Below are 288,358 nucleotides of genomic sequence, written 5' to 3' on the forward strand. Positions count from 1 at the left end.
ATAATAAAGCCGCCACCATGTTTGACAGTCGGGCGGTGACAGTCCACATCGTATGCTGCAGAGGGTGTTCGCCATACAAACACGCGTCCAGTAGTGGGGAAGAGGGTAAAGGTTGACTAGTCTGACCAAATGACATGTTTCCAGTCCTCCAACGTCCACGTTTTGTGGCCATTGCATCATGCACGTCACCTTCGAGCACTCGTCTCAGTTATTAGGGGCTTGACAATAGCAACACGCCCATTGATACCCATTTGATGCACTTCCCGCCTCACTGTTTTGCATGACACGGGGTGTTTAGGTGCTGATTAAGTTATGTAGTCACTTTGGAGGCCATTGTTGTCTTCTGCAACGTCACAATACGCTTCAAGGCCAGGCGTTCCCTTTCCTGCAGCTTCGTCTTTCAACCACTATTGTGCTTAGAAGACCCTGTTTCACCGTGCACTGTGTATGCGGTCATGACTTTCGAGACCGTGCCTCGTGTTACACCGCATGACTTTCACTGTTTTGCTCACAGATGCTCCAGTGAAACGGGCACCAACAATTCGACCTCTTTCAAACTCCGTCAGGTCGGCTATACTGGTCACTCACTACACTTGAACAACGTGAATTACCACACTGCCTCACTCTACTGTCAGTGCACAGTCCATACTACCTGCAACAAACAAGAGAAGGTTGATTTCCGCCGTGCTCAGTATTACCAGGCACATTGAAAATATGTCCCACTTCTGACTCGTGTTTCCATTATTTTGTCCAATACCTGCACGTTGCACAAGATAAAAACCAGACGGTGAACAATTAACATATTTAATATAAACTGGATGTTATGTCCGAAACATTCAAATACATTGAATCACGATACAACAAGAATACACACAGAATACATCTGCTTATTATTTATCTTCTTCTGGCCGTGAAGACCAAGCCTTGTAGCCATACACTTAATACCTGGACCGTATCAGATACTCTCTTTATACATTCCTTTAATCTCTTTATCTTTAAATTTATCTGAATTCTATTTCTTCCTTACATCTCCTTTCCTCTTGTACATTTTATTTAACTTTACTCTAATTTTTCCTTTTACAAGAAAATGATCTGAGACGCAGCTTGGGCCTCTACAGCTTCTGACATCTAGTATTGATGAGAAGTGCCTTGCATTTATCAAAACATGGTCAACTTAGTTAACTCTATTGTCAGGTGACTTCCATGTACCTAAATGTATGTTCTTATGTGGGTGGAATGTGCTTTCTATGACCATTTTGTTTCTTATAGCGAACTGACTAAGGAAAATCACATTCACGTTTCTTCGTAGAATGTGCTTTCCAGCTATTCCCTTCATGATTTTTTTTTCTACTTTAGCATTAAAGTCTTCCATCAGTACTAACATATCATATTTTGGTACTCTATATACAGTTTCTTCTAATAGACCATAAAATTGATCGTTTTCGTCATCTTCTTTCTCGTTCATTGGAGCGTGTACCGTTATCATGGTTATGTTTCTGAACATACCCCTAAGTCTCAATTTACATGTACATTCATTTATTGGTTCAAACTGCAAGATGTTTCTTCTCATTTGTTTGGTTGTTATGAATCCAGTTCCATATAACCCTACTTTGTCCCTTGCTCCACTGTATAACATAGTGCATTTGGGTTTATCTATACTTCCTATTCCATGCCATCTGATCTCCTGGAGAGAGATTACATCTATTTTATTGTTTATTACTATCTCTGCTATTTCCTGCATTCTTCCTCCTATCTTCATGGTTCTTATGTTCCATGTCGCTATCGTAATGACATTATCATTGTATCTTTACCGGGCTCGTCTTCTCTTGTTTCCGTACTGCATCCGAGGCTGTCGCGTTGTTTTCGTAACTGCAGGTTATTTTATGTGGTCTGGTTGTTGGCCATACGCCCAACCCCCAACCTGGAAGACCAGGTGATTTGTTTTCAGGGTTTTCTTCCCCTAGGCCTTGTAGATCCCTCTACTAACTGCAGGCCAGCAGATCTGGTTTTGGTCCGCCCTGGGTATCTTGATTGCCCAGTACCCACTATATCTAGTGGGTATTCCCTTATCCGCCACCTGGGGAGGCGCCCATTAGGAGACCAGTAACTCCACGTGGGAACAAATAAATATCACTTAACGGAATTAACAGATTTTTATATATATATATTTAAAAATGCAATAAAATTGTGCCAGTCATGTATGTGACAGGCGATCAGGTTTGTGACATTGTATGAGATTACATGGATTTTGTTATCTGGCACACTCTTGATATTAATTTTACTTAACTGAGAATGGAAATACCATAATTCGACGAAATTAGGCAATCTTTGAATGACATCATTCAGTTGTGTGGAGCCTACATCATATTCTTGATATACATGAAGTTATGTTCAGACCGTGTCTTAACGAAAACTATACTATTATCATATTTTTGCACTGAAGACACTTGTGCAACACACGGTTTCCACATTTCTTTTCTATTTCTTTTTACAGCAGGATAGCCCCAGGTGAAATATTTGAAATGTGTTTTGTAGCAGATGATGACTAAAGATTCAATACCGTGTGCAATACGTACTTTGCCGATCACAGCATGACTTTTATCCTTTCTTCCATTGATGAAATTATAATGATATTTGGAACGACTTTTGCAGTTCCTGCAGCTCGTTGTGTCATGACTCCTTCATACACTCGTTCTGTACACCAGGCCGCAGATATAACGGTAGGAAAAAAAATTGTACAGCCGAAAATAAGTTGGTAATGCTGCGCACACCGAGGCATTCGTAATAAGAAGCTTGAGGTACCTCAAGCAAAGTTTTCTCAATGCACATCTTCAGTGCCGAAGGCCATGTCGATTGTCTACTTTCGAGAGCATGTTGCCTGTCTACACACTTCTCCCCAAATGCCTGTTTGAAAATGATCTTGTGTTCACGTTTTTTTTTCCAAATTAGTTCTGACATTGCAGTAATCTTACAATATTTGTGTTCGTATTTTGCCTTACTTTTTCCATGACACGTTTATAATATATCGCAACTATAAGGATGGATGATAATTAAGTTAAATTGATAAAGAAACACTACAGAGATAGAACTCCATGCCGAGACCAGGACTCGAACTCCGAAGCAAGAGCGCGAAAATGCAGTCACATCGTTTTAACTCTCGGCCACGAGTTATCTTATAATTAATAATTATAATTGCTAAGGTTTATTTTATCTTATATTCATGCGTAACAGCTGTTTCTGGACACTTAATTTATGAGTGGTATTAGAGCCAAAATTTGTTCTTCGGACATGTTGGACATGGCAATTGTGTCATGCAAGTTTCATTTTTTAATTATATCTAAATTGTATCCTAATTCATCTCGAAACAACGCAAAATGTTTGCTGATTTAGGCGCATTCACAATGATTAAGCTACACTGGGCCTACATTTTTTAAATGTTTAATCTGGGTGATGGAATTTGTGCCTCAACAGGAAATGAAAATATATAAGTAATACTCATTCACTACCCAGCGGCAGCTGTAAATAAGCTAAACTTGAAATCAAGAGGTAACATTCATATTCATGATAAGAGAGAGTGGTAGGAGGTGCAGTAGGTAAACAAAATATGTAAGGAAGATGTAAGGGGAAAAAAGACATTCACTTATCTATTATCAACCAGCAATTTCATGCTGACAATGTTTTTTTCTCGTTATTTTCCGTTGCTTTTCTACCTCTGGATGTTGAATGGCGAATAGATTAATTTGGTGTACTGACAAACATGAAATGGCCAACCGCGCTAATTTGTTAGCGCACGCGCTTCGAATTTGAATATCTGGATGTAGGACCTGGACCAGAAAATATGGATGTGTCATTGTCTTCATTCCACTTCCATCTATCACATCTTTAATCTTTATCATCGCGATTGACCGAGAGTGGTAGAACAGTGACTTGAAATGACAGAAAAAGAACCTTCGGTGTCAGCTTCTGAGTTTGAAGCATTGTTGTTTCTTCAGTCAATAGCGACAATAGATTGTGACAGGGATATGAAATGCCTCTTATTTTATAAGCAATAGCAACACAAAAAGTACGACAGATATTCCTGGTATTTCAGATTTTTTCTTTAACTAATTTCCCGTCTCTGGTGACAATTAATTCTATTTAGTATGCGAAATACGTTTGAACTCAATTTGTGCTAATCTATGCAGATGTAACTGATTAAAGTGAGCCTTCACGACGGCCCAGTCAAAACGTCGCCTCATTGCAATCAACGAGTTCTCGGTTCGATGCTTGGTGGAGGCACATAATGGTTCGGATTCCACTTTAAACTGTAGTTCTTGTCCTGATTTGGCCATCTATGCACAAAGTGGACTTGAAAAAATTACTTCTTCAAAATTTGTGGCATTTTGTTACTGATTGTAAGTTGCATTGTTGCAGGATGTGAAGATAATAGACGTGTTGAAAGGAGCTTTTAATTCTCAAATAGATTTTAATTTTTGGTATAGTGTCGTTTTCTGCCACTTTTGAGTAATCACGACGATGAAGATGAGTGATGATATGAGAGATGGACAAAAATGAAAAACAATGACCAGACCGGTATTCGAAGCCGGAATCTCTGTCGTCGTAGCGCGCTGCCCGAACCACACCTCCACGGAGGTCGACAATTTTCATATACAGTAGAAATTTACATCTTCCTTACATACTTTGTTTACCTGCTGCACCTCCTACCACTCTCTCTTATCATGAATATGAATCTTACCTCTTGATTTCAAGTTTAGCTTATTTACAGCTGCCGCTGGGTAGTGAATGAGTATTACTTATATGCCTAGTGTTACCATAAATACTGTCACAAAGTTTTAAGTAAATTGACACAAAATGCTGAGAGATATTTTAATATCCTAATAACATTACTGAAATGGATGCATGACAAATCAAAATCACAAATCATTATTCAAAATGGCCACCCTTAGCATGCACACATTCCGTAAGTCTTTGTGGCCCCGCATCAATTGAATTACGGAACACATCGACTGGAAAATCAGCAACTGCCTTCAGAAGAGACCGCTTTAAATTTTCAATTTTGGGATGTCTCTTCTTGCAAGCCACTTCAGATTGGCCTTCTGAAAGTACGGACCTATACCCTTTGGACTAAAAATTGTGGTCCAAGCTTCAGGAGATGACTTGCAAGAAGAGACATCCCAATATTGAAAGTTTAAAGCGGTCTCTTCTGAAGGCAGTTGCTGATTTTCCAGTCGATTTGTTGCGTAATTCAATTGATGCGTGGCCACAAAGACTTACGGAATGTGTGCATGCTAAGGGTGGCCATTTTGAATAATGATTTGTGATTTTGATTTGTCATGCATCCATTTCAGTAATGTTATTAGGATATTAAAATATCTCTCAGCAATATGTGTCAATTTACTTAAAGCTATGTGACAATATTTATGGTAATACAAGGTATTTTCATTTCCTGTTAAGGCACAAATTCCATCACCCAGATTCAACATTTAAAAAATATAGGTCCAGTGTAGCTTAATCATTGTGAATGCTCCTAAATCAGCAAACATTTTGCGTTGTTTCGAGATTATCAATTAGGATACAATTTAGATATAATGAAACTTGCATGTCACAATTGCCATGTCCAACTGATATCCGTACGTGTATAAATAAATTATGTTTTGCACGTCACACTTCAATTGTAAGCTATGATTGTTTCTCTGTTATGAACGAGATGTGCTCCCCCTAGCGCCCGTCAAACAAAAAGGGGATTGTTCCCGAAGAACAAATTTTGGATCTAATTCCACTCATAAATTAAGTGTCCAGAAACAGCTGTTACGCATGAATATAAGATAAAATAAACCTTAGCAATTATAATTAATAATTATAAACTAACTCGTGGCCGAGAGTTAAAACGATGTGACTGCATTTTCGCGCTCTTGCTTCGGAGTTCGAGTCCTGGTCTCGGCATGGAGTTCTATCTCTGTAGTGTTTCTTTATCAATTTAATTTAATTATCATCCATCCTCATAGTTGCGATATATTATAAACGTGTCATGGAAAAAGCAAAGCAAAATAACAACAAAAAATATAGTAAGATTACTACAATGCTAGAACTACGTTAGGAAAAAACGTGAACACAAGATCATTACAAACAGGCATTTGGGGAGAAGTGTGTAGACAGACAACATGCTCCCGAAAGTTGCCAATCGACATGACGTTCGGTACTAAAGATGTGCGTTGAGAAAACTTTGCTTGAGGCTCCTCAAGCGTCTTATTACGAATGCCTCGGTGTGCGCAGCATTCCCAACGTATTTTCGGCTGTGCAATTTTTTTTCCTACCGTTATATCTGCGTCCGGGTTTACCATCAATAAATCCTTCCCAACGGGAAGTTGTTGAATACTTTCATTCGAAACCCGAAAATCGTTCTTGTGATATGGATATTATGTAGGCAAGGTAGTAGATTTACTTGTTTGTAATGTTGCATCACTCCAGATTACCAGTTTTGGTTTATTAACTTGAAACTTGAGAACTTCAATGAATTTCAAAATGAAGGCAGACATTAACTGCTTTATCCGATTTATCTTTGTATGACTAACAATAAGATAGCACTGTGTCTTTTGCTTGTTTCCACAAAAGAGCAATAGTTGAGTTGAGTTGCTCTTTTAAGTCTACTTTATGCACAGTAAGGCTAATCGGGACTGGACCTACAGTTTAAAGTGGGATCCGAACCACTTGTGCCTCCACCGGGTATCGAACCCGGTACCCCTTGATTACAAGGCAAAGGCGCTACCATTGCGCCATGGGGGAGGCCCAAAAGAGCAATAGTGAATAAGGTCACACACTGTCTACTCCAAAGCCCTGATTGTGTTTCAGATTGTCATTCACATGAGTAATGCATGGCAAAATCAACAGTATTACTTTTTTGTATGCCATTTTGGAAGACTGCAGCTTGAGTTCATTTCTATTAGTCACTAGGCGTATCTTTAAGGAGACAACTTTTCATAACCAACACTTACATCAGGTTTCTCTGCTTTGAGCAAAGCATGTGCACTGCAAGGTAGTATTTTGAACATTTTTTCTAATTCCATCTGCTTTTAATCAAGGTGTCCCGGTTTCGGTACACGTTGGAGGCACATTGCACAATTGTTCGGATTCCATTTTAAACTGTAGGTCCAGTCCCAATTGGCCTATTCTAACGTTAAAAGTTGTTTTTGGACTTTTTGTGTCGCAGTTTCGTTTACGCTAGAACATATTTTTGGTTTTATATTTCTAATTTACACTTTAAAACTGCTTAAGAAAACCCAAGAATTCTCTACTGTTTTTTATTACAAACTTCTAAAATAAACTAGCGGTTAATAAATTTTTAATTTGCCCTGGATAGCTGGAGGGCTTTGTTTTACATAGTTAAAACTAATACAAAAATTACCTCCAGTTGCCTTAGATTAATCTTAGGTTAATAACATAGATTAATAAACAGAAAATAAACACTTTAACCTCAATTAAAATAATATGGTCGACCTACTTACGAAATCTACTCAGCGCTGCGTTTTTACTTTTACCGCAATCAACACTTCAGATATAAAAGTACACATCTCGAGAGCTCTCGACACTAGGGGGGAAACACTATTTGCAGAAGCTCCTTGATGTCTTCTTTCCGCCGCTTCTTCTTTCCCTCGAAGATCTTCGACGTCTATCTTCTTTTCACTTCTCGCGCTATAAAAGTTGCCACGAGAAAAACAGTCTGTATTTAAATAAAATTCCGCGCGCTCTTTTGTCAATCACGCGAACGTTCAAATGTCCGGAACACAGGTCACTGTTAACTGTCCACTAGGCAGACGACATCTACAAAAAGAGTTCACGAATATCTAACTGCAACTTGCTGCCGATAGCACTATCAAATTCGCGAATTTTCCATACCCAGAGATCTCGACGCCAACTGCTGCATATAAACTTCTGCAGCCAACGCGCGAAGCAAGGTGGCCTTTCACTCAAAGGCTCTACAAACACTGCTCGAAAAACTTCACTGCGTTTTTCTTTGTCCCTTTACACAATGCATATTAAGGACAGTTCATTTTGCCCGAGGGGTGTTAATCTCTCTATCCTCCTTTTTCTCGGAAGAAATAATCAGTCCTCAAAATAATCTGTTATACTATCTGTGCATAAAGTGCACTTAAAGCAACAATTCATTCAATCAATTCAATCTAATTCCATCTTCCCATCGTTGTCATATCATGTACAGTGTCTCTCAAAAGTTTTAGGACAACGACATTTTAAACTAGGCAACCCAATTTACACAAGGCGTTGGTGGGTTGCGTGTAGAGTTAGGCTCAATTTCAGGGTTGCCACATGCACAATAAATATTTATAAAATACGCGAAAGAAATAAAAACAAGTATTAGTGTATAAAAGTATTAAAAATATCAATATTAATCACAAGTGACAAAATTCTTTCTGAAAGAAAAATAATAGGTTTTCTAGTATTTCATCGCTGATGAGTCTACAGAAAGGAACAGAGGTGAGAGAAAACGAGAGGTGACAAAGAACAGGAGAAAGAGAAAGCGAAAGGAAAAGAGGAAAAGTAGAGGAGAGAAGAAAGAGAGGATAGACGAGGAGAGGAGATGTAGTGAGGAGAGTGGAAAAAGATTCTAGGAGAGATGAGGAAAATGGAGCAAAGAAGAGAAAAACGAAGGAAAATGAGATGAGAGAAGAGTGGAGAGTAGAGTAAAGGAGAGAAAGAGAGAAGAACGAAAAGAAGAGGAGAAAAGTGCGTGGAGTCGGAAATCTAAGACAGGAAAGGAGATACGAGGAGTGGATATGAGTGGGGTGGAGATAAGATGCGAGAAAAGTAGGGAAGGCGATATGAGATAAAAGCAGAGCAGAATGAGGGGAAGGAGAAGAGAAGAACAGAAGGGACTGAAGAGAAGAGGTAGTTGCAGAAAATATCGTCTCAGCGTCAAGAATTGATGCATTGGTCAAATTATCGACATGAAACATTCAATAACATTTTGAAATGTATTGGAGAATGTATTAGATCGGTGCGAAATGCCTTTTGGCTTAGTTCAGAGCAAGGTAAAATCTTCCATGTAAGATCTTTCATTTTAACTGCGATTATACCACTAAAAACATGAATGTAATTTTAATATTTATAAGAATTATCCAATTTTTGTCCACTTCTCGGTTCGTTGAAATGGAGATTTTGTAATTTAATATTTCCCCTCTCCCCCATCGATAATTCCAAACTGAATCATTCCGTTTCACACGGCGTGGACAATGAAAACAATGGGATAGGTCTAAAACTTACGAAAATGTTCTGCCACCGGAAGGGTTTGAACCTACGACCATCAGATTTACAATCCGGAATGGTAAACACTACCCTACAAGCTTTCGCTCCTGAAAGTAAATAGAAGGAGCTGACCTATGTGAAATGTAGATGCAACTCTCCTCCTACATGTAATGTGCAAACAATACTAGTTTGTAACAAAGAAAACGAAGGTAGTACGACTCGGAGAAAACATTTAATGGAGAATTGCACATGATGAGAACTTTTCATTTGATATTTGCATTGGGGAGGTTTCCTTGCATTGAACTCGAGTGGGAAAAGGGGTAAAATTAGTATGTCCTGAATTTCAACAAATATAAATAGTTATTTCATTAATATTTGTCAATGTCTTTGAAGCAGTACACAATTATCGTTAGAGTAACAAAATTCACGATCTTATACATGAAAATATCCCTTCGAACGTGTGTCAATTCATTAATTTTTATATTTTTTTATAAATTCCATTTGCAGAACAATGTATCCATTATACACTGCTATTACAAATAATGTTACCATGCTCTTGTTTATAATAAAAGGAGAATTAAAAAAAGAACACCTCCTAAGGAGGATCGAACCTGGGACCGCAATCAATGCTTTCAAGAACTCTAACCACTACAGCACGCCCTTACCTTCGATTGAAACAACAGTTCTTAATTATTCTGTCGCGTCAATATTGTAAACGTTATCCTGCAAAAAGAAGTTCAATACTCTGATATAGCTCTGTACTTCTAGAATTACTCTATACACATGCATTCGAAATTTAACTCTGAATTTATTTCTTCGTTGTTAGTATATCTAAGGTTGTGAATATATTTTATTTGTAATTTTATAACGGTTACATGAACATCTACGAAATAGTTCCTTATAATAACCCCCGGTTGACCAAGTTGCCACAAATGGAATACAGATTCTCTTCGATCTTGCATTGTTAAAAGAGCGGATACACGTATTACTATCCCAATATTTATTCAATAAGGTTTCTTGGTTGTGAGAAATTATCACTTAAACTATTGCATGTTGAACTAGTGCCCACCTAGCCGCCTGTGATGAAATATATCATTCTTCAGATTCATTTATAAAATTTGATTCTGGTCCTTGTAACTTGCTGGGTGCAGACACTGTGCATCGACACACAATGTTTTGCGATAAGAAGCGGCCTTGAATAGCGTGAGTGAGTCACTTTGAACGCGAGGAAGCTACGCTACCAAGGTAGTCTGCCTTTGAAAACCAAGTATTTTTTTTCACCGTTTCCGAACGCGATTGCTATTGTAGAAGTATATATTCTCTCAAAAGAGCAAGAAAGGAAATTAGACCAATGCTCTCCCGTCGTTCAAAAACCAAATATTATCTATTAAACGAAAATTTCACGATTGTCAATAAACCTATCTGAGCATAAGGTGGATGTAAATAATGAATTTAATACAAAGATTCTCCAAAATTTCTCTCCCACTGTCTTCGTCAGGCCAGTACCCGGGGGGGGGGCATAAGGGCCATGCCCCCCTCGAACCCTGAAATATTTAAATGTGAATCTATAAATAACTACGAAAATAACATTGTCGATTTTAGAAATGTGTAAAAATTTCAATTTTGTTCTTACATAAATGAATCTGTTTCTTGCGCAAAAGTCTTCAGGTTGTAATATTGGATGGTTTTAGTTTTATAATGCAAGGCTAGCAGACGTCCGATTCACCGATTTAGTCAGAACAGTGTGTTACTTTCAATACCTGTCCCGACTTTTCGAACTGCAATCGTGATGCGAGAATGTCTCTTTATTATTGTTTTTTTCTTAAATCACAATTAGACATGTTCTTTATTGTAGTAATAATTCCTAGTACGCAACATTTAATTTATAAATATATTATTTTCTAAACATAGAATTATCATGACTTTTCAATGGTGCTCGCACTATTTGAACTATTTTGTAATATCTGTCGCTCTCTCTCTCTCTCTCATATATATATATATATATATATATATATATATATATATATATATATATATATATATACATACATACATACATACATTTTGGTCTGGCCCCTCCCTCAAAGAAATCCTGCGTACGGGCCTGGTCTACGTCAATGACAGAAATGCAAGCAATATTTTTATTTATATTTAACCGAATTAAAGGAATGTGGAAGAATTTAAAAGAAATAAGAAAGAGCGGAACTACTGTTGCTCTACTTTAAAAATTGTTGTTCTTCGAGGAAGAAAAATAAGCAGGATTTACTCCAGCTCCTTAACACAGTGTCCCACGAGTCTCTCTTGACTAATACTGTCAAATGTGAAGTGCTTTTATGAATAAAATTTTCCGCCTATTTACGTCTAACGCTGCGCAGATTTGGTAGTTCGCAAACGGTGTAATTATTTCGTGTTACCTTACGCAACAGCAACTACATTTTATAAGACTGTTCTGAACACGACAGTTGTGTCAGTAAGCAAGCATTTCGTCTGTTGCAGTATCACAGGAAAAGAAAGAACATCGTCCTGCAATGTTCAAGCCTCTAAATATTTTTCATTAATAATGTCTAATCACAATAATAAGTTAGAAGAAAGAACTCGCATTTTCAGAACTACCAATATTCTCGAAGATATCTGCTATACTACAAGAAAGCAATCCAAAATTAAAGTAAAAGTTCAACTACATGTATACCCAACGTCATTTACTCTATTGGAGAGACAGAATACTTAAAAATTGTTGTTTCAATCGAAGGTAAGGGCGTCGAAGTGTCCTAAGCGTCGATCCTCTGGGAACCAGCCCCGCAGGGGGCCGGTTAATATACCCGCTGACAATGTACCGATGGTATATGAACCAACTGTGCTACCCGTACGGACCAAACCAAGAGATTCAGCTCCATCAGTTGCAGAAGTCCCTGCGTCAGGAGATAACAACGGAGAGAACACGGATAGCCCCAGAATCACCGACGAGGAGACAGGTACCAGACACGAAGTTAGTGTGAAGAATGCACCAACAGGAAGGGAAGAGATGGAGCAGCCAACATTGACCACTTCGGAAGAGATGCATCACATACCCCCGCCCCCACCCCCAAGTGCTTTGTTCGCGAAGGCAGAATTCCCCGTAGTTACCTCTCCTAGGAAATCACAGTCAAGATCTGTATCAAGGTTAAGGTCAGTGGCGGAAGAGTCCATGGTGCTACGTAGAAAGAAGAAGAAAAATAATGAATGCGTAAGTTCCACAATAGTTCATAACGAATTTAGAGTAGAACCTGGTACCCCAAACCTAGATGTTTCAAAGGCTAGTTTAACAAGTAATTCAGCAAATGTAACTAAAGAGAAACCTTCGACGAGTAACAAACTTACCCCAGATTTATTTAGTGGAAAGCATAGTTAATGCATTATAGGCAGAAATTAGAGATCAGTAATGTTGAAGAATGTAAGTAAGTTTAGTTTTCTTTTGTGGACAGTTATAATCATGCAAACATTTACCTTGGCATCTATAAATTTGAATCAAATGCAAAGTAAGACCAAAATAATTGCTCTCAATGACTTTCTCATTAAATCGTCTATTGATGTGGCCCTCTTACAAGAGGTCGCCATAGACGATTTTTCTATACTGAGCATGTTTAAAGTATACAACAATTTTACTCCCTTTGCACAAGGGACTGCCATAGCATGTAGGCGACACTTGGATTTACATAATGTAGTGCCCCATCCCACGGGCAGACAAATAAGTGCCAAATTAGGCTCAGTGTTTCTCTGTAATGTGTATGCTCCGTCAGGAAGCCAAAACAGACCTGAAAGAGAAGATTTTTTTTTCAACAGTTGTAGGGCCCGAGTTGACATCCCCCACACTAGACACTATGCTAGTGGGAGATTTTAACAGCGTAATTCGTTCACAAGATCAAAATCCAGGATACAACTTCTCACGTGCGCTCTATGAATTAACGCAGGGGTTACAACTGCGTGACGCTTGGATACACGCCAACGGCGAAAGTCAAGGTTACACACATATCACCTCCAATAGTGCGTCAAGAATCGATAGGTTTTATGTCGCACCAAGATTTCAGGAATATATAATTAGTGTTCAAAATTTTCCAGTATGCTTTAGTGACTATAGTGTCCCAATTCTCAAAATAAATTTAGATTTGGTCAAACCCCGACAAGGTAGCGGATACTGGCTTTTAAATAGCACATTATTACGCAATGGTAGTTATGTCCAGCTAATCAGGGAAACGTGGAACGAACTCAAGGCCTCTCGGCCAGTGCAAAAGACCCTAATCGAGTGGTGGGAAACTCGAGTTAAGCCTAAATTTCGTCAGGTCAGTAAATTCTTCAGTGCAGAGGTTAGTAGAGATCAAAGAAACAAATATAATTTTTTGTATGCAGTCTTGAATGATCTCCATCGTTTAGCACTGCAAGGTAATTTCGATCGTCCCTATACAAATGAAATAAAAGCGCAATTACTTGTTATACATGGTTGCTTTTTGCACACAATATTTGGAGATTTACGTTTGAACCATGTAGTATGGAAACAACAAGAACAAGAATCTGTGAACTCCTGAAAACCTCCACACCAATATAGAATGCAGAATAGATGGAATAGGGTATCAGGAAACGGATCATATTTCACTACAAGATTTCCGAACAGCTACACAATATTTACAACATGCAATATAAATGCCAACATTTGGACTTCTGGAGCTAAAATAAATTTGACTACCAGAAAGATCACATATTTTTAGAAAATAAAGTGTTTGCCACCATAAATAAATGAAAAGAATTGGCACCTTAGTTTTAAATTCTGTGGAATGAGCCATACGTTTATATCACTATGCAGTAACTCCCCAAAAAGCAATGATACCTCTCCCAGTATCACAGGGAAGAGCACCACATATCAAAACTTTATTATGACAAGATATGTTAATATTGCCACTAACCTTTGTAAAAATTTCTGACATATTTAATTCAGAAGGCATATAATTAAAAAGCATCAAATTGGAATATGAAACCTTTGACATGTTTCGAAATATAGCCTGCCTTCGAACAGTCTCCTCTTCATCAGAATTTGGCAACCTGGAATGACAGAAAGTTTGCATTCATTCCATCACAGATGAATGTATTATAATACATAGTAAAGGGTCTTTCATTAAGAGTGATACTTTTTTAAAATTTGAAAAAAAATAAACTACTCAACGTATCAAAGTAAATTGTGCTTTATTTTGAAGCTTAGACATTGCAGTTATGTTCTGAACAAAATATCGTTCAAACGTCCACCTCGGCTTTGAACACACTGGCGCACACGATGGCTCCACTGATCCTGATTTCAGTGGAAAAATCATCTTCTCAGACGAGGCGCATTGTTGTGTTAGTGGATTCGTCAATACGCAAAATTGTCGTTATTGGAGCAAGAAGAACCCACAAGTGGTCCATGAGGTGCCATTGCATTTAGAAAAACTCACTGTGTGGTGCGGTTTATGGCGTGGCGGCGTCATTGGACCTTATTTCTCTCGAGATGATGAGAGAACCGTTACCGTCAATGGCAACCGCTACAGATCCATGTTACGCGAATTTCTGTGCCCAGAATTTGACACCATAGATATGAAAAACATGTGGTTCCAGCAGGATGGCGCTATGTGCCACACAGCTGATGCTACGCTCGATTTGCTGAGGGATAAGTTTGGCGACCGGATCATCTTAAGACGTGGATGTGTGAATTGGCCGCCACGGTCATGTGATTTAACACCCATGGATTTTTTTCTTTGGGGCTACATCAAAGCCCAGGTCTATGCTGTAACGCCACGAACTTTGGAACATTTGAAGGCGAACATTCGTCAGGCTATCGCAGACATAACGCCACTAATGTTGGACAGAGTGATTAACAATTGGAGCCATCGTGTGCGTCAGTGTGTTCAAAGCGGTGGTAGACATTTGAACGATATTTTGTTCAGAACATAACTGCAATGTCTAAGCTTCAAAATAAAGCACAATTTACTTTGATACGTTGAGTGGTTTATTTTTTTTTCAAATTTTAAAAAGTATCACTCTTAATGAAAGACCCTTTACTTACCTTTACTCTGACCCAACGTCGTATGAACTGGGTACCTGGAGGAAACTCTGCGGAGTAAAGGCGGATGATCACATCACCCCCAGCTCGGCCTAGATCAAGAAAATGTGGAGCCCTAACCCCACATCCCTTATAAGCCTTCATGGCGTGGTTCAAAGCACAGGGGAGCACTTTACTTTTTTACTTTCTTTTATATTTACTCCACAGTATACATACTAATCAATTCAATATATTATTTTTTCATTGTATAATCTATATATTATCTTTATTGTATTATTGGTGATTGGTGAAAGGGTATAGTGGCGTGCAAGCCCAATATTTAGACCTTTTACGGGTCCATAATTATTTCAGGTTCTTCGGACATAGAATGACGTAGAAGAAGATGTCAAATAAGAGAGAAACTGCAATATTTTACCTATCGTTCTGAAAGTACTTTCGCTTTGCGCATCGATAAAGTCATGCAAATTAATTTTTAAGGTAAAGTAAAGTTCCCCGTACACATTTCATCGCGCCATGAAGGTGTATATGACGGGTGATGCGTAGATGGGGCCCCCACATTCTCGATCATTGCATTTTGGAAATGTGATGTGACCAGCAAGCAACACCAGAGGAACTTTTTACACTAGCGAATTTTAAATTTTCAACTTTCATTTTCTTGATGACATCCTTCTAAACTTATCAATTCAAGAGAGGATTCGTTTCAGTATTAAAATCAGTATTACTTGCAAATTTTGTTTTATCTTTATTTATTAATTACCTTCCTTCTCTAAGTAAGATATATTCACTGATATCAAGATTGCATAAGGTTACGGCTGTCTGTGGAAATATTTCCAACGAAGGACTTTTTTGGACGGAAATAAAAGTCGGGTTATTCTGGAACTCCAACCATTTAGAAAATATAATGGTTACAGCCAATAGACAGGATATTCCAAAACCAAGTTTCCAGAAACATCTGTAAATGAAAGAGCATTGTTGCTAAGAACGGAATAATGGATCATACATTAGACAACATACACAAGCGAACAAAAAATACACTATCAAATGTATCAAATTTTTATATGACGAAGTGAAAACTAATAATGACATAGGATATATTTCTTGAATTTTCAGAAAATATGAATTTATATTTACATTTGCTATAGTTTATCGTATTATCCGAAATCACAAATACAATACGCTTATGTTACGCACGCATATCCTCTTACATAATGAATTCCGTTTTAACGACTTCGTTTCTTCATCGGGCATCCTCTTCCTTGAGATTACATAAAGGGGCAACATAATTAGAAACGTTCTAAACATAATGTTATTTTAGTAAATTATTTTCTTAGTTAATACCATATCTAGTAAAAAATATTAACCTTTCGTAAGTGGTAAACCTTTTGTTAATAGTATAAGATACTCCGTGGAAAGAAGTATGTTTCGCAAACTCCGGGCAAAAATTCATTGCTGAAACGATAAGAAATAAAAATGTAATAAATTTACGAATGCATACCTGGATATTATCTAATATACATGTACGTACATAGGGAAAAAGAGAGAGAGACAGATATGCGATTATTGTTAAATATGATGTCTCCTATTTCTCGTTTCAAGAAATTGGAACTTAGCAGCGTGGAGTGGAATCAGCAGTTCTTCTCCTTGCAACATTCATTCTAGATGGACATAAATTTTAACTATATATATATATATATATATATAAATATGTATATATATGTGTGTGGGGGGGAGGGGTGTGTGTGATGTATGTATGTACAAAATCACAAAAGTAAAATACATTTAAAAAATAAATAATAAGAATAAGAATAAAGTGTGGTTAATTTTTAGTAAAAAAGGACGTCGTGAGAATCAGTGGCGCAGGAACTGGGGGTACAGGGGTACATTGTACCCCCTCAAATTTTTGAAGGGGGGTACTGTACCCCCTTAAATTCGTAAATCCCGTTGTACCCCCTGTACCCTCCTTAGATAATTTGACAGACGCAAGGTGCTACTGTTAAAGGAACATATTTTCAATTCGCTCAATAAAAAAGGTTTAGGTATATTGTTTATAACTTACAAGCCTTATCTAATTTATCTTACTTAGCTACGACAGAAATTCAAACCATTGTAAACTTATTCTACTACATTGTGCTTGCTATTATGTACTTAGTTCATTGATCTGTGTTCTTGGAAACCTCTTTAAGGAGATGAAAATTGTGTAAAATTTCTGTGAAAGGATGGAATCAGATAAAGTTTACTCTCAGAAAATCACGCTCCAGATGAATGCTCCTTTGCGTAAAGGGGGGGGGGTACACTTTTTTGAAGAAGTGGTCGCGTCGATTCAAAGATAATATATTAATCTTCATCAGAAGAATATATGACTGACCTCTTCTTTTGAATTTTTCAAATGGAATTTTCCGAAACGAAATACTTACACAAATGAGACGAGACATTGGGGGTACAATGTACTCCTGTACTTCATAACTTTGTAAGAGGGAAAACTATACTTAAACCTATATATTAAGAGATTTTTAAACATAGAGATGATACTGAGACAAGAAAAGTTTGTGTTTCCTCTCACATTTCGAAACGAGACTGAAATAAATCTCTGCAAAATCAAAACGAGGCGATACTTGATGTCCGAGATGATCTCGTTCGAAACTCTGGTATCATACTTGAAGAAATTGGTAAAAATAAATGTAAATTACTGTGTGTCTTATCAGACATACCAAGCGTATAATTTATTGACTTCTTTTGTTCAAAATGTCGTGTATTTTGTTTACTGTAATTGCAAAGTTAATGCATTAGTAACAATTGCGAGCCTGTGCTGCCCGGTTTAATCTATTTATAATATAATTCCGTATTTCGACGGTTCACAGCATCGAAACAAGATATAATGCAGAAAAAACGTTATTAAATTTTGCTTTAATGACATATACGTTGTGAAACTTTAAGTGGTGACACAATGTACGTGTTGCTTTTACTAAACATTTCGTGGGTCAGGACGAGATATATCGCCTTGTAATTGAAGGCGAGATATCTCGCCTTCAATTACACAATTCAATGCACAGAGCTTTGGATTCCACTTTAAACTGCAGATTCAGTCCCGATTAGCCCATGAAGTGAATATACATAGAATAAGTTTTAACAACTTCTGAGTGGACACCGAAACAAAAGAAAAGCAGAAACGGGAACGAGAAGGACGTCACCACACAGGAGGGCTTCCCCAATGACGCAGTGGTAGCGTCGTCGCCTTGTAATCAAGGGGTACCGGGTTCGATAACCGGTTGAGGCACATGGCACAGTGTTTTGGATCCCACTTTAAACCGTAGGTCCAATCCCGATTAGCCCTAAAGTGGACTTAAAACACCAACTCCAACAAAATGAAACTCACCACAGGAGACGAGATGAGGCTGTGACAATTCTCGACTCGTCTCATCTCGATGTCATTCCTAGGTCAAATGAAAGGTTCCCCTTTCCTAGACATTAGAACAGGGTGCATTTTGTGATTTTATCAGAGGACGACAACTTACTTTTACCTAAGTATTAGATATAGTACTTAGAATCTTTAATCGCTTAAAATCTAATTTTGATGTCGAATGCAACACAAACACAACGCCATTTGAAGTTAAACCCTAAAGTCGAACTGGAAGAAAATTACATTAGTCAAATGAATGCACAGGATAAATGAGATTCACTGCAGGTCCTATGGTTTGCAAGTTGGCTTGTCAAAGCCACTGTGTTATCTAGACTAGACTTCATTCAATTTCTTGCAAATTTTTCTGCATGAAAGCAATGCACGGGAGGGGTATAAGGAAAGTAAAAGTATGTTTAAAACTTCTAAATTATTTTTCTAATCAGTTAAGGTTAGGTTTAGGACATTTCACATTCGGCTAGTAGATATTGGATTGAATTCACAAGGTCTTTGAGCGAGATGTTAATGTTTGATTGAGTGATTTGGTTTATTTTACTTCGCAATTCTGCCACTTCTGGCTAATCGCGAAGATGAGGATGAGTGATGGTATGATGAAATTGATGAAGGGACACTCACAAATAACACCCATGCCCAGGCCGGGATTCGAACCGGGGGACCTCTGACGTCATAGCGTGCTATGCTAAACACTCCGCCACGGAGGCCGGCGAGGTGGGAATGTGTTTTGCATTTTCTTTGTATATAGATGCGAAAATCTTTAACTGTGATGCGCACATGCTTTTGCTTACATTAAAGTTCACCTTTTTACGTAAATGAGGAATTGACAAGTCACCTTAAAAAATGCATGTATATGCATTTAATACTACTAAATACGAAAAGAGACCTTGGCCGGCTCTTTATATCATCCCCCGAAGATTGATAAGAAAAATAAAACAACTTTCGAGCGTTTGGCTTTCCTTGCTTGCTCTGAGATCTGAAAGATTTCGGTTTTGTATATGTAATGATAGTATATTCAGTGCTTGAAGAACGTCGTTAGGTACAAATAGTTACCGGTATCTTACAAATAAATGCTTTGTCAAATGTTTTACAAACATTCCAAACTTAGACCTCTTACGAGTTGATCGGGAACCATCTCAACACAATATTTTTTTATAAAAATACATCACCCTATAGATGTCTGAGGAAATACCGAATACATGGTTTTTAAAAGGCATTGGATGTGGTACACATCTGCCATAATTTGTTTAAAGATATTTTTATGCTTAGCTATGGGACCTTCAAATTAAAAGGAACTGAACTGATGTGGACTCTATAAGTATGATATATTCAATAATATGGTTTCTATATCCAGTTGGTGAGAGACGATTATTCCTGGTTGGGATGGCTGAAGATAGAGGAGAGGGGGGAATCCTCCTCACCCCCTTTAATATCACCCTGCATTAAAAATCAATAGCTGTATCTTTGTTCGCAATTTTCACATTTCGAACTCCTGATATTCCGTTTCGTTAATTTCAAAATGAGCCCATGAACAAGGTCCAGAGCTTTATATTTTTCGGAATTGTTATCTGGTTAAAATCTGGTTTTAAAATGACGATAAATACTAAAGAAAACAAAGAAATAAAAATTATTTATGCCAATTTTTAATTTAAAAAAAAACAACAGGAAATTCGTGTGCTGTTCTAAAATGGAATATTTCCGATGCCTTCACATCATACCTATAGGTACTACCTTTGAAGTAGTATATGCGTAGTATATGCGCTTATATATATATGGGAGACTGAATTTTGTACCCCCCCAAATGAAAAACGTTCCTGCGCCACTGGTGAGAATAATAATAATATACATTTATAGCTCTCAAATAGACGCATCATCATTTGAAGAAAATTATTAGGGAATTGTTTGAGTTCTCATATCTTTAAAATGGTCCATCTAAATAGTAACCTTAGTATAATTTGACTTAGGTTAAGAATTAATAATCGGTTGTTGTAAAAAGCGTGATAGAATGAATGAAAGTAAAAATCGTAAGAGCCTTAAACAGTATATAGAATTAAGTGATTATAATAGCGAATTAAATCAATAAACTAACATCAGTATGGAAACGTTGGGTTCCAAAAAGGTGCAAATAGTAACATAGATGACCTCAGTAACGTTATAGAGCGAATAAACGTTGAAGAATGAAAGAAAAAGTGATACTTGTAACATTTTGTTCAAAGGGACAAAATAAACGATGGAACTGGTTTGGATGAAAATAAGACACTTCTGACACCCAGGCTAGTCGGGAAAGAAGAACATGGAGTGCCAATGGTATTTATAAATTATAATTATTACGAAGATATTAAAAATGTCATTAGCAATGGTATAAATGGTCAATCAAGTCAGGAATATGCCTGGTAAGGCGACGAACGCAGTGCGGAACGGATTCGAATAAATATGCAGAGCAAACGTCCCAGATGACAGACGTAAGTTGCATCATGGGAACGATCACAGGTCAGTTGCTCGGCCGCACTTATGATGCACGCTGGAATCTGTGGGTGAACGAAGAATTTTGCTAATGCAAGGATTCCCCCCCCCCCCCCACCACCACCCTACCCCAGTTATGGTGAATCAGATAGCGACAGATAGCAAACTTCGGCTTTGGGGATCATGAAGTGTCTCAACAGAAAGCCGATACAAGAGAAAAATGGTGAAAAGTAAATTCCTTGATGTTACAACAGGTTGCAAGAGGTTGCCAAGTCGACGATAAGAATTCTTGGAAGAGCGAGACAACTCGGTCCCGCTCAGACATCAACGAGGAAGCTATTTTAAAGGGAGAGTTCGATTTTAATTGGAAAGATACAGTAAAACAAGCATGAAGGAAAGTTAATAATAAAGGAGGCATCATTAAAGTTAAAATCATCGATTGATAACAGTAATGGGCATAGTTATCTGCAATGGTTTTCTTTATAACTGTAGCGATCATTATTAGATAAAGAATAATTAGAGATTGAGACGTAATTAGGAAATTTAGAATGATTTAAACACAGTATAACGCATTTCTGGAGGGGGAAGGGATTCAAATTATCACCAGTCGTCAGAAAATGTACTCAGGGTAATTGAGACGGCGGGGAAAATAAGAAGGTGATCAACTGTGACGATTGTCATAAATGAGACTACTACGAAGTTTTCAATCTTAATTTTTTGGTTATTGAACCTAGGATTGATGGCATATTTTTATGATCGTTATACAAATCATCGACGATTGACAGGAAATGATGCTCAGCAAGGTTGAAAATTTTAACAGTATATCAAATCGCAGAGATATGTAAATTAATATCAAGCAATTTTGTAATCATGGCCAAAATATCTAAATTACTATTATTTACGACAACAATAATTTTTTTAACAATTATTTGGGAAAAATGAATTAAAACCGTTTTATTTTACATTAATAGTTTTCTCCAGACATATGTAAGATCAATGCATAATGAGCTATTTATGAACTTTAGATTTATTCTGATATTAATATTAACTTTATTACAGCTTTGAATGTTAGTAACTTAAGTGTTACAGTTTAATTTTTTTTCATAAATTATTTCAGAATAATATTTAGCTTTAGACTGGGACAATTTATTCTTCAAGAAATGTTAGTTTTATGTAGTAACTCTGATTGTCAAGGTGGACAAGGTACAAACCCATCCTATCATTTTCCTTATCTAAAACCTTCATTATTTTGTTCCAAAAATTCTATCAGTCTCAAATTCAAGTAACGCAAATTCAAGAGGACGCTAGAATATGCAGTCTCTGATCCAGGAGCAGCCAACGGATAGTATGCAGATCGTCAGCATCCAAAAAGTCCAGTCGAGTATGGATTCCAGTACGTTCACTTGAATTCAGGACTATCCCTAAAACTTCACAGCGTTCCAGTGCTTGTAATGACTACCAGTACTAGAAGATTTTCCCAACAAAAACGTTCCAGTTTACCATGGAAGGGATAATTTCATCGGTACACCCCATGAACGTCATCACCCAGACAAGCAGCATATTTATCCGCTCTCTAGGAAAATATTTATTCCATTCCAAGGATACATACAACCATACACTCCATTGGTTGTTCTGTGATGATACACTCAGCAGCAAAAGTGTATTTATCAATGTTCCAGTGCAGAACAGTTCTCATTGCAAGAAGAAATCACTATCTCGCCCTTATGTTTGAACTTCAACAAATTATCCCTTTCTAATGTGAAAGTACGAGTAATGCAGAAAGAAGAATTCTACAGGGAAGACGTATATTCAGCGTGCATGCAGTGTCAGTCAGAAGGAAATACACAATCTTGGTGGGCTGAATTTCATCGGTACATTTTACACAAGTATAGTGTGGCAGAAGTTTAGTGGTACTCAGCTTGTGTTCAACGTGTGTTGATGGACTTATCAACGAACAATTTTTAGTGGAAGAATATAGACACTGTTTCTTCAAACAAATGAGATGTACGAACAAAATTATTTTTGTTTAAAAATAATTTTCTATGTGAATTATTAATTAACATGTTATGTGTAAGTATGTGCATATTTCATATCTAAGGACGGAGCTTAAATAAGTTTCTAGATACTGTTATAATACAAAAAAACACGGTAATCCATCGATAATAATTTTAAAGGAAAACTACAGTGATTATGATTATATGTGTGTGCGATAAACATAGTTCTCAGTATTCGCAAATACGTATCAGTGTACTAGTAGGCAAGATATTACAAAAGAAGTGCGACGAATTACGGATACAAAGAGTGATGTATTCATACAATTGGTGAGGACATAATGTCATACAATAGTGCATAGATTTTTTTATTACTCACTGATACAAAATCAGTTACATATTACTTACTCACTGTCAACATAAATATATTACGTAATATTAAGACACTTACCTTAAACAGTGCAATGATTTTCTCTAGTAGAAAGATGAGTCTTGCTATGCAGCAGGCGTGTCACGCTCTGGGATAATGTAATATACAATTGCCTAATGTCAGGTGGATGACGTAACGTGACGTCAGTCACATGTCAAGAAACACTCGTGTTTATAGTTTGCAATGCTTTTCAGCAAACAAGTCCTTAAGAGTTGTTTGTCTTGACATATAGAATCTCAAATTCAATTAGTTCATAGTGTGTTCATATCAGACAAGGTTCGAGACGGTTACATTAGAAAGCATTGCATAGATAAAGTCTTCAAGTTTACGACCTCCGCTTGTCGTTTGTCTTCGTGACATCAGCATCACGTAAGGACCCTTGATGTCAGTCGAGCAGCATGGTCGCTAGCCAGGTGGAGAAGGCTTTCTGCGTAATTGAATTTGGAAAAACAAATTCTGGTGCTATCGTGCAGCGTCGTTTTAGAACACGGTATGGTAAACAAACCACCTACAACGCAGTCAATTTAGACTGGGACAAGGAACTTAAGGAAACTAGTTGTCTGTGCAAGGGGAAAAGTCCTCAGAGGGGAGAACTGGACTATCGCATTGACATCTGTCGTGTTACAAAAGGGTCACACATAGAACACTTGGGACTTACCAATGTAAAATTCAGGACGTACTCTTCTAACCATGTATTTCAGAGCTATTATTAAAACTCTTCTTTCTGAAAAACTTTGAAAGTGTATATTTCTTTTAGTAAAACCCTGTATTTGAATATTCAATAAAGCTGTCCACTCAGCAATGACTTTATAGTGTATCTCACGTTTCAGCACTTAAGGCCAGGCAGTCTGGCTGTTACAGACTCGATTCACAGATGTAAAATTTTCTGGGAATTATTTGCAACACGTTCCTCCATGAAAGTGGATCTGTAGTTTACCCAGCCTCTACTACAATAGCTACCTGGGGGTAACTCTGAAGAGTGTTGATAATCACGTCACGATAACAAGTAGCAGATATATATTGTATATTAGAGATTGAATTGATTCATTTTACTTCGTTTTTCTGCCATTTTTGCTAATCATGAAGAAGATGATGATGATATATATTTTTAGAAGCCGGCCGCCGTGGCGGAGTGATTAACAGATCGCGCTACGACGCCAGGGGTCCTGGGTTCGAATCCCAGCCTGGGCATGGATGTATGTATGTGTGTATGTATGTATGCATGTATGTATGTATCTATCTATCTGTCTTTTTGCTTATGTTTGTTTATCATCTAATTGTATTTTATATATAATCTTTCTCTTATTATATTATATATACTCAACAAACTTATAAAGAACCAACATGAAAGTTCATACGTCTTGGTTTTCATAAAGGTACCAAGACTCAAGTTTCACTTATACTCGTCTTATTCTATTCTCAATCATATTTCAAGAGGAGACAACAGTGGAATCCTTCTAATCCACTCCTAAAGTAATATCCCTTCTTACCAGGACACGAACGTCAAAACCGCACTCAGTTTTTTTTTTTTTTTTTTTAGGAAAGAAGATCTAAGCAAAGAAGAAAGAAGACACTGAGTGAGAGGGTGAATAAAGATGAGTGGTGAGTGGAGGCGGAGGATCCCATCTTCGTGTCCTTTCCTGTCCATTCATCAATTTCATTCTCTAATCACTCATCCCCATCTTTGCAAATTAGACAAAAGTAGTACAAAAGTGAAGTAAAATAAAACAAATCAATCTATCTAATTTTACATGTATCATTAATTTTCAGATTCCTACAACATTTGCAATGAATCAGGTTTGATATATTTGTCTAGTTACGCAGGTCAGTACAAGAATTTTTGGCAATGATATGTATTAACTAATTAGAGGAAAGTAAATTGGAAGCAAAATATAATTTTATCTATTTATTATAATTCATTCCATAAAAATATAATAATTTAATGCAATATTTTCAGATACAAACATTGTCGTATTTAAGATATTTTGAGAGGGGGAAATTCTACTGACTCTCTAGAGGCCACATGAGATAATGCTTTATATGCTGTGTGTGTGTTTGTTTGTGTGTGTATAGCTATATACACATATGTTTGTGGCTGCTAGAGCAGAGGGTACCTCGACAATTTTAAATGGTAAATCGGGTCACTCCACACTTACATTTATGCCACTCAACTTTTTACTTTTAAAAAAAAGGAGCTTTGAACAAAACATATTTTAAATAATTGCTCGAAATTGCCTACAATTTTTAAAGTGAGATTTTGACACCCACCCCCAGAAATCTATAGTCTGGACCTAACTTTTAGGGATCTGAATCGAACTTGGACATAACTTTAGGGGGGGTAGAATCAAAAAGTTTTCTACCCCATAAAAATAGGGCCCAAGACTTCTTTGCTAAATTATGGTTACATTTGCGAAATCATAAAAATTACTCATTTACTCATTAACTTGCTTCTCAGGTTCCAGGAGTTTAACACAAATTCTATTAGCTTGTTAATTCTGATTTTTTTTTAAGTGCGCGAGTGCCCCTGGCAAGTTACGGCTAATTAGTATGGGGCTCCTTGAATGCAAGACAATAGCGATTACCACTATTATATATCTAAAGCCCATCATTGTGTACTTAATTTCATAAACTTGTTACTGTACTGATTAAGAGAATAAATTCAATATCGATTTTTCTGTACTTTCAGTCATGATATTTTATAAATGTTTTTAGCTTGCTGCAAAATAACAAAACTACCAACTTGACAACGCATGCTCAAACTGTTTCCAACAAAGGATATCACATTCCAACTCGCCAATGTGTTTTAGTTTGATTGATTGATTGATTTAGTTTATTTTTCTTCACTTTTCTGCCACTTTTGGCTAATTGCGAAGATGGGATGAGTGATGATATGATGAAATTGATGAATGGACATTCACAAACACCCATGCCTAGGTTGGGATTCCAACCGGGACCCTTGGCGTCGTAGCACAATGTGCTAACCACTCCGCCACGGGGACCGACCCATGAGTTTTAATTCAGTGATGTTGAATAAGAATGTATGTGTAACATCACTAGATACATCAAGCTATGACCGTGTAATTTTTCATTTGTTATTTTTTTCACAGGCAACCAGCAATCAAAAGGAACTCACCACTTTAATACTCCTGCCTTCTTGTGCAGATCCACTTGCACATTTTTAGAAACCATCCTTTGATCAACACAGCCTTCACCGCCTCCAGATTTCGTTAATTTTAAAGGCATATTCTTGATATTGCAGAGTCTAGAACTCGTAATGCTAACTTTTCCACTAAAATTCTAGCTTCGCAAAGAAATCTAGTTCATTGTTCTAAAAAAGAGCACACTTGTTCTTTAAAAAATGACTTCGTGATGCTCACGTCAAAAATTCCATGTAGGCTATCTTCCTGTGCTATTGTTCCACTCATACAAATACAGACGTTCTGTGGTGACAATTTCGAGTCACGTGACAGCTCATTTGTAACTTTCCCATTGATTGCGGTGGCATTTTCCTGCTAAATTCCGTGGGCAAAGAAAAGGGAAGAGGGGAGGTGGTCTTCATCCCTGGCCTTGTTTGACAGTTCCAGGAATACAGTAGTGCTTGAGACCACACCTGTGTTCGCCAAATGGAGCTTGCAGTTTTATGACAGAAAAGTGTTGCAATTGTAAAAGTGGGAAATATCATTCCCCCGGGGATAAAATTTATTAAGCAGAGAGGAAGACACAAGTATCCAGAGGAAGGGAATTCCCCCCATCCCCCCTACAAATACCACACTGCATACAAACACTGTCAACTTACGTTAAAATACATTGCAATATGTTTAATTCTATACAAGTTTCAACCCCCTTATATTACAGCTGCATTCGAAGGCAAGACAGTGATTTGCAGGTACCCACCGACAACCAAATTTGTAATATTTTTTATTGTTGTTGAACGTATATTACGTTTTATTTGTAACATAGTCAATGTGTTTGCAAATAGAGTTTAAATATACTATGATTAAAACATTCAGTTTATTAATTAAATTTCTTTAATAAATTCCATATTCACTGAAGTTTCCACAACTTGAAGAATATTATGTTTCTTAAATACGAAATCATTCATAGCCATTGTATTGTTATTTATTGTAGTAAATAATAGTACAACTTTCAGCTAGAATATTGTGTAATATCATGCTTGATTATGATATAAAATATATTTTGGAAAGTTACAAAATATCTGCTGTATTAACAACAAATGTCTGGTCGCAAGGGAGATTCTTAAAAACAAGAAAGAAATTTAAAGTTAATCTTGATGGATATATACCTTGACGTGCCTCCCTTAAAACAGCAAAATTTTTGCATGACGTATCGATCTAAACCAGTGAGAGATGTGACGTGAGTTCTGCGATCTTAAACTCGTCACGTGATCTTACGATCTCACACTCGCACTCATATGATTTCAGCAGGACCCTATGGCCAGTGGTTAGCACATCGCGCTACGTCGCCAAGGGTCCCAGGTTCGAATCCCGCTCGGGCTTGGTTGTTTGTGAATGTCCATTCATCAATTTCATAATTTCATCACTCATTCCCATCTTCGCAAATTAGCCAAGCTGCACAAAACGCGAAGTAAAATAAACTAATTCAATCAATCAATCAATCATATGAGTTCAATGCGCCGTACAAAGAAAATAGGGGGAAGTGCACATAGACATGTATTTTAAACCATTCTCAATAAAAAGAGGCAAGCTTAATAAAATTAGTTCATTTTATAAATAAAAAGCAAAATATGGAAATTTTCTTGACATAGGATTGAAATAAATATAAATTTTAAGCTGAAAATAGATTTAAAAACTATGTAAGAAAAGCATGAATCCAACAAATAAATATAGGAAAGGAGAAATGCAAGGTAAATCAGAATATTTTTATAAAGATAACAATAACAAGACATAGGGATAAGCATATTTTCTTAAGATTTGGTTGATTAATATTAATTTCGGGGATAAAATCGGTAAAATAATACATAGGGAAAGATGAAAGGCTAGCCAGGATTCTCAATTTTATAATTACTGCGAACTTCGCATTTTTCAACAGATGTTACTAAATCAGTGGTTATCACTGGAATGAAGAAGGGCTCCAGTGCGTCAAGGTCTTCTACAATAAGAAAGTTGGGAATTCGCTTGCATTTCAAGCTAATTCAAGTTATTTCAAGTATGCCGCAGTTTGAAAAGAAAAACAAAAAACGGTTATACAATAAAAATATGGCCTATTGTATTTGTTAATGTTTTAAGGGATTATTAAAATATAATGATTGATAATGATTAGATACAAATAAATACAATCACTACAAATTGCATTTTAATTATTTATTCATAATTTTTACCAGATGATTTTCTCACGCTACGACAAAATTGAAAATCTATCTGCAAAGTGATGTCCTTTTTGGTTGGAAAGATCTCCTAGTCAAGCTTGTATTTTTAAAATTATGCCTTTAACATATAATAATAATAAAAGTATAGAAAATTTTAATATCAGTGAAAAATTGATTTTAAAGGTTCATGTGATGTAATTAGAATTTGTCTTGACTATTATGCACGAATTAACTTGCGCATAATTAACGATTCGCTCAAAGACAAATAGTCGCAACACTGTGATGCCATTTGAGTATTGTTTTTTCCTATCCGTTGAAATATATGCAGACATGATAATTCTTGATTGATGTGTCTCCAAACGGTTTATGATCTAAACCAAGCCATTAAATTTTCATTCTCCACTCTTGCCACCCAAACCCCAGCAGAAGTGAAGTACAAAGTGACCATACCCTACACTTCTGGCGAATTCTTTCGGAAGAAAAGTATGTTTTCCATTCTGTGGTTGAAACGTGCACTACCAAGTAGCTCGGTGCCGATGTAACTGATCACGTTTAATTATATGATACCGAATCCGATACATCCACAGGCTAAGGGGAGATAACAGGCCAAGCAATTCACAGCATCACAAATATACAAAGGGCTTTACTAGATTCAAAACTGAATCAGAGGATTACGTTTAACATCAGTTTTTTTGGATGCTTGATAATAATTCATGAAAGCACAGTTCATTTCACAATTACTACGCAAAACCCACAAATTTAGTAAAATTCCTAGTATTTGGTGTCTTTGTTTCCCGAATTACATGAATTTCATACCATAACACACAAACATACTCTAGTTTTCATGGAACGCATGATCAACAAGCGTCTCACCTGGTTTTTGGAGGAAAACTCATTGATAAGTAATTTTCAATGTGGTTTTCGCTCCAACCGTTCCACACTGGACCATCTGGTTCAGCTGGAAACACATATTCAGGACGCATTCCTCAACAAGGAACGTTCTTTGACCTCCAAAAAGCATATGACACAACGTGGCGCTTTGGCATCATAAAACAGCTCCATTCTTGGGGCGTCCGTGGCCATATGGCGTACTTTATTCAAAACTTTTTATCAGATCGTTTTTTCCGCGTACGTGTTGGGAACTCCTTTTCGGATCTTCACGAACAAGGGAACGGTATCCCGCAGGGCAGCGTACTTAGTGTGACTGTTTGCCATAGCAGTGATCAGTGTTATGGCAAGCATTGTTGCCCCTGTACATGGTCTTCTGTATGTAGACGACCTCACGATCTTTTGTCGCTCACGGAATCTCGCGTCAGCTTCTCGTCAACTCCAACTGACGATAAACCGTTTCGTTGAGTGGTGCTCCCAAACAGGTTTCACCTTCTCATCCGAGAAATCCGTGTGTGTTCACTTTTGTCGTCAGCGTACATGTCACTTCGATCCTGACCTGTACATGGGGAAATCTCCCCTGTGCTTCGTGAATGAGGTCCGCTTCCTGGGCCTCATTTTTGATAAGACATTAACATGGCTACCTCACCTTCGCCAGTTAAAGTTCTCTTGTCTTCGAGTTCTCAACCTTTTACGCGTTTTATCTCATACTTCTTGGGATGCTGATAGAACAGCATTGCTTCGCCTATACCGTGCACTCATCCGGTCGAAACTAGATTATGGATGTGTTGTGTATTCTTCTGCCCGCCCATCTAGACTTCGCAAACTAGACACTGTCCACCATGCTGGTATACGTGTGTGCACTGGTGCCTTTCGGACCAGTCCAGTCGCCAGTTTGTACGTAGAGGCATCTGAGCCGTCGCTGTCTCTACGAAGGCAGCGGCTGGTAGTTAACTACTTCCTCCATCTTCGCTCGATGCCTTCACATCCTTCATTCCACACCATCTCAGACGAGGGTAGGCTGGCAAGGTATCGGCTCTACCCTAGTGTCACTAGACCATTTGGTGTTCGTGCAGACGAGATCCTGTCAGCACTTGGTGTTGACAGTGATCTTGCTGGAGTCTCTCCACTCATTCCGCCTCTCCCTACCTGGGAGTTTCCTGCACCTTCTATCGATTTTTCTCTGACTGGCCTTCCAAAAGCAGAAACACCAATGGTTGTATACCAGCAACTGTTTTTAGAACTTCGTGCGAAGCACCCCAATTTTAATGTGTTTTACACGGATGGGTCCAAGACATTCGAATCAGTTGGTTGCGCCTTCGTCCTAGACTCTCAAAGTTCCAGTTACTTGTTACATCCTGCCTGTTCCATCTATACGGCAGAGTTGTACGCCATTCTAAAGGCACTGGACTTTGCAGACGTCAATGGTCTGAAGAAAGTCCTTGTGTGCAGTGATTCGACTAGCGTGTTGCAGACCCTGGATTCGCCGTATTCCCGGCATCCGGTAGCGCAACGCATATTCAGACGGCTTGTGTCCTTATCTGCCAGTGCCGATGTACACTTCTGTTGGGTCCCTAGCCACGTGGGCATTCAGGGGAACGAAGCAGCTGATGCTGCCGCCAAGTCTGCAGATGCAGACGGCGACGTTCTCGTCCACCTTTTGCCAGCTAGCGGCCTGCAGAACGTGTTCCGTTGTCGCCTTCTTGACACTTGGCAGGCCGAGTGGGATACGGAAACGGGGAACAAGCTTCACGCTGTTAAGCCCACCACAGGTGCTTGGCGTTCCTCGTCCCGTCCCTCTCGGCGAGAAGAAGTCACTCTAACTCGCATGCGTCTAGGACACAGCCGTCTTTCACATAGTCACTTGCTACAAGGGCTGGACCCTCCGTTATGTCGTGTTTGTAATGTTACTTTAAGCATTCGACACATTCTCGTCGAATGTGTCGATCTTGCTTACCTCCGGCAGACTTTTGACCTTTCCGGCTGTTTGTCATCCCTCTTGGGTGATGACAGCAGTATTTTATCAAATGTTTTTAGTTTTTTACGAAGAACTGGACTCTTCCACCGTCTGTAAGGAGGTTTTTAGTTTGTTTGTTCTGACTTTTTAATGTGTTATGTTTGTCTCGTGCAGGTCTTTTTACAACCTTGCATTTTTAATTTTTTCCCAAGGGGCTATTTACACCCCTTTTTAAGATTTGAGTCAGAATTTTAGATAAGGGGCTATTACCCTGAATACATAGAAGGGTGCAAGATAGCCTTTAGTGCCGACGCACCCAAACAATTTTTAAATCAATCAATCAATCAATCTAGTTTTCATAACGAGAGTATGTTCCTATTCAGCCAAAAACCAACGCGTATTGATTCAATACACTACACCTTCTAATAAATTATATGTTTGGACTTGTGAATTTTTTTCTGTAGTATTAAATTTAAAACAATAGAACCCCGATCCAAAGACAGTTACCAACTGATTTATCAGGCATGATAGAGTTAATTGCAGACATTATCAATTTGGAATTTAATGTTCGGTTCTATGTAGCATACAATTTGCTAATGTAACTGAATTCCACTTACAGCGTCGTTTGGTGGAAAAGCCGCTTTCTTCCTGGGATACAGTTTGTTGACAGAAGTCGAACTATTCTACTTCTCTTGTATCCATTTAATACGCATCTGGTTTCCTACAAATAGGTTTTCTAAATGTTCAAATTTAGGAGTATGAAACAGAAGACTTGAAATGAAAGTTTGTAAACTCTTTACAAGATGTGCTCTTTGGAGAAGACAATTATTCTCAAGGAAGACGGTGTGTTCTGCAATGGACAACACGAAACAGTAAGTTTACACTCATTCAAGAAAGTTAATTATATTGTTTTAGTTATTTCGTTGTAACTCCACTTCATACATAAACAGTTTCAAGTGGGATACGAACTACTGTGCAATGTGCACCTCCACCGGGTATCGACTCGGGAACTGCTTCATTACAAACACTCATAATACAGTTTGATATAAGCTACTCGAAGTTTTTTTTTTCAATGATAATGATTTTAATCGACCAAAAAATATGGTGGAAAGTAGTGTAATCAGGTGTCTTCAAATTCATACTTGGTACGAGGCCTATTATTTTTATTAATTTAACCACAATGGTAAACCTATTTTGACGATGTTTTTGCCGATTACATACTATTGCAAATCTGTGATTTTTCATCTCATACTTCGTACGAGTGTCATAATTTATTTCGAGTTAAAGTACGTAACACCTACACCCACGCACACCCACGCCCACCCACAACCACCCACACCCACCACGCACACCCACACCCACCCACGCACACCCACACCCACCCACGCACACCCACACAAATTTACTTCCGGTCTCCTTCTATTGCATCATGTTGCGCAACAAGTTATTACGCAACAATGCGCAACAAGTTATTATGCAACATTGTGATAGCTCGTAAGGGTAAACTATTACGCAATATTATGATGACCCGTATCTAACGTAATGTTTTCAGATTGGTTGGTTATGAAGTAATGCGATGATGTTGTGTTTTCTGATTGGTTGCTTATGACGTAATGCGATGATGTGGTGTCTTCTGATTGGTTGGTTATGACGTAATGCGATGATGTGGTGTCTTCTGATTGGCTCACTGCTTCGGATGTTTTCAACGCGGTCCGCGCTTAGGTTACTTAAAGGGTTTTCGCATTACAGATCAGTCAGTATCGTGAGAGTGTTTGAAGAGTGCGGACGTGTTGTTGCAGTGCTCCTCATAATTTTTTGATAAAAGTTAAGTATTTAATTTATTTTAAAGCTACATATTATTTTATTATTTTAAGTTTAAAAAGTGTATCAAGAGATTTGTTTTCATAGTAATTTCGACCAGAAGCTTTTATGTGATCAGATGTTATTTGTTGTCTCCGGAAATTCTGTATAAATAGCATAGCTGAAAATTTTATATTAATAGCTACAATTATTTTATTTTGAAGGTGGTTCAAGTCGGTTTCTCAGACAGATTGAATTTGTATTTGTATTGAATTTTGTATTTTTCCCGAGAAAATTTATATATAAATACCAGAGCTGAAAAAATATTATTATAATTATAACTATTGTTTTTTTAAGTTACATTCTATCAATTATTGTAAGTTTAAAAGTGTTTTTTTTAGTAAATAGAATCTTATTGAATTTTGAGTTGAAGAAAAATTGATCATCCTGAAACTGAAGCTTCTACTTCCAAACAAATTAAGATGTCTAATGACCAAAACCCGAATAAATCTGCATTTAACAACCAACTCCTGGATTTTCTTTTTACTTCGAAACCAGGCTGTGGTATTTCTAGTTTTTTGAGTGAAATTAAAACATCTATCATAAATATTTTTAAAAATAAACTGGAAAACAACTCCATAAAAGTATATGTTGATCTAATCTGTAAATATGAGAAAACTAATGGTATAAGAAATATTTTTTTTTACAAAACGAAAAACCAAGTTCTTTATTTGGGAGACATTGATAACTTGAATGTTTTTTATTCTAATTTTAATAGTGAATTGATTAGGAAACACGATGAATTCGAGGCTAAGGGATCAGGTTGGTCTTTATGTAGAAGTCCTCACAGATTAATCGCTTATGTAAACAAATTTACTCCTTTTTCTGCTTCGAGCTACTTTCCACTTCCGGTAGAAATTCAGCATAAAAGAGCTGTGCTGAACATTTATAACACCGACAATAAGTGTTTTATGTGGTGAATTTTAGCGGCACTTCACCCGGTTCATTGTTCAAATAATCCATGTCGGGTTAGTCATTACACACAATATGTAGACGAGATTGAATATGCTATGACAGGCATCAAATACCCTGTTGCTATTTCTGACATAACAAAGTTTGAAAACAGGGTACGCAATGGAGAAGGAAAACGATTAGCTATAAATGTATATTCGTATATTTCAGTTCAGCATTTTGTGCATCCCGTTAGGATAACTAATATTGTTGATGACGAAGCCCTGGAAATTAATCTGCTTCAAATTGCTGACGATGATGTTCATCATTATACGCTAATTCGTTCACTCTCTCGCTTGGTCAGAAGCCAAACAACCAAGCATTGTGCACACATCGAAGTTTGTCCAAGGTGTTTAACGGTATTCGAGGATCGTGACCAACATAATTACCAACATTTCCAAAATCAAGAAATTGCCAAACAAAAACTTGCTGAACATAAAATCTACTGTGGAGTCAACAGACCGGCTCGCATGTTGATGCCCAAAGCAAATGAATTCGAAGGATTTAAAATGCACAAGGCCTTGTTGGAACATCCGGCCATTATCATCGCAGACTTTGAGGCTTTTCTCAAACCATGGTCTTATTGCGATCCGGATACCGAATTTTCTTCAACAACACCGTACCAGCTTCATGATCCAAATAGTTGAATATGTTGTTGTTTGGCAGGATAGGATAGATAAACCATATATATATCGCGGACCGAATGTTATTGAACTCTTTTTTATAAAAAAATAGTGGAGGAGGTTGAGAACATTGGCAGCTTCTTATGCCAATCGAAATCAATGCTTCCATTATCCAGCGATGAACATCAATCTTACAATACCATTGAAACGTGTTCGGTGTGTGATCAACATTTCACGGATGACAATCGGAAAGTATTTCACCATAATCATTTCACCGGAAACTACATTAGTGGAATCTGTAACACCTGCAACCTCAAAATCCAGAAACCTAAATTCGTACCAATATTTTTTCACAATGGATTTAATTACGGCTTCCATTGTTTAATTAGGAATCTTGGATACGATACGCAAAAAATAGATATTCTTGCTCAAAATGAGGAACGTTATATTTCTATAAGTAAGAAAGTTAAAATTCCCGGAACAAATTAAATCATAGAGATGAGGTTTCTAGATTCTTTTAGATTCCTGTCGGCAAGTTTCGATGCTTTAGCGAGTAAACTTACTGACGAACAATTTAAAATTACAAAAGCTAGTTTTCCCAACATACACGTAGAACTGATTAAACGTAAAGGCATTTATCCTTACGAATATGTAACCGATGAATCTAAATTTGACGATGACACTCTCCCACCTCAAAAAGAATTCTTCAGTCAACTGAAAAAAAACGGAATTACGAATGAAGAATACGAACATGTGAAATTAATATGGAAGGAATTGAGATGCAATACTCTCGGGGATTATCACGATGCATATCTCAAATTAGACATAACAATACTTGCTGATGTTTTTCAGATATTCAGAAAAACAGCAATAAATATTTATAAATTAGATGCAGCATACTTCTAAAGTCTTCTTGGTTTGGCGTGGTCTGCTATGTTGCTCCAGACCAGGATCAAGTTGGAATTGATATCGGATGTGGACATGTTACTTTTTATAGAAAGGGGGATACGTGGGGGGATGGTTCAATGCTCGCAGAGATACGCAAAGGCAAACAATATTCACATGTCTGAGAATCAATACGATGCAAATCGACCTTCAATTACATATTTTACGCTGACGTAAACAATCTCTACGGATTCGCAATGATACAAAAACTTGTATACGGAGGATTCGAGTAAATAGATCGCATTTGAATTGATATTAATCATTTCGACGATCGTGAATTTGGTCTGTTCATTGAGGTGGACATTGAATTTCCAAATAATTTGCATGATACTTTTTTCGAGTTACCTCCGGCTCCCGAAATTAAATGTTCACCTGATTCTAATCAAAGCAAGCTTATGTTAACTCTGGAGAGAAAAGAGAGATATGTCGTCCACTACAAGAATCTCCGGTTTTTGATTGGGAAGGGTGTTCAGGTAGTAAATGTGAGAAGAATTCTCAAGTTCAAACACTCTCCAAGGTTAAAATCTTATATTGAGACCAACACGAGACACAGAAAAACTGCCATTTCAGAATTAGATAAAGCTTTTTATAAATTAATACATAATGCAGTTTATGGAAAAACGATGGAGAACGTCAGAAAGCATGTAGACATAAAATTGGTTTCAGATAACAATAAATGTAGAAAATTGGTATCTGATCCTAGATTCAAATCGCGAAAAATTTAGGAGAATTTAACACTTTTTAATCTAGATATAAAATTGATAAAATTCAGAAAACCTATTTACGTGGGTGCATCAGTTCTCTACTTGTCGAAACTGCACATATTCGAATTTCATTATAATATTATGAAACCCTTCTATAATGATAAGCTGTCAATTCTGTACATAGACACCGATAGTTGTATTTATGACATACAAACACCTAACCTCTACGAAGATCTTAAACATCCTTCCACGATTTGGTATTTCGACACTTCTTCCTACCCTCAACCTAACAGATTTGGAATTCCTTCCCGCAACAAGAAGGTTCTCGGTAAGTTCAAAGATGAATGTAACGGTGATGTTATTGTTGAGTTCACTGGTTTGCGTTCGAAAATGTATATATTCAGAACAGAGAGCAGCGTTACGAAGAAAGCAAAAGGAACGTGCGAAGATACCGTGGAAAACAAACTAATATTCCAGGATTATATTGATTGCCTTTCTTCACAGTCGACGATACTTCGAGAGGATAATAGAATACAAAACTCAAACCATGAGATTACAACGAATAAAATAAAAAAAGTAGCCCTGGATCCACACGACGACAAGAGGTGTATCCTCGAGTGTGGAATCCATACTTTGCCTTCGGGTCACTTTAGTTTAGAAGTTAATAATAATTGCACTCAATACATGTAAAAAAATTAAACCTAACATCAAACCTAAATTTTGAAAATAACAAAAAAAATCTACACGTTGTCTAATTTTTTATATATTATTCTCTACTATTAAACTTTTTCTATCACTCTTTCATTCTTTACATCATAAATATATGATTTCTCCACAATTAAAATTGCACTGCATGTAGTATTTTCTTGTAGAGTTCCATGAAATTCACATATCAACTTAATATTAGTTCTATCATTTATAACTACCAATTTTATTTTTGACGCATTTATTAAAAACATTGGTCTGTGAATTATGAACTCATCTGGATTATAATACATATCTATGTTACCTTCAGTTACTCTTTCAAATGCACTATAAGCTCCATATAATTTTAAATAATCTTGTTCTGTAATATTTAGATTATAATTTTCACGAGGAAATACTTCATTTCTGCCATTCTTCAGATACACATTTTTAACTTTACAATTATCAAACTGGCTGCTATCCTTTTTCTGATTGTCATCTCTCCCTGTTTGAGACAACACAGCTACAAGCTCTGTCATGTCGTATTGCAAAGATTGGAACTGATTAGTAAGGTCAAATTCAAACAATTTACCCTCCACTGACCTCTGAATGCATTGGTATGTATAAAATTGAATCGGAATTTGGGGATTTTTCAAAATGTTAGCTTTGTATTTGAGAACATAATTCGATTCATATTCAACTATAGGCATTCGCAACTCCATAGACTGGATCAAACGTTTCGCAGCTTCGGGTAAACTAGCCTCATTAGCTGTTCCATCTGCATTCAAAGTTTTGTATCTCATGATAGCATTATGATCATTGGGTGCTCTGCGAAATATGACACTCAAACCACCTTTCCACATAATTTCTTTATAATCAGAGAAAAATCCAAATAGCAATCTCATGGGTAACAGTACTGTGTGACTTTTTGCTTGAATTTTTGTTCCAGCTTCGAACCCACCAACTTTATAATATGCACTTTCTGATTTGGACAGTTTCAATGTCCGCACTGTAGTGGATGTAATTCCAGGGCAATCAATCCTGTCAATCACTGTACCATGCTTTCTGACTTCAATTTGAGAAAATAAGAATGGAACAAAATTATCTACAAGTTTTACATTAGCCGCGGATGGGGTATATTCTTCACCATTACTTTCTTTTACAATATCAAATTTTATATACAGATCAGATCTATGTGGATGAATGAATCCGTCCCCCACCGTGATGTCATACTGTATCTCTTTATTGGGCTTATTCAAATTTGTAAATGTCCTCCTGTTTGGAGAGAAGGACTGTAATTCATAACTCTCAATATTTTCCATCTTGGTATTTATTTATATATTTTAAATATTAATTTCTATTACGTATCGCAGTGCTATTAGCACCGGCAAAATCAATGATTTCATTTTTCTCATTCGTAATTGTTATTTCTATGTAATTAACTTTATCTATAGAAACAGGGAAATAGACTGGTGGGATTGGAGAATAGAAGATAGGTTCCATAAATTCCGAATTCGGTTTAAATGTAGCAATGAAACCTGTCTCCTTGTGACTGCCAATCAAATTTTCTTCTGCTTTGATAATCATACCTTTGGCAATGTTACAGTGAATATTCAATTTCTCAATAGCTAAGAATTTTGGTATAAATTTACCTATGTGCCTAATACCTTTTTCTAATTTGCTATTGTTCTCGAATCCTAAAAGTTCTCCCATGTTAGATAAGTCCACTGTTTCATTGGTAGTTACAATCCCTACTCTGTGTGTTACAGAATTTTGAGAAAGCAAGACAGTGGTTGGAAGTTCAAATTGTAAAGTAGATAAGTTATACTGTCCAAGAGGAATAATTATTTTTTCATTACCTACTAATATAGTATTGTTGTAGGTAGTTACATTCGGAATCAGATACATACTGTAGAATGCTCTTAGAGCTATGGATTTTAGATAAATAATATCATCGTGAAGATGTAGTTTCAAAACCGAAGTCTCGCTGAATAGATGAAAAATTCCCATATTTAATATATAATACAGCTTTTTGGAAATCTTGTAATTTGATGTTTGGTATTTTATTTAAAACTCTGAGTATCGTAATGCAAATATGGCCACATATAATTTGATCGAAATCTTGAATACGATCGTTGTTGTAATAAATTGTAACATGTTTCCAGTAACGAATTAATTCTGAAGGGGGTACCCCTCCGAAAGAATCGAAAATAAAAGCATTGTCTTTTTGTTTATAATAGCATATCCAGTGTGTACCAATGTTTTCGGACTTGTCCAAATTCACCACGCCACATTCTCAATAGTCAGGACTACCTTTTGGGAGAGAATCAGACATGAAAACCCCCCTGAAGTGTTTAATTTTAAATATTTTAATTAAAGATTCAATGTCTTGGTTGGTAAGTGCTTCTTCCTTTTTTTAATTTTCTGAGTGCTCTAGACTTCACATCTTTGCCTATTTTTTTCTCCATGGCAAGATTATGACGCTTTTGCTCTTCTAGTTCTGCCTTATTTTTTTCGAATCAATCACAGTTTTGGCAATAGCAGCACTACCCCCAGCCAAGCTCCCAACTGCCCCAAATGCAGCCAGGATAGCTGGAATGCTGAATATAAATCCTCCACTGTGTGTTTTCTTTCTTGTATTTTGCAATCGTTTTAATTGTGGCGCACTGAGTAATAATTTCATTCCATTTCCTTTGGCTATACATTGCCTCTTCTTTTCTTGTTTTTAGTCAAAATCGAATTAAGTTTTAAATTTTTAAGATCATGATATGGTATTTGGTATACAACTTCTTTTGGTTTCATGTTCTTTTATTATTTTTTTCAGGGTATTTATATTACAAACCCCACCCTAATTTTTGTTTTGTATTCATACCAATGGTTGTATACCCAACGCTGTTATTTTTTCACCCAATGATGCATCTCTGCTTGTTAATCTTCCAAAAGCTGCCTCTTCCAGTTTTTGATCAGCTACATGACGATCATCCAGATCTTTGTGTGTTGTAAGCAATATCATGTCCTATACAAGTAGATACAGAGGATTAAAACCCCTGTCCTCTCTTTCTATTCGTTTCTCAAGTTTTGTACCAGGACCACAATATTGGTAACCAGGTACGTGTAACTCGAACGGAAGTTTATTAATAATATCATTCATTAAACCTCGACCCTCTGATATATTCCAGAATTTAGGAGGTAAAGTATTGATAATTTTAATTAAGTATCCTATACCTTTAGGATCATTTACTATAAAATTAGCTAATTTGTCACTAATCATGTTTACAATACCCATTTTCTCATTATGGAAATTATTGTTCCCAGCATTTTCCTCCCCTGCTATAACCAGCAACCTATCTATAAGTTTTCTCACATCGTTTACCCATGCAAATTCCTTAGGTAGAGTATTGTATTGTTTTATATAACTACCGGTTTTTAGTTGATTCCAGATACAACCTTGGTGACAATGAAGTTCGACCAGAAAGGAATACGTGATTAAATGCACAGAGGCATAGGAGGTGGAATGGGTGACCCGCAGAAGTGACGCATATGTGTACGAGGAGGCGGGTGAGCAGGCAAGAATCGTGATCCCAGCATGTTGCACCCAAGGTCACGTAAAGAACGAAAACGGGAAACAATACGCGTGACATTGAACTTCGATCAGGCATCAGACCCATACGGAAAATTTCAGATAGTGGCGCATTCGATGGAAGCATGACGTCACGGACACGATAAGGGAGTCCGCCGTATATAAGCGCGTGCTGTGCACCGAGGAACCGCAGTGCATCATCACCATGGGCAGGGGCAAACCTATTGACAACACCGTGAGGAGAAGAGTGGTGGACTTGCAACGTGATGGACTCAGTGAACGGGAAATAGGGCGCCAACTGAACTTACCCAAGTCAACCGTCCACTGCATGATCAAACACCACCAAAATACGGGTACTACAGAGCCAGGTAAGGCACCCGGTCGAAAACGCCTGCTGAGCGTGCGTGACCTACAGATATTTAGGCGCTATATCCAGACCAACTATCATGTTTCTGTGGCCGAATTACGACTGTGGACTCGAGAACGCTTTCACATTGAAGTGTCAACCAGAACCATTCGCCGTTACCTACAGCGATGCGGTTACCGAGTGTACAAGGCGAAACGTAAACCCTTCCTTTCCATGTTGAACAAAGGCAATCGACTACGGTGGGCACGAATGTACCGGGGATTGACATTTCGGCAGTGGAACAGGGTTTTGTGGACGGACGAATCCATTTTCATTGTTGTGTACGGGAAAATACGGAAAACAGCCATTTGTCGGAAGGAGGAACAGAATGAAGCAAAATGTTATGCACGTCGGGTACAGAAACCTGCGTCAGTGATGGTATGGGGATGCATGACGGCATCTGGGGTTGGCCCACTACACGTCTGTGAGGGCATTGTGAATGCATACGCCTATACACGCATACTGGAGCGACATCTTCCCACAGTGCGAAGGCACCTGTTCCACAGGCGGAGTCTCATCTTTCAACACGACAATGCCAGGCCTCATACAGCGCGGCTGACAAGAGAATGGTTGACTTGCCATCACGTGCGAACTCTGCCATGGCCACCATCGAGTCCCGACCTCTCGCCCATTGAGAATGTGTGGCGTGTTCTTAAGCGACGTGTGCAACAGAGGGGACCCACGACAGTGGATGCTCTTATCGCCTGCCTGCAGGAGGAATGGCACCGCATCGATGTGGAATACCTTGAACGACTCGTCCGCAGCATGCCCGACGCATTGCCACAGTTATTCGCCGACGGGGCGGCTGTCACACCATAGTAAACAGGATCTCCTCTAACAGTGGTCGAACTTCAATGTCACGTGTAGATGGACGAAAATGTTTTATTTTGTGTGGACACCATACATTGCTGCGTTGCAGCGGGAATTTATGTTTTCCTTTGTTCCATGTAGCCTGCTGAATAAAATATGTTCAGCATATGCATGTGTTCTCCTTCTTTCACAACGCACTCCTATATTTGTGACTGGTCGAACTTCATTGTCACTAAGGTTGTAGGTTTAATCAGATTTTTGTATTTATCCCCGCTGCTCAATTTCACACGCTTTTATTTTGGTACAAAGCAACAGAGAGTATAAAAATTTCAGAGTAACTTGGATAATCATCTTCTGTAAATTTTTTTGGTTGTTTTTTGGTAATAAGCTCCCATAGCCCTACGGTACCAGGATATCTGTACCAGCTGTTTCTTCCACCCAAATTAATTTTTATGTTATCCCCTTTGAATGTAACTTTAGACTTACCAATTTTCCATAACACACTTTGATTTCCGTCCATCGTTGGATACAATCCAAAATCTGGAAAATCTGCATAATTTTTAGCAGTAAGAGGTACCAATTCATTGATGAGGTTTTTATTTTGTTCTGTAACACTCTTAATTTCTTTTCCAAGACCACTAATTGCATCGATAATAGGTTGGTCTTGACGCTTGTGTTGTTCGTAAAAACCTCGATTCTCTGATTTCCAACCTTTGAAACGTTTGGAGACGTAATCTCGTAATTTCGAATTATCTTCAATTTTGTGTTTCGTCATATTTATTTTTGATTAATGGTTATTTTATATCGTTTCAACGTTTAAAAAGTAGTTGATTTTATTTCTGAATTTATCATTGTTAGGTTTCGAGTCATGTCGATAGTAACAAATCCAAAATCGTCGCTGTTCCAACAAGATGAACAGAATTTTGAAAATTGGTTGTAATTTAAGTCTCCTCCCACATAATCATCGTATACATGTTTCAAATTAGTATGATCTTGACGAAACAAACAAATTAAGTTTGTATTATCTCGTAATAATTGTTTGGGAATTTTGGAATAAATTTGAGCTAAATAAAAGCAGTCTATTTCTTTGTAACGACCCTGTGTAAAAAAAAATCTAATTTCATTCTGATTTTCCAGAAAAACATCATCGAACACCACAACAGAATTTTTCAAACATTGGTCTAGAGGTTTTATTGTTGATGCAAATGTAGCTATGCCCAGTCCCTCGTACAACTTCATGAGTTGTTGGTATTTCGGTTGTTCTAAACTCTTTGAGAATACATACAAGTGTCTATTTTTCCAATCTACCCAATTGGGGGCAAGCAAGAAATTATCAACCAGCAAAGTGGTTTTTCCACAACCGGATGGGCCTGCAATGAGGCATCTTAAGTTATCAGGTAACAACTCTCCATTTTTTTTATTGGTTTCCACTACATCTGGTAAACGCTGTACCACATTCCATGCTGGTGTCAAAGAATCACCTGGTTTGCTTCTATCCAACTTTTGTCTGGCAGATCTAACCATTTCACATACAATTTATTATTTTTCTTCTTCAATATTTTCTCGATTAGATATGTATCTCCATATTTTGTTTTACTAAGTTCCTCTTCATAAAATCTCCCTTTCAATATTTTGTTATGATTATCTTTTATTATATATGTATTTCTATTCCCTGGAAAAACTTAAACTACTGAGAATAACTCCGTACTCCAATTTTTAGTAAATCCCTTCTCGAATAACTGTTTATATTTACTGACCCTTACCTGATCCCCTATTTTAAACTTTGGCTTCTTGCTAATGTATTTATACTTTTTACAATAAACAGTAGAAATCAATCGTTAATCATCAGATTTGGTTACCTCAGCAGGTTTCATGTGAATAGTACTGTGTACTGTATTGTTGTAATCATGAACTAGCTCGGGTAAAAGTTGCACCCACTTATAATTGCCTTGTAGAGTAAATTGTCTCCACATGCGATTTTTTAATGTCCTGTTGAATCGTTCCACTATACTAGCTTTCAGATCACTGTATGTAGAATAATGTTTAATATTATGTTGTTGCATTAACTTAGCAAATGTAGAGTTGTAAAATTCTTTCCCTCTATCTGTCTGTTAATATTTTGGTATCCTTCCCTCACTAAATATCAACTTAAAAGCCTCGGTAACACAAGTACCAGTATTGGATTTTAAGGGAACAGCCCATGCATATTTGCTAAAGGTATCAATAACTGTAAACATATATTTGTAACTATGATTTATCTTATCCAAATATTTATAGTCCCTCTTGGGGGGGTCATCTCAATCACATCAGCCTGGAGGAATTCATTTATACCTTTTGTTACTACACTTAATCGCTCGTAATTGCGACGGGCTGGTTTGTGTAATTTGTGTTCGGTATTCGTTCTCTGCATTTGTCTAAATTTATCAAGTTCCTTTTTCAAGTTGGCAATGTTCTCTTCTAAGTTCTGAATTTTATCTATTGCAGCTAAATTAGTATATTTCTCAACCAAAGATTTGAGTTCTCCATCAATTTTTACTATAGGATCATTTAGTCGAGTTTGAAGATTTGTAATCTCTGCTTGAATATTTAGGTTTATCGAATTCTGTATTATGAGTAAATCTGATTTCAGTTTCTTTAGACGTGCATCTAAACTAGTAATCTCGCTGGAAGTATCTGGAATCTCCTGTCGCCTTGTATTACCAAATATATCAATGGTTTTCTTTTGTTTTAAGGTATTTTATATATTAATAAGAGGATAGATTATTCTTATTTCGATAAACAGAGGAATCAATTTATCATACTCTCCAATTATCTCAGCATACAAAAATTCACCAGCTTCCACATCATAAGACGTATCAGGAAGTAATGTACTATGTTTAATTCTATACAAATTTTGACCTATGTGCAAAACAGCCGCATTTGGTGGAGAAACGTTTGTTTGAATTTTCCCACTAACAGGTAACTTATATGATGGTAAGTTATTATTGAATACAAATAAGTGTTTTCCAGTATCCTCGTCTACATGAGACCAAATACTGTTCAAGTGAATAAGAATTAACCCTTTCAATTGATGATAAATATTTCTAAATACATCCATGTTTACTGGAATTCTCTCTACAGGCTGATTATGTTCTTGCTTCTTAAACCCAAAAATATTCATGACGTTTTATTTTATATTAGATATTTTTTCTTATATATAAAATATATATTTGCACTAAGTATAAAAAAAATAATAAGTACATGTAGTAAAAAAATATCACCCTGTGCTTAGCACATGAAAAAAATTATGAGGAGCACTGCAACAACACGTCCGCACTCTTCAAACACTCTCACGACACTGACTGATCTGTAATGCGAAAACCCATTAAGTAACCTAAGCGCAGACCGCGTTGAAAACATCCGAAACAATGAGCCAATCAGAAGACACGACATCATCGCATTACGTCATAACCAACCAATCAGAAGACACTACATCATCGCATTACGTCATAACCAACCAATCAGAGAACACCACATCATCGCATTACGTCATAACCAACCAATCAGAAAACAACACGTTAGATACGGGCCATCATAATATTGCGTAATAGTTTACCCTTACGAACTATCGCAATGTTGCGTAATAACTTGTTGCGCATTGTTGCGTAATAAGTTGTTGCGCAACATGATGCAATAGAAGTAGACCGGAAGTAAATTTGTGTGCGTGGGTGGGTTTGGCTGTGCGTGGGTGGGCGTGGGTGGGTGGCTGTGGGTGGGCGTGGGTTGGGTGTAGATGTTACGTACTTTAACTCGAAAGAAATTATGACACTCGTACGAAGTATGAGATGAAAAATCACAGATTTGCAATAGTATAAAATCGAAAAAACATCGTCAAAATAGGTTTACCATTGTGGTTAAATTAATAAAAATAATAGGCCTCGTACCAAGTATGAATTTGAAGATACCTGATTACACTACTGTGGAAGTTGGGCAACCCAATATACTGGGTGATTTTTTTAACCTGAATCAATTGAATATCTTGAAAAAAATCATCCTACAAAAAAATGTTCCAAATAAAAAGTTGATAGTTTGGAGGGGGAAGTTTTAGTGGTGCAACAAAAGAACTCTCCCTCCCCTTCTTGTAGGTGGGGCAGGGACAACTTTGAAATTTCAAATAGAAACCCCTATTTTTATTACAGATTCGGATTTTACGGGAAAAAATACATAAGTTTTGTCTGAAACTTTTTTTTTCGATTCGTGATAGATGGCGCTATAATTGACAAATTTTCATTTCTTGAATGTTTACACTTTAAAACCAATGTATTTCATTTCGCAATTCATTTAAATTCAAAAAATAAAACATTCTCGTGCATGAATTGTACTAATTCTTGACTAATCTTTTGAGATTTCATTAAGCTGGTAATTCGCCTATTTACAACATTTAAAAGTTAGATTCGATATTTGTTTAATTTTTTTTATTGTTGTGTCAAAGATCTTTAACAAAGCTACAACAGAGAAATAAAATAATAAAAAAATTAGACAATGTCAAGAAACAGTTCCTTTTTAGACTTTTCCTGTTAAATCATTGTTTGTTTATCATTGTTTGTTCCTCATTGTTTTTTAGATCACAAGAATGCTCCGAGCGATTAATTTGACTAAGCTGTTTATACTTTCTAATATCAATGGATGTATTAACTGTAGAAGAGAAAATTGAAATGGTTCTCGTGTATGGAGAATCTGGCAGGAATCTCCGTCAAGCTGTCGTTGTTTATGCTCAGCGTTTTCCAGACAGGGTGCGTTCTTTCGCTTCGTTTCAACATACAGTCAATCAATTTACTACTGAAGGAAGTGTTAAACCTAAACAAAGGACCCGTCGAAGAACAGTTACTGGAGAAGAAAATGAAATTAATGTGTTAGCTGCTGTGGCCCATGATCTTCATGTCAGCTCCCGATAAGTAGCTCGAATTTCCGGGTTGTCCCAGAGCAGTGTTTTGAAGATTTTACAGAGTCATAAATATCATCCATATCATGTGTCATTTCATCAAGAACTTCATGGCGATGATTTTCAAAATCGAGTGACGTTTTGTCAGTTGGCACGTGAACAAATACAAATATACAAAAAATTTCTTTCGTCTGGTATTGTTCTATGATGAGTCATCTTTTACAAACCACGGAACGGTCAATCGACAAAATATGCATTACTGGAGTGTCGAAAATCCGCACTGGCTGCGCCAAGTTGAGCATCAGAGTCCATGGACTGTAAACGTGTGGTGTGGAATTATTGATGACAAACTCATCGGTCCCTACTACATTGATAAAAATTTGAATGGTCAACAGTACCGCGACATTCTTCAAAATGAAGTGCCAATATTACTTGAAGGTCTTAACCTGGAACTGAGACAGAACATGTGGTTTCAGCAGGATGGATGTCCAGCGCACTATTTGAGAGCAGCACGTGAAGTACTCGACCGTGACTTCAATGGCCGATGGATCGGCAGATCTGGTCCCGTAAATTGGCCTGCCAGATAACCAGATCTTACTTCACCAGATTTTTTTTTGTGTGGCTACCTAAAAGATAAAGTGTATCGAAAATTGCCAAATACTCGTGAAAATATGATATATCTAATCCAAAACGCTTGTGCCATAATTGAACCAGAGGAACTTTGAGTTGTGTACATTGATTCGAAGCGCGGATCAATAAATGTATTGAAGTTGAAGGTCACCATTTTGAACACTTAATGTAATTGAGAAGTGAATGTAGTTTACTAGCCATCGAGATATTTAGAGCTAAGAATTGTTGAGTAATTTTGTATTTTCAAAATAAATTTATTTGTTTTACAACAATTTCAAGTCCTGGAACAAAAATGTTTTATTTGATCCAAAACGCTTGTGCCATAATTGAACCAGAGGAACTTTTGAGTTGTGTACATTCATTCGAAGTGCGGATCAATAAATGTATTGAAGTTGAAGGTCACCATTTAGAACACTTAATGTAATTGAGAAGTGAATGTAGTTTATTAGCCATCGAGATATCTAGAGATAAGTATTTGTTGAGTAATTTTGTATTTTCAAAATAAATTTATTTGTTTTACAACAATTTCAAGTCCTGGAACAAAAATGTTTTATTTTTTTAATTTAAATGAATTGCGAAATGAAATACATTGGTTTTAAATTGTAAACATTCAAGAAATGAAAATTTGTCGATTATAGCGCCATCTATCATGAATCGAAGAAAATGTTTCAGACAAAACTTATGTATTTGTTTCCGTAAAATCCGAATATTTAATAAAAATAGGGTTTTCTATTTGAAATTTCAAAGTTGCCCCCACCCCACTTACAAGAGGAGGAGGGGTGTTCTTTTGTTGCACCACTAAAACTCCCCCCTCCAAACTATCAACTTTTTATTTGGAACATTTTTTTGTAGGATGATTTTTTTTCAAGATATTCAATTGATTCAGGTTAAAAAAATCACCCAGTATAATTTAGTTTACATCTACACTTGCATTATTTTAATTACCTCAATGCAATGCCAACGTTCAACTTCTGACATTCGGTTGTGTGATTTTACCCGATGGTGCTAAGTACAGTACATATAACAGGCACAGATAGTATTTACTCTCTCCCAGACATGAAACTGTACTCCTTTTCAGAGTTTAATCTAGAACATTGAATATGATTGATGTGAGGACTTTGTGTGGTGGTGTAAAGGTACATACTGAAGTTACCAATTTAAGTCTCTTCTTTATTTTAACATAATTGTTTGAAATAGTCAACATTCAGTTCTACAAAACTTCTCTATTACAGTACGTTATCCGATTGAAGTGAAGAATTCAGACTGATAAAAACATATTAGTTAATATGTGTTGGAAATACAATACAAGATTATGTTACAAACTGTTCAGTCCATTCTCTTCGACTTATATTAAACAGATGAAATAAGTGGGAACAGTAAGTACGTTATATAAATATACATGCATTCAACAGATCATAAACTCAGGGCTTTAGTATCCAGGTTCAAGCAAGTACGAAAATCTCCACACTTCATATACACCACCTATATGTTCGACCAGCACCTGACCTGATCACACCATCTTCAAATATGACATAGCTTTTATTTCAATTTCTTACATATGTTTTCAATGTATTTTTTTAATTGCTCGCCTGATGCAATGAAGCTAGGCTTCATTACATGATAATTTAGAACATTTATGCTTTATTGCAATTAGTCAGTTGTAATTGGCACTAAAAATTCAGTGCTTTGGGTGGATTGCTGCATTCAATTCGAACAGAGTAGTCCAGCTAGAAGGGAAAGTCATTTTTAATAAGATAAAGTGTTTAAAGTATATGCATGCATATTCATAAAAATAAAATGAATGATCAATCAACCAAAACTGACTCCTACTTCCATCATTTTTTATTTGTTTTAATAATGTAAATATATGAAGACTTATATTATGTACATGAAACATGAATGAAACACATATGTCTTGATATATTTATGGTATAATTGCATTCCTTCCCAGTCAACACATTAACGTTGCCACAACGTTGTATGTATGTTGTATTTATGATGAATGTTGTATGTAGGGGAACAACGTTGTGATAACGTTGCCACATCGTTGTATGCTTGTTGTATTTATGATGATTGTTGTATTCAGGGGAACAACGTTGTGATAACGTTGCATCAACGTTACAAAAAAAAAACATTCCACTGAATACGCTTTAGTTTGGATGGTCACCATCATGAGTGCCACAAGCGTCACATTGGAGTGTTTTGTTTAATCGGAATTTGTGTGTGCACCGACCACCACACCTTACATTTCCTACAGCATACACTAGATGACAGTTTGACTCAAATGCAAAACAAACAAGTTTTAGTAACACAAATAAGGATAACTTCGATTGTAATTAGTGAAAAAATGTGTTTTATTATCCTTCGAAAGATGTGTGAACATTGAAGTTGTAAGGAAGATCAGAAAATGAAATGTGGTGAATACAAGTGAAACTCCAACGATAATTATTTTTATCCCAGACTATATAATCAGGAGCCAAGTACTGCAAAAAGAAACTGATTACCAGGTGTAGTTAGAGATTTGTTAATTCATCAAACTCTCCAGACTAACAATTTGCCTATTTTGGTGGAAGGAAATTCTTTTATAATATGTAAAGAGAAACTGTGACGTTACAAACATGAGTTTTTTCCTGTTACGCATATGCCTTGGCAAGATCGCTAATAGCTTACCATGCGAAATAACAATATTTTTAATATGCATTGTTGTTATATTCGTAAATTACACAGGCAGCAAGGTAATGTTGCAAAAAAGTTGTGGCAACGTTAACCCCTTACATACCTAACGTTGCTACATACTGTTCAATATATGTTGCCACAACGTTCTCAACCTATGTTGCAGCAACGTTGAAATAAATGACCCTTAAACGTAGACACAACGTTGTATCAACATACATTCAACATTGTAACAACGTTAGGTATGTTAGGGGCTAACGTTGCCACAACGTTGTGGTAACATTACCTTGTTGACTGAGTTGTAATTATAAAAGTAAAACTGTACTGATCCCTCCAAATACTAATATATGTGGCTTTATATGGAGTAATAAAATTCAACTTTATGTTCATTTATTGAGTGTAATCCTTTTGCAAGAAAATATTCAGCAGAAATGAACTATAACTCACTTACTTCTAAACGTAACTAACGAATTCCCCTTATTATAGACCCTACTATCTCAGAAAAGTAATACAAATTATTTGCCACCTGACACGATGTACGTTAAATAGTCAGGGATATCGCGAACTAATGCCATGAAATTGAATAATTCCAATTTCTACACATTCGTCCGAGAAAAATTCTCATAGGTATCCTCTGTGGAAAAATTGATATTTCACTCACTCAAACTATTTCATAAGGCTAGTATATTTGCTCCCATAACTGAAGAGTGAATGCATCTGATTAGATATTATCTCCCACCAGTTACGTAATAACTAAAAGGAATATATGTTTTCAAATATTTAATATTTCTTTACGAAATTCTCTTTCCAAGTCCATCATTTTACGTAGATTTCCCCTCACTAAGATTAAAGATGCTCTAATGAAACAGATATTCGTATCATATATGAATTTCAACTTAGTACCCTATCACGCTGACTACACTACCTCAAGACGATAGGAAGGTTTATATCACATGAAGTTTGATATCCTACTGCATTTCATTTAGACATCTAGATCCTGAAATACCAGCTTCATATCATGGTGTTGTATCTGTTGTCTTACCCTACGGTGATGTCCAATGTGCTTGTTGAAGATTTTTGCGATTGTAGTGTAAAGAAACGCAAATAATATATTTCAAGGATGTGCGTATTTCAGGATTTTTATTGCGTACCTGTACCTACTTGTAAAATTAATTATTAATAAAAAGTGGCCGTTATTTACTCTAAGGTATAAGGGGCATTCAATTTTCACGGGTGAGACGCCTAGACTACATTTTTGATACTGATAGATAAGTAACATATTTGTTACAGTTTCTGTACAATGAATTGTGAAACTAATCACTGTTGATTAAACATAACTACCCTTAATATATTTTCCCAGATTTATAACTACAAGCAGTGCCGGATCTACAAAGCTAGGGCCACCCCGCAAAATATTGCCAAAAGCCCCCTTATAATGTGTGTGTGTGTGTGTGTGTGTGTGTGTGTATGTGTGTGTAATTCGTGGTCTCATGTTGACTAAGTCACATACAATGGCCTATAGGGTGATTCAAAGTCCCTTAACACTCCCCATAAAAGTAAAGGAGTTAGGTCGGGTACAATTGGTCATGATAGAAACAGGTTAGGCTTAGAGGGAACTACATTAGTGTGTTCCAAGAGGATATCCTCCATATTGGTGGCCGCCATATTGAATTCATCTCAAAAATTTTAAATGGGAAGGGGGTGATGTGCTTATGCGCCGATTTCTTCAGAGATTTGGGGGGGCGAGCAAAGCTAAGTAAAGCATGAATACTGATTTATTTCTGTTTGCGGGGGGGGAGAGGTTAGTTGGGACCTGATACACTTGAGTTAACATTTGAAAAATTATAATTACAATAACTAACTTTGACAGCAAATCATATATATATCTGGATACATCGAACTTTATTACATGGGAAAACAATTAATTCACTGTACAACTGTGATTATGTAATTTTACAACATAGCCTAATACTCTACATGTAACTTTTGACTGAGAATTTGATTATCATATTCGGTTTATAATACTTATTCCTACAATATTTTATAGGAGTTTAATATCTTCACACATATTTGCATAAAAAGGAAGGCCCCAAGATATAATTTTGATCCAGGCGAGATCGACTGTCCACCCTGTCAGCCCCGCCTCAACTTTCTACCCTGATCCCACTACTTTCCACCTTCGGCCAATAAAAACATGACCCTGTTGTACATTTACGGTTTTAACGACAATAAATAATATCCTTGTTTTTTCAATACCTTATTGTCAAAGAACGCGTATATTGTAGGTTGATATAAAAATAACGGTAGTCTCTTAGTATAAATTAATACATAATTTTTTAATATACTAGTGCTATTGAGAAGTAACTTCAATTATTTTTTTCTACACAAATCTAACTGTTCATAAAACAAATTTCCACATTTATGTAATCAGAAATTAGGATTTGGCTCTACTAAATCGGTGTGCCGTCGAGGTCGGTGCCCCGGGCAATCGCTTGGGTCGCCGGCCATTAAGCCGTTCACACACATACATACACGTATTGTTTTGAACGTTGGTTAAGCATTGTTATAAATATGTAACAGTGGAACTTTCAGCCACATCAATCCAGTATTAAGAAGCACACACATATTTACAGGTATGTAAAAAAAAAAATACTAATCTGATTGTATAAAACAGCAGCATATTGAAAACAGAATATTTTCAACTTCTGCTTGACTTTTCCGAAGGGAAACAAAGGTTCCTCTTTTGCAATCGACTGGCTCACTCAAGAGCATGAAGACTAGAGTATTCCCATGGTTCTTCCTCTTTTCTCACACATATGCATTCATAATATAACATGCATTTTCCTTAATTCATTGTCGGTTTGAAAAAGGAAATACTGAAATAGTAAACAAGAAGCACAAGATAGACATTCAAACTGGGTCATGGTCTTTCATTATTGATTCTGCACTTTTCAGAGCAAAATACTGCGTATTTTCCCATCTGTTGTGTGCGAAGTGTCTGTGTGCAAAAGTTATGCAATATGTTGAAAGTTATACATTGAGCCCCTATGGGGTGGGGCGAAAACTGAAGAGGTCCACGCCCCTGACCTCCCAGGTTTTTGCTCCCGTGGTGATGTGATATATATATATATATATATATATATATATATATATATATATATATGACACTGTTTTCTCGCACCTGTAAAATGATACCTTTCTTACAATCATGCAGTCATAACTTTATCCTTATTACATATAGGTTGAAGAAACCTTCACCACTGTATTTCTCGGGAAATTCTAACCTGATTTGATTCTGGTGTGTCTGCCGCGCAGGAGACCCGGTGTGGGTGATCTAAAGTCGGAATTGTTACCCGGTGGGGGAATAAAGGTGGCTGGAACGTGGTGCTGATCACATAGAAAATTTGAGGGACCCTACCCCCACATACCCTAATTGTGCCTTCATGGGACGGTGATATGTGCACAGGGAACTTTCACTTTGCCTTTACCTGTATACTCGTTTCTGTATCCCTGAGTAACTACGTTTATTTTTTAAACACGCGAACCCTCTACTATGTCAATGGCTGAGACGCCTAAAGGCTTACTTGTCTCCGGACCACACCGCACTGCCAGGTTTTGCGGCTTGTAGATCCAGCATACAAGCGAATAATTTTGTGTCACGGGTGGGACAAATAAAACACTTCCTCTTTAATTAGTAAGAAATTTATTTTAATTTGTGTGAATTTTCAAATTGTAAAAAATAAATTATTTAAGATAATGAAATAAGGTATTTCACGTTTTAATATTCTAGTGGAGTTGAAGGGGAAATGCAACTATTAAAGGAGATATTAATTGTTTCTTGGTGTCACAGATGGGACACAATTCAAAAGTAAATAAAAAAGTTAAAATATAGAAAAACAATATAAAATACCTTTTAAATTAATTATGTATAATACTTGAATTTTTATTCAAATGACAACTATATTGTTGACTCAAAAGATAGAATAAAGTTACAGCATTAAATTAAACTTTAAAAAATCAGACTCAGTGGTACTTTGACATGGATTGCTCCATAAACTTCAATTGTATCTACACAAACGACACTTAGGATCAACACCATGCTCTGGCCAACTTTGTCCCTAGATGCCCATTTATTTCAGACTGGGTGAGCTTCATAGCTACTTTACACGGGGACAAGGTCGGAAAAAATCGAACCTTAGATCACCCACCACAAGAATCAAACCCGGTTATCCCGTAGTATGGCATCAGATGCCATACTAACTATACCACCTCGATTGAAATAAATTTGAAAAATCATAGTCCCATCTGTCACATTAATTATTCAATTACAATGATATTATTAAATAATACTTCAGTGCTTGTATTACAACTTTATTCACACTAACAAAATAAACAAATTCACTTATTCATGTGTCATTAAAATTTACACTACACATTAAGCTTTCATTGCAGTTTTATATGTAAGATTTATAATCTACACTACACATTAAGCTTTCATTGCAGTTTTATATGTAAGATTTATAATCTATTGACAGAGGCACACAAATCTAGTACTACTATCCGTGACAAAAATATTGACCCCTCGGTTTACGAGATTGTAAAATTTTACTCCGTGGGAGGAAAAAATTCAAATATACCTCACTGGAAACCTTCAAGTATCTACTCTGTAATAAGCATTATCTGAAAATTAATCTTAACTTTGTTATGTTACTGTAATAAAAAAATCACTGAAAAGTGTAGTTTTTTCTTCCAATTTTCACGAACGGGGAACTTAACACCATACAGTTCATAATCGACTGTACATATAATTTTAAGATTTTGTGTTCTTGAAGTTTGATTATTTCTACGTCTCTGTAGAAAAAATCAAATGCATATTTTTATTATATACTTCAAAATTTGCGTTTTAGGAAAACGTGGAAACTTATAATGCGTAATTACAAATTCAATGAAATTGGAAAAAACTGTTGATATAACGCATATGATCAAATTCCAGAAGTTTGGCGTGTGTACTTCAAATATGATTCCAGATATTAATTATTCTTTCGCACTCTTAATATGGTAAACGGGTGCATGACGTATGCCCGGGTGCGGCCAATCTCAGACTCCACGGGCTGCAGACGACTTCCACAGCGGTGCCGTTTCTCTGCACTTCGCTGCGAGTATCGCGCAAGTGCGCTCAGTCTAGCCGATGAAAAGTACTGTCGCAGCATGAAATAATATATGAAATATTTCTCATATTGCAAATGGAGTACTGCTGTACTGCAGTTTTTTTTTTGGGGGGGGGGGATTTCTTCTAGCTTTTAACTTCATATGAACGTCGTCTCCTTCGATACCCGGTGGAGGTACATAGTGGTTCGGATCCCACTTTCAACTGTAAGTCCAGTCCTGATTAGCCTACCTGTGCATAAAGTGAACTTAAGGAAAGAGAAAACAACTCCACTCAGCTTTATATGAACATCAATTTCCCAGTATTATTTTATGTCGGACATTTAAACAGATATATTGAGTGCAACGATGTTCGATGAGAGATCCAATCTTCTCTGTATACTATAATAACGCACCTGCAGTGTTCAGCGATTTTATAAGCAAGGGAAACAGAGCGAGGTGCGTACTAGCGATAGCAACGCATGAAAAATATATTTAAAAAATTGCGCATTTGAAGCCTTTACGCTAACTAATATTTTAAAATATATTTCGAGCAATAACGCATGTAAATTGTGTTTATCTCTCAAAATTCACTTAATCATCGTGTCGAGTAGTAGTGGTGGTTTCAGCATTTAACGTGTTGCTATAAATTCCACTTGAAATATTGGTTTATATTTTGGTCTCTTACACAGCTGCAACTGTTGTAATAAGCCAAGAGTTGGGGGTGCATTTAGAGAGACAGAAGGACTAAAAACTAATAAATTCTAAATACATACAATGAGTGAAAGTTAAAAGTATAAAATGCTGTTCATAATGGATTCTGTTGAACTGGATAATTAAAATAAAAGTCGTGTATATTTATTCTCACCACATCTTGCAAAAACTGGCCCAATAAAATATTGGGTCGATGTAAATTTTTGATGTTCCCTTTTTCTTCACTGTGCTGACGTAACGCCCAAACACTCCGCCGTGCACTTGACACCTTGGCTTATGTCGTGAGATGCGCCCATTCGTTTCTCCTGTTAGAAACATCTCTTGGCATTGACTATCATTTCTTTTGCACCACTATGATATTACCGTCTTGCCATTATCATGCAACAAAAAAATCACAGAACCGCTATCACTCAATACTGTGCATACTAACAAACATGCGAACTTGTGAGAGACCGACAGCCTGGACAGAATGCACGTAAGAATTATTATGGCTATGTGGGTGTTCAGGCAATATTAATAGCAGGAATGTAAGCACAGAAGTGACAAAATAAACTTTCGGCATCTCTACAATCCTTTCCTTCGTGCAACACATTGTTTTGGCTCATTTTCCGTGTCAAAGCTGCTTGGACGCGGAGTTTAAAGGGCAAGAGGAAACGCTTGGCAACAAAGCTCACTTGCTCTACATGCGTTCATAGCAACGATGTGAATCGCGCGGGAATCGGTTGCCAAGAAAAACAATTCGCTCTGTTGTTTTCAATTCGCACAGTGTGAAAGAATGAGATATTGAAATTTATTTCTATTCCACGGCCATCATTTTGATATGCATTTCATGACCATTGCTGACCACTTCCGAGATTGCAACATCATACAATCATTAATTGTGGCTGTTCCACAGTTGATAGTACCATTATATTTTACTGAGATATTTTCACAAAACCAAGCTTCAATAAAAAAAAATCAAATTTTTACGACGGTTTTACACGAAACTACACACAATTGAATTCGACTAATGTAAAAATTACATGACAAACTACACTTTTACAAACATTTTTGTCTGAATAGAAAACAGACAGAGCTAAAATCACTTTTCCTTGCTTTTGTCTAAGAGCAGACACTTGTAGTTTTCCCATGAGGTATATTTGACTTTTTTCCTCCCAAGGAGTACAGTTTTACAAGCACGCAAACCGAGGGCTCAATATTTTTATATGGATAGGTATTCTCGTTTTCTTAATTGAATCTGATCATCTTGTTTCTCCCAAAGATGGTGCTGATGCGAATTCTTAATCAGTAGTCGCCGGACCCTGTGGCTAAGTGGTTAGCACATCGTGCTGCGACGCCAAGGGTCCCGAGTTCGAATCCCGCTCGGGCATGGTTGTTTGTGAATGTCCGTTCATCAATTTCATCATTTCATCACTCATTCCCATCTTCGCAAATTAGCCAAGAGGCACAAAACAGGAAGTAAAATAAAATAAATCAAATCAAATCAAAATTAATCAGTAGTCATGGGTGTTTGGTTCATACCAAATATTACTGCCTTACTGCATAGAACCTTAACTGAATAACTCATTGGGTGACCATACTGGTGCCACTCTTGACCAAAATTTTGAAATTACAAGTTAGTCAGCGCCTGCTCTGTGACTGTGATAACAAGTCGGCTTTCGATTGCCACTGAACATCCCTGGTTATAGATGTGGATGGTTTGTGAATGTCCCTTCAGCAATTTCATCAACAGAACTCCGTTCCGGAGCAGAGTGGTTCGGCTCTCTGAGACACACACTCCGATCCGGAGCGGAGCGCGATACAGTAGTACTCCGCTTCAGAGCGGAGCACGATACAGCAGTACTCCGCTTCGGAGCGGAGTGGTTCAGATCTTTTAGACACACGCTCCGATCCAGAGCGTGGTGCTTTTGACAGCACGATCCGATCAGGTTTGGAGTATTCTTTAACACGAATGCTGTAATGCAACTATGAATAATAGGAATGTGCAGTACATTAAAGCTGACTTCCATGATGGAGTGGTTTTAGTGGAACCACATGGAAAAGAGCCTGCACTCTTGTGCATTGTACTCTAGTGGTTTGTCTGAGTTGTATGTGTATATACGTTCACCGGACGAGCTAGTACTAGAGTGTGTAATACCATAGCTTATTTAGGCCAAAATTAAGCTATATATTCATATCTTTTGGTGGATTTAGCTAATTTGTAGGTGTAGCAAAATGCCCAACCTTACTACTATTCCAAAACCCTCGTATTAGGGTGATTAACATTCTTGAATATCTAGCTTGGGAATTCTACCCTTAGAGTCATGTGACACTCTGTTGATTAGTTGTGAGTGTATTTGGGACTATGCTCCAAGCAGGTGGCTAGTTTTGTTTGAGAATGGTACTAAGGTGGTTTCTTAAAAATCTACATACTACTTGATTACTAGTTATTTTTGAGATACTCATATTTGCTCAGATCTAGTAAATACTACAAGTAAGTTACTTATTATATACTCTTATTTAAGAGTTTCATTTTATAATATTTGGATCTAAATAATATTAACAATCAAGAGAGTTTTGACAACTAAAATTGTTCTGTGACTCTTTCATTCTTCACATCACAAACAAAAGTCTTCTCTGCAATAAGAATAACACTACATAAAGTGTTGTCATGCAGAGGCTCATAGAAGTCACATACAATTTTGATATTTGTTCTATCATTGACTACCACTTGTTTTCTGTTTGATTATAACACCATTAAGCCTTGTTTCCATGATTATGAAAAAATATAAATATGCTGACCAAGCCAGTAATTTATTTTATTAAAAACATAAACTAAACGTAACGTTTCAACCTTCTAGCAAGGTCTTCATCAGACTCTGTATCAAGTACAAAAGTAACAAGATACCAAAAACAGGGCATTATATATACACAAAACATTACTCCCTCCAGACTATTAGAACGTTGTTTTGGAACTTTCTAGCAGGTGGCTTTCACTAGTGAACTGTACTTTCACCTGAAAGGCTAAAAATATATACTTCCATATAGAATGTGGTTGGGCTTTATATCTCACGCTCTTTTTCCTTCATTTTCTTCCTTCTCCTCTCCTCTTTCTCTCTTGCCCTTTCCACTCTTTCTAACACTTTCTTCCATTCTTTGTTTAACTTCAGTCCCCCATTCCAGTTCATTGTGTCTTCTTCACCTTTCTTCTCTATTTCCTTGGCTTCCTTCCATTTTCTCACTAGCATTCTCTTCTGCCTTCCTATCTGCTTAGCCTCATCCTGTTTCTCTCGTGTGTTTAAATATCACATTTCTCTCTCTCTTAAGTCGCACATCATCCCTATGTTGTTTCAACCTATCTTTCAGTCTCTTTTTCGTTTCTCCTATGTACACACTCTGACATTCTTTACATTTTACTTCGTAGATAATCCCTTCCTCTTCCTCTTCTCTGTTTTACTTTTTCTTGTTTGCATTCTTCGCTATTCCTAAGATGCTTCTCCCTCCCTTCCTGTATTCTATATGGAAGTATATATTTTTAGCCTTTTAGGTGAAAGTACAGTTCACTAGTGAAAGCCACCTGCTAGAAAGTTTCAAAACAACTTTCTAATAGTCTGGAGGGAGTAATGTTTTGTGTATATATAATGCCCTGTTTTTGGTATCTTGTTACTTTTGTACTTGATACAGAGTCTGATGAAGACCTTGCTAGAAGGTTGAAACGTTACGTTTAGTTTATGTTTTTAATAAAATAAATTTCTGCCTTGGTCAACATATTTATATTTTTTCATTCTGTTTGATGTGTTGATGACAAACATTGGCCTGTGTGCTTTGAATTCACTGGGAGTATAGTATACATCTATGTTTATCTCAGTCACTCTTTTGTAAGCAGTGTAAGCCTCATATAATTTGAGATCGTCATCTTGTGCTATGTCCAGATTACAATTTTCGCGAGGGAAAATCTCATTACGTCCTTTTTTCAGATAAATATTTTTAATCTGGCAATTATCAAATTTGCTGGAATCTTTTTCTTGTGTGTTTTGTCTACCAGTCTGGAACAGTACAATTACAAAATCTGGAATATCATACTGTATACTACTGAATTGATTAGTAGCATCATATTCATAAAGTCCACAAGAGGCTGGTAAATGTAAAATCCAATATGAACTTGTGGATTTTTCAGAATATTTGCTTTGTATTTGAGAGCATAATTAGTTTCATATTCTACTACTGGTTTCCTTAGCTCCATGGTCTTGATGATTACACTTGGCTGTTTCAGGTAAGGTGTTGGGTAATGTTGTACCATCAGGATTCAAAGTACTATAACGCATTAGTGCATTATTGTTATTAGCTGCCCTGCAAAAAGTGACCTTCAGACCTCCTTTCCATATGATGTCCTTGTAGTCTGAGAATAAACCTGGCAGCAGACGCATAGGAAATAGTACCGTGTGCTTTGTTTTGTCAGAATTTTGGTACCTGATTCAAATCCCCCTACCAGGTAATATGTTACATCTACTTCGGAAAATTTAAGTGTTCCTATGGCAGTAGAAGTAATACCTGGATAGTCTATTCTATCTATCACAGTACCACGTTTTCTAATTTCTACTTGAGAGAACAAGTGTGGCACATAATTATCTACTAGTTTTATGTTTGTACCATGGGGAAATGCTTCATTATTTTCATTTCTTACTACTTCAAATTTAATATACAAGTCAGCTCTGTGAGGATGTACAAAATTTGACGTACACGTCAAATTCAATTTCACGATTGGGTTCATTGAGATTAGCAAATATACGACATTGGGGGGGGAAAGATTGTAATTCATAACATTCAATATGCTCCATGTTAATGGTTATTTTATATATTAATTTCTATGATTGCTGTTGTGAAAGCACCAGCAAAATTTACTACTTCATCTTTTTCGTTGGTTACTACTAACACTATGTGGTCGATACGATTGTTTAGATTTCAGTTTGTTTGTGACTACCTATGTTGCCATCGGAATTGGTAACATCCTTCCTCCACATTATAATGGATGTTCAAAGTCTCTATGGCCAAGAATTTAGGAATATTGCCACCTATGTGTTTGATGGCAGGCTCAAGTTTTGTATTATTCTCAAAACCTAGTAGTTTACCAAGTGTACCCTATTCATCTGTTTCCTACTCTGTGAGTTACAGCATTTTGAGATAGTAACACACCTTTCGGCGCAGATGAGCTTGTAATGTTGATAGATTATACAGACCAGGAGTAATATTTTTTTCATTGCCTACTGCAACCCTGTTATTGTGTTCTGTGATATTAGGAATAAGATACATACTGTAGAAAGCAAGAAGAGCTATAGATTTGTGTAAGCTGAGTTTCAATACTGAAGTCTCACTAGTGAGATGGAATACTCCCCTGATGCTTCAGGTGCCACAATGCCTTCTTGTAATCTTTGATTGTTGGGTAATTTATGAGATAGGAAGGCCAGCATTGAAACACATAGGTGGGCACAATTTACATCCTCAAAACCCTGGATACGCTTGTCACTATAATAAAGTTTAGAAGTATTAAGATAACTAAGCCTGATGGTGGTATTCCACCAAAAGAATCAAAAACAGAAGCTATGTTAGCTTGTTTGTAATAACAAATCCAGTGAGCGCCTTGATTTTTGAAACTATCTAAATTGACTACTCCACACTCCATTTTATATGGTCCCTTGAAGGGTAAGGAATCAGACATGAAAACACCTCTGAAGTATTTAATTTTCAGTAACTTAATCATATTTTCAATATCATGGTGGGATAATGGTTCTATTTTATTTTTTTAAAATATTTTCTCAAAGCATTAATACCCTTGCCTTTCTTCGCCATTGCCAGATTATGACGTTTCTGTTCTTCTTTGCATGAATTACTGTTTTTGCTATAGCTGCACTCCCTCCTGCTAGACTCCCCACAGCACCCAGAGCTGCTAAAATAACTGGAATATTGAATATGAAAACACCATTGTGCTTCTCTTTTCTGGAACTCTGCAATCTCTTCAACTGAGGTGTACTAAGTGTTAATTTTATTCCATGACCCATACTCAAACAAGATTTTTTCTTCTCCTGTTGTTTTTTAGTGAGGAGATTGTCTAAGGATCCTAGATATTTTAGATCTGAATAAGGTACTTGGCATACAATACTTTAGGTTTCATTGTAATGGGTATTTATATATATACATATTTAGAATTATAGTCCTCACCCTAATTTTTGTTTTGTATTCATGACAACGGTTGTACGTAATGCTGCTATTTTTTCACCTAATGAAGCATCTTTGCTGATTAGTCTTCCAAATGCTATTTGTTCTAATTTTTGATCAGCCTTATGACGAGCACTAAGGCCATTGTGAGTATTATAGGCAATGTCATGGTCTTTACAAGCTGTACCCAGAGGATTAATTCCTTTGTCTCCTTTCTCCAGTCTTTGTTCTAGTTCAGTCCCTTGACCTCAGTATTAGTAACTAGGTAAGTGCATTTTGAAAGGAAGTTTGTTAATAATGTCATTAACTAAACCCTGACCCTTCCAGAATTTGGGAGGTAGTGTTAATAAATTTAATTAAGTATCCTATGCCTTTACTGTCATTTACAATAAAATTGGATAGTTTAGCACTAATCATATCCACAATGCCTATTTTTTTCATTATATAAATTATTATTGCCAGCATTTTCCTCTCCTGCTATGACTAACAATCTATCTATGAGTTTTCTCACATCATCCACCCACACAAACTCTTTGGGTAGAGTATTGTAGTGTTTAATGCCACTACCAGTTTTGAGTTGGTTCCATATAGGTTTAATCAAATTTTTGTATTCGTTTGCACTGCTATATTTAACTCTATTCTGACTAGCATTATTGTTTTGGTATAGAGCATCAGACAGTATTAACATTTCTGAGTAACTCTGGTAATCTTCATCTGTATAATCTCTAGGATGTTTCTTGGTGATGAGTTCCCACAGTCCCACAGTGCACGGATATCTAGACCAGCTATTTGCTCCACCCTAATTGACTTTTACGTCATCTCCTTGAAATGTAATTCTAGATTTTCCAATTTTCCAAACGACTCCCTCATTAGGCTCCATGGTTGGATATAATCCAAACACTTCATCTTTGTCAAATTTCCCAGTACTCAGGTAATCTCTTGCGAAGGCACTTAATTCATTTTTTTCTGAATCTCCTATGCCCTTAGTAGGTGGTTGTTGGAGTACTAGAGGAGTATTAATACTGGATAGTGGTGTTGGAGGAAAATCTGCATAATTTCTAGCAGCAAGAGGCACTAGCTCATTCATGAGATTCTTATTTTGTTCTGTGATACCCTTAATATCTCTACCAAGAACACTGATAGCATCAATAATTGGTTGATCCTGACGCTTGTGATGTTCATAGTATCCTCTATTCTCAGATTTACAGCCAGATAGTCACGTAATTTCAGATTGTCTTCAAATTTATGTTTTGTCATTTTTGTTTATAGGTTATGTTTAACGTCACAACGTATCTTATAATGACTCAACATTTATAAAATTGTTAATTTTGTTTCTATATTTTGCATTGTTTGGTTTTTGAGTCACATCAATTGTGGCAAATCCAAAATCATCTTTGTTCCAGAAGGAAGAGCAGAATTTTGAAAATTGACTGTAGTTTAAATCTTTTTCCTACATAGTCATTATATACATGTTTAAGATTAGTGTGGTCCTGACGAAACAGACAAACTAGATTTGTAATATCATGAAGTAACTTTTTGGGAATCTTAGAATAAGTCTCAGCCAAATAAAATCAGTCTATTTCCCTGTGACGACACTGAGTAAAAAAAAAATTACGTACTTCATTTTGATTTTCTAAGATTACATCATCAAAGACTACAACTGAGTTTTCAAGACAAAGGTCAAGTGGTTTTATTTCTGATTTAAAGGTAGCTATGCCCAGTCTCTCATATAGTTTCATAAGCTGCTGGTATTTTGGTTGCTCCAAACTTTTTCAGAAAACATACAAGTGTCTGCTCATCCAGTCTAACCAATTGGGGCAAGCAGAAAATTATCTACAAGTGTAGTTTTTCCACAACCAGATGGACCTACAGTAAGGCATCTGATATTGTCAGGGAGCAGCTCACCATTTTCCTTTCTAGTTTCTAGTAAATCAGGAAAACGTCTTACCACTTTCCATGTTATTGTCATAGAATTATTTGGTCTGTGTTGATTCAACTTTTTTCTTGAAGTCCCAGCCATTTCACTAATAACTTTTTGTTTTTTCTATGTAATACTTTCTCAATAAGATATGTATCTGGGTAATCAGTGTTGCTAAGTTCTTCTTCATAAAATTTTCCTTTCAACATTTCATTGGAATTGTCTTTTATTATATATGTATGCCTGTTCCCTGGTAAAAATTCAACCACAGTGAACAACTTTGTACTCCAATTTTATATACAACCCTTTTCAAAATGGTGTTTCAATTTACTAACTCTCACTTGATATATTTTGTACTTAGGTTTCTTGGTTGTGTGTTGATATTAAGGACAGTAAACAGTAGAAATCAATTGTACCTCGTCAGATTTAGTCACTTCAGCAGGTTTCATACGTATGGTTCTATGTATAGAGTTATTGTAATTATGAACAAGATCAAATAAAATGGTTACCCACTTATAGTTACCCTGCAAACTAGACTGTTTCCACATATCATTTTTTAGTGTCCTGTTGAAACGTTCAACTATGCTAGCTTTCAAATCATTGTATGTACAATAATGTCTAATATCATGCTGGCCCATTAATTTGGTGAATGTGGAATTGTAAAATTCGTTTCCTCTGTCTGTCTGTAGGTGACGAAGTATTCTGCCTTGTTCAAAAATAGATTTAAAGGCCTCAGTGACACAAGCTCCTGTTTTAGATTTCAGAGGTATAGCCCAAGCATATTTACTGAAAATGTCTATTACTTTAAGCAAATACTTAAAACCATGATTTATCTTATGTAGATTTTTCAAATTTCCTGTGTTCATTTCAATCAAATCAGCCTGCCATAGATCATCAATTCCTTTTGTTACCACAGATAGTCGTTTGTAGTTACAACGAGCTGGTCTGTGTAGTTCATTAACTATATCTTCTCTAGACATTGTGTCTGGTAACAGATTACATAAAAAAGATTATTCTCAGGGTACAATTGTTTAATTTCAAATAATAATTGGTCACCAGTTTCAACATCAAAAACAAACAAACGCTTATCTTCAATTTTATATTTATTTGTAGTATTATCCCAAGATGCTCTTGGTATTTGGAGTGCCCTGAACACACCATCTTCTCTTTGTATGGTGAAAAGTGGCACCTCAAATTATTTTCCCTTTTTGAAAATCCAAACTTCAGAAATTGAATAGTACCATTGAGGAAAAATTCATGAGTCTGTGAGTAAGAATATAATTTGTAAATATTACCAGCCTTAACATATGTCCAGTGCCCTCTAGTATATGGAACACTGTGAAGCCTGACAATCTCAACAGAGAATAATTGACTAGATTCTACTTCATCCAATCAACTCAACAATGGTTCCAAGTTTTCTCCTATAGTACGAACAATCTCATCATAGCCAGGTTTGATTTTCACATCAACATACAGTTGTTTAAATTGTTCATTTAAATCATGGAGCTGTGTGGTGAAACTTGATAAGGCTGATTCTTGATTTGTTTCTATAGTCTCAATATGAAGCTTTATATTTGAAATAATTTGCTGTGAACTCTCCACAAGTCTCAATTTGGAGCTTTCGCTAGAGAGATCATGTACTTGGCTTCTGATTTCTATAAATAATGGAGTGAAGTTCACTGACAGTTTGGTTGGTGGGCAAGGTGGTAATAGTTTCTTGAATTTGTGCAATTTTCACCTGAATGTTTTTAATATCTTCATATTTTGGTATTCTATTTACCGATCTTTTCACAGCTCTTAGTTTCTGAGAAGTAGGTAAGCTAGCTACAGTATTCTGAAGTGTTGTCAATGCTTCTTTCACAGCATCTAATTCAGTGGCATTAGCTACAATACTCAGGGCATCTTGGAGTTGTGTTATGTCATTTTGTGTAGGTGTTGATTGCAGTAGTGTTTCTAATTTGTTTTGTATGTCATCTATCAAATGATGAAAATGAAATAATTCAGATTCAGTGTTCAGATTTTCCAGCTTAGTAATTTGCTGTTGGACTATACTCAGAGTTTCAGTAATGCCAGGTAATTTTGATTCCAGTATTTCCTGGACACTCATTAGTTCATTTTTCATTGTTGTCAAAGTATCCTCAATGTGGGCTATGGTACTTTGAATTTTCTTTAAATTCTCGTAAGTCTCAAGCTGGAGTTTGATGTTAGTAACATTACGAGCAATGGCATTAAGTACAGTGGAGGAGAGTAGATTATTTATAAAATCTTCTAATATTTGAAGTTTAACTTGGACTTCAGTTTTGGCATTGTGCAGCTCATCTCTTTGTAGTTCAAATTTTATATTTTCCAATGTAGGAATCTCAAATGATTGAAACTGCTCACGCAAATCAGCAATTATATTATCATAATCTTTTTGAGTTTAAATACTTGTAGTTCTGTACGAGTACTGTTTGTTTGATTATTTAATTGTTGTTTCAGTTGTTCTACATTAATAGTCTGAGCTTGTCTGAATCTCTCAACTTCATTTTTTAAATTTGCCTACACTGTTTTCTAAGTTTTGAAGATTGTCCATTTAGGCCAAATTAGTGTATTTTTGCAGTAAGGATTTGAGTTCAGCATCAATTTTGAGAATAGGGTCCAGACACTGAGACTAGAGGCTAGCTATCTCAGATTGGAGACTAAAGTTGAGAGTTTCCTGTAATGTTCGTAGATCAGTACGTAATTTTCTAACTCTAATATCAAGTACAATAATTTCATCACTGTGATCATTGTACTTTGTATGACCAAAAATATCATTAGGCATTTTGGTAATGGTTATATCATTTTAATCTCCAAAATCAGAAGTATGAGTTTGTCGTAATATTAGATACAAAATTAGTTTCTGAAAAATTTGAAAAATTGAAAAAATGAAAAATTTGAAAAACAAAAAAAATTTAAAAAATTGAAAATTTGAAAAAAATATTTTTTGAATTTTAACTTTATCGTTTTTGGGTAGGACCATATACTACTACATTACTCTAAAATCACTTATCTTCTAGTTCCTCAAATACAATTATATGTAAAAATAATTTCTACTTAACATAGTCCCTTGCTTATGGGAATACATAGACTATAGCTGCCTTAAGAAAGTGTATATTACTTTCAAAACACCCTGTTGTCTCATCTTGCTTTTAAGGTATAGCATAGCCTAAATAGTTCATCAAAAATGTAAGAAGAGTTTCTACTTAACATAACTCATTGCTTATGGGAATACATAGACTATAGCTGTTTTATTGAGAAAATGTATATTATTTTTAACACATCCTGTAGTCTCATTCAGCTTTTAAGGAATAACATAGCCTAAATAATTCATCCAAGATATAAGAACAGTTTCTACTTAACACAACTCATTGCGTATGGGAATCCATAGACTATAGCTGCCTTATTAAGAAAGTACATATTACTTTTAACACACCCTGTTTTCCTGTCCTGTCCAGCAGGTAAAGGAAATAGGGGAATGTGGGGATATTGATTTTCCACGGGCAGACCTAGTATTGACGTCTTACTCCCAAGGCTAATAATGGCAGCATGCAACATTCCAATCCAGCACAGGAAAAAACCAAGCTTTTAGTTATACGTATGGTGCAACAGAACATGTATCTTGTTTTCTCATATTGCTTATACAAGCATAGTAGTTTTGTTATAGAACATTTCATTTGGTAAGTGAAATTTTCTAGCAACGTTCTATGATTAATTTTGTCTTGTTTTCAGTTTGTCATTAAGCATTTTGGTAATGATTATTTATTATAGGATAGGTGATTTTCAACTCTAGGAACACAGGTATTAGTTTATCATATTCTCCCAGCAACTCTATATACAAACAATAATTTGCAGATATACCATATGTGGTTACAGTATTCATCTTATCATGTTTAATACGATAGATATTACTCCCAGTAAATATTTTTATCTCAAATTTGTTCTTAGGATTTATAGTAAATTGAAGTTTCCCACCAATGGGGAATTTATAATAATTTAGATTATTATTATTAAAAATATAAAATATATTACCAGTATCAACATTGTATTCTGTTAGGATACTGTTCAAGTGGATAATTAGTAGTCCATTTAGTTTAGACAAGAAATTAGGGAAATTTGGTGATGCTATCTGAACAGGCATTTCCATAGCTTGTTTTCTAAACCCAAATAGATTCATGGTTATTTTATTGACAAATTTTACATTGATTGTCATCTCCTAGGCAATAGTGACACCATGGTAATGTGTATGTTTCACATGAGAGAATCTGTCTCTTGCCATCCTCTGAATGCAGGGCAAATTTTCTTATTTTATTTGTAGTTAATATATGATCAATACTTTGAATTCTTTCTTCCTCCCTCAGTTTGGGAGACTTAGTTTTGAGACAGTTGTAATAATCAACAGAGGAGAGTTTATTCTCTACTATGGTTCTACCTACTCCCTTGGCTTTTTAATAGTATCTTTTTCTGATCTAATTGTATTCATCTCTGCTCGTAATTTAATAAATTCCTTAATAATATCATTCCTTTTTCATCGTTTAGTTTGCCAGGCACCTTTTTTATTTTTGGAAGGTAAATATCAAAACTAGGAGGGTATGAAGATGTGTCAAAATAATCAACCAACTTAGGATGTTTTATATCTTCATACAGATTAGGTGTCTTAATATGATATATAAAACTATCTGTGTCCATATACAGAAGAGAAAGTTCATCTTTATAAAAAGGTTTTATTGTATCATAGTGAAGTTGCAACATGTGGAGCTTAGACATATCCAGAACTCCAGCTCCCACATATATAGGTTTGTTAAATTTGAACCATGCCTTTTCCATTTGAAAAACTGACAAATCTTCATGATATATTGTACGAAATTTAAATTTTGGATCTGCCACTAATTTATTACACTTTTTGGATCAGAGACTAGTCTTACATCTACATGCTTCCTAATATTCTCCATGGTCTTACCATAGACAGCATTATTCATTAATTTGAAGAAATCCTTATCTAAATCTGAAGTAGCAAGTGTTCTGTCTTGTGTTTTAGTTTTAATATAAGGCTCTAACCACTCTGAATGCTTGAATCTGAGGACTCTTTGAATTCGTATTATATGAACCTTTTTCTCTATTAAAAATTTGAGATTCTTATAGTGTATGAGATATCTCTATTTAGGGTCAAGAGTCATCAGAAGCTTCTTTTCTTTTGATTCAGGTGGACACTTGAACTCAGGAACTGGTGGAAAATCAGAAAACAGATTGTGTAATTCATGAGGAAAAACAAGATCCACCTCAGGAAAGAAACCATACTTAGTATCATCAAAATTTTGTATATCTATTGATGTAGGTTCTATCCACTCAAAATCACCATAGGGGAGTTTCTGCAATCATTGAATAACCATACAAATTATTCACATCAACATAGAATATATAGCTAGGGGTTCGTTTGGATTATATTCTTTTGTCATGTGTATGTTGTTGACCCTTGCATATCTTTGTGTGCATTGTACTATGCCCCCCACGTATAGCTCTTTCTATGAAAAGAAACATGTCCACATCTGAAATTAGCTCCAGCTCAATTTTTGTTTCTAGCAACATAGCTGCCCAAGCTAACCCTGGCAGGCTGTAAAAATGTGCTGGGTCCAATTTGTAGATATTCATAGACAACTTTCTAAAAGCTTGGAATACGTCAGCAAGAATTGTCACATCTAATTTTAAATAAGCATCTTGGTAGTTTCGCAAGGTTCTACACCCTATTTAATTTCTTCCACATTAGTTGTGCATGATGGTAATCTTGGTCTGTAATATTATTTTCTCTGAGTTGGCTGTAGTACTCCTTGAGGGGAGGAAGAGTTCCATCATCGAACTTAGTATGGTCAGTCACATATTCATATGGATAGACCAATTCTTGTCTAATATGTTCTATGCCCAAGCCAGGAAAACTATTAGTTGTAATTTGGAACTGTTCATCAGATAATTTGTTGGCAAGAGCATCCAAGCCAGCAGAGAGAAATTTCATATAGTCTTGAAATCTCATCTTAATAGTAATGTTCTCAGAAATCTTTACTGTTTTGCTAAGACTAATGTATCTTTCTTGATTTTCTGCTAGAACATCTATTTGCTCTGTATCATGACGGAGATGTTTAACCAAATGGTGAAAATCATAGCCAGTGCCATTATGAAAAAATATGGGGACACATTTGACTCTTTGTATTTTGAGATTACAGCTTTGGCACAAAATCCCCAGATTTTCTCCTGTGAAATGACAATGATGATGAATTTTCCTAGAATCAAGCCGTTGGATTGAAAAAGATCCCCGTCCTCGATTGGTCGGACATCTTTCATTTGAAGGGTATGAACCTTTGTATGGACAGAATCGCGCAAAGTGAAACTTAGATCACACACGAGCACCAAACCTGATCACTGTTGCTACTGTTATTGCCGTTATTAGGTCTACCTCGGAAGGACGTGGGAAAACCTCTACCTCTACTGGTACCTCTATGCGTGTTTGAAACTGGAGTGTTGTTTCTTCTCTCGTGGTCAGTGTTTCGAGATTCATCCATCGTGTGCACATATCGCGTTTCATTTCCCAATCTTCCCTTAAATTCTTTCTGTCTGTCATTTCAACCTTTGACAACGTGTGCGTTAGATCGCGAAGCAATATCTGCTTGCCGTTTTGCACGTTCCAGAAGTCGCAAATTAGCTGGCAATTCATCCAGTGTTTGCGCTTTCATTGTTACTAACCTTCCTGCGTCTTGTGCTGGCAAGCCATTACAAACAAAATTTATTTTCCCGTCATATTAGGATCTGCTCGCTTGCACATTTTTAGCACATCGAAAAAAAAATTATCTATCGACTCGTTTATTTGTTTCTTTCTTGCAGCTAAATCTAGATACGCTTGTCCGACTGGTACAAGTGGTTGAAAAGCTGTACTCAATGCTTCTTCGAAATGAGAAAACCCTTCTAGACTTTCTAACATGGCGCGGTTCAAATCCCAGTAAGCCAACGCGCTTTTTTTAAGTATGCAGACAGAAATGTGACCTGCTTCGGTCCAACCTAAAATGGAAGAAACTCTCTTATATGTGTTGAAAAATTCTGTTATACTTTCTCCAGGGTCAGCATTAAAAATATCCGGTTTGGATCGACGGAACCCTAGCGTAAGAACACATAGTGGGGTTTGACGTACCTGGTGTTAAAGGATCCGGCATTTCAAATATATCACTTTCGGCAGGTAGTGGTGTATTTATTGCTTCCTTCAAGCAAGCAGGGAGAGGACACGTAACGGTCGCAGTAAGCAGGGGTTTGCATCCACCAGACGTCTGTTGATGTGTAAGAACCATTAAAACCACATAATTCCTGACAACGAACAAGGCGGATACCTCAATAACGCATAATAATCAAGTTTCGAAGCAGCACAAGCAATACAACAGAAACCAACAAAACGAGAACTAACACTTTCGAACCAAAGATCACTAAGAAAACACAAGAGACAACATTGTACCTACAATTAAAGTATCTAGACAACCAATTTCTGGAGGGGAACTGGGATCAGCCCTCCGCTGTATAAAGCAGAGATCGCGCCTCCACCAAGTGTAACGCTATTGCGTAAGGTACTATTTATGATATACTTAATACTAAGACTTCATTTAAAAGCACTGTTCCAAGACATAACAATTGTTTATTGTCCTAAATCCTCACATCATAGTACCTAAGTACTAACTTCATGGCCAATTGTTTAACTATTGACTAGAAAGCAAGTTCCAAGTGGAAAGTCCACTTAGATAAAATGGGTCTTACCCTCTAAGACAGCAGCGGCGTTAGTCAGGGCATCCTGTCGTCATCTCACCAGTTCGCAGGACACACACACACACGGTTGTGTGCAAGAAGTATATATTCACAATACGACCTTGCCTTCCTCCTCAACCCAGCTCTTAGTGCTACCAACCTTGTGACTATTTGAGTAATCTGTCCATTTGGCCTTGCTGTCCCTGACGGAGGATTTTGTGGTTAGGAGACCTTGTGGCCTATCGTCAGGGCCAAGGTCTTGGCCTTGTTTATGTTTATTAAGCCACCTTAACGTCCTGTTGGTCGCCTTGTCGGTAAATTTGCCCTGGACTAAGAAGGGAATGGGGAAGGGCCTTGTCTCAATCACACGCATTGAGGATGAGACAAGTGTATGTGACGTAAGTCCTTACTTCCTGTTAGTGTGTTAATACTTCTTTGGAGGCTACGCCCTATTTTGCAACACAATGAGCTGTGCGTTACAAAGTAATAGAGTCAAACGTAACTTGTTATGTGAAATCATAATTTTAAAGAATCCCAACTCAGAGGTGCACGTGTTTTTCTTTCAAACAATTTGCATGAGGACTTAATGGAATTGATGAACAAATGCCAAAAATTTGGTCAAAATTGTAAGGAGTTGTGGCAAATAGTCTGTGAACTGACGTGGAATGACTCATAAAATATTTATCTTTCTGTACTACTTTCCACTCCTGATGAATCTCCTTGCATGTATATACAAAACCATGAAGCATTCATAATATATTCCTCGCATTTTGCGAACAAACAATTCTGCAAACTCACAAAAATCTCACTTTCGAATTCTAAATGGTGATATTTATCTTTTATCGTAATATTTCCTTCACTGTCTGGATTAGAAATTACAGAAGATATAAAACTTTTTCTGTCGTAACAAATTTGATAACTGTATGTATGACTATGAATTTCATCCCATGTTGTCACATTGAGCACTTTGAAATATCGCCTACAGTCATGAATGTGTGGTGTCTAATGTAATAAGACAGGAAATAATTTTAAAAATTTTAAATTAATGATATAAACTTATCTTATCAATAGTGTTGCCAGATTTTATCTGTACCATATCTCTCGCGCCAGGCTGAATATATTTTCCCGACATTTCTGTATAGCCAATTCCAAAAGGCTTGCTATAAGATAAACGTATTTAAACACTAACGTCAGAAGAAAACAATAAAGTAGAATCTGCATATTGGTACACTACCCTTAGCAACTTGTCTACATTTTCAAATAACTTAAATGCTGTTGACACAAGTACAAGTTTTTATATAATTAGTTCGTTAACTACATCGCAATAATCAAAAAAGATCTTCAGGTTTTTGACAGAAATAATCGACAAAGCAAAAATATAACATCCATTACCAAGTACAAAGGTACAAAATTATCTGCAATGTATTTGTGAAATATGCTAATAAAATTGAACAAATTCGTATAATTCTATTGATGTACATTTTATTTCTGTCACATCATGTATATCAAGCACATAATTCTTGTAAACTGGAACATACCATGAAGAAGTAAGTGAATATCCTTTACTGTGACTGGAAAGAAAATGTGTTAAAACGTAACTCTTGCACTTAAACTGCACAATTTCAGACAACGTATGAGCAATAAAACGGACATATAAATAACAATCAACATTTTTTCGTGATAAAGTAATATAATAGTTACAAAGTCGGCATGCATGTAATATATATTAACATTCAGCTATGTTCACAAATTCCTAAATGTCGTACACATCGCACTGATTGAACACAGACTTTTTTTTTTTACTAACATGTAATTAAATGTTGTACTACATACAAATGCATAAATTTACTTGTAACTGATCAGGAGACAACTATGTTTAGTTTGCGATAACAATTATTGTTCTTACTCTGAAATGAATAGATTTACAGGAACTCTTTATCATACAAATCTCTCATTCAAATACATGTATTTCGCCAAAACACACGACTAAACTTTTGACGTCACCAGTTGCAGCCCATATACGGAGTATACACGAAGTATACGCATCTCTGAGGCCCCGGTCAGAGTCCGTACTTCGACTCTGACCAACTTGTCCTCTGTTATCCCATGCCAAGTGTATCGAAGAAGTATCCAAGTAAAACTGTGAGCAAATGAGAGCGACGTCCTTCCGGAATTCGCATTTATACTCATGCCAGACTAGAGGTTGTTACTCCTCCAGTCCTCTATCAGCGAGGCTACTTTCGCAACCTCCCGTATAACTTCAGTATTGTAGCAATATGAAATGCAGCGAATTTCTGGGATAACTTGAGAGGCAATCGATGAAGGCGACAGGTTAATGAACAGAGTAAAGAGAGCATTAAACGAGCCTCTTCTCTAACTACACTCATTATACCTCATCAATATATATAAAAAGTATGTCATTTCAACTAATTTGGATCATGTGGTGGTTGTTGCATTTATAATTCATTTGTACATATTTAAAGAAGAAATAAATAGTTTTTTTTATATCTTTTTAATCTGAATGTCCGAACTTTCATTCATGAGAAAATAAAGAGTTTCCCTTACATCCATGGTACAGAAAAATAACAAGAAATTGTATGGTAGTTATTCTAAGATGTGTTATTTCGAATGAACCGTATTATTAGTTTATTATATTTTTGCATCTTATTCACCTGTGGCAGTAACGGAACAAGTAACAGGTAGAGCCAAGGCAGGTTACTGTCTACAATGGAGAAAAGAAGCAAAACAAAGGTTTATTAAAACCATTTCTATTATCAATTTACATGAGAAATTCTTACCTTCATTGAAAATAACGTTTGAATAGACATCACCTGTCGCTCCAATGTAAAGCTTAGGGCAACAAAATGACAAACAAAATTATCTAGGGTGCTGCCACTGGAAAAGTTTGGCAATGTACAGCACCTTTTGCAAATTGTCAATTGTTTGTTTCTATGCATGGAAAAGTAATCGGGACTAGATCTACAGCTTAAAGTGGGATCGAAACTACTATGAAACTTCACGAGGTATTGCAATCTGGACAAATTCATTACAAGGACACGATGTTAACACTATGCCAATGGGGGATTTTATGATTGTTAATTATTGTACGAGGTAAATTTAGAATTGGTGATGGGAATTGGAATTTTGTGGAAATGGAAATGTCCCCTTTAAGGATGAAGCATGTGGAAACAAGGCATTTTCGTTTCTCATTGAGCTAGTATAATGGAACCACATACAACAGAACCTGCGCAGACTAGCAACTCTTGTGCATCATTCTCCCATGTGAAGGAGAGGGGTAAGAGTGAAGCAGGCTTCCTTATGGACCAAGTTGAACATATAGAGGGGAAGGTGGGTAAAGGATTGTGGCCGAATAATATGATACATGGTTACATTGTGGAAAATTCAAGCATATTGAATTGAAAACCAAATATTTCTGAACTTTTACACCCTCTCTTCATTTTTATTTACTTGTACTAATAATAGAGTTGTCCTGTGGTGTTGAATTTTTTACTCATCCTAGATATTTGTTTTAATTTGTTTTCAACGAAATCCTTTATTCTATTAAAAATGAGTAAATAGTTAAAACCAAAATTTCCTGTCGCACTAGCAGGGGTGGAAACTAGTCAAATGGTCAAAACTACTGGTTTAACTGGCCAAAATAACAAACAAATGAGCAAATACTGAACATTTACTGCAGTCTTTATTTACATCATATCAAAAAATTCTCATGCTAAAAGTAGGATTTCATTTTCTAAAACTATTATCTGGCCTCCACCATCCTCATTGCTAGTTATTGCACATTTTAACAAGACAATGGTTTCATTATTGTACAAAATTCTGAGGCAATCAAATATTTTTTTTTTAAAAAAAAAAAAAAATAGTGTGCAGCAGATCATGAATTGTAAAACATGTGCTGTCTTTGGGTCCCAGGTTCAGTAGGGGCACATAGTGAATTGGGTTCCACTTTAAACTGTAGGTCCAGTCCCGATTAGCCTATCTGTGTATATACTTATAAAAAACTTTTCCATTTGGAAGGTGGGACTCATTGTGAAAAGCTAGTTTGAAACTAAGCCCTAAATTTATGGAAATGTTGTCTTTAGCCTGAAAACAAACCTGAGGATTCTAAATTTCTGTCTAGAAAGTCTCGCAACAGGATAAGTTTGCAGCAGATATTATGTGTTAATCCATGCGAGACCAGCACTCAGCATTTTCTGTGCCAGTCTTGCCTCAACTGCCAAGGTGGTCCTATTACAGACCGTGACAAAATCAGCAGTAACGCAGCAGAACTGTATTATGTTCTCACATTAAGACCATGTACGTGGAAAGTTTCTTCAAACTTAACCTGTAGTGGGGCTTAAGAATACGTTATTAAATGCAGTAAGGTAATGATGCAGTTTGTCCACCAGATAAAAAAAGAAGTTAAATGTCTTATAATACCAATTGCATTTGTTATGGATTTGTGCATGTGCTTCTTAAGTTATCAATGCAAAATTCAAAGAAAGGAAATCTATTATAAGCTTTAAAATAAACAACTAGAATCTAAACATAAATAAAATGAAATTTTATATTCTCTTCCACCTCTGATCAGTTCAGTCATATAATTTCCTCTAAATTCCTTCATTCATCACAACTATAATTCCAGATTGTGAGAATTCATAAAACACGTTTCAGCAAATTATTATACAATTCAAAAGAAACACACTAGTTGCAAGATATACTTTGTACACTGTTTCTACAACTCAAATAAATTTCCTGACTTTTAAAGGTTTTCTAGGTTCTTGTAAACTTTGTAACATATCTCTAAATGATTTGTCGCATAATGGACACTGGAAAGATTCTCTCCACCATCAATTCTTGAATGTTTTATGAGAACATCTTGCATGAAAATTACTTGTTACACTTTGAACACGCATAGAGGTTAATTCATAAATACCTTCTGATATCTACCTTCTGTCCAAATGATTTGTTACATGTTTAACACACAAAAGGCTTCTCAAAACCATGAACTGTTGAATGTTCAAAACACACACAAACTATATAAATGGATTTGATCGGTGTTGAACAAAGAAACGATCTCTATTCAATATGAATTCTTGAATGTCTTCTAAGAACTTCCTGGAATGTAAATGATTTGTTACATGTAGAACACACGTAGGGTATTAATCCACTATGAATTCTTGAATGTCTTATAAGAAGTTCCTTGGATGTAAATGCTTTGTTACATGTTGAACACACACATGGCATCTCGGCAGTATGAATTCTTAAATGTCTTCTAAGATTTCTCTCTCGTGCAAATGCTTTGTTACACTTTGCACACACATGGGTTTTCTCTCCAGTATGAATTCTTAAATGTATTGTGAGATTATACTTCCGTGCAAATGCTTTATTACACTTTTCACACACATGGGGCTTTTCTCCAGTGTGAGTTCTTACATGTGCTACAAGAGATCCTTCGTGTGCAAATGATTTGTTACATGCTGAACACACATATGGCTTCACGCCGGTGTGAATTCTTAAATGTTCTGCGAGATTATACTTCTGTCCAAATGATTTGTTACATGTTGAGCACACATATGGCTTCTCTCCAGTATGTATTCTTAAATGTTTTCTAAGATATGCATTCTGTGCGAATGATTTGTTACAAGTTGAACACACATACGACTTCTCCCCAGCATGAATTCTTGAATGTCTTCTAAGAGCTTTCCTCTTAGCAAATGATTTGTTACAAGATGAACAAACAAAATACTTTTCTAAATACATATCAATACCTGTGCATTCTTGTCGAAAGTCACTTCTAACCAATGTGTGGCACAGCGATAACCTAAAAGAAGATATACGTCATTAAAGGCAATTTATCAACAGCATATTTCAGAAAAAGTGCAGTGGTCTCACCAAGATTTACATAAAAACATTCCATCATTTTCTCAATAAATATTGCCTAATACCAACTATGACACAACAAAGACCTATCAACCATTACTCTTTAGTAAAAATGCTCTGTAAGACACAAAATAATTTCAAGTATTAAGATATACTTAAAAATTCGCTTATATTTTCCGAAAGAAAAGGTGCTCTTTCAGAAGACAATGTTAATATTTTATTAATAACATCTTTAGCATTATGTTCAGATCAGGACTGTGTATATCAAAATGACAGGGTGGTATTTAGATTATTCAGATAATTATGTTACTCTTGTACACATGGCTTTTGCTAACTGAAAACTGTTTGTATTTTCTCATTATCGGTGTGGTCTTTGTTTTGCTCCAATGGCATACGGCTTTGCAGAAATCAAATTTAAACAAAGTTAAAATGTTCACAGAAGTAGTCGTTTTGTGTGTTGCAGTTTGCGAAGTGAACTGTTAAAGTGTAACATGAATTATCTGTGGGGATACATTAAAGACAAAGTGTATGTACCACCTCTGTCTGCTACTCTTCGAGATCTGACACATCGGACTGTTGTAACTATCAATTCAATAACTAGGGACCTGTTAATTCGTGTCTCACAAGAAATGCAGTACCGTTTTGATATTTGTCGGGCAACACATGGTGCTCATGTTGAGTGCATAAATTAAAACTTTCAACAATAAAACTTTGAAACATCCTCTTTCCACTTTTATATCTTTTATAGTTCGCGAGAAATAAACATTTGAAATCTGCTCTTTGATTTTGAATAACCCTGTATATATTTATACACATACACAAACACACATGACACAAGCATGCAGCTGCAAAGCTAGGGTGATAGAGCTCATGGTAATCATCCATCTGGGCCTCCCCGATGGTGCAGTGGTAGCGTCGTCACCTTGAAATCAAGGAGTCCCAGGTTCGAAATCTGGTGGAAGCACATAGTGGTTCGGATCCCACTTTAAACTATAGGTCCACTCCAGATTAACCTTAATGTGCATAAAGTGGACTAAAAACACCAACTCAATCAATCACTCAATCAATCATCCATCTGGCTTTAACTAGGGACCAATACATTCAGATATATATCAGTTGGGTCATGGCTGTGGATTGTTGGAATGGGACAGTGGACCACATTGCTGTTCAAATATTAAAATAAACCTCTTTGTGTCATGAACCTGGTTGAAATACGATCTAAGCACAAACGTATGTGTCGAGAAATCATTTAACTTCATGTGATCCAAATTTGTGATCTGTAGGTTAGATTGAGTTGGAGTTTTTTTAAGTCCACTCTATGCACAGTAAGGCTAATCCGGACTTTACCTACAGTTTAAAGTATATCCAAACCACTATGTGCCTCCACCAGGTATCGAACTGATGACCTTTTATGTAGGTTAGAATCATACTCTTCCAATGCCTTTGTTGGCTATACGAAAAACATATAAATAGGACAAATTTTTCAATATGTAGTACACAAAAAGTTCCATATTATATATACAGTCAGCCTAACTCTACTACGTAAAATTTTTAATTACTGAAGCTATTTAATGATTACGAAGTACATTCCAACAGCAATTTTTCATACCTTTGTGTCACATCTTTATAACTATTTGGTTGCAAATTGCATAATCGAACACAGGTAGCCCTTATGAGAGGGACATTTCCCATTGCTATTTCCAGAAAGGGAATCATAACATTCCACTTGTAGTTTTGTTTCCGTGCTCCACTAACACTTTTAATTTCATCACCACCATCTTTCAAAGTACGGTTAGTGTTATTAATGTGCCTACGAAGCGAATAATCTTGATTTCAAACTCTGCATTAATGTTTCCTTGTGCATTTTCCATCAACTATCTCATCTATTCATCATCCCCCTGGGGTCTCCCCAATGATGTAGTGGTAACATCGTCGGCTTGTAATCAAGGACTCAGTGTTCGACACCCGGTGAAGACACATGGTAGTGAGGATCAAACTTTAAACTCTACGTCCAATTCTGACTCCTGGACCTGAAACTCATAGATCATAGTCATTCTCACGATTATAATGTAGAAAATTACCAAAACCAGTGGCAACTTAGATAATTCGTTGGTTTGCATTAACAATCACTAATCCAACGATTAACAACTTCTTGTTGATTGGATCACACAACCATAACTAGCTCGTCACATGGAAGATATTTTAGAGAGGGGCATTAGATTGGATTGAATTGTTGTTTAAGTTCACTTTATGCAAGAAAGGCCAACCTGGACTGGACCTACACCTTAGTGTGGAATCCCGACCACTCTGCCATGTTCTTCCACTGGGTGTCGAACCGAAGACACTTTGATTACAAGGCGACAGCATTACCACTATCCTATCCTCTTATTCACTTTGTATCATATATGATACATACGGTCTGCAATTTCTTACGTGCTTATTTCAAAGCAGAACTGAAAAGCGCCTGTTGTATCTTATTCCGAACATTCCGTGCAGCTTGTCAGTAATGTTTTTGTGCTTCTGGGCATCTCCGATAGGTGGCAGTAATGAGCTGATTCTCTGTTACTAGTATGTGTTTCACCATGAACCAGAAAACTGCACATTAGTACCACAGTATAATTTTATTTTCAAGCTTTAATGTAGTCAGAGGATAGTTTATTGATACTATTTAAGAGTTATAGAAAGTTTTGCAAATATTTTTTTTATTTTGACAATTAAAAAATTTATTTATGTATCAGATGTGATACATTCGGATGCTACGCATACATTTCACAGTAGGTCCTTCCTTGTTGCTCAGCAGTTTTTCCAAGCAATTTGGTTAATTACTGATATGAAAATAAGGACTGTAACAAACTTTGTATGTATCTTAAATAGTATAATTTATTTTTACTATGCTGCTACAAATTCTAGGCCACTCCTGCAATTATTATTATTATTATTATTATTATTATTATTATTGCAACTCGTGGTGCAACAGCCTTTGAGGGTCAGGTCCTACCTACCAACTGCTTCTTTGTTTTACAGTTGTAAGTTCAGATGTCATACTTGACATGCTGGACAACATAAATCCAGATGATTTTGATTTAGAAATCGAAGATGAAGATGAAGAGGCAGATATTGCTGCTTCTACCGACAATCAGATTGCTGATTCTGATACTGATTCAGAGGTTGACGAAAGTCCAAGGTCAGCTGCAAATGTTAAGGAAAGTTGGAGACATATGCAAGACTAAGTTTACATTTAATTATTTTTCATTGTATTTCAGGTACATAAAGGTAATTCACATGGAGCTACATTCAAGACTGAAGGAGACAAATCGTAAATATTAACAATAACATTAAGAATAAAATATAATAATATAGAATTGACATTCAATCTTTTTGTTTGCTATTGGGAAGCAAATCACTATCAAGAATCTTTTCAGGCACAATGAAATATCACATTGATTGAGTGCATTATTATCTGGTCATCAAATGTCCAGGATTCGAATTTTGGTCTGCCATCATCAACTCCCTATCCAATACCCATTCATACTCATTGTCGCCATAGGATAAAAATTATGAAAAGCGAAGTAAACAAGCTTGTTTAAATACAGTATCATACTTTAACACAAAAAGTCCAATTATTATTTTTATCTTTTCAGATTCTCTATTTTGGATGATTGAACGGATGCTACTCCTAATTCTTCTGCTACCTCGAATGATCTCAAGATGCCCTATTAGCATTTTGAGTGTTATTCGCTTTGTTTTGACTTTCTCACAAAATCATTTTACAAGTTTATGGTAAAACTGTCACTTCCTACAAAAATTATAGTTTATGTAAAAATTCTTTAAAAATTGATACCTTTTTCTACAATGGTTGTAAAAATCTACAACATGTATGTTGTAAAATTGTAAAATTTCTGTATTACAATATCAGTTCCTTATCTATAAGTGTTGGAGAAAAATGTGAGTGTGAGTGCAACAATTAACTGTAAAAATATCATATTTGAATCAATAAACAAAATTACTAATATCAATGTCAGATTCAAAATATTACACTGTGACTTGTAGTCATTGAGTCCCATTGTATCATATATGATACTCGGCGATGTAACTGGTTTTTCTGGAGTGGGCACCATTATGTTAATAACATGAGAAGCAAATCTATAAGATGTGAAAATGACACGCATCAATAACACTTTTGTATTGTGATATCAAGGGCTAGTTATAAGAGACAGGAAAGGTGTTGCAAGCGATTTCATTTTTTAAAAAAAGGTAGCATGATCAGTCGACAAGTAAGGCTGGATGGGGACACATAATTGGAACTTGCATGGTGCTACGTGTAAATGGAGGTGTTTTATTATTGGAAAATGAAGGCATATTAGATGAAAAGTCTCGTTGCATTACCTCACTTTGAAACATGTATTCATGGCATTCTAGTCACATGGATTTTTCACCCGGGTGTGGTGAGAGCCCATAATACATATCCTGCAGGTGGGTCTATTCTGATGTTTGAAGGATTCACGTGGATGCATTGTAATGTGCCTTTCTGTGCATCACACTCCAAGCTGCTGTTTAGTGATAAGAAAAATGCACGTCACAAGGAAAGTGTTTATGTTTGAACATCCATGTTGTTTCACTGTGTGACAATTATGTTGGTTCTTTTTCGTGTCATCTGCTTGAAAACTACAGCAGTTGTCACCTAACGAGTCTCAGGTGACTAAAACTATGCTACAGATGATCATTATTTATTAGTGCTCTTCAAAGATTTCTTATACACCTTGTAGTCAGTAGGTTCCCAGTGAGGTCACATTGCACAGTTGCCTCTGATTTATTCAAAGAATCACAAGCTTCAGGCATGTGATATCCTCAATTAAATATGGTCTCATTATTACACAGTTATGGGATTATTGTACAACCTTTACCTGTAGCTCAAATTTCGGTTCGGTAACATCTGTTTACTAAGCCCCCACAACAGGTTAAGTTTGGAAGAGCTTTTATGTATTAATAAATGAGAGACCAGTGCTCAGCACTTGCCAGTCTTACCTCAACTGCTAATCTGTTCCAATTACAGACAGTGAGAACATCGACAGTATTGCACCAGAACAATATTCTGATCGTACATTTGGGTATATATATACCACTCTTAAGCCCCATGACAGAGTATGTTATTTTACACTGTAAGGAAATGATGAAGTTTGTCTGCAACTTAAAAAAAAAGTAAAATATCTGATAATTTCCATTGCATTTGTCATGGATTTCTGCTTGTGCTTCTGAACATATAGGGCATCCACAAGGAAAAGAACATTTGGGGAAAAGTCTCTGCACACCCTCCCCTTATTCCATTCAACTCAGGTCATAAGAAACCCTGCTCCACTCTGCTCCTCCCCTCCATGCAGGAATACGGTGCAAAGGAGTCGTGGGTCTGCAAAGGCTTATTTGCTTGTTGTTCTACTATATTAAGGCAGAAAATGAATTCTATTATAAGCTTAAAAATAAACAACTAGTATCTAATATTGTTAAATGATCAAGTTGTTGCAGACACATTTGGGACTTTAATGTGGAGGTAGGCAACAACCAGCTCCAGAAGCAGGATGCCTCTCATCATATGACTGACATGTGCTGTAGCTATCTTTTATCACCTCTTCAAGATTTTCCCCCACTCTCAGTGTATTTCTCTGACTTTCATCCAACATTTTATGTTACCTTCCACCTCTGGTCAGTCATATAGTCCCTCCCCTTTTCTATTCATCACAACAATATTTCCAAATTGTGAGAATTCGTAAAACAGGTTTCGACAAATTATTCACTATTTAAAAAAACACTAGTTGAAATTATATTTTGAACAAGATGCTTATAACTCAATATGCCTAACGTCAACAAAATTCACTGACTTTTAAAGCTTGTCTAGGTTTTCTAGGTACCTGGAAAAACTGTAGCACATATCTACATGATCTGTTGCATGATGGACACAGAAAATCTTCAATTCTTGAATGTTTTATGAGAACATTATGCATGAAAATTATTTGCTAAATCTTGAACACACATAGGGGTTAATTCTTAATTATCACACCATTAAGCCTTGTTTCCATGATATGAAAAAATTTCAATATGCTGACCAAGGCAGAAATTTATTTTATTATAAAATATAAATTAAACGTAACGTTTCAACCTTCTAGCAAGGTCTTCTTCAGACTATGTACCAAGTACAAATGTAACAAGGTACAAGAACAGGATGATATACAGTGTCATCCATTTGGGATGTCAGAAAAGTATAACGCTGTAGCTTTTATGTTAATGTATATGTATCGATGCAATTTGCGGTAATGTGCATGGCAAAGATAGGAGTTTGCAACAATGACTTCCGCGAGACAACGCAGCAGTAGTTCATAGTGCAATCAGCAGATGGCATGTATAGAGGCGGTACGCGCACGCTCAGTGTTCAGTGTTGATACAGAGTGGAGTGAAGATGGTCGTTACACCACAACAACGCACTCAGTGTGTCGTGTAGTATGCCAAATTTTCAAGTGTAGTAGAGACCCAGCGAGCTTTCAAACAACAGTATAATGTTAGGCATGCCCCATCACATCGGGACATTGTGAAATGGTACCACATGTTTTTGGAAAATGGATTGCAGTTGCCGCACACAGGTGGAAGGCGGCGTGATCACAACAAGGAGGAAGCCATTCGACAAGCCATGATGCGGAGTCCAAGTAAGCAGAATACACCATACACAACATGTCACAGGATTATGAGGCGTTATCTGAAGATGCATCCCTACCGTATGCAGCGCATGCAAGCATTAACACAGCGGAATTACGACGATCGACTCAAGTTTGTTACGATGATGTGTGAGCGGCAGGAAGGTGACTATCAATAGTTAAAACGTTGGATGTTCACGGACGAAGCCACATTCCATGTGAGTGGGCGAGTAAACACGCATAACTGCATTATCTGGGGAACAGAAAATCCACATGTCTCATACGAACTAGAAAGAGCCAGCCCAAAAGTGAATGTGTGGTGTGGAGTGGCCTATGAGAAAGTCTATGGACCATTCTTTTTTGCGGAGGAGACTGTTCGCACCGTCAATTATCTTGACATGTTCGAGCAGTATGTGCTCCCTCAATTACAGCAAGACGGGATACTGGACACCATTATCTATCAACAGGACGGTGCTCCACCGCATTGGGCTCTCACAGTGAGGGAACGATTGAACCTGATATTCAATGATCGCTGGTGCGGCCATGGTGGACCTATCACATGGCCTCCCAATAGCCCTGACCTAACTCCTCCAGATTTTTTTGTATGGGGCTACGTCAAGTCAATTGTGTATGCACAAAGACCACAGAATCTTGCTGACCTACGGAGGATGATTACAGCTGCCTCTCAGCAAATCACTCCAGAAATGCTGCATGCCACATGGTGCGCTATGGATTCCCGGTATGATTTGTGCCGCATGCGCGATGGTGGACATGTTGAGTGTTAATGTGCTGTGACATAAACTCCCGAATTCTCCTACACATGTCTGTACCGTTTACAACCAATAAATGTTCATAGTTTCTAGTTAATAGCGTTTTACTTTTCTGACATCCCAAACGGATGACCCTGTATATATATACACACACAAAAATACTCCCCTTCCAGACTATTAGAAAGTTACATTCTAGCAGGTGGCTTTCACTTGTCAACTTTACTTTCACCTGAAAGTGAATGTGGTTGGACTCTTTATCTCACGCTCTATTTCCTTCATTCTTCTTCCTTCTTCTCTCTTCTTTCTCTCTTGTCCTTTCCACTCTTTCTAACACCTTCTTCCATTCTTTATTTATCATCAGTCCCCCATACCACTTCATTGTCTCTTCTTCACCTTTCTAGATTATTGGAAGAGAAAGAAAAAGAGAGGAGGTTTGGAATAAGGAGTATGGGGAAGACCACAGAAAAAAATATGCAAAGTGCTTAGAAAAGCGGACATTAAAACTTACAGGAAGGGAGGGAGAAGCATCTTAAGAATAGCAAAGAATGCTAACAAGTAAAAGGAAAACAGAGAAGAGGAAGGGATTATCTATGAAATGTAAAGCATGTCAGAGTGTGTACATAGGAGAAACGAAAAAGAGACTGAAAGACAGGTTGAAACAACATAGGGATGATGTACGACTTGAGAGAGAAATGCGATATTTAAACACAAGAGAGAAACAGGACATGACATAGAGTGGGATGAGGCTAAGCAGATAGGAAAAGTGAAAGTAAAGTTGACAAGGGAAAGCCACCTGCTAGAATGTAAATTTCTAATAGTCTGGAGGGGAGTATTTTTGTGTATATATATATCATCCTGTTCTTGTACCTTGTTACATTTGTACTTGGTACATAGTCTGAAGAAGACCATGCTAAAAGGTTTGAAACGTTACGTTTAATTTATATTTTATAATAAAATAAATTGCTGCCTTGGTCAGCATATTGAATTTTTTTTAATTCTTAAATTATTTCTAATATCTACCTTCTGTGCAGATGATTTGTTACACATATAACACACAAAGGGTTTCTCAAAACTATGAAATGTTGAATGATGTTCACAAAGATTCACCAACTATGTAAAGATTTGATCAGTGTTAAACAAAGAATTTTTGAATGTCTAATAAGACCATACTTCTTTGTAAAAGATTTCTTACATGTTGAACACAGAAAAGGCTTTACAGTACCATGAATGTTCTTTAAGATAGGTCAACTCTAGAAATGAGTTGCCACATGTTGAACACAGAAAAGGTGTTCCCCACTACGAATTTTTGAATGTCTTACAATTTCTTTCTTGAATCTAAATGATTTGTTACTCATTAAACACATTTAGAGTTTCTCTCCACTATGAATTCTAGAATGTCTTATAAGAACTTCCTTGGATGTAAATGCTTTGTTACATGTTGAACACACACATGGCTTCTCACCAGTATGAATTCTTAAATGTCTTCTAAGAACTTGTTCTCGTGCAAATGCTTTGTTACACTTTGCACACACATGGGGCTTCTCTCCAGTATGATTTCTTACATGTGCTACAAGAGATCCTTTATATGCAAATGATTTGTTACATGTTGAGCACAGATATGGTTTCACGCCAGTGTGAATTCTTAAATGTTCTGTGAGGTTATACTTCTTTGCAAATGATTTGTTACACTTTGCACACAAATGGGGCTTCTCCCTAGTATGATCTCTTACATGTGCTACAAGAGATCCTTTATATGCAAATGATTTGTTACACGTTGAGCACAGATATGGTTTCACGCCAGTGTGAATTCTTAAATGTTCCGTGAGGTTACACTTCTTTGCAAATGATTTGTTACACTTTGCACACAAATGGGGCTTCTCCCCAGTATGATCTCTTACATGTGCTACAAGAGATCCTTTATATGCAAATGATTTGTTACATGTTGAGCATACATATGGTTTCACGCCAGTGTGAATTCTTAAATGTTCTGTGAGGTTATACTTCTTTGCAAATGATTTGTTACACTTTGCACACACATGGGGCTTCCCTCCAGTATGATCTCTTACATGTGCTACAAGAGATCCTTTATATGCAAATGATTTGTTACACGTTGAGCACACATATAGTTTCAGGCCATTGTGAATTGTTAAATGTTCTTTAAGATTACGCTTCTCTGCAAATGATTTGTTACACTTCGAACACACATGGGGCTTCTCTCCAGTGTGAGTTCTTACATGTGCTACAAGAGATCCTTGATGTGCAAATGGTTTGTTACATGTTGAGCACACATATGGCTTCTCTCCAGTATGTATTCTTAAATGTTTTCTAAGATATGCATTCTGTGCAAATGATTTGTTACAAGTTGAACAGACATAGGACTTCTCCCCAGTGTGAATTTTTAAATGTCTTCTAAGATCTTCATTCTGTGCAAATGATTTCTTACACCTCGTGCAAATAAAAGACTTTTCAAAACTATGAGTTGTTGAAAGTTCTTTAATATGTGCCAACTCTGTGATTGATTCATTGAATGTTGAACAAATTGGATGGATTCTTGAATGTCTTCTAAGAGCATCCTTCTGAGCAAATGATTTGTTACAAGATGAAAGATCAAAAGACTTTTCTGAATACATATCAATATCTGTGAATTCTTGTTGAAAGTCACTTCTAATCAATGTGTGGCACAGTGATAACCTAAAAAAAAGATATGAGTCATTAAAGGTAATTTATCAACAGTATATTTCAGAAAAAGTGCAGAGCTCTCACTAACATTTACATAAAAACATTCCATCATTTTCTCAATAATTATTGTCTAATACCAACTATGACACAACAAAGACCTACCAACCAGTCTTCTTTAGTAAAAATGCTCTGAGAGAGAAAATAATTTCAAGTATTAAGATATACTTAAAATCTGCTATATTTTCTGAAAGAAAAGGTGCTGTTTCAGAAGACATTGTTAATATTTTATTAATAACATCTTTAGCATTATGTTTAGATCAGGACTGTGGACATGAAAATGACAGGGTAGTATTTAGATTATTCAGCTAATTATGTTTCCCTTGTACACATGGCTTTTGCTGACTTAAATCTGTTTGTATTTTCTGATTATCTGTGTGGTCTTTGTTTTGCTTAAATGAGCTAGGGTTTTTCAGAAATCAAAATTAAACAAAGTTAAAATGTCCAGTGTATTTAATAACAAGTAAATAATTCAAAAGGACATTTTGTGACATAATTTAACACAAGAATATTATTTAGGGTTCTCTTTTAAAGTCCAATTGTAAAGGGTTTCTATTTTTCAAAGTTGCCTCTGACCCATCCTCCGTGTGTGAATAGTTCTGTTTGATTTGGTACTCAAGTGGTACTTACGTGCTACATAAATAAAGAAGAAATGTTTCAGACTTACTAAAAAAGGATTATTGAGATTACTTTAGGGTAAAACATGTAATGAAATGTGACTACGAGTGTTAGGTGAGCATTACTTATCTTCAAGGCTATTTTTCCTGGTTAATACATGAGTGTTCCTTGTGTGCGGCAATTTATCAATTTCATCTAATCAAAATTCATACTCACTATTGCAATAATATAAAGGTGGCAGAAAAGTGACAAATAACAAAAATAACAAAATATGAATAAGCGATGAATATTGAGCCCCCATTATATTTTCTATATGTACGGTAAGGCAATGGGTTTACAAGAAACAAAAGTTGTTGATATTGGTCTCCCAATGGCACAATGCAAACATTTATCTCATTCTTATTTTGTTCTACACTTTAAGGTATATTTTTATACATACCAGGTGGCCAATTAAAGTGGCCCTTCTCAGAGCCTTCTGGAGCCAGTTCATGACAACAGTATAGAGGCTATCGGAACCATGGGGAAGCGAATGACAATGAAAAATATAGTTCAAATTTTCACCACCAGGTGAAAATGAGGGAGGGGCGAGAATAACAACCAGAATTAGAGCATGCAAAACATTATTTTTAGTTGTCAGTACAAAAGTGTTAAATAAGCAATCTGCCAATGTGAATAACCCTTTGTAAGTGTAAGAAAACAAGATCAGTGATTCAACAGCAGGATATTATTCACTGTGCGCCAGATTTCAGTGCAACATTTTATTTTCGTCAGCATATGACAAATTTGGGTCATAATTAATCAGGAGAAAAGAAATTTGAGTATTAAGCAACTGAATTGATTTATAGTTGTTGGCGAGCTGAGCCAGTGATTTGGGTTTGCTTGTCTGTGTGAATGCACAATTAGTTAAGGAAATTCACGCAAGGGGATAGATGCTTACAAGCACAAGATGTGCCTATGGGGATAGTTCCAAATTTACTCTTTAGATGTCTCGGATTAATGGGTTTCTATTTTTCAAAGTTGCCTCTGACCCATCCTCCGTGTGTGAATAGTTCTGTTTGATTTGGTACTCAAGTGGAACTTACGTGCTACATAAATAAAGAAGAAATGTTTCAGAAAGAAATGTAAAGAAAGAAGGAATTTTTATTAATTTAATCATTGGATTCATTAAATTTGTTATAATTCTCACTACTCTCTCGTAGGGAACTTAAAAGCAATAAAATTCTTAATTTTGAAATTGCGTAAGGATCTTGATCTCATTAACACATAATGAGGGACATTTTGATTGATTCCAAGGGGCCAGATGTGTCAACATCCCTTAGCGGAGTAAAATATATAAAATAAAAAAGGAAAGGGGCATCAGATTCTCTACACTTTTATTGATTTTATTAAATGTAGTTAGAATGAAGTGTAGAGAACACCTCCTTGACACACACAGCTGTAACTATGTGTAACGGTATGATATTAACTTCGTTGTGTGTGTTGCTGCTGGCGGGAGATGGTTCGTGAAAAGCACAGAGCTGGCCAACGGGATGCGGACCTGGAAAGTGGAGGAGCAGCAAGAAAAATGGGGGGAAATGGTGGTGGTTGATCGAAACTGAGTGCAATAGTCTTGATGTGGATTCTGCACGAATGTGGAAGAAAAGTCATAGTGAAAGTTAGTTCTCCATGATCCAGATGATCTTTGGACACTCTTGGACGTGGGAAATCCAGTAAGGGTGACTTGATGGACGACTGTATGCTAAAAATAAAGGCATGGCATGGTAAGATAACAGTTTTGTGATGGTGGACCATGAGGTAAGGAATTTTATTGTTCTGAGAAGTGAAGTGTAGGTTGATATACGATTTCACGTTTGGGTAGATCTACCACAAAGACAAACGTGACGGAAGGACATATTTTAACAAATGTCATTTGCAATGAAAAATGGATGTACCTCACTCGTGAATATCAAGTGCATGACAAATAATGAAGTGGCGGGCTGTGTGTGTATTAGGCAGCCATCTTGAAAAGGATACTGTCCACAACCTGGACTCCTCTTGTGCGAAACTAAACTATTTTAAGCAACGTAAACACTTCAGTTGATGTTAGAAAAAACGTAATGACAATTGCGGTTGTTCGAATATTTGATCTGGTGATGTCATGTGACTAAATAATCGCATAGTTCTCGCGAATGAAAATGACATAAACGTTATCGGGTTGGGGTCTCATCCAGTGTATGGACAAGGTGCACATGAGAAGTAAAGTGAAATACATGTAAACTGAATTCATTTGATTTACCACTTGCAGTGTTATTAGGAAACAGACACAAATTAATCGTCAGTAGTTTCAAATATATGGCTGTGAACAAGAGTAAAAGCTGATGTTACAGAAATATTTAGTATCTCGTGCATGCGCCAGCTGGTACAATAATTTTGCAGGGGAATTTGTTTGGAAACTAATTCATTCCAGTTCTTAAAATTGAGGTACCTCTAAGTTTTAAAGCATATTGTTATATCGGTATGGTGTACGCTTGTGCTAAACATTACTTTATGTAACTTGGATATGAGGTGTTAGATCTTTATTAGAAAATTTGCATATTAAGATTGTACACCATGACTGATGTAACGTTTGATCCAATTCTGGACCAAAATAAATAATTCGAATGTTTGTGCACGTTATATCTTCACAAGGTATAAGATCATAGTGTTCAACCTGTCATTTCTGCTAATGCACTAATCATGAGATTTTCTTTCAGGTGGGAAAGCTCTGAATGCTTGTTGGACAGTCACACTAGTTACATTGTATAATAACTTTTGCTCTGTCCGTGTATATCATGAGGTATTTTGCCCTCTAACAGTAACTTCCGCAAACACCTTATTCTTTTCTCTGACACATCGTAAAGTCTGCAAAACGCCTCACGACAAACTTGTATTTTGCTACTTGCCAGTAGTACGTGGTACTTAAACGATTTTTAGTGTAACGTAGCATCTTCTTGGCGTGGACGATGTGTCTTAACATTTTCAACATGGATCATTCTCTGCAAATGTATATCCTGTTCATCTTTACTTGGCATTCTATACAATATGTCAAAAACTGCACGTTGTTCATCTTAGTTGAATTGTTCATAACATTTTTTGGGCACTTACAAGGCGACCATACTCTTTTCGCAGGTGTTGTAACACCCCTGTAGTTCACATACTCCAGTCCATTCACCCTTGCACTTCTAATCACATTTCTGGTATATGTTTCCGGATGTCGAATTCCTTTCTGACGTTTTCTTGGACTGTCAACGCTCACACTACTCTCGTCCTGCATATTTGTAATACAAGCAACAAAACCTCTCACAACGGTTGCCACCGCTCTGCACTAACACATATCACCCTCCACAGACCATGGCTACAGACGCACTATTCTTACGGAAATCAGTCGTCATTTGTTTCAGAGTTGCCAAGTTTATTTTCCACACAGTTATTTCTCTTTCTCTATGGAAAGGGACCAGTGTCCGTCGCTACAGAGGCCGTGTCCCAAAGGTGCAAGACCGTACTTGAAGCGAGCATCCTCCGAGTATGGTCTTGGAGTGCGGTCTTCAAGTCGAGGACTGGTAGTGGAAGTCTTTCGAATTGTACTTCGACTGCAGTGCCAAATACGATCAGTAGATAGAACTGAGGACACGTTGTTTCCCTCTCGTTTTAAACACTTGTTTATAACCATAGAAATCACACAGCATTTTCAAATGTTCGTACACATACATTTCCACATATTAGAAGAACTTTAACCAACAACTTGCTGACCCATAACGCATATTTAACCCATGTTGCTGGCTTTCTATCTCCACGATTCAAAACAAATGAGCAACGAGTGTGGATATCACGTGACCTAGTCACCAAGCATCTGTGCTGAGAGCTGCGTACTTGCGTGCTTCTGTTCTTGGCGCTTTCGAACTGTACTAGGTGATGTCACTTTCGTCAAAACCATACTTCAAGTATGAACTTTGCGCCTTTCAGACAGAGCCACAGTAGCTAAGTTTATTGCAGAAAAGGACCCGAGTCAGTGACTCAGGTACCTTTCTGCATTAAAGTACACTTTTCACTGTGCATTTTCTTGGCTATAGCCTCGTATGACTGACATCCTTTCTGCACTAAAAGATGTGACTGTAACTAGGAAAATAAAAAATACCATTAACTCCGATACCTTAAGAGGCCATATCATGGGCAGCGGAAAAACAGACCTTCATTCAGAACACTTTTACTCGAAAACTATTTGAGGCATTTGAATGAGCTTTGTGGTGAATTGATCAGAAAGGATGAATCTTAACAGTGATTATCGATTTTTTTTATCACTTCCATATTTTAATAGATATTAGCTGTTAAATATCTCAGTTTTTATATCGGCGTATAGAGCCCGATTTTAAGTTACTGTAAAAAATTAACCTTGCAAGCCTTTCTTGCATCCTTCCTGAGTAAACTGATTTTTTTATTTTTCAAATTGAGAGGCCCATTGTGACAATACGCCATTGCAAACATTGATATGCATTTTTAAACACCTTTGACAATGGGTTTATTCGAGCCATACCGGGGCTCGCCATCGCCTGGCGGGGTTATGTTCAAGTCCTACAAGTTCAGCCGTTTGCCGATAGATGACTCTGACCAGGTTTTACTACTGTGGGCATGGCTTAAATTACTTCTTCTTCTACCCTTGGCATCGTCTTTTCCCTTGGGGGCGGCTTTTGACCGTGCTCCGACCATTTCGGAAAATCTAAAGTTGATTTCCTTCACCCGGCTGTTTTTTCATTGTGTTTCATTTGTCTTATTTATATTTTCCAAAAGAATAAATACATTAATACAGAGACTGTCCCAATTGAATCTTACATAAATTATAGCAAAATTAAATTTGTAAGTCAATTACATGCTCAAATAGGCTAATCGGAACTGGGGTTACAGGATACATTGGGATCCAGACCACAGTGTAGTTCTACCGGGGATCGAACCTGAGACCCCTTGAATAGAAGGCGAGATAATTACTACTAATTTCATCGAGGAAACTCAAGGACTTATTTGAGGAGGGGTCCGGACTCCTCCCTAAGAAAGACTTACCAAGTGCAAAAATTAAATAATGAAAATATATTTGTGTAGCATTTATTACATAATCGATGGTTATAATTTCCTTTGAACTTATTGATTGATTTGTTGTTTCTAAGTCCACGTTTTGCACAGAAAGGCTAATCGGGACTGGACTTACAGCTTAAAGTGAGATTCGAACCACTACTTGCATCCACCGGGTATCCAACCCGGGATTCCTTGATTACAAGGCAACGACGATACCACTGCGCCATCGAGGAGGCCCACTCTTTGAACTTATTGGAAGAAAGATTGGAATTAGGGGGCTTAGAAGGACAGTACCAATTACCAAAGATTTATGATTGCACGCTACTATTTATAACAATATACATAAAATATTAATCAGGAACTTTACTTTTCGCTAACCGGATCTAACATTCTCTTTTATTCAATAAATATTAAATTCTTCATCAATTTGAAATGAATTTTTTGCCAGGGCACTTGTTTTTTATGCAAATTATGCCGATCTTAACTACAGGTAAGCTAGATAATGAATACTTGCTGTTATCCGATCCTTTTACCTATTTATAGGATAATAATATAATTTTAACTTAAACATCATATTATTATTATTATTCCTGACACAATTGGTTCGGTGTATTTCTAGATAATTGCCTTGGGAGGCCCTTCAGAAATTACAGCGAAAGGAAGTGAGACAGTCGGGTACTCTTTCAAACGTTAAATCTTGTTCTTGTCCCAAGTTATGTAAACGCTCTCTCGTTTTCGTCTCGATCTCTGAATATAATTTCAATTATAGTCACATTAACTTCAACGCATTTTAAAAATACAATTTGTGTCTATACAAAGAACACTCTTGGGCAATACATTCACATTTAGAGAACACCGATCTATTTCATAAAGAGGTAAGACAACTATGCTGAAGGTAGATATTTAAATTTTAAAAATAATTCACTGCACATTCAATTATACTATATGTAATGTTATGTTATAATAATGGAACCTACATCTTGCATTTTTTTTAAATTTTAGTTTCATTAATATTTTACTTTCGATATTATGTGAATACATTAATCGTGATGGAGCGAGAAAACACACCGGAACGACAAGTGACCGGCGACACGTGTCGCTTGAGAATTTCACCAATCGAGCGTAGGCATGTGCGGTCTGTCATGCCGCTACGGTGTGAAACGTTGCTGCTGATTGGCTCGTTCCCAAGCGACATATGTTGCTTGTCGCTTCGGTGTGAGTTCTCCCTAGGAGGGCGAGTGACAATGAATTCAATTACATCTTCATAGCTTGTTCATGACTGAAAGAAGCTACTCGTGTCGCATGTCGCTCGGACTGGGACTTTCTCTCAATATCGTGTATCATGTCGACTCTGTTTGTTGTTCGTTCATGTTTTGCTTTAAACTGAATAGGCTCTTGTTGCTTGATGTGAATGTTCCGTGTCGCTTGGGAACGAGCCAGTCAACAGCAACGTTTCTCAATGTAGCTGCAGACCGAAGTGACAAGGGACACATACGTCTAGAGAACAATCCAGTCAACAGCTACGTTTCACACAGCTGTAGAATAACATGTCACACAAGCCTTCGTTCAATTGGTGAAATCCTCAAGCGACACGGATATTTCACGCCATCTGAAGCAAAATATTCACTGTGCATGCGCGAACAACAGGCCAGGGCGACACGATGGACGGTATGGAAAAGAACTCAGTCCTAGGGACACACAAGCAACAGACAACACAAGCTGAATGGTTGATTGCATTTATTACTGAGAGCCAGTTACCAAGAGACACGTGTCGCTTGTCGCGTGTTGCTTCGATAACAAATATCCCTAAAAGTAAGCAGCTTTTGATTTTATATTTTTTTCTTTCTTTCTCTTTCAATATTTTAATTATTTCACATTCATTTTTTTTTGTAAACATGGTCAAGTGGAAGAAAAGGCTCCACAGCCTTAACTTCGCCATGTAAAAGAAGACGAAATAAATAAATATAAATACATTGTTTGAAAAGTAATAATAATTCAAAGGAATTTTAATGGTACACCTCTATGGTATGGCTAAATGATCAGGCAAGAAATTTTATGTTAATTGCGCAGTTCTTCCACATTTATGGTAAACACCAACAAATACTGATGTTCACTACATCTAACACGGATGATCTTTCTTCTTCCTCGCCGTTACCTCATTTCTGCAGGTTTCATTTTTTTCATTAGTATTTCATACTCTGGGTCTCGACTACTTTAAACATACCTGAACGTTATTTATCTACTTCATTATTTACAGATTATCATAATCGAAATTACAATCATAAAGATGAATCGTAAGTGTCAACTGTGAACCTGTGCGCCGTCATTTCACATAATCAGGCGAATTCCGTTCTACGAGGTTCACGAGTTGAAACCAGCCCCATAGATCAGTCGCTGGGCAGGATTGTCGTTTGGTGCCTCCCTTTCCCCCGCACTACTAAGAACCGACATTTTATGCGTGTCTTTCGATACTTTCTTCTTATGCAATGGTTTATGATATTTACATATTACAAATTGTGAAATGATGAAACAATTAAAACTCATTAAATAAAACAACAATAATATACTAGACCTTGGTGGCGTCCCTTCATCATCATCGCGATTAGCCAAAGTTGGCTAAAAGATGACGCTAAATAACAGAAATTGAATAAAATATATAAATAATACCTGTTAAATTTGAAGATCAGTAAAGCCGGCGAATGGCAAAACTGTCATAAAACTAACAACAATAACAGTGGCGCAGCGAAGTGACCATTTTATTTTCGGAAAGGGTTTGCGTTCCTAGAAACTCCTCTATCCCTCTCCAGTAGTCGGGGCATCAACCCATCTCATGGTAGGTGTAAAGAAAATCCACCCACTGTTTATGAGTTAGACTGTAAATATTTATTTCCCACCAGAATACTTCCGATCGGCAGGAAATTTGAGCACCAGACCTTGAATATAGTAGTTACTGTTTTTAATATACGAAGATAAAAAGATACTGGTTCGTCTAGAGAACAATCCAATCAATGTTCGTCTAATATTACTAAGGTAGCCAGGCTAGGACTTAGGGCAGTGCAAGCAATCCTCAACATTATATTCTTGGTATCCTGAGATCCAGGCCAACCCGATTAAACAAACACTTTAACTACCCCTACTTACGAGGAATTTATACTCAAGCTCTCAGCCTCAAACCCCTGTCCTTTAGTAATTTCAACATTCTGAAAATACACAGTTTCATTTCATGCAATGTACAATGAGAAATGGCATTCCTTTAAATTAACAGTTCCTGTCACAACGTTTCGCACAGCTATAGGATAACATGTCACACAAACCTGCGTTCAATCAAGCGACACGGATATTTCACGCCGTCTAAAGCAAAATATTCACTATGCATGCGCGAACAACAGGCCAGGGCGACACGATAGACGGTATGAAAAAGAACTCAGTCCTAGGGACACACAAGCAACAGACAACACAAGATGAATGGTTGATTGCGTTTATTACTGAGAGCCAGTTACCAAGAGACACGTGTTGCTTCGATATCAAATATCCCTAAAAGTAAGCAGCTTTTGAAGCACAGTATGAATAGTTAGTAGGTAAACGGCAGTGACAAAACATATGATTGATTGATTGATTGATAGATAGATAGAAAAAAATGCCTATAAATCCGCACCCTAATCATAACTTATTAAACATATCAAAACATTCATTCATCAATTTTTTACGCTTACAATAACCTCTAATTATTACTAAATCAATTATTGTGTTTTCCATCTAATATCTTATTATATTGTAGACACTTTATCTTCTTATGTACATTTTTTTTTGGCCTCCATCTCATCAGACTTATCATTCATTAATTTCCTCATTTATCTCATCCAACTCGTTTGTATTTCCACCCTTCTACATAAGAGTTGTAGCTTTCCTGGCGACGTCAATCGATGTTACCTTCCATCGTATACATTGCTCTCATCTTCAGGGATGAGATGATGTTGCTATGTATGTGCTCAAAACGTTGGAAGATAACGCCGATTTAATCTGGCTGGTACACCTGTTCGAATCCTTCTACATGCTAAATTGAAACAACAATCCTTCGTAATCATTAAACAGGATGAAATAAATAAAGGGGAGGCTTTTGTAATAGTCTATTAATAATTTGAATTACATCCCCATTAAAAACTGAGCATCCTCGATGGCGCAGTGGTAGCGTCGTCGCCTTGTAATCAAGGGATCCCGGGTTCCATGCCTGGCCCAGTCCCGATTAGCCTTACTGTGCATAAAGTGGACTTAAAACACCAAATCAATAAATCATTAAGAATTCATTTTAAAATTTTATAATGAATTTCGGGTGAGAGATTCAATATACTAACCTCCATTACTAATTCAATGCCTAGAGAATTATAAAAAATGGGGGGGGGGGGGGTTGTATTTATATACACGAACGCTCGGGAACCAATATAAGTGTACAACCTGCAAATCGGGTTTTCTCTACCGATTCAATATCTCCAATGTTGTTTGTGTTGCACCTGATTCAAAATCGGTCATACTTTATTTCGGAAATTAGTTTTGGGAGGATAAAGACCATCGATAGGAGAGCTTGACTGCCGTTCGATTCCCGGAGGAGAGGGTGAGGAAAGTGGGCTCTCCCACTGCATGGGGTGCATCTAAGTACAAGGGACTCTACTATATAACTACGTGGGAGCATAGATAAATAACCGAGACTGTGAATATGTAAAGAGCCACCCACCCACCAATATGCCTTCAAGACACATTGCATAATGCAGGTTGGTGGCTTTACCAATTTCTTTCAAATACAAGTAGTTAATTATAGTAACAAAACATCTTTTTATACACAATTGGATTTTTCAAAATTTAAATAAAATAACAAAGCAATCAATTTTGTTGTAATTCTATAAAGAATAAGTTAACATAGGCCAGAATCGGTAAACTTCCCGTTCGGACAAATGTCGCAGTTGAAGTACTGGTCTAAACAGGTAAAAAACTGCTTACTGACACGTAATCTGACTTAAATTTGGCATAAAGTAGTCTATTGTTTAGTTTGAAAGACCTTGTGACATTTGTCGAGCCGGGATGAAGTTCTTCATAACTAATGGGATAGAGGAAAAGGAAAATTTAATTCGTAACACTACTAACGGACTTATTACGCCATTCGCATGATGTAATTAATAAATACAATAATTCTAATTACATGATTATTTAAAAGCAAACATTTCTTTGTAAATAATAATGTAAAATGCCTGTTTTTGACCAATCCCTCCCCTGTTGTAGGTTTGTTATCCATGAAATATCAATCTGGAATATTTTGTTTCACAGGTACCTGTCATAGAGTAATCTTTACGTGTAAATATAATTTTTTTTAGCTCCCCGATCAGAGACATCTGGGCTCAAAATTTTGAAAAGGAGAATCAAGAAACGATCAAAGATCTATAACAGTAATTCAGCCGAAATACTCGGATATTACATAACTTCCCTAACAAAAATATCCTAAACTTTGAATTTTGGTCAAAATCAATATGTTGAAAAAATACACGAAACATACAATGTAGCTTGAAATGTACTGAAAACAATGTTTTTTACCCAAGCTATCATTTTTCTTAGATGAGTTATCATAATTACCGCAACTGTCTACAAAGGCTAAAAATGCCGCAAATCATAAGTCAAACATGGCCGCAATTTTTAAACGAAGTCATATAAAGGAAAATACTACCCTTGCATAGGGGTTACAACAACAAAAATATAGGCTATATAAATAGAAAAAGTTGACCATTTTCTCAATTATTATCTTTTTGGACCACATGGTATTAAATGACCATATTTTGCTTTAGACCTAATCCTATTAATTAAAATATGCAAGTTTGATTAAATTAGCGCATATATTGCGTATCAGTGAAAGTTTTATAAAAATAGATCAAATACATTCACAGAGTCGGTTTTATGCAAGGATAATGTTGGAAAATTTTCCGCTTGAAATCATTCACACTGAGAATCGAACCTGGGTTTACTACGTGGCAGTCCGATGTCATATTTTCTCTGCTTTTCTCATATATCAGTATTTACTCAGTTCCATATTTTTTAACATTCACATTCAGAACATAAACATCCATGTCTTACTCGGGATTCGAACCCGGGACCCCTGCTGTCGTAGCGCGCTGTGCTAACTACCTCGCCCCGGAGGTCAAAGAGTAGACTACTGGGACTCCTTATTCGTTGAAGAGAAGCTTCCATAATTATGTATGTTACAAGCCACATATTGTTGCTGCAGGACTCTATATTATCGTTCGTCTGGAATTTTGACACGAAATGGTAAGATCAGCTTTTGGCAATGAAGATGCCAATCGACCCGAACAGCAAAACCTAGGACATGTCTGAGGAAAGAAATGGCAAGGGTTTTACGACCTGTCAATCACTAACTGCCCGTGTACCGGAGGAGGCGTGTTCTTGAGGGCCTCGCGAAGCTTGCCTGGACAAAACATCTGGTGGTGTAAACGCTGTGCGCGCTCTATCGGCAGAAGGAAGGCGAATTCGGAAAAGGCCTTTCCATGATATACAGTCTTAAAAATGTGACTCAGGTCCCTTTCTGCAATAAGCCATTCATCTACAAACACAAGTCACACAAATGTTATGGTATATATTCTAACCTGCGAATAATAGCTAATTGTGAAAGAATTTCAAACTCAAATCTACCTAATCATCTTCAAGAAATCTTATCTTGCAATAATCTTCCATCTGTCAGATTGCACTACAAAGGACAGTAACAAAGTAAACAGATCAAGAGAATTTTGTTTTATTTTTCACACAACATTATTTGCCTTCCTCGATAAAAATAAAAACTCAACTGTGAAAATCTCGCCTCAGGGCATTTATCAATATGTATAAATTAAATAGGATTTGGATTAATAAAAATTTGCAATTTTTTACGTCTACAGAGAAAACTTCAAGCAGAATTCATGCATAATTCCCGGAGCCAATTATTCACGCAGAATTCGAGGAATTCCCGGTGAGTAGCCACCCTGAGTTACAACCTCTGGCTGACTGGAAGGAGCAAGTGGATAAAAACTTAAATACTTGTCTTGAATTAATCCAGACAGTTATAAATAAAGAAGGACCAGTTGACTTCCAGCCAGAAAAGTTGACAACGCTGGAGACCACAGTAGATGCTTTTGGACAAGAATTACAGGTTGCTGTTCAGACAATGAACAAACAAACAGAAGGCATTGAGAAAGCAGTGCTGCATCAGAAGGAAATAGCAGAAAGGACTCTAGGTGATGCTAGAAAGAGGTTTCTCTAAGACAAGAAATCAAGGAACAGACCGGCTTGTTCGTTCAAAGAGTTAACAATTTGGAGATGCAATTCCATAGTTTACAAATTCAAACCGAAGTCGTGATACCTGAGGGTTCTAGAAGAGTTTCTCCTGAATTGCAAGTTTTGAATCCAGAAGCGGGTGTTTTTGAGTTACCACTTCCCAGTAGAAAACATTCTTGCCATAAAGATCGAGATATTATTGAGGGAAGAAAGAGAAGCTGTGAAGGAGGAAGATCTGATGAATCACCTCCTAGAAGAAGCCAGGGATTTAAGATACCTTACTGAAATAATTTGGTTACTAAACAACTCAGTATCAGATGGTACAGGGTATGCTTCATCTGAACTGTTTTTCAATAGATCAGTTTCAGATAATCTACTGGATCATTTTGATTGGCTGATCGATGAAACCACTTCTGCCAAGACCAAGTGGGAATTAAAGTTATTCCAGAGTAGAACAAGAGAGTGCGAAAGAAACAGCAGAAAGAAGATCAAGACTAAAGGAAAAGAGCTAGCATTGAAGAAAGGTGATTTAGTTCTGCTATGGAACAATCAATTAAGTTCAAAGAAAACCAAAACTATTGGCAAACTCTTTGAAATTTTTATTGGTCCCTTTATAGCCACCGAGATCCGCAACAACACAGCCCAGTTGCTGTATCACAACACCAAGGAACCAATGGATTGTGTGAACTTTGACAACCTCAAGATCAATAGTTACTCCTCAGAAAGAAGAAAGGAACTTGGATGTGAGGCAACAAATTAATGTGTTGTGAAATTTTTTTCAGCAAGTTATAAATAAACTTCCATCAAAAATGTATCCCTTCAGGAGGGGCAATTTGCAATGACCAAGTTATGTCATAGCAAAATATTATTATTTCTTTGTTTAATTTATGTACATGTTCGTTTGAATCAGTGTTTTCACTCATATAGGAGGGCCTGTATGGTCTCTGAAGATGCAAAAATAAGCGAGTTGGTAACTATGAAAAAAGATAGAGATTTTATTATTTCAGTTTGGTTTCTGCTTATGAAAAAAATATGAAAGATGACATTAATGTAAGTCTAAGTTTGTGTTATTTGAAGGCTTTATGTGAGTAATATTGTGACTATTCCTTGTTTCTAATCTGTTGGAAATAACAAAGCAGAAATTTAATTGAAAGATTTGCCTCTGCAAGGCTTGTGTAAAGTAAGTAACCCAGTGGAAGTGTCTTTTAAACGTGTTGGGTCACGTGTGTTGTTAACTAGTTTCTAGTTAAAGCAATTACTGTTAATAAATCATTAATAATGCAATATCTGTTAATTAAACCCTGGGCTGGGTGTAGAGAAGTACTCATACCCCTAGCCAGGGTCGTAGCAGTCTTATTAATATATTAATCAATTAGTTAATCATGTGTATAAAATATGTATGTGTGATTAGTGTAAATCTATTTATTATGCATTTTTTTTAGGTTCATATATCCCATGTATGTACACGTTGGGTGACCTCGTGCCTGTTAAGATGTTTCTTCGAGAAATGCGAGTGAGTCCTTGTGACAAGCATACTCCCAATGCAATTCATGAAATGTAAAGCATCGAGTTACAAACATTAGAGATTTCCAACATCAAAATTAGAGCTTTGTCCGATAAATAGAGAAACAAACATTCGGATACAACTTATATATAATTAAAATTATGTTAAATAAACTTTAGAAAAACTTGAAAACTTCGATTTTTAATTTCACAGTTATGGACAAGGTAATTTATCCCCTATAGCAATAGGTTTCGCAAAGATTATCCATTGTCTCGTAGTAAATTATATAATTATGTTGACTTGTTGCAATCCACATGCATTGTCGTACAAAGAAAGATACCCCTAGACAAATCAGAGTCGAGTACGGAATGCACCGAAACTTGAGTGTGGAAGCAAAGTATGGGGGGCCAGGCAAGTAACAGCTTCTAAAGATACAGAGCAACCACAAGGAAAAGAACCTTTGGCAAAAAGTCTCCGTGCACCTCCCCCTTATTCCATTTAACTCAGAGCATAAAGAAGGATGCTCCACTCTGCCCCCCCTCCCTTGATGAGGGAATATGGTGCACAGAAGTTGTGGGTCTGCATAGGCTTACACCCGTAGTATGTGGACACATCACTAGATGGCAGTGTAATTAATGGTTATTGTACAGAGGGCAGTGGTAATTCATTGTTAAGTCAACCGTCGTGCCACGGCGTGAACAGCGTTCGTGTATCAAAATAGCCGTTCTTCGGGAAAGAAATGCCACAGGAAGCTGGTGGAAACTGTGGAAGAACAGTGTCAAACCGTAGTATTCGCCTCTTTTGTTCCTGTGCTTTCAGACTTGCAAACACATATGGCACGATGCTATCTTTAGGATGTTTTCTCGCTTCCCTATACCACACCTGGTACACTAGATCTGCATTGTTCATACAATACACAATACCATGCACTGCCCCCTTCCATTTTTATATTTCGAATTTTCGTGCTGGTCCGCATTCTCGCGAGAAAAAAATGTTGCCATGACTTTTGCTGTAACCGTCGTATTATAAGCTTAAAAATAAACAGGCATAGTCCATATCAATTCAGGAAGGGGGGTTACCTTCATAGTCTCAGATGTTATTGAATTAAACATGTTAAAATTCAGGACAAAGTAAGAAACCATATTTTTTTGTATTGTCCAAAAAAATTCCTGGCCTGAGATACAGGCTGCCAAAAATGGCGCCTTGCGGGTCATTTCTCACGTGCAATTTTCGACAAAATATTAAAATGCTCTATCTCTGGAACGGTTCAAGATATTCTGTTGCTGTTTTTCTTTATTTGAAAGACAATAATTTTCTGATTAAAATGATACCCTCTGTTTGGAAATATGTGTTCAAGTTCTCTTGCAGTAGCCTTCTCATTTTTTTTAATGTAATTTTTTTTTTCAAAAATGCAAATCCAAAAAAAATTGATTTTTTTTTTGCTGTTTATCAGTACTATACAGTACTACATTCCCTGAAAAGGAGAACTTCCACTTTTGAGTTTAACAGGTTTTATAAACAATGTTCATGTATTAACTTCTGTGGCTAATTACTTTATTGCAGTTTTTTTTTAACTTTTTTGTCTCAAAAACACCAATTTCAAAAATTCTGAGAATTTTACAGGAGTTGTATATCTATGGGTACTACATATCCTGAAAAGGAGAACATGCCACTTTGGGTCTAAAATTTTACATAATGTTTTCTTTTAAAAAAAATCCACTCTCGGACCAATGTGTTCAATGTGATGGAATAAAAACGATAAATTAAACAAAGTTGGAACTGGTGAAATGTTTTTATTCTTCTGAATTTTCTTTACATAGAACCTTCCAAATCATTAAAGGTCTTATGGAACAATGTGGAAGCTTCCAGATAATTCCAGAATGTACCAGAATCTTCTCAAACAATCTGGAACCATCCAGATTATTCCAGAATGTAACAGAACCTTCTACAACATTCTGGAACCATCCAGATAATTCTGCATGTTTGGCCTAGCATATAAAAGGGAGGACACATGAATTCACAGTTCAGTTGTCAACAGGCAAACAAAGAGAGCAGTTCACCAAATTTATAGTCCAACAGTACCTGTAAGCTTTTGTCAGGATTCTGCTGATTGATTGAGGTGTAGGGCATTTTGTGGAAAAGTACTGAGTTTGAAATGTCTTCTGACTGGGGCAACAGGAGAGTGAAGTGTGCTGGCTATTTGCATATCCATAAAAGAGTGATATATAAGACTACCAAAAAAAACAAAAACGACTTGTTCAGGTTGGGAATAAGAGCGCTCATTTCAAGACACTGTTTGAAAGTCAAGATGTTTCGAGTGATGTTTCTGTGTTCTAGATGCTTGGACAGAATATCAACAATGACACTAACTGAACAAGAAGAAAACTCCCATGGTGTGGATGATGAAGAATTTGTAACTGCAGAAGAAAAATTAGATTCCCTGGATCAGTCAGCTATAGAGGTTGGTGTTAGTCCTGTTAAGAAACCATGTTCAGTGAAGTCAAGTAGTAAGATGTGCATGCATCAAGAAAGCGCAGAGAAATTACTGAAGCTGTGGGTGAGTGCAGAAGAAAATGAACCAAAAGAAGCTTGTGCAACTTGCCGAGAATTTATATCAAACATCAATTCAGCTGTTGAATAGTGGGAATCCTACAATGAAAAGGTGCAAGTTCTAACAATTATCCCAGTGTCCCTTTCTAAGTTACAAATTTTGAACCACTAACCATCTACAACAAAATACATGGTGGACAAAACAAGAAATGTGAGGTCTGCAAAAGGAGTGTTTGAAAACCGGATCCCTATTATGGTCATCCTGTGAATGAAGCACATGTTCAAATTGCACAGTCATTTTATCTGGAGGATAAATGGGACTGTTCTCCCCAGAGTGATGGGTGAACCTATATTGCACGAACTTTAAAGAGCAAGAAAGAAGAAATTCCATTTGTCCAACAAAGATCTCAGAAACAGCAGGAGAATATTCAGATTCACAATCTACAAAGAGGGATATTTGTGGCCTATGTGTGTGACTGTGACTGGTGGATTGCAGAGGTTATAGACATCAGTTGTGACAGAGGCGTATATTCCAGGCTATCTACGAAGCCCAGGCTCAGAAGAGAAGAAAAAATCGATCACAAATTGTGCATAAATTGTTCATTCCAATGAGATGATGATGGCGTTTCAGGAGTTAACACGCTTATTTCTTAGACGTTGTTACACTGGGAGTTGGCTACCTTGCCCACTTTCTTCGAAATCCGCAGGGAGCTGCGTGCGTTGAGATTGGCAGTCTTCTTGCTATGATACCATTAGTGTTGCGAAATCATTATTCCCGGCTTGGCATCTTCCCTACAAGGGCGGGATTTTGGAGTGAAACTATTAGAGGAAAGGGAAAATTGTTGCTCATGGCAGAAACTTCCCTCTGGGCCAAGGACATCACTTTCCAATGAACACTTACAAACAAGCACGACAAGAGGCCATTGACCTCTTGGAACAACCAGAGTACCTGCATTACAATGGTGACCAGAAGTTCAGAAGATTTTTTAGCTGACCAGAACTGGTTTATGACTGCATCTAAAAATAACCGCTTGACAGAGGGCAGAGGCAAGTAGGGTAGTTGAATTGGAAATAGCGACCGGAAATGTTGAAGGAAGTTAGTTTTGTTAGTGTGCCGGTGTTCTTAAAGGTAGGTCGGTCGTGCATGTATTGTGGTGAGTGAGTGTGTGTATTGTGGTCAGTTCGTACGTGAATTATATTTTTGTGAATGGCGTATGTGTTGTGTTGTTTAGTGAACTAAAATGAGTGACATAATTAAGGATCTATTGACAACATTATTTGTTTGGCTTCTGTATGAGGAAAAGGTAAAATCCTGAGGAAAAATCAGTGAATGAAATTACAAATTACATGAAACTCAATGATTTGGACTTAGTGTATAGTGAAGTGTACAAACTAGCATAACTAGTATTAACATTTCTGTGTACAACTGCTACTGTTGAAAGAAGTTTTTCAGTGCTCATACGAGGGTTTCTAAAAATAACCGCTTGACAGAGGGCAGAGGCAATGAAAAAACAGGAATTTGGCATTGAAAACTGCTTTATTGTTTTTCGAAGTATTCTCCTTTATGGTCAATACACTTTTGCATTCGTTCGAACCATTTGTCAAAGCAGTTTTTCCAATCTTCTTGAGACACCTCCATAATATGGTTTTTGAACGCATCAACGGCGTCTTCCGCCGACGAAAATCGTTGCCCACGCAATTTATTCTTAACATTCGGGAACAAGAAGAAGTCATTGGGTGCCAAATCAGGACTGTACAGCGGATTACACATCAATTCGATTTTTTGACTGTTCATAAAGTCAGTTGTTAAACGAGATGTGTGACAGCTGGCATTGTCTTGATGAAGAATCATCCGACGGCATTTGTTTGTTTTCCGTATTTGACCAAAGACCTCTGGCAAAGAAATTGTAGTGTACCATTCAGAGTTGACCGTTCTATGTTCCTCTAAAGGCACAGTTGCCACATGACCAGTTTTTCCGAAAAAACAGGCGACCATTTGTTTTGATGTGCTTCAAGCGCGAACAACTTTTGTTGGATTGGGTTCATCTTGAAACACCCATACAGTCGACTGCTGTTTACGTTCCGGCTCATATGCATTTATCCATGATTCGTCACCTGTTACAATCTTATATACGTCTTTTGAAGCACCACGATTGTATTTATTGAGCATTTGTTTGCACCAATTGACGCGAGCGTCTTTTTGAGTTTTTGTCAAATTGTGTGGGATCCAACGAGAACATATCCTTTCTCACAGCTAAATGATCATGTAATATTTTATATATGCTGGTGGAACTAATGCCTATGGTTGCCTCAATCTCACAGTATGTCACATGACGATCTTGCAGTATTAGGTTTTGCACAGCATCAATGTTTTCATGAACAACAACTGATTTTGGACGACCTTTGCGAATCTCATCGGTGAGCGAATGGCGGCCACTATTAAATTCGTTATACCAGCATTTCACAGTGGCAAAGGATGGGGCTTCATCGCCAAATGTGGAAGTAAGTTGATCGATGCACTCTTGTCTTGATAATCCACGTCGAAAATCGTAAAAAATCATCGCACGAAAATGTTCACGAGTTAATTCCATTTTATTGTTATCGCGCAATCTCCAAGGCAACATAAACAACACAAATCAAGCTATTGACAAAAACATTTGAAGTACGTTATGGTCAATAATGTCAGATGATTCTGTGCAAACGTCAAATCGCACCTAACTTCAATCAGTGTTGCCAAGTCTCAAAATGTAAATAGTGGCCCTCGTATCTCAGAGCCACACAAGGGCAAGTCAGGCTTAGCAATTTGGCTGTTCTATCTAGAAAAGTGTACTTCTGAAAATGAAAGAGTGGTCCGAAGAAACATTTTATGAAAGTGTGACACTGAAATTTACTCAGAAGAAAAGAAGTTAAAGGTAAGAAGTTAATTATATATTATGTGTTATATTTTATTTTTCGCAAGTAGATCTCCATAAATATTTCACAATATGGGCCCTTATTTTTTATAAATAAGCATGAAATGCTTTCCTTACTTTTTCTCTTAATGATACAGTGTACATTTTCATAATTATTTGTGAAGTGTATATTTATAATCACAATGTCACATCACTTCAATATACACTAGTGTCCAAAACTTAAGCTTAATGCTAAAATTTGCATTTAAAAGCCGAAAAGAGTGTTGCAGGCATGAAAAATGCGGCAGACGACGCGTATTGTTGATGAGGCGCATTGAACTGAGCGTCGCCAGCGTTATCCTGACCCTCTATGGGAGGGAAGCGCACACTAGTGCTTGGGGCCGAAATGTGTGCAATCTGTGTACGTTTGTTGTAGTGAGGTGAATGTGGCAAGAGACAGCAGAAATATGGCAGAAATACATCATTTGGACGCGTTTTCCAAGGGTCGCATCATCGGGTGCCTGGAACAAGGTGACACCCAGACAGCAGTAGCACGAGCCCTCACTGTGTCACAAAGTGTTATGTCCAGGTTGTGGAAACAGTTTCTGGACACGGAAGACGTCAGCCGTAGACCCGGTGGAAGTCATCCATGTGGGACAACTCCACAACAGGACCGATATCTGACCGTGACTACACGGCAACTGTCAGCGCAGCTTGCAGTCGCCTCAGGGGTGAGAGTTTCACGCCAAACTGTATACCGGAGACTGGGTGCCAGTGGTTTGTATGCCCGACGACCAATAACATGTGTTCCACTGACTGCAGCGTACAAAAGGGCACATTTACTGTGGTGTAGAGAACATTGCCATTGGACCTGCAATGAATGGAGCCATGTACTGTTCACGGAAAAATCCCGATACAGTGCCCAGAACGATTCCCATCGCACACTGATATGGCACGAACAGGGAACCCACTTTCATCCCATTAACATTGTGGAAAGGGATCGGTATCGTACAAATGATACGGTATGGTGGTAGTGGGATACTGGTCTGGGCAGGCATTATGGTGAATGGTCGTACGGACCTGCCCTTGTTCGATGCTGGATCCGTCACTGACCAGCGCTACCGGGACGAGGTTCTTCATACCCATGTTCGAATTTTTAGGGGCGCAGTCGGCTCACAGTTTCTGTTCATGAATGACAATGCCCATCCTCATCTAGCCAGACTGGTGGATGACTATCTAGCGACTGAAAACATTCAATGAATCGAGTAGCCAGCCTGATCTCCGGACCTAACTCTATTGAACATGCCTGGGACATATTGGGGAGACGTGTGGGAGCCCACCAGCCACCCCCCAGGATGCACTGCTCTTCGGGAGGAGTGGAATCAGCTTCCCCAAGAACTCCTCAACAACCTGATCTTCAGCATGGAGCGTCGGTGCCAGTCATATGTGGCTGTTCAGGGTGACCATACCCCATATTAACCTGTTTTCTGTGCCTCCAGTGCGTTCCACAGTGTTTTTGTGGTATGTGTTTTGGTCCATTTATTGCATTTGTGCTGTGTGACGTCTGCTACCATGATTTCTTGCATATGTGGCCTGTTCCATGTGGTGTATGTGTGGTATGTTGGTATGATGGCTCCCTTTGGTGCAGTTTCTTTAGGTTTTTCGGGCCCTCTATCCTCGAACGGTCATTATGCTTAAGTTTTGAACACTAGTGTATAAAGGAATAAACATTTGACTGTATACATAGAGACAAAGTCTATAAGATAATGGGAGATATGGATATCCCTAAAAATTGTAAAAATTGACAGAAATGACCTTAAGAAATTCAAAATGCAAAATTAGAATACAAAACTAACTCTTCGAAGAAATTCAAATTGCAAAAGGATTACAACAAGGGGATATAGCGTCTCCACACTGCTGTTTAAGGAGTTTGGAACATGTAATTAGAAAGATTGAAATACATCCTGGAGGAACCATCTTCTGATTACGTTGCCTTACTAAGCAGAACACCAAAAGCACTAGATGCCCTGAAACAATTACAACAAGGTGGACATGAGATTGGACTGGAAATAAAGCAGGATAAGACAAATTACATGATAACAACAAGAAGCAAGATCAAGTATCAAGCTATAAATGAGTTCGAAATACACAGTCACAAGTTTGAGCGAGTTGGAAATTTCAAATATATAGGTTCAACAATAACAGAAGATAACAACATTGCCGAAGAGGTAAAATCAAGAATAACAGCAGGCAACAGATGCTATCATGCATTTGGAAATATATTAAAATCCTCACAAGTGAACCGAAAGCTGAAACTAAGAATGTATAGAACCATAATGAAACCAATAGTGATGTATGGGTCGGAAACCTGGTGTCTGACAAAAAAGGAAGAAGAAAGGCTAGATATATGGGAGAGGAAGGTTTTACGTTAGATATATGGACCAACCAATCAACACGGCATCTGGAGAATTAGGACAAACGAAGAACTAGCTACACTTTACCAGAACCCAAGTATTACAAGTGAAATAAGAGCCAGACGCCTTAGCTGGCTGGGGCACGTAGAAAGGATGCAACCAGACAGAGCAGTATATAAGATCTACCAAGGGAAACAGGAAGGCAAGAGGAGTGTTGGCAGACCCAGGAAGAGATGGCTCGACCAGGTGGAAGAAGACCTCAAATGAATGGACATAAAGAGGATGGAGAACTAGAGCAAAGAACCGAGATGAGTGGGCAGCTATCACCAGAGGCGAAGGCCCTGTATGGGCTGTAGAGTCGTGGAGTAAGTAAGTAAGTAAGTAAGCTTATAACACAATATGCCTAACATCAAATAAATTCACTGACTTTTAAAGCTTGTCCAGGTTTTCTAGCTACCTGGAAACACTGTAGCACATATCTACATGATCTGTTGCATGATGGACACAGAAAATCTTTAATTCTTGAATGCTTTATGATAGGGATGGGCCGATATGAAATGTTGGCTGATACCGATAAAGTACCGATATAAAATTTACCGATACCGATAACCGATATTCTACCGATCCGATATAAAATTAGAAATGGTCCATGAAGAACCTGAAATGTTCATTGATCTCCTTAATAAATATGTGTTTCGAGGTGACTGTAGTGCAAAAGAAGTTGAATATTTAGACAATTTCTTTTTAAAAAGTAGGGCATCACGATTATCCATAAAAATTACAACAAAATGGCAGAATTTTGCACTAAATTATAAGATATTTATCGATATATCGGATCGGTAAAATAATCGGTAATTTTACCGATAAACCGATACACCGATATGCCTATATTGGCCGATACCGATAGAGTACCGATTAATCGGTCCCATCCCTACTTTATGAGAACATTATGCATGAAAATTATTTGCTAATCTTGAACACCCATAGGGGTTAATTCTTAAATCCTTTTTAATATCTACCTTCTGTGCAGATGATTTGCTACACATTTAACACACAAAGGGTTCCTCAAAACTACGAAATGTTGAATGTTCAAAAAGATTCAACAACTATATAAATGATTTGATTGGGGTTAAACAAATTCTATTCAATATGAATTCTTAAATGTTTTCTAAGATTTCCCTCTCGTGCAAATGTTTTGTTACACTTTGAACATTCATGGGTCTTCTCCCCAGTATGAATTCTTGAATGTCTTGTGAGGTTGCACTTCTGTGCAAATGTTTTATTACACTTTGCACACACATGGGGCTTCTCTCCAGTGTGAATTCTTGCATGTGCTATAAGAGATCCTTGATGTGTAAATGATTTGTTACATCCTGAACACACATATGGTTTCACGCCAGTATGAATTCTTAAATGTTGTATCAGATTATACTTCAGTGCAAATGATTTGTTACACTTTAAACACAAATGCGGCTTCTCCCCAGTATGAATACTCAAATGTCTCATAATATCTCCCTTCCGCATAAATGATTTGTTACACTGTGAACATACAAAAGGTTTTTCAATACTCTGAATTCTTGAACAAAGAAAGGGTTCATCATCACTACAAATTTTTGAATGCCCTCTAAAATCGTCCTTCTGAGCAAAACATTTGTTACATGTTGCACACTTGAAAGCCTTCTCAACACTATGAAATCTTGAATGTTTTGTAAGAACAGTTTTGCATGAAAATGATTTGTTACATGTTGAACACATATATGCCTTCTCTCCAGTATGTATTCTTAAATGTTTTCTAAGATGTGCATTCTGTGCAAATGATTTGTTACAAGTTGAACAGACATAGGACTTCTCCGCAGCATGAATTTTTAAATGTCTTCTAAGATCTTCATTCTGTGCAAATGATTTCTTACACTTCCTACAAAGAAATGACTTCTCAAAACTATGAGTTGTTGAAAGTCCTTTGCGATGTGCCGACTGTGTGATAGATTTGTTGGATGTTGAACAAATTGGATGAATTCTTGAATGTCTTCTAAGTGCTTCCTTCTGAGCAAATGATTTCTTACAAGAAGAACTAACAAAATACATTTCTGAATACATATCACTATCCGTGCCTTCTTGTTGAAAGTCACTTCTAATTAATGTGTGGCTCAGTGATAACCTAGAATAAGATATACATAATTAAAGGCAATTTATGAATAGAATATTTCAGAAAAAGTGCAGTGCTTTCACTAAGATTTACATAAAACATTCCATCATTTTCTCAATATATATTGCCTAATACCAACTATGACACAACAAAGATCCCTCAAAGATTACTCTTAAGTAAAAATGCTCTGTGAAGCACAAAATAATTTCAAGTATTAAGATATACTTGATAATCTGCTATATTTTCCAAACGCATAGGTGTTGTTTTTTTTTCAGTAGAAGGTAATGTTAATACATTACACAGGCCTGCGAAGAAAAAAATACAAGGGAAGTGATAGGTGAACTTTATGTATTTTGTCGTGCTGAGTTCGAAAAAAATAAAGAAAAATGTCTATCACGTCATGTTTTCTTGAAAAATTTAATTGTACGTGAATCTGTATGAACATTTACCACAAATATGTTGTTTCGGCGTGGAATAGCTTTCCTCCCTGCCTGACCATTACAAACTATGTAAGAAGACTTTATCTTGCGTATTTTCGCATCAAACTCTGAGACCAGGACAAATCGTGGGCTCCTCATAAAGTGTGTGTGCAGTGTCTCAATGATCTACGCTTATGGCTCAACGGAAAGGAGACTGCTTTATGCTTTGGAATTCCTATGACATGGAGGGAGCCAAGAAACCACTGTGATGATTGTTACTTTTGTGCCTGCCATGTCCGTGGGTATAACCGAAAAAATCACAAGCTAATCTCTTATCCTGAGAACATTTTATCGGCCATACGCACCGTTCCTCATGGACCTTATGTGCCAGTGCCTTTGCCTCCAACTGAATTACCAGTCATCTCTTCAGTCTTCAGACTCGGAACATCCAGACGGTCAAGGCTCCGATAGCGAATATAAGCCCTCTGGAGGTGATTCACCTCAGCCCTTCTCTCAGGTTGAACTTAATGATCTGACTAGAGTTCTGGGCCTTTCGAAAGAGGCAGCTGAATTGCTGGGCTCCAGATTGAAAGAAAAACATTTATTGGCCAAAGGAACCACTTTTCATTGGTACAGGATTCGAGAAAAGAACTTTGTTCAGTACTTTGAGGAAGCGGAGAACCTGGTCTATTGTTCTGATGTTCCCGGATTGATGAGCAAATTTAATATCACCTATGATAAAGATGAATGGAGGCTGTTTATAGATTCATCGACAAGGAGCCTGAAAGCTGTCCTTCTTCATCACGGAAGCCAGTATGCATCTGTACCAGTTGCACACTCGGTACATTTACAAGAACGCTATGAAAACCTGGCTCTCGTCCTCAACAAAATAAAATATGCCGACCACGGTTGGACCATTTGCGGTGATTTGGAAGTTATCTCCATGCTTCTTGGTCAACAAGACGGATATACAAAGTTCCCATGTTTCATTTGTGAGTGAGACAGCCGTGCAAAGACTCAACATTGGGTCAAGAAAGAATGGGCTAAAAGACAAAATCTTGAACCAGGCACCAAGAATGTGATTCGGAACAGCTTAGTTGACCCAAAAAAGTATCCCCGTTGCATATCAAATTAGATGTAATGAAGCAATTTATCAAGGCTATTCCAAAAGATGGCGATTGTTTCAAATACCTGTGCAAAAAGTTTCCAGGTTTATCTGCAACCAAGTTGACAGAGGGAATCTTTGTTGGTCCAGATATCCGCAAGCTCATGAAGGATAAAGACTTTGAGACTAGCATGACAACAACGGAGAAAGAAGCTTGGGTTGCCTTCAAAGATGTGGTCAGTAAATTTCTGGGTAATTACAAGGATCCTGACTATAAAGCACTTGTTATGAATATGCTGGACAAATTTCAAGCGTTGGGTTGCTCCATGAGTGTCAAACTATATTTCCTTCACTCACATGTGTACTATTTCCCCGAAAATTTAGGAGCAGTCAGCGAAGAACAGGGTGAAAGGTTCCACCAAGATATTAAAGATATGGAGTGCAAATATCAAGGACAATGGGACAAGAACATGCTCGCCGACTACTGTTGGATGTTAACACGAGAGAGGCCTGAGATTGCACATAAAAGAAGAACGTCAAAAAGAAGTTTCAAAGGCAAAAGGGTACGTACTTAAATACAAACTTTGTTTGTGTTTGGTTTTGTTGTTTGTTCAGTTTACAATTTGTGTCAAACGTTCATGTACACATACATTGCTCCTCGTGGTCAATCGTCTATTTTATGTACATTACCTTAATAAACACAAATGAACATAATACGTTGGTGCTTTTTTATATAGAAACTTCACCATAATGGGATGTTAAAAGTGTAAACGCAGGGAACTTTGTGTTTTTCTCTCGAGCAGAGGTGTCTCGTGCGATCTGGCAACAGTGGTTTTCTTCCATTTAAACCTATACAAAATAAAATCAATTGCTAATAAATCAATTTGCATCACCAAGCATCGATTTTACATAGATTTAAATGGATCAGAACCACTCTTGCCAGATAGTACATGCAAAATTGTTAGCGAAAACTCCATTTTACATAAGATTTTAGCAAAAATATCGATATCGATTTTACAAAAAATCCTGACGTGATGGAAAAAAATGGAGGTCATTTTCGAAATCAGCACACCCAATAATATAAAACTCAACGTACGCGTCTCTTGTATTTTTCAACAACTTCAATTTCGCAGGCCTGTGTTATTAATAATATATTTAACTTTTTGTTCAGATAAGGATAGTGGTCATGAAAATAACAGACTGGTATTTAGATTATCCAGATATTACTCTTGTATACATGGTTTTTGCTGACTGAAAACTGTTTGTATTTTCTGATTCCCTACGTAGTGGTTGTATCCAATGGGATAGGGCTTTTCAGAAATCGGAATTAAAGAAAGGTAAAATATCTCATGTTCTTAATAACAAGGAAATAATTCAAAAGAACATTTTGTGACAGAATTTAACATGAGATAATTATTCAGGTTTGCCTTTCACGTCAGTCGTGGAGGGTTTATCTTTTTCAAAGTTGCATCTGTCCCATCGTCCTTGTGTGAATAGTTCTGATTCTTTTGGTACACGAGTGATAATTACGTGCTGCATAAATGTTGTAGACATTTATAAAGAAGGATTTGAGCTTACTTCCTTATAAAGCATACTAATGAATGCTGACTGAGTGACTTTGATCATGTCACACAACTTTGTGAGTTCCGGTCGCAGTCAGTGCATGGGTGTTCCTTGTGTGGTAATTTATCAATTTCATCCAATCATAAATCATGCTCACTGTTGTGATAATCTAAAGGTGGCAGTAAAAAGACAATAAATTTCTAAATTTTTGAATACGAAGAGTGAGCCCCCATTATGTGTTCTTCATGTATTGTAAGGTTTACAACAAACAAGAGCCATTGGTGTTGGTCTACCAGTGGCACAATGTTAACATTTCTCTCACTCTTATTTTGCACTACACTTTACAGTAAATTTATCATGCAGACCAGATGGTCACAATTAAAGTTGCCCTACTCAGAGTCCTCTGGAGTCCATAATACAGGCATCGGTATAGAGGCTATGGGGAGCATGACGAAGCGAATGATGATGAAATATATAGTTCAAATTTTCCAGGTGAAAATGAGGCACCAAAAAAACAAGCATTAGGGCATGCAAAATTTTACCTTTAGTTGTCAGTACAGAAGTGTTCAATATGCACTCTGTCAATGTGAATGACCTTTTGGAAGCGTTAAGACAACGCAATCAATTATTCAACACCCACTTTCAGTGACACATTTCAACATGGTGCACAACATTTCAACTATATTCTTCATCAGCATTCCCTTCCTATGGTCTCCAATGATTACAAAATATAGTTTTCCATCCTTCTACCATAATTTCATTGTTTAAGCCTTTAAGGCTCGTTTATGCACCGAGTATCAAACCCGGGACCCCTTGATTACAAGCTGTGATATTCCCATTCAGCAGAAATCTCCTAGGGATATCCACTGGATATCCACAATGTCCAGATCAGATCCATGGATATTGTGGATATCCATTGGATGTTCATTAGATAACCATTTCTGGATATCCATTGGACGTGATTAGGATATCCTGAACTGGACATCTAAAACTAGACAAATTCTTGATATCTAATACACAGCTTAAATGTGTGTAGAACTGGTTGTAAGAAACATTGTCCAATTCTGAATATCCAATACGTTGCTAGATTTCTTCCAAAACTGAATATCCAAAACATATCCAGATCTAGTCCAAAACTGGATATCCAAAATACATACAATTCTGGATATCTAATACATGTCTACAACTGACCCAGAACTTGTTATCCAAAAATGAACATAAATAGGATATGTTTCGAATATTAGAAAATGGTAGGGGTGTGCGGGATACCGAAAAGTCAGGATGGGGAAAAAAATCAGAGTGAATCAGAAGCTTGTGACTGTTTTCCTTGTTGGTGAGCATCTTGTTATTTGCTACTATTAGCGATTGAAACTTTTTCAAATCTTAGAATCAGAAACGCTACAATACATAGCATACAAGAATCGGGCCAATGCTCGCTTATAGCATCACACATCTGCAAGGAATATTCCCAGATAGTACACAAGCTTGCAGAAAGCTTATGATAGCAAGCTTGATATGGCAAGCTGGACGCAAGCTTGAAGTAATTATGTGGTACTTAGCATGGGTGGGTACATTTTTTAAAAAAATATAACAATACACATACCCATTTAACATAACAATAGAGATACTCATTAGACATAAACAATAATGGAAAAATGAAATAAAACTGAAATACAGTGTTATGAGGTGATATGTGAATACTTTATGATGTTGTTACCTGGAGTCGCTAGATGGCACTGGCAAAAGATATAAAAGAAACTTAAGTTTTCGTAACACAAATAATGGTATGTTTGATTATAAATATAATGAAAAATTGTATTTTAACATCCTTCGAAAGATGTGTGAACATTAAGCTACAAGGATGAGAAGAAAATGTAATGCAGTAAATAAAACTGAATCTCCCATGACCAACCCTTCTGATTCATGACTATATAATCAGGAGCTATGTGTGGTGAAGAAAAAGTGACACACTTTCAGAGTTCGGTTAGTTCATATGAACTTTCCAGCCTGCTCATTACCAGTGCGTAGTTACAGATTGGTTAGTTCATTGAACTATCCAACTTGACTAGTGCCTATTTTAAGGGGGAGAAAGAAAATTAACAACAAACATTGACGGTTGACTGTTGCATGCATCCTTTCATATCAAAATAATATCCAGACGAGATCCAAAATTAGTCCGAAAATTGCACATTTCGTGTCCATACAATATCCAAAGTACGTACAAAAAAGTCTAAATCAAAGCATAATGTCTAGATTACGTCCCACTTGATGTCCAAAACATGTCCAAAAGTGATCCGAAACTGTCCAAAACATATCCATTTCTGGATATCTTTTGGATATCATGTACACAGGCAAATGGATATCCGGAAGATATCCAGTGGATGTCTATTGGACATTCTTGGATATCTATTGAAAATCCAGAACATCTGACACAAATATCCAAAAGATATCCAGTGGATATTTTTTGAACATTTGTGTGCTGTGTGGGTTTTTACTATGAGAAATATTACCTTTCTGATTTTTTTAATATTATGTTCAACATGTATTGATTATGTTGAGTAACAATTTTCATTGTGGTAAAACCTGGGACTCCCTATCAAACAATTACTCGAAGTGGAGTTTTTTCATCATAATATTTTACTTTATTTAAAGATTTTTCTTTCTGAGTAGGTAAGAGTGGTAATATAGTCATTTCCTGTTAGAACTATCCTTCTCCTCTCCAACAATACCTAAATCATCAAAGTACTCCACATAGTTTCCGAGATATGACAGGTTTTGTGTCACAAGGTGTGTTCGTTCATCAACCCAATTTCTTAAAATCTTCAAATTTTCATATATTCATAAATTTCAAAATATTAGTTGGACAAGTCTAATACCATATTTACTCATGTATAATGCACACATTTTTCCAAAATTTTTGCTCCTAAAAACTGTGGTACGTACTATGCACGGAATAATTCATACAGCCAACATGAAACCATACAGGGTCATTCCATGATTTTGTGACACTTTCATTGATTTTTCATGTTTACGGAACCTTATCATGTTATATATCGTTTGTAAAGTTTAAATCCTGCAGTTTCTGAGTATAGTAACAACTATTACATTCAAGATGGTGACACTAACGTGAAATGCGGTTGAAATAACTTCATCATAAAATGAAGGAATGTTCTGATTTTTATGGTCCTTTGGATGAAAGAAGAGATAAGGAGAAAGAAAACAATAATTAAAATGTATTACTAGCCAAATAATAATATATATATGGAATGTGTAAATGCCTTAATGGAAGAAATCTTGTGCTGCTAACTGCTAGTTTAAGGGTCCTGAATGTGCCTCGTATAAATGTTACGTTAGTCACGGAAAAAGTATATATTTTGAAGTTTTTTTTTTAGAAAAAATAAAGAAGGATTGAGCAAAACCACGTATGAAAGTTTGAAGGCCATTCCCACGAATTTTTACTTTGTAATGTAATATTCTGCAACACCAAGAAAAGCAGTGTCATTCTGGCAGAATTCGGGAATGCACCTTCCATCACATGAGATGCTTACCAGCGGTATTTGTTGAACAAGAAATAATAGGAAATAACTTCCTGAGCACTGCAAATCCATAACATAATTTTGATATCGCTTTCTACTATTACAGAATAAATAAGGTGGTTAAAGAGTGAAAGCTTTGGCATGGTAAACACAGTGGAGGGAGAGGGGGAGGTGGCATGGGTTGGTGACTTATGGCATACACAAGTGATATTCTTCTCCTCTTGGTCCACATAGCAACAAGTGATTCATTGAATAGGTATGATGTAATTCACTCTTGATCGGCATAACAATAGCTTTACGACCTACAACTGAGAAAGCCATTTCTTGAAACTGGATTATACTGCACATTATATATGAGATATAATTGTTTGCCACTTTTCACCATCAAAAACCAGGGTGCGCATTATACACGTGAAAATACGATATTACATATTTGTCATATTAGAAAAAGTATCTATCAGTAAATAAAGTATGAAGCAAATCCATACCATGAAGCAACTCTTTGTCTTCCAATTGGGTGATTTCACGTGGAATGACCCCTTTTACAAATCTTGCATATGAACCAACTTCTGCGGCAAAGTGGTTAGCTCAGAGTGTTATGAAGCCAGGGGTCCAAGGTTTAAATCCCAGAATAGGCATGGTTATTCTTTGTTGGTATCCCTTCATCAATTGCATCATATCATTGCTCATCCTCATTTTCACAATTAGCCAAAAGTGGCAGAAAAGCAAAGTAAATTAAACAAAATCAAATTAATCTTACACATGATACTCTCTTCAGGATCACGTAACAAATTTCAACGACAGCATAGACAAACAGAAAAAGAGCAAATACTTATTTTCTTCTAATTTTCCAGGTAGTAAACCCCAAGTATGTTTCACATTTCTTGCAGTTTTCCATGTTTCTGTTTCAATAAGAATCATTTAAGAATTAAGAAGACATGACTGATAATAGTGGAAGTTTAATGTCAATGGTTGCTCAATTCTCTGCTTAATATTCTAAACATTATGCATAACCTTGCAACAGTTTCCACTTTCCTGTAGATAGTCACCAGCATCATGCTACTAATTGCCACACTTCAATAACTTTTTTCTAAAGATGGGAAGGAGGGTGGGGGGAGGTACTGAAATCCACACTTCATTGCTTAATTGATGTTTTCAGAAAATCCATGTATCTACTCATATGTAAGAAGCAATTTTCAATACATGGGGAGGGGGTGGCAAAAGAAACCGAAATTTTGTAATGAAAAATTGTGAATTAATTTTAGGTGTTACAAATTTAAACTCCTTCAAAGTACTATCCATTTGATGCAATGCACCAGTCTACATATGTTTTCCACTTTTCCAAGTAGTCCTGAAACTCTTGCAAAGTGATGCCTTTTAATGCCTCCGTCGTATTTTTCTTCACCTCTTCCACTTCTGCAAAACATTTTTAAGTCGCATGGAGTGAGATCAGGTGAATATGGCAGGTGGATAAGTTGGGTCATGATGTTTTTATGTTTTTAGTTAAAAATTGTTTCACACTTAAGGCTTTGTGTGCTGGCGCATTGTCATGGTAACAGGTTGACTGTTAGGAATCAATTCTCCATTAACAATGCCCTTTAGATCAGAAAAAGGAATAGGCACTGACTTGACATGTCGTCCTGAGCGAGGTTGGTCAGCAAATGACAATTTGCCAGTCCTGAAGAGGGAAAACCACTCGTAAACTTGTGCCTTCCCCAGAGCAACTTCCTTGTAAGCTGTTTGAATCATTACAACTGTTTCCCCCTGGAATTTTCCCTAACAGTAAATAGAATTTCACAGCAAGACACTGTTCAAACTTTTCACTCATCCCAAACTTGGACGAGGTGCTTAACAAGTTTGGTTTTGGTTGGGTATCACCTGCCGACTGCTAGCGAACGAACCGACTCACAAGCTAGGGACCGAACGGATTTCAAGAATCGACTTGTGCACCACGCAACTGACCTTACTCGGCAATCCAACAGCCAGCTAACATATAGAGTTTCAAGAATAAGCTCCCCCAAAAAAAAGCATCACATTTACATGGTCCAAGGATGACCAATCCAAATTTGAACAGCTTAAAGCTGTTTTCTTGAAGCATACAGTTTTGGGACTGCCAGATTTTTCATGTAAATTCGTATTACAATGTGATACCTCAAGTTTGGCACTGGGTGCCACACTTAATCAACGGGAGCCGGATGGCTAGTTATGTTACATAGCATTTGCTTCTCATAAGTGAATGGACTTAGAACGGCGTCAGTCGATATACGAAACGGAATGTTGCACTATAGTTTTTGGGTTCAAGAAATTTGAAACATACCTTACAGAAAAACCCTTTACGCTGCAAACAGATAACCAGGCTCTTTCATGGTTGCTTCGTCATCCAGAGCAGTATGGGAAGTTTGGACGTTGGCTTTTGTGCCTATTCCGCTTTTCATACTCAGTCGAGCATGTTCCTTCACTCCTCAATCCTGTTGTGAATTGTTTGTTCCGTATGTTTTCTCCTGAGGATTTTCAGTTATCTCAACCAGTTATTACATCTTTGGCATGTGCAGCGCCAAAATTTCAAATCATACCCTTTAATAAGTCTGACATTATGGACCTTCAATTAAAAGATCCCGTTCTGTTGCCGCTTATACAGAAATTACACCTGGGTACAACTGAATGTCATTATACACTTTATCAAGATTTATTACTTTGGCAACCTCTCGAGCATCATCTTCCTTGGTGGTTCTTCCACAATCTTTACAACACCTTATTTGTCGATACCATCATGATACCCCTTCTGGTGGATCTCACTTGGGTGTACCAAAATGTACTAAAAAATCAATTCCTTATTTTGGTGGCCTACATGTCGACAGGACACTAAGCGTTATGTGCAATCGTGCGATTCTTGTCAGAAAGCAAAGTTAGCGGTTAGAAAACCTCCCGGGTTTTTGTTACCCGAAGTGATTCGACATCCATGGCATCGTCTATATATAGATCTTGTGGGTCCCTTGACTTGCTCCTCTAAGGGCCAGTTTTTCAATGTTTAGTTAAGGTTCATGTTAGCACGTAACTGGAAGATAGTGAAAATTTTGGTTTTTCAATGTACAGTTAGCTTGTAACTGGAACTCTGGTGGCGATTATCTTTACTGGTACTTCTTCAGGCTGGCTACTCTAGGACCATGACAAAATCAAAGTATAATTCCCGGTTTTCAAGGCGAACTTTCCAAAAATTCAAGCAGGTGTATTCTCTATTTCAACCTCTCAACATCCACACACAAATATCTTCATAATATAAAGGGTCTATGTGATTCCAACATCCACAAATTATAATTCAATTAAACGGTATACGTAATATAATATAAATATTTAATTTAAGCTGTTGAGTTTTTATTTACAGTCAGAGGTGCAACCATGAATCTTTGTCTTAGTTTGCAGAGAGAAAGTGCCAGGATAAACGTACTAATACTAATAATAATATTATTACATTATTATTTATTTGATTTATTTTACTTCGCTTCTTGTGTCACGTTTGGCTAATTTGCGAAGATGGGGATGAGTGATATGATGAAATTGATGAATGGACAGTCACAAACATTCATGCCCAAGCCAGGATTCGAACCCGCCGGGACCAACATTGTTGTTGTTGTTGTTATTATTATTATTATTAGTAGTAGTAGTATCAAAGACGTTATTATCCTTGTAAATTATGCATAAGGGGGTAGATGTTGGTGCTAAAGCATTTGTGTTCGAACAAACGATTTAAATTATTTTTTCTCCACACAGCACAGTGGTTCGGATCCCACTTCAAATTGTAGGTCTAGTCCCGATTAGCCTTTCTGTGCATCAAGTGGACTTAAAACCAGAAATCAATCTATCAATTTTACAACATTTTTCATTTAGATAGTTCGGCACCCAGGGCCGATTCCCGCCGCCTCCTAGCTATGGTTATAAACTTGATAAGACTAAGAAAAGCAGGAAGTGAGAGCAAAGCGAGCAAGAAAATTTTACAGAAATAATATTTATTTGCATAAAATGTGAATAGGATTTGGATTAGAATAAATTGTAATTTTTCACGTCTACGGAGAAAAATTCAAGTAGAATTCATGCATAATTCCCGGAACCAATAATTCACGCATAATTCCCAGAATTCAAGGAATTCCCAGTGAGTAGCCACCCTGTTCTTCTTGCGGTTACCAGTGTAACTGGATGTTACGAAGCAACATGGCTGACTCATGCATCTATTGAAGTTCCACACTCGCAACTTCACTGTCAGATTAAACAAGATATGATTCATGAAATCGTTAAATTGGTAAAGAAGATTTGCTTTGTTTGGCACAGCTTACCAATGTCCATGCAAATATGGAAATTAAGCAACGTAGTTGCTAGAATTCACTTATTGATTTTGTGTTGGAGAATTTTTGACCAGGATATCTGGTCTACCAGGCGGGCTAAACTCCAAGCGGTAATTTGCTACAGTGATTAGCGGCACCACCTTTTGGAGCGTGTTGTGTTTTGTAATACAAGTTTGAGCTCTGGTCATGGATCTCTTCTTTTTTTTTTTTTTTTTTGTCAATTATTTATTACGTGTGTTGCCTTCAATTCACGCTTTATTGTTGAATTAAGTTCTCGGAGAAATATTACAGTAAATTTTACAATTATTTTACTCGTAGTTTTATATTTTTACTTTTAGAACTTGACCTACAAAGCATGCTTACTATTAAGTATTAAAATGTTATTTTTTCGCTCAACAAACATGCATAGAGAGGTACAAAGCATGCAGTCAATTGTACAATAATTACATATTAATAGTGTTTATATCAACAGACAGGTATTATTAATGTTTCGACTTTCGAGTTCTTCACGCTTCTTCCACAAGAAAGTATCTATGCTTGCGCCTCATAACAGCATTTGCCCCACATGGAATCGAATTTTATTAGAGGAAAGCCAAATCTGTACTGCTTGCTTTCGTTAATTTATTTCGTAAGCATACAGAATGGATAAGCAGCCATTGTCCCAATGTAATTGTGCATAAAGGACAATAAATAAGACATATATTGGAAAAAATGTCCATAAACTTTTCATTTCACAAAAATAAGTATAAATTTGCTTACCCTGTTAGCCTGACTGAGAAGTCAGATTTGGGAAACCTAGCTGTGACCATTCACAGGCCCTAGAGGACCGGTGTAGGTGTCTGTCAACTTCCACCACTCAATATTAAACTAGGTCTCTGGCAACCATTTGTATTAGTTCTAATTAAAGGCAGTGACTGCTGGTACTTTCGTTTTCTTCTTTGAATGTTCCTGCAGAAAACCGAAACTCAGATAGCAGTGGGTATTTATGATGGAATCAAAATTCACGAGCTCATGCAAATTGAAACCTTCCCTTGGTTTAAGTGGGCCTAGTTGGTAAGGAAACAATAGAAAACTTCCTACAGAAAAATCAGAACCCATCAGGAAATGTGAAGGAAATGTTAGAAAACCTTAAAAAAAAGTATGGTGCAAAATAATTGTAAAAGTGCATTTCTTCAAAGGTTATATTGATTATTTCCTTATAAACATTGGTGTACTGACTGAAAAACAGGGTAAACATTTCCATCAATGCATTCTCTCTCTCTCTCTCTCTCTCTCTCTCTCTCTCTCTCTCTCTCTCTCTCTCTCTCTCTCTCTCTCTCTCTCTCTCTTCTACCTCTCTAAAACAAGGTAAACCTAATATCAAAAGCACTGGGATGTGTCAATGATCATTGATAACTGTTCATATTTAAACTTGTGATGAAGGGCTAAACTTTTATATAATGCAAGATTCCTTCCCCAGTCAAGTGCCATGAACACTGCTGCTTTATATAAGGTTATCACTTTTCAACTCAAGAAGTTGTAGTGATTTTCTATAAATAGTTTATTTTTTGATAAATTACGATTGAAAATCAACTACAACTCTCATACTTCGAATTTATGCTGACGCATTTGCAACTCAGAGTAAGCTGGTTGCACGTAGTTCATTAAAGTCCCAACAGATGGCAGCATGTACTACATGCAGCAAGCAGCAATATTTGGTAATGCCATCTGTGCCAAACTTGGAAAGTTGGCTTCTTCCTTGATTTTGCTTGTAAATTGGATGTGACAGTCAGCAACGAACTTTTATAGTGGGAACTATCTGGAGGGACAATTGAGTGGTAAAGTATTGGAAGGTGGAAGTTTCCACTTGTTTTCGATGAAAAAGAAGAAGCATAAATTGGGCTTAAGTGACTTTTAAGAATAGCGTGATTCATTAATGAACTTCGTAATTATCTAGAAAATTTAAATCACGCGTTGGTTTGATTATACCTGTTGTCCTTGATTTGAGCACATGTTGAATCTGGTTTCACGAACTGAAAATGACCATTAGATACATGAACTGTCAAATCCATAAAATGAACTAACTATAGACATTGCATGATTTGAAATATTTATTTTACTACCACTCATTGTGCCAAAATTACTTATTAACGATATCGTTATACATGAATAATTAGGAACATGAAAGCAATTGGTGTTCAGCATTACTTATAATGCTGATATAGGTTAAAACAGAAGTTTGTCACATTGTATAATGTCACCCAGTGATTGCAGTCAGTGGTTCAGTTAACTGGTGTCCAGCGAGTAACCAGTAATAGTTCCATTTTATTGTGTTCTGGACTACGGAATTTCATGAAGGCTGCAATTTCGGAACATGTCATACTATATACAGTTTTTGATGCAATAGCAACATATTGACATAGTTAAGTAAGGGGAAGCAGTTGGCTGCGTGATTTAGCAGCAGGGAATATTATTAGTAGAATGAAAAATGAGTAATCAATTAGGATGTGAATTTACTTGTGCAAAAACCACAAAATTTTACGAAGCTAATTTGCACGTTATGCATTAATGTATGAATGCAAAAAGAAGGCACAGCATTTAGAACTGTGTGTTTGGTTGTGTCAATTAGTCTGTTTGAATTCAATGGTGCAAATCGCGGGTCGACATTGCATGTACATCACAATTGTGTACTTAGGATAATCGGGAATTACACGTGACTGTTCCTTGAATGATGTTTTTATGAAAAAGCATCATTAATTCAAATTGTTATTGTGTTCACGTCAAAAATCTATTTATAAATCTGTTGAAACAATCGGTGCTAAATGTGTAAATTGGGAATTCCTAATTAGGTTGGTATAATTACGCATGAGCCTGGCCAATACGTGCTTGTTAAATTGTTGTTGGTTGAGGATCCACCATAAGGTCGCTGGACTTAAATATTCCTGAATGATAATGAAATATAATTGTGTTTGTTACATGTCTATGCTGAGGCCCAGCTGCATTGAGGTTCCTAGGTGAACTTAGAGGTGTTCCGACAAACGGAACAATAGCCTCCACCATTAATACTTGTATCGTTCTACTACATAAATGATGATATAACCTGGCCTCTGAAGAAATACAACACGTTTCCTTATAAAGCTTGATACTACAAACGCTAGCAAGTAGAACGTTACAAAGTATTGGTCTGATTTCAACAAAACTTTACATGGTTGTAGGAATGTACCACAACTACATACATTTTTTCCATTCATTCATTGGGGGGGGGGGGGGTACTGAGGCATGGCACTGTATTATAACTTTTTTAAATATCAGGAACTATCTATAGGTGTGTTTCACCTACGTCACAAACTGTTGCATTGTGGGATCCAGCAGCAATGATTGAGACCGGTTCTTGTAAACATATGGAATTCAAGCGGGCACGTGGGACATTTGAACCTTGTTTAAGATGGTACTGTTATTTAACAAACTTACGTTTATACTCGAATTTTCCGAGAAAGAACAGAAGGTGCACTCCACAGCACGAGATTCGATAATTATTGATCAGAAAATACCACACCGTCTGGTAAACATTAATGAACAAAGAAAACATTACAGGAATGTGCAGTGATCCTTTCTCTGTCACTTTTAGTACAAATGGATCGAACTGGTGTGTTTAATAAAACTTGTAATAGTGTTTCTTTGTTTATTTGGTAGAGATGTGTTGATACTTCCAATATGTTTGATGATAAAAATGTTAATATTCTAAGTGTAATTTATCTTGATAAGAGTAAGTTTGTACTTGATTATTTATTATTTCTCGTTCGTTAACAGAAACTGTTATCAATTGTTATTCAATACATGAGAAAATGTTGCAGTAGTAGGCATTCCGTATTGTCAGAAAAAACAAACACTGCTATCAACGACAGCCAAATCAAAATATGAGTGATGATATGTTGAAACTAATAAAGCCACAGACAAAGAAATTTACATTTAAAATTAAAGCGATTGACCACACCTTAAAACAAAACAGAGATGATAATGGCGAGTCTTGGAATTTACAGTTAATCTGTACTGGATGTAAATATTTCAAGCAGAATCCTAATCAATTGTAACGACCGCCATGTTAGGCAGATTTCAGTTGTATATTGGCATTTATTTTATTCGTATACTTTCAAGTTAAGAACTTGGATTAAATTATTTATACTTAATTGCTTTTATAATTCATGTATATATTCACGATTTATCTTATGTTATAATATTATTTGCGTGTTTTTGCAATATTTATTCAGAATTTATAGGCTAATGATTATCCCAAATAATATATGCAACGTTTTCATTGTTTTTCAAGCACAAGTTAAATACATTTCTTCTTAATATCGATTCATGTTCAACAATGTACAAGATTGAAGTAATTTGTCTTCATTATAAACTAAATCTTTATTTAATCATTTTTATGTGCAAGAGCAAATATGATTTATTTGATAAAATCAGTTTAGTTATTTCTATATAGTTTAATATTGTAATATTATAGCAAAGTATTTCTCCCTCGATTTCAATAAAATATCGTTTTTCTATTGGCTGTTTATGTTAGTAGTGGGGGAACCACGCTTCGTGTTTTTGGCGATGTAAAAACTTCCACGTTGGCATTTTTAATTGTTGCCAACCACAATCAAAGCTTACTATCACTAATTAACATTGATGTGTTGTATAAATTATCAGTTTTTCTTGTGTTATTTTATGTTATGAGTTTGTATTGTAAGTTAGAACAATCTGTTATGATGCGCCTTGCGCTTGAGGTAGGAGTTGAGGTCTTGCTATTAACTGTGAAGGCGGTGCGCGGACTCTCGTGTTAAATAAATTGCTTATCACTGCCTGCGAGCATGCATGACCCAACAAATTATAACTTTTAACTTGTGCGAATCAGTATGTATGCGCGCGATTCGTGATTAAAGATTTTGGACATTTTAATTATAAAGTATTTGGAATTTTATTTACTGTCACGTGTCGCAATAATTCGATGGTTTCCTTCCTGGAGGAAGGGTGGATCGTCCCAAACCCCAAATCCCAAACCCCCTGGGTGAGAACTGGTGCTCCCAACTGACCAGCCGGAGCAAGGAGCAGTGTGTTGCCAATTCGGATCTCCATACCCTGGAGTTACGAGTGGTGGCACATTGCGTTGCATTTTGTGGTGCCGCAACGTGGGGCATTGCAATTTATTATTTTTTTTTTTAATGTATAACATAGTCTACGTGTAGAATGTAGACTATCGTTATTTATGCATAGACGCACATCACTGGTCCACAGTCACCGTAATAGGGCCAGAACTTTAGGAACAACCCTTGTACCCGATAAAAAAAAAAAAAGCAAATTACAACGCCCCATGTTGCGGCACCACAAAATGCTACGCAACGTGCCACCACTTCTTACTCCAGGATATGGAGATCCGAATTGGCAACACACCGCTCCTTGCTCCGGCTGGTCAGTTGGGAGCACCAGTTCTCACCCAGGGTTCGGAATTAAGACGATCCACCCTTCCTCCAGGAAGGAAACCATCGAATTATTGCGACACGTGACAGTAAATAAAATTCCAAATACTTTATAATTAAAATGTCCAAAATCTTTAATCACGAATCGCGCGCATACATACTGATTCGCACAAGTTAAAAGTTATAATTTGTTGGGTCATGCACGCTCGCAGGCAGTGATAAGCAATTTATTTAACACGAGAGTCCGCGCACCGCCTTCACAGTTAATAGCAAGACCTCAACTCCTACCTCAAGCGCAAGGCGCATCATAACAGATTGTTCTAACTTACAATACAAACTCATAACATAAAATAACACAAGAAAAACTGATAATTTATACAACACATCAATGTTAATTAGTGATAGTAAGCTTTGATTGTGGTTGGCAACAATTAAAAATGCCAACGTGGAAGTTTTTACATCGCCAAAAACACGAAGCGTGGTTCCCCCACTACTAACATAAACAGCCAATAGAAAAACGATATTTTATTGAAATCGAGGGAGAAATACTTTGCTATAATATTACAATATTAAACTATATAGAAATAACTAAACTGGTATTATCAAATAAATCATATTTGCTCTTGCACATAAAAATGATTAAATAAAGATTTAGTTGATAACGAAGACAAATTACTTCAATCTTGTACATTGTTGAACATGAATAGATATTAAGAAGAAATGTATTTAACTTGTGCTTGAAAAACAATGAAAACGTTGCATATATTATTTGGGATAATCATTAGCCTATAAATGCTGAATAAATATTGCAAAAACAAGCGAATAATATTATAACATAAGATAAATCGTGAATATATACAAAAATTATAAAAACAATTAAGAATAAATAATTTAATCCAAGTTCTTAACTTGAAAGTATACGAATAAAATAAATGCCAATATACAACTGAAATCTGCCTAACATGGCTGTCGTTACACACTAATAAATAAACTAACTAACTAACTCTCTAGCCTTCTTAAACCCGAAGGTTCATGGCTGCAGCAACACAGGCCTTCCATCTTTCCCTATCTTGAGCAAGATCTATATACTCTTTTCCATCCCTACCGATTTCCTTTAGGTCCATCTCAACGTTGTCCCTCCATCTTCGTCTTCGTTAATTTATGAATTTGACATATTAATGAATTTCCACCATATTTAATTAACTTAGCTGGTATTAAATCAATGCCAGGTGCTTTATTCTTTAGCCTTTTAATAGCATCTTTAACTTCAGGCAAGTTAGGTTCTAGAACTAAAGGTTCTGCTGTGTGTACTTCATTCACTTCTGATTTATCTCCTACATGGACATTTAAAAGGTCATTAAAGTAGTTCTTTCATCTATTTAGAATATCGCTTGGGTCAGCAAGAAAATCACCGTCTTTATCTTTTATCAAGTTTACTTTAGGTTGCCACCCATTTCTAAACTCATTTACACCTTTATATAAATTTCTGATATTTTTATTTTTGCTGTTTTTTTCAATTTCGTTAATTTTGCTTTTCAAGTAATCTCTTTTTTTACTTCTAAACGTGCGGTTAACTTCTCGCTTTATTCTTTATAATTGTTTAGATTTTTATCATCAGAGTTATTTAACCACCTAAGTCTAGCCTGATTTCTTATTTCTATTAGATTATGACATTCATTATCAAACCATGACTTACTTTTTCTCGGTTTATGTTATCCTATACTTTCTTTAGCTGCTGACTCTATTGCATTACGTATGTGCTCCCAATTCTTATTTACATCTGTTTCATTTATATTTTAATCATCATTTAAATCCTGCAAAATATCAAATCTATTTGACAGTTTAATTTGGTAATCTTTCTTAATTCTTTCATCAGTAAACTTTCCTGTATCAACTTTTATAACTTTTAGATTTTGTTGCTTATGATTTATCACTGAGAGTGATATGAAAACAATTGATGCCAGGTAGCTGGGTCAAGTAAAAAAAACACACGTGAACTACAGTTGGCCAAAGGTTTACGACCCTTTTCATTTCGTTATCGTCCAGTTTATATGGATCTACACCATAAAACTTCGCTTTTTATCCATATCTTTCTCCGTCAACTGTGCAAGGAGTTTGAATATATGAAAAGTTACCGCCATTTCTAGATGGCACGACATTGTCATTAATTTCATGCAATGTTACCGACATTTCACACAGTACTAACAAACTTACAGTTGGCGAAGGTGTAACGAAAGCTACGTGGTGAGAATTTATTTGCAGACAACAAACAACTTGGCCGCAAATATTAGTGTGCAGTGAACATTTCCCCTCAGGTAAGTTTATATGCAACCTTTCTCTGTGACTCTTAGTACAAATGGGTCGAACTTGTCCACGAATAAAAAAAATTTAAAAATTTAAAATATCTTATAATACCAATTGCATTTGGCATGGATTTGTGCATATGCTTCTAAAATTGTCAATGTGAATTTTAAAAAAAGGAAACCTACTAAAAGCTTGAAAATAAACAACTGCAGGGTCACCACTCTAAGACCATGATAAAATTCAAGTATAATTCCCAGTTTTCAAGGCGAACTTTCAAGGGTACAAGCAGATGATTCTCTTTCAACCTTACATATTATCACCTCTTACCAACCACACAAATATATTAACAATTTAAAGGATCTGTGCGATTCCAACGTATTCAGAAATTCTAATTAAATTCAATTGAATGTTATATACGTGAACGTATATTTAAATATATATTTATTTTAAGGTGAAGAGTTTACATTTGCCATCTCACATACTCACTCTAGAAATACATCTACAAACACAAGTCACAAATAGTGCGCGATATAGTAATCTACAAAATCAACTTCAAGATATCTTGCAATAATCTTCAACCTGATAGATTGCCCTGCGAAGCACACTAACAAAGCAGACTGAGATAATTCTGTTTCATTTTCCATGCAGCTTTTATTTCTTTTCCTTCCTCGATAAAAATAAAAGCTATACTGTGAAAAACTTGACTCAGGGCATTAATAAATACGAGGGTCACTATTTATATTTTGAGCCTTGGCAACACTGATTGAAGTTAGGCACGATTTGACGTTTGCACGGAATCGTCTGGCATTATTGACCATAACGTACTTCAAATGTTTTGTCAATAGCTTCATTTGTGTTGTTTATGTTGCCTTGGAGATTGCGCGACAACAATAAAATGGAATTAACTCGTGAACATTTTCGTGCGATGATTTTTTACGATTTTCGACGTGGATTATCAAGACAAGAGTGCATCGATCAACTTACTTCCACATTTGGCGATGAAGCCCCATCCTTTGCCACTGTGAAACGCTGGTATAACGAATTTAATCGTGGCCGACATTCGCTCACCGACGAGATTCGCGAAGGTCATCCAAAATCAGTTGTTGTTCAAGAAAACATTGATGCTGTGCAAAACCTAATACTGCAAGATCGTCATGTGACATACTGTGAGATTGAGGCAACCATAGGCATTAGTTCCACCAGCATATATAAAATATTACACGATCATTTAGCTGTGAGAAAGGTATGTTCTCGTTGGATCCCACACAATTTGACAAAAACTCAAAAAGATGCTTGCGTCAATTGGTGCAAACAAATGCTCAATAAATACAATCGTGGTGCTTCAAAAGACGTATATAAGATTGTAACAGGTGACGAATCATGGATATATGCATATGAGCCGGAACCTAAACAGCAGTCGACTGTATGGGTGTTTCAAGATGAACCCAATCCAACAAAAGTTGTTCGCGCTCGAAGCACATCGAAACAAATGGTCGCCGGTTTTTTCGGGAAAACTGGTCATGTGGCAACTGTGCCTTTCGAGGAACGTAGAATGGTCAACTCTGAATGGTACACAACAATTTGTTTGCCAGAGGTCTTCGGTCAAATACGGAAAACAAACAAATGCCGTCGGATCATTCTTCATCAAGACAATGCCAGCTGTCACACATCTCGTCTAACAACCGACTTTATGAACAGTCAAAAAATCGAATTGATGGGTCATCCGCTGTACAGTCCTGATTTGGCACCCAATGACTTTTTCTTGTTCCCGAATGTCAAGAATAAATTGCATGGACAACGATTTTCGTCGGCGGAAGACGCCGTTCATGCATTCAAAAACCATATTATGGAGATGTCTAAAGAAGATTGGAAAAACTGCTTCGACAAATGGTTCGAATGAATGCAAAAGTGTATTGACCATAAAGGAGAATATTTCGAAAAACAATAAAGCAATTTTCAATGCCAAATTCCTGTTTTTTCATTGTTAGGCTCAAAATATAAATAGTGACCCTCGTATGTATGCAATGAATGGAGTTGGGATTTAAAAAAAATAGCAATTTTTCAAGCATACAAATAAAAATTCAAGTAGAATTCACGCACAATTCACGGAGCCAATAATTCACCAATGATTCCTGTTATTCCCGGTGAGTAGCCACCATGAACTAGTATCTAAACACTGTTAAAACATAATAAATTTACAAAAAAAAAATCACACTAATGTGGAAAACACTAAGTTGCTGACCAAGGCAGTTTATTAAGAAATAAAAACACTTAAAAACTACAGTTCAATCCTGTATCATGGTCTACCTCAGACGAAGAACTAAACTAAAGTGATGAAGTATACTAAGCACAGAAAGATTACATACACATAGCAGGGTCACTAGCCACACAACAACAAATCAAGTTGACAGTCCTTACCTAGGAAGATTTCTCCAAAGGAATTAAACATATCACCTCTTGACAGTTGACTAATGGGTCTACCAGACTGACAGGTCAAGATTAGCAAGAGTCTGGAACCACCTGTTTACCACTCACCCACCCCTCCTGCCTTTCTGGATATGGATGAATACCTCCTCCTCTGGCCTTCTTCTTTTCTCTTCTTTCTTCCTTGTTCATTCATCTTTTTCCCTCCTTCCTTTTCTTCATCCTTCTAACTTCCTGTAACACACTCTTCCATTCCTTGTTTATCTGGATTCCTCCATTCCAATTCATGATGTCTTCTCCCTTCTTTTCTATTTCTTTGGACTCCTTCCATTTTCTCATTAGTTCTCTCTTCTCTTTTCCTATATGCCTAGCCGAATCCCATTCTACTTCATGTCCTGTTTCTCTAGTGTGTTTGAATATGGCATTCCTGTCTCTCTTCAATCTCACATCATCCATGTGTTGTTTTAACCTGTCTGTAAGTCTCTTCTTCATTTCCGCTATATATACACTTTCACATCCTCTGCACTTCACCTCATAGATAACTGCTTCTTCTTCTTGCTGGCTATACTTAAAACAGTGTGTCCTCCCTTCCTGTAAGTTCTTATACCCACTTGCTTCAGGAATTTCAAATCTTCTCTGTGGCATCTCCCATACATCTTATACCAAACCATCTCTCTTTTTCTTTTTCTTCCTTCTCTTCCGTTCCTCTCTCTTTTATCTCAATCATCAATCATCAAGATTAGTGAAGGTCTGAATATATGCTCTTGCTTGAGCACTGTGCTGGCGGAATTAGTTATGAATGAATGGAAGAAGGAAGTGATAGTAAAAGGAGGAGATAAGTTAAGTCTGTTTTGTAGATATGTGGATGATTGTTCTGGGATATGGAAGGGAACGAAAAGGCAGTTGAGTAAGCTTGTTAAATATATAGAAGATGAGAGAGCAGAAATATTCCTTGAGCTCGATACGGAACAGGAAGGAACATTAAATTTCTTTGATATTGAGATGAAAAAGAAGATAGGAATGGGGATTGTGGCTACATGGTATCAAAAGAAGTGTTCGGCAGGAGTGTTCTGACACAAAAAAAGTGATTGTGGGTGATGCAACTAAACATAATTTTATAAGGAAAATGGAAGACCGAATAAAGAAGATATGCACAGAGTAAGGGGAAGAAGAAACCAAGATTAATAGCCTGTGAGAACTACTGGGAGAAAATGGCTATGAAAAGAAAGACAGACACAACATCAACAGAAGAAGGAAAGAGATAAAAGAGAGAGGACCGGAAGAGAAGGAAGAAAAAGAAAAAGAGAGATGGTTTGGTATAAGATGTATGGGAGATGCCACAGAGAAGATTTGAAATTCCTGAAGAAAGTGGGTATAAGAACTTACAGGAAGGGAGGACACACTGTTTTAAGTATAGCCAGCAAGAAGAAGGAAGAAAAGAGAGAGGAAGAAGAAGAAGCAGTTATCTATGAGGTGAACTGCAGAGGATGTGAAGTGTATATATAGCGGAAATGAAGAAGAGACTTACAGACAGGTTAAAACAACACATGGATGATGTGAGATTGAAGAGAGACAGGAATGCCATATTCAAACACACTAGAGAAACAGGACATGAAGTAGAATGGGATTCGGCTAGGCATATAGGAAAAGAGAGGAGAGAACTAATGAGAAAATGGAAGGAGGTCAATGAAATAGAAAAGAAGGGAGAAGACATCATGAATTGGAATGGAGGACTCAAGGTAAACAAGGAATGGAAGAGAGTGTTAGAAGGATGAAGAAAAGGAAGGAGGGAAAAAGATGAATGAACAAGGAAGAAAGAAGAGAAAAGAAGAAGACCAGAGGAGGAGGTATTCATCCATATCCAAAAAGGCAGGAGGGGTGGATGAGTGGTAAACAGGTGGTTCCAGACTCTTGCTAATCTTGACCTGTCAATCACCTGTCAGTGTGGTAGACCCATTAGTCAACTGTCAAGAGGTGATATGTTTAATTCCTTTGGAGAAATCTTCCTAGATAAGGACTGTCAACTTGATTTGTTGTGTGGCTAGTGACCCTGCTATGTGTATGTAATCTTTCTGTGTGTAGGATACTTCATCATTTTAGTTTAGTTCTTCCTCTCAGGAAGACCCAGATACAGAGTTGAAACTACTTGTTAAGTGTTTTTATTTCATAATAAACTACCTTGGTCAGCAACTTAGTGTTTTTAAAATGGAAACAAGTTTTAATTGTATTACAATTAATGTGGAGGTCAGCAACCACCAGCTCCTGATGATAAATGTCTCCCATTACATGACTAAAATGTGCTGTAACATTTCTCTTATCACCTTTCAGTGTATTTCCCTGATTTTCAAGGAACATCATTCTATGTTTTCTTCCATCCCTGGTCAGTCATATAACTACATGCTCCCTCCTTCATAACTATAATTCCAAATTGTGAGAATATATAAAACAGGGATCAGCAAATTATTATAGATTTTAAAAGAAACACACTAGTTGCAAAATATGCTTTGTACAAATGCTTATGACTAAATATGCCTATCGTCAACTAAATTCCTTCACGTGTAAAGGTTGTACACGTTTTCCAGGTAGCTGGAAACACTGTAACATATCTCTACATGATCTGTTGCATGTTGGACACAGAAAATAATTCTTTCACTGACAATTCTTGAATGTTTTATGAGAACATTTTGTATGAAATTCTTTTATTATATCTTGAACACACAAAGGGGTTAATTCTTAAATCCTTTCTAATATCTACCTTCTGTGCAGATGATCTGTTATATGTTAAATACACAAAAGGTTTTTCAAAACTATGAACTGGTGAATGTTCAGAAAGATATACCAACTATGTACATAAATTGACCCATTTTAAACACACAAAAGGCTTTTCAAAACTATGAACTGGTGAATGTTCACAAAGCTGTACTTAATTTGATCCATTATAAACACACTATACTTCATGAGGCCTTAGAAAGATTGCTTTGCGGGTTTGCAGCAGACGACAATATGGGTGTGTGCCTGGGAGAACCAATCAGGTCCACAAATAAGAGAGCCCAGTTGCCACAGCTAGCTCGCTGCACCCTTCTGGAGGGGTGAGTGACTTCTCCCTCTTGCAACCTCGGCCTGGGTGTTCGGTTGGGGAGCAGACGACACGAGAGTATCGGCAATAGTGTGCGAGCGACATCTGCTGTTAGCATGCGAAACGCTCTTTCTAAGGCCTCCTGCAGTATAACGGTCTGTCTTCACTAAGAATTCTTGAATGCCTTCTAGGGGGCATAGTTCTGTGTACATGATTTCTTACATGTTGAACATACAAAAGGCTTTCACATGCAATGGATTTTGGAATGTTCTTTAAGATATTTCAACTCCCGAAATGACTTACCGCATGTTGAACACAGAAAAGGTCTCTGTCCACTATGAATTTTTGAATGTCTTACAAGATCTTTCTTGAATGTAAATGATTTGTTAAAAGTTTAACACACATATGGCTTCACAACAGTGTGAACTCTTAAATGTGTTGTGAGATTACACTTCTAAGCAAATGCTCTATTACACTTTGCACACACATGGGGCTTCTCTCCAGTGTGAGTTCTTATATGTGTTACAAGAATTGCATGATATGCAAATGATTTGTTACATGTTGAACACACATATGGCTTCTTGCCACTGTGAATTCATAAATGTTCCTTAAGATTACACTTCTCTGCAAAGGATTTGTTACACTTCAAACATAATTAGGGTTTTTCTCCAGTATGAATTCTTCGATGTCTTGTAAGAGCTTCCATCCGAGGAAATGATTTGTTACACTTCTTACATGAATAGGGTTTTTCTCCGGTATGAATTTTTGAATGTCTTCTAAGAACTTCCTTCCGAGGAAATGATTTGTTGCAAGATGAACATGCATATAGCTTTTCTCCAGTATAAATTCTCAAATGCTTTTTAAGATTTTTGTTCTCTGCATATGATTTGTTACACTTCAAACATGAATAGGGCTTCTCTCCAGTATGAATTCTAGTATGTCTTCTAAGAGCTTCCTTCCGAGGAAATAATTTGTTACACTTCGAACATGAATAGGGCTTTTCTCCAGTATGAATTCTCAAATGTTTCTTTAAGATCTTTGTTTTATGCATATGATTTGTTACACTTCAAATATAATTAGGGCTTTTCTCCAGTATGAATCCTTGAATGCCTTGTAAGAGCTTCTTTCCGAGAAAATGATTTGTTACAATTTGAACATGAATAGGGTTTTTCTCCAGTATGAATTCTTGAATGTGTTATAAGAACTTCTTTCCGAGTAAATGATTTGTTGCAAGATGAACATGTATATGGCTTTTCTCCAGTATGAATTCTCAAATGTTTTTCAAGATCTTTGTTCTCTGCATATGATTTGTTACACTTCGAACATGAATAGGGCTTTTCTCCAGTATGAATTCTTGAATGTCTTGTAAGAGCTTCTTTCCGAGGAAATGATTTGTTACACTTCGAACATGAATAGGGTTTTTCTCCAGTATGAATTCTTGAATGTCTTCTAAGAACTTCTTTCCGAGGAAATGATTTGTTGCAAGATGAACATGTATATGGCTTTTCTCCAGTATGAATTCTCAAATGCTTTTTAAGATCTTTGTTCTCTGCATATGATTTGTTACACTTCAAACATGAATAGGGCTTTTCTCCAGTATGAATTCTAGTATGTCTTCTAAGAGTTTCCTTCCAAGGAAATGATTTGTTACACTTTGAACATGAATAGGGTTTTTCTCCAGTATGAATTCTTGAATGTCTTGTAAGAGCTTCTTTCCGAAGAAATGATTTGTTGCAAGATGAACATGTATATGGCTTTTCTCCAGTATGAATTCTCAAATGCTTTTTAAGATTTTTGTTCTCTGCATATGATTTGTTACACTTCAAACATGAATAGGGCTTTTCTCCAGTATGAATTCTAGTATGTCTTCTAAGAGCTTCTTTCCGAGGAAATGATTTGTTGCAAGATGAACAAACAAAATACTTTTCTGAATACATATCATTATGCATGCATTCATGTTGAAAGTCACCTCTAATCAATGTGTAATGCAGTGGTAACCTAGAAGAAGATATATGTCATTAAAGGCAATTTATCAACAGGATGCTTCAGAAAAGATGCAGTACTTCCACACAGATTTACGTAACATTCCCTGATATACATAGCATTACATCCTTTTCTCAATAAATATTGCCTAATGTTGACTATGACACAATACAGACCTATCAACGATTATTCTTAAGTAAAAATGTAATCTGTGATACAAAATAATTTCAAGTATTGAGATATAATTAATCTGGTAAATTTTCCAAAAGAAAAGTGTTCTGTCAGTAGAAAGCAATATTAGTATTTTATTAATAATATCTTTAACTTCTTGTTCAGATAAGGATAGTGGTCATGAAAATGACAGGGTGGTACTTAGATTATGACAATTATGCTCGTCTATGTGGCTTTGCTGACTTAAAACTGTTTGTATTTACTTTTTCATAAATCAGAATTAAACCAAGTGAAAATTTCCAGTGTTTTAATATCAAGTAAATAATTTAAAAGAAACATTTCTGACATAATTTAACATGAGAAAATTATTCAGGGTTGCCTCTCAAATCAAATGGTGGAGGGTCTCTCTTTTTCAAAGCTGCATCTGACCCATTTTGGTTTGTGAATAGTTCTGATTTATTTGGCACATGCATGATAATTACGTGCTACATAAATAAATAATAAATGTTGCACTGTTTAGAAAAAAGTATTATTGATCTTACTTCGGTGTAAAACATGGCAATGAATGGTGACTGAGAGTGCTATGCGAGTGACTTTGATCTAGCCACGGAACTTCAAGGGTTCTTTCTAGTCATAGTAAGTGCATGGTTGCTCCTTGTGTGGCAATCTATCAATTGCATCCACTCATAATTCATGGTCACTGTCGTGATGATCTAAAGGTGGCAGTAAAAAGACAATAAATTACAAAAATATGAACACAGGATGAACAGTGAGCCCCAATTATATATTCTTCATGTAATGTAAGGCAGTGAGTTTACAACAAACAAATGTCATTTGTATTTGTCTCACAGGGAACATTTATCTCATTCTTAGTTTGGCTGGAATCAGGCCAGGGCATTTTTTCTCCCTTCTGTGAAATCCCTATTATTGGGATTTTCAGGATATTTTAATCAGCAAAATAACCTTTTCCAGATGTGATGTTGAACAAATATTGTGATATTGACCCCTTGAGGTTTTATTGATCCAATTTTTGCGATTTTGATCTAAAATGTGATTTTTAGCTGGGCTTCGAGCCTCCCCAGTTTCGGTGGCATCCATGTGTGCTCTGTCTTTTGAGTCTTTGTTATTTACCTTATTATGTATTTAGATTCCTGAGTGCCAACTGTTGCCCAAGCATGTGATGGGCATTAACTTGTTAATATTATGTTGCTTAGAAGACCAACAGAAACATACAGCTTAGAACGAAGACAAAGAATGTTCAACTACACAAAAGCACTGATGTGCAGCATAGTTCAGTGTTGCAATCTCTCAATGAATATCAATGGGTGACACTGACCACCCACACACGTGCCTAGTGGAGGGTTAATGGAAAATAAATAGAGAGAGGTTCAAAACACTGCCATTGGCTAGATATTAAAAGTGTGTAATTTGATGTTTGCAGCATGAAACATCCATTGCTGTGTAAAATTATTTATTGCAACAGTGAGAATTTTTTTTTTTAATTTGCACACTTTGATTAGTTTGCAAGAACAAAAAAAGAAATATAAATGAAATGTAATGCAATATATTTTTTCATTTATTACTAAACCTCACTTCAGCAGACAAAAGTCAGGAGCGACACATATAAGTAAGTATTCCTGAAAATGATACCTTATGTAAACTAACTAACTAACTAACTAACTCTCTAGCCTTCTTAAACCCGAAGGTTCATGGCTGCAGCAACACAGGCCTTCCATCTTTCCCTATCTTGAGCAAGATCTATATACTCTTTTCCATCCATACCGATTTCCCTTAGGTCCATCTCAACATTGTCCCTCCATCTTCGTCTTGGCCTTCCTACAGGTCTCTTACCATCAGGTTTCCCAACAAGAATCCTGTAAACTCCTCTTTCCTCTCCCATTCGTGCCACGTGGCCTGCCCACCTAAGTCTTCTTGATTTAATTATTCTAATAATATCTGGACATGAATACAAGTTATGTAATTCTAAATTATGTAACCTTCTCCACTCACCTGTGTCCTCATCCCTTTTACGTCTAAAGATTTTCCTAAGGATCTTATTTTCAAATACTCTCAATTTATGTTCCTCTTTCAATGTAAGGGACCAAGTTTCACATCCATATAATACTACAGGCAAAATTACTGTTTTGTATATTTTAACTTTTAGTTTCTTAGATATTAAACGAGAAGACAAAAGTTTATGAAGAGAGAAGTAACATGCATTTCCTGAATTAAGCCTACTTTTTATTTCCTCTTTAATATAATTTTCATTTGTTAATATTACTCCTAAGTATTTGAATTTGGAAACTGGTTCAAACGAGTTGTTATCAATAATTAGATTTTCATTATTACCTAACACTTGGTTTCGGCCTGTAAGCATATATTTAGTTTTCTCTTTGTTAACTTCCAACCCTATCTCTTTAGCAGTTTTGAAAAATATTTTAGCATTATTCTTAATTGTATTCACATCATCCCCCAGTAAGTCTACATCAACTGCATATGCTAACAACTGAGTCAGACCATATAATTTTAGTCCTTCTTTAGTTTATTTTACTTTTCTAACAGCATATTCTAAGGCAAAATTAAAGAGCAATGGAGATAATGCATCTCCTTGTTTTAACCCATCATGAATTGTAAATTTGTCAGACATATTAATACCCACACGAATTTTACTTTCTGTTTGACTGGTGCCTATTTTTATCATACTAACAAGCTTCTTAGGTATTCCAAACTCTACTAATATATTATATAATTTATCTCTTTTGACCGAATCATATGCTTTTTTGAAATCAATGAATAGCTGATGGACATTTTGATTATATTCCCACTTTTTTTCAAGTGTCTGTCTGATGTGAAAAATCTGATCTGTAGTTGATCTGTTACGTTTAAATCCACATTGATAATCACCTATAATTTCATTAGCATATGGGGTTAGTCTTGTTAAAATAATGTTAAATAATATTTTATATGTTGTTGAGAGTAGAGAAATTCCACAGTAATTATTGCAGTTCATTTTATCACCTGTTTTAAACACAGGAACAATTATGGATTCTTTCCACTGTTGAGGGATTTCTTCTTTATTCCATATTAAACAAATTAATTTATGAATTTGACATATTAATGAATTTCCACCATATTTAATTAACTCAGCTGGTATTAAATCAATGCCAGGTGCTTTGTTATTCTTTAGTCTTTTAATAGCATCTTTAACTTCAGTCAAGTTAGGTTCTGGAACTAAAGGTTCTGCTGTGTGTACTTCATTCACTTGTGATTTATCTCCTACATGGACATTTTAAAGGTCATTAAAGTAGTTCTTCCATCTATTTAGAATATCGCTTGGGTCAGCTAGAAAATCACAGTCTTTATCTTTTATCAAGTTTACTTTAGGTTGCCACCCCTTTCTAAACTCATTTACACCTTTATATAAATCTCTGATATTTTTATTTTTGCTGTTTGTTTCAATTTCATTAATTTTGCTTTTCAAGTAATCTCTTTTTTTACTTCTAAACGTGCGGTTTACTTCTCGCTTTATTCTATTATAATTGCTTAGATTTTTATCATCAGAGTTATTTAACCACCTAAGTCTAGCCTGATTTCTTATTTCTAGTATGCCTTCTCTTATCAATAAGAATATGATCTATCTGATTATGAGTTTTACCATCTGGAGAAGACCAGGTATATTTATGGATATCCTTATGTAAATGCAAAACTAAATGGATCATAGAAGGGAATTTGCTAGGATTCCTTCCCTAACGTGTCTAGGTTACAAGTGTATACAATTTCATGAAGGTCCATGTCGGGTGGTGACATGGTCTTGATGACATGAAATGAACCTAACGTAAAAAATAATGGATTCCTGGCAAAATGGCCAACCCTATGGACAACTGCCCTTTGGATCTTGACTTGATAACCTTACTCGTTACACCAAACCAAGCTCCAGGTTGGAAGATGATGTAACACATTCTTCAGCCATGGACTTCCAACTAACATGTGAAGTTGAAAACTTAAATCAGCCTCAACAATTTATGCAGTTCAGACTTGTACCTTCCTATAAGTATCTAGAACATTAAAGTAAAGCATTTATTAGAAGATGGGACTTTTGTTACTTTAAAAAGGAAAAAGAGATATTTCTTGCCATCTTTCTATTCTTCCTACCAATTCAGTTAATTTGAAATAATCATTATTGTTATTGAGTTGGTGCTTTAAGTCCACTTTATGCACAGTAAGGCTAACTGGGACTAGACCTACAGTTTAAAATAAGATCCGAACCACTTGTGCTTCCAGGTATCAAACCCGGGATACCTTGATAACAAGGGAAAGAATCCTGGAATACAATGAAACTTCTGTTACAAAGTCAAGTATGGAACATAAATGGAGTATTTGATTTGATTTGGTGTTATAAGTCCACTTTGTGCACAGTAAGGCTAATCGGGACTTGACCTACAGTTTGTAGTGGGATCTGAACCACTATGTGCCTCCACTGGGTTTCGAACCTTGGACCCCTTGACCACAAGGCAACAATGCTAACACTGCACCATTGGGGAGACCCTATAAATGGAGTATTTGTTGTGACCTAAAAGTGCTAATACAGGTTTCCTTTGCGAGTCGGGCAATAGAGCAACTGGCCATAAATGACAAATTTAGTACCTGCACAAAAAAGTGATACACAAATGTTTGGTTTCACATACGAGTGGCAAGAGAGAGAAGTGCTAAGAGATTGGAGAAAGAGACTAATAGTTTCCACATTCAAGAAGGGGGGCAGAAAGAAATGTAAAAACTACAGAACAATAACACTAATGTGCCACTCAGCAAAGGTGTATGAGAAAATATTAGAGAAAATAATACACAATATGATTTATTCGTGATGTCAGGAAGATGTATGGATGTTTTGGGGAATTAGCCATATGAGGAATGACTTAATCATTGTTTTGTTTTTATAGTAAATATGGTATAATCTTTTCTTTGAAGTGCTTGATTGAAGTAGCAGATGAAATATCACCGGGTAAGGCATTCCAAACAGTAGTGGACCAGAGAGAGAAAGAGCCATCAAAGCTGGCGACAGATTGGCGTCGGATGTAGAGTTTAGATCGACCTCTGGTGTAGTGTGAATGCACTGAATCTCTAAATACATTCTTTTTGTAGAGATAACCTGGTGATTTTGACTTAAGGATATTGAATATTATGCAGTATTGATGCTGTAGGTGGTGGACTATATCAAAGCGTTTGAAGATTAATATGGAACAGGAATGTAAGAAGGTAATATACAACACATATTATGTGCTAATAATTACATATGGAGCAGAGACTTGGACACTGACAGAGAGAGACAAAAGAAATATGTGGGCGAATATGTTGGTGAAAACTATAAGTGATAGAATAAGGCATGAGGAGATCAAAAAACCAGTGGGGGTGGTGAAGTTTCAGGACAGAATAGATCAGGCACAGATGAGATGGTTTGGACACATGAAGCGGATGGGTGCAAAAAGACTGCCCGTAAGAGCTTACCATGCACAAGGAGTGGGAATATGGGCACAGGGAAGACCAATATATCGTTGGAAAGAGCAAACAGCACAGAGTGTTAGAAGAAGAGGACAAGATTGGAGCACAATGGACAGAGAGGAGTGGTGGAAAACCAGGAAAATGGAGAGGCTTGACTTCTACGCCGACCCAGCCAAAGACAGGAAACAGTGAAGTATGATGATGATGGTTTCATGTACAAGAACCTTTGTGTCGCCCACACGAATCTGGTCATGCTTCCATTTGCAAGCAGCAGAGCAACATGTGCGTGAAGCTAGCTACATTATCTGTGCCACTCATAAAATTCGAACATACTCGAATTAATGTGCAGTCTTTTATAGATATAAATTAATTATTTTATGATCTTTTTCCGCATAGAAATATATTTTAAGAAAGTATGTAATTTACAACTTTCATAATTTTATGTAAATATTGTAAAACCCTAAATTACATGATGTAATTATGCAGATCCATGGATACGTGTAAATATCAAAAACGTTTCCTTGGTATTTTGTTAACATCCATCCGGTATAAAAAGGGACCAGATTTATGTATTACATGACTAACATTTGCTGTAGCTTTTCTCTTATCACCTGTCAGTGTATTTTCCTGACTTTCAAGGAACATTTTATGTTTTCTTCCACCTCCCTTCTCCTTCATTCATCACAACTATAATTCCAAATTTCGAGAATATATAAAACAGCGTTCACCAAATTATTATACATTTCAAAATGAACACACTATTTGCAAAATATACTTTTTGTACGAGGTTCTTGTAACTCAATATGCTTAACATCAACTAAATTCCCTCACGTTTAAAGGTTGTCCAGGTAGCTGGAAACACTGTAACGTATCTCTACATGATCTGTTGCATGTTAACCACAGAAAAGATTTCTTTCACTGACAATTCTTGAATGTTTTATGAGAACATTTTGTATGAAATTATTTTATTATATCTTGAACACACAAAGGGGTTAATTCTTAAATCCTTTCTAATATCTACCTTCTGTGCAGATGATCTGTTATATGTTAAATACACAAAAGGTTTTTCAAAACTATGAACTGGTGAATGTTCAGAAAGAAATACCAACTATGTACATAATTTGATCCATTTTAAACACACAAAAGGCTTTTCAAAACTATGAACTGGTGAATGTTCAGAAAGAAATACCAACTATGTACATAAATTGATCCATTTTAAACACACAAAAGGCTTTTCAAAACTATGAACTGGTGAATGTTCAGAAAGATACACCAACTATGTACATAATTTGATCCATTTTAAACACACAAACGGTCTCTCTTCACTAAGAATTCTTGAATGTCTTCTAAGGGCATACATCTGTGTAAAAGATTTCTTACAAACGGCTTTAACATACAATGGATTTTGGAATGCTTTATAAGATATCTCAACTCTCGAAATGACTTGCCACATGTTGAACACAGAAAAGGTTTCCCTTCACAATGAATTCTTGAATGGCTTACAAGATCTTTCTTGAATGTAAATGATTTGTTATATGTTAAACACACATATGGATTCTCGCCACTGTGAATTCTTAAATGTTCTTTAAGATTATGATTCTCTGCAAATGATTTGTTACACTTTGAACACACATGAGGCTTCACCCCAGTATGAATTCTTAAATATTTTATCAGATTATGCTTCCATGCAAATGATTTGTTACACTGTGTACAAAGAAAGTGTTGCTCTTCATATAAATTTTTGAATGTCCTATAAGATCATCCTTCCGTGCAAACGGTTTGTTACATGTTGCACACTTGAAAGGCTTCTCAACACTATGAATTTTTGAATGTGCTTTAAGATACCTCAAGTCTTTATATGACTTGTTGCATGTTGGGCACAGAAAGGGTTTCCCTTCACTATGAATACTTAAATGTCTTGTAAGACTTCTCATTTCTATAAATGATTTGTTACACATTGAACACACTAAAGGCATTCCCTCAGCACTATGAATTTTTGAATGTCTTTTAAGCTGTGTCAACTCTCCAAAAGACTTGCCGCATGTCGAACACAGAAAAGGTTTCTCTCCACTATGAATTGTTGAATGTCTTGTAAGATTTTCCTTCTGTGCAAATGATTTGCTACACTTTGAACATGTAGAGGGCTTTTCCCCAGTATGTGTACAAGATGTAATTATGCAGAACCATGGATACGTGTAAATATATATAAAAAAAAAATCCTTGGTATTTTGTTAACATCCATCTGGTATAAAAGGGGACCAGATTTCTGTATTTTTGACTTTCTTACCAGGTTGCCGTTAGGCTGGTATCACAGGTCAACCTTGTAGGGAGAACTACCCATACCCTAAATGGGTAAATCAGCTTATGCTTGGGCTAGTTTCTCATAAACCTACTGCTCTCGAGCCAAGTTCTTGCGATACTATCAAACAGTGATTATTCTTGAAAGGGTTGTCTGTTACAGATTTGTATTCAGATCTGCATCTGTCAACTTGATCCAGGATTGCCAGTGGATAAGTGTTGATGTAATTGTGCATAAAGGACAATAAATAAGACACATATTGGAAAAAAAATGTCCATAAATTTTTCATTTCACAAAGATAAGTATAAATCCGACACCAGTGAACAGTCAGAGCCTTGTCATTTGTTTACCCTTTAGCCTGACAGAGAAGTCCTATTTGGGAAACCTAGCTGTGTAGAAAACTTCCTACAAAACAAAACAAAAAAAATCACAAACCCATCAGGAAATATGAAGGAAATGTTAGAAAACTTTAATAAATTATGGTGCAACGCAAGTGTAAAAGTGCATATCTTCAAAGGTTGTATTGTTTTTCCTTATAAACATTGGGTGTACTGACTGAGGAACAAGGTGAACATTTCCATCAATGCATTCCCTCTCCCCTCTCTCTTTCTCTCTCTCTCTCTCTCTCTCTCTCTCTCTCTCTCTCTCTCTCTCTCTCTCTCTCTCTCTCTTGCTCTCTCTCTAAAACAAGGTAAACCTAATATCAAAAGCACTGGGATGTGTCAATGATGGTTGATAACTGTTCGTACAAAGGGCACTAGGAAAGTTTTGCAATACGGCTTACATTTTTACAATCTTTCAAAGTATCTTTCACCACACTCTATGCATTTCTCCATTCTTCGAAACCAGTCGCCAAACCAGATCTGCCACATCTCCTGAGGGAGCTGGGCAGGCACATTCCTCACCCCATGCCCTTAGAAGGTCATCGTCATTGGCAAACCATCTCCCTTTGAGCCTGTTCTTCATGTGAGGAAACAGTGCGCATTCACATGGAGCGAGATCTGGACTTTAGGAAGGATGCTCCATCACATTCATCCCTGAACCTGTCAAATAATCGGTGCAGGCTTTGGAACTGTGTGCAGTAGCATTGTCATGGTGAAAAAACCACGTGTTGAGCCTTGAGCATGGACGGATGTTTCTGAGTGTTGGAACAATTCTGGGCATGCATTCCTCAGTGTACCACTTCCCTGTGACTATCTTCTGTGTTCCCAGCACCACGCGCTCCACAAACCCCCTAGCGGTGAAGAACACACACACCATTCTCTTTTTCACAGATCGTGATTTTCACAGACACTGGTCTGTCTTCCTCTTCAAATACCCAGACTTTGTTCTGGGCTTTAGTGGGCACGTCATAATAGTAAAGCCAGGTTTCATCACCTGTTACAATACTTTCAATTTTTCTTCTTCATTTTTTCAGCACCATGAAACACATCGTAGCATCTGCTCATCTTTAAGGCATGGGGCACCCGAAGGGAAGAAACTTTTCTAACTTGAAGATAGTTGTGCAGAATGGCATGAATTGCAGGTGGAGGAATATTCAAACACTCCTCTATTTGGTGATAAGTCACATGCCTGTCTACCTCTACATCTTCCCGACAGCAGCGATGGTCTCCTTGGTGACAGACGAGCCTGGGCGTCACTCCCTTGGGGCATCTTCCAGGTTGAAATTTCCTTTTTGAACTCCCGATACCACCTGAATATAGTTGTACGATGAGGACACTCATATCCTAGCACAGGTGCCATTTCTTCCAAGCACTGATCAACACTTAAACCACGTTCAAAGTTGTACCGCAAAATTGCACGGTATTCTGCCTTTGACCACGTCGACGTCTTGCCTACCTCTTAATGCCACAGCTCAGTGGGAACTAGCAGCCAGAGCTCATCCTGCCATCTATGGTGCAGGTTAGAACCTGTCTCAACACGCGTGAACTTGTGGCAACGTGCAACCATTGGTGGCATCACATTGCAAAACTTTCCTAGCACTCTTCGAATTTCAACTTGTGATGAACATTGCAGAGCTTCTAAATAATGCAAGATTCTTTTCCCAGTCAAGTGCCATAAAGCTATGAAATACTTTGAACAATGCTATAAAACTTTTACATTTTTGTTTTTTTTAAGTCAAAATTACATAAAAACAACAACAGCAGTTTTGATTCAGTGTGTGGAAGTGGAAGTATAGAAGTGAGTGTGTTGTTAATAGGTATAATATTTAGTTGGTATGTCTGTTCATAGTGAACTTTGGTTTTGATACTTTTTATTAACATAGCATGAGATAATGAAACTGATATTGCATATAAATTCAGGACATTCATTTTGATGGCTTAACGCAAAGCATTATTATCTCTTATAAGCAAAAAAATCAAAATTTGTTGTTTACTTACGTACAGTGAGTATATACTTGTCAAAGACAACGTTTTGGTGGCAACTGCCCCCTTCTTCAGGTCAAGAAGTCGGCTTTACGGAAATCCACAAAGCTTTGTCATTAGGAAGGATATAGGTTTTTATGTGGACAGGTTGAATGCTAGGATAAAAAATTACTAAAACAGGACTATTCCCACATGTCACCCTGAGCGAGGTTGTTTTTCAAGTGACAATTCAGCATTCGTGAAGCATGAAAATGACTCGTAAACTTATGTTTTCCCCTGAGCAGCTTCCTTGAAAGCTGTTTCAAGCATTACAATTGTTTCCCCTGCAGTTATTCCTAACATTACACATAATTTCACAGCTGCATGTTATTCAAACTTTTAAGCCATCACAAAAATTGACAAAAAGCAAGAAACGCTTAAAAAAAAAATTGCTACATGGCACCTCGACTTCACTCGACGACACCAGTCAGCAGACTGATGCAAGATACATCTAGTGGTGGAAGCATATACTACAATGGACTTGCACACTAGAGAACAATTCCAGTTTCTTTTGGGTCCCCGCTTGTTAGAATTAAGACCTGACCGATTATAGTGAAAGTTTAATGCCAATAGCTGCTCAAATCTCTGCTTAATATTCTAAACATTTTGCCTAACCTTGCAACAGTCACTTTCTTGTGGATGGTTACCAGCCACTTACTGCAAGACTTCCAAGAATTTTTTTTTTCTAAAGATGGGAGAAGGGGAGGGGGGCTTGAAATCCACACTTCATTGTGACTTTAAGAAAATCAATGCATCTACTTATGTGTAAGAAGCAATTTTGAATGCAACTAAATATTCAAGTTCAGAAAATACAGTCATAGTAGTGAATGGTCGCAATTAAACTTGCTCTACACAGAGCCCTCTGGAGCCCATTTGAAGAAACAGATTGCACTGAAACTTGGTATAGAGGCTATGGAGATCAAGGGGAAGCAATGCTGATTAGAAGAAAAAAAAGTTAAAATTTTCACCACCAGATCGAAATGTTTCACTGAAATCTGATGCACAGTTAACAATATCTAAGAAAAGGCTTCGTTTGTCCACTGATCACACTGCTTACCCTTCCAAAGGGTTATTCACATTGAAAGGGAGCATATTGAAATTTGAACTATTTCTTTTTCGATCAGCATGCCCTTCCCGATAGCCTCTATCAAGTTTCAGTGCAATCTGCTGCTTCGAAAGTACTTCAGAGGGCTCTGAGTGGGTCAACTTTAATTGTGGCCATCCAGTATGTGGTACCAGGGTGGCTGGCCACTCTAGGATCATGATAAAATTCAAGTACAGGGCTATTGTAAATGATCTTCCCGATTTCAAAGTTTAATAACTCACGTTTATTTATTCACAATGACATGCAACTTATGTTAAATGAAAGAAAAACTCAAAAAGTTTTAGTGTCTGGCAAAGCTGATGTTTAGTTATGCATTCTGCCGCTAGAGCGACAGTAAATCAAGACGGCTGGAAACGAGGACATGAGAGCATTTTGTATCCTGGAATTTCATGTACAACAGTTAGTTATTTGTGTCCAACAAAGTTTTAGAACGAATTTCGAGTTAGATCCACCAAGCAGGCACTCAATTCGGAAGTGGTACAGACAATTTAAAGAAAGTGGGTGTATCTGGAAGACAAAATCAACAGGCCGGCCAGAAGTTAGTGATGAAACAGTTGAGCGTGTGCGTGCGACTTTCGTCAGAAGCCCCAAAAAATCAACGGTTCGTGCAAGCAGAGAATTGAACTTGAAGTGAGACAACAGTGTGGAAGATTCTGCGAAAATGTTTGAAATTTCAACCTTACCGATTGAAATTGTTGCAGGTGCTTAAACCTACAGACAAGGATAAGAGACTTGAGTTCTGCATTGCTATGCAAATCCTTATGGGAAGAGATGGTTTAATTGAGTCGGTTGTCTTCAGTGATGAAGCTACCTTCCACCTTTCGGGGAAAGTAAACTAACAAAATGTGAGGATTAGGACTTCGTCCTAAAACTTCATTGGACCAGTCAGCAGACTGATGCAAGATACATCTAGTGGCGGAAGCATATACTACAATGGACCTGCACACTAGAGAACAATTCCAGTTTCTTTTGGGTCCCCACTTGTTAGAATTAAGACCTGACCGATTATAGTGAAAGTTTAATGCCAATAGCTGCTCAAATCTCTGCTTAATATTCTAAACATTTTGCCTAACCTTGCAACAGTCACTTTCTTGTGGATGGTTACCAGCCACTTACTGCAAGACTTCCAAGAATTTTTTTTTTCTAAAGATGGGAGAAGGGGAGGGGGGCTTGAAATCCACACTTCATTGTGACTTTAAGAAAATCAATGCATCTACTTATGTGTAAGAAGCAATTTTGAATGCAACTAAATATTCAAGTTGAGAAAATACAGTCATAGTAGTGAATGGTCGCAATTAAACTTGCTCTACACAGAGCCCTCTGGAGCCCATTTGAAGAAACAGATTGCACTGAAACTTGGTATAGAGGCTATGGAGATCAAGGGGAAGCAATGCTGATTAGAAGAAAAAAAAGTTAAAATTTTCACCACCAGATCGAAATGTTTCACTGAAATCTGATGCACAGTTAACAATATCTAAGAAAAGGCTTCGTTTGTCCACTGATCACACTGCTTACCCTTCCAAAGGGTTATTCACATTGAAAGGGAGCATATTGAAATTTGAACTATTTCTTTTTCGATCAGCATGCCCTTCCCGATAGCCTCTATCAAGTTTCAGTGCAATCTGCTGCTTCGAAAGTACTTCAGAGGGCTCTGAGTGGGTCAACTTTAATTGTGGCCATCCAGTATGTGGTACCAGGGTGGCTGGCCACTCTAGGATCATGATAAAATTCAAGTACAGGGCTATTGTAAATGATCTTCCCGATTTCAAAGTTTAATAACTCACGTTTATTTATTCACAATGACATGCAACTTATGTTAAATGAAAGAAAAACTCAAAAAGTTTTAGTGTCTGGCAAAGCTGATGTTTAGTTATGCATTCTGCCGCTAGAGCGACAGTAAATCAAGACGGCTGGAATCGAGGACATGAGAGCATTTTGTATCCTGGAATTTCATGTACAACAGTTAGTTATTTGTGTCCAACAAAGTTTTAGAACGAATTTCGAGTTAGATCCACCAAGCAGGCACTCAATTCGGAAGTGGTACAGACAATTTAAAGAAAGTGGGTGTATCTGGAAGACAAAATCAACAGGCCGGCCAGAAGTTAGTGATGAAACAGTTGAGCGTGTGCGTGCGACTTTCGTCAGAAGCCCCAAAAAATCAACGGTTCGTGCAAGCAGAGAATTGAACTTGAAGTGAGACAACAGTGTGGAAGATTCTGCGAAAATGTTTGAAATTTCAACCTTACCGATTGAAATTGTTGCAGGTGCTTAAACCTACAGACAAGGATAAGAGACTTGAGTTCTGCATTGCTATGCAAATCCTTATGGGAAGAGATGGTTTAATTGAGTCGGTTGTCTTCAGTGATGAAGCTACCTTCCACCTTTCGGGGAAAGTAAACTAACAAAATGTGAGGATTAGGACTTCGTCCTAAAACTTCATTGGACCAGTCAGCAGACTGATGCAAGATACATCTAGTGGCGGAAGCATATACTACAATGGACCTGCACACTAGAGAACAATTCCAGTTTCTTTTGGGTCCCCACTTGTTAGAATTAAGACCTGACCGATTATAGTGAAAGTTTAATGCCAATAGCTGCTCAAATCTCTGCTTAATATTCTAAACATTTTGCCTAACCTTGCAACAGTCACTTTCTTGTGGATGGTTACCAGCCACTTACTGCAAGACTTCCAAGAATTTTTTTTTTCTAAAGATGGGAGAAGGGGAGGGGGGCTTGAAATCCACACTTCATTGTGACTTTAAGAAAATCAATGCATCTACTTATGTGTAAGAAGCAATTTTGAATGCAACTAAATATTCAAGTTGAGAAAATACAGTCATAGTAGTGAATGGTCGCAATTAAACTTGCTCTACACAGAGCCCTCTGGAGCCCATTTGAAGAAACAGATTGCACTGAAACTTGGTATAGAGGCTATGGAGATCAAGGGGAAGCAATGCTGATTAGAAGAAAAAAAAGTTAAAATTTTCACCACCAGATCGAAATGTTTCACTGAAATCTGATGCACAGTTAACAATATCTAAGAAAAGGCTTCGTTTGTCCACTGATCACACTGCTTACCCTTCCAAAGGGTTATTCACATTGAAAGGGAGCATATTGAAATTTGAACTATTTCTTTTTCGATCAGCATGCCCTTCCCGATAGCCTCTATCAAGTTTCAGTGCAATCTGCTGCTTCGAAAGTACTTCAGAGGGCTCTGAGTGGGTCAACTTTAATTGTGGCCATCCAGTATGTGGTACCAGGGTGGCTGGCCACTCTAGGATCATGATAAAATTCAAGTACAGGGCTATTGTAAATGATCTTCCCGATTTCAAAGTTTAATAACTCACGTTTATTTATTCACAATGACATGCAACTTATGTTAAATGAAAGAAAAACTCAAAAAGTTTTAGTGTCTGGCAAAGCTGATGTTTAGTTATGCATTCTGCCGCTAGAGCGACAGTAAATCAAGACGGCTGGAAACGAGGACATGAGAGCATTTTGTATCCTGGAATTTCATGTACAACAGTTAGTTATTTGTGTCCAACAAAGTTTTAGAACGAATTTCGAGTTAGATCCACCAAGCAGGCACTCAATTCGGAAGTGGTACAGACAATTTAAAGAAAGTGGGTGTATCTGGAAGACAAAATCAACAGGCCGGCCAGAAGTTAGTGATGAAACAGTTGAGCGTGTGCGTGCGACTTTCGTCAGAAGCCCCAAAAAATCAACGGTTCGTGCAAGCAGAGAATTGAACTTGAAGTGAGACAACAGTGTGGAAGATTCTGCGAAAATGTTTGAAATTTCAACCTTACCGATTGAAATTGTTGCAGGTGCTTAAACCTACAGACAAGGATAAGAGACTTGAGTTCTGCATTGCTATGCAAATCCTTATGGGAAGAGATGGTTTAATTGAGTCGGTTGTCTTCAGTGATGAAGCTACCTTCCACCTTTCGGGGAAAGTAAACTAACAAAATGTGAGGATTAGGACTTCGTCCTAAAACTTCATTGGACACAAATAACCGACTATTGTACATGAAATTCCAGGGCACAAAATGCTCTCCTGTCTTCATTTCCAGCCGTCTTGATTTACTATCGCCCTAGCGGCGAAATGCGTAACTAAACATCAGCTTTGCCAGACACTAAAACTTTTTGAGGTTTTCTTTCATTTAACATAAGTTGCGAATAAATAAACGTGAGTTATTAAACTTTGAAATCGGGAAGATCATTTACAATAGCCCTGTATAATTCCCAGTTTTTAAGGCAAACTTCCCAAAAACTCAAGTGTACAAACAGACGTTTCCTTTATTTCAACTTTATCTATTACTGCCTGTCTCCACCCACATGCATACACACAGACATATTAAAAATATAAAGGGTCTGTGTGATTCTGAGGTGTCCAAAAATTAAAAATTCAACTGAATTAAATGGTATCCTAAGGTGTGGAGTTCACATTTGCCATATCACATACTCAGATACGAAATACATCTACCATCGTAAGACACAAATATTACAGGATATACTAATCTACAAAAAAATGTTAATTGTATATGAATTTCAAAGTAAAATTAACCTAATCAACCTCAAGATATCTTCACCTGCAATAATCTTCCATTTGTCAGATAGATTGTCTTGCAAAGAACAGTAACAAAGTAAATGGATTTTTCTGTTTAAGACAGAATTTCTATTCGCTCGAAAAAGCTAAACAGATTGAATTCTGTTTCATTTTCCTCACACCTTTATTTTCCTTCCTAGACAAAAATAAAAGCTCAACTATGAGAAACTTGCCTCAGAGCATTTATAAATATGTATTTGGAATAGTAAAAGCTGCAATTTTTCACATCTACGGACAACAATTCACGCATAATTCCCAGACCCAATAATTCCCACAGAAATCAAAGAATTTCCAGTGAGTAGTCACCCTGGGTTCTCATTTTCATTCATTTGAAAATACTTCATGCACTCACCTTTCTGTCCCTGAAGCTGGGCCTTCATCTTCAATTGTTACTTCACTATTTTTCACATCTTCAGGTTCTACTTTAACACTGTCACTCTCAGTATTTTTTAATTCAAAGGCATTGAAGTGTGTAATGTTATCACTCGTATCCAAATATTTACTATCCTCCTGTAAAAACTCATTCGTCCCAGGACAAGAGTTCAAATATATGTGAACGGAGCTGCCACTAACATCCTCTGTCTGTTCCATTTTCACTTGTCCCTCCTCGGGCTCAGATTTAATGACTGACGATGATGACGCTGGCTCCAAAGTGTTTTCAACTGATGCTTCATAAAGAAGAGGTTTGGATTCACTTTCCACTGAGCAACTCATGATGCCAGGCTCTACCTTTACTTGCAGGAAAGAAGGTTGATCATCGAACTCCATCTGTGTTGATGAGGATGAGGCACTCGAAATCTGCAAAGACAATTTACACATGAACATCAGATTGCTTCAATTGACAAAAAAAATGAGAAAATATATGTAGTTTATATACATTTGAGACTGATTTATATGTAACTAAGTTTTGCATTATTCTGTTTTATATGTAAATTACTGAAGGTCCAGGCAAAATGCAATTTAAAAACGTGTTAATTAAACTGTGGTAGCTCAGATGTTCAGGCATCTGACTACAATGCGATACCAGAGGGTTTTTTTCCACCTGTTCAAGCGGCTTCGGAACCCAACAAACTTCACATAAAGTGTGTACCTGGAGGAAAGTCTGGGGGTTTAAGGCGACCAGGGGCTTGAAGCTGATCACATCATCACCCACCTTTGGCCATGATCAAGAAAGCGTGGGGCCCTAACTCCACAAACCTATATGCCTTCATGGCCTGGTGCAAAGCACAGAGGAGCACTTTACTTCTTACTTTTGCTAATTATACCTTATTTGTATGTAACACATTTTAGCGTAATTCGGTGTTACATGTACTATTATTCATAAAATACAGCTCATATGAATGTAACCAAGCTACAACAATGTCACACAAATATACATTTTTTGTCCTTACAAAATACAAGGTGAGTTTGAAGAATTACGAAACAGGATAAGCGGGCACGGTGGCGGTCGGTCTCAAGTTCCAAGGAAGAAGAATATGGCGGGGTGGTGTCACAGAGAAATCTGAGGAGAAAGATTTGGCACAGTTGTTCAGAACAGGAGACGCATTTTCTTTGACCATAATCACGATATGAAAACATGATAAAAAGATGTCAATAAATTCCATAATACAATTACAAATTAATAAAAACAGAACAGCAGTTCTTTCAGTGAATGTTTTCAGTTGTTACTGGTTGGCCCCTGTGCGGGGTTGCTAGTCCTCCATCGGGTGCCACCCTAGGTGATGGATAAGGGAACACCCTCCTGATATGGAGGGTACGGTACCGGGTAACCGGGGTGGAACAAAACTAGCAAAAGAGCAGCCTCAAGAGCTGTCTTGAAAGACTAGCAAAAGAGCAGCCTCAAGAGCTGTCTTGAAAGAAATGGGTCTAAGGGAAGGAAACCCAAATCAAATGACATGGAGAAATGGTCCCATAGCCTTGGTAGGCGACTATCTAGGGGAGTAAACACCAACAGAAAAACTCTGCCAAGGGTTAAAATGGTTGAGCGTTAGGCTGACAACTTCACCTCGTAAAAAAGCAACTTGTTAAGATCCCTGCACGTCAGCCTCGTATAAGGATGAGAAATACAGATGACGAACCAGGCAAGAACAAGGTATATGATAGGTCCATAGCAACATGGAACGTCTGAACAATGTTAATACCAGGTAAAATGCAAGAAATAGCCAATGTAATCACACAATGCAAAATTGATAATGTAGCAAGAGATCAGATGGCAAGGGCATGGTAAAACAGACAAAAAAGATTTACAGTGTATACTATAGCGGAACAACAGTGAAAACAGGACAATATGGAACATGATTTATAATAACAAAATAACTAAGAGAAAGAGTTTTATCATTTGAACCACATTCTAACCAATTAATGAGAGGATAAGTAAAATAAGTGTCAAGGGTAAATTCCAAAATATTAGTATACCGTCAGTACATGCTCGAACTAAAGAAAAAGAAGATGTAGAAAAAGAACACTTCTATGATCATCTAGAAAGAACAATAGAAAATATAACAAAATATGATATTATAATAATTGCAGGTAATTACAACACAAAAATAGGAGCGAGAAATAGTGATGCAGATATAATTGGTAACCATTCCCTACACAAAAGCAGTAATGAAAATAGCTTACTTGTAACACAATTCGTAATAAGAAATAGGTTGATAATTAAAAGCACCTACTTTCTGTATAAGAAGATACATTTGGGCACATGGAAATCTCCAGACGATGATACAGTAAATCAAATAGATCATGTTTTAATAGATAAGAGACACTCCTCAACAATCATAGATGTAAGAAGCCAAAGAGGACCAAAATGTGATTCCGACCATATTCTTGTAAAAATTAAACTAAGAGCAAGATTAAGCAATAACCCAATCAAACAGAACATATGAAGAACAAAATGGAACTATACAAAACTTGACAATCAAGAAAATAATATGAATTACCAAACAGCAATTAAAAATAAGTTACAACAAAATACTCAAGAAGAAACAATAGAAGGGAAGTGGAAAATAATTTAAAAAGTGTTAACAGAAGCTGCATAAGAAGTAATAGGGAAAGAGAAAACATCAAGGAAGAAAGAGTGGTTTGATAAAGAATGTCAGCAAATAATTAACCAAAAAAATGTTGCAAGAATGAAGATGCTGCAAATACAAAGAACTAAGGCAACAGGAAAATAATTTATGTAAGAAAAGAAAGAAGAATGGATGAGAAAGAATATCCAAGAAATATAATTACTTAGTCGAGAGTCAGAGATTAGAAAGTACTATGCAGCAATAAAGAGAATAAATAAGGGATATCAACCCAAAGAGATAGGATGTAAACGGAGAGACAGGAAGATAATAGGAGACAAAGAAAGTGTACTAGAAACATGGACAGAACACTTCCAAGAACAACTATACAAAGAAATGTATAGAGAAGATCAGACAGAAGATAACGACAAACAAAGCACAGAAGGAACACCAACAAGAGAAGAAGTTGAGAAGATAATAAAAAATCTAAAAAACAATAAATCACCAGGAGAAGATGAAATAACAGCAGAAATACTAAAATATTCTGGACCAAATATGATAGAAGAAATATACAATCTGATAAAACAAATCTGGCAAGAACACATACCAGAAGCATGGAATAATGGAATATTGTGCATAATACACAAGAAAGGTGACAAAACAGAATGTAGTGATTATAGAGGTATCATGTTACTTAATACAACTTACAAAATATTGACTAGCATTATACATGGAAGATTAACAACAGTAACAGAAAATATAATAGGAGAATATCAAGCAGGCTTTAGACAAGGAAGAAGCACCATAGATCAATTATTCGCAATAAGACAAATAATGGAAAACATTATGAACATAATACAAATCTTTACATGTTATTCATAGACTTTTGTAGTGCTTTTGATAGTATTAAAAGGCATAAATTAATGCAAACTATGACAGAATTACAAATACCGAAGAAATTGATTAGTTTAACAAACATCACACTGCAATGTATATATTTCAAGGTTAAAATATGGAGCGATACGGGTGAACTAACAGAATATATAACAGGAGTAAAACAAGGAGATGGACTATCGTACGTTCGTACATGTTTCTAGATATCAAAACAGATGTTCAAAAGAATTGATTGTCTTTAGTTCTCCTGGGGCAGTCATTTTTCCAACATGGCACATGTTTTTTTTTTTCTCGCTCATTTAGCACTTTTCAGAAACCTTAATATCTCAAAAACCATTGGAGCTAGAGAACTGAAACAAAATTCATTTTGTAACTAATAAAGTAAACTTTCTATGATATTAAAGTATGTTTTGCTTAAAATTGCATCGTAAGTACGAAAATTATGGTGGAAATTGGGGTAACAATAGTTAAAAAATTGGATTTTTAAGCCCGATTTTTTCAATGAAGGGGTTTAGTCTAAGGCTTGATTTTTTTTATGTGTAAACCTGCTTGCAGGGCGTCTGTAAAATACATCCCATACTTAGAATAACGAAGTCTTTTCTTTTTCTTTTTTAAATTTGTGTTAAATAAAGCCTCAGAAAATATAGTAACATAAGGTTTTAACACTTGACTTACCAGAAATTAAAATTACAAGGTATCACAATTGAAAATCTGTAAAATTTCATTGCAAAAGGTTTGATTTATTAGGCACCCATGACCAGTTGGTGTTGCCAGTTCCAAAACTGAGCTCCCCCCCTTTTTTTAAATGTAGCAGTACATGCAGCTTAAGATAGGCAGTAGCATGCCCAGGAATTTCAAAAGGGAGAGGAGGGGGTTACATATAATTTTTTTAGTAGGCAGCCCTTTTTTTGGCACATTATCCTGCCTTTGACGTAATTGTTTATGGAATACTAGGCCAAAGGTACTGGGTTATGACCCCCACCAATCCCTCCTTGGGCACTCCATTGAAAGTAGGCTATTTGTTTTGGAGGGTCAAAACTGGTAGAATATATTATTTTGGTTTCCTTTATTTTCCACATATTTTTTTTTCTTTTTTCCCCCAAGAAAATACATTCGTTGAAGTAGATGTGAGTCATGCACAGCAGAAAATTCAGACATGTTTTGATAGGATATGAGGCAAACCTGGAATTGATCTCTGCATGTACAATCTCTGCTGTCATTCTTCCCTTGCCTAATGTGCAGAATGTAGGGACTTGTGAATGTTCGTTATCTGTGACAGGAAATGGAGTGTTCAGTAAAATTTTTAACTGGAGAGGACTGTCATAAATACACTTTTCAAAAGATCTAACTAATCTTAACGAACTCATTAAAAATGATAAAACACTTCTTAGGTCAAGACTACAGGTGGATGGCTTAGAGACAATATGCAAATATCATTGATAATAGTTTTTTATATGGTAAGATATGTTGTGATCTTCAGAAGTACCACTTAAAGAAAAAGTTAAGTAAGGAAATTTTAAAAATCAATTTGCATCATATGGTTAGGCAAAAAAGTGTCACGAAAGCCTTATACCAGTTAAATCAATATGCCTGACATGTAAAAAAAGGTAAAGTGTTCCCCTGTGCTTAGCACCATGCCATGAAGGCGTTGGAGTAAAATTTTCATATCTGGAGAAAATGATTCACTTAAATGCCAGAATGGAAATGTCTTTGTGCCAACACAAGAGAAACTAAAGGAAATGAATGAAGTCTGTTCTGTTTTTGATGTATCTTCTGTTTCAGAACTAAGGATGCTGATTGCAGAGAAACAATAAAGTGTTCTGCTCGAAAAACTATTCACATCATACAAAGAGTGCAAGGGAAACTGGAATGTTGCTTTTCACAAAGTATTAGAACTGAAGGAAAGGAAAGCAAGTGTGACAATCCCTTGCGTGGCCAGTACAATCATATAATTAAAATTATAAGAAGAAAAATGTAAATTAGCGGAAACTAATGTTGAAAAGGTCAGAATCATCGTTTGATTGCTACCACTTGGTCAAGAAAAAATATGATGAACTGAAGGTTCCTGTTAATTTACTTAGGAACTTAGAATTCTGCCTGATTTAACAAAGAGAATGAATAGGAAACTGGAGCTGACAATACCAACTGGCCATGGGTACCTAATAAATCAAACCTTTTGATATGAAATTTTGCAGATTTTCAATTGTCATACCTTGTAATTTCAATTTCTGGTAAGTCAAGTATTAAAACCTTATGTTACTATATTTTCTGAGGCTTTATTTAATCCAAATTTAAAAAAGAAAAGACTTCGTTATTCTAAGTATGGGATGTAGTTTAACCTTACTTTTCAACATCAGAAATTAGGTGACATACGTTACCTCATATTGACCAAAATGAGTTCAATCTAAAAGTTGAGATTTTTACTGTGAGTTAGGTTCATGCAGAGCTTCCTTTGTGCTAAATTTCAGAATTTTTGAAGAGGACCCATCTGACATATTTAATCCCGAAAACTGTCAAAATTCAATGAACAGCCATGTTTGAGCCCATGCTGTAAAAAAGGGTTGCATTTCTAAGCACTGATATTTTATTTACAGACATCCTGCAGGCAGGTATACACATGCAAAAAAAAATCAAGCCTTAGACTAAACCCCTTCATTGAAAAAATCGGGCTTAAAAATCCTAATTTTTAACTATTGTTACCCCCAATTTCCACCATAATTTTCGTACTTATGATCCAATTTTAAGCAAAACATACTTACATATCATAGAAAGTATACTTCATCAGCTACAAAATTAATTTTGTTTCAGGTCTCTAGCTCTAATGGTTTTTGTGATATTAAGGTTTCTGAAAAGTGCTACATGAGTAAAAAAAAGCCATGTGCCATGTTGGAAAAATGGCTGGCCCAGGAGAACTAAAGACAATCAATTCTTTTGAACACTGGTTTTGATATCTAGAAACAAGTATGTACAAACGTATGTAATAAAAATGATTTTTTTCTAAAATGGTCATGCAACCATTTTTTTAAAAAAATTGGTTGATTTGACATGGAATGACCCGTAGTCATAATATCTAGAAGAGACGAACAATTAAAGAGAACATACAGGATATTAGAAGAAGAAGCCAATAAAATTGGGTTACAGACAAACATGAACAAAACCAAATTCATACTACTGACACCAAAACAAAGTAAAAAAAGTTACCACCAATTTACAATAGATGACAAGAAATTCGAAGCAGTAACAAACTTCAAGTATCTTGGAATGATGATAAATGACCAAAATAATGTGCATGATACAATTATAGAAAGAATAAATGCAGGGAACAAAGCATATTATGCCAATATACAATTACTAAAAAGCAAGTTAATTAGCAGATATACAAAACTATTGATTTACAAAACACTTATAAAGACCGGTAATAACCTACAGTACCAAGGTATGGACAATGAGTTTAGAAGACGAACAACAATTAAGGAAAACAGAAAGAAGAATACAGAAAAATATAGGGACCAATCAACGTTGGAGATTTCTGGAGAAGTTCAAAGAATAAAGAGATAAATTTCATCTTAAATCAAAAGGATATAGTGAGATTTATTAAAGCCAAAAGAATTAGTTGGATGGGTCACATTGAACATATGAATAAGGATAGGATGCCGCGAAGAATCATGTATGAAAGAATGTATTCCACAAGAAGAAGAGGCAGACCCAAACTAAGATGGCAGGATAGTGTCGTACAAGATCTACAAAGAATGGGAGTCCATGGATGGAGAGAAAAGATAATGGACTGAGATGCCAGTTGGTAAGGTAAGGTACTGTTTGGCCATGAAGAACAGAAAGTGGAAAAGTTAAATGCTTGACCAGATAGTAAAATTTGTATGGGAGGTGGATGCTAATTAATCTACATAAAACTTAATAATCAAATTAATAGATTGATTAATTTACCACTTTATGACAGAAATAAAGTGTTTTACAAATATCTTGTTCCTCAAAATAGATACAATTACAGTATTTAAAAAATGATACGTCATGGTATCTAAATCTCATTTGTAAATAATTTTTAATATTATTATTTATTATTAAAGTAGAGTTACAGCTAAGCTTACAATTTTCTTTACATTGATTCTGTAACTACAAAAACAGCTTTTTGCCCTACTCAGTTATAGGCTAGATGTTATTTTTTCTTCACATTGACATATATGTAACTCAGGTTCAACTGTACTTGATTTTCAGAGAGAATATATTAATTGGTAATGAAACAGATGATTTTCAATGACCTACAAGCTTCTGTGGATTGTGTCATTCCAGCATTAATAATAATCCAACTTTCAGTTGCAGAATAATGGACCACATTCATGAATTTATATGGCCTAATCATGTACTCTACATTCAATGTAATTTCACCTTCTGATTTGAGAGCAGCCCGAGAAAAAAAAAACAATGCAAACTAATCTATGCAACTGAGACACAATTCTTTAAAAATTCCAATAGCAACCATTCATTCATCTTGTAGTTATGGTTGCAACATGGAAGTCAACAAAATTAGAAAATTTCACATTATCATACAAAATAATTATTTTCCGTAGGAATCCATTGGTATACCATTATGTCATTTGGCACACAAATAGTCAATTGATGTCTTAAAAACAAGTAATTTAAAAAAATAATAGAGTGTTTTGAATCTTGGAAAAACAATCATTTTTTAAAAAAATACAGAATTCAAATTAAGCTCTTAAAACAAGAAAATGACATCAATTTGAGCTCTCTAGGTCAAATAGTTTTTGATCTACAGCAGTTTAAATATTACAAAATGTTGTTAATTTTTTGCAACTTTTGCTTTTTGGTAAGTCAATAGCTAAAAAAATTTGAGCCCATAAAATCTGAAGTTTTGTAATTTTTGACCTTTGGATAAGTAGAATGAATGAAAAAAATCTTATAGATCTGAATACCAAAGGTTCAAAAATATTTGACAATTTGACAAACAATTAGCCTATCTAAGGATAAAGTGGACTTGAATAACAAGTGTTGCTTTTATGTTTTGATTCTTTAGGTGCAATGTATCCCCATTAGAGTTGGAAGTGGTTGTAAAAAAACCGGAGTTTCTTTCCGTGGCTTTTTCAGTTGGGTCTTTTTCGGCTTTTTTCACAAAAGTGTCTTAAATCAATGAAAATACAGGAGTTGGCAGTATTTTCCCTGTTCCATGGTTTTCGTTTATCTCCCTGCTGTAAAATAGACATTCATTTCTAAATATAAAATACAATTTACAATATGAAATCCATAGCTAGACATAAACAATGTTTTAAAAAAAGCTGGCCTTTCTGAATGCACGGTTCTTCCCAAGTGTTATCTTAATATTTCGGTAGGTTTATTAAATAATATATGTAGTATAAACATATTCACATAACTAGAGTAGTTTTGTATGTGTTTTTAATACTCCCTGTGCCCCATAATTATAGTCCAGTATGCCAAAATGGTAACTTTTTATTTATGTTCTTTTGGATACTTGATCGGCCAATTTGTACTAATCCTTGAGTAATAACGTTGTATGACTCATTCTTGTGTTTCATTTTCTTCTTCTGTATACACCAATGTCACAGTTTGAATATCGGACAAGTATTATGGGACAACAAACAAAAGTGTAGCGGACAATAATTATGGGACAGAGGGAGTAGAACCTAATAATATGATATGATTTTTAATGTTTGATTGATTCATTCATTCATTTGGTGTTTTAAGTCCACTTTATGCAGAATAAGGCTAATCGGGACTGGCCCTACAGTTTAAAGTGGTATCCGAACCACTGTGTGCCTCCACCAGGTATCAAACCTGGGACCCCTTGATTACAAGGTGACAACGCTACCACTATGCCATCAGGGAGGCCTTTCAATGTTTGAATTTGTAATATGAACACGTACATGAAGCAAAAAAGAAAATACTGCTCTAACTTTTGAAACTCTAGTATCAAATCTCATTACATAAACTTTGTATTCTGGCTTTCCAGTACATCATGTATTATTTGGTTAAATGGCCGCTAAACTTGGTCACGAAGCAACTAGTGGTGTATTTTGGCCGCTTGTTGCAGTAGTTCTCAACCTTTGTGAGACCACAGACCAGTAAATTTATTTCTTACAAGTCGATGCCCTGATCCCAACAATTTCACTCATAAATACATTTCTGATCTTTAAATTTTATATGGAAATTAATATGCATTCTTAATTAATATTAATGTATCAACTATGGCATTATCATAGTTCAGTTATGTAAAGACTTGCTGTCAAATATAAAATTAGATTTAAATTAGTTGTCAACCCCTGGGTGCAATGGACCTTTGCGGCCCAGTGATTAAAAAACACTGGCACTAAAACTCAAGCAGAAGTAAATAATACTGGCTGCCAATGGCAAAAAAAAAAATCTATTTAAGGAATCTGGACTGGACCTACAGCTTGAAATGAGATCAGAAGCACTCTGCCTCCACTGAGTATTGAACCTCAGACCCCTTATTATTACAAGGCAAAGCATACGTTATTCCACTCCAGAGGCCCATTCATGATTATAAAAGGAACCTTCTATCAAAAAGCCGACCTTTTTCCCAACAAACAGTACTTGCAATTTATTCTCTGTGATTGATAGGCTAAATTAAATCTTAGCTAACAATCTTATAAAGTATAGAGAACATTCAGACCGAAGCAACACATGACAGAGAGGAGGGGGGGGTCATATTGAAGTGACAAGTGACATGGGCCCCATCAGTCTATAAGCAAGCATCCACCATGCATGCACAAACAAGAATGAGGCGACATTATGCGTGCCACTGAAGGAGCTTTCAGACTGAAGTCACAGATGACAAACAACACAGGTCTCTTTCAGTATAAAGTAAAACATTCACTGTGCATTCAACAACAACAGATTGAAGCAGCACGATGCACGCCATTGAGAAAACAGTATAGTTCGAGCAACATGCAAGCAAGTGACATGTTTAGCTCATTGTCGGCACTTTGGTTCAAAGGTTGAATGGATTACTGAAGCTTCGATTCTAAGGGTTGGTTTCCAAGAGCCATGAGTCGCTTCTGTCTCAAACCTCCGTTAAACGGAATATATATACACAGATTCACATAATACGTATACTTCTGCATATGTGTTGTGAACATTAAAGATTTTTAATTATTCCAAAACATCAGATATTTTAATACTAACATTTGTTTCATATTTTATGACATCAACATTTAAATTGAGACACAAACATGTAAAAGCTTGTTTTAAGTCCATTTCATGGTCAGATGTGCTCATCAGGACTACACGTTTAGTTTTAACCCTAGCTTACACATGCCATACAAGAAACTTACATACGGGGGGGGGGGGGGGGGGGCTCACACGAGCACACTTTTTCTTTATTACTGAATTCAAGAAACCATTTTATTATTGAATCACTGCTTGCTTTGCTGATTATATATGTGCAGCTATTTATTAATTATAATAATTACAAAAATTACTATCATTAATAAAAAAAATAGTAACCGATTCTTGCTTGAGTGTCTCGCATATATTTTATCATTTACTAAAACTCACAAAATCAATTATTTCGTCTAGGAATTAATTCGTGCGCCTGGACAAGAGATGGCGTAACGAGCGTATCGTCCGACAGTTCGTCTCCTGTCAGCGCGCATCGTTCATAGTATAGGGCAGTTGATTGACGCGTCAACAACAGAATTTTTTGTAGTCAACTGAACATGGCGCAGTTTGTGCCAGATAAAGTGTTTTTGTGGGGTGTTCTGCTTCATTACTTTAACATGCAGAAAAGTGCTACTGAAAGTCATCGTATTTTGGTGGAAGTGTATGGTGACCATGCACTAGCTGAGTGAACGTGTCAGAAGTGGTTTGCACGGTTTAGAAGTGGTGATTTCGGCCTGGAAGACCAAGAGCGACCTGGACAGCCAAAAAAATTTGAAGACGAAGAATTGAGAGCATTGCTCGATCAGGATTCGTGTCAAATGGGAATGATTCAAAAGATGTCACATTGGGTTCCACATGAATTGAAAGACAGAGACGTTGAAAGACGAAAAACCATTTGCGAATTGCTGCTTCAAAGACAGAAAAGAAAGGGGTTTTTGCATCGCATTGTTACTGGCGATGAGGAGTGGATCCATCACGAGAACCCGAAACGAAAAAAGGCCTGGGCGAAGCCAGGTGAACCAGGTCCATCACAACCGAAACGAGATATTCACTGTGCAAAGGTTATGTTGTGCATATGGTGGGATATGAAAGGTGTGGTGTAATATGAGCTGCTGCAACAAGGTGAAACTATTAATGGAGAACGTTATCGACGACAATTAATGCGTTTGAAGCAAGCTCTGGCCAGGAAATGACCAGAATGGGAGAACAGACATAATAAACTTATTTTTCAACATGATAACGCTCGCCCACATGTCGCAAAACCTATTTAGAAAATGTCGGATGGGAAGTTTTACCCCACCCGCCGTATTCACCAGACGTTGCTCCTTCGGACTACTACTTGTTCGATTGCATGAATAACGATTTGATTGGACAGCGGTTCACTTCTTCAGAAGATATCGAAAAATGGGTCTCTGACTGGATCACTTCAAAGGATGAGGACTTCTTTCGCCACAGAATTCGTAACTTGCCTGACAGATGGGCGAAAGTGGTGGCTCGAGATGGACAATATTTTTCTTAAGGTATTTATGTATTTTGTGTTTGAACTAAAGCTTCAATGTGTGCGTAACAACCGCACAAATTAATTCCTAGACCAAATATATTTTTTTATTAAGCTTTTTTGTTTGTAGAAGTGCAGTTGTTTATTAAATATAATAATTACAAGAATTACCATTATTACAAACCAATTGTACACTGTCACTGTCTCGACACCTGATATGCCCACCAAGTGCATTTTGCCGCCTAATTACATTACAATTAGGTTTTTATGCACAAAAGTAATACAGAAATATTGGTAACATCCTAGGAAACAATGTAATATATTTTCAAACAGTTGAAAAATCTGAAAAATAGAGGTGGTGGGCCTGGAAGGCCCTCTCAGTAAGCTAGGGTTAAAGTTGTATTCGAACCACTGTCAATATGTGTCCACTGGGATTGGCTAACATCTGTCTCTTGGCTGCTACATCATGTAATTTTTTTTAGCTAGTTGTAAAATATGTCACTACAAACCTGTAAACTCGTAACAGTAACTTCAAGTCCAATAGGTTAGCTGCAATTGGTAAAAAGCCAAAATTCCATTTTTTTGCAAACTGGCTTTTTATCGAGAAAAAAAAATCCATTCAAAAAAGCCAGCTTTTTTGGAACTCTAATCCTCATGCAGAAAACTTTCAGATGGTGTATGGAACATGAAGATGAACAACTTTGCTCAATGACTTTTAGCTCATTTTGGTCCACCTCAATGACGTAGTAGTACCCCTTTTGCAGAAAAGGGTCCCCCGTGGAATCACAAATGTACAGATTTAAATCCCGATCAGACTAAGTGCACTCAAAAAACAATTGTTGTGTTTTTCTTTATTTACTTCTTTGGATGCTATGAATTCTCATAAAATGACATTTTCAAACCTGAATGTATGCAACTAAATTACAAATATTCACAGCATGACATTTATTTTTTATTTCGGTTGGGAAGCAAAAAAATTCAAAGTGCAGTAAGGGATAGACTCGGTAGGCATCCTGCAGAGTGTGATCGATACCTCTAACAAATCATTTGAATAATTTATTTTATGCAAATGCATCAAATACAATAAGCAATATGTGTGAACAGTGACACCCACACACTGCCTCTGCTGGTAAGATGTTGTTTCCACAGCATAATGTCACTATTAGAATATTATCCGGCAGTAAAAAAAAATGCCAGACAACCACAAAGCTCTCTATGGGGTTGCATATATTTAGGATAGAAAATGTATTTAATTTTTGAGTTCTCGGCTGTGCTCTAGGTTTACAGTTGTTCTGATTTCTGTCATTTGGTGGCACTGGGGGGTGATGTTGGCAGGTAGGGTTGTCTGCTGTGATGTGCTGGTTAACGCAGTGTGATTTGTGATCTTTGGGTGGATGGTAAATATTAGGCATTTTCTAATCATTTGCAATCCAAAGTTATGAAATTAATACAATGTGATGCAAAACTCTCCTAACACTCATTTAAAAAAATCATTTAATGTAAAACTAGAAAATATTTCCGAGTATTGTTGCTTGTGGTCAGTGGCGGCACCAGGATTAATCATCTGTGGGTGATGAGATGGTGCGGAATAAAATTTAGGGGGTGTGATTTTCAAAACAAAGGAAGCATGAAATATGCATGCATCATGCATGAAATATGCATGCATCATTTAGCAGTGGCGCAACCAGGAATTTTTTCTGGGGGGCAAGTACCAGGATAAACGTGCCAGTAATAATAATAATAATAATGTCATTATTATTAGTCTCGTAAATCATGCAAAAAGGGGAGAAGTCGGTGCTAAAGCATTTGTGTGTTTTTAGTTTTACACACATGCAACATGGAGCGACGTAAAAAATAAAGTAATGCAACATGTTAACGCTACATTGTGTACGTATTTAAATGCATTAAATAATCAATTCATTCACCTCATAACAAACCAACAGCAAAAATGATATAAATCTCTCAAATGTGTATGCTCATTTTCATCCAAACAATTGTTCATGAATTTAAGACCAATCTGGTTTGCAGTAACAGTCTGAAGTTGATCTTACTTCTCTCTGCTAATTTACAATGCTTCACTCGCAAGAAAATGTTTAGATGCAAATCATTGCAAACTGAAGACAATATTAATTTAATAGGGTGCTGCATTCTCTCTTCTATAACGTTTTAAATTAGATTGTTCACCATCCCCTAGCTACTGCTCTGAATTTTTACGAATTTATGAAATAAATTTTATGAAATGTATTTTTATTTGTGTAAAACTTGAAATTGAGGATGGCATTTGCCTCTCTGTGTCCCACCGTGTAGGTGCCCTTGGCAGTCTGGAAGAAAAATTAAAGAAATACATGAAAACTAATTCCACCTTGAGTATCATTTTTCGCTGCTACTCTTAGATTATGTTAGCCTTGCTTTTCTATTATGTTACTTCAATGTTTGCTCCAGCACCCCCCCCCCCCATAGAATTGATTTCCGAACAAGGTTGGGGGGAGGTAATGTCCCCCTGTGGTTGCGACACTGGCTATCTTCCGTCTGCTGCAGATGCTGTGGTGTCAGGACAAAATGCAAAGTGCATGGCAATTTAATCTTTGTAAAAATCCCCTTCGGCCGCAATATCCCCATCAACGAACTGTAACATTTCTTCATGAACTTTGGGAACAGCAGATGGACAATAATACTGTTTAACAACAATGCCAAACGAAACTTACTGAGCTGTAGGCAAATATCAAAAAAACACAAACAGGCCACTTAAAACAAAAGAAGAAACAATTCTTAACAACAACACTGACGAAAGAAAAGACAACGGCCTTTGATCATTCTAGAGACTGGCAACATTGCAAGGGAATATATGCGGCTTCTCTTTCAAAGCTTGGCTGTTGTATACAATAACAGAGGCGGTCTCACTACAATACCTAACATTCTGGCACTCAATGTGACTACGACATATGACACTGTAAGAGTTAATAGGTTTTGATTGCTGAAGGGGGTGTGGAAGAAAATTAGGGGTGCACAAGCACCCCTTTGTGCTCCCCTGGTGCCGCACCTGCTTGTGGTGATATGTGGGTGAACTTGGAAATTTGCTGCACCTGCATGTGACAGAGGGTGCATGGAGGAGTTGGTAAGAAGTAAAATACCGTGCACGATGAGTCTTGCACAAGAAGAGAATTGCTATGTTGGAAGCTTATTTTGCTGTAAATTCTTACGAATGTTCCATCCAAATCTTTCAGCAGAGGTTCCCTGATATTCCTGTACCAGGGAGAACAAAAGTTTTTGATCTATTGAAGTCGTTTTGCAATACAGGTATTCTCCTGCTTCCATACCAACCATGTCCATTCACAGTGCAGAACAGTTATTTTGACAAAATACTGTTTCCCTGCTGGCTGCTTTGGGGAGGGGGAATATTAAGGTTGCCACTTCTTGCCCAAGCAGTAGGCCTAATTGGCTGTTTGACCAAGAGTTCCTTTGTAGGTAAACGTGGCAACAGAGGAGAAGGTCACTGCCATAAAAGGCAGCCCCTGCTAAGCCGTCGCAGCTACAATGTTCAAGGTAAGCCTAGAAGAGGCCAACTGTGAATCACGATGCCAGCTATGATGGAGGAAGTTCAGCTTAGGCTACAGCGGTCTCCTCGGAAGTCAATTCTGCGGTTGTCACAGCAGGTAGGAACATCTTCTTTCTGTCGTAAGGCTACAAAGCATCTGAGTATACAGGGTTCGTGTAGAGCAAGAGCTACGACCTTCGGATTTTGCAAAGTGTGATTATTACTTCCGATGGTTCAAGAGAATCAAGAGCAACAATGTGATAACCAGCTTAACAATACTTTCTTCAGTGATGAAGGCTGATTTCATTTGAACGGGTATGTTAACAGTCAGAACACGTGCATCTGGACTTCAGAAAATCTGCATCCATTACATGAAGTCCCACTTCACTGTCAAAAAGTTTGAGTGTGGTGTTAAATTTGTAGGCAGCAAATTGTGGGACCCTTTTCTTTTCTGTTAACTCAGCTGTGTACGCAGATATGATCCATAATATTGTGGCAATGTTATAGTTGGTTCCATCAAGATAATAAAACCTGCCACACATCGAATGAGACAATGGTGTAAAAGGAAAAATTCTTTTGCAATGGAGATGCTCTGCGAGTTCTTCCTAGATTGACTGATTTCGAAAAAATTGTGGCCACCTTGCTCACCAGATTTTATTTATGGGAATATCTGAAAAATACAGTGTACCATAACAACTCTAGGATGCAGCAAGATCTGCAAAACAACGTAACCAGAGCCAAGAGGGACATCCCAAGCAACACATTGAAAAAAGTACGTCCAAAATGTGTTGTCGCATCAATTTGTTTATTTGAGAAAATGGAGAACATTTACAGCATATTCAGTAAATACTGTCTGGTTGTATGTAAGCATTAATTTCAAATAAAGTCACAGTATAAAAGTATTTAAATTAAATTGTCGTTCACTATTTTCATGAAAAAAAAATGAGATCAAAATTAAGGGACTTTTGAATAACTCTGTATTAAAGATTTCATATCAACCACTCAACTTATAGTTACAGTTTTAACATGTAAGTCATCAAATTTCGGCAAATTCACAAATAATACATAAAAATTATTTTTCATAGGAAACCATTGGCATTCCATTATGAATTTTGCAAACAATTCATCAATTGATATCATTCAAACATATTTCTATTTCAAAGAAATTCAAATACCTGTTTTTGAGATTTATGTGGCCATGTTATACAGGGTGGCACAGAAAAACAAGATGGTTTAAAAAATGATACAACACAGTAAATGAAAAGAGTTTCTCTTTATTCATGTGCTAGCCTTACAGCCACATTATTATTGAAAAAAAATATGATTTACACCACCATTAAGTGAGGAAAATAACATCTTATGTTGCAATTTTGGTTCACACACAGCTGGAGTTGGTCGCTGAAATTTCTCTTTTCTGGGGAAGATAAAACATTATTTTGTTGTTTTGTTTTTTCTTCGCGTCACATGGTAGATCCTGGGAGGGAGGTGTTGGGGATTCCACTCCTTCCTAGCTGCCATTTCAGTCATCATGGAGTTGTGCTTTCATTGTTGAAATGGGTGCTATTTCCGCACTTAATGTTGATGTAAATCATATTTGTTATTTTTCTTTCAATAATAATGGCATACATATGCTGTAAGGTTAGCACATGAATAAAGATTAACTCTTTTTAATTACTGTTTACATCATTTTAAAAATAATCAGGATTTTCAACCCTACCCTGTATTTCAAATTAAAGCTCATTAAAAGAAAACAACAACAAAAAAAAAAGTACAAATCTGAGATCTCTAGGCCAATATTCATGTCCTACATTTGCAGACTTTTTTTTGCATTCCAGATCATTGTGCATTCAGTGATTTATCCACACACACCTGACACCCCCCAAATTTTGACGAATACACTGCAAGCAGAAAAGTGGACCCCCCCCCCCGGGGGGTGTAAATAAGGATTTCTATATTAACAATAGAATGACAATATTTCAACATTAACAGAAAGGAACCATTTGTAGCTCTACAAGAAGCGTAGTCCAATGGACCTTTCGATCAAGTAAAACCAAAGTGTCAAGGAAGGAGGGTGGAATGTGCAGCATGGTCATTTCCTGGAAACACCAGCTCCCTTGACAAGGCTTCGGTCAGCTCTAGGGAAGGGACATTGCCATCTGGAAAAAGTCAAACTGACCTCTTACCCTCTTTACAGGAAGCACATACCGCACACAGTGTTGACAATTCAGCGTTTGAGTACCTAAATAATATTTCTTAAATACGTTACAGATTTGTAAATTCAACACCTGCATCAATGAAATTTACATTTTCTTGCATTTTCCTTTCGATTCTTTCATGTGAAAAATGTACAATACAAGTAAGGGAAGAAATACAAAGATACAGGTTTAACTCAGTGTAGCATCTCGGTTCATATGTTGTCGTTCTGCTTAGTGTAACAATGTCTGAAACTTTACTGCAAAACTGGCTGGAGAAAGTAGAGAAAATGAAACCAGACAGAAAGAAACCGAAAGTTGTGAGTAGAGAAGCAGTGACACTATATGTAGGTATAAATTCTTCCAAAGGATATTCATAAAGTACCAATATAAAATTTACTGACTGAGTATTCAATATAAAACGGCAAGTATTTCATGAAGAACCTAAATGATTCATTCACGTCTATAGTTGATGTATGTGACCATTTTTGTGGCTCTAAGAGTTATTACCTTTGTAAAAGAAATTATATATTAGAAAGAGAGTTGTAAAAGGAGGAGGGGAGGGTCCATGTGGGGTGGTTGCCTGGGCACTAAGGACAAATGGGGTGCCGAAAAAAGTAAAACAGATAAAAATAGAAAAGCGTTAATGTGGCAGTGTTTTGTCAGTTTGCAAAGATATAGATATAGTAAAAATTGTTTTCCTCTTTTTATCTAGTCAGTTCCCTGACATAATCACATATTTAATTTATCCCAACTTTTCAGAAGAAGCAAAGGAAGTATAAGGAATTAAACATAAAAAGAAATTTAATTTACATTAAGTTCCAAATTTATATCTGACTACAGGCGCACCAGTGGGGCATGTGGAGAGAGAAATTTTGTTTGGTTCATTGTGCTCTTTGTGTTGGAAAGTGAAAGAAATGCTATCCAATTTTTAAATAATTGAAAATAAAGCATTACCTCAATTCAGAAGTGAAAATTCCTTGCGGTCCCTTCACAGTTAACATGCCATGCATTTATTTGCACATGCTATTTAGTTCTCTTTTAAGGCAAAGAGGCACATTACTTCTAATTCCCTAGTCTCTTGTACAGTATTTGAAAGATACACTCTCAATAGCACCACGCGTATTTTACAAAGTTTTGTAAGGGTATAAGACTTCAATATGAAATTCTTTGACCAATTTCGTTCAAAAGCAATAACACGTATCTATCAAACGTGCATCCCAACTTTCCATTATATTTTAAAGTCTTCATGGTCATGCTCTAAATATAAAGAGAATTTCATTACTTTATTTCAGTTTGTGAATCATTGTGTAAACATAGATTTAAAAACACCAGCAGAATTTGGAACTCACTCGCTACATAGAACTATTAAAATTACATATATATATATATATGCATATTTTCTAACTGAAAAGGAGGGGGCAGGGGGCATGTGCTGAGGTAAAGAGGATGCCGAACAAGGAAAGCAAGATTGTAAAGTGTAAACATCGTGGCATACTATCACCAGAGCGTATAGAAGAAATAGTGTGCGCACTCCCTGAGTTGCCGTGGTCCACCGCCTAGATGGCAGTGGTGACGTTTGAGAGGGCGCGGAAGATGCTCGCGTTGCTACATAAGAAACAAAAATGCATGTTACTTACGTTTGGAGAAAAGCTCAGCAGCTGGATAGTTTGGAGAATTTCCGAGATGATTTTGCTGTCTTCGAGGCACTTAATTCCTTTCTTATCTCCTTGGTGCGGAACAAAAATCAACATTTCAGATAGTGAAATACGAGTTTAGGTAGCGTACGCAGCACATGATCTTCATAGCATCCTAATTGCGAAGTTTTTACAGCAATTATATTTAAATTGTCCAAAAACTCAAAAAATATATCACCCCATAAACTATTAGCACATGATATTTTTTCTGCAACAAATTCTTCCACTCGTAACAGCACATCATAAACACTTTTCGATGCATAGCCGTCGCCCGAACCATAGTCTTGGAATAACGTAAGTGAGGCAGGTACATTAGTTGGTTCCCCGTGCAGAGAAATTGTACACAGTTTACAATCCGTCACTTTGGAAATATACCGCACTATGTATCCTGCCAAATGATACACCAAGTATTCTTTACCAACACTTTGTTCATTTAAGTTCGGTATGTTGTTTTCCCAGTCCGGTATTTGAATTTCATCTTCAACAATGGAAATTTTTTCCCTTATTTTATTTTCAGCTTGCTTCTTCACCGAAAGATTTTTATTTTCGGTTGATCTTGCCAGAGTTCGCATTTGATTAACAAAAGACATCAGAAGAGATTCAGTCCTGTATTCACAGTTTCCGCCCGAAAATAAAGCAAGTTTTGCTGGTACGTAAATTGATTGCAGCATATGTAAGTGCAGAAAATCCACAGTGGAGGGATGCTCATCACAAGTGAACGACCGCAATATACCAAAATCGCGTTCTAGAGGATCTTGATTAAATTTTCCTGTCAAAACGTACTTGTAATTGTTCTTCCACAAATATTCGGACACTTCTAAAGTACTTTCTAAAGTCACTCTTAAGGACTAGAGTTTTTTCTGAACCGAAGGAATTTCGATTATCTCTAAGGACAGCATTCCATTTTATTAAAGTTGTATGTGCTTCTGATCCTTTATATAGTGCCTGTGCAGGAGTGAATGAATTTAATGCGTCAATCAGGCAGTTTTCCCTTGTGAAATTTTCCGTTGTTTCACTGCCTTCTAACCCCTCTGCATTAATACTCCGATAAAATGTTATTCCATTAGCCACAGATCTGCTGAACAGCTGCATTGCGAGTTTAACATTCATTTGTTGGAATGAATTAGGATCCAAATGAGCAGAGGTCACTTTATAGCAAGCTTTCATACCGGAAAGTTCAGTAGATGAATCATGTTCATACACTTTTCTGTAAAATGAATATTCAACAATATCACAATTATAGTACACCTGCATTTTATCAAGGAAGTTATTCCTTATGCATTTAAATATATGTGGTGCGTCTGAAAATGCCCAAAGCTTTCTACTAGAGACAGGTGGATTGGATATAGAGCACTTAAGATTGTTTCTGTTTCCGGAAATTCCTAAGCATTTCCATAACTTTTTGTTAGATTGGCTACCGTCAGATGTAAAACCAATAATTCTGACCCCTGCTTTTTCCAAATGTATGATTGATTACCTGGATAAGTATTTTTGTGAGAATGTCACCAGGGGTGGCATTCCTACTAGCATATACTGCTATGGGTTGAATCCAATTATACAGAAAAGGAAAAAAACATAAAAAATAGAGCATGATTTGCTAATTGATTCTTGCTTTCGTCTGGAGTAAGATTTCCCAAATCAACAAAGCCATCTATTTTTAAGGAATTCGAGTTAAACTGAATTGCTTCCCTAAGTTTAACTTCATCACAAATCAGCATTCCGGTATGCTCATTCTCATTCTTTTCACCAAAAAAAAGTGTTATAGCGTAGATGGCATGGTAATTTACGCCGTAAGAACATTTAAGACCCTTCACAAATTTTCTCAAGTGAGCTTCAAAAGGCAAAGGTAGCAAATCGTGATGCAAACAGTGTCTATACCCCTTGGGGGACTTAATTTTTAATAGAAGAGAATCCAGTATAAACTCAGAAGTGTATCTCATTCCTGTCTTACTTTTCAGTTGGCATTTCTTTAAGATTGTATCAATTACAATTTTTTGATTTTTGCTAAGAGACGCGAACTGTTTTGACTGTGTGACCGTTGTCTTTAATTTAGCATCTTTAACGTTTTTTTCAAGCAATTTTTTTTTAGCCTGTGCGACCTTTAGTTTATTCTGCGTTCTAATTAAATTGCGTTTCTGATTCTTAAGTTTTTTTCTTTGGCAATGCTATTGTATTGCTAGCATCCACAGTGTGAAGCAAATCATCCTCTACTGATAAGCTTAATGATACATTGCGACGAGTACTTACTTTATTATCATGTCTGCAAGGATTGCCTTTTCGTGGGAGATATTCGCTTCTTAACTGTCTTAGAGAGGTATTTGGGCAGATTGGGAAATATATGAGGAACTGCTTCTGGTTTTAATTTCCACCTTTGTCGTGGAATTTCTACTGTTTCGCCATCCACTATGAACGAATCCAGTTTCAGTAAAAGGTCAGTGGAAAAATGAATATCACACACATAGCATTTATGACTTAGTTTTTTATCTTTTCTAGGGATGGCACTCTCCTATTTTGAGAGACCATTTAGGTGGCCTAAAAATTGTCTACTGCCTGAAGAACAGCGGTCATATCCAGATCTACAGCCGGGTACGAAACACGTAGGCATCTTGTAGTTTTCGCTCGCTGCTGTCTCAAACACAATAATAATGCGTTGAACACAACACAAACTAGTCACAACAGATCAATCACAAATCTAACGACACTAAACTCAATAACGTAACAACGTTGTCATTAATAAAAGTACACAATGTTATTCTAGCACAACAAAACACACCGCTCTACGTAAAGCGCGGCCGCACTGCAAGCAGAAGACGCTCGCAAGCGAAGATGCTGCCAGTGTTTCGGTGGGGCACCGCTCTATTCACTTGGCTTACGGGAAGAAAACGAAGTGCACACACTTTCTCTTCTATACGCTCTGCTATCACTATGTTTAATTAATAATATGCATAATAAGTTTGCAAAGAAATAGTTCTAAAAATTTTCTTGCTCACATCGCTCCCAGTGTAGAAATTTATTCAAGAGTCATACTATATCTGTAGTTATTACTACTACTTTAGATGGGCAAACGTGCCCGCACCCATGTACTGATATTTCATCTCTGAATTGGGCACCCCCTCAAAGATGAACTCCGAGTTACACCTACGACAAGAACCATACAACTACAGTTAAAAATATTGTGCAAGTCTTCCTAATTTATTTATAACAAGCTTAAGAATTGCATGAAATGATTCCTGATAATATGTTAAAATGTTGTGTTTTTGAATGTCATCTCTTGTGTTTTATCTAACGATTGATTAAATCAAGTACTGAACATTTTCGGAAAGCAATATTCGAAAAGTTAGACTGAAATGTTAAAATTATCAAAAAAATCTATTTTCCATCTTTTCCTGCATTAGACATATTTTTTTCTTCTGAAATGTTACGTGAAGGGAAGCAGGGGGGTTAATCTCTGGAAATATCTATGAACAAATTGAATTAGGGCGAACATTTTAAGAACGGTCCAAAATATGCACTTAACATCACCAAACTTACACCCTCCCCAAGAGTTTCCAACAAGCCCCCAAGGGAAAAAACCTGGATAAACCCCAGAGAATTTGACCCCTAATTCATAGAAATGTATAAGATTAGAAATTCTAAGGAAAAATAGACACCTTGGGTCCAAAGAATTGATGCTAGGTCAATACTTTAAAGTATCCTTTGCTTTAGAATTTGTTGCAAGAAACAGTGGAAAAATCAAGGTAACTTTTGAAGTCAAAAAGAGAAACATAACATTTTATTTTAATTTTCATGTGGGTCCTTTCTCTGTGCATTAGTGAGAAGTTATGAGATTGCCTGGCACAATTATAGTGCCTGGTGAAAGAAAAAAAAAGATTGCTGCAACAAGCCTCAAAAGTAAGTACAAATACAGTATAAAAGTTCAATTTTCATGAATCAATTTTGCTGACTTTTTTGGCATTCCAGATCATTGTGCATTGGTTGATTTGATATGGAATTGGGCCTCCACAATGGTGCAGTGGTAACATCGTCGCCTTGTAATCAAGGGGTCCCAGGTTTGATATCTGGTGGAGGCACACAGTGGTTCGGATCAAACTTTAAACTGTAGGTCCAGTCCCAATTAGCCTTACTGTGCATAAAGTGGACTTAAAACAACAAATCAATCAATCAATCATTGACATGGAATTGCCCAACTAGACCTACAGTTTAAAGTGAAATACAGGTCTCCTCAATGGCATAGTGGTTACGTTGTCACCTTTTAATCATGGGGTCCTGAGTTCGACACCTGATGGAGGCATATAGTGGTTCGGATTCCACTTTAAACTTTAGGTCCAGTCCCAATCTGTGCATAAAGCAGAATCTGCATCATTGTGTAATGTAATTCATCTGGGTATTAAATCTGGGAACCTTTGAAAACAAAGCAACAAGTTTACTACTGCAAAATTTGGGAGGCACAAAACAAACTAAACATCATCGAGAAAAACTGTTCTTCATGTTCTACACATTTTTATTGTTGATGTAAGGATACATACACACCTATCCACACATAAGTGCACACACATGAACACGTAGTAGGTATTTGTTATGCTTCTTAATATGCTCATCTAGTTATGGAGCCAAGAGATATGTTGTAGTCAGGGTTTCAGAGCGGAGCGGATCAACGCTCCGACTGTTGCCCACACTCCGGAGTGAGATTCTAAGAAATGGTTCACTCCACTCCGGAGCAGCGGGAATCGGAAAATTTCTCACTCCGCTCCGGAGCGAGGAGCGAAGTTTTAGGAAATGGTTCACTCCGCTCCGGAGCGGAGTGCTACCTTGACATGCTCCGCTCCGGATCGGAGCAGAGGAAGTTGAAAAATGTCTCGCTCCGAGCAAGGAGCGAAATTTTAGGAAACGGTTCACTCCGCTCCGGACCGGAGCGATACCTTGTGATGCTCCGCTCCGGAGGGAGGAGCGATATTCAAAGAACTTGCCCACTCCGCTCCGGAGCGCTCCGAGGTTGGATAATACGAGTGTACACAGAAAACTAACGATCAAAGGTTCCGAGTACTTTAGTAATTTTGTTTGTGGAAATTGTACGGCATTTGAAAATCACCCATTATTGTTGTTATAAAACTGATTATTACTAAAGCTAACGCCACGGAAACAGTCCAGAAAAGATTACGTCACTCACCTACAGTGTTGCCAATAAGCAAGGAATAATCCTTACACAATACACCAGGGAAGGCACAATCAATCGCATACGTACGGTCACGGACACTGCCGGCTTGTAATGAATACATTGACTTTCAATGGAATCGTTACAAGCCGGCAGTGTCCGTGACGTAGAACGCGCAATGTGGCATCTGTGAAGCGTAGAAGAAGTGTGGCAAACCTGGAGGGCCAGCGGTGTGGACAAGGCAAGGGGAAGCTTCGATCTTCACTGGACTGTTTTCGTGAAGAGAGCGATATTATTATTATTATTACATTCTCATTATCACTTTTACTACTCTACTATTATACTTCTGGGGAGTTGAGAGAATGGAACCACTCTCTCATTTCCTGCCACCAGGGATCGCCACTGAAACTCATTTCGGTTCAACTTCTGGTTCGGGCTAAGCACTTCGGCCTATCGGCCCGACGTTACAGTCCACGCCGCGGGAGAAGTGAGTTATTCCAGAATATTGGTTCGAGTAACACTGGCGAAACTACTGCAGAAAATCCATTCGACCTTCTAAAATGCCAGGAGCGCGCAGAGGAGAGCCGAAGCAACTTGTACGGAGGAAGATAAAAGGTAGACAGGTGTTCATTCAAAATACTCCCTGGTGCATGATTGCCATACCTTACTTTATTTTACGCTGGTTATGTATGATACTTTGAATGTAACAAAAGGGAAAAGTTTAAAGTAATTGGAAATTCAGGTTGCTAATTTTAACTTTTCGATTTTTGAATGTATGAAGTTGAAAATCGGAATCATGCTTATTAATATTACCGTTGGCCTATAAGGAAACGTTTTAATTTGAAATAGCTACAGAGTTTTCATATCTAACTTTTTAAAAATCCTGACATTAGAAAGTTGAAAACCGGCTTAACCAAAAATGTAAGTTGCCACATTTGGTTTACTTTTATGAAGGTACAAAGTCGAAAATCGGAATGCTGTTTTTATACAGCCGAACCGGGGAATTTAAATAGTATGATATACAGGGTTGTCATATCGATTATTTTTCCCAATTTTAAAGGCAGGAAGTTGAAATAGGTATTTAATGGTTACATACGTATACTACTGCAAAAATTACGAAATGTCTGATTGCCATATCTAACATTTCAAGTTTGTAAGCAGTAACCTGGAAATAGGCATGGTGGTTATAAGAAAATTGCAAAAATTTTGGAAAAACAACGAATAGAATGTTGCTATATTTAACTTTCTGAGTCTAGAAAGCCAGAAAACGTATGTATACGTATAAAATAAATATTTTTTGTATTGTGTACATTGTACACAGCAAACTGAAAGCAAGTTTTCAGTAATGAACAATGTGTAGTCAGCAGATAAGTCGAAACAAGATGTATAAACCTTAATAACCGTGATAAACACAAAATGTAATATTATCTACTTGGATAGGGGCATTTCCTGATTTTTATGGTTTCATTTTGAAAAACAGGGCTACGAGCAATACGTGCCTTCCTCACTGATGGCATTTTATTTTATTTTTGTTACTTAGCTTTGAATTTTGGCTAATCGCGACGATGATAATGAGAGAAGTGATAAATGTGAACTGAAAAAAAAAAGTAGCGTGCTGTACCCCGATAACATAGTGGTAACAACATCGCCTTGTAATGAAGGGGCACTGGGATCGATACCCGGTAGAGGGACATAGTGGCTCGAATCCCACTTTAGGTAGGATTTAAACTGTAGGTCTATTCTCGATAGCGTATTGTTGAGTCTTAAATCCACCAAAAGTCCATAACAAAAGGCATTGTTTCAACGTATGTTGAATGTATAATTGCAGTGAATATTGTGATAAATTAATCCTTAAGCAAATATACATTTGTAATTCTGTTTAACAATAAGAGACTTCACTTTCCTTTACATCTATTCACAAGAGCATAAAAATAAAACTTGGAAATTCATTTCCAAACGAACAACCTCTTATGCATATATTTTAGGTGTGTGTGTGTTTTCTGAAATCTGGCAAAGTTTTAATAATGTATTCACTTCATAAATGTCTATTAAATAACAGAAAGCATCATTGGGTATTCAATATCAGACGAATAACAAATTCCATGGGAATATTTCAGCGAGTTCGTGGATGTGAGTTCAGCTCTCAACGACAAATGGTGTTGGTTTGACCCGCCTTAATGTCATTGGTGTTTTCTTAGTGTTTGTTTCTCTATCACAGTATATTTCTTTTCCATAGTTTCGGTGTCCTATTTTTTTTACCGACTTCTCTAGAATTTGTTTAAAATTACGGATCATGAGAAATATACGATTAAAGGCAAGGCAAAGGTAATAGTCCGGAAAAAACAAATTGAAACTTATACTTAGTTGAAAGGACAATTGGTCATTGTTTATTACAATTATAGAAATAACTTGATCAAAATACTTGGTTTTCTCTTACATACATTTTTGTAATTCTTTTTGTGCACCTTTCCATTCCTACTTGAACAGGTAGACTATAAATAAAAACTCGGCATGGTTTCCTTCAATTCATTATTACAGTATAGATCTTCCATGATTCTCGTGGCTTATGATGCATAGAATTAACAATTACAGATTTTTCTTTTTTGTTCTTGTGTATTGATTTAACAAATCCAGGCACCTTATAATTCCATTAACCGAGACTAGTTGGAATGATTTCTCCATTCGCATGGATGTCCGGAAGGGAGGGGTCCACGCCACCCGGAAATGAAAGTCAATTAAAAAGTATATATTTCACGCATATAATTTCATTTCAGTCACAGTAATATATATTAACTATTGCAACTTCAAACTGTAGAATTTTTTTAAAGGGAGTAATACTATTTTGGGGAAATTCTGCCTCATTCTGCCTCCCTCCCTTGGAAAAAATCTTGCTTGTCCCTTCCTGGAAAAGATCCTGAAGACGTCCATGTATCAGCGGCGTTAAAAATTTCATTAAATGTCCATACATCACCGTTGACAAGCACACATAATATGCATGTAATGATACAAGAGAACACAGCTTTTAAAAGCTTCTTTTTATGACAGTGAAGAGAAGAACAACGTCCGAAAGTAATACTTTTAAAAGAGAACAATCTAGCCAGAATTGGTGTAGCATAATTCTAATACAACTGGCAACACTGGATCTGTCTGGCAATGGCGATGTCTGTATTATACGGATACTTCGAATGCAATGTACAGCGCAGCGAACGAAGTTCTCAACCCCGAAAGCACACACAAACAAGCTATGTGCCAGTTTCACTCTCCTTCCCTCTTGAAACGGGCACAAGACCAATGCGCTAGCCGATTGCACTGAGTCACCTGGAAGGAACATGGAATACGGCAGAAAAGGAAGCTGTCTGTTGTATGGGGGAGGTGGGTCGGACAAATCCGCAAAGCAGAAAAAATCATTGCTTGAAATTATTCGTAACCCATTCAACACATAACATTCAAACTCTTATATCTAAGAGTCACAATACAAAATAGTTCATCTCAACACAGAAATACTATTTATGTAATTCATATTTCAACTTATATCAAATGAACAATTTACATACTATAGCTCTCTCTCTCTCTCTCTATTGAGCCAAAACAACATTCTTTTATTGTTTTACAAATGTTTAATGTGCATGATTGATTGATTGATTTAGTTCATTTTACTTCTCTTCTTTGTCGCTTTTGGCTAATCGCGAAAATGGGGATGATCGATGTTATGATTAAATTGATGAACAATACACACAAAGATTGTACACTCGCCTCACTTAGTACTCTGGCAGTTTGTTTCTTTATACAGCATATTTGCAGAAGGTACAATTCAACATACAAGTGTATAAAACAAACTTATTACTAACTTCGTTGACCCTGTACAAGCCCATGCCGGGTTTTGAACTACCCCACGGATCCCTGACGTCATAGGGTGCTGTGCTGTAGAGCGACCACAAACAAAAAAGCTTCGGCACCTCCCCCTTCACCCGTTCGACTAGGGCCATAAGGAAGCATGATCCACTCTGTCCCTCCCCTCCAAGCGGGGCCGATCATACAGACAAACAACTAGAGTACGTGGAAACAGGACTGCAGGCTCTTTTCCATGTGGTTCCACTATAACCACTCCATCACGGAAGTCGGTTTTAATGCGCACATTCCATTATTTATAGTTGCATTACAGCATTCCTGTAAAAAAAACTCTTAACCGGATCGGAGCGTGCTGTTGTTTCACGCTCTGCTCCGGATTGGAGCGTGCGTCTAAAAAATCTGCTCCACTCTGCTCCGGAGCGGAGTACTGATGTATCACGCTCCGCTCCGGATCGGAGCTTGTGTTCCAGAAATTCGAACCACTCCGCTCTGGAGTGGAGTGCTGTTGTATCACGCTCCGCTCCGGATCGGAGCGTACATCTCAAAAAGCTGAACCACTCCGCTCGGGAGCAGATTGCTGTTATATCACGCTCCGCTCCGGATCGGAGCGTGCTACTCAAAAAGTCGAACCACTCCGCTCCAGAGCGGAGCGTGTCTCTCAAGTAAATCGAACCACTCCGCTCCGGATCAGAGTGCTGTCGTACCACGCTCCGCTCCGGAGCGAGGAGCGGAGTAGAAATGACGCTTCGAAGTCGCTCCGGAGCGCTCCTTTAGTACGCTCCGCACTCCACTCCGAAACCCTGGTTGTAGTATAGGCTTGTGTGTAAAAAAACAAAAAAATATGCAGCAAATGAAAGTTGGGCAAAACTGTTGCCATAAGTGGCTTTGACTGGTTATTTTAATATGTCTTATTATCTCCTTGTCATCTATTTTTGGTAAGGGTTCCGAATCTCTAACAATTCAGGGGTTAAGTATCGCAGAACTGTTGAAATGATTTCAACTTCGTTGAAAGAAATTGCCACACTTTAGATTTCCGAAAAGTATAATTTACACATAAAAAGCATGTAAAGACTTTATTACACAAGTATCCGTGCTTCCCATTGCCAAGGCATTAAAAAGAGAAATTATCACAGAATAGTGCAAATAATTTTGAAAGTACACTTGAAGAGTCCTCAAAGTAATTACCACTGTACGCAGTTCTGAAAAGTAAACAAATTGTATAGAATAGAAAGAAAAACTATTCTAAAGCAAACATGCAGTACCGGTAATTAATCACTAAAACTCCAAAGTATGTTATCAGACATGAATAAAAATCGAACAAGCTCAAGTTCCTTTTTTCTTATTGGAATTTCTTGATGCTAGGAATGCAATATTTACATGGTTTGATTTCGATTTATGTCTGTCAACAGATCCTGTGGAGTTAGGTTAGGGAGGTCAGGTTTGGTTCTCTTAGCATTAAAATAAAGTCCATAAATGCATTCTACAGTACAAGAGGTGAGACAAGAAACTCTCCCACCAATGTGCTAGGTCGGAAACGTGGCAAGCGCATGCGCGAACTTCCCTTATTGTGCACACAGGCAGGGTTGCCAAACGTCATAAATGTTGTGTGAGCACCGAGAAATAACGTGATCGACTTGCCTGTCTTCATTTAAAGTGTGTGTTCGTTTTGTGTGCAGTGTACGTGCTAGCATGGAAGCTTGCAGTTCACAGAAAGCAAGTAAACTCGGTGGACAGAAAGTAATCCACAGCCAAGGGCGAGTAATTGTATATAATGTCAATGCATTTATGAAAGACGAGGTGGGAGTTCGTATGTCCGAAAACCAGTTGCAAAGCAGGGTGACTCGCGCATGTGGTGTTTCATTCAGCAGTGTGAGAAGAATTGTACTAATAGAAAGTAAAGCATGCACTACGTTGAAGAAACACTTTCATACGCTCCATAAAACACGACCTCGCCGAAAAATCAAAAGACATATAGACGAGTTCGATAAGTGTGTTGTTAGGCATGTTGTGCACGAATTTCACCTTACGGACGGGGAAGGTATCCGAAGGGTTTTGAAAGAAAGAATAGAGTTCCAAGGCAGTATCTGGTGTGTGCGCGAGATAATACGTGACCTAGAGTTTAAGTGGGAAAAAGGAGAAAATAATAGACAATTGCTTATAGAAAAGGACGAAATAAGAAGTTTACGTTCATCGTACCTCAAAGCCATAAAAATCTTTCGTCGACAAGGACGACCCATTGTTTACGTTGACGGACTTTTTTTCACAGCTCAACAACAAAGAAAGAAGCTTGGGTGGATGGAACCGCGGCTGCCGTCAAAGCACCGGTGTCTAAAGGGCAACGTGTAATTGTTGTACATGCTGGCGGTTAATGTTCAAATCTGGAAAATCTTTTGGCGATTACCACCATGATATGAATGCCCAAAATTTTGATATATTTTTTTTTTATTTGATATATTTTATTTTACTTCACGTTTTGTGCCTCTTGGCTAATTTGCGAAGATGGGAATGAGTGATGAAATTTATGAATGGACATTTAATAAAAAACAACCATGACCGAGCGGGATTCGAACCTGGGACCCTTGGCGTCGCAGCACGATGTGCTAACCACTCAGCCACAGGGTCCGGGGAGAAGTTGATCCCTAATTTGACACGAAACAGTGTGGTTGTTGTTGACAATGCCTCATGCCATAACATACAAATAAATCCTGTGCCTTCTTCCTCCTCCCAAAAAGACATTATGATTCAGTGGCTCGTTCAAAACAACACCCCCTTTGACGCACACATGTTCAAACCAGAATTGTATTCATTGGTGAAAATTAACAAACCCTGTTTGAAGATGTTCAAAACTGATTCCATCTTAGCAGAACACGGTCATTCCGTTGTATGTATACCGCCATACCACCCAGATTTTCTTGCTTAGTTTTCTTGAGTTCTCGTTCTGCGTAGACATTTGACCCATATGCACTGCCAACCCTGCTTCTGTGCATCCTTCCCCTACGTATGGCTTGCGCGTGAGGCTGCGAGGAGTTTCTTGTCTTACCTATTCTACTGTACTAAGGTTCCAATTTACTTCTACATTCATTCCCACTAGTCTACGATACTTACTGTCGCAGTACCCTTGACACTCTGTACCCCCTAGAGAAAGTTAAATATCTAGCATGGTTCATGAAGATATTGTTGTTTATGAACATTTTCAGTTGGTTTTAGCTTACGGAAATGCGTTATTGTGAAGTAAAGTACATCTGAAACCTTAGCGCGTTACTTTACTGTGAAGCAGAACAGCCGTCGCGCAAGTGAATAGAGCATCCAAAATGACATTTCACAACAGCAGCTATAATTTTACATGGTTAGGTTAGGATTGGTACTGACAGTCATTTTCGATGTTTTCTATCGCTATTTTAGGTTTAGGAAACAAGCGCATGCTTGTGAAAGTTTTTTTTTTTTTCAACATAAATAACTTTTTCTGGAAGACCTGTGTACAACAATGAAATCGAAATTAAACACACTGAATTTGGGCCCATTTTTTTTTTTTTTTTTCATATACAACCTTAGTGACAATGAAGTTCGACCAGTCACAAATATAGGAGTGTGTTGTGAAAGAAGGAGAACACATGCATATGCTGAACATATTTTATTCAGCAGGCTACATGGAACAAAGGAAAACATAAATTTCCACTGCAACGCAGCAATGTATGGTGTACACACAAAATAAAACATTTTCGTCCATCTACACGTGACATTGAAGTTCGACCACTGTTAGAGGGGATCCTGTTTACCATGGTGTGACGCCGCCCTGTTGGCAAATAACTGTGGCAGTGCGTCGGGGCATGCTGCGGACGAGTCGTTCAAGGTATTCCACATCGATGCGGTGCCATTCCTCCTGCAGGCAGGCGATAAGAGCAGCCACATTCGTGGGTCCCCTCTGTTGCACACGTCACTTAAGAACACGCCACACATTCTCAATGGGCGAGAGGTCGGGACTCGATGGCGGCCATGGCAGAGTTCGCACGTGATGGCGAGTCAACCATTCTCTTGTCAGTCGCGCTGTATGAGGCCTGGCATTGTCGTGTTGAAAGATGAGACGCCGAAACATGATTGTTGGTCTGGATATAGGGCCTAAATATCCGTAGGTCACGAACTCAGCTGGCGTTTTCGACCGGGGCCTTACCTGGCTCTGTAGTACCCGTATTTTGGTGGTGTTTGATGATGCAGTGGACGGTTGACTTGGGTAAGTTCAGTTGGCGACCTATTTCCCGTTCACTGAGTCCATCCCGTTGCAACTCCACCACTCTTCTCCTCACGGTGTTGTCAATAGGTTTGCCCCTGGCCATGGTGATGATGCACTGCAGTTCCTCGGTGCACAGCATGCGCTTATATACGGCAGACTCCCTTATCGTGTCCGTGACGTCATGCTTCCGTCGAATGCGCCACTATCTGGAATTTTCCGTGTGGGTCTGGTGCCTGGTCGAAGTTCAATGTCACGCGTATAGTTCCCTGTTTTCGTTCTTTACGTGACCTTGGGTGCAACATTCTGGGATCACGATTCTTGCCTGCTCACACCCCTCCTCTTACACACATGCGTCACTTCTGCGGGTCACCCATTCCACCGCCTATGCCTCTGTCCATTTAATCACGTATTCCTTTCTGGTCGAACTTCATTGTCACCAAGGTTGTATATGCAAATAGAAATCTTGTAAAGTCTGAATGGCATTCCCCATTAAAAAATCATGGTTCAGTAAATTACGCAGGTTTGGTTTGAATGTCATGGTATTTCTTCCCATCCTTTTTCGTTTAAGTCCAAAACACTCCAAAGTAACGGAAATTTATAAGTTCTTTAATTCACTACTTTGATGCCAAATTTACTCAGAATTAATTATTTCTGCGACTTCGAACCAACAGATTGTGATCTACAAATGTTCAGGATACCGGGTTCGATACTCGGTAGAGGAACATGGTGGTTCCTTCTTTAAACTGTAGGCCTGGTCCCAATTATCATATCTGTGCATAAAGCGGACAAAAATAACGATGCAACTAGCAAATATCATCCAACATACAGAAGACCTCTGTTTTATTTTTCACAATATTAAATTATTATCATTACTGTATTCTGTAATATATATTAATATTCCTTACGGTACCAGTTTTGTAGATTGGAGACACATTAAAATCACATATTTTGTGTTTCGCATGGTTCGTACTTACCAATTGTGTATTGCGGGGTACTAGTTTACTATTGTGCGGACAGATTTCTTCATGTTTACAGAAGAAACTACTTACCGTAATAAGCTCCTGTAGCACTGTCTAACATTGGGAAGGTGTTTTGTGTGATTTGGGAATGTTTCATAGCGGAAATTCATGTTCTTTGTTGAAAATTAATTCTCCAACGGAGAATAGCCTTTGGTGCATACACCTTCATACATCATCACGCGTCGTGATTGTGTCTTGTTCATGTTCATTGGGTATCCAGTATTTCGAACCATCTGCGTTTCCAACGAAATTTAGAAGCATGATGTGTCGTGGATGCGTGGTGAAGTTTGTACCGGGTGTGGAAGATCCAGTGGATTTTTTTTTAATTTAATTGAACACTGGATAGTGAAGAAAGGAAAGGAATGTCGAAAATGTGACAGTGAATGTAAGCTACTCGTTAGAAGGAGTGGGCTGTGGGTATATGCCTAATATGATGTGTCGTGGATGCGTGGTAAAATTCAGGTAAGTTTTCCGTATCCTGGAAACGGATTTCTTCAAATTTAAAAGTTTGGGGTTCATTTGGGGGCAGGTGACTCCAGCCAATTTCTAACATGCCTTTAACAGGGGGACTATAGAAAAAGCCGGGGAGCCGGAGCGGAGCAGAGGCGGCGCCACATTAGCAGTTGGGGGCGGTAGGTCAATTACTGCAGGGGCGGAGCCTGGAATCGGTGGGAAATTTTAAACAAAAATAATTTTTTAGCTCAAATTTCCCACCGATTCTGGGATGGATATCCCCAAAAACGGTAGAAATCTGATATTCCCCGGACACCTATAACTTCTTCGTTTTGTCAATTTTTGACATTTGTACTTACCTATCTGCTTCACGGAACATTCTTTAAGGTGTATTCACATTTTTCGTCCCGGAATCGGTGGGAAATTTAAACTAAAAAATTATTTGTTTGAAATATTTGTGTCAAAATTTCCCACCGATTCCGTGCTCTGCCCCTGGGGTAATTGACCTACCGCACCCCACCCGCTAATGCAGTCCCTGTTAAAGGCATGTTAGAAATTGGCCAGAATCACGTGCCCCCAAATGAGCCACAAACTTTTAAATTTGAAGAAATCCGTTACATCACACAAAACACCTTCCAGATGTTAGACAATGCTACAGGAACTTATTACCGTAAGTAGTTTCTTCTGTAAAATTGAAGAAATCTGTCCGGGGAATATCAGATTAGTACCCCAAAAACCATTCACGGATAGCGCCATGAAATATTACAATTTTCGGTAACATTATAGTAAAAGGGAAACGGATTTCTTCAAATTTACAGGAGAAAGTACTTACGGAAATCATTTTCTGTAGTGTTGTGGAAGTTCACGAGTCTAGTTTTGATCCATTTTAATGTGAAAACATGTTGTTTTCTGCGAAAATCTCTGTCCGACATGCTGTTTCTGCTGCCGCCATTTGCTTTCTGCACAAGAGTACAATGTTCCATGTGTTAAGATGACGCAACGGTAATAGTTTAATATCCTTCGGACAGATTTCTTCATTTCTACAGAAGAAACTACTTACCATAATAAGTTCCTGTAGTATTGTCTAACATCTGGAAGGTGTTTTGTCTGATGTGGGAATGTTTCATACCGGAAATTCAACCATTGACGCATAGCCCACGAACCATTCATTTCCGGTAAGGTTAGGTTAGGTAGGGTCACAATAGGTTACAATAGTTAAAAATTGGTTTCGAAAAAATATGCGTAGCCCCACACACCATTCTCGCATAGCCACACGAACCATTGACACATAGCCCCACAAACCATTTGCGGAAACGTACGTTCTTCAGTTACAAAAACACTTTTTTTAAAAACAAAATTGATAAAAAAAAACGTGAATACACGTTAAAAAGTGATCCGCGTAGCAGATAGGTAAGTACAAATGTCAAAAATTGACGAAACTCGGAAGTTATAGGTGTCCGAAGGATAGTAAACATTTACCAATTGTGGGTATGCAGTGTTTCAACCTTCAACGTTAGGCAAGCATAGTAAAAAAAAAAGGGGGGGTTTGAAACACTGACAGGGGCTTACGTCATCAAACGTACGCAGCATCCGGTTGTCGTAGGGCAAGCAAATTAAAGCAATGGCAATTGTGCGTCGGTGAGATATTTCTCTTGAAAAATACATGATTCCCAGTCAAATACATTCCACGATGAAAGAAAATACCTCGACGAACGTTGTAAACCTTGGAGAAACTCATTTCCGTAAGTAGTTTCTTGTGTAAAATTGAAGAAATGTGTCTCCGATGTATGAAACTGTTACATTACTTACAATTTGTGACTGGCACTTCATATTTTTTCTTCGAGTCTCTCTTTGTAGTCCTTCCTCTCTATAGGTGCAATAATTAAACTTCACTTACTTTGTCTCCACAAAATTTCCTCAATTTATTGCCGTTGGATTCAATAAAAACTTTATTAACACGCAGATAAACTGTGCGTACATTTAAAGTTAGTTGCACCAAAATAAATATATTCCTCGTTTGTTTTGCGATACAAAATCTTTTGTTTTTGGTCTCGGTACGGTACGGTACACACATTCCCTCTTGCTAGCCTGATTCAGCTATTTACGAAAATGTCCTCCACCGCAAAGAGCTCCACCGGAGATCAAAAACAAATTTCATTTTTTTCGGGGAAGGTGTAGACCCTGTGGTCGGACGGGAAATTTTTTAACTCCCGACATTCGGGACGGGAGAAAATGCAATTTCCCGACAAAGTTGGTCATTTTCACCTCAAGTGATTGTTTATGCATTTCTGGAAAAAAATTAACTAACAATTTCCGAGACGTTCCAGCATGGACGTCCGCAGGATTTTTTCCAGGGAGGGGCAAGGAAGGTATTTTGTTTCCAGGGTGGGGCAAAAAAGTCACATTTTCCCCCAAAAGAGTGTTGTTCCCTAAAAAAAAAACATTGCTTAAATTTGAATTTATGGTGTTCATGCAATAATTAACACATATTATTGTGGCTAAAATGAAATTTTATGTGTGAAATACATAATTTTTGGTTGACTTTCATTTTCCAGGGGGGCCACGCCCCCCCCTTGCCCCCCCTTCCGGACGCCCATGCGTTCCGGCAGTGACGATCGGTGACATCGACACTTGAGGTAGCAATCAGTGGCGTGCTCAAGGAGGGGTTGGTGTGGGTCATACCCCTACCCCCATTAGGGCCCAATATTCCTAAAAAAAAGAATGTCAATAACAGGAAAAGATTGAAAAATGATGAATGAGTACTAAAAAAAGTACACGTAACCCTCAACCATAGAATAGTTAGGGTATAGAAGATTACCCTACATTCAAACCTCGCTGCGCTTGGAAATTCCAGTTCCATCGGTGTCCAATAGATGGCGCGGCCGTCTTCTTTTGCTGTTTCCAGCACAAATTCGGTGACAGTCACGTGGGTTTCAAACGTCCTTATTGGTCAGATCTCTTGTATCCCAGCAAGGCTGTTACCAATGGCAAGGGCTTTCTTTTTCGCTGGTTCCCTTTCAAGCACCGCTGTTATGGAAAAAATAGTAGTATTCTCCAAGACAATGTTGATCTTCTACCAATAGTTTTGTGTTAAGACTTCTGCAGATTGAAATAAAGCTTACATAAATTATAAACATTGAATACTTCAATTTTACAACAGTGAAATGCATAATTTTCGACATTTTGTAATCGAACACAGCCCCTTTAATTTTAGATTAAATTTATCATATGCCTTTGAGAAAGCGTCGTCAGAATTTTTTGTATGGGGTAAAGGCCAGTAATAAAAGTAGAATAGTAGAAATAATAATAATTACAACTGTTATAAATGTTATACAATAAATAATTACTAATAAATACTAAACTAATTAAATAAATTCGAAATATATTACTATTATTTATTTATTAATGCTATTCGAGTGCATATCCAGCAAAACAGTTACAATACTGAAATGCACAGTTATGGAATTTTATTATTAACTTTTGCAAGTATCGTTCAAGAAAAGAGTTTATTTTACTAATAGACTAAAGTTTACATTGATTACATTAAATTATAAAATTATAATTTTTGAAGTTCTGGATGATTATAAACAGTTTCAATTTTTAAATATAGTCAACACATGTGCGTTAGACGGTTCTGATTTTTGAAACACGTAAAATATTTTCATTTGAATGACTCTGGTGATATAGTGTCAACTATGGAGCCTATTCTCTCGTGTTTGTGTCCAATCTTCTCGCTTTACTGCTTGAATTCACTGATTTTTCCATATCGGATCTGTCTGAAAACTATGTATAGATACCCGACAAAAAATATTTGTTCCAAACCTTGTGTTTTAACCACAAGCCAAACAATGATTGTCGCGTTTTCTTAACACACTGCCTTTACAGCTTTGTACTTCATGCTATTCTATTGAAAACTGGAAGTAAAGTTCCCACCCGCGGCAAGGAAGCACAGAAATGTAAACATTCGGTGAATAGCCCCCATAGTTTCTGGAATTATGTGTAATTAATAGTGGTATCGGAAGCGGAAGTCATTTCCGGTTTATAAACATTTGTAGAACTGTCCAATCTTTTATTGATTCCATTGCCAAGACAACAGTACATGGTAGGGCAAGAAGTAAGTTGAGTTGCGTGAGATGATGTTAATTTTGTGAAACAGTAATTGACACGTGGTAAAAAATCTGCTGGACACATTGCCTGTACCCTCTGGGGGTGTTAAGGGTGAAGCTTCTGGTCATGAAGAATACGCCAGATGCTCCTCTGAGACATATTCATGTGACGTGCAATGGTGCGAGTACTCATCGACGGGTTCTCGACAGTTTGATGAAGGAACTCCTCTTCAACGTCAAGAGTGCGGGATGTCCGTGAAGCACCACAGTCGGACCTGTTAACTTTGAAGTTACCTGTTTCTCACAGCCGTTGCTCTAATTGGGCAAAAATGTTATGTAATGCAGTAACACGATGCCGAAAACGCTTTGCATAGAGACATTGTGCAGCTCTACTATTACGTCCAGCTTCGCCATAAATTAAGAACATGTTGGTGTTCTTGGCAAACGTGTATTAAACCATACTGTACTGTCTTCCTCAACGACTGAATAGCAACTGAGGTGAAGGTCGAAGCACACCAAATTGTAAACAGAGGACGTTGGAAGCAGCACACATGGCATCAGGTGACTGAATACATCGCCCTCCATCAATGTGGGTTGCCTACCATGAAGAGATGTGAAATTATGTGATCTTGTCATCTGTGTAGTACCAAAATGGTATGTTTCCGGACATGGGTTGCTTATCAAAACTTCATCTACTAAGTTCCCTCTACAACCTCTAGAAGTTTGTAATAGGAAATCTGATTCACCCTGTATATTACATAAATCTAATCTCTGAACATGCTTTAAGAATACATATTAGTTTTGAGGTATTTATGATTATTTACGAGAGGTTCAATATGTTAAACATTTACTACACAAGTTAATTTTTGTTCAATATAAGGTTGGTATCAATACACATTCATGCTAATATAAAATATCACTTCGTATAATCATCACAACTTACAAAACTTTACACTGTCCCAAATTTTAAAAAGCAAATTTTTCCTTTGTTTATTTAGATCTGTAAGTACATGTAACAGTCTCACATCTGGCATAAAGCTTGTAATCACCATCATATTTCCTATTTTAATGAACTTTTTCATCTTATAAATACAGTTTCTTCCCTATTTTTCCTTACTGAAAATGGTTGACGAAATGTAAGAACATACAATTGGGCAATGGTAATTGGTAATTGAGTAATGGTAGTATACAAATTATTTGTGTAAAATTTTTGAAAAAGCATTTTTTCGTTCATATGATGGAAACATTGTTTTCAAGGTTCCTTCAAGTTGAAGCAAAACCACTTTATGGAGTTTCCCTAGTGTTCCACCTTTCATGGAATTTAGTCTACAGAAATATAGATCTTGAACCACCTTCACAAAAATACCTGTAAGAATGTTCTTGTTCTGTTACAGCTAAACAGACAAACAATATGCCATTCTCAGCACAGAAATATCTTTCATTCATGGTATCTGGCAAAGGACTCATGAGTGATTACAAATTTAAAATAGGTTCTACTTTCGTTAACAAAATATTATAATTCCACTATGTACTGTGACTGAAATATTCGAAAAGAAACACTGTTACATGACACTATAATTTACAGCATACTCTTGAAAGTTGTCTCAACAGGAGAAAGTAGTTTCTAAAACTAACTTTTTCATGGCTGGGCTAGCATTGGCAACAACCGTGGGTCCAACATAAAGCAAACTTGAATTGGTCAACCAATGTAAACCTGACATTTCCAATGTAAAGACTGCAGTTGGCCCGTAGTTGTGATAAAATAATGATTAGTTTTCCAAGGTAAATTAATGAACATTCATAGAAGTTGTTGATGCTGAATTTTGAACTAAATGTTCTGCACCAAGGAAGCACACTGTGTTAACCTAGGATATGTACATTAATCCATCAACTTATTCTACTTCTCTGTTGAATTCAAATTGTTTAGTCACATCATTATCAAGTTCCCTTTTGCTTTTGTGTCATTTCTTGTTCATCATTCATAATCTTACACGTTCCGGCTTGTTGTCAACATTTGCAATAGTTTTATTTAACTCTTTTGGCTTTAGGTCTTCAAATGTCTGTTTTCAGTTGATAGATATGAATGTTCAGTTCATGTTAAAAACATATTTTTTTTATCTGCATGATGATAAATAAATCTATTGCTTCTCTAATTGGACATTTTTGGTAACTGCTTGTCTTGTCATTTCTTTTTAACACTGATTTGTTAGTGATTTGTAGTGAGAGTAGATACAGGTTTGGGACTATTTCCTGAATGATTCAACAACCCTGGGCCCCAAAACCTTGAACTTCCTTAAGCACCCACATAGGTTTCACATTTAACAATCTATGGTTTCAAGATCACACTTCAGTAACATTCAGAAGATTGTAATGGGAAATAGAACAATGACTCATCTAGTCATCATCACAACTGCTAATCACTCTCTGCTTCAAAAACAATATATTTTTCCTCTGATCACATTTAGAGAACTCTTACCACCTCTCATGAATAAACGTAACAATTTTAGCATAGTCAATTCCACTTGAAATCATTTTCAGTAGAAGAGAGTTCATCAAGAACGAAGATGAACATAAAATATGGTGTCCGTAATGACATTCATTCATATTAAACCTACCAATCATCTTCAGTACCTGCACTTCAACAGGTGCCATTACATCACACCCAAATGCCATACTTAAACCACTCCAATGTTCTAAAAGTTTCCAATAAAGTTATAATAAATGCTTTAAGAAACTGGAACTTTTCCCCACAGACATCTCCATAGAAGCATAACACACACCTCCCCAAAGATGCACATTTCAATGTGTGATCCGCCTCCTATTATTATGTCTCAACTCAATCCAGCTTAGAAAATCAAACCAAACCATTCATATGTTTCAATCTGAACAAATATCAGATCAATTTCCAATACTAAACTCAGGGTGTTCATTCCCTCTTCCACCAGTACACACCTGTATTATAATTGATGCTATTTTTATCACGTATCTAGGAGGGTCATTCAAGTCAAACCAGAAATTTTGATTTTTGAGAATAATGACATATATAAAATACTTTTCTAAAAAGAGACAAGTGTCTACTATTACCATATGAAGGGCTAACATCTTGGACAACACGAGTCACATGTAAAACAAGAAAGTTCACAGGACTGCGAGTGCAAATATGGAATTGCATATTATGATGAAATTTATTGTAAAACCGAGCAGAAGACGTCAAGCAGAGTAATTTGATGAGACTCAAAACATTTGATGGCGAGAATGGCCAGCTGTATATCAGGTCAAGATAATCCCGGTCAAGGTGACTTGGAGTTCACTGCAGTCATTCCCATGAATATAGTGAGTGGAATGTCTGGTTCTTGACAATCAATAGATAACATGTCACCAACTTGCAGATCAGTTAAATCTGTCTGTGAGAAATTTGAACAGAATCACAAAAACAGCCTGCTTTCATCACCGAAGTCATTATTTTGCTACAAGAAAATACACGAGCACATACTGCTCACTGCACACTACAGGAACACAGCTGGAAGTTATCACCACACAGTCCTGATCTGGCTCTAAGCGATTTTCACATGTTTGTACCCTGAAAGGAGTTCCTTAGGGCAGCATTTCAGCATTGATGAAGATGTTTAGCAAGCAGCCTGATGATGCTCTGACATACTGGCAAATATTTCTACACTATTGGTAAGCACTAGTGCTATGATGTGATAAACGTATTTGTATAGAGGAAGATTACATTAAGAAATACGCCTTTGCTGGACGTTCCAAAATGTTCCTTTATTCTGAAAAATCAAACATTCCAGTTTAACCTGAACACTCCTCATGCACCCAGACCAACCCATCTACTCGAAAGTGTACCTACACAATGCATAATGTCTTTTGCATTCTGATGTACATCTCTATCTGCGAGAAACTGTTACACTTAAGTCACTGATTTTCAGGGTGGATTGATTTAAATCAGGTGATTTTTTTTTAAAGAAAATCACTGATTTGGATCACTCTAAATAAATAATTTATAGAATAGATTTTGTAGATATCAGAAACACTTTTGCTGAAAGTACATTACTCTCCTAATCATTTAATAGTGATTATTAGGTTCTAAGATAGGAACATAAAGGAAATAAAATACATGTGTTGATGGTGTGAAGCTCATATGAAAGCACACAAGATTTGTCTTCATTTATAATTCAATAATTTTATGGGCAAAAATAGCAAACATTTTGCGTAGAAAATATACAAAATACTAATCATGTTAAACCATAATTAGTGTCAATATCATTAAACTCTAAATAAAGATGACAGCTGATATTTTTCGAATTATTATTAAAAAAATCTCCAAAATTCAGGTACAAAGAGTATAGAAATATTTAAGTTAATATTTTAACTTACAATTATAGAGTACATCCAGAATGTTTTAGTTTCATGGAAGAAAAGTTACTGAAATTATATTAGTTTCATTAACAAACTCAACAAACATTTCCATAGTAGTTAAGAGTATCAGAAACAGAAAAATGTATGTTCATGTATATTTTTTATTTGCTTTCATCAAACTGTTCAAATATTTTACAGGGCCATTTACTAGATAAAGCCTTTATACGTATAATAAACATATATCTATGTGCATGCCAAAAACCATGCAGGAAATTTTAAGCATTTTTTTAAAATAATTGATTTAAATAAAAAAAATCCGATTTAAATTATAGAAATCAACAAAAATGATTTTTATAGTAAAAATCATGATTTTTATCCACCCTGATGATTTTACATGGCAGCTCTTTACTTGGCATGATAGCTATATTCTGAAGCATCTTACCAAAAATTAAACTCTGACTGGTGTCTCAGTAAATAGGGTCTTGATCTTGACATGATGTGGTGCCAAATGCAGAAAGCATATTCTTACCTCTAGAAATATTCAAAGAAATACAAATATTTTAGTAAACATGGTCAAAAAGTGTCACCAGCTGGCACTACTCTGTGAAGTAGAATAAACTGAGATTGTATTGCAGTTTATTTCCACTTAATATTTAGAGTATACAAATATTATTTTTATGTAAAGTATGAATGGTATTTCATGTTTAATCAGCTTTAATTTATCCTTTACTTGGTATAATATAACATAAATTTGATCAAAGAAGTTAATTGTTAGATAAATAATGTGTTCTATTATTGTGAATGTTATGATTGCTATAGAAACAGCAGAGAATCCCAGCTGTCTTTCCAGAGGATGATAAAGGGATTTGCGAAACCATCAACTATCTCACTTTACAGTACAATGAGGTTGAGGGGGATGTCAACCGCTTGGCCTAAATAGCCTAGACCACAATGCAGAAAGCAAGAAAAATACGATCTGAACAAGGTTGGCTGAGTATGTGTTGAACACTATCTAACTTTACTTAGAAAAATGATAGATGTAGCTGCCATTGCCCACTGGCAAAAATAAGCTTCTGAGTCCTGATCCTTCATTTACCAAACAGAACTATTGATATATTCAGGATAATATGTGTGTGTATATATATTATATATTTATATATTCTTATATAAAGTAGTAACCCTGGTAACACAGCATGTTGAGTTGTCAAGTAGCAATCTCTCAAGCATAGATTCTGGGTTAGAGCTCCTGCTTGATGCATACGTTCCTTTATGTTTCAATTTCATCTAATCACCATTAATCATCACACTGAATAACCTAAAGAGGAATAAAAACGACATAAAATAAGAAAAATTCTAAGAGAGACCATAATACATCCGAGTTAAGATACACACACATCTACTTGTATGTGTAGATAAATAAGTACACATATCAAACTATAGGAAAGACATAAGAAGCAAGACCTAGAAATTAATATCGAGTTAGACAGAGGTGAGAATATTATTTTAACTGGTACTCATGGTTGGGTGCATGCAGATATTGTTCATCCAGCAGTTACTTTTTAGCTTCGTTTTTAACATGATAATGTTGAGGAGGAATTATTGGAGGGGACACTTCATTCCCTGCTCTAGCAAAGATAGAAGTAAAAGTGGTGTAAAAGTGCACTATTTAGTGCTCGGAAAGCTGAAATTTTAATTAACCTTTTTCTTTCATAATAATGAATTTCCTTCTGAATTTTGATTTCTCAAATAGAGAATCTCAACATCTTTGATATGTGTGCGGTCATTTGAATCTATCTCACATTTTTAACTTATACAGGAAACTTCTACTGTTGGTGATATTAAAAGTGATAAAAAAGCTATCAAAGTGGATAAAACAACTATACCCTGTCTCAGCTAAGTCTGGAGCAGGGCTGCGCATAGCGGCAGAGGAGGGAAATTGAGTGCTATAAGCACAGCATAGCCAGCCATATGGTCCTGACTGTACATGTTCGGAAATTTCATGGCATGTACATACATATGGTCCAGATCTTAGTCCGTACGCTAAATGTACGGCTTATCAATATTTGCACTTGCTGTTTTATCCCTAATATTTCACTAAGAAATTCTTAAACAAACCATACAGACCTGGAGACAAAAATATGGTCCGTTTGCTATGTGCGTATGCTATTGTCACTTTCAAAAGTTTGCAATGCATACAGAGCGAAGCAGAAAATTGGGTAACTCCAGTGGCCATTTATGCAACCCCATTTCTCTCACTGTTCATTGATGGAGCCTTCTCATGTCACTACTTGTGCAGATGCTTGTTCTTGTTCGCCTGGTCTACAGTTAGCTGCTACAGGGTATAGCCAACCAAAATATTTAATTTTACTCTTCGAGGATATGTTGGTCTCGCAAACCAAAGTTTGATATTACATGTATTAGCTTATGAGCTTCATAGTTGGCATGAGTAAGTGACAAAACAACCATTGCACTCAAGCGTTTGCGACTTATTTGACATAGTAAAATATGATTTTGTAATTGCATTTTGTAAAAAAAAATGGTAATAATGTCTCCAATAATGTATTGGTTTCATCTATAAATTAGTTATATAGCTTAAAATTTTAAAAAGTGCATAATTTATTTTTTAGCCAGTAGATATACAAGATCCAATAGACCTAACAGGACCAGGCAATATTTCTAAGATGCTGATTCAACTGAACATGGAAAGAAATATAAAGCTCAGAGGAGAAACCATCAACGTGATAGATCACAGGTTTGAAAGGATGTAAGAACAAATTATGGTGAGGTAAATAATAAAAGTTATCCCACTATAGACTCTTACTCTCTCTCTCCAAAATTCTAACAGCAATTTCTATATTTCTATCTCACTCCTTAATCTCTATCCTTTGCTCAATTCCCTCCCTCATCACCACACCTATATTTTCCATTTAATACAACTTGGAGGCAATTTAACCCCCTATCTCACACTCCATGTCTCTTATCTTTCTCCTAATTTTCCTTAGAGATCGAATATCTCACCCCATTCTTCTTCAAGGTCTGATTCCCTTCTGTAATTTTTTCCCTAATCTTTAATTCTTCTTCCATTCTCCTTGGAGGCCTCACATTGCCTTACCTCACATTCCATCTTCTTGGAGTTCTGGCTTCTATCTGACACCTTGCCTAATTTCTAACTTTTCTTCCGTTCTCCTTCAAGGCCTCACATCGATATATCTCGCTTTTTTGAAGCCTGTCACACTTCTGTCTCCTTCCCTAATAATTTATTCTTCCAACATTCTACTTCTATCTAACCAACCTTTCTTCATGGAGGTCTGTCTTCTTTCTGGTTCCTTATTATATCTTTAATTCATCCTCCATTATGTTTGGAGGCTCATATTCTCTTATCTCATCCTCCATTCTTCTTGAAGCCAGGTTTCCTTCTGTCTCCTTCAATAATCTTAAAATATTCCTCCATAATCTTAAGAGCGCCACATCCTTCTATATCACTTTCAATTCTCTTTGAGTTCTGCCTTTCTTTTGTCTTCTTCTCTAATCTTCAATTCTTCATCCATTCTCTTTGGAGGCCTCTCAGCTTTCTTTCTTGCCCTCCATTTTTCTTGGAAGGCTTCCTTATGTTTCCTTACATAATGTTCAATTCTTCTTCAATCCTTCTATCTCACTCTTCATTCTTCCTGGAGGGCTTTCGTTCTGTCCTCTTTTCAAAAATTTGCTATTCATCCATTCTCCTTGGAAGCTTCACAACTTCCTATCTCACCCTCCATTCCTCGGGCTTAATTCTGTCTTCCTCCATAATCTTCAATCCTTCCTTCATTCTCTTTGAAGTTATCACATAATTCTATCTCACCCTCCATTCTTTTTGGAGGCTTAGCTTCCTTCTGTTTCCTTATCTAACTTTTGTACTTCATCTATTCTCCTTTCAGGCCTCACATACATCCTCCTATTTGCCTCCCTACTGATGATCTGGCACTTGCTTTACCTTGGAAAATTGGTTTCTTACAGTCCCAAACTTCTAGCCTTTATCCTTCTAAGAGGCATAGCTTCTAGCTACTACTTCCTATTTCTTCTCTCACTCTCTCTTCTCCTTTGATACCTTGCATCCTCCTATCTCCCTCCACAATTTTTATTTCTCTCTCTTCTTTTAGGGAGAGAGAGAAAAGTTAGGAGACAGAGAAAAGGGAGACCACCAAGTAAATGAAGAGATAAATAGGAGTATGCAAGGCTTCAAAGGAGAATGGAGGGTGGGATAAAGGTTATGGATGGAGATAGGCGGACATGAGGCCTTGCACAAGAATGGAGGAAAAGTTAAAGTTTAGCTCAGGTGACAGAATGAGCTCAGGCAGGCCTAAAAGAAGAATGAAGAGAGGGATAACAAATATGGAGGAAGTTAAGAGGACATGAAGCCTTCATGGAAGATGGAGAAAGAATCAAAGATTGGAGAAGTAATACACCCTCGAAAATAATTGAATGTGAGATATATATATTTTGGAGGTTGGTAGGTGGATGTGAGGCTTCAAAGGAGAACTGAAGAAGTATTAAATATTAGAGAGTGAGACAGAAGAGAGCAAGTTACTAAGGAAGGATGGAGTGTGAAATAGTAGGAAGAAAAGTGGCTATAGCTGAATGAGAATGATAGCCTCAAAGAAGAATGGATTGTGAAATAGCAGTATGTGAGGCCTACAAAAGAATGGAGGACGAATTAAGTTTAGTGAAGGATACAGAAGGAAAGATGGAGGGTGAAATGGAAGAAGACCTTAATATTACTGAATGATATATATATATATATATATATATATATATATATATATATATGGAAGTCAGGCCTTGAAGGAGAATGCAAAGTGAGATAGGAGTACGTGAAGCCTCTAAGGAGAATGAAGGGAGAATTAAAGTTTACGGAAGGAGAGGGAAGAGGCAAGTTATCAATGGAGTATGGAGTGTTAGATTGGAGGATGTGAGACCTCAAAGAAGAATGGACGAAAAGTTAAAAATTAGTGAAGTACAAAGGTGGAAGCCAGGTCTCAAATAATAATTGATAGTGAGATGGAAGGATGTGTTTCTCCAAAGAGAATGAAGAAACAATTAAAGATTAGTGAAGGATAAAAATGGAAGCCAGCCTTCAAAGAAGAATAGGGTGAGATAAGGATGTGCCCTCCAAAGAGAATGTAGGAAGAATTTATGATTAATGAAGGATATATATATATATATATATATATGGAATCCAGGTCTCAAAGGAGAATGTGGGCCTCCAAAGAGAATGGACGAAGAATTAAAGTTTATGGAAGTAGACAGAAGGAAGCCAGACTGGAGAGTGAGATAATGATGATGAGAGAAGATGGAAGGAAGCCAGGCATCTATGATGGATGAAGAGAGAGATAAAATGTATGGAAGGTGAGATAGGAAGACATGAGACCTTGCAGGAAAATGGAAGAAGATATAAATATTAAGGAAGGAGACTGAAGGAAGTCAGGGCTCAAAGGAGAATAGGTGATAAGATAAAGATAGGGCTAGGAGAATGAATGAAGTCAGGACTCTAAGGAGATTTGAAGAAGAGATAGAATGATGTGAGGCTCCAAAGATAATGGAAGAAGAAATAAATATTTGTGAAGAAGACAGGAGGAAGTCAAGGCTCAAAGGAAAATAGGTGATAAGATAAAGATAGGGCTAGGAGAATGAATGAAGTCAGGACTCTAAGGAGATTTGAAGAAGAGATAGAATGATGTGAGGCTCCAAAGATAATAGAAGAAGAAATAAATATTTGTGAAGAAGACAGGAGGAAGGCAGGGCTCCAAGGAGAATAGATGATGAGTAAAATATTGGAATAGAAGAATGAAGGAAGCCAGACCTCTTACGAGAATCAAGAGAGACGTAAGAGGTATGGAGGGTGAGAAAATAGGATGCACTGCTTCCAAGTTGTATGGAAGGGAGTATGAACATGATGTGATGAGGGAAGAATTGGAGTAAAGGGTGTGGATTAAATAGGGACATAGAAATATAGAATTCCTGTTAAAATATTGGAGGGAGATATTAAGAGTCCATAAAGGGATAAATTCTATTACTTATCCCACCATAATTTGCTCTTCCTTCCTTTCAAACCTGTGATCTCTAACATGGATGGTGTCTCCTCTCAGCTTTGGAATGCTCTTCCTGTTCTGTCAAAGTAGCTTCTCAGCAATATTTTGGCGTATCTATGTGTCTGGTTGGCTTTCCAAGGTTTTTTTGTGAAGCAAGTGTATCCTGTACAAAAGAAGATAGGGCACAATGTCGTATTTTAGTGTTATAATAAATAACTGAAGTAGTATAAAAGGTACTAGTTTATATTGTAGCAGCCTGTTGTCATAATGGAAGACCATGTGCATATTTTGTATCAAATTTCAAACTTTTCACAATGTCTCCTATTGATCCATCCTCTTATTTTCTTTAGTAGTAATTATTACGTTGTTATTATGTTTTAGGTATATTATTAATATTTACAAGATCTGTATTGCATAGCATTGTAGCTCACGAGTGGTGTATTTTTTTATATACAGGTTGTCCAGATTGGAATGCCCTTATTTAAAATTTTTATAATGAACGTATGAGACCATTTTGTTCCTTTCGCCTGGTGGTAGATGGTATCATAAGTGTGAAAATTTGAAACAGTTAAAAGAAAGCAATTTGACGTTGTTTCTTTGTTTTCCAGGAAGTGGAAGAATTCAAAGTAACAATTTGTCTTTAAATCTTAAGTTAGCAGCTAATATTGTGGGGGTTTGTCAAGGACATGGTGTATTCAACCAAAGTGACATTATGGAACAGCTTCGTGAAAGGATTACAGTTTCCACTGGGATAGTCACACCACACATACTATAGGCCACCTGGTGGGAAATCGAATATCGGCTGGATATCCTCTGTGTGAATGTTGGTGTACATGTAGAAATGTACTAAATTTACTAATTACTACTTTGCCCACAGAAACTTTATGACTATGTAATTATATTCATTGATGTATAATTCATTTGGATACATCAAATATCTGTTGAGTTACAGACAGTTGCCATTAGCGCTTTTCAATTTGGACACCCTGTATATATATAGATTTGCTTGTCATGCGGATTGAGGCACCCCAAGTGCTGTAAAGGCATAAAATCTTCTTGCCTTAGTGACTTCAAATAAACAATGTTGTGTACAAAATATATTAACTTAAAGAGTGAAAAATTACTTTCATTTTAAATTTGCATCTTTGTGCAAATTTGAAATTGAAATTCTGATATAATTTTGTTTTTATATGGACTAAACAAAATACAATATCAACCAAGCCTTAGTTTATTATAATTAATTATATTTTACTTAAGGAATGAATGCCTTACTTCAAGTCATATACCTCCAATAGCATCAACACAGAACATAGGAAACTAATTTGGTTTGTTTCTAATCTCTAGCTGTTATATTGGTCTTCTCCACTTACTCCATAAACACTTAAGGAGACTATAAATACTTATTTATATTTATATCGTCACTTCAATCCTATAAAAACTACAAAGATTTGTAGTATACGAACAATGTAAAATGTAGTGTACAAACACTCTCAAATGAAAGAAATGCAATTGCAAATACACACTTTTAATATGATTGGAAATATTTTCCAGATAAAACAATGACTAACTTCTTCTCTGATTTATAATTCAATGTGAATCTTCTTGTATAGAAGCATTGTGATAATATTTTTATCCTCAGTATACCATATTTCATTCATGTGTACTGTTCACCATTTGTGATGTCATTCTAAGGTTCCCCAGAATGTAGCCTTTTCCAACCAACCTGTCTAACTTTTTCAGGCAATACTGCATGCACTGGGCATTCTTGATAAGGGGCTTGAAGAATATCGAGCAATCTTTCCTGAAATGCACAACTTTGGTACTGAAGGCCATGGTACAGATCGATTGACAACTTCTGGGAGCATTATCTTCCTACACAGTTCTCCCCAAATGCATGTTGTAGATAAAACTTCTTTTCACTTTTTTCAAATGTAGTTCTTACATTTTAGTTATCTTTCAATTATTTGTCTACTTCCTTATTTTCCTTAGCTTTTATGCAACTTCCATAGTTAATCACAACTATGAGGATGGATGATAATTAGATTAAACACTCAATGAGATAACCATGACCAGACCAGGACTACAACTTGAAACCTAAGGTGAAGAGATTTAGGCAGATAGTCCATAACTCTCAGCCACGAGCTGGTTTATAATCATATATAATTGCTAAGGAGTATTTTCTGTTTTATGCATGTTACTTTGGACCATTACTTTCTGAGTAACATTAGATCCACAATACCTTCCCTGGGGACTTGTTTGACAATCCCAGTTTTGTTAGGGAGGAGGACACATCTTGTTCACATTCCAGAAACCATCATAGACAATACAAAAACTGTGACATTTGTATGGATATCAGTTGGACATGGTAATTATCATCTGCAAATGGTATTATCTCTACTCAGCATTTCTATAACCATATCCATAATTTGCTCCAAAGCATGCTAACATATCTGAAAGCTATACTTGTGTGTATAACTTCAATTTCTCCATGCTCCTTCATCTACAGTATTTACTACTTCCAAATTTGTGTACTGGCAGTTATTTATTGATTCTAAGTTTCATATTTGCAGGATCTGGGAATAATGTTCAAAAGATATTGAAATTTACACATATATTTTCTATTTTTCATATTTAGCATCACATTGCTGCCAATTTTTAATAATCGTAATGACGAGGATGGAGGGTGATATGATGGACACTCGCAAATAATACCCATGCCCAGCTGGGGATTGAAACCCAAAACCCTTACATAGAGCACTCTCCTATCCACCCCCTTCACAAACGTGGGCAATTTTTACATAGAGACTTACACATCTTCCTCACATATTTATTACCTACTGCATTTCCGACCACTCTATCTTATAGTGAATACTACCACCTCCATTCAAGTATAGGTATTGCTTATTGAATGAGTATTGCATTCGTTCCCAAGTAACCAAAAGTGATTGGCCAACAGCTATGATACCTGTTTCCTTGTGAGTACCAATTGAATTTTTTTCGGCTTTGATAATCATTCCTTTAGCAATATTACAGTGAACATTCAACGTCTTGATAGCTAGGAATTTCGGTATAAATTTACCTATGTGTCTAGTACCAGGTTCTAATTTTGAATTGTTCTCAAATCCTAGAAGTTCACCCATGTTAGATAGATCTACTGTTTCATTGGTGGATACAATCTCTACTCTGTGTGTTACAGAATTTTGAGAGAGTAGTACAGTATTAGGAAATTCTAATTGTAGAGTAGATAAATTATATTGTCCAGGAGGAATAATAATTTTCTCGTTACCTACAAATATACTGTTGTTGTATGAAGTTACATTTGGAATCAGATACATGCTGTAGAATGCTCTCAGAGCTATAGATTTTGGATATATAATATCATCGTGGAGATGCAGTTGCAAGATCGAAGTTTCACTAGAAACATGAAAATTTCCCATACTTTATGTATAATACTGCTTTCTGAAAATCTTGTAATTTTATGTGTGGTATTTTATTTAATATTCTTAGCATCGTAATACAAATATGACCACATATAATTTGATCAAAATCTTGTATGCGCTGGTCGTTGTAATAAATATTACAATATTTTAAATAATTAACTAATTCTCTAGGTGGTCTCCCTCCAAAAGAATCAAAATAAAAACATTATTGTTTTGTTTATAATAACAGATCCAGTGGGTACCAATATTTTCAGACTTATCCAAATTGACCACACAACATTCTCGAGAGTGACTATTTTTAGGGAGAGAATCCGACATGAAAACTCCTCTGAAATGTTGAATTTTAAATATTTTAATTAAAGATTCAATGTCTTGGTTCGTGAGTGGCTTTTCTTTTTTTTTTTTAATTTTCTGAGTACTCTGGATTTCACACCACTGCCTAATTTTTTCTCCATAGCCAGATTATGGCGTTTTTGTTCCTCTAATTCGGCTTTATTTTTTTTTGAATCGAGTACAGTTTTTGCAATAGCAGCACTGCCACCAGCTAAACTTCCCACGGCACCCAAAGCAGCTGGATAGCAGGAATGCTGAATATGAATCCACCACTATGTGCTTTTTTTCTTATATTTTGCAATCGTTTTAATTGTGGTGTACTAAGTAATAACTTCATCCCATTTCCTTTGGATATACATTGTTTTTTTTTCTCCTGTTGTTTTTTAGTTAAAATTGAATTTACAATTTTTAAATTTTTGAGATCCTGATATGGAATTTGATATACTACTTCTTTCGGTTTCATATTTTTTTAAATTATTTTTAAGGGTATTTATTTATATATTAACAAACTAAATTACTAACTAAAATTAACTAATTCTCTACAAACCCCACCCTAATTTTTGTTTTGTGTTCATAGCAATTGTTGTACCCAATGCTGCTATTTTCTCACCCAAAGAAGCATCTCTACTGGTTAATCTTCCAAATGCTGCATGCTCCAATTTTTGATCGGCTGCATGACGATTGTCGAGGTCTGTGTGTGTATTGTATGCAATATCATGATCTTTATAAGCGGCATCAAGTTGATTAATTCCCATATCTCCTCTTTTTAATCGTTTATCAAGTTTGGTGCCCGGACCACAGTACTGGTAACCAGGTACATGTAATTCGAATGGAAGCTTATTTATAATATCATTAACCAAACCTCGACCTTCTGATACATTCCAGAATTTAGGAGGTAGAGTATTGATAATTTTAATTAAGTATCCTATACCTTTTGGATCATTTACAATAAAATTGGCTAATTTATCACTGATCATGTTTACAATACCTATTTTTTCATTATAGAAATTATTGTTCCCAGCATTTTCTTCTCCGGCTATAACCAGCAATCTATCTATGAGTTTTCTCACATCATCCACCCAGACAAACTCTTTAGGTAAAGTATTATATTGTTTGATACCACTACCGGTTTTAAGTTGGTTCCAGATCGGTTTAATTAGATTTTTGTATTTGTCGCCACTGCTCGATTTAACTCTATTCTGACTGGCATCATTATTTTGGTATAGAGCATCGGACAATATCAAAATTTCGGAGTAACTCTGGTAACATTCATCTGTGTAATCTTTAGGGTGTTTCTTGGTAATCAGTTCCCACAACCTTATAGTTCCCGGGTATCTCGACCAACTATTTCTTTCACCCAAATTTATTTTCACATCATCGCCTTGAAATGTTACTCTAGATTTCCCAATTTTCCATACTACACCTTCATTTGGTTCCATGGTCGGATACAATCCAAACACTTCAGCGGTGGCTCAGTCGGTAACGCTTCTGACTACCATGCTCAAGGTCCCGGGTTCGATCCCCGGCCGGTTCAAATCCGGGAACTTTTCTAACGGTGGAAGCGGCCCCGGCGCCTACCCAGCGTCGAATAACATGGGTACCTGGGGGAAACCCTGGGGGGTAAAGGCGGTCAGGGGCGTGATGCTGATCACATCACCCCCACTCACGACCGAATCAAGAAAGTGTGGGGCGTTACCCCCACACCCCCTATACGCCTTCATGGCGTGGTGCTCTGCACAGGGGAACATTTTACCTTTTTTTTTATCATCTTTTTCAAATTTTCCAGTACTTAGGTAATCTCTTGCCAGAGGACCCAACTCAATTTTCTCAGGTTCACCTATAGTTTTAATAGGCGGCTGTTGGAGTGTTAGGGGAGTATGGATACTAGATAATGGTGTAGGAGGAAAATCTGCATAATTTTTAGCAGTACGAGGTACCAATTCATTGATGAGGTTTTTATTTTGTTCTGTGACACCTTTAATTTCTTTACCAAGACCACTGATTGCATCTATAATTGGTTGATCTTGACGTTTGTGTTGTTCATAGAATCCTCGATTTTCTGATTTCCAACCTTTGAATCGTTTGGTGAGGTACTCACGTAATTTAGAATTGTGTTATATTTTGTGTTTTGTCATTTTTTTGATTAGAGGTTATTTTTATAACGTTTTAACGTTTTTTATATCGATTTAACTTTCATGAAATCGTTGATTTTGTTTCTATATTTTCCATTGTTAGGTTTTCTAGTCATGTCGATTGTAACAAATCCAAAATCATAATCGTTCCAACAGGATGAACAAAATTTGGAAAATTGGTCGTAATTTAAATCTCCCCCCACATAATCATCATGAACATGTTTAAGGTTAGTGTGATCTTGACGAAACAAACATATTAAATTTGAATTATCCCTCAGTAACTGTTTGGGAATCTTAGAATATGTTTGAGCCAAATAAAAACAATCTATTCCTCTGTGTCGACCTTGAGTGAAGAAATTTCGAATTAAATTTTGATTTTCCAGAATCACATCATCGAATACCACAACAGAATTTTCTAAACAGTGGTCGAGAGGTTTAATTTCTGATCCAAATCTGGCTATACCCAGTCCCTTATACAATTTCATGAGTTGCTGGTATTTTGGTTGTTCTAAACTTTTTGAGAATACATACAGGTGCCTATTTTTCCAGTCTAACCAGTTAGGCGCAAGCAAGAAATTATCTACCAGCAGTGTAGTTTTACCACAATGAGCCTACAATAAGACACCTAATATTGTCTGGTAACAACTCACCATTTTTTTTACTAGTTTCTACTAACTCTGGCAAACGTTGCACAACGTTCCAAGTTGGTATCATAGAATCACCTGGTTTGCCTCTATCCAACTTTTTTCTGGCAATCCTAGCCATTTTACATACAATTTGTTATTCTTTTTCTTTAATATTTTTTCAATAAGATATGTATCTGGATATTTTGTTTTACTGAGTTCCTCTTCAAAAAATCTTCCTTTCAGTATTTTATTATAATTATCTTTTAATATATAAGTATACCTGTTGCCTGGTAAAACTCGAACCACTGTAAACAATTCGGTACTCCAATTTTTTGTGTAACTTTTCTCAAATAAATGCTTAAATTTACTAACTCGCACCTTATCTCCTATTTTAAATCTGGGTTTCCCTGTTGTGTATTTATACTTATGACAGTAAACAGTAGAAATCAATCGTTGTTCATCAGATTTAGTTACCTCGGCAGGTTTCATATGTATGGTTCTATGCATGGAATTATTGTAATTATGTACTAGGTCAGGTAAAATTTCTACCCATTTATAGTTACCCTGTAGAGTAAATTGTTTCCACATGAGATTTTTTAATGTTCTGTTGAATCGTTCTACTATACTTGCTTTAAGATCACTGTATGTAGAATAATGTTTAATATTATGTTGATTCATTAATTTGGTAAATGTGGAATTGTAAAATTCTTTTCCTCTATCTGTGTGCAAATAATTCGGTATCCTACCTTGCTCGTAAATAAATTTGAAAGCTTCAGCGACACAAGTTGCTGTTTTAGATTTTATAGGAATTGCCCATGCATATTTGCTAAATGTATCTATCACGGTAAGTAAATATTTGTAACCATGATTTATCTTATGTAAATTTTTTAAAACCCCCGTAGACATTTCTATCAGATCACCCTCCCACAGATCATCTATGCTTTTTGTTACCACAGATAATCGTTTGTAATTACGACGGGCTGGTCTGTGTAATTCATTAACTATACCTTGTCTAGACATCTAGTGCGAAGAGAAAATATTACATAAAATGGATTAACCTCAGGGTATAATTGTCTTATGTCAAAAATTAATTTATCACCAGTTTCAATATGAAAAAGCGATAATTGTTCATCCTCATGTATTTTATATTTGTTGGCAGATTCATCCCAGTATGCTATAGGTATTTGAACTGCTTTGTGTATACCATCTTTTCTTATTATAGTAAATTTGGGAACTTCGACATGTTTTATATTATTTAGAAATCTAAACTTCAAAAATCTAAGTTGGCCATCAACAAAAAATTCGTGTGCCTGTGCGTACGGGTATAATTTGTAAACATTACCTGCAAGTAGGCAACCCTGCTACAGTATTCTGAAGTGTGGTCAGAGTTAATTTTACAGAATCCAGTTCAGTTGCAGATGCAACCGTTTTCAAAATTTCTTGCAGTTGGGTTATGTCATCTTGAGTAGGCGTAGATTGCTGCAGTGTTTCTAACTTATTCTGTATGTCATCTATGAGATGGTGGAAGTGAGATAATTCAGATTCGGTATTGAGATTTTCTAATTTAGCAACTTGTTGTTGTACTAGGGCTAAAGTTTCGGTGATATCTGGCAATTTTGATTCCAGAGTTTCCTGTACAGTAATTAATTCATTTTTCATAGTTTTAAGAGTATCTTCGATGTGAGCTATGGTTGCTTGTATCTTACCAAAATCCTCAAAAGTTTCCAGCTGCAATTCAATGTTTGTTACACTACGAGCAATGGCATTGAGTTCAGTAGATGAAGGCAAATTATGAATAAAATCTTCCAATGTTTGAAGTTTGGTTTGAACTTCGGTTATGGCTGAATGCAGTTCATCTGTCTGCAGTTCTATTTTAATATTTTCCAGTGTAGGAATCTCGAAAGATTGAAACTGTTCTCGTAATTTGGTAATACGAGCATTTACTTGTTCAAATTCCTCTTGAGTTTTGATACCCTGAACAATGGTTTGCAGTTCGGTGCGAATACTATTCGCTTGCTCGTTTAATTGCTGTTTCAATTGTTCGGTATTGGTTATCTGCATTTGTCGAAATTTATCGAGTTCATTTTTTAATTTGGCTACACTTTCCTCCAAGTTTTGAAGATTGTCTATTGAGGCTAAATTAGTATATTTTTCCAGTAGAGATTTGAGTTCTCCATCAATTTTTACTATGGGGTCAATCAGTTGAGTTTGAAGATTTGTGATTTCTGCTTGTATATTCACATTTAATGAATTTTGTAAAATTAATAAATCTGATTTAAGTTTTTTTAGACGTTCATCTAATCTAGCAATATCATTGGAATTATCCGGTATTTCCTGTCTTCTAATGTTCCCAAATATGTCCATAATATATTTGTTATTTTATTTATTTATTATTATTTTGTTTTTGGTATTTTATATATTTCATAAATTCATAGATTCATAGATTATTCTTATTTCGATGAAGAGAGGAATTAATTTATTATACTCCCCAATTGTTTCAGCATACAGGAATTCACCTGCTTGCACTTTGTATGTTGGGTCGGGACTAATTGCATTATGCTTAATTCTATACAAATTCCGACCTATGTGTACAAGTGCTGCATTGGATGGAGAGATACTTATTTGCATTTTCCCACTGACAGGAATTTTATATGATGGTTTGTTATTATTGAATACATGTAATTGTTTCCCTGTGTCTTCATCAATTTGGTACCAGATACTATTTAGATGAATGATGACCAAACTTCTCAGTTTACTAAGAATATTTTTTATAATATCCATGTTGACTGGAATTTTCTCTATTTGTTGAATATGTTGTTTCTTAAACCCAAACACATTCATTGGCATAATTAGAAAATATGTATATGGTTATTTTATTAATATATTTGTATAAAATATGTTGAGATTGTAAACCATGATATTCTCTTGAAGAAATTAGCATTTTGTAACTTCTCCTCTTCCCTCGTAGATTTAATGTGTTCCTATCTCAAAAACAGAAAACAATACGTAAATTATCAAGGTTGCTGCTCCGATGAATTTGGAGCTGGCTCAGGCGTACCTCAAGGTTCTAATCTTGGTCCCTTGTTGTATTTAATATTAATTAATGACCTACCAAAACAGCTTAGAAATTCCGAGAAACTCTTATTCGCTGACGATTTAAAATTCTATAGGAGCATCCACAATGAAGAAGATTCCATCAAATTACAAGAGGATATCGAAAATCTCAACGCATGGTGTAAAGCAAATAAAGTTAATCTAAACCATAAGAAATGCAGGGCCGTAACATTTACCCGATTGAAATCCCCAATACACTATAACTACGAAATAGCAAACACACAAATAGACCGGGCAAACTCAATAACAGATCTTGGTGTAGTGTTCGATGATAAATTATCGCTTCAGTTACATATCACAAAGACTGTTAATGACGCGCATAGAAAACTGGGGTTCATTATGAGAACTGCAAAAGAATTGAATGAAAATAAAACGTTGTTATCATTATTTAACCTATATGTTAGGCCCAAATTAGAATACGCATCTATATTGTGGAGTCCACAAACCAGTAAACAAATAGATCTTATTGAAAAAGTTCAAAAAAAGTTCACCCGCTATATAGTTTTTAGGATAGATGGTGCATATCCAAAGATGACACCTTATAACGAATTACTAATTAAATTACACATTAGATCCCTTGCAAACAGAAGAACCATACATCAGCTCCTTTTTCTTTTCAAACTTCTTAACGACAAATTAGATTCTTCCTCTCTGCTTTCAAAAATAGCTTTCTATGTCCCCCATCCAAAGTTGCGATCAAGAAAACAACTCTTTGCAATTTCCCGCACCCGTACAAAATCTGCAGAAATGGCTCCCCTGCGAAGAATGTGTAGCTTGTATAATGAATGGTTAGAGAGGGTCATACACTTGGACATATTTGCTAAATTTTCTGAGTATAAACGCTATTTAATGGACAACATTCTTGCTTAATTTTTTATTATTTTTTTATTATTATTATTACTATTATTATTTTTACCTTCTTTATGTGTATATATTGATGAAGGAATTGGGAGCATAAAAGTCGAAACATTAATTTGCCTCCAACATCGCTCAGAAGCTCGCAAGTTGAACGCTCATTCACCCCACATTCCACCGGATGCAGAGCCGAGCAACAAGAATTTTCCACTCGGCTCTGCACAGTCAGCAAGGCAACGGCCCTCGCCAGCGGTGAGTGCACCTCCACTGTAAATTTCCATCTGCATCCAGGGATACCCCAGGTGCACAGTGGAGGTGCAAAGTCCACCAACCTATGACTCAAATCCAATGTATAAAACCGCTGGAGACAGTAAATCGATCTCTCACTTCGCTCCAATATCACCACCAAACTGATCGACGAGAAGAGGACGACGGCCTGCTGAGAGATCGCGACAGTACGAGGCGGCAACAAGCGAGAAGTCCACAAGCAGTTCGGATTAAGCCAACCGAAGAATCTGCAAGAATCAAACAAGTCGCCGAATTGCCTGCCGTCTCTTATCGTCATCTTCGATCTCTCCAGCGGACACCTGTCACCGTCGCCGACGCCAGAAGCCGAGGGCCAGACCAACAGCAAGGGGTGAGTAGCGTTCAACAACACAGGCTCCCAACAATCCTTCATCAGCCTCCTTAAGGGTAGAGGTGGTTAGCCAAGTCAAACTTAAGCCCTATTGTATTTATCTGAGCTACGTCCCGGCGTGACTCGATCCCGTACCTTACCCGACGTCACGCTACATGGTGGAGATAGCCGGCTCCACTCCGTGGATTTCCATAAAATTTTAATTTTTTTTTTTACGTCACTCAAAACCCCATAATTTAAAAATCCCCGCCGCACACAGCAGCAACCCTAGAAATTCTTCTTTTTCGATAATACACTTCGTATTATAAACTCCCCACTCGTAAATTTTCTCTTCCGCTCACTATCTTTCATTTCTTGTGAATAAGTGCATGAAAAAATTCCCCCTCCCTAAATTCGCATGAACGAATCCCAAATTATTCTTCACGAAGAGCTAGACCGTTCTCTTGACCAGATTCTCTCCTTAGCCTCCGCTATTAATTCCCCCGCTCCTTCCCCCCGAATAACCAGATCCAAGGCTCAACATCCCGATTATCCACAGTTTCTAGGTGGTCTAGAAACTCCCAAACGAAAAAAGAAACACCCAGAACCCCAAACCAGTACACCTAAAACTAACACCCCTACCACCATCAATCCTACCCCTACCACTATCAATCCATCCCCGTCAATAATGTCCGTAAATATACCCCATGGTTTATACCCCGCTCCCTTCACAGGAAAAAACCCTCAAGAAGTTGAGCAGTTTTTTGAAAAGTTCGATAGCATTGCGGGCGCTTTGGCGTGGGAGGAAAATAAAAAACGCGAAATGTTGCCATTGTTCCTCGCAGACATAGCGCTCACATTTTTGAACGATCTCAAGAAACAGCCAAACTTCAACACCCTCACCTTTCCGCAAATCAAAAAAGAATTAATTTCATTATTTAAAGGCAGTCACTTAGTCAGCATGCCCATCCAAATTTTATTAGAGACAAAGCAGGAAATTAACCAGCCCATTCATGATTATGTAATTCGCAAGAAAAATCTCGTCCTTCAATTCTTCCCGCAAGCGACGAATCCCCAAATCCTTTCCTATGTTGTGTCGGGACTTCGATCTAAACACATCGCTGCGATAGGAGACAAAGAGTTCACCGACACAAGTTCTCTTATTGCACATCTGCAGAATCAAGAAAGGCAAGACATGCTGATTCAAGCTAGACGCAATGAGGAACAAAGTGAAGCGATGAAACTGATAGATGCCGCTAAGTACATGCATTCCATTTACGCAACAGCCTCCCCTCAGTTTCCCAGCTGTACGCAACCACAGGTCAGCAACACTCATCCTTTCCCCACACCTCAGCCTGCTTCGTCATTTGTGACGTATTCCCCCCCTACCCCCCTCCCGCAGATCTCTCAAGCTCCATACAACTTTCTTTCGCAGCAACCTTATCAAGTAACAGCAGCTCTCCCGACCCACTCGTGGCAGGTCCAAACCACGCCCACAGCCTCTCCTTCCCTCCCCTCAAGTCAAACTCCAAACACGCAGTCTGCTAGTTCTCCCAGCGCGGCCGTTTCCCAGTCTTGCAACGCAATTTTGCCATCTGGCGGTTCAACAGCGAACCAACTAGATTCAGTCACGAACCAATTGCAAACCTTGACATTAGAAAATAAAGTTGAAGCGTTGTGTCACACTGTCCAGAACCTGGCAGATCAAATACAATCAAATAACAGTAATCAATTTCAGACCCGGCCTACTTTTTACGGCCAGGGGAATGGTAATCGCAGAGGTTCTACTCGCGGCACGAGACGTAATTTCAGATCTCGAGGTGGAAATAATAATTCAGACGGGGGGCGACAAAATTCACAGTTTTCGCAATGCCAGATCTGTTTCCGTTCAAATCACTCTACCAGGGACTGTTTTTATAATCCAAACAATGAAAACAAGGGCGATTTAAACTGAAAAACCGTGTGAATCGATGGGACGGATCCACACGCAAGACAAAATTTGACACAGTTCCTATCCTTGAAAAAAACAACCTATTCTTCATTCAAGCTCATGTAAATAATAACCCCCTAGAAATTATGATTGACAACGCAAGCCAAATTAGTATTTGTCCTCAGCATTTAATTCCACCCAATGCAAAGAAAATTCAAATGCACAGCATTATTAAAGGCGTCACTGGCAACAGACTTCCTATCTCAGAAATTGTAATACTCCCCCTTCACATAGGAAGATATAGGTACTCCCACCCTTTTAGAGTTGTGCAATCCAAAGAATTACCTCCTCTCCTTGGCAATGACTTCTTGAAGACACAAAATTGTGACATTTCACTTAGTACTAACCTGTTAACTCTTAGACGCTTGGGCCATATTCCAAACTATAACCTTCCCACAAAATCACACACCTACACCATCCCTGATGTAATTTTTTCTAAACTACACCCTACTAGCAACCAACACAGTTTAGTAACAATCCCAGAAAATGTAACCCTAAAACCTAGAACCCGAACATATGTTCCAGTTTCCATCACTCCCCCCCTCCCCCACAATATCCTACTCACACCCTCTCAGGAAACTCTCCTTACTTACAATATCCTCATACCCCATGCTCTCCTTAACACTTCTTCCCCTCTGTTACTAATTCATAACCCCTCAGAGAAACCAGTCACACTCAAATCCAACACCCCACTTGGCCAAGCAACCCCATGTGACATTCTAGTAGACATGACAGACACATCCAACACTGACATGACTACCACTACATACGCATGCACAGAAGACAATACAGACAACACAAGACTGAAGGAAAGTCAGCAAAAATTTGACCCATCTTGCATCAGTATTAACCCTGACTTATCAGAGGCAGACAAACAAAAAATCATAAAGTTAGTATTTGATTATGCTGATGTTTTAGCTTGGAAAGGCGATAAACTCACCACAACCCCAATTTATGAGTACGACATTGACATTGGTGACAATCAACCTCCCTATATGAGACAATACCCCATCCCTTTGAATCTTAGAGAGCAAATGAAAATTGAGCTTAACAAGCTCTTACAAGATGGCATCATTCGCAGGTCAGAAGGTAGTCCATTCCGACACCCAGTTCTCTTAGTGCGCAAGCGAGACAATTCGTTCCGCGTGGTGTCTGACCTTCGGGCACTGAATAAAATTATTCAGCCCTCTTCTCTCCCCACACCTAACATTGATAACATTTTAGCAGACATGGCAGGCAAGAAATATTACACAACCCTTGACCTTAAATCGGCATTTTTTCAGGTAAAATTAACAGAAAGGTCGAAGAAAATGACCTCATTTGCAATTAGTAATTGTGGAAATTACGAGTATGAAGTACTGCCAATGGGATTGAAGACAAGTAGTCAGGTCATGAACAATGTAATGTCTATGGCTCTATCTGGCATAGATAGTTCCGAGATATCTGCATATACGGATGACATAATTTGCTACACAAACTCAGTTGACGCAATGCTACAAGTTTTACATAAAGTCTTTGCTAAATTGCGTGCAGCCAATTTGAAACTAGGGCCAAATAAATGTAAATTTTGCTTTGAAGAAATTCCAGTCTTAGGCCATCTTGTGTCGCAAAAGGGATTTAAAATTTCTGATCACATCCTGCGTGCAATCAAAGAATTCCCTCCACCTAAATCTAAGAAGAATTTGAAATCTTTCCTAGGCATATGCAATTTCATCAGACGCTATGTACAAGGGTTTGCGGAACCCGCAGAATGTTTGTTCAAATTACTCAAAAAGAAAGTAAACTTTCATTGGCATGAAGAGCATCAGAAAAGCTTTGAGGCATTAAAAGACAAAATTATTTCCGCACCCATTCTTAGACCTTATGACCCAAAGCAAACTTCATGCGTATACATCGATGCATCCTACCAGGGTATGGGAGGTTGTCTTATGCAGAGGGATACTGATGGAGTACTACATCCGATAGCCTTCTGCAGCAGACACCTTACAGACACTGAGAAAAAAGCAGATGTCTTTTCTCTTGAAATTGCAGCTGCCTTTTATGTCCTAAAATCATTCAAATTCTTCTTAATCAACACACCTTTTATAGTTTTCACAGATAACCATGCATTGTCTTACCTTAGAACAACAAAACAGTTGTCCGGGGTCCTTGCTCGAAGATCACTCTTCTTCCAAGAGTTCGACTTCCAAATCCACCATATCCCATCATCACAGAATGGTATTGCTGATGCATTATCGAGGAATCCTGTAGACCCAGCCCCTTCCTTGCCCAACAACACAGCACAAGACACTTCCCTTGACACAGACGAGGAGGACATACTAAATCAAGTCTTCATGTTACAATCCGATGACTTTGACATAGGTACGGCACAAAGAGAGGACCCATACTTACAAGCATTAATCAAAATTCATGAAAACCACCCAGATGCTGATCACAAATTAGAGAAAACAGCCTACTCATTTGTTCTTGACAACGGAATCCTTTATAGGAACACTAAATTTTCACCAGGCTATAGAAGACAGTTATGTATTCCCCAAAAACTAAGAAAAGAAGTGTTTCAATTAATTCACTGTAACAAAATGATGGCCGCACATCAAGGTGCTGCTAAAACATACTCCCATCTCTCTTTACGCTACTATTGGCCTAATCTAAAGAAATATGTGTACGCTGCAGTACGCAAATGCAATGAATGTCAAGTAGCAAAAAGAGCTCACGGAGCCATACAACATACACTGCAAACGAGCCCACCCGCTAGTCATCCCTTTAGCCAAATACATATTGACGTGTGTGGACCACTGACTTCAACCTCTGACACAGGACACAAATATTTTCTATCCGTTGTTGACAATTGTACCAGATTTGCCATAACTACAACCCTCCCCAACCATGATGCCAACTCAATAGCTAATGCTCTTGTCTCTCATGTTTTTCTTATTTTTGGTCTTCCAGAGACGATTATGCTTGACAGGAGCTCCCCAAACTGTAGCAAATTAATACAGGAATTATCCAAAATTACTGGTGTCACATTAAAATTTGTTGATACCGCTGCCCACTTCAGAAATGGTGTAGTCGAATCATCTTTTCACTACTTGAAATCCATCATGAAAACTTATGTGGTACAAAAACAAGGTAAATGGCATGAACTTTTGGCTAGCGCGACCCATGCCCACAATGTAAGTACACATCTTGGCATGAACAACTCCCCCTATTTTTTGCTATTTGGACAACACCCTAGGTTAATTGCAGATGCTGTTCTCCCTACTAATCCCAACACCACTATCCACTCTAATGAAGAGAGAATGGAACAACTCCAAGCCGCTCGAGAACTAGCACACAAACATTTAGCAAAGCGATTTGAGCAGCAAAAACAATGTGCCGACAAAAAGACACAACAAACGACCTACTCCCCTGGACAATTAGTGTATATTTTGGACACTACCCCTCATCCCCACGTACCCAAGGCATTTTCCTCCTCCTACAAATTTCAAGGGAAAATAATTTCACAAAACGACGCCAATTCCTATTTGGTGGAATACACCGATGGTCGTGGCAAACTGAAAACCGACGCTATCACGATTCACCGTTTGAAAACAAGGCACCTTGACTCGGACGAGTCTGTCACTTAAATATTCAATTTTTCCATTTTTCACCGTTGCATAGTCCATTCACACTTTATAACTATACTTTTCGCACCCAGATGTCAATATAATACTTGTATTTTCGCAATTTTTTTCGCAACGCGATTTTTTCACAACGGACATTTTTCACTCAGCCGCACACAAGAACGAGCACATGTAAAAACGGAAGTTCCGCCATTTTGATTCACGTAGTACCCTCTTCCTCCTGTTCCCTCCTCCTCAATACTGTACACATAAAAGAGTCGGGAATTAACTTTAAAAGCAAGTTCGAAGACTAAAATAAACTTTTAATGTTCCACAAAGTAATAATAATAAAGAAGTAGAAAGTAAAAACGGCCAATCAGGAACGTAGTCTCTCAACTGACTACTGGTTGAGTACGTGAATTTTCCACTCGCTAGAGACAACGCGATTTTTTCTGTCTGCAGCAAGCAGATTGTAAAAAAAAAAAAAAAAACTCGCACAAGTATCTGCGCATGCGCGACCTACCCGTAGACGAATCTCGCACAGCTGACGATTTAGTAATCGCTTCGGCTCGAGCAAATACATCGCGGAGCGCAAAACTTAAACAAATGGTAATAAAATACAAACAAATAAAAATGCAGAAGTTTATATTATAAACTATTCAGTCTCGAGAATCTCTTGCATTACAATTTGTTAATCATTCTCTTTTATAATTTTTCATTAGTGATCTTTTACCTTTTTATTTGAGTAGCTTACTCGGAAAACAATTTTTTTTTCCATCACAAATCTCATGCTTAATACATGATATTTTTTTTATGCAAACTCAGTTTTAAAATTGTATCTTTGTCCCTTTCAGGGTTCACTACCGACAATGGCAGTAATGTTACTACTTTCCTTTTTTTCCCTCATTTTTTCGGTCACCACGGCGACTGAACATGTAAAAATTATCTCGGGAATTTATCTGAAAGAACTACCAGGCACCATTCCTTATCATTATACCATCCCCATCTACTATAATGTAAAATTAGAAATGCCTAAACCCCAGCACTTCCCATCAACACTACATAATGCCATGTGCAACAAAGGCGAAGAAGATTCCAACCAATGTAAACTTGCGGTCCAACTCCAAAATTTTCATTCACACCTTTTTTCACACCTTTCCCTCTTCACACGACCCACCCCAAACACTTCCGTAGTTAGACAAAAGCGTGCACTCCTTGGCTTTATCAGTAGCATTGCTAACTATTGCTGTGATTTTGCCACTACTAAGCAACTAGAACCCCTATTCCAAAATGCTCATGAAGTAAAACAAACGATATCTAACATTAAATTACAACTGCAAGCTAATCATATTTTCTATCAAAATTTAACTGGTGAAATTCACTCTTTCCAACATCAGATTGAGGATGTTTTTACTGAATATGCTAACCACTCTGATAGTCTGGCTCGAAATCAGGAAACATTGATTAATAAACTCAAAAATTTAACAATCAAAGATGCGCATCAAGCACAGGCATATCTCATTGAATTTATGACCCTAACCTTGCAGCTTAGCCAATTTTTCACCCTTTTTGAATATGAGAATACCATTAGCAATTGTAAACATCATTTTCTCTCTGAACATGTTGTATCTAAAACAACACTGCACCGAGACTTGAAAAAGATTCAAAAAAATATTCTTCCTACTGGATTTGATATAGCGATTCCTCTCACCCTTATTGACATGTATTATCAGATACCACTGTCCCAATGCAGAATTTCTGCTGATGCTGTCAATATTGAGTTGAAAGTGCCTATCACTTCCACTCAGAAGAAATACAAACTTTATTTAGCAATCCCTGTACCCTTTTCGTATCAAAATTTAACGTGCGTAGTGTCGCATAATCCATCGTATATCGCCATCGATGATACTCATAATGTTGTCACCATTAGTGGTACAGACCTTGAAAATTGTCAGGTCCATACACAGAAATTGTGCCTTCTGCCTTCTCACACAGGAAGACACGATGGGCTCAATTTCTGTTTTTCCAAATTGATTCAAGCAACAACCGTGGCTGATACGATGAATGGGTGTACCTACACATGTCACGAATCCCACCTCACTGATGTGGTCAAATTAGATTTAAATGTTTATGCAATAATTAATCCTCCTCCTACCATCACCTTTTTTTACGCTAATGGCTCCACTTTACATTATAATCTTACCGCTTTTCACGAACCCGGTGCAGTATTGTTACACGTGGCTTGCCGTACAGATGTACTTATCACCCCCGATATCAAAATTCATGCTATCTTTCCTTGTGGTTTCGATCATTCAACAATCCACCGAACAATTCATATCCTTCCTGCTGCCTGGACCAACAATCCCAATTTTCTACTCGACACCCATTACAAAATTTCCCCCCTTGTGAATGCAACGGCTCTTTATCATAAACAATGGACATTTCATATCCCTCACCTTAACCTCTCCCAATATAAAGTTCTTGACATCCCTCCTATAACTCCACTTTACAGACATGCGGATTTTCCCATCATTATAATTTTTGTCTGGCTCACATGTCTCACTCTAGGTGTCATATACCAATTTAAACTTCTCCACATTCCCCTTTTCTTATGTTTTACTTCTAAGGCTCGTGCACTTACCCCTCATGACCTTGTAAAATCTCCTGCACATACAACCTCCTATCTCTTCTTAATTTTCATAGCTCTCCTGCTTCTTTGTATTTGCATTACATACATGTACTTACGTCTAAAACGTCACACTTCTTGCTGTTCATGTTGTCACCGGCGAACCCCATCTCCTCCTAAGACATGTTCCATCCCTATTATTAGTCCTCCTATTTCCGTAACTGCTATATCTCAACGTCCCGCACATTCCCCACCACCCCCTCCCACTCTTCGTCAACTTACGACTCCCACTCGCTTAGCTCCTCCTCTTCCCACACGTATCACCTTCGATGATGGCTACTGTCTACCCACCCCTGTCATTTCACTTATGTCACCTTCGCCTCCAACCTTTACTCTTCCGCACTTAGGCGAACACCTTTTATTATAACTTCCCCTTCCCTACGCTTGTCGGCTCCCCCTTGCACAACGTCACCATCTGGCCATACTACACTCACGGCGTTCTCAAGCATCTCTTCGGCAGTTCCGCATACAGCCAGACACCCAGCAGTCGGTCAGCGAGGAATCATCATGGCGCAGCAGTCATCCTGGAGCAGCTGTACAAGCAGCCAGCCAGCCAGCAGCCATCTATTCCAGACATCATGCAGCCTGCCAGTCGGCCAGTGGACATCATGCAGACACCATGCAGCCAGCAGATATCTTATTTCAGCTCATCATGCAGCCACCATGCAGCCAGCCAACCAGCTGACATCTTATTGCAGACATCATGCAGTCTTCATGCGGCTCATCATGCAGCCAGCCAGCCAGCAGACACCATGCAGCCAACCAGACACCATGCAGACACCATGCAGCTAGCCCACCAGCTGACACCATGCAGACATCATGCAGCCAGCAGATATCTTATTTCAGCTCATCATGCAGCCACCATGCAGCCAGCCAACCAGCTGACATCTTATTGCAGACATCATGCAGTCTTCATGCGGCTCATCATGCAGCCAGCCAGCCAGCAGACACCATGCAGCCAACCAGACACCATGCAGACACCATGCAGCTAGCCCACCAGCTGACACCATGCAGACATCATGCAGCCAGCAGATATCTTATTTCAGCTCATCATGCAGCCAACCAGTCGGCCAGTGGCCATCATGCAGACACCATGCAGCCAGCCAACCAGCTGACATCATGCAGTCTTCATGCGGCTCATCATGCAGCCAGCCAGCCAGACACCATGCAGACATCATGTAGCCAGCCAGCCAGGAGCCTTCCTATTGCAGCAGACATCATGCAGCCGGCCAACCAGCAGATATCTTATTGCAGCACACCATGCAGACATCATACAGCCAGCCAGCCAGCACATATTCTATTGCAGACATCCTGATGCAGACATCATGTAGCCAACCAGCCAGGAGACCTCCTATTGCAGCAGACATCATGCAGCCAGCCAGCCAGGAGCCTTCCTATTGCAGCAGACATCATGCAGCCAGCCAGCCAACAGATATCTTATTGCAGCACACGATGCAGACACCATGCAGCCAGCCAGACACCAAGCCGCCATCCTGCAGCAAGCACATAAACATGTAGCCAGCAGACCACAGGCAGCCTGCAGCTCAGCATACCACCAGCGGTCAGCATTCCAGATGCACATGCAGCCAGACCCGTGCAGTACCAGCTATACCGACAGCTCCAATTTTTATTTTTACACATTATTATATACAGGGTTTTTATTTTTCTTTACTCAATGTACCTTCAATTATTATTTCAAATATACTCTCCATAACCATCTCTACTCTGCTTCGTAACCACTCACAGTGGATACATCTTGGCCAGGGGAATGATGAAGGAATTGGGAGCATAAAAGTCGAAACATTAATTTGCCTCCAACATCGCTCAGAAGCTCGCAAGTTGAACGCTCATTCACCCCACATTCCACCGGATGCAGAGCCGAGCAACAAGAATTTTCCACTCGGCTCTGCACAGTCAGCAAGGCAACGGCCCTCGCCAGCGGTGAGTGCACCTCCACTGTAAATTTCCATCTGCATCCAGGGATACCCCAGGTGCACAGTGGAGGTGCAAAGTCCACCAACCTATGACTCAAATCCAATGTATAAAACCGCTGGAGACAGTAAATCGATCTCTCACTTCGCTCCAATATCACCACCAAACTGATCGACGAGAAGAGGACGACGGCCTGCTGAGAGATCGCGACAGTACGAGGCGGCAACAAGCGAGAAGTCCACAAGCAGTTCGGATTAAGCCAACCGAAGAATCTGCAAGAATCAAACAAGTCGCCGAATTGCCTGCCGTCTCTTATCGTCATCTTCGATCTCTCCAGCGGACACCTGTCACCGTCGCCGACGCCAGAAGCCGAGGGCCAGACCAACAGCAAGGGGTGAGTAGCGTTCAACAACACAGGCTCCCAACAATCCTTCATCAGCCTCCTTAAGGGTAGAGGTGGTTAGCCAAGTCAAACTTAAGCCCTATTGTATTTATCTGAGCTACATCCCGGCGTGACTCGATCCCGTACCTTACCCGACGTCACGCTACAATATATATACCCATACATATATGAATGTAATTGTGTCAGGTTTGATTAATTTCTTATCCACGGTAATGTTTAAGGACGATATATATAACCTCTGTATGTATTTTTTTTATATCTGAAATATGTATAAATATTATTTTGATGTGTATAAATCCTATGTAAGACATTTACTGTGCACTGTAAAAGGGCAGATGCCTGTTGTGCGCAGGATAATAAATAAATAAATAAATAAATAAACTATAAAATTTTAGATAAATAATTATTTTAACAAACCTAACAGTATAAGAAATAAAAATTAGTACACATATGGTGATATAGAGATATACAAATACAGAATCTTCGGTTCAGATCTGAACCGAATAGATGCTGGGGTATTTTGCTAAAATTTGTAATACTTTATAATATTTTTAACTTAGCACTTCGCTTTAATTATTGAAAAATAAAATTTTAGCAAAAGTTTTTTTGCGCTTGTATTGTGTCACTTTGTAACTCAAAGTTCGATTTTGAGTATATTACTGTATAGGTGTACACAATAAAAGTAAACCAAAATTTCGGGGGTGGCCTAGAACGGAAGTGGACCGGAAGTAAACCGGAAGTAAACCGGAAGTGAACCGGAAGTGTACCGGAAGTAGACCGGAAGTAACTTAGCACTTATTTTTAACTTAGCACTTCGCTTTAATTATTGAAAAATAAAATTTTAGCAAAAGTTATAGAGGGATTTTCGAAAATTAGCAATTTTGCACTATGAAAATTGGAATTTGAGCTTTGACTTTTTTTTTGCGCTTGTATTGTATCACTTTTGTAACAGTCAAAATTCGATTTTGAGTATATTACTGTATAGGTGTACACAATAAAAGTAAACCAAAATTTCGGGGGTGGCTCAAAACGAAGCGTTTACCCTACTGATAAAAGATAAGGACGGTGATTTTCTAGCTGACCCAAGCGATATTCTAAATAGATGGAAGAACTACTTTAATGACCTTTTAAATGTCCATGTAGGAGATAAATCAGAAGTAAATGAAGTCCACACAGCAGAACCTTTAGTTCCAGAACCTAACTTGACTGAAGTTAAGGATGCTATTAAAAGGCTGAAGAATAACAAAGCACCTGGCATTGATTTAATACCAGCTGAGTTAATTAAGTATGGTGGAAATTCATTAATATGTCAAATTCATAAATTAATTTGTTTAATATGGAATAAAGAAGAAATCCCTCAACAGTGGAAAGAATCCATAATTGTTCCTGTGTTTAAAAAAGGTGATAAAATGAACTACAATAATTACCGTTCAATTTCTCTGCTCTCAACAACATATAAAATATTATCTAACATTCTTCTAACAAGACTAACCCCATATGCTAATGAAATTATAGGTGATTATCAATGTGGATTTAAACATAACAGATCAACTACAGATCAAATTTTTCACATCAGACAGACACTTGAAAAAAAGTGGGAATATAATCAAAATGTCCATCAGCTATTCATTGATTTCAAAAAAGCATATGATTCGGTCAAAAGAGATAAATTATATAATATATTAGTAGAGTTTGGAATACCTAAGAAGCTTGTTAGTATGATAAAAATATGCACTAGTGAAACAGAAAGTAAAATTCGTGTGGGTATTAATATGTCTGACAAATTTACAATTCATGATGGGTTAAAACAAGGAGATGCATTATCTCCATTGTTCTTTAATTTTGCCTTAGAATATGCTGTTAGGAAGGTAAAAGAAACTAAAGAAGGACTAAAATTAAATGGTGTGACTCAGTTGTTAGCATATGCAGATGATGTAGACTTACTGGGGGATGATGTGAATACAATTAAGAATAATGCTAAAATATTTTTCAAAACTGCTAAAGAGATAGGTTTGGAAGTTAACAAAGAGAAAACTAAATATATGCTTACAGGCCGAAACCAAGTTTAGGTAATAATCAAAATCTAATTATTGATAACAACTCGTTTGAACCAGTTTCCAAATTCAAATACCTAGGAGTAATATTAACAAATGAAAATTATATTAAAGAGGAAATAAAAAGTAGGCTTCATTCAGGAAATGCATGTTACTTCTCTCTTCATAAACTTTTGTCTTCTCGTTTAATATCTAAGAAACTAAAAGTTAAAATATACAAAATAGTAATTTTGCCTGTAGTATTATATGGATGTGAAACTTGGTCCCTTACATTGAAAGAGGAACATAAATTGAGAGTATTTGAAAATAAGATCCTTAGGAAAAACTTTGGACCTAAAAGGGATGAGGAGACAGGTGAGTGGAGAAGGTTACATAATTTAGAAGTACATAATTTGTATTCATGTCCAGATATTATTAGAATAATTAAATGAAGAAGACTTAGGTGGGCAGGCCATGTGGCACGAATGGGAGAGGAAAGAGGAGTTTACAGGATTGTTGTTGGGAAACCTGATGGTAAGAGACTTGTAGGAAGGCCAAGACGAAGATGGAGGGACAACGTTGAGATGGACCTAAGGGAAATCGGTAGGGATGGAAAAGAGTATATAGAACTTGCTCAAGATAGGGACGGATGGAAGGCCTGTGTTGCTGCAGCCATGAACCTTCGGGTTTAAGAAGGCTAGAGAGTTAGTTAGTTACTTAGTTAGTGATTCATCTACCCAAACAGTAGCTTCAGAGAGACTTATGGGCCAACCAGCTGCTAGGAATCCCAGAAACAACTATAGGCAATCTGGAGCTAACCAAGAGAGCTACAGGCGACAAGGTAACGATCGAAGTTTATACTTTCATAACAACAATCGAAGAACAAACACTCAAATGAACGCTAGTAATGGCAATAATAGAGATGCACCTAGATACAACAGGAATAGAAGATTTCAAAGTCCGACCAATACAGAATTGCGAGGTGACTCCAATATCACTAACTCAGAGATTTCAGCAAGGAACAATGGAAATTTCCAAAATGGAATGAATTGCAATGACATTAGTTTAAATCAAGAATGTTCCTCAGTAACTAATGTTACTAGTGGGAGCCCTCCGAGAACATTAAACAACTAAGGCGAGGAAATGCGCTCCAATTCGCCCTGCCAAAGGAAGACTACATGGAGCTTACTTGTAATTATGATCCTTACCTTTTGCATGTTAAGTCTTTTCTCGGTGACTTTAAGAGAGTTAAATATTTAGACGTTGATAAAGATGATGTTTTACCTGTTGGATTTTTGCTGGAGTGGTTTGATTCAGAGCCTGAGTGGACTGTTACAGATAAAGGAACTCCTACACCTTTACTTGAAGCATCAATTTATCCCTCCCACCTCCTTCCTACTGAAAGAAAAACATACAAGGTGAAATCCACAATCCAAGGTGTGTCCGGATCGAAACTGAGTGTGTCTGAAATTGTAGTTCTTCCTATCATAATTGGAAAGCGTAAATATTCGCACCCGTTTAGAATTGTAGATTCAACAAATGTCCCTCCCCTCTTAGGAAATGACTTTTTGCGAACGCAGAGGTGCGAAATGTCGTTAAAAGACAACACAATAACTCTTCATCATTTAGGACGTACTCCAAATTATAGTATTTTGAGGTCAAAGTACAAGATTCACCAGCTGTCACATGACATATTCACCCAAATTGAAAATGTAAATATGTATGAGGGAAAAGCTACCCTTTCAAACACAATTCAGTTAAGTCCACGATCAAAAACTTATATCAATTTGAAACTTACCACTACGACACCTAACACCCCTAAGCCTGTACTTTTTACCCCATCTGCTTCCCTTATGACCCAGCATGCAGTAGTCCTACCCAATGCTACAGTAAACCCTCAGTTACCTGTCATTCACATACACAACCCTACGGAAACCACAATCACTTTGGAAAGCGACACAATATTAGGTGAAATATCGACCTGTGAAATTTTAAGTGATGTTACTTCCGTTTGGGAAAATAAAAGCGAAGATGTCGCATTTTCATACTCTTGTAATGAAAATAGCACAGTAAAACATCAAATAAGTGAAAGTCAACAGAAATTTGACCCCTCCCTCCTCACAGTTAACCCTGATATTCCCCGAGAAGAAAGAGAAAAAATCCTAAAGCTCGCATACACGTATGCAGATATTTCTTTCTGGCCAGGGGATAAATTGACTAAAACTAATGTTTTGGAATATGACATCAAGCTGACAGATGACACCCCAGTGTATGCCAAGACCTACCCTATACCCTTTCATTACAGAGAGCCTATGAAACAGGAAATTCAGAAATTATTAGACCAAGGTGTTATAGAGCGCTGTGAAGGGAGTCCCTATCGACACCCAGTCCTATTAGTCAAGAAACCCAATGGGACTTACCGTTTTATTTCCGACATGAGGGCGCTTAACCAGATAATAGCTCCGATTTCATTACAATCCCCAGACATAAAAACCATCATGACAGAGATGGCTGGTAAGAAATACTACTCTATTTTGGACATGTCTAGTGCATTCTTTCAGGTTCCATTAACAGAGCGTTCTAAGGACATTACCGCCTTTTCCATTAACAATCTTGGTAGTTTTAGATATGCTAGGTTATGCCAGGGATTGAAAACATCCCCCGGTGTAATGAACCGCGTAAGCGAACTTGCCCTTAGTGGAATACACAGTTCAGAACTTTCTGTTTACACTGATGACATTATTATTTACAGTTCAAATCTCCCACACATGATTAACATACTGGATAGAGTGTTTCAAAAGTTAAGAAAAGCATCCCTTAAATTATCACCTTCTAAGTGTAGGCTAGCCTTTACCGAAGTAAAAGTCCTCGGTAACTTGGTATCTCAAAAGGGAATTAAGATTTCAGAACATATTCTTAAAGCTATTTTGGAATATCCCACCCCTACCACCAAACGCAAGCTTCGTAGTTTTCTAGGACTTGTAAATTTCATTCGATGATTTGTGCAAGGATTTGCAGGACCCACAGAATGTTTATTCAAGCTTCTCAAAAAGAATGTTAAGTTTCAATGGACTGATGAACACCAAAAAAGTTTCGAAACACTGAAAGAAATGATCACTTCCGCCTCTATCCTCTGCCCTTATGACCCTAAGCGCCCCTCATATGTATACATTGATGCAAGCGGACTTGGGATCGGTGGAGCGTTGTTACAGCCCGACGAAGAAGGAAATTTACGTCCATGTGCTTATTGTTCACGAGCCTTAACAGACACAGAGAAAAAAGCTGACACATTTTCCCTTGAAATTGCAGGTGCATATTATGTTTTGAAAACTTTCAAATTTTTTCTTATGAATCAACATTTTGTGGTTCTCACAGACAACAAAGCCTTATCCTATCTTCGTTCAACTAAACACCATAGCCCTTCATTTTCAGAATTTTGATTTCGAAATAAGGCATGTAAGCGCCAGTAAAAATGAACTTGCGGATGTACTTTCCCGTGCAAGTTTACCGCTAGAAAAGACTAATCCTGACAAGAAAGATGATGATGATGATGATGATGCACTATTCTTTCATCAAGTATTTCATGCACAAGCAGCAGATTTTGATATTAGTTCAGAACAACGTAAAGACCCCTATTTAAGAGACATTATTGACGTTTTAGAAAACAAAGATCAAGCTAGTCATCCTAAGCTAGAGAAACTTTCGTATTCTTATGTACTCAAAAATGGTGTCTTATACAGGACTAATAAAATCAAAACTGGTTATCGGGTTAGACTTTGTATTCCCCATGCATTAAGAAATCAAGTTTTCGATCTTATTCATGCACACAAAATGAATGGAAGTCACCAAGGTGCACAAAAGACATATAATTTAATGCTTATGCGCTACTTTTTTCCCTAATATGAAGAAATTTGTGTACGATAAGGTTCGACATTGCATCCCTTGCCAGATCTCAAAGAAACCACAAGGTTCTAAACCACATACGCTGCAAACATTTCAACCTGCCCAAATTCCTTTCCAACGAATTCATATTAACGTTTGTGGACCACTAGTCTCTTCTAAAACGCACAAATACAAATATTTTCTATCAGTAGTTGATAGTTGTACAAGATACGTCATTACAGCTCCTTTGGCTAATCATGATGCACAAAACATAGCGACAGCTTTAGTTGAGAAAGTCTTTCTAATCCATGGCCTCCCGGGAACGATCTCAACACCCAATTCAAGTTTACTATTACGGGAGTTAGCTGATATTACAGGCGTACAACTAAAATATGTAGATACTTGTGCACATTTCACGAATGGGTTAGTTGAGAGTTCATTTAGTTACTTAAAGAAAGTTTTTGTGTTAGAGAAAAAGGCTCCGTGGTGTGACTATTTAGCTAGTGCGACGTTCAGCCACAACATTACAATCCATTCTGGATCCCTCCAGAGCCCGTATTTTACTTTGTTTGGATACAACCCAAGGATTTGAGCAGACGCAGTCCTTCCTTCGAACCCCGACAATATCTCCCAGACGAACGCACAGAGACTTGAACTCCTGACATCCATACGTAAGACGGCTCACGACAACTTACATAAGCGTTACGAACAGCAGAAAAAGTACATAGACCGCACTTCTAGGCAAATACAGTACTCACCAGGTCAACATGTGTGGATTCTAGATGCCACTCCGACTCCAGGCGTGTCAAAAGCCTTTGCGTCCTCTTATAAGTATAAAGGAACTATTCTTCACAAAGTTAACGAGAACTCCTATGAAGTTACTTTCATCGACGGTAGGAGTAAACAAAAGACTGACACGATTACTGTTTCTAGACTCAAAGCCCGCTACGACTAGTGCCATAAAAACCCCCACTAACATATACGCTAACATTCATTAACACTCCACTCCGTTATCACTCTCTTTAGCCTCCTCGCTACGTACATTGCACATGCTAACATCCCATGATCCAGCATTTTCTCACGCTCATCCACCCCCCCCCCCCTTTTCACTTCCCGGGCTCGCACTGCACTTCTTCGTTAGAACAAACTCATTTTTATTTTTAACAAGACCAGGAACATTTATAATACATCTCTTGACTAATAATCAATTTCTACTGATATTTTAATGTTATTTTATAATTTGCGATTATACGCATAGTAATAGTCAGAACATATCACTTAGCTGATTTGACTAATAAGTACTTAGTGCGTTTATGATTCTCACTAGCAAACATTTTTTCCCCATTTGCTGGTACATATACGCTCAAATGAAAAAAAAGTACAAAGAAAGAAAGAAAGAAAGAACTAAGATAGAACAAGATGAATGATTTAAAGAACAAATGAACTGCGTAGAACTTGCTGAACTTATTGGCTTTTGGCCATAGCAATTTTTTTATTTTACGCTTAGGTGTAACGCGAACTGCTTCTTTGAAAGCAGCAATGCACTAAATATGTTAACAAAGCATATAATAAATATAGGCAAATGTTCCCACTCTCTCCTTTAATTTTATAGTTCAAATATTGATAGCATACAACATGGTATAGCTTATATCCCATGAAATTAAAACCTACTCTCTTTTTCCATGAAGTTTCTATAAACATATTACTTACTCTTTTTCACTTTTTTTCAATTTTTTTTTATTAGCAGCGAATCGAAGGCGCTTAATCCTTTGCCCACAAGACACGTAAAATTCTTGCAATTGTTTATATACGACATTTACACATATTACAGAAGGAAATGTCTCGTAATCACTTAGTTCGTTCTATTATCGCTGAACTCCCCTTTCTTTTCTCATTTCAGACTCCTACAACAAGATGTCTCCCGCTCATTATGCTATTATCGCATTCATCGTGATAGCTCTTCTCGGCATACTTATTTTATTGGTATTATTAATTATATCTTGCTGTTGTTCCCCCAACACCCCAACAACGATTAAAGAAACCTTCCATCAGTGCCCCGATTGCTTTACAATCAATTTCGCATGTCCCGGAGACAACAGTCATTCCCACACCACCCCCTCTTTCCCCGACCCCTTTCACCTCTGGTACGAAACAAACAAATACTCCAACTCAATGTACCACCACTCTTCCGAAAGGACGCCGACTTCCGGCACCTCAAGTGAAGCCACCGCCACCCCCGGCCCCTATTTCGGCTAGTCCGGTTATTCCACCTATTCCCCCCCCATTCCTCCCCGGCGAACTTTCCTCATGTAAACCTGTCACTCATAAACAGGTCCCCTTAAAAAAAACTATGTCATATAAGCAACAATGCCCCTTCGCCGTCACAACGATCAGATATTATCTCCCCTCCCCCCTGCAATAATTCACCAGTTTATATGAAAGTCCTTTTTCTGTCGACTTTATCACCCGCCATCATTTATTATAACTCTGCTCCACTACCTTTTTCCTAATTTTTTCTTTTTGAGCTTGTTTCATTCTCATCGCCACGAATGCTACTGGATGGATTCATCATGACGACCTCCTGCCTGTGCTTCCGAGCGAGAGATCTAGGCTCATCGCAGAGAACGACGACGATCTTGTGGGATTCCAGCACCAAAAGGACCCAATCCCGTCTGGACCGCATGGCTGATTTTCCCATCTTCCCTGCCGCGACCCAGCTGTGGAGCGCTTTACTCAGGACGTCTACCGACCCGAAGCGACACCGTCAACTTGAATTCCAGACTGCCCTTCCATGACGTCACGGCTACCTACATCGGCAAAGCCCCTCCCACTGAGAGAGTGTTGTGTTGCCCTTGTTTACTGCCATCACATGCTACGCATTGTCGTTTTTCATCGACTGAAAGTGTGTTCCAGTGTTCAGCCTCCATCAAATACCGTCAGGCACAAATATTTAGTACACAAATATGTCATTTACAGTGCCAGGGTTGTGACCATGGGTGCTGCCCATACTTTTAGTGGTTCTACATTTCACGCCCTGAGTAAGATAAGTCTCTTTGTTATGTGTTTTATCGTCTGCTACAGATTACACTCTGCCAATAGCGCCCTGCAGTCTATGGCGTTGCCATGGTAACACTACCTCAATGCCCCGCCCAACCTCATGTGTTTTATTCAGTGTGTACTTTGAACTCCGCAAACAGTCAATAAAACCACGTGCGTTATGCGGCATTCCTTCACAGTGTGCTGACATGTGTTTTTCTGTTATTGTGTTGTCATCGTTAATTCAAAACTAGTTCAGTGTCAAACCTATATGATTATTTTTTTTTTTATCCATGTCTCAAGACTTCGTTATTCATGCTCGTACTCTGTGAGTACACAAGAGGCTTTGACCTACAGTTTTACTTTTTTCTACGTGTTTTTAATTTTTTTTCAACGGTGTTTGGTGCTACGATTTTTTTTTGATGATATGACTATTTTGGTGATCTCAATTTTTTTTTTATGGTGATGTGAATCTTATGGTGAATGGATTGATGTATTGGTTTTCTACGGATTTTGATATGTTAATAAATGATAATTTTTAAATATAACCTCCTCCGGAGAAGGTAGTCGACCATCACAGATTGGTTCGATTAACTCAACAAGGGGACTGTAGAGATATGGAGATTATTAAACCGAGCAAACCTCCTCATGGTAATATTCACGCTTGTTTATTTCCTGGAATTGTCCGACCAGTGGGTGATCCCAAGAATGCGCTAACTTGTAACTTCCGTAAAACAAGGAACTGAAAGGCAAACGCGTGGATCAAAACAAGATCTACCGCGTTCGAAAGGTTTAACAACCTTTCGAAGCCTAAGATTATAAAAGCAAGCTCACTCCCGGAGCTCGCTCTCTTCTTTTGGATTTTGACGCTCATTTGAACTACACCTATTATCGACGCTCACATGGATAAGTAGTCTCTGAATACTCTACAACACATTAACACTACTGAACTACGACGATGGAACACGGAGTTACGGCTGCCTAGCATGCTACGGCTCGCAAGGGATAGCTCGGTTTGGTGAGCCAAGGATCGAAGGATAGAACCTTGGCACCTGTCACAATTCGGTCTGCAAGAAGCATCAGGACAAGAACATCACACACCTACCAGGTATGAACAAGCGTGAATAACCTTACAACAACTTTCCATATCTCTACCCTCCTAATCGGAGCAGGTTCAGCCAACAGATACAATTAAGCTCTACCTAAATGTATAATTGAAACTTCCCTGTGACCTCAGATCCCAGGTAAAACGGGATTACAACAATATATATATATAAGAAGTGTAGATGGAAATAGAAGGATGCAATGTCTCCAAAAAGAGTGGGGTGAGATAAGGAGTATAGAGGAGAAAGGACAAAGCCAGACTTATAGGAAAATGGCAGGAGACAATTTATATGGATTACATTATCAGCAAGCTCAGCCTCCAAGAAAAATGGATAGAAGGGTAAGAAGTACGAAGGAAGATAGGTGATGGAATACCTTAATGAGAATAAAGAGAGAGACTAAGGCTAAAAAAAGAAAAGAAAAGAAGGAAGCCAACTTCCAAGGAGAATGGATTATGATTAAGAGATTAGAGTAGGTAACAGCAGGAAGTCGGTCCTACAAGGAAAATGAAGGAGGAATATTGAGAGAGAGAGACAGGAGGTGTGAGGCCTGAAAGAAGAATGTAGAGAGAGAGAAAGAGAGAGGTAAATAGTAGTCTAGGAGGCAGATGGATGCAGAGACTCAAATAAAATCAGAGGGAGACATACTAACTAGGATGAGAGATAGGAGGAAATCATGTCACCAAGGGCTATGATGAGAAATATATATGAAATATTGAGAGAGAGAGATAGGAAAATGTGAGGCTTTGAAAGAGAATGGAAAGATAGATAAGAAGTGTGGAAGGAGACTTATGGATTCAAGGATTCAAATAAAAATAGAGGGTGTGATATGAAATAGGAAGAGAGATAGGAGGATGTCAGCCCTCCAAGGGGAATAATGAGAGGAATGAGGAAAATTGGGAAAGAAATATCAGGATATGAGGCTTCGAAATTTAATGGGGAGAGAGATAAGGAGTAGGGAGGGAGCAGATTTATGCAACTACTCAAATAAAAATAGAGGGTGAGATATGAAGCAGGAAGGGGGATAGGAGGAAGTCAGGCCTCCATTGAGAATGATGAGAGAGGGTAAGATATATGGAACGAGATTGCAAAGTAGAAGGTCTCAAAGGAGAATAGAGGATAGCATTAGAAGTGGGAAGGGAGCTAGGAGGAAGCCATACCTCAAGGGGAATGGAGAGGGAGTAATAAGAAATACATTAGTAGGTAAAAGAATGCAATGTCTCGAAGAACAGTGGAGGGGAGATGAGGACTAGGGAGATATATTAATGGAAGCAGGAACTCAAAGGAAAATAGAGGGAGGCATAATTAGGATTAGGAATAGAGAGAGGATAAAGCGAAACTTTGAAAGAAAATTAAGAGAAAGATGAGGTATAGGATGTCAGGAAACTGAGCTTCCAACGAGTATTGCAGAAGTGATAATTTTGTATGTAAGAAGATAGGAAGAAGCCATGCCTCCAAGAAGAATGGATAAAGAGATATGAAGTACTAAGTATATAGAGAGATATGAAGTACTGAGAAAAATAGAGGATGGAAGACCTTAATGAGAATAAACAAGGGGATGAAGACAAAAGAATGAAAAGTAGGAATTCAAATTCCAAGAGAATGGATTATGATAAAGAGATTAGCGTTGGTAACAGAAGGAAGTCAGGCCTCCAAGGAGAATGGAGAGAGAGATATACAAGGTATATTGAGAGAGAGAGAAGAGGATGTGAGATCTCAAAAAAATTTAAGAGGGAGAAAAGTAAAGAGTAGGGAGGGAGGCAGATTGATGCAAGGACTCAAATGAAAGCAGACGAAGAGATATGAAGTAGTAAGAGAGACTTCCTCCTAGAAAGTCAGGCCTTCAAGGAGAATGACGAGGGAGGGTAAGGAGTTTGGAAAGAGTTTGCAGGGTGGCTAATAGAGGGATGCATTATAAGTGGGAGGGGAGATATAAGGAAGGCAGGCCTCCAAGAAGAATAGAGAGGGAGTTATAAATAGTACATTGGGAGGTAGGAGAATGCAATGTCTTGAATTGATTGATTGATTGATTTAGTTTATTTTACTTCACGTTTTGTGCCTCTTGGCTAATTTGCAAAGATGGGGATAAAGGTAAAGGTAAAGTGCTCCCCTGTGCATAGCACCACGCCATGAAGGGGTGTGGGGGTAACGCCCCACACTTTCTTGATCCGGTCGTGATGAGTGATGAAATGATGAAATTGATGAGTGGACATTCAAAAACAAACAAGCCCGAGCTGGATTCAAACCTGGGACCCTTGGCGTCACAGCGCGATGTGCTAACCCCTCGGCCACAGGGTCAGGCTACAATACCTTCAAAATGTGCAGGGGAGATAAGGGGTAGGAATTGAGATTGATGGATGTAGGAACTCATATGATAAGAGAGAGATATATTACAAGTGTGGATGAAGATAGGGAGGGGGGACATCGTGAATTGGAATGGAGGACTCGGGATGGACGGGGAATGGAGGAGTGTGTTGGAGAGGGTTGAAGGGATGAAGAGGAGGAGTGAGGAGGGGGGAGGTATGAAGAGGGAGGAGGGAAGGGGGGGGGAGGAGGGCCAGAGGAGGAGGCGTGCATTCATGACCAGGGGGGCAGGAGGGGTGGGGGAGTGGTGGGCGGGTGCTAGTCTTGACCTGCCAGTCACCTGTCAGTGTGGTGGACCCGTTGGTCGGCAGCTGTCGGGAGGTGATATGTTTAGTTCCTTTGGAGGGGTATTCCTGGATGGGGACTGTCAGCTTGATTTGTTGTTGTGTGGCTTGTGGCCCTGCTGTGTGTATGTGATCTTTCTGTGTGTAGTGTGTTTCATCATTTTGGTTTGGTTCTTCGTCTGAGGAGGACCCTGATGCAGGGTCGGAGCGTTGCGTGTTGGGTGTTTTTGTCTTGATGGGCTGCCTTGGTCAGCAACTTATTGGTCCTAAAATTCAGTAGAAAAACAAAAAGTCACAAATTTAAGTCAAAGAAAACAAAACAATTCTGGCCACTGATAATTTTCCATCCCTAATGTGCAATCACATGCATAATGATTGTTGTATTGAGGTGTGTCCGAGTGCTACAGCTGCAACTTTCTCAAATGTGTGCAAAGGGATTCCCATTAGGCACATGGGTGACCCATCGATATCGAACTACACTAAAAAAAAAATGTTGCATATTTTGAAAACATGATACATGGTGTACGTGTTTCTGATGATGCTCCAGCAGGAGCATGCCATAGCCAGCTTATTCACACAACCTCAACTGCATCAAAAATGCATGAGCACACACTAAGACAGCTGCCACCATTCATCCCAACCAATCTCAGAGCATCCCAACAGTTCACTGAAGTCACCCATATTCCTCAGGATATACTGCACAAACTAGTGTGAAGCAAACCATGTCATGTAGAGGTGAATACAGGCTCGGGGGGAGGGGGGGGGAGCCCGTTGTCATGAAGATTAGGAACCACCGCATCAGTGATGGCCATTCAGATTGCTGACATTCATTATGCACCTCTGTTGTTTTGGTTCACTTCTTTCGTGTAAAACACTTCACCTTTGCTTTCAAATAAAGGTTTTCTGCCTCATTTCCTAGTACATGTCATTTCCTTCAAGACCTATACCACATTCCATTCTGTAAACATCAAATAATCAAATAATGAATTTTTTTTTTTTTTCAGCACTGTTACATTATGTGCTGCATGCTTTTGTGTAGCTGTACTTTCTTTGCAGCCATACGAAATAATAGTGTTCCATTTTCTGCTTGGGGGGGGGGGGGGTGTTCGTCAAAATTTGGGAGGGTGTTGGGGGGGGTGTTAGGGGTGTGTGGATAAATCACTGGGAGGACATGTCCGGATAAAAGAGGACGTCTGGTCACCCTAGCCGTGGCTTGCCGCGAGTTGATAGCTTACTGGAGATGAAGCCTTGCTCGAAGAAAAGGTTTATTATCCGTTGTTTGCAGCACGCAAGAAAAAAGAAAGGATTCGTTCTTCTAGACCGCGGTATTATGGGCTGAACTCGCACTGCTAGTGCTGTGTTCACGATACAGCAGTGTTGCAATCCCGTTCCATTCGAGATCGTGTGGCAGCACACACACACATCACCGCAAATCGATTTTTTTTTTTTTTTTTTAAGGGACATATCTTAGGTATCTTCGCCCACCCTGTTCCGAGCATGACAGGGGCAAGGAAGAAGACAAGAGGGAGGGGAGGACAGTGGCGCAGGAACGGGGGGGTACAGGGGTACATTGTACCCCCTAAATTTTTGAATTTACACATTCGTCCCCATAAAAAGCCTTCAATCTCCGATGAGTGCTAATTGGGGCACATTTTCTGCGGTTAGAAACTCTTATCACTGCTTAAGGTGCACCGACATAGTATGATTGCATGCTGCCATTTTCCCCACTACCCATTAAAGAGTGTTAATTGTTTGACGAGTGTGTGTGTGTGTGTGTATGTGTGTGTGTGTGTGTGTTTGTTTGTTTGTTTGTTTGTTTTTTATATTGTGTAGTAGTTGTGGTGTGTGTGTGTTTATATTGTGTTATAGTTGTGATGTGTTTGTGTGTGTCTTGTGTAGTAGTTGTGATGTGTTTGTGTGTGTCTTGTGTAGTAGTTATGCTGTCTAATGTGTTTGTGTTCGTCTTGTGTAGTAATTGTGCTGTCTAATATGTTTGTGTTTGTCTTGTGTAGTAGTTCCTCCATTCATATCGGGGGTTAGGCGTAGAGCTGACAACTCTGCACTGTAAAAAGACATGTCAAGAAACAGAAATATAAGGCCATGGATGTTCCCAAGGTAAAATATTCCGGAGGTAAAATAGTCCCCCGTTCGGATCTCCGGGTGGGGACTACTTTGGGAGGTCCCTGGACTAAGGATAAGATCTACATTAGGAATAAGGATATTAAATTAGGCACCTGGAATGTTCTTAGCCTTTACCGGCCTGGGGCATTTCAGTGTACAGTTAATGAGATAGTGAAGTATAAATTAGATGTAGTAGCTGTCCAGGAAGTTAGGTGGCCAGGAGAAGGGAATTGTAAAACTAAAAATTATACTTTTTTCTATGGTGGTACTGAAAATCATAATTTTGGAACAGGCTTTTTCATAAATAATAGAATTATCTCAGCTCTTAAAACAGTAGAATTTATTAATGATAGGATATCATATGCAGTTTTACAGGGTAGGTGGTGTAAAATTATTTTAATAAACATACATGCACCAACGGAAGATAAAGATGATAATACTAAAGATGATTTTTATACAGAGTTAGAACAGGTCTTTGATAAATTTTCTCAGTATGATATGAAAATTCTGTTAGGTGACTGTAATGCACAGATTGGCAAAGAAGATACATTTAAACCCATGATTGGTAAAGAAAGTCTTCATGAATTAAGTAATGATAATGGTATAAGATTGATTACTTTTGCAACCTCAAAGAATTTAATTGTGAAAAGTACCACTTTTAAACATAAAGATATCCATAAATATACCTGGTCTTCTCCAGATGGTAAAACTCATAATCAGATAGATCATATTCTCATTGATAAGAGAAGGCATACTAGTATAATTGACGTTCGTACACATAGAGGTGCTGACTGTGCCAGTGACCATTATTTAGTAATTGCTAAATTAAGAGAAAGACTCTCAGTGATAAATCATAAGCAACAAAATCTGAAAGTTATAAAATTTGATACAGGAAAGTTTGCTGATGAAAGAATTAAGAAAGATTACCAAATTAAACTGTCAAATAGATTTGAGGTTTTGCAGGATTTAAATGATGATGAAAATATAAATGAAACAGACGTAAATAAGAATTGGGAGCACATACGTAATGCAACAGAATCAGCAGCTAAAGAAACTATAGGATACCATAAACCGAGAAAAAGTAAGCCATGGTTTGATAATGAATGTCATAATCTAATAGAAATAAGAAATCAAGCTAGACTTAGGTGGTTAAATAACTCTGATGATAAAAATCTAAACAATTATAAAGAATAAAGCGAGAAGTTAACCGCACGTTTAGAAGTAAAAAAAGAGATTACTTGAAAAGCAAAATTAACGAAATTGAAACAAACAGCAAAAATAAAAATATCAGAGATTTATATAAAGGTGTAAATGAATTTAGAAAGGGGTGGCAAACTAAAGTAAACTTGATAAAAGATAAAGACGGTGATTTTCTAGCTGACCCAAGCGATATTCTAAATAGATGGAAGAACTACTTTAATGACCTTTTAAATGTCCATGTAGGAGATAAATCAGAAGTAAATGAAGTACACACAGCAGAACCTTTAGTTCCAGAACCTAACTTGACCGAAGTTACAGATGCTATTAAAAGGCTTAAGAATAACAAAGCACCTGGCATTGATTTAATACCAGCTGAGTTAATTAAATATGGTGGAAATTCATTAATATGTCAAATTCATAAATTAATTTGTTTAATATGGAATAAAGAAGAAATCCCTCAACAGTGGAAAGAATCCATAATTGTTCCTGTGTTTAAAAAAGGTGATAAAATGAACTGCAATAATTACCGTGGAATTTCTCTGCTCTCAACAACATACAAAATATTGTCTAACATTCTTTTAACAAGACTAACCCCATATGCTAATGAAATTATAGGTGATTATCAATGTGGATTTAAACGTAACAGATCAACTACAGACCAAATTTTTCACAGCAGACAGACACTTGAAAAAAAGTGGGAATATAATCAAAATGTCCATCAGCTATTCATTGATTTCAAAAAAGCATATGATTCGGTCAAAAGAGATAAATTATATAATATATTAGTAGAGTTTGGAATACCTAAGAAGCTTGTTAGTATGATAAAAATATGCACCAGTGAAACAGAAAGTAAAATTCGTGTGGGTAATAATATGTCTGACAAATTTATAATTCATGATGGGTTAAAACAAGGAGATGCATTATCTCCATTGCTCTTTAATTTTGCCTTAGAATATGCTGTAAGGAAGGTAAAAGAAACTAAAGAAGGACTAAAATTAAATGGTGTGACTCAGTTGTTAGCATATGCAGATGATGTAGACTTACTGGGGGATGATATAAATACGATTAAGAATAATGCTAAAATATTTTTCAAAACTGCTAAAGAGATAGGTTTGGAAGTTAACAAAGAGAAAACTAAATATATGCTTACAGGCCGAAACCAAGTGTTAGGTAATAATCAAAATCTAATTATTGATAACAACTCGTTTGAACCAGTTTCCAAATTCAAATACTTAGGAGTAATATTAACAAATGAAAATTATATTAAAGAGGAAATAAAAAGTAGGCTTAATTCAGGAAATGCATGTTACTTCTCTCTTCATAAACTTTTGTCTTCTCGTTTAATATCTAAGAAACTAAAAGTTAAAATATATAAAACAGTAATCTTGCCTGTAGTATTATATGGATGTGAAACTTGGTCCCTTACATTGAAAGAGGAACATAAATTGAGAGTATTTGAAAATAAGATCCTTAGGAAAATATTTGGACCTAAAAGGGATGAGGAGACAGGTGAGTGGAGGAGGTTACATAATTTAGAACTACATAATTTGTATTCATGTCCAGATATTATTAGAATAATTAAATGAAGAAGACTTAGGTGGGCAGGCCATGTGGCACGAATGGGAGAGGAAAGAGGAGTTTACAGGATTCTTGTTGGGAAACCTGATGGTAAGAGACCTGTAGGAAGGCCAAGACGAAGATGGAGGGACAACGTTGAGATGGACCTAAAGGAAATCGGTAGGGATGGAAAGGAGTATATAGATCTTGCTCAAGATAGGGACAGATGGAAGGCCTGTGTTTCTGCAGCCATGAACCTTCGGGTTTAAGAAGGCTAGAGAGTTAGTTTAGTAGTTTTGGATGAAGATAAGAGGATGCCTTACCTCCAAATAGAATGGAGAAAGAGATAAAGGAGAAGAGAGGAATAAGGTGGGCCTCCAGGAGACTGATAAGAGTAGGATTGAGAGTATGGAGGGAGATGGGAGGTTACAATGCCTCCAAGGAGAATAGAGGGAAATATGGATGTTAGGTGATAAGAGATCAAATTGATTAAAGGGTAAGGTAAAGAGAGAGATAGAATGTTAGAATTTTGGAGGGAAGAAGCAAGAGTGTATGAAATGATGTAGTTTATTACTTACCTCTCATGGGTTGCTCTTCCATCCTTTCATACCTGTGGTCTATCTATTGTTGATGGTGTCTTCTGTCAGTTATTTAATACTCTTCATTTTCTATGGAATTAACCTTTCAGTAATATTGTTGATGTACCATTATATCTGGTTCTTTCCTATGTCTTTTTGCAAAGTAAGTGGATCCTGTGAAGCAGAAGATAGGCAAAACAATGTTATTTAGTGTTGTAATAAAAAGCAGAGGTACTATAAAAAGCACTAAATTATGTTGTAACATTTTGTCATATCTGAAGAGAATTTTGAAAAAAATTACAGTTTTCACAATGTTTTCCATGGATCCATACTATAATTATTTTTGGTAATAATTAATTTTTAGTTATGAAGTGTCAGACATATTATCAATATTTTCAAATCTGCTTTGCATAAACTGATACCTGGTGAGTGATGTAATTTCTTGAATATTTGCTTTTCATTTGGGTCGAGGCATCCCTGATGCTTTAAAAACGTAAGTGGTTGGTTGAGAACGAAGGAAGCTTGTCATGTACATAAATTATTCTTTCAGAAAATCATATTAAAAAATTGTAACCAAAAATGTGTTATTTAGATAGTTAAATTGTTATCTTTTTTCTGTGAAAATTCAGGCACAAATGAAATATATATAAATAGTGAATCAGTTAAACATTCAAGCTTGCTGTCTTATTGATTTCCATTAGATAATGTTGGAAATGAAATATATTAACTTACGGAGTAAAACATTGCACAAATTTTAACTATGTTTCTCTAATGAAAATTGGGATGAGAGTTCTATTATGTATGTTTACGTGAATTTAATTAAATACAGTATGAGTCAAAGCCATTGTAAACTAACAAGACCTTAATTGAAGTCATATGTCTCTAATGGAATCATTACAGAACAAGGGAAACCAATTGTGTTTCTATCCAATTTCTCGCTTCTGCACATGCTCCAAAAACACTAAAGATTACATATACTTATCATGATTACAAGATTATTATAGATCTTTGATGGTGCAAGCTGTCTTTTCCAGAAAGCACTCAAATGTCAATCTCTCATGCATTATCTACACCCTGGAAACAGAGTTTTACAGACCAATGGGACTCTGGTGTCTAAATGCACAACCTATTAATCCTGTGTGACGTTTGTAATACTCATTATTCTGTCTTGTTATCATGATTAACCAAAAGTGAGAGAAAAACAATGTAATGTAAAAGAAATACAAATGCAGCCACACACCTTTAAAGTAGAAAAAGAAATATTTTCCAGGTAAATCCATGACTAACTTATTCTCTGACATTTAATTCAATGTGAAGCCTCCTGTCTAGGGGCATTCGCATTTTTTTATTTATCTCTCCCTCATAACACTATATTTTATTCATGTACACTTTTCCCCATTTGAGGGTCTCCCCGATGACATAGTAAAATCAATGTCTTTCAATCAAGGGGTGCTGGATTCTACACCTTATGAAGCCACATAACAGTTCAGGTACCACTTTAAACTTTAAATCCAATCCTGATTAACCTTTATATGCAGACAGTGGACATAAAACAAAACTCCAACGCAACTTTGTTCTCCATTTGTGATGTCTTAGTAAGTTTCAATATAATTCATACCTTTTGTAGATAACACTGGGGAACAGTGAAATTGCGGCACATTGTTTGAGAGCTAATTTAGGGCAATTTCATGCTGCTGAATAATGATATAATAATATATTTCCTGAATTGGCTCTAATTTATGAAATAAATGCAACTAAACAAAAATGGCGGAAACATAAGACATACATATACATGTACTTCCAATAACAATTTAATATTTCTTTTTGTGATTACAATCATTATTATAAAAATAAATTTATATAGGCCTATGATCAAAATAATTAAGAAAATATGTACACAATGAAGTAACAAACTATGTGAAACGTTTTCTATACGATTTCCTGCTGTGTTGCTTTTTAGGACAATCCCTCTGTAAGCTCCAACAGTAGTCAGCCATCATGTGGCGATCCCACCGTCCCTGGTACCTTTCTTCCATTATCCTTATATCCTGATGGAACCTTTCTCTCCGTTCTTCACTAAAATCACCAACGTTCTCAGGGAATCTGTCAATGTGGCTATGTAGAAAATGTATCTTCACACTCATATTAGCTCGCAATTTCTCAAAATTTTTCAACATATTTCCAACTATATCGGGGTACTTTTCCGCTCTGTGATTCCCCAAAAAGTTTTTGACGACGAACACAAAGCTCAGCCAGGCCTCAGATTCGATGTAAGACATGTAAGTTGTAAAATTGGCATCATTTATAAGTGTACGAATTTGTGGTGGTCCGTCAAAGATTCCTGCCTTCAATTTTTCAATACTTAGTCCTGGAAAAGTGTGGCATATATATTTGAAACAATCAACACTTGTATCTAAGGCCTTGACAAACTGTTTTATCAACCCAAGTTTAATATGCAGTGGCGGAAGGATGATTTTGTCCGTATCTATCAGCAGTTCATGAATGTTATTAGCTTTTCCCACTAATATTTTCCCTTGGGGGCCAAACTCTTATCGTCCAATGCTTTTCTCTAGCACGACTATCCCACAAACATAGCAAATAGGGATATTTTGTGTACCCACTTTGCTGTCCTAGTAAAAAAAACACCATCTTCAAATCCACACACACACGAGCCACTTATGCTCAGCATATTCAATTTTTTTCGAAAACCATTTTTATGTTTTGGTATTCTTCCTTAAGGTTTGTTGAGTGTCCGATATATTGCCTAGCAATGCTTCATAAATTGCCTAGCAACAATTTACAACTAAATAAATAAATTTCTTATAGGAATTTCAGCACATTATCAAATTTTGATATTTCCGAGAAAAGCGTTGAGTAATTTTACCTCCTACATTTTCCATGGTGTGTTTATTTTTATAACTGGAGTCAATTCAACTGAACCAATCATACAATTGGCAATCACAGTTGTTTTGTGTGCTGAAACTGTTATTAAACTTTATGCCGCAAAATAAAATCTTTTTTTTGTTCCCCAGTGTAATAAGCCTTCACTAGTCCATCTGTGTGGTCAGTTATCCTATCATAAATACAGCTGCCATGCTATTTAAAAGTTTTCAATGTTCAATATTCACATCAACTTTTAAGAAACTAATATTTAGGAGTCATGTGAAATGTGCCTTTTATGACTAGAATAGTACAGTTGAACCTTGAATATATGTTTTTCAAGGAACTGTAACTAATGAATTTTTAATGTGGGAAAATGTAAAATATGAGAAAATTTTCCAAATTTTAGTTTCATTGGGACCACAAAGATAAAATGTGTGAAGCAGGATAATACAAAATCTGGTTGAATTTTCATTTCATCTTCAACTTCTTGCACTTGTCACTTGGAAAAGAATCTTCAGAAATAAATGCAACATTTCATATCAAAGTCACATGACAAGCTGCACATGATGTTTGCATACCATTTGGACTGGTTCATTTATTGATTTAAACATCACTTCTTTACAAACTTACACATTTACCTTACAGAATTTTCAAATCACATTTAGAAAATTTATTAAAGATCTGTTCCAATTATGCTAGAAATGATTTTAGCACCACTACAAAATAATGTGTATGTGGGTGTGTGTAGGTGGGTGTGACTGTTTACATCTACCTATACATATATATATTAGGATTACGTTCCTCCAACCACCTAACTTCCTGAACAGCTACTACATCTACAAAACTAGAAATCTATTTTAAAACTACCCATTGATATAAAAACTCAATTAACACTTATTACTATTATATTACGAGAATCATTAATAATATTACAAATAAAACACCATCTCTCAATAGGAGTTATATTGACTTGCTCGATATATAGGTACCTTACTAACTGCAGACTGATATGATTCAGGTCTGTAGAGGCTTATAACATTCCAAATTCCCAAATTCATATCTTTATATCTCTTATGTAGTGCACCTTTACACAAAACCAGTGCCTACATAGAGACCCAAAAAGTGGAAATATTTTACATCTGGAATATTTTACCTTGGGAATATCAATAGTCTTTCATTGATAGTTATTTTTACAGGACAGAGTTTTCACTCTACTTCTAGCCCCCATCTGTACTTGTTGTCAGTCAGTGGATCTCTCAGAGCTGGGAGGACCACAAACTAGTCATTCAACACCACCCCACCTATACGATTTGTGAGATGCACACATAGAATTTTTTTCAAAAATATTGCCATACATTGTAAGCATAGCTTTTGTCTTCCACCAACAACATGACAATACTAATCTTACAAGCACTATTCACATAAAACGTCTTTAGCTATTGGTATTAATCAGAACAAACCTAAATCTAATTTGTCCACACAACAAATTTAAAATTCAAATTCTCTCAGTTCATACAAAATGCCATTTCCATTATTATTCAAAGATAAATTAAAAGACAAAAGCATTTTGAATTAAAAATAAAAATTTCCGAATAATTTATTAATTTATTTGATTTATTTTACTTTGTTTCTCTACCTCTGATTAGCCAAATAAAATGGTGATATAATGAAATGGATGAAAAGACTATCACAAACATATGTATGAGTTATATACACAACATGAATTCTATGGAGAATTATACTGTCCAGCAAGTTCCAAAGCCAGAGCCTTGCTATTCTGCAAAATAAAGCCAAGAGTTGTACTACTTGGAAAGGAGGTTGACATGTGGGTGTCTTCGGAAAGGTAACCCCTTAGAAAAGAAGGTCTAAATATGGGCGAAGGTTTAAATATGGGTTTTGGAGTTATCAGAGCTCCCGGGTGCTGCAACCTGGCAGAGGCTATGGGAAATGGTTGTCTGTCAAATACAAAGGTTCCTGCGCCAATTTGCAAGAGAAAGTGGTGGTTAGTTTCGGCCTTGGATGCTGTTATAGAAATGTGACGTCCAAAATCTTTTTGCAGGTATGTTTTAACTCAGCATTTTCTGAATTCTCATCTGCTTTGTATAGGTTATGATATTAGTGGTACATAAAACAAATGTGGGCTTTTATAATGCCATGATGTGTTTGTGAAATATGTACCACAGGGAACGAAAATAAATTGAAGAAAAAAATAGTGTGATGGTCTAAATATGGGCTATGACATGAGGTCTAATGCTGAGATCACATTTTCAACAAATATTTGGATTTTTTTATTTATTTTGATTTTTCCCATTCCACGTGAAACAACAGATTATTCATAAATATAAATTTTATAATCTTTAGCGATAAATGACTGTTTTTTAAAATTTTAATTGCTTTTTGTGATATTGCCACTAGTAGCCCATATTAAGACCACAATTTTGAAATACATACATTTGAAATTGCTTTTTTATTTTCAAAAAAAGGAGACTTTCTATACTTTAGCATTCTATTACATTTAAGTATATATTTCATAGATATGCATTTTAAAGGCAGGTGCTCGATATATATATTTTTTTTCTTTCTGAAAATGACAAAATAAAATGACATATTTAGACCTTTTCCTCTACACAATAGTTTTTGATTAGATGAAGTTTAGCATATCAAGCTATTGGGTAAGATTACTTTTTTACGTTTCTTTTTCTAACATGAATCTACATGAAGTGGTATAATTTTGAATTAATTTGCTCCTACACCATTTTTATGAAAAATGTATTTCTTTATGAATAATTTCATTGAAGTGCTTAATGTACATATTACATACAAAAATTAATTTAACTTTTTTGTCATGCACAATTTAAAATTGTAGTCGTTTTTCATTTTCTATCTTGGCATGCAGTGAATCTTGCACATAATTTTACAAAATCTCAATATGGTGATGAGTACTCATATATATATAAATATATTTAAAATTTCTGTGTAAAAATAGGTTTCAAATTATCTGATTTAGTCAAATTTGTTATTATATTATTTCTAACAAAACTTAGTACAAAGTAAATTACTCTTCCTTCACATTATTATCATTAACCATATTATACACCATTGTGATGGATATGAAAACTTGTATTTAATGAAAACAGTTTATTTTAGTTGCAACATTATTGTAAGTAAACCTGAAGGAAATAAATATTTAATGGAATTTTAGGCCCATATCCCTTAGATAATTAGGCATTACTTCAACCATATTTCTTGGTTGCACCTCTACTCCCAGTTTGCTCGACCAAATGCCCTTCAGCTACTACCATTTTGCATTTCAATAGCTATATTTCAATGTCAGCTTCAAAAGAAATATTTTTAGTAAAACAATTCTTGCTTGTTTCACAGGCAATACAACCATTTTGGGAAGTCATAACAACTTCATAAATACTTATTATTTAATATTGTTATTATTTATTAATGATGATGTGACACACAATTTATCAAGTAACAGCTAATGGTATGTACAGGAACATTTTGAAAATCTGAACCAAGCAAATCGGAAATGCAAATTCAATAGTTTTGATTAAATGTTTACTATCAGCTAACAATCTCAATTATAAAATGAAACTTCATCCTGGAATTCTATTATATATAAGCATGTGAACTAAAATTACAATGTTGGGTCTAATAAAACATTTCATTAACATTTTTCTCAATTTTGTAATAATTAATAATTATACATATATTACACAGTATTGCATTGTAATTTATCCAATAGAGGGCACAGAAAAAACAATTCGAAATGCATATTTCAAATTTTTTGTCATGCCTTAATACAAGAGAAAAACAAAAAAGTTTGAAACCATCCCACACCCTATAATCCTGAACATTTTTGTACAAATTTCTGTTACAATCAACTTTCTTATATATACCGGCATTGTTCATGGGAGTGCATTACTGATGACAATTACCCACCAGGCTCTTGACAGTTCCAGTTCAAGCCTGAACTTACTACCTGATATATATTATAAAATATATTATTATATGTGGTGAATTAGCAGTCTTGGCCAGTATTCATAGTCTGTGTGTAGCAACAATTATGCATCTTGTTTATGTGTCTTATGGATGATTTAAAATTTAATAATGTAATCCACCTTGTTACAAGTTTGAACATATTTAATTATGACGTTCCAATCTTGAAATGTTTATTTCTGTTTATGTCATAAATATTAGGACATAACAAAATGGCGACGAGGATTAAAGAAGATAAATAATTACTACTGTAAGTAGAATTATAGTAATTATAACCAAGTGAGACAATATGGAAAAACACATTAAGTATTATACCTGCATTTGAGGCTTATGACCCAAGCCAGGATATAAATTTGTATATTAAAAGATTCAAGGCTTTTATTAAGGCTAACGATATACAAGAAAGGAAACGAGTGTTTACTCTTATTTCTGTAATCGGTAGTTTACCATATCAAGAGCTGGAACACAGATTAAGTCCAAAGGATCCACAAGATTGCACCTTGGTGGAACTCTATACGTATCTGTGTAGATTACTAAAAAACGGTCAATTTTCAAACCAATGGTTTAGTGTATCCTCACAAAACATATTGTCTTTAAATTATGATTCTCACTTATATAAAATGCAATATTTACCATTTGGTATAAATGTTTCGTCTCAGCCTTTCCAACAGGTAATTTATTCAATTTTAAAAAGATTAGAAAGACTTGCAGCATTTATTGATGATGTTATCATTTCTGGAGATAATCTACAAGAATGTTTCTTAGGAACAAAAGAAGTTCTGGAACGTTTTAAAGATTATAATGTTAAAGTCAATTTAAGTAAGAAGTGCAAGAAGTGATTTACTTAGGAAGACGTTTTATGGCAAATGGAATCACACCAACTGAAAAGCATGTGTGTGCTATTTTAGAAAGTCCAGAGCCAAAGGATAAGGTTCAACTACAAAGTTTTTTAGGGATGGTTGCATTTCAAAGCCATTTTCTAAACAACTTATCATCTAAAATACCACACCTATATGGACTTCTGAGGAAAGGCAAAAAATGGTTGTGGTGTAATCAATGTGTATCGGAATTTAAGGCTGTTAAAGATAAGATTGTTCAAACACCTGCTATAATTCCTTTCGATCCTTCAAAAGAAATAATCCTAGAAACAGATAGTTCTTGCTACGGTGTTGGAGGTCGATTAGGGCACAAGATAGATGGCGAACATCGAACAGTGGCATTTTTTCCCCCACACTTTCACCTGCTCAGAGGAATTACTGTCAGGGATAAAGAGAGGCATTAGCCATTGTTTCATCTGTTAAGCATTTTTATTTATATCTGGCAGGTCAAAAATTTACAATATACACTGATTCAACGACTGCGAAACCATTGTTTGATTCGAATACACCAGTGCCAATGCAACACAATGCACATTGGCAGAGGTGGAAAATATGCATGGCACCTCTGAATTATAAAATAGTGTATTCTAAGAAGGTTCCAATAGCAGACGCTTTGTCAAGATTACCACTACCTGAAAAATTGCAAACAGATTTTGTTTTGACAGCATATGCAGATCTAGAACAACAGTTACAACCATTACGCATATCTGAGATCAAGGAGCATACAAAAAGCGATAGTTTGTTGTCTCAAGTAATAATTTACATCAAGAATGATTGGCCAAGAGGAATTGATCCACAAATCAATGAGGAAGCAATAGCTTTATGGAAGAAACATCTGGAACTGTCAACAGAAGATGGATTGTTGATGTTGAAAAATAGAATCGCATTGCCAGAGGCACTGCGATGCAAGTTTCTGACTCAAATTCATGGTCTACACAGTGGCATAGTGAGATTAAAACAGATTTGCAGAGATTTAGTTTGGTGGCCTAAAATGACTTCTGACATTGAAAGTTTTGTTGCAAAATGTGATGCTTGTCACACGAATGCAAGAGCTCCAGCAAAAGGACAATTTCTATCATGGAAACTGACATCACAACCCATGGAACATGTACATGTCAATCATTTCTATTTCAAAGGTTATTTATTCCTGTTATGTGTTGATGCTCACACGAAATTTTTGAATGTTTGGCAATGATCTAATTTTATGGCTCAGGAAGCAATTAGACATTTAAAAAGACAATTTTACATACTTGGTTCTCCAAAAGAGTTAGTCTCAGATATTGGACAACCATTTGCAAGTGAACAATTTAAGATGTTCTGCCAAAGGTTGGGCATTGAACTAAAGCATTCCTGCCCATATAAACCTTTGGGAAACGATTTGGCTGAGAGAACAGTCAATACCGTGAAAAGGTATCTAACCCTCATAGGAGGTTTTCAAAAAGGGGATGTTAGAAAATTAAATACTGAAGTAGAATCATTGCTGCATACAGTAATACACTGGCATAACAATACTCCATTGCCATCAACTGGAACATGTCCAAGTTGATCAGTGGTTTGTTACGACACTGCAAGTAATATAATCATTAAAGATGACACTAAAAATGTTCATTATGAAAGTGAGAGCTTTTCAATTGGAAGTGAAGTATATTATTACTGCCCTCAAAAAAAAAGATATATTGGAAAGGAGAAATTATTGAAAGATGCAGTTTTGCTGTTTATAAAGTAAGAGATGTAGAAAGTGGCAGATGCAGAAATGTACACTATTAATTTTTAAAGATTCTTCATGAAGAGGGAGGAGATTCAAATCGGCCAGATAGACCTAATGAATATGACGATAGTGCATATCATGCATATTTATATCCTCCAATTAAAAATTAAATGCATCGGCAGGAACTAAGCAACAATGAAGAACACAATGCTGACAGTTCGTCTCCGAAGCAAGAAAGTAGCTCATGTTCGAAGGAAACGAGTAGACTTGGTCCAGGAACCAGTTCGTCTTTGAAGGGAGGAATTAATATTGATCCAGAAACCAGTTCGCCTTTGAAGCAAGGGAATAGTTTTGGTCTAGATGTAGTTTGAGGGGAAGAAGGTAATTTCAAAGAGTAAAAAGGACAAGAGTGTTTTACCCCTCATAAGTTTGTTTTCTCTGGAAGGAGAGAAGATTGATATATATTATAAAATATATTATTATATATGGTGAATTAGCAGTTATGACCAATATACATAGTCTGTGCATAGCAACGATTATGCATCTTGTTTATGTATCTTATGGATGATTTAAGTTTTAATAATGTAATCCACCTTGTTACAAGTTTGAATATATGTAATTATGACGTTCCAATCTTGAAATGTTTATTTCTGTTTATGTCATAAATATTAGGACATAACACTACCCTAGAGAACTTGACTGTAGCAGAAAATCCGGTTTTAAGCTTTTGCCAATAAGATATGTTAAGGGCCAAATGCAACCAAAATAAAACTACAATTTAAAAAATATTCTGAATTTAATTATCAGCTTTGAAAATTTCTACCTTTTGGGTTGTGGAAAAACCATTCATTTTTTTGTCATTGTTTTGTACCCAGTCAACCTCTGTGGCAGAGTGATTAGCTCTAAAAATTGTAACAATTTCTATAACACTTAGATTTTACTTACATGCAGACAGCTATAGAGAAAGTAGTATTCACAAAATCAAGAACTTCTATGTTAAGCCATCTAACTCCGTTCATGATATTCTGGACAGGCAACTTTTGTTTTGCCTTGAAATTTAACATGTGCACATTGTAGGAGTATACAGTAACATGGGCACCCACAAGGGTGTCCCATATACCTGGGAAAAGTTCATGTAATTCGAATGATGAAATATCTAGCGATATTATTACAAATAATATTGCTCCCTGTGATTTACAGCATGCAAGTTACAGCAATTAGCTACCATGTCCAACAAAATAACAAAAAGAAAGTCTTCACCAGACATCAGAATCATATTGACTGCCTAAAAACAGGTGTGCAGGACTGAAAATGTTTGGTCTTTACTGGATTGGAAAGGGAAATTTTATAACCCCCGCATTTTGGCTCAAAAAATTGCCATTTCATGATGGAAAAAGAAATTCTGCTTCAGGAAATTTCCAAGATGGGACATTTTTAAATTTTCCATCCCGAATGTGGTATCTGTTCAATATCTGCACATTTTGAAAAATTACAAAATGACAAAGAACTATTCATCAGCAAAGTAACAGTTGTTTATAGAAAGAAATCAAGGGGAATCCATTTAGTAGACTCAAGTCTCAACTTGTCAACAACGCCAATGTATTTTCAATTCATTTTCAATTGTATGATTTGATAAATAATAAATAATAGCTAAAATTTAATTTCTCTAATTGAGAGCCAAGGTGTAAAATCTCACTTTTCCCCGCCTGAGAAAAAATCCTGTAGATGCTCTTGTATAATAATGTGCATACTTCTTTGGTTATGGCTGTGGGACATGGTACTGGAGTAATAGTAAGTAATGTGGCAAAATTACTTTATAATTTGGCACACACATGAGATGTACTAGGTAGAAAATTTAGCGAAATATTCAGGCTCAACCAGATCCTGAAAATACATAGGTCTCAGGCATTACATGCCATTGCTCTCCCAACTTTGCTACCAAGCCAGCACTGGCTTCGCCTGATATTTTGCTGTCTCCACACAGGTAAACCAGCATAAAATTTCTACATAATATGAGAAAAGTATTAATTTTTGAAACAATGTTACACATTATATACAAAAGAACCGAATGAATGAAAAATTGTAGTCTTGAATGTCATGATGAATTATGCAGCTGAAAAGTGAGAAACACAGGGATTGTCCACACACTGTAACCCAAATGAATCTACTCAGGTTGAAAATGACATTATAGGTAACTGAAACAAAAGAAATTACATTTTATATTCACAAAGACATATAAAATGCTAATCTAGTGTAAAATAATGGGATACATTTGGCATTTTTAAAATGAATGACATCACCATGTAACACAAAAAGACAATGAAATTTTCTAGTATTTGCCATGACTTAAAACATGAACTTTTTGGAATACAGAGGCTGTTCAGCGTATATGTGACCAAACGTGATTCCTTCCCCTGCACTCAGAATTAACTCACCCAAGCTTGGTCGGGCATGTTTGTCAGTGTAGTGTGTGATCTGTAAAAGAGTGATAGTGTTTTCTCAATGGGCCGAAAATCTCACCCAAACTGAGCCACTTTTGGGCAGAGTACATTGTATAACTTTTTCAGGCTGGGCCGAAAATGCTGACAAAACTGAGTTGCTTTTGGGAAGGTTATGTTGTAGGCCTTTATGATGCAAAGTTCAGTGTGTCAATGATCAGGAAGTAGTGTAAGAGCAAGGTTTGTGACGTTCGTTTGACTTTATTCAAGAATCTGATCGGCAAGTATAAGGATTGCATGGCCCCAGCGTTCGGTTCTCCAACAAAGTGGATGAGAACAAGGCCATGCACACAAGCCACCATGTGCAAGGTGCGGTTAACAGTTTCCAAAGACATAGTTAGATGATTCGCCATCTGTCTTTGGGTCAGTGGATTCTCTTGCATGGCCATTCTGCGAAGTTTCGCCTGCACACTGGTGGTGGTGGCTTGGGTGCACGGCCGTGTTCTCGTCCCCTTTGTACTTCCTGATCATTGACACACTGAACTTTGCATCATAAAGGGCTACAACATAACCTACCCAAAAGCAACTCAGTTTTTGCAGCATTTTCGGCCCAGCCAGAAAACGCAAATGCTTGGAAAAGTTATACAACGTACTCCGCCCAAAAGTGGCTCAGTTTAGGCGGGATTTTCGGCCCAGTGTGAAAACACTACCACTCTTTTACAACTCACACACTACACTGAAAAGCATGCCCGACCAAGCTTGGGTGAGTTAATTTTGAGTGCAGGGGGAAGAAATCGCGTTTGGTCACATATACGCTGAACAGCCTCTGTAAATGGATACATAATAGTGACAAATAAGCTAACTAAGAAGACACATGCTAACAAGAAGTTAATGCTAACAATTACATTTCCTGTTTTATGAAATGTTGCATTATCTTACCTGCACATTTTCTTTCTTGTGTGACGTTTTTCTGCGCGGATCGTAAAAAAAATGTATTACGTTAAATTTCCGCGTAGAAAATCCTCACATTTCTTCTCATAATCTTCGGTACGCTTTGCGTCAGTGTTATCGGATACTAGTTGATCGATTGACTGCCAGAGGTCACCAGTGGCATTTTTTCTGTTCTGCAATCACGATCGATGAGAGACAGGAGTTCCGAACCAGCTTGCGAGTCGTAAAGGAGTTTTGGAGTGACGACATGAACTTGGAGAGAAGCAGCGACTCGCTGGACTAGACGTAACTCTCCGTCGTCGATTACGATTGGTAATATAGGATTACCTTCTTTCTTCGAACAATACGAGAAGCTGTTCCATTTTTGCATCGTGTGATAGTAAGACGTTAAACTGCTGGTGTTTTTGGACGAACGAAGCCAACCAACGAAGATGATTAACCGAAGCATTCTTTGACCATTGACCAGTTTGATCATCGTTTTCTTCCTTCACGGAGTGCAACCAGAACTATAAAGGTGCGATGGGACAAGTTGGAGAAGAAAAGATACGAGTAACAGGACAGCATACTTCGTACGTGCATGGAGACGACCCATTGGAAGGCGTTCCCCCTTTGATTCAACAGTGGTCAGCTCTAATTAACCATGGTGTACGATTGTTCAAATTATCGAGGTATGTACTTTACGGCCATTTTTTGCATAAGTGAACAGTGAATGCGTGCTTTGACTAATATCGTCTTTTTCTTGACCGAGTTACAAGTTGAAATATTGAGAGAAACGGACGGCAAAAAAGGACAAGTCAAATAGAAGGCAATTTAACGATTCATTCCCAGCTTATACGACGTCGTCGTGGCTGGTCTAGTGGAAAAGTAAAGCGACGCCCAGTTTCGATTTTTGTATAAGTAAGACAGGCACTAATTAGAATCAATCGAGTATAAAAAGGATGGGGAATACAATTTATATAAATTGTTGGTTAGCATATGGTGCATAAATAACCTTCATGCATATTTGTTAAGTTGCATAAGAGCATCAAACAAAAAGAAAGAGGGGAGTTTGTATCAAAAGGAATAAGGCACGTGTAATACTGCTAAGATTGACCTTTGTAGATTTTAACGATATCGTTGTATACGTTATTCTGATGTTGTCAGTTTTTTCTATTTTTATTGCATTATCTTCCGGTTAAATTGTTAAAACTTTTGAAGAGTTGTTGTAGTGGGGGTTAGAAGAAGAAGTTGTTACAGTTATACAATGTACATGTTGTTGATTGAAATACTAACCATAAATTTTGACTAAGTGTCGCAAATTAAGTATTGCAGTATATGTTTATATCCCACACAAAGAAGAAAACTGTACTTTAGGTTATATACTGATGATACGAGGTTGTGAATTATTCTGGGGCGGACTCGTGGCTGTATTTACTCGTTAGTTTAAGAGTTAACTTGGTCACAGCTTCATATATGTATTTTTGACCTTATTTTCAAAATATCCTTGTTCAATTGATCGCATGGTCCCGTTTAATTTGGATCTCGTTAGAGACTGAGGTGACAGTACAAAATACTCGTCGTTAACCTCCAAACCGTGACTTTTGTGACTCATTGTTTTTTTTTCGTTTTTTTTTATAGCGTACATGTAACTAGTTCTTTCCACGGACTCTTTGCGCGTCTTCTAAATTTTGATTATTATTATTATTACGTACGCAACCTCTCAGTTACACTTGTCATTTTGTCCTCAACCCTGTAGACACAAAACATAGTCTAAGATATGAACATTTTGTAGTGGCACCGCTCAAAATATAGCAGTGTGATTACTTTTGAGAGAACAAAGCTTCTTTCTTCAATTCCTGACCATATTGATCTAATGGTAGTCGATTTTGTCCAAAAGTTCTATGGTGAAAGTATTATCAATCAAGATTCACTGATCACATTAATTATGTACACACATCAAGAGTTTGAATCACTTATGGTGAGAAGTGCAAGCATAGCAATTAGATCAGTTTGAGAACAGATGAAGTATAATCCCTCTCATCCATGGTAACACAAACAATACTACAACAATAAAATACAAAGTTAGTAATTCTTGATATGTTTCTTAATAATACACACTGATTACATTGATGCACTAATAGAGTATAGTGTGGTAAGAAGGCACACTTAGTATTTGATCCACATATGTAAGCTACGAAAGCAGTCAGAATATCAAAATTTATAAATAACAAACTTTAAACATTCTTATTTCAGTTTTTCTAGGTCTCAGATTACAGTTTTAAATATATTTGATGTAATATACAGCGTGTCCATAAAGTCTCACCCCACCCTGGCTATTGTGAGAACGTCTGTAAATAGGAAGAAATGATGAAACACGTATTCAATGAATTTCAAGGGGAAACGTTTTGAGGCCAGCCATTCCCTACCAGGCCCCCCCCCCCACAAGGGGGTAGGCTGGGTCGTCTCAAGTTTTTCAAATAGCTAGGGGGGTTAATGAATATGTCGTTTGAAAGGACTTATCATAACAACAATAATACAGCAAATCTGGGGTCTCTACGTAGCTGCAATTGACAATGGCGTGAAATGAAATGTGGAACAAGACCAGCATTGGATAGGACTCTAACTCCTACAGTAGTAATCCTAGACAACAGTGGGAGTTGGAAAAATGTTCCTACACTGTCGCATAATTCAAAGATATCCTAGCAGTGTCTACAAATACATGCACCCCCCCCCCTCCCCCAAGAGATGGCAAGCATCTGTACACAAAACTGCATATCATCACGCTCCCTGAGATAGCTACCGGAAGGACAACAAGAACCAACATGCACAATCGCAACTCAAGTCAAATGGTGAAGGAGACACATAGTTACATTTTCAATGTCAACTGAAGTCAAATGTTGAGGGGGGGTTACAAGATTTTACAACACGTACACCACTAAAAGTCAAACTGAGCTTACCTACTATTTACAGAAGATGTTCGAAATGAGCTTCATTCACTTATTGGCAGTAGAACAGACGAGTAAGAAATGCATGTCGCACTTTGCTAAACATGTCTGTTGAAATGCCTCTACAGGTTGCTATTATTCTTTGTTGCAGATCAGCAAGACTACTAGGTTCTGTTTTGTACACATAAGATTTAAGGTGTCCCCAAAGGAAGATATCGTTCAGAGACAAATCAGGTGATCTCACAGGCCATTCGATGGTACCACAATGGCCTATCCACCTATTGGGATAATGTTCATTCAAGTACTCACGTAGTGTCTAGTGTGTATTTTGCAGGACATCCGTCTTACTGAAAAACGATATTGTCCGCATGAAATTCAGGCTCACAGTTGACATCGACTGAGATTTCTACAAGGTCCCTTACCAAGGGATCCACTGTGTCACATAGAATTTGCATGTACAGATTACCGTTTAAATTGCCATTAAGAAATAGGGGTCCAATTATGTTGTGTCCTAAAATACCTGCCCACACATTAACCTTCTCAGACCTTTGTGTATAGCCTTCCCTCACAACATGGGGATTAACATCTGTACAAACTCGAATATTGTGTTTATTAACACAGCCATTTAGGAAAAAAGAACTTTTGTCACTGAAACAGATGTTGTGTAAGAAGTTCTCATTGTTAGCAATCCTGTCGCACATAATTTCGCAAAACTCAATTCGTCAAACAAAATCATCATCTGCTAGTTCTTGCTTTATCTGCATTTTGTGAGGATGAAATTTGTGTAATTTTAACACCTTATTGATAGAACTCCGTGGAATATTACTTGCTTCTTCTATTTGTCTTAGAGACATTTCAGGGTTTACAGTCACGCGTCCTATAACTTCCAACACGGTTTCCTCATCGATGTGAGAGCATCCTGGACATCGTCTGACATTGATTCTTTGTATTTGATGGAATTTTTACACAAGGTCTGAAACATACTTACGGTCAATACTAGGGCGTTGGAGATACAATTCGTTAAATCGTCTAGTAGTGGCATGGTAGTTTCTGCCACATTCACCGAAAAGAAAGATAATTTCCAATTTGTCTGCACCAGAATGCACCCTTCTTGCACCATTCATTTTTCTTGTCATTGCAAACACTTTAACCACCAATACACACACACAAACAGAACCATGGTAATGTAAGATACCAGAAACACGTTAGTAGAACACAGTGTGTACGAAACTACAACTCTTCTACATCCAGTATTTCAAAGTCACTTCGAACTTTTGCGGTCTGGTCTGTTTACTTACGAGAACATAAGCAGAATGGTCCTGTTGAATCTTCATCATGTTAGTAACACTGATTACTTAGTCTGGTTCGATACTCCATCTGCATTCTCCTTGAAAGAAGTAAATGGGGTTCATTTTGAACATCTTTTGTAAATAGTAGGTAAGCTCAATTTGACTTTTAGTGGTGTATGTGTTGTATTATCTTGTAACCCCCCTCCCCCCCGTTTGCCTTCAGTTGACATTGTACATGAAACTATGTGCCTCCTTCACCACTTGACTTGAGTTGCGATTGTGCATGTCGGTCCTTGTCCTCCTTGTAGCAATCTCAGGGGGCACAATGATATGCGGTTTTGTGTTTACTGGATATATATATATATATATATATATATATATATATATATATATATATATATATGTGTGTGTGTGTGTGTGTGTGTATATATATATATATATATATATATATATATATATATATATATATATATATATATATATATATATATATATATATATATATATATATATATATAAATGGTAACATGCAGTGAGGCAAAAGTTCACATGTAGGAAGGAATTTAAAAATGATGTTAGACAGCAAAAACTGTTTAAATTTGTACTGAAATTATTTCCAATACTACTAAGTTACTTCCTTACTCTCTAGCATTCTCATACCTGAGTGTTTATGCCAGCAGCAACACAGTCTTCCATCTGTCCCTATCCTGGGCAAGATCAATCCATTAATTTCCATCCTTACCAATTTCCTTTAGGTCCATTTCAACGGTATCCCTTCAATTTGTCTTGGCCTTCCCACAGGTCTCTTACCATCAGGTCTCCCAACGAGTATCCTGCAAACTCCTCTTTCCTCTCCCTTTCATGACACATGGTCTGCCCATCTAAGTCTTCTTGATTGAATTATTGCAATGATATCTGGACATGAATACACAATATGCAGTTTTAATGTTTGTTGCGAGTCTAAGTTCCAATGGATCATGGATACTGACACTGCACACCATTACCCCCTTAGCACTCAAATAATAATAATAATGGCATGGCCCAAAACAAAGGATAGCCTAGGGACTCAAATTTTATATACTCCCCCTAGATACAACAGAGAAAATATTCATTTCCGATCTCATGTTGAAATCAAAAACCACTCAATGATTGTTGCCTCTTCTGGAAGACACTACCCTTATTCCTTTTAATCCTATGTTATTTCTTTCAAAACTAGAAGTAAAGTGGGACATGGCGAAGTTGCACAAAAATGTAAACATACAGTGAATATGTAGTGAAATGCTCGTTTCATTACTCGAAACAGTTACCAGCACTAATAGCTACTTTTTCTATATAATTGGGAAATATAGTGCATGGATTAATTCCACACATACACTACTGCTTCAAATGGCTTGAATCTTGTTAGCACATTGAAACAAGTGAATGGGGCTCATTTCGAACATCTTCTGTAAATAGTAGGGAAGCTCAATTTGACTTTTAGTGGTGTACTTGTGGTAACATCTTGTATCTTGTAACCCCCAAATTTGCCTTCAGTTGACATTGTACATGTAACTATGTGCCTCGTTCACCATTTGACTTGAGTGGTGATTGTTCATGTTGGTCCTTGTCCTCCTGGTAGTAATCTCAGGGGGCACGATGATATGCGGTTTTCTGTACGAATGCTTGCCATCTCTGGGGGGGGGGGGGGGGGGGTATGTATTTGTAGACACTGCTAGGATATCTCTGAATCATGCTACAGTGTAGAAACATTTTTCCAGCTCCCACTGTTGTCTAGGATTACTACTGTAGGAGTTGGAGTCCTATCCAATGCTGGTCATGTTCCACATTTGATTTCATGCCATTGTCAATTGGAGCTACATAGAGACCCCGGATTTGCTGTATTAATGTTGTTATGATAAGACCTTTCAAATGACATATTCTTCAACCCCCCCTGGCTATTTGAAAAAAATTGAGTTGACACCAGCCTACCCCTTTGTTGGAGGCCTGGGTAGGGAATGGTTGGCCTCAAAACGTTTCCCCCTGAACATCATGGTATACGTGTTTCGCCATTTCTTCCTATTTACAGACGTTCTCACAATACAAAGGGTGGGGTGAGACTTTATGGACACCCTGTATATATATATATTTCTGTAAAAAATGGCAAGAACGTACTTTCACCTGCTGGGATAAATGTTAACATGCAGTGAGGCAAAAGTTCACATGGAGAAAGGAATTTAAAAATGATATTAGAAAGCAAACACAGTTTAAATTTCTACTGAAATTATTTCCAATACTACTTATTTACTTCCTTACTCTCTAGCATTCTCAAACCTGAGTGTTTATGCCAGCAGCAACACAGTCTTCCATCTGTCCATATCCTGGCCAAGATCAATCCAATAATTTCCATCCTTACCAATTTCCTTTAGGTCCATCTCAACGGTATCCCTTCAATTCATCTTGACCTTCCTACAGGTGTCTTGCCATCAGGTTTCCCAACGAGAATCCTGCAAACTCCTCTTTCCTCTCCCTTTCATGACACATGGTCTGCCCATCTAAGTCTTCTTGATTGAATTATTGCAATGATATCTGGACATGAATACACAATATGCAGTTTTAATGTTTGTTGCGAGTCTAACTTCCAATGGATCATGGATACTGGCACTGCACACCATTATCCCCTTAGCACTCAAGTAATAATAATAATGGCATGGCCCAAAACAAAGGATAGCCTAGGGACCCAAATTGTATATATTCCCCTAGATACAATGGAGAAAATATTTATTTCCGACCTCATGTTGAAATCAAAAACCACACAATAATTGTTGTCTTTTCTGGAAGACACTACACTTATTCCTTTTAACCCTATGTTATTTCTTTCAAAACTAGAAGTAAAGTGGGACATGGCGAGGTTGCACAAAAATGTAAACTTACAGTGAATATGTAGTGAGATGCTCATTTCTTTACTCCAAACAGTTACCAGCACTATTAGCTACTTTTTCTATATAAGTGGCAAATATAGTGCATGGATTAAATCAACACATACACTACTGCTTTAAATGGCTTGAATGTTTTTAGCACATTGGCATAGTGTTAAACCTGACAAAATCTGCAAAAGTTCCTTCATTGGTTTTCAAGGAACTAAAAATAAAGTATCTCCAGATCTTTGGCTTCGAATTTGTTTCACACAAAAGGGAATATCTCAACCTCCATGGTGGAGAGGTTAGCATAATGTGCTAAGTTGCCAGAGGTACTGGGTTTGGATCCAGATCTGGGCTTGGGTGTTCCTTCATCGATTTCATCATATTATCACTCATTATCAAAATCGCGATTAGTCAAAAGTAGTAACAAAACGACGCTAAAAATATAATATAAAATCAAAGAAAATGAACTATGCTGATAAAAATAAGGTTCCCTGTCATTGTCTAACCTCTTCTTATCATCTTTGAGGCTAGCCAAATTATGAAATCCAAGAGTGCGTGAGGTGGTTCACACTAAAGTTTGGTGTCACCTCTTTCAGCACAATGAACCACAATGGTGTCTGTGATCTCTCGAACAATACAGTTTATGACATGCCAGTGCCTCAGTATCCAGATATTTGGTGTCCAGTTTGCATGTGTTAAGTGCTAAGTCGTTAACAAGTGTTTTGGATTGTTTTGTTTTTGTTTACATACTACTGGTGCTTTTCTGCAGTCTAACAATGTCACATTATATTCTATGTGATCAGAAGTATCCAGACACCCACCTGAAAATAAAGTACAAGTTTGGGCAACCCTCCATCTGGAACACTGGCAGTCAATACGGTGTTGGCCCACCCTTAGCCTTGATGACAGCGTTCACTCTTACAGGCATACTTTCAATCAGATGTCGGAAGGTTTCCTGAGGAATGGCAGCCCATTCCTCTCAGAGTGCCAAAATGAGAATAGGTATTGATGTGGATCGGTGTGGTCTAGCATGAAGTCGGCATTCCAAAACTTGCCAGAGATGTTCTATATGATTCAAATCAGGACTCTGCCCAGGCCAGTCCATTAGTGGGACGTTGTTCTCATCAAACCACTCAACCACAAGCCCTGCAGTATGGACTGGTGCTCGGTCGTGTTGAAAGACACAATAGTTATCCCCAAACTGGTCTTAGACGGTAGGCAACATGAAAGCTGTTAAAATGTCAACGTAAGCTTGTGCCGTGACATTGCCATGTAAAGCAACAAGGGGGCCAAGCCCCCTCCAGGAGAAACATGACCACACTGTAACCTCACCACCTCCGAATTTCACTGTCGGCACTATACAGGCTGGTAGATGTCATTCAGCAGGCATTCGCCACACCCACACCTGGGCCTCCCCCATGGCGCAGTGGTAGCATCATTACCTTGTAATCGAGGGGTCCCGGGTTCGATACCCGGTGGAGGCACAAGTGGTTCGGATCCCACTTTAAAAAGTGTAGGTCCAGTCCCGATTAGCCTTACTGTGCATAAAGTGGACTTAAAACACCAACTCAAAACCAAAAAGCCACATCCACACCCTAGCATTGGATCCCCACATTGTGTACTGGGATGCATCACTCCACACAATGATTTTTCACTGTTCTATGGTCCAGTTTCAACACTCCTTGCACCACATGAGGCAGCGTTTGGCATTTGTCTGTGTGATGTTTGACTTATGGGCAGCTGCTCGGCCATGGAAACCAAGTTGCCGCACCTTGCGCCAAACAGTAATGGTGCTTGGAGTAGATCCTGATGCAGTTCCTAATTCCTGTATGATGGTGGCGATGGATGATTGACTATAATGCTGTACGACCCTCTTCAACACTCCATGGTCTTTGTAGGTCAACATGGGAGGTTGGCCTGCACGCTTTTGGGTTGTACACATCCCTTCACTATAACATTGGAAACAGTGGACAGAGGGATGTTTAGGATGGTGGAAATCTCACACACAGACTTCCTACACAAGTGGCATCCAACCAACTGACCACGTTGAAAGTCTATACTGCTGTCTCACACTGTCTGCAGACTACTGAGTTTGCTGACTATGTGTTCCATGTGGTAGATGACAGTACTGTGTCGCCCTCTATGATAAACAAACATTTTGCGGTGTGTCCGGATACTTTTGATCACATAGAGTATGTACAATTTACAAAAACGAATTTTCTTGTAAGACTCTTATGTCATTACAAATTCTTGTAGTGATGTTAGAAGGACTTTTGCAGCAGACTTCTCAGATGTTCCTGTTCCACACAGAGACAGTGTTGGAAAACTTGTGAACAAATTTAGGGATACAGTGTCTGTTCTTGATAAGAAGTGAAGAGTGAATCTGTGTGTGCTACTGAGGAGGAACTAGACGACATTGGAGCATGATTAGAACATACTCCTCAAAAATCCCTGCGATTCCTTGTACAAGAAACAGACATTTCCATGAAGTCTGTGTGAGGAGCTACTAAGCTTTTAACTTGAAGCAATACATTAGAAAAATTAAAGGAATATATCAGGAGAGAAGTTGAAGCAATTTCGAAAGATGAACTGATACGTGTTAGTGAAAATTTCCTAAAGATATGCCATAAATATATGGATGCAGGGGGACAAAATTTCCAACACCTCTTGTAACAAAGTATGTGCGCATTTCATTACAGAGCTAGCAGTTCCAGTTATGTGGTTCTTGCATCCAGTTTGCCAGCAGATGCACTCTCACTGCCTGGTGCACTAGCCACTGCTGCATGAGCGACTTGACTAAGAAAGGCACTGTATAAGTACCTCAAAAAACTAGAAATATAAACAAAAAATGTATATCATACCTGAAACCCTGCTTTCAATGTTAAATAGGAAGAAAAAAGAATGAGAAAATCTACTGTGGATTTGTTAAAAATATATGTTTATATTTGTGTACATATATTTTCTAAATTCTTAAATATCTTTAGTACATTGAATAGAACTCTTTTTACATGTTTAGTACATTGAATACAACAATTTATATTAAAAGTGAAAATTTTGGAAAGATCTTATGTAAAAAAATGAACAACAGAGAAACAATTGTCTTTTCTTTCATTCTCTCAGTGTTTAAACCAAAATGCAACAGACTTCAATTGTTGCATTTAATAAGAGCCTTTGTATCTTGAAATAGAAAGAATATTATTATTTAGGGAAATTTCACACCCACTTTCTTAAAGATTATAAACTCACTGCAGTAATGACGAAATTACATAAATAAATATGAACGAGATGAAAGCAGAAGATATTCGCATTGTTACAGAAGGGACTCTAACGAGCAAGGTTAACCAAAGGGTAAATGACATATACTATCGTATATTCTTGACTACAGCCCTGCACATCCACATACATTAATTAACACAATAAAAAGACATGTTTTTTAAAAAATTGCTGTACTAGGATATCATGTGTTATTAGCAAGCAAGATATTGAAAAATTCCACGTAGTATATGTTACATAATTGCCTTGAATATTTTCAAAATTATCCAAGAGCACCATTAGGGTTAGATATTGAGAACATATTTGCAGCATGTGGTATGTGAGGCCATTTTTAATACAAACATTTCCAATTGTGAAATATGGCAAATAATTTTGCATTCAAGTCTGTTACTGCATCTTTCAATCCAAAATGTGTAATTGTAATTTTTATTTGAATATCTTCTTTCTGCCACTTGTTGCAAATTGGGATATGAGTATGAGTGATGCTTAGATGAAATATGTAAAGGGATACTCACAAAGAATACTTATGCCCAAACTGGGACACATTCCATGAAATTTTGGTGATGAGGTCAAAAGTTGACTGCTTAATGCACTTGGCCACTGAGTTAGGTCCAATGTGTAGGGGCAGACGTTAATTGCATAATGCTCTTTTATTTTACTTCTTTTTTTTTACATTCATTCCCTACTTCTGTAAACTGGTTAATTGTAATGGTATGATGAATCAACAAATAGATATACAAACTGCTATGAAGAACTGAGATTGAAACCAGAACATGATATAACTAACCACTGCATGATGAATGTTAGTGAGAATCTATGTGAAACAGACAAACATAAATAAATGCTCTCCTCATCTTTGCTTTCATGTAGAATGTAATGTGTGGAATATCTACTCAAGAATTACATTATTATATCCACACAAGTTTTGTATTTTAATTTTCATATGAATCAGTAAATTAACAGTGTTTTAATTAAATAAGAGTGTATATATATACCATTGTCAAGAGTCCAAAAACAAATGTTTTTGTAATAAGAATGCAACTTGAAAACAAAGTAATATTTTGAAGTGTTATATCATCATTGGAAGTGTGGTTGGGGTGCATTGTCCTTGATCCTCCTGGTTTGGGATCGGCATTATATTTCTCCGTATTTCTTATTAACAGCCAAGATTGCAAAATTTCAACTTATTTCAAGTTCAGCGAGCCATGCAAAACTTCAAGTCAACTGCAAGATCTTGCATGTTTCACTCCTGGCAGGCAGAAGTAATATCATATCTTGTGGTAGTTGATTGATGCTTAGTTCTACAGCAGCAATGGACAAATACATATGGGTTTGTACTAAGAAATATGCAAATTAAGAAAAAAAAATTCTCTATTTTGATCTGTATATTAGACAAAATGTAAACTAATTATTCTTTCTTAAAATATTATCAAATCCATAAACATTTTGTGAAGTGATGCACCACTTAAAAATGCACAAAATTTGTTTAGACTAAATCTCCTGTAATATGTCATAAATTCAATGCTGAAAATTGGAAATCTCCATTAAATTCATGGCCTAAAGTTCGTCACTCTAGTTCGTTGGGACAAAATGTCTTACACAAGCCAGGTCAAGCAATAATGGCTCTGCCACTTTAAGAAATATTCTGTTCTGAAGACAGTTTTTTAATACTTATATGTTTTCCATAGATTTAGAAACACGTAGTTTGATAAAACCTATTTCAAGTAAAGTTTATGCATTAACTACCTTTAAGGTACAAAATACACCATGTGCATGCATACTGAATGTTCTTTCTTTCTCTTTCTTCTAAGATCATCTGTAATTTTCTGATGACTTTTCTAAGTGATGCAATGTTACATATTTAATAACAGTCACATGCTTGGAGGGACAGTTGTCCCCCACATGTTTAAATTCTTAACAACCAAAGCACAACTGTCAACCAAGCTTGCAAGAGACTTTAACTTTGTAATTTTATGTTCCAATGAAGTGCAACAGGACAACACAGTTAAGCTTAGAACAAAGACAAGGAAATAACATTCAGCTACACAAAAGCACTTATGTGCAGTATAGTATAATTCACAATGGTGTAATTTTACAATGAATATTTATAGGTGGCACTCACACTGCATGTTCCTAATTGATTGTTATTTGCCTAATAAGGTTCTGAAGGTTTCAGAGATCAATAAATTAAAACTGAAAGTAAAATATATTTTATAAATGTATTCTGCATGATCAATAAATTAATAATTTCTGCTTCATATTATACTTCTGCATCATTGTTCTAGAGTATCTATTGACCTTGGAGGAAGTGGAAGAAACACAGTGCACCAGATCTTGAATTAACTAAACAGTTACCCTCCATCCACTGAGGCAAGATGGAAATAAGAACATATTGAGGTAAGTAATTTCTTTTACTCTTTGTGACCTAATTTACTCTTTCCTCTTCTATTGTTTCCTCCTATTCCTCTCTTTCTCAACTCAAATCTTTCTATTTCCCCCTACCATTGGTGGATATGCTTCCACAAATTTCCTCCCATTCTTGTTGGAGAACTCAGTACAACTGAAATAGATAAAAATTAACCATCTTTAAAATCTTCCCTCTCTTTCCTTACCATCACCACCTCACCAGTCAAGTACATTAAGTGGTATATTTAAGATTCTCATTGAAGTTCTCAAGTTTGAGTCAGAGCCTGTGGTTGGTCCATCATCCCCAATTCAGACTAACAAAAATACTAAACAAACTACATGCAATCCTCCTACCTCTTTCCCTTGTGCTTGGAAGACATAGTTATTCCTATCTCCTTCCCATCATCTTGAAGCTATCCTTGGATGATTAAGTTTTTCATGCATAAACTTCTTCCTCTTTGTGGATTTACTTCCCCATTTAGCACTCACTGTTTCTTTGACAAATCAGTTCCTTCTCCTATGTGCATTTATTTCCTCCCATCTCTCTCTTCTTCTTGCACGATGTGGTTCTTCTTATATCTTACTTTTTCCAACTTGATTACAATTTTCCTATATCCTTTCTGTTTCCTTGGATGATTCAGTTCTTTCTATCTCCCAATCTTTTCCCTAGTGCATTCCATTCCTCCTCTCATTTTCAATACTCCTTGTAGAACTCAGTTCTTCCTATATGTATCCCTTATCATTGGTAATTAATTTCATCTCCCTTCCTTCCTCTCGCAATCCTCAGTTCCATGTTTTCCAGTGATATTTGCCTTCCTTCATTCTCCTTCAAGGACTCCTGCTTCCCTTGCCTCAGGGGACTCAATTTTTCCTTTATCCCTTCATTTGCTGTGGTGAATTCCTTCTCACCTACCTCCTTGCATTTTCCTAGAAGGGCTTAGTTCATTCCATATTCCCTCTTCCATTTCTTGGAGTCCATTCTTCTCTCACCCTTCATTCTCCATGAAGGACTCAGTTATTCATATATCCATCCCATATCTATTGTTGATTTGTTTCATGCAATCTCTCTCTCTAGCCCTTATCCTCAGGGGCCACAGTTCTTCCACATTATTCTCCTCTTTCCTCTTGTAGATTTCCTTTCTCCTCTCACATTCTGTTCTCCTGGGAGGTCTAACAGGTGTAACTTTCTCCTATAACCTTGGTGGATTTACTTCATTCCATCTCTCCCTTTCTCCTTGCAGGACTCGCATTTTCCCAACCCCCTTTTCCTCTTGGTGCATTTCTTTCTCCTCTCACTTTCCATTCTCCACCTAGTTCTTCCTATATACACTCTTCTGCTACACGTATTCCATCCCCCCTTCTCACTTTCCATTCTCCATTGAAAACTCAGTTCTTCCTATAGCAATTTTTTGACCGTGTGGGTTTCTTTCATCTTTTCTCCTTCCATTATCCTTGGGCGACTCAGTCCTTCCTCTCTCTCCTCACCCCCTTCGTAGACTTTCTTCCTCCAACTCTCTTCCAGACTCCTTGGAGAATTCAGTCCTTCCCATATCCTTCCTTTCTCCTTGGTTGATTTTCTGCCTCTTAATTATTTCTCCATTCTTCTTGGAGGGGTCTAGGGCATTTTTGTGCTGGACATCTTGGTGTGGTTATTTTAGTGACAGAACTTTGTTCTAGGTAATATTGGTGCCATACATTTTGAAGCAAAGCCATTTTAGTACTTATAATTTGTTTCATTTCTCTTTTTCACAGTCCTTTACCTCTAACTCTGGCATGTAATGTAAATTATAAAGTTGTAAAATTTGTGAAGAAACATACTTGTGTATTATAAATTTGTGGATCAATGAAATGAAGAACATTGTCAGCAAAACACAACAAAGCAGTAAAAAAAAAAAGAATTTTGCTGAAATTGAGGTGATATGTGTATCTGAAACCTATTGAAACTATTAGAAGAAAAGTACTAGGATAGGAATATTTCATCTTAATATGGAAAGCTAATTGGTATTTTATTCTTACATTCCTTCTGGCCCCTCTGGAACTTCGTGAGAAAAATTACCAAAAATCGAAGTTAAGAAACACATAAATTTTGGAAATTTCGAAAAACAACATTTAGGCAATAACTGTGAGCATTAACATTATGATTTTTGCGCTATTTTAATTTAGGTACACTCAAGAAACTAAATTCTAAAATAGAAAGCCCAAGTGACTGAAATTTTAACACAAATACTTGAGAACACTAAGTTGCTGAGGAAGGCAGTTTAACCCATTACTGCCCACTGTCGACATTTGTCGACATAAAATTTAATAATTTAGTATAATTTTTTTCTCATGGGTTTTGTGATATTTGTTTACAACGATAACTTTCGTGGATGAGTTGGCAACTACTTCAGCGACTGTAGCAGAGTGACCTTCAGTTTCCCTCCACAGAGCTTGGGGAATCATTGTTGTTCACACGTGTTTGCATTGTGTTTGCATCGTGCGCTATGGCTGCTAGCAATAGGTATGTTTTTTCGTATTATCCTAAATCTTAATTAGGTTATTTTTATGTGTGCATAAATAGCACATTTTGGTTATATTTACGCTATGTTCACTTTCGTTGAATGGTTGTTATCATCTTCTACGTACGTTGTTATAATTTAGTGTCGACATTTGTCGACAGTGAGCACGGATGGGTCCACTGTTTTCATCACCGGCCCTGTTACGATATCAGTTGTATAATTTTTCCAGGTTGACTGTAGAGCAGATCGCTTGTATATTAGAAGAGACAGACGACCTCTTAGATGCAATTGTATACACCGAGCCTCCTGAGAATGTTCTTCTAAGCGATGGTGATAGTGATGAAGATGAACCCGTTGGAGATATGAACAAACTTTCTGGTAATCAACCAGTGCTGGTTTGCTCCAAAATCACCGATAAGGGAATAGTGCATTTGAGAGAGGGTGAACCAGATGATGATGCGTGCGATAATGTTGCAGCTGTTTCAGTGTCCGATGTGCCTCAGTTTGATTTTGGAAGGCCTCCGCAGAAGCGACCAAAATCTGAAGCGTCAACAAGCAAAGATCCCGGTAGTTGTGTTCAAATCGAGAGTAAACAAATCAAGACTGGAGTAAAAGTTATACCTTCACATCAGAGAATAAAGTCTCAAGTTCGTAAGTGGGAAAAGAGTGACATCGGAGACAAACCTTCGATCGAGTTCACACGGCCCGACTTTCTTCAAAATGATTTCACACCGGTACAATTGTTCGAAATGTTTCTGGACGATGAAGTTATTGAATTTATAGTTCAATCCACAATTGAGTATGCTGTACAGAAGGGAAAACCTGCATTTACATTGTGCAAGGATGAACTCAAACTTTTCTTTGCAATATTATTCCTTTCTGGATACAATGTAATGGCTAGAACCAGAATGTTAGAATGTATTGGGAATTATCTGAAGATGTACATCACGCAGGTGTTTCGAAAGCAATGTGAAGGAATAGGTTTGAAGAAATACTGCGATACATACATTTTTGTGACAATTCAAACCTAGACGCTGTTGATCGTTTTGGGAAGATAAGGCCAGTTTGGTCTATGATAAATGAGCGTTGGCTTCAATTTTATCAAGGTGATACATATCTCTCAATTGACGAGTCAATGGTGCCATATTATGGGAGACATGGCTCCAAACAGCACATCCACGGGAAACCCATTCGCTTTGGTTTCAAAGTATGGGCATTGTCGACGCGTCTTGGATATCTTATTCAAGGAGAGCCGTATCAAGGTGCTGCGATGGGAAATACAATACCAGAATTGGGAGTAGTCATGGATTTGATATCCGAACTTTCGGCTCGTTCACGGCTCTCTTTGTTTTTTGACAACTATTTTACATCCATTCGTCTGCTGGAACATTTACAAGCAAACGATCACGATGGAACTGGTACGGTTTGCCCAAATCGTGTAGAAAATGCTTCCATTTCCGGATGTTAGTTCGTGCAGGAAACAAGAGCGGGTAAGTTACCATTAACTAACAGACAAAAGTACTGGCATTACTCTTGTACGCTACCATGATAACAACAGCGTTACAGTAGCATCAACTGTCTCGGGTGTGTCACCTCTGGGACATGCAAGGCGATGGAGCAATGCGGACAAAAAATACATTTCAGTTCCTCAACCTTCGTGTGTTGCTCTATACGATACTTACGTGGGTGGTGTTGACCGCATGGACCAAAACATTGCATGCTACAGGATTAGTATCAGGAACAAGAAGTGGTATTGGCCAATGATAAGTTATCTGCTTAACGTTTCCATGAACAACGCATGGCAACTTTACCGCCTGACTGCTAAAGGAAAAGAAGATGGGCTTGATCTGCTCTCATTTACGAGGTATGTAGTACGGAATTATATGCAGTCGTACGTGAAAAACCGTCCACTAGCAGGAAGGCCAAGCGTTAAAGTCTCATCCAGAGTATTGCCTGAAGTGCGATTTGATGGCACATCATATCATTTGGAAACTGTTTCCAAGCAAGTACGTTGTGGACATTGTGGAAAGGCTACAAGGAAGAAATGTAAGAAGTGCAATGTCGGATGCCATATACAGTGTTCAGAGGCATTTCACACACAGAAATAGATCAGCAACACTTACACAAAGTATGCATTGTTTTCTATTTCCAAAATTTAATTATGTTTTTATTTAGTTAGGTTCGAAAGTAGCAACTCAATTCAGAAATAATTGATAGAATTTTATTATGTACCGCTGCAAATGTAAAAATATGAATGAGCATTGTAATTTCTTGTAAATATGTTCATGTATCAATATAATCTGAATGCCAAAAATAAAAATATAAAATATATGGAATTTCGTTGTAATAACTGCCCATATATTTAGTAAAATAATCATGTTTATTAAGGTTTTGTAATTCAGTATTAATGGTGCCATCCATGCTCACTGTCGACATTTGTCGACATGCTAAATCTAAAAGACTATTGGTCGAAAAAAATAAAAATAATTATTTTAGCATTATTTTAGACAAACTACAAAAGGGTTTCAAAGGATACAAGAAATTTCGAAAAATAAATAATTTGGGCAGTAATGGGTTAATAAGATAAAAAACACTTAACAGGTAATGTTTCATCATGAATTGGAATGGATAAACAAGGAATGGAAGAGTGTGTTAGAGAAAATTGAAAGGATGAAGAAAAGGAATTGGGGAAAAAAGAAAAATCAACAAGTAAGAAAGAAGAGAAAAGAAGAAGACCAGAGGAGGAGGTATTCATCCATATCCAAGAAGACAGGAGGGATGGGTGAATGGTAATCAGGTGGTTCCAGACTCTTGTTAATCTTGACCTGTCAATCACATGTCAGTGTAGTAGACCCATTAATCAACTGTCAAGAGGTGATATTTTAAATTCCTTTGGAGAAATCTTCCTAGTTAAGGACTGTCAACTTGATTTTTTGTTGTTGTTGTGTGGCTAGTGATCCTGCTATGTGTATGTAATCTTTCTGTGTGTAGTATATATTTCATCATTTTTAGTGTAGTTAATTGTCTGAGGAAGATCCTGATACAGGGTTGAAACGTTACCTGTTAAGTGTTTTTTATCTTAATAAACTGCCTTTGTCAGCAACTTAGTGATTTTAATATGGAAACAAGGCTTAATTATATTACAAATACATGGAAACAAGGCTTAATTATATTACAAATACTTGCTACTATCAAGTGTTTGATTAGTCTGTTGTTGGAACGGCAATCAGGGGTTAGAGCTGAAAGGGTGTGCAAAAGAGGAAAGTGCTAGAAAATATTCTAGGCACAAAGATATATGGCACTAATATCTGGCACCAAAACGCCATGACACCGACTTATATATTACACCAGGATGTCTGGCATCAAAATGTCCGACTCCTTTCTTGGATGCCTCAAAGAATCAATTATCTTTTTCCCTTAACATCTCATTAAAAGTCTCACTAAGTCCTGTCTCTATTCCTTCAACTTGATGGATTTAATTCTTCTTATCCCCATTCATTCTCCTTGCAGGACACAGTTAATTACATAGCCTTGCCTTGTCTTGATTGATTTACTTCCACCTATTTCCTTTCTTCTCTTTGGGGGGACACAGTACTTCTTCCATCCTTCCATTTTTTTGGTAGATTCACTTTTTTCCATCTCTTTCAGTTTTCTTGGAGGACTCATTTCATCCTAAATTCCCCTCTTCCCCTAAGTGTAATTTGCCACTTGTATATTCTTCTCATCTCTGCACAGGAGTTTTATCTACTTGTACCCTACTCTTGTCCATGGAATGACCTCCTCCTTCCTTCATTCTTCTTTGGGAAGGATTCTGATTTTCGTCTCTCTTCCATTTTCCATGTTGATTTACTTCATCCCATCTCTCCATTCATCCTATATCTGCCTCTTCTTCTTGGTGGAATCCTTTCTTAATCCTTTCTTCCATTGTACTCATTGGACTCAGTTCTTCCTACAGTCTCTCCTGGTGCCTGGTTGAACTTCCTATCCCCTTCTTTCTTCTAAGAAGTTTGTTTTCCTTTCATTGCCATTTGTGCTTTTCATTCATTCATTTTCTTCTATCTTCTTCTATTGTCCTTGGATAGCTCAGTAATTCTTATGTTCTACCCTTCCATTAGTGGTTTATTTCCTGTTATTTCTCTCCCTTCTCCTTGGGTACTCACCTCATATATCCCTCTCTTTCTACTGTAAAATTCCCTCCATTTTCCATGAAGGACTTAGTCCTATTTATATCCTTCGACTGTCCATGGTTAATTTACTTCATTTCATCTCTCTACTTAGTCCTGCACCACTTCAGTCTCCCTTTCTCATGATTTCTCTCCTTGGCGAAATCTTCCCCTTCTATCTCCTTCCCTTTTCCTATTTGAAGGATTAAGTTATTTCTATCTTCCTGTCTTCACCTCTTCTTATCTTTTCCCTTTGTGTTTGGAGGACTCTATTCTTCCTATTTCTCTTACTTCCATTTGCTAGATTCTCTTTGTTCTATAACCTTACATTCTCAAAGAGGATTCAGTTCTTTCCATTCCCCACTTCTGTTTGGTGGATATATTTCCTCCTTTCACATGAAAGACTCAGTTCTTTCCAACTCCATATTTCAAATAGATGGATCTCATTCATCCTCTATTCTCTATTACGGGTTCAATTTTTTTAATATCTCATCTTTAATTTGGTCGATTTTTCTTCTCTCACGTTACTTTTTCCATGCAGTACTTGCATCCCCTAATCTCTCTCTTCCACTTGGTGAATTCCTTTCCTCCTCTCACCTTCCTTTCTCTATGAGAAATCACTTCTTCCTATCTTTTCTCTTTCACTTGGTGCATTACTTTCTTCATCTCCTCTTCCATTGTCCATGAAGGACTCAGTTCTTTAAATCAGGCCTCTACCACTTCTCTGATTTCATTCCATGTCTCAGCTTCATTCATCATTTAGGATTCGATTCTTCATATTTCCTATGATTTACTTGGTGGGTTCTTCTTCTTCTCTTCTCTTCCATTGCCCATGAAGGATTCAGGTCTTTCAATCAGGCCTCTACCACTTCTCCGATTTCATTACACCTCCCAGCTTTCATTCCACCTCTCAGCTTTCATTTTTAATTAGGATACGATTCTTCATGTCTTCTATGCTTTACTTCAGGGATTCTTCTTCCTATCTCCTCTTCCATTGTCCATGAAGGACCGAGTTCTTTCAATCAGCCCTCTCTCTACCACTTCTCTGATTTCATTCCACCTCTCAGCTTTCATTCTTCATTTAGGATTCGATTCTTCATATTTCCTGTGCTTTACTTGGTGGATTCTTCTTCTCCTCCTCTTATCTTCCATTGTCCATGAAGGACTCAGTTCTTTCAATAAAACCTCTACCATTTCTCTGATTTCGTCCCACCTCTCAGCTTTCATTCTACCTTTAGGATTCGATTCTTCATATCTCCTATAATTTACTTGGTAAATTGCTCTCCCCCTGTCAAAATTCCATTCTTCTTGAGGACTCTGTTCTTCATATTCACCATCTCCCATTTCGTGACATTGGTTCTTCTCAACCTCTTCCCTTCTCATTGAAGGATCCCGTTCTTACTATCTCATTCCCTTGTTTTTGCTTAAACGTTTCTCTTTCCTCTCCTTCGAATAATAAGTTTTCCTCGTCTCCATCTCTTTTCCTGCTTTATTCATTTATTTTCATATCTACTTCTTCTCGTTGAAGGGTTCAATTCTTCCTATATCTCATTCTTCTTCTTGGTGATATTCCTTCCTCATACATCCGTCTGGGACCTCCCCAACATTGCAGTGGTATCGTGGTTGGCTTGTAAGCAAGCTGTCTTGGGTTCCAAACCCAGTGGAGGCACATTGTGGTTCACATCACACTTTAAACTGTAGGTCCAGTCCCGATTAGCCTTACTGTGCATACAGTGTACTTAAAGCACAAACTCAATCAATAAATCAATCCCACACCATTCTGTGTTAATCTGGGAATTCAGTTTATTCTATCTCTTCATCTCGTTTATCCCTTGGTGGGTTGCCTTCCACCATTCCCTCATCAATAAGATAGATAGGAGAAACTGTGTCATCATCCAAAGGGAATGAGAGATAAGAGGAAGAAGAGAATACACCAGATTCAGGCAGGGGGAAGATCCCATTCCTTCAGTACAAATGGAAGTTAATTGAAGAAAAGTCATCCATCAAATTGTAGAGTGATTATGGTTGGTGATAGAGAAAAGGAAATCCCCAAGTGTAAGAGAGAGGACAGGAAGAACTGTGTAAGAAAAACTTCCTCCAAGGAGAAGAAAGGAAGGGGACAGGAGGAAGAGATTCCACAATGGAGAAGGAAGGGCGAGATTTGGAAAATCTAGTCCTGCAAAGAGAATGGAAGAGATGTACTGTAGTAAATTATCCAATGATAGTGGAAGAAAAGAGGAAGAAGTACTGTGTCCTACTAGAAGTTTAAAGGAGATGGGAAAAAGTAAATCGACCATGATTGATTGATGGCTAATTTGGGAAGATGGGGATGAGCGATGATGTGGTTAAATTTATGAATGGACAATCACAAACATCCATGACCAGTCTAGGATTCGAACCCAGGACCCCTGACTTCGTAGCATGGTGTCCTAATCACTGCTAAATCGACCATCACAATGGATGTACATATGAAGAAATGAGTTTTCCTTGGAGAATGAAGGTGATATAAGGAAAAGGAAACCAGCATACAAAGAGCGAGGTTATATCAAGAAATTAGGTCACCAAGAAAACAGGAAAGAAAGAAGGAAGAAATTCAATCCTCTTTGGACAAGGAAAGTAAATAGTAATCCGAGAAGAATGGAAGAAGATAGGAGGACTGGGATCCACCAAGTGGAAAAGGAGGATACAGGAAATGCTCCCAAGGAGAAAGATGAAGGTTGAAATGAAGTAATGGGTACAAACTAAATGAAGACGTCAATAACTCAGCTCTTCCCATCTCCCATTTTCATCATATTAGATTCCGTTTCTTCTCTAAGCTTCTGCTCTCCATGAAGGTTTCAGTTCTTCCAATGTCCTCCTTTCAACTTGATGGATTCATTATCTTCTATCACATTCTTCCCTCCAAGAAGGTCTTAGTGTCTCCTTTCTTCCCTCTTTGACTTGTGGATTGCCTTTCTTCTATCACCTTCCAGGACTCAGTTCTTGTTATCCCCCTCTCTTCCACTTGATGGCTTCCTTTCCTTTTCTCACCTTGAATTTCCTATGGGGAACTCCTATCTCTCCTATTCCACTTGGTGGATAAATTTTCTCCTTTCACCTTCCACACTCCTTGGGCGACCCCCTGCTTCCTCTTCTCCCTTCTCCTTGGGTACTCACCTCATATATCCCTCTCTTTCTACTGTAAAATTCCCTCCATTTTCCATGAAGGACTTAGTCCTATTTATATCCTTCGACTGTCCATGGTTAATTTACTTCATTTCATCTCTCTACTTAGTCCTGCACCACTTCAGTCTCCCTTTCTCATGATTTCTCTCCTTGGCGAAATCTTCCCCTTCTATCTCCTTCCCTTTTCCTATTTGAAGGATTAAGTTATTTCTATCTTCCTGTCTTCACCTCTTCTTATCTTTTCCCTTTGTGTTTGGAGGACTCTATTCTTCCTATTTCTCTTACTTCCATTTGCTAGATTCTCTTTGTTCTATAACCTTACATTCTCAAAGAGGATTCAGTTCTTTCCATTCCCCACTTCTGTTTGGTGGATATATTTCCTCCTTTCACATGAAAGACTCAGTTCTTTCCAACTCCATATTTCAAATAGATGGATCTCATTCATCCTCTATTCTCTATTACGGGTTCAATTTTTTTAATATCTCATCTTTAATTTGGTCGATTTTTCTTCTCTCACGTTACTTTTTCCATGCAGTACTTGCATCCCCTAATCTCTCTCTTCCACTTGGTGAATTCCTTTCCTCCTCTCACCTTCCTTTCTCTATGAGAAATCACTTCTTCCTATCTTTTCTCTTTCACTTGGTGCATTACTTTCTTCATCTCCTCTTCCATTGTCCATGAAGGACTCAGTTCTTTAAATCAGGCCTCTACCACTTCTCTGATTTCATTCCATGTCTCAGCTTCATTCATCATTTAGGATTCGATTCTTCATATTTCCTATGATTTACTTGGTGGGTTCTTCTTCTTCTCTTCTCTTCCATTGCCCATGAAGGATTCAGGTCTTTCAATCAGGCCTCTACCACTTCTCCGATTTCATTACACCTCCCAGCTTTCATTCCACCTCTCAGCTTTCATTTTTAATTAGGATACGATTCTTCATGTCTTCTATGCTTTACTTCAGGGATTCTTCTTCCTATCTCCTCTTCCATTGTCCATGAAGGACCGAGTTCTTTCAATCAGCCCTCTCTCTACCACTTCTCTGATTTCATTCCACCTCTCAGCTTTCATTCTTCATTTAGGATTCGATTCTTCATATTTCCTGTGCTTTACTTGGTGGATTCTTCTTCTCCTCCTCTTATCTTCCATTGTCCATGAAGGACTCAGTTCTTTCAATAAAACCTCTACCATTTCTCTGATTTCGTCCCACCTCTCAGCTTTCATTCTACCTTTAGGATTCGATTCTTCATATCTCCTATAATTTACTTGGTAAATTGCTCTCCCCCTGTCAAAATTCCATTCTTCTTGAGGACTCTGTTCTTCATATTCACCATCTCCCATTTCGTGACATTGGTTCTTCTCAACCTCTTCCCTTCTCATTGAAGGATCCCGTTCTTACTATCTCATTCCCTTGTTTTTGCTTAAACGTTTCTCTTTCCTCTCCTTCGAATAATAAGTTTTCCTCGTCTCCATCTCTTTTCCTGCTTTATTCATTTATTTTCATATCTACTTCTTCTCGTTGAAGGGTTCAATTCTTCCTATATCTCATTCTTCTTCTTGGTGATATTCCTTCCTCATACATCCGTCTGGGACCTCCCCAACATTGCAGTGGTATCGTGGTTGGCTTGTAAGCAAGCTGTCTTGGGTTCCAAACCCAGTGGAGGCACATTGTGGTTCACATCACACTTTAAACTGTAGGTCCAGTCCCGATTAGCCTTACTGTGCATACAGTGTACTTAAAGCACAAACTCAATCAATAAATCAATCCCACACCATTCTGTGTTAATCTGGGAATTCAGTTTATTCTATCTCTTCATCTCGTTTATCCCTTGGTGGGTTGCCTTCCACCATTCCCTCATCAATAAGATAGATAGGAGAAACTGTGTCATCATCCAAAGGGAATGAGAGATAAGAGGAAGAAGAGAATACACCAGATTCAGGCAGGGGGAAGATCCCATTCCTTCAGTACAAATGGAAGTTAATTGAAGAAAAGTCATCCATCAAATTGTAGAGTGATTATGGTTGGTGATAGAGAAAAGGAAATCCCCAAGTGTAAGAGAGAGGACAGGAAGAACTGTGTAAGAAAAACTTCCTCCAAGGAGAAGAAAGGAAGGGGACAGGAGGAAGAGATTCCACAATGGAGAAGGAAGGGCGAGATTTGGAAAATCTAGTCCTGCAAAGAGAATGGAAGAGATGTACTGTAGTAAATTATCCAATGATAGTGGAAGAAAAGAGGAAGAAGTACTGTGTCCTACTAGAAGTTTAAAGGAGATGGGAAAAAGTAAATCGACCATGATTGATTGATGGCTAATTTGGGAAGATGGGGATGAGCGATGATGTGGTTAAATTTATGAATGGACAATCACAAACATCCATGACCAGTCTAGGATTCGAACCCAGGACCCCTGACTTCGTAGCATGGTGTCCTAATCACTGCTAAATCGACCATCACAATGGATGTACATATGAAGAAATGAGTTTTCCTTGGAGAATGAAGGTGATATAAGGAAAAGGAAACCAGCATACAAAGAGCGAGGTTATATCAAGAAATTAGGTCACCAAGAAAACAGGAAAGAAAGAAGGAAGAAATTCAATCCTCTTTGGACAAGGAAAGTAAATAGTAATCCGAGAAGAATGGAAGAAGATAGGAGGACTGGGATCCACCAAGTGGAAAAGGAGGATACAGGAAATGCTCCCAAGGAGAAAGATGAAGGTTGAAATGAAGTAATGGGTACAAACTAAATGAAGACATCAATAACTCAGCTCTTCCCATCTCCCATTTTCATCATATTAGATTCCGTTTCTTCTCTAAGCTTCTGCTCTCCATGAAGGTTTCAGTTCTTCCAATGTCCTCCTTTCAACTTGATGGATTCATTATCTTCTATCACATTCTTCCCTCCAAGAAGGTCTTAGTGTCTCCTTTCTTCCCTCTTTGACTTGTGGATTGCCTTTCTTCTATCACCTTCCAGGACTCAGTTCTTGTTATCCCCCTCTCTTCCACTTGATGGCTTCCTTTCCTTTTCTCACCTTGCATTTCCTATGGGGAACTCCTATCTCTCCTATTCCACTTGGTGGATAAATTTTCTCCTTTCACCTTCCACACTCCTTGGGCGACCCCCTGCTTCCTGTTCCCCTTAATCCACTTGATGGATTCCATTTTTCCACACACTTTCCATTCTTCAATGGAGGACTCAGTTCTCCCAATCTCCCCTCTACTGCTTCATTTCCTTCTCTTACGTTTCATTCTCCTCAGAGGATAATTTTTTCCTATCTCTCCCCTTCAAGTTGGTGCATTCCTTTCCTGAAAGAGAATGGAGGGGGATAGCAGGAGACAAGCATTCCAAGAGGAAGGGTTGGTGATAAGAAGGAGTACTTTCTACTGGAAAGGAAGAGACAGAGAGAGAGATAGAAATAGATGATATTCTACAAGCAGGAGAAGAAGATGGGATAGGGATAAACATAAGAAGTGGTAACTTGATGGAATAAATGAAGGTATGAAAGAAAGTTGATGACAAAAATACACTTGGCCACTGAGCAGGCTTAATACAGAAGGGAGGATAATAAGAAGCATGTTGTCAAAAGAGAAGAGGAAATTAATTAGTTCCAAACAAATGGAAGGAAACAGGAAGAAGCATAGAAGGAAATCAATCCACCAAGGAGGAAGATGGAGATATAAAAATGTACTCCTTCAAAGTGAAGGGAGGAAAATTAAAGAAATATAATCCACCAAGAGGAAGGGAGGGAGAGAGAGATAGGAAGAACTGAGTCCACCAAGGAGAAGGAAGAGTGGCAAGAAGAAGTGAATCCAAAAAGGAGAAGGAAGGTAGAAAATCAGAAGGAAAAGAGTAAAGTCAATCACTTACCATAACACTTTGTTCTTTCCCTCTTGGTACAGTTGAAGTAGGACCCGGTGGAGGCTCAAGTGGTTCGGATCCCACTTTAAACTGTAGGTCCAGTCCCGATTAGCCTTACTGTGCATAAAGTGGACTTAAAACAACAATTCAATCAATCAATCAATCAATCAATCAACAGTTGAAATAGGGCATCTGTTAAGGCTATTGTGTCTCTGTAAGATCACTGATTATCTGTATTACGGCAAATACGTTTTTACTCACTCCGGGATCTGATGCTCAGGCATTTCTCCAGCTTCTCTTTATGAGACCAATGGATTCCCTACAACAAAATTTGATTCATTGATGTTTATAGTGTGGATACATCAGCACATACACTATTTATGCCCAACATGCAATACAGGGATAAGCACCATAACTAAAACAAAATTGAGGACAAGTCCCTAAAACAAACATAACATATGCATGGTAAAACTTTCTTACTCAATATCTAAAATATCTAAAATCTAAAATTAGTTAACAAGAACTAAAACTACATTATCTCTCAGGACTAAAATATCATAACCTAATTTTAAAGCTGTGGCTGTAAAGAGGCACTCAGCACACAGAAGGACAAACACAACACATCACAACTTCACAAAGGATTATCTTGGGTCTGGGTCTAACCGCCAGAGGCTTGTTGGCCTGCAACAAGCCGTTACTGGAGTGTACTACATTTAAGTGATGTTCACTTTTGGATGCCTTGCCTGAAGGTCGATCCCTATAAAATTTGAAATAATACAGAAGTAGAATAGGAATCATAAAATAATATATACTAGCCAATCAAGTAATACACATTGTTTAATTTTAAGTTGTTACAGTTAATGTATTGCTTTGGTAAAAACAAAAAACGGTAAATTTTTGTCTGTGTATTTTACCATACCATTAAAGGCACCTTAAGTGTGATGTCATATAAAGTATAAAAATCTGTGTTTTTGATGTGGGTTCATCAACTGATTTCAACCATTTATCTCATTATGTAAGGGTATGAAAGATTCATTTTGAAGAAAAATTCTCACTTAATAATTCATTAAAATTGATGAGCTATATTGTGCATTATCACAATGTACAATTTAATAATTTCTTACTTGACGCTGAATATCACCAACTATAAAACTGGTGTGACATGACTAGTGTAAAAGTTTTGTAAATTATCTCACTAAGTATTCTTTAATCTTATTTTATGAAAGTATTGCTTGGATTGCAGAAATTCTCTTTAAATTTGCAGTTGTTATGTGCAAGTAAACACTTTTTTCAGCGTAATGTTTTGGATGATGCGATTGTGATGTTCTTCAAGAAAGCATTATTACAGCACTACAGGCCACTGGTTGTTAGTAGCCATCAGAAGCAACCAGTGATAGTGTACCTAATTGCTACCCTCTGATGTATGAAGTGATTAGTGATCACACCCTTCCTTGTCAATTTCACCATCATTTTGGATCCAAGAGGATCAAGGGAAGAGCAAGACAGTCCAGTATTTCGGTTACAGAACTCAAAGATAATTTGCTAAACAAAAGGAAAAGTGACAGTCCGTGAACAGAAGAGAAAAGCATGAGAAGTATGTAAATAAAAATGGGTTAAGCAAGAGATATTTTGTGTTTGTAATGCATTTTCTTTATCTAAATTACTGTTTCCACAATGCACGTTAAGGTATGTATGTATGGTACATGAAGAAAGTGTGCACAGTTTACAACTATATTGATAAGGTTAAAATCTCTCATGAATTGGCCCCTCAGTCCAATGTTAGAAGCTCAGCTATTACTAGATTACCTTGAAAAGAAAGGCAAATCATAAATGGTACCTCCATTAAGCCTTGTTTCCATGTTTAATAAAACATTCAAAATCTGACCAAGGCAAAAATTATTTTATAAAATAATTCTGAATGAATTTATTGTGAATCTTTATCTGAAGACACTGTTAGAGGGTAGAAACATTACGTTTTAGTGTATCCTTTATACAATAAATTTTGCATTGGTCAGCATTTAAATGTTTTACAAAACATCAGTGAATCATCAACATAGCTGAAATTTTTATTCCATGTTTTAATTATTTTACATTGCTTTTTTGCCCCTTGAGGCAATGAATGATGAATAAGCGACATTGACGAAGGGACTCTAACAAGGATAACCATGTCTGTGCTAGATCTCAAACCAGGAGTTTTTGGTGCTAAGATCTTTGGTTAACCACCAAATGTTATTGGCTTCTGAGCTAGCTAGATATTAACAATTCCAATAGCTTGAATTGTGATTTTTTAAAATTAGAATGGGAAAAAATTCTGTAGATTACAGAAAATGTTTGGCTATGGAAACAAGATAGTATAATATAAAACTGGATTTCAACCAGTGAGTTGTGGACAAATTTATACAGGGGAATATTTATTTTATGCTTTTCAGGGAATTGAGTTGAAAAAAACTTAAAACACTGGGAATTGTAAAATCATGAATATTTTGTATTATTTTGCTCTATTGGGACAATGGAAATTGAAACCATTAAGCGTCTACAGTCTTGCTTTTATTTCATTTTGTCTTTTCTTTTATCTATTTAATGTGCATTCTCTTGCATGTATAGAAAGTGTTATTAGAAGCAGACATGGTTAAATTATAGGCAAATGGAAAAAAGACAAAAAGTATTATTTTCTGGAATTAAGCTACAGAGTGCTCCACACATACAAAACCAACCTTCAACGACTTCTTCTTCCCATGGGATTTCTGGCTTCTCTTCAAATGTCTCAGTTGTCTGCATCCTTCATATCCTAATTGTATAGTGTAAGCTTAGAAATTGATGATTTTGTTGAACTCATATTTCACCCTCAGAGACAGTTATTTGTGTTTGTCTGCTGTCTCCATGGTACTCTTACTATCTGCAACAATCAAACTCATTATTCATGTAACAAATAACTCACCCAATCGTAATTAATCAGCAGACATTGGCTCTATTTAAAAATAAACAAAAACTTGTAAATCATGAAAGAGAATCCAACTGGAAAAACTCACACAGCTTTAATATAACCTAGTTCCAGCACAAGTTTTACTAATTGGCTGTGTAAAAGAAGCAATCTCATTTCTTTTGTAATGTATGTATTAAATGAATAGATGAACAGAATTTTTGAAGCAATATCTGTGTGATGGTCATATTTTCTAGGTATGCGAATGTGTCTTTTTCAGTGGCTGACTTAATACCCTGAGTTGCTGACTTAAGATGAATTTTTGGCAAAACCCTTCAGACAATTGCATCCACGCTAAGCAATAATTTTGGGTACATGATATCACTTGATATTTAAAAGATAATTCATATTCCTTCCCTTAAATTTTTTTCAACCCAATAAGGAATTTGAGAGTCATCAGTGGGTTGGTGAGAGACTTTGATATTTGGAGACATTTACATTATAGGTATGTTTTCAATACATATGCAGACAAGTTCTTAGGTTTCCAGTGTTTCAGGTTAGGTTGTATTGGGCAACAAGTAGATAGGGGTTTAAGATCTGGCTTGGCATCATTCTTCTCAATATTTCATTTTTGTACCACAGCTTGATCCTTGTCTACTGAAGCCATTCGTTTTCTGTCTTGGGATAGAAAAGAATGACTCACTTCTCATCAGTTGTCACCAACAAAACCCTGTTGCCATGTGGCATGTGCAGAAATTTCAAAGAAAAGTGTGGCAACTTGCTGAACTTCATCTGAGGTCATGGCAAACCATTGAAGATCAGCTGATGACAAGGGTGTTGCAAGTAGCAAATGATGCATAGCACTCGTCTGTTGCTAATTGACAGCTGTTGCTCCCAGTGTGCTTGGAATGGGACCTCAGTATTGGTGTAATGGTGGTTACTGCTCGTGGACACCTTGCTTATAGATAAGACTGATATCTTCAGACCAAAAGAGTTAGATTTCTTTTCTTCAGATGCTATGCTATAAATTTCCTTCACCGTTCAACCCATTTTCTAAGCAGTGGTACACAAACAAAAGGAAACTCCTCAAACATCTTAGTCGCAAATGTTAAGCCCATGGGTGTGTACAGATGATGTACTTTACTCTACTACACATGATGAGGATGAATAAGGATGTCATGAAATGACAATAGAACAAATACAATGATAAGTCTATGGCTTAGCCAACATTCAAACTTATGACCTCCTGGATTCGAAGAGCATTACACGAAACCACTCCAACACAGATGTTAGCTTCAATTCACCAATTTCATTTACACATCTTTCATCCATATCATCACATATTAACTATAGAAGTAGAAGAGAAATATGAGGATGAAGCAATTTCAGAATCAACCACTGGTGTAAATACAACTTTTGCAAATTTTTCTGTTACTTTTAAGGACCATGTAGACCAGCAACTAGTGGTTTGAGGCTATGGGTGTGCATCTCAGCCTCACATCCAGAAGAGGATTGCATGGTTACATGCTGCCATTTTCCTCGCAATAGTTCAGCACCCCCTGGCGATAGAAGTTTGAAACCTTCAATAGAGAAGCGGGAAAGTCTTATAAGTGCAATGTATGGTTGCTCAAAATCCAAAATGCGTTTACAAGGTAAAAAAGAAATTAAAATCATAGGAAGCGTTACTTTTCAGCACGCCCTCGTATATATACTTTATTGTAGATCCATTTCAGGATTGTAATGTTGTTCATTGACATTCCAAATTACAGTTTGCATAATTTC

General features: G+C 37.0%; 1 protein-coding gene across 2 annotated transcripts; it reads right to left on the reverse strand.

The window, feature by feature from the left end:
- Window positions 1–77,107: 77,107 nt before the first annotated feature.
- On the reverse strand, window positions 77,108–191,885 carry LOC146001744 (uncharacterized). Of its 2 annotated transcripts, none has more exons than XM_083139456.1 (3): window positions 191,702–191,885; window positions 155,556–156,001; window positions 77,108–78,172 (listed from the first exon to the last, which is right to left on the reverse strand). In XM_083139456.1, exons 1-3 carry the CDS (start codon window positions 191,720–191,722, stop codon window positions 77,428–77,430), a joined length of 1,212 nt encoding a protein of 403 aa, XP_082995582.1. In that variant the 5' UTR covers window positions 191,723–191,885; the 3' UTR covers window positions 77,108–77,427. The 2 variants fall into 2 exon arrangements, with proteins under 2 accessions (XP_082995582.1, XP_082995581.1); XM_083139455.1 differs by lacking the exon at window positions 77,108–78,172 and adding an exon at window positions 136,324–139,133.
- Between the last annotated feature and the right edge of the window lie 96,473 nt (window positions 191,886–288,358).

Source organism: Lepisma saccharinum, chromosome 17 (genome assembly GCF_977018435.1).
Source record: "Lepisma saccharinum chromosome 17, izLepSacc3.1, whole genome shotgun sequence".
NCBI classification, from domain to species: domain Eukaryota; kingdom Metazoa; phylum Arthropoda; class Insecta; order Zygentoma; family Lepismatidae; genus Lepisma; species Lepisma saccharinum.

What these genes read in the sequence shown, in the direction of transcription:
- LOC146001744 (XM_083139455.1), bottom strand. Translation starts at nt 191,722, where the DNA reads ATGAAGTGCCAGTCACAAATT. An exon ending in TGAAGTGCCAGTCACAAATT is followed by an intron (nt 156,002 to 191,701) that starts GTAAGTAATGTA and finishes TTGTCTTTGCAG; the next exon opens with ATTTCGAGTGCCTCATCCTC. An exon ending in CCAGCTTCAGGGACAGAAAG is followed by an intron (nt 139,134 to 155,555) that starts GTGAGTGCATGA and finishes ATCTTCTTCTAG; the next exon opens with GTTACCACTGCATTACACAT.